This window comes from Pollachius pollachius, assembly GCF_949987615.1.
Source record: "Pollachius pollachius genome assembly, chromosome: 3".
In the NCBI taxonomy this organism is placed as follows: domain Eukaryota; kingdom Metazoa; phylum Chordata; class Actinopteri; order Gadiformes; family Gadidae; genus Pollachius; species Pollachius pollachius.
This window is the reverse complement of record NC_136936.1, coordinates 30,470,360-30,683,954: the sequence shown is the minus strand read 5'-3', so window position 1 is coordinate 30,683,954 and position 213,595 is coordinate 30,470,360. Positions and strand designations below refer to the sequence as shown.

Here is a 213,595-nt window from a genome sequence, read left to right as displayed (position 1 = left end):
CATCAAATAAGTAAAGAAAATGGTTCTAAAATCAACTTGAAAGCCCTTCCTGCCAGAAAGGACCTTCACCCATGATTAGGGGCATAGCAGTGAAACATAGGTTCATGTGTTTTGGTCTTTGTTTTCATTCGCAACCAAAATATTTGGTTAAGGCAACACAACTACTTTGCCTGGGTACCAGACGAATCTTTGAGCTCATGTTTGATTTGGACTAATATATGCGTCCTCCCCTTCAGAGAGACTTCCAGAAGAGCTGGCCCAGTGAGGGCCAATCACAACCGGGATGAATGGTTTAGGCAACACAACTAATTGGTGAGGGTTAAGTGGTGGTGGGATTATTGTGGAGGCCAGTGAATCTCAACAGGTGGGACGTTTCGGTCGCAGAGCATATGCCAAACCTTATTCTGAAGAAAGAGGATTACCTAAAGTTACAATGTTCATTCAAGTTTCAAAGGGGTTACAACAACAACACACGTAGTAAGGTTTAGGGAGAGGAAGGGGAGACAGGTAGCCTGGCTATTACCAGACCAAACCAATCGTAGATTGTACGTTGGTCTGGGGAAGCTGCCGTCATTTTCTTCAGCACAAGAGGAGTGATCAATGGGGCTATTTCAACTGACTCTGTACACGATTGGCTGCTTGCAATCGCTTCCCTGTCATCATTGTGTTAAACCAGCCAATATGGCTCCCGCAAAAACGTATCGGTAGCAGAAAGAAATGTATTGCTCTTCTCCAGACCCTTGTGCAGGGCGAACTCAATTCGCCGAAAGAATGGGCGGGGCTACCCAGGCTAGGAGACAGGAGGAGAGTAGGGAGAGTAAGGTGAGACAGGGGAGAGTAGGGAGAGGGGGAGGCAAACAGGGGAGGGACAAGAGGTAGATATGTTGTCCATTATGATGGTTTCCATCAGGGTTTTGCTGAAGGAACCTTGCAGCAACTACTCTTCTTCGTTTGCATATGAGGTGGTTCACAATGGGTCTTGATGACAAATCGCTGGTCCACCTTGAAGGTTGGGAACCACTAGTTTAGACAACACTACTTCTTGTTTAGGTTTAGGCTTTAAACACAACAACTTGTCACAAACTTTTTCTATATCCTGTGAGCAAATTGACTGCATTTACAACATCTGCCCCTCCATCCTGAGCCTCTCAGAGTCCTAGTTTATGAGCTGACTTTGAGACATTAACATATTTATCTACATTTAACCAGACATTTGAATTGTTATTTTTGGATACATCTCTCAGGGATATGTTGTGATTATCTTACGTTTTTAGATCCAAATCCTCCATCGAATATTTATAATATATATTCATTAGATGAATAATTATTAAAAACAGATCAGTATATGTTGTATGCAGTATATGTGCAAAAAACAAAGAAATAATTTCAGAAATTGATTAAAAATAATAATCCATTAATTATAAATATTTGTTAAAACTGACCTCTAACACACGTTCATCTTTCTCAACACTGTGTGTGTGTGTGTGTGTGTGTGTGTGTGTGTGTGTGTGTGTGTGTGTTTGTGTGTGTGTGTGTGTGTGTGTGTGTGTGTGTGTGTGTGTGTGTGTGTGTGTGTGTGTGTGTGTGTGTGTGTGTGTGTGAGTGTGTGTGTGGGCTCTCTAACTGTTGACAGATGGTCCAGTCTCCAAACAAAGCGAGAGAGGAGAGGGAGGTAGAGAGAGAGAGAGAGAAAGAGAGAGAGAGAGAGAGAGAGAGAGAGAGAGAGAGAGAGGGAGGAGAGTTTTCATGACGTAATGAACCATATGGCTCGTGCCGAGAGCGATGGAGAAGGGGATGAGCCTCACCCCCTTTTCCCAGTCTCTCTATCCGTCCCTCTCTCTCTCTCTCTCTCTCTCTCTCTCTCTCTCTCTCTCTCTCTCTGTCACTCTCTATCTCTTACTCTCACTCTCTCATCTTGGATGTATAAAAGAGGACACACTGTGACTCTAACACACACACACATACACACATACACACACACACACAAACACGCACACACACTGACTTGAGGAACTTGCTACTCTTCGTTGTGGAACACCTAACTGATAAGAACAGGTATGTTTCAATTACTTTGTTAACAAATGCTAATATTTCAATTCAATAACATAAAGATTGAATTAGGTGGCTTTAATATTTGTATTATTATTGTTAAGTTTAAAAACAATAATTGCTGCAAACGTCAATTGAAAAGCTGTAAAAGGACTCATGCTTTTTTTAAGCACTCATGTTTATCAGCGTTCACACTTAGTTAATAGAAATACGACTTTCATATAGTGTATATATATATATATTTATATATATTCCCAAATAATAACTACAATAATTACATTCATAATACCAATAATAATTTTTATTATTATACAAACAATAAATATTGTTTTTGGTATTTAAAATAATTATACAATTATCTATAATTCTATTTATAGATCTATAATTATATAGATATTAATGTTCAAAATGTGTGCATCTTTTGAGAAAACTTTCTAGTGATTAAAGTTATGAATTTTTCTTCTCCTCAAACGTCAAATTTCATGAGTTTAATATTTAACTATAGATGGATAGATTAGTTGTTTAAAAACCTGTGTTCCGTATAGTATCCCTCTCTCTCCTCTCTCTCTCTCCGCTCCTCTAACACACACACACACAAAATACACGTTTCCAGATAATGACGATAAGAATCGTTATAGTAATACAATAAAATAAATGATTTGACTTTTAATAGCTGAAATTGACCACTATGGGTTTACATTTTGTGACACAGGCCTATTTGTTGTCATTCTTCAAAAAAAAAAAATCATAGACAAATACAATTTATGTATGCATGATGTAGGCCCTAGATCAGGGGTGCCCAATACGTTGATCGCGATCGACCGGTCAATCGCAAAGGTTGTGCGGGTAGATCGCGAGACATTACAAAAAAAAAAAAAACTCTTTACCTAAAAAAATTGGGCTAGAGGTGGAGTATCTTTTCTATTGCATTGACAACTTGTTTGACGAAAATTGTCTGTCAGACTTTGACAAACGGTTTCAAGACTTTGCTTTACTCAAGCCAATCGCTACATTTATGTGCTATCCATTTAGGGAAGATGTTGAGGTTGATTAACTTGCATCAAAAATTGCAGTACTGTTTCCCCTGCACGCGTCTGCAGTGGAGAAGGAGATTTTGACAGTACAAGCTGATATTGAGCTTAAGTCAATGGCTCCTGAACAATTTGGGAACTTACTCACAAAGGAAAAGTATCCAAACATGAGGAAATGTGCTACCGCCTTGCCTTTTCCCACATAAAGATTATTTTGTCAAAATACCGTTCCACCATGACTGATGGTCATTTGGAAGCCTGCTTGAGACTAGCTACCAGCAGCTACTGTCTAGACTATGCAACCCTGGCTGACTCCATTCAGTGCATGTCATCAGAGTATGTAATCAGTATATGTAAATAAATCTATGTTTAGCATTTTTCAGGAACCGTGTTCAGCAGCTCTGTTCAGTTTAAGCCAGGTTATCTTATAGCAAGGCCCTCTGTGCTCTGAGTGTCCCTGGGCCCCTCAGGCCCTCTGTGCTCTGAGTGTCCCCGAGCCCCTCGATGGGGGCCCTCACTCTTGGTTTTTTCGGTTCGGTTTCACTTGAATGATTCTAGATGTTGCGGCCGGTTGTAGTTCCTCATGTGGTTCATGATGAGCGGGCTCCGACCACATGTGGGCCCCGTGTGCCGTCTGGGGGCCATCTACCGAGGGCCTCGGGGTCAGACACAGGAGGGGCCCTTGGAGAGGCCCTGCGCGCAGAGCAGTAACTTCAATAGAGGTCCTTATTCTAACACTTTAGTATTGGTCATTTAACAATGATGTTAAAGTCTTGTACAGAAAGTTATTCGTAGTAACTCCAAACCATTTCTATGTTTTAATTTAATAGTTTAAAATGACCAAGTGTTGTACGGAGGAGCGCGTGCTAGAGGAGGGCGGCGTGCGGGAGCCACGTGAGGAAGAGGAGGGGGAAGAGGAGGAGGAGGACCATCAACGGCTCGAGGAGGGAGACGACGAGGAGGGAGAAGAGGAGGAGGATGAAGGGGAGGAAGATGGAGACAACAAACCCAAAAGGCGAGGGCCGAAGGAGAAGAAAATGACGAAAGCCCGCATGCAGAGGTGTTTCATTATCATCATTGATTATCCATCATTCATTCATCATCTAGAGATCAACTATTGGGTTTGATTTGAAGAAAATAATAGTGATCATTCATTTTTTATGAAGTTATACATTAGTTAGTTTCAGAGCCTTCCAAGTTTGGTTCTGTTCTCAGGTGGTGGCGGTGTATATAAGTAAAATAATCTCTGCTTAAGAGATTTAAACTAGGTTTAAAATGAGATAAGGGATGGCTTAATGTTATTTAAAAAGAAGGGGCAGGTTTAACAGATGTTTTACTGACCTCATAAGATAACAGAGCTGTCTCCAGCGGCGGAGGGCAGAGACTGTTGACTCTTGTTCTGCTTTCAGTTCTTTATCTGAATCGGAGGTCCGAGTTCTCCAGAGGCCAGGAGGGGATACTTGGTATAAAGTGCACGCGCACTTTGAGTAAAGATAAAGTAAAGATAAAGATATAGATACATCTTTATCTTGAGTAAAGATAAAGATATGGTTCAGAATGAGGTGTTTTATATAATTCATTTAATATAATTAATTAAAAGATAAATGTAATTATCTTAGGTGGTTTATATTCTAAGATGTGCTTTATTTATCTTATATTAGATTTATTATGTTTTGTAAATGTATATATGTATATACAATATATGTATAGTAACCGTATACATTACAGAGTTCCCCATAGGAATAGATTCTACGTGTGATCGTAGCTGGAATTAAGGTTTATTTTTATCATTTTTTTTATGAGAAAGATATTGGATATTCTACATTTTGATGCTTGGGGAAAATAGAATGAATCACAGGCTGGCCTCGGTGGGAACCTGTCGAGGATTCAGTCAGTCCTCCCTTAATGAGCACTCAGTCCCCCTCTAATGGCGCTTTCCCACTTAAAATATATAAAATAAAATTTCCCACTAAATATATAATACAGGTTAACATAGACTGTATGGCCAAATCCCAAAGTGAGCCCTGAGGACTAAGGACTAAGGACTCACAGACTTTATTGATCTCAGGTGCTAAGTGACCGAGTGTGTGAGGCCACATGGGCTCAGATAGGCATATATGGGATTAGGACAGCACTTCAGAAGAGCACATGTTACCTTGGCAACATTTAATGACAAAGATGCTGCTGACACTTGCCGGTTTGGGAATTCTCTTCTTTCTTTTTTTTGTAAATGCAATGAAAGCAGTCAGCTACAGCAATTTATTGATATAAGAAAATATAATTTTTAATTTTGAATGCTTCAGTATAAAGTATGTATTGAATGAGGTGATTATTGGCCTACACATACTAATCATAAGTCAGAACGGGCTTCATTTGGCTGAATTATAAAAGGTATAATTAGTAATATGAAGAGCCGTTTGGGAGCCAAAAGAGCTCTTGTTGGTGAGCTAATCCAAATGATCCGGCTCACTAAAAAAAGGCAGAAAGTCCCATCTGGTCGCGCATTGACAGTAGCGTTGTCTTGTTATTTACCTTCCTAATTTCCGGATTTCCCTATGTAGTGGAGCACATTAATGAAAAATCGTTCACTTTGTGGTACAAGCGCCAAATTTGGTACACAAGTGCTTTTGGACCTACTATCTCATAAAAGTACGTTGCCCACTTGAACAAACAAAGTGGCCACCATTTTTCAAGATGGCCGCCATTCGAAGTGGTTTGAAACAGCGTTTGAACTATATTTTGATTGAATAGTCCTATTCTGATGGTTTATACATTGAAATATGTGTTTTTGCACATGAGAAATACAACTCTGCATTTAGAAAATCAAAATTATTGAATATTATGATGATACAATGCGAATTAAATGAAAAAAACACTCACAAACAAAGACATTAGTTTCACTTAAAGCTTTTGGACCTGTAAGCTACTTGTAGGGGAGGCCACGTAGAGGCTGTCTTTGTCTCCCCCATTTTTTTTTTTTTTTTTTGCATAGGCTATTTTTTTTTTTTAATTTTTAGATAACGGTATAAAAACACAGAAAAGGTGTCAAAGCATAGGCTGCATGTTTTACGATCCAGAACTTGAATCAACATAACTTAAAAAATAATAATACAAATATCCAACTCAAACATTCAACTTAAACTTGGTTGTTCTATTTTCTTAGCCCTCACATGCACAGGCACACAACTGTGTGCACTTCAGGCTGAAGCGATAGCATTTGCATCGTCTTTGGCATTCAGTCTTGCAGCCACATTTTGTCAACTGCTCACAAGTCTGAGCAATGGGTGGAAGGGTTGTCCAGAGAACTTGCCAGATCTGACCATCTTTTTGCCAGCCCCAGTTGGCAGGACTTTCAGTTTGCATTTTGCACACTGTTGCTTGGCCCCATATGCAGGCAGCTTGGAAAGCAGACCGTTTCACATGCTGAACGAGGGATGCGCTTGTTGGTGGAATGGCATCATAAGACCTTTGCTTCCGAGCAAACAAGTCCAGTCTTGCCTCATCAACCTTGCATGTAGTACTTTGCTTGTCATACATGGTGATGAAAAACTTCTCAAGGATGTTGAGGTCTGCATCTTCTATGATAGGTGGGTATTGGCTGAGCTTTTTGAAGACAGGACTAACTTCAGGGCAAACCTCCCATGCTTGCCATGCACTTTTCTTGCTTTTACCACGGAAAGCTGACACAACATCGCAGCCAGTGAAGGCATGGAAGAACAGCATGCCACTGGATTTCTCTGGGCCAAGATTCACCACCATATCATGAATTGGCAACCACCTAATGGACTGACCCTGGCCAAATTCTATCCAGATCTTTTCCAAGCCTGCATCCTGAAGAGTCGCAAAAACATTGACTGCAACCACAAGAATATCTGTGTCGCATGCCTTAATCAACACAGACTTTATCTGTTGCTTGGCTGCATGAAGAGCATGTGTGAAGATTCTGGAGTCAGCTTCTTCGTGGTTGCAAGGAACCAAACCTTAAACCTTCAAGGCTGATGGGTTTGTTTGAAAGAGCCTTCTCTCCTTTGGTCACAACTACGACATTGTCAGGACACAAGGTCACTATCTTCTCTGCTAGGAACCCAAAGAGTTCAGTCTTGTTTTCATTGTCTCGCAAGAAGCTTTTCCAGTTGGGCGGTAGTTTGGTTTTGTCGGTCCCTCTACGTCGACCTCCCTTACCTCTGTTTGACCTTGTTTCAACCTTCAGGCTTGAAGTCCAGTAGACATCAAAAATTATGTCTGTTCGCTCATACTTTGATGAGTATGCCTGGATCTTTGGAACTACATCTTGGACAGCATATTCCTCAAAGGTCTTTGATGTCTTTGGAGACAATGAATACACAAGAGAGGAACCATCAATGATAATAGCACCACATTCTGGTTGTTTGTCAGGAGGAGAAATGGTAGCTTCCAAAATGTTTGCAAGCTGAGACTTCTGGCCGTAGTAGAGTTTCCCTGTGTCGCTCAGTGCTGCAGGGAATGACTGATTCTCATGCTTAAAGAACTCAAGCAGGTCACACTCTCGTGATTGGCAGGATATAAAGAGCTGTGAGAACAGGCGACAGTCATCTTTGAGTACCTGCTTCTTCATGTCACTGCAAGCTGAAGCTGCTTCTTGGCGAAAGAAGTCAACTTTGTTCTTTTTAATCGGCCTATAGAAGGAAGTCTCATCACCCAGACCATTGAAAAAATCTCTGAAGGCAACTTGACCTTTCTCAAAGTGAGTTCTTACAAGCTCAGCAGCACTGGAATGTGCAATGTTTTTTGTGTCCAATGTGAGCAGATCTTTGGACTCTTCCTGAAAAGGATTACCCAGATCCTTCATCACAGCAAACAACCTCTGGACCTTGTCAGTGAAGGACTTCTGAGACTGACGAGTCTGCTCATGATGCCTGATATCTTCAGTTGCTTCATTGACCTCAGATGCCAACTCATACTGGTTGACTAACTGGCTAACTTCTGGTCCAGACACCATCCACCGCCTCAGTGCAGATGGATCCTCAGTAACTCCAATGGCACCACCATCACCTTTAACAACTGCATTAGCCTGCTCGTGAGCTTGGTCAATGGCTATGCCTGAGAACTCCCTGTGAGTCTTGTGGACCACAAACTTTCCCAGCTGAAATTCATTGAAAATCTGAGGGTGAGTTTGCTCCAAAGAAACCATGTCTCTGAGGTGAATGGGGAGCCATCGAGCATAGTTCACATTGTTGTTTGCAAAGAAGAAGGGGATTAGAGCAGACAGTGCTTGACAATACAAGTTGAAGTTAGCCTCTCTGAAAGACCTGACCAGCGAGAAAATCACCAATTCCATTGACAACACAAGCTCCCAGAATTGAAACTGAGGACTCTCCTTCCTGCACTTCTCACACCAGTCATTGAAATTCAGCGCTCCATCATTCTGTTCTGCACAATGGTACTCATATGCTTCCTTTCGGAGCATGTACAGACAGCATGCTGTAACTTGGTGCATGTGGCGTGTTCTTGTGACACTTGAGGCAGAAAGAAAGGAGTCAGCTGTTCCTGAAGAGGCCACCCCAGCCTCCACAAGAGCACCTGTCCACCCACTACTCTGAAGCAGGGTCCCAAGTGATCTGAATGCAGCCATCTCTATGTGGAGACCGCCAAACATTACAACAAATTTGTCCTCACCATACAGGTCAGGCCAGTGCCACTGGACTTGTTTGGCAATAGAATAAATAGGCTGGTCTGCAGTTATCACAGGGACCTAACCAGGGTTGAGGTGTGCAATAGCATCCCTGACTTTGTTCATGGTATGCCTCACTGTGGCAATAGAATGGGCCTCATCGCGAAGAAGGGGGAAGAGTGAGGTAATGCTCACATCAAATGCAAGACCTCGCTTCTTCTCTGCATGGTGAGCTGACCAAGTGATGTTAACCTCATCATCTACATCTTGTGTTAGGCTAACCTTCTGCAGCCATTCATATTCATTTGTCAGGAGGAGAGTTGGCAGAGATGCATATGTGACATTGCCCTTTGGAGGAGATGGCTTCTTTTTTGTGAAGAAAGCAGGGTGGACATTTGTATAGGAATCAGGAAGTTCCGGGACTTTCTTTACACTGCTGTTCTTAATAAGAATTGGTTCTCGAACTTCGCCTTGATTTTCTGATGATGTATGTTGGAAGATGGAGATGCTGGTTCCATGAAATGATGAAGTCGCAGTTGTAGATGAAGGATTGTGATCGATGTTATCCATTGCACTTGTGCAGAAGAGGCCTTTTCTTAGTTTGGGGGGACAAACCAGACCTTCTTCAATGTATCTGTTTACAACTGCATCTCCCAACTGAGCTGATATGTCAAGTACTCGATTATATGGAATACTAAGACCATGGTCATGCAGCATTTCCACAAGGTGTCTCTTTCTGGTCTTAGCATAAATAGACATCCCTATATAGACCGGAAATGGGGTTTCCCTGTCTCTGGAATGCCTTTGTGTGGCAGCACCTTCTTTGCACTTGGCAAAGCAGTTGTATTGAAGGAGCTGAGCCATTGCCAGATCATTTGTAGTCGCTCCAAATTTCAGCTGAGATTTTATATCTGCCCCATGTTCAATCATACAGACAAACTGAAGTAGAGCTGGAGGAAAGGAATCGTGCACTGAACTCTCATAGAGATTGCCCTCAAACTTAGACTTGTGATTCACCATGTGCCTGCGCAATATCTGGGCAGCTTTGGCGAGAATAATGGCATCAGCATCGGATGACGCTTCTGACAAGACTGGACCAACATCTTTTTCAAATGCCAGAAGTATATCTCGCCCTTTCTTGTAGGCTACAAGTCCAGGTATCTCTGCCAAAAGCCTTTCTTTCAGTCGGGTCGCATTCACATCAGGTAGGTCTGTCCCAAACTGCTTCAGTCTCTCCCTGTAAAGACTAACCAATTCAGCAAGTCGGAACACAGAAGGCCCATCACTGTTTGTTTTTTTTGCCTCAATGACATAGGTCAGAAGTTCAGAGAACATCAAATGAAAGGCTTCCTTTTCTTGAGACGACTGGATTTTTTCTTGTTTTTCCGCTTTAATGTGTGCCCTCTCTCTGTGATACAGGTCCGTTAAGCAAGACCAGTGGTATTTAAGTTCTAGGGCCACCACATCTCCGCCACTCAATAATGCCAGAAGCTTTCCGTCATTAAGGTTACGAGCACATTCATTGAGCCTCTCATTCAGCTGCATGGTCATGGCTTGTCGCATCTCTGATGTTGGTTCCATCTTTTCGCATAAGAAACACTGCTGTACTTCAGTGCTAGCCCTTCGAATTTTTTGATGTCCTTCACCAGGATCATTTTGAGTTTCAGCTGCTCTTTTAGTGGCACGCTTGAGTTTGTAGTTGCTAAACATTTTGCGACAATTTTGGTGATACATTGCACCGTTTCGCCTCAATGTATCCTCAATGCCACCTCCATCATCCAATCTGGATGTGTCTAACCTGATGGGCAACAGGTTGATTGCCTGAAATAGAGGTATGTTTTTGGCTATCATGGAATAGCCGTCAGAACTACACTCATAACGGGTAGGGGGAGACTTCAACGCTGCTTTTGTATCTGTCTGACAGAGGCAACACTTGCTCCAGTCAGTTTTAGTAGCACAACTCAATGGATTATCGGCAGACATCTTATACAGTTGAAGGTCGAGGGATTATCCTTTTACCACCCAAACATACAAAATATCATAGCACATTGGAATATGGGATGCAACTAGGTTCAAGTATCTGGTGCCCTACACCTAGCCCGATCTTTCATCCAGTGCCATAAATCCCGTGCGATCTGTACACCATCCAGGTAACTAAAGCCCCGTTACCCTTGGCTCGGCTATCCCGCGCTGGCACATCCTGTCAATTCAGGTGCGGCTATCTAACTACAATACTACAACTAACTAAACTTCTAGTTGAGTCTATACAGGGGCTTATTAGATAGCATTTGGGACACTAAAGTATACTACAACTACAGTGAGTACACCACTACAACAGTTAGTAAACTACAACTACAGTTAGTACACTACAAGCTGACACTGAACCCCATGCTGAGTCTCACAGCAGTGATGTCACCAGTGTGCCCTGGTTGTGCTTTGACATCACTCTTATAAAAAATTACTAACCAATAAATGTTGACCACAGAATTTTAATGAATTATCATTTATATTGCTAAATTAGTACTTTTATTTCAGTAAAGAACGCTTGTGTTGCTGTATGTGTGTGTGTGTGTGTGTGTGTGTGTGTGTGTGTGTGTGTGTGTGTGTGTGTGTGTGGTGAGTGACAGTCAAAAGTTTGGACACATTTTCACAAATGATTCACACAAAAAACACATCCCTCAGAATTCTGCTGATTTTCACTTAAGATCATTGCAGAAAACTGAAGAAAAAACGCGAAAACGCTACTTTTTAGTCATTTAATAGCCATTATCTTGAAAATGGGTGGCCATATTGGAATTCAATTGACACCATCGAGTTATTCCAGTCATAATACATTCATTTTGATGCTTGGATCATTAACATTCTTCTGTTAATTCAAGTTCTACCTCGAAAACCTTTTTTTGGCGTTTGACGAGGCGGCCATCTTGAAAACTGGCGGCCCTCTTGGATTTTCAGCTGGGCAACGTACTTTTATTAGAAGGTATGTCCTGGACATCATTTGTACCAAATTTGGTGCTTGTACCATGAAGTGAACGATTCGGCTCAAAAATAGACTTAAGCAGCCCCACTAATGGTCTCAGCGGTAAACGTCACAATGCTTTGAACTGTGGGTAATTCCCTTAGGTGAAGTCTACACTGATGCAGACTCACGGAAAGGGCTCGGTAAGTGTGGACTCAAACCCTCACGCCCTTCAGAATTCGACATTGGGACAGCCCTAAAGCCTTAATAATTTTGCGAGAATGCACATCAAAGTCTGTGAGTCCGGACATTGGGATTAAGATGGATTGTATATAATACAGGTTAAACTGACCTTACATAGACTGTATATAATACAGGTTAAACAGACTTAACATAGACTGTGTATGAGACAACTCAAACTGACTTAACATAGACTGTATATAATACTGGTTAAACTGACTTAACATAGACTGAATATAGGTCAAACTGACTTAACATAGACTGTATATAATACAGGTTAAACCAACTTGACATACACTGTATATGATACCAGTACACTGACTTTCATTATGTTTACATTAGTGGAAACCATCTCAGCTAACGTTCTGTCTTCTCGGAAAGATAAAAATACATATCAAATGCAATCTAATGCATTAGTCACTTGTCATTGTATAGCACATCGTAGTATCAATCGAATATATCAATAAATCAGGTCTCAACTGGATTCCTGTTTTGGAGTGTTTCCCCAAAAGTTAGTGGGTAAAGGGGCTATGACACCATTGACATGCAACCTAATCGAATGTAACGGGCCGCTATTGGGAACTAATAAAATGAGTTAAGGTCGCAGAATGATGTGGCTCACACTGCTGGAATCTGGATTCTCAGCTTACATATTCCTTATCATGTGTATAGATACAATGACGTGAAAAATATGGCTTTTAGAAGCCTACCTACCTCATTCTGTGCAGACTGCCATGCCTTGTATGAAGAACCTATCCTCAAACCATGACCTTGTTCTCAAAAACCTGGACATGGGCATGTTCAGTAGAAGTAGACCAACTAATGGAAATATATATCTGTCCCTTCAAGTACATACGTTTTTGTCGAGTTCAAAAATTGTGTTAAAGAAATGAATGTTGTGTCAACCATAAGGAGACTAAAATAAATGGTGATCATCACACATAAACACCCAAATGTATAATTCCAATCCCAGAATCATTCAAACATTGCTGAAATAACATGAATTGCAACCATTTAAGCTTTACATTGTGTCTGTGTGAAATATTTAAGTTTGTGCTTTGTTTGAAGCTAGTTAGGCCTGAGCGGGGGTAACGTCAATGGAGGTCAATGACAAAAAGTGAAAATACGCAAACATTTTATAAATCAACAACGTAAAAATCTCAACACGTAAAAGAGATATCGAGAATCTGTTCAAAAAGGAACTTCCATTTACATCATGAAAGGAATTACAGCATAAAGAGAGCTCCGTTGGACAAAAGAAAAGGGGACAACTAAAGCTAATGATGTTAAACCCCGACAGTACCCAGACAAAATGAGACCTTCAAATACTTGATAAAAGAACCCCAGCAAACAAAAGGCAGATAAATAGGGACCGCCAAGCCCAACTATCCTAATCACTCGCAACAAAGATCAGCAAGACCAAAACATACTTGAAGAATTGAGGAAAACTCTGTAAAGACAACCAAGATGGACACGATCACACTGAGATGTCCCTCAAACAACTGGAACCAGTGGCTTCTGGTATAAAAGACCAGCTGGTGGAAAATTATATAAAAATGATAAAAGGATATTGGCTGCACCATGATACAGACGTGATGACCTCCAAAACCGACTGAAACGGAACAACAGATGAATTTTCAAAATCCTGAAAAGAGCTGCTTCAGCAGGTACTCCACCAGACATGGAGATTAATATTGAAAAGGTCCATCCTCCACTGGTGTCTAAGCCTAAGGATTTAATAGCCCCTCCTAGAGCAACAATAGTGAGATTCCTGGATGCAGGGGAAAAGACGAAATGCTATGGCAGGCATGCAGCCATGGACACGTTTTCCCCAAGACAAACATATGTTTTCATTCAGGATTACTCGCCCCATCTACAAAATAAATTAGTGAAACTCCATGAAGTAATGAAACTGCTTGAAATAGACATAAAGTGAGTAGCCGGTACAACAGAAGCTTGACCTGCATACCGGAGAGACCTGAGCGACACTAAAGCATGCTGCCGAAGGAGCTTAGAACATGGAAGAGTCAAAGGAAGGGCGGCGAAGCAACGTGAAGAGTGAGAGGGACACGGTGCTGTCACTCTCAGATGTCAAGGCTCTTCTGCAAGGGGACAACTAACCCATCTCTGAACATCAAACTGGTGGAGAATTTAGCTACAACTGTTATAGTTGTAGGGCCTTTAACTCTCCTTTGCATACTGAGCAATGAACAACATATACATAGTTATGTTATTTATGTGAATAAATATCATCTGTTGTCACAAGTCTATGCAAGCTATACGGTATAAAGTCCCTCCATATTTTTTCAGGAGCTGTACCAAAAGAGATAGAACAGAACAGACCGACTGACCTATAGGATGCTAAGCAAGTCAGACGTGGTGCATAAGGAAGTAAAAGCAAACATTTGCGAGTGGCTCCTCCTTTTGTAATTATATGTTCCTTTAACTATTTATGAGGTCCTATGTCAGGCAATGTTTTTTCTCTGTAAAGTAATGGACATTTCTTTTAAAGATCTGTATGAAGTATGAAGATGAAAATGTGATGTTTTGTTCAATGTATGAACACAGGTTAAAGGTAAGAAATTGACGAGTTGTTAAAGGAGCGTTCCATCTTTGAATATGACAATATATAACTCAGTATGAACTGAGAAATGTATCTGGACGAAACAGTACCACTTTTATACCACTAATTTTCTGTTAGCAGCATAAAACCATTCCCAAGACACGCCCAATCGTCCACTCTGTACGAAGACAACCCTACCATTTGGGTATCACCCCCACCTTTTCATTTATCGCCATGCACAAACCGACCATGCTGGCAACATGTGCTCTAGTGGCTAAGGGCTGTAAACGACACCAACTACAACAACACTTTGTTGAGCAAGACTTGAAAATGCTGGTGTTTGTACGCTTCTCTCTACTCCAAGGACTTTGAGGCCAAATGGAAAGCTCTAATGGAAAAGCTCTAAGTGTCCTTGTTAGCCACGAAGGACCAGGTCATTCTGCAGGCAACGTCTCTGGCCATCTCCCATCATTAGCAAACTGTATTTAGCAAAGGCCATCATTTGCAGCTCATATTTGATTTGTCTCCTCAAATGTTGCCAATAATGTGGCCATCAAGGAGCAAAGTGAGCTATGTGGGGCCATGCTAAAGGGGAGCTGACCTGCGAGACAGCCATGACATTAGCCATTGTATACAGTTTGAATTCACTTTGAAATGCAGTGCTTTAATAGTGTCTTTGTTTCCATTATTGTAAATATTAAAATTATGATTCACAACTAATGAACTTTGCTGAACTTCTTTTAAAAAACATATATTGCATGGGGAGCTCAGAGCTAATTTTACACTGATGTGATCTAACAATTGTGTAGTAGAACAGTATGCAGTTTACATTTTATTTTTGAAAATAGGCCGTATGCATTGAGAGATGATATGAAAATGCGTGATACCAGTTTGCATAGATCGACATTTTGAGGTCATCTGCAGCCTAAAATAGGCTGGTAAATGGCAGAAGGAAACATTGGCCATATACATTGTACATGTACATACACAGTCATTTTCAGTTCGTTTGCAGCCTCAAATTGCTCATAAAACCTTGGTATATGGCCGAAGGAAACTTGGCAAACTGTGCATCGATGTGCGCAAAACCAGTGGCCACTCAAGGCAATTGTAATCATCCCCTGCTCATCATAAGCCACTGGATGGTTAAATAGGAATTGCAATCCAGTTCAATGCCACATATTATTGCCAAACCTAGATCTAATACAAAGTTGATCAGTAAAGACGTTAAACAATGTCTTCAGATCTAATGGGAGCCTACGTTATGCTAGAGCAAGGAACGGAAGTTGTAAGGATGTGTGTTAGCAGTCGACTCGCAAGATATCCATTATCATATTTCTTGTTTAAAGCCAAGGTTAATCATTACATTGTGGGCACCAAAGGGACCAAAGTTTGAAGAGATAATAAAGTAAGAATACCGTAGAAGAAGTTAGGCAGGTTGCTGTCTAGTAGATCTCACGTAATTAGTAGAATTTCAGAGGAAATTGTGGTTTGTAGCTAAAGTTGTGAATATCAGTATATTAGAATTGCACCGAAGAGTGAAGTGAAATAGTAATGTCGTTTTATGATGGTTGCTTTATATGTTGCTTCTTGGGTGTTTTGGATGTTTGCTGGGGTGTTTAACATGGTGCTAAGTTCTGCTAACTGTTCTGGACAGTTGCTAGAGTGATATCGATGTTAACAACTTTTCTTGTTGGTTGCTAGGATGTGCTGGGTGGTTGCTAGGGTGTTCTAGGTTGGTTTCTAGATTTTTCTGGCTAGTTTCTATAGCAACCCCAGGGTCAAAGGTCAGAGATCATCAATGTTGGAATTTTTGTTCAAGCGTGAAGAGGGAATTGAGTCTGGACGTTTGGGAGGAATGAGTAGGAGAATAGTTTAAAACCGCTGTTTAGTTCAAACAGATTTTTTGATTTCATTATGTGTGCATTATGTATGTTGCAAGGAGCTCAACGATGTACAATATTTCTTTGTGGTAAATATTGTGGGAGTAGTGACAATTTATAAATTTTGATACTTTATGTTATGTACAGAAATCCCATGTGTGTGTATTTGGGAGTGCAAAAGATTAAGAGAAAAAAAAACAAACGTAAAAGTGTAAATAGAATATCCGTTTTGATTCATTCCATAAATATTTGGTTGCTAAGGTAGTATTTAATGTTGTAATTATTATTCTAGCATAAAGTATGATGGAGGGGTTAGTTAGGGACGTTTGGGAAGAATTATAAAAAATAAAATTGTACTACTATAAAAAGGCAGTTCATTTTAAAAGGTTAAAGGGGTGATATTGTGTTTTTTGGGGTTAATAATTGCATTTGGGGGTACTACTAAAATAGGGTAACATGCTCTTTCTGTTTGGTGCTTTCCTGTTCTCTTTGGTACAGCCAGAGTACCATACTGTGATGCAGTATGTGATAACTGACTTGATGGCTGACCTGTAGAAGCTCACCAGCAGCTGTTGTGGAAGATGTGCCCTCTTCAAGCACCTCAGGAAGTGAAGCCTTTGAAGTCCTTTCTTGGCCGTCGCCGTGATGACGGTCCAAGTGAGGTCATGGCTGATGTTGACCCCGAAGTACCTGATGTTCTGCACAACCTCCACTGTCTCGCTGCCGATGGTGATGGGGTGATGGACGAAGGACTTCAGTCTCCCCCTGAAGTCCAGGATCATCTCCTTGGTTTTTGCTGTGTTGAGGATCAGGTTGTTTTCTCGGCTCCAGCAGGTTCTCTACCTCTGTCCTGTAGGCAGCCTTGTTGTTACTCGTGATCCTGCCTACCATGATGGTATCGTCTGCAAACTTTAATATGGTGTTCGCCTCATGGGTGGGTTCGCAGTCGAGGGTGTAGAGAGAGAAGAGGAAGGGGCTCAACACACAACCCTGTGGTGCACCGATGTTCAGGGTGATGCTTGAGGAGACCTGTCTCCCCATGCTGCCGGCCGGTGAGAAAGTCCAGGACCAAGCTGCTCAGGTGTGTGTTGAAGCCCAAGTGGTCCAGCTTAGTGGCAAGTAACGGGAGGGGGGGGATGTTGTTGAAGGCGGAGCTATAGTCTATAAATAGGCCGATATTCAGTGAGGGTCCTGATGGCTGATTGTTTTGGGACAGGAATGATTGTGGCTGTCTTGAGGCATGTGGGGACGGAGGCCTGCAGCAGGGAGGTGTTAAACAGGTCAGTGAGCACCGCAGTCAGCTCCCCTGCGGAGTGCTTCAGAACCCGCCCTGGCACTCCGTCAGGTCCGGTGGCTTGGTTGGGGTCAATCTGCTGCAGGGTCCGTCTCACGTTGTGGGGGCTCAGAGTCAGCACTGGTGGTGAGGGTCCCTGCTGTGCCCGCGTGAGGTCAATGTTGTCAGAACAGTCAAACCTGGCAAAAAAAGCAGTTTAGGTCGTCAGGGAGGGATGAACTTTGTGCGTGTGTGGAGCTGTTGCTGTTGTAGCCGGTGACGGTCCTGATGCCCTGCCACACACGTCGAGAGTCTGAGCTGGTGAAATGCTTCTCAATACGCTTCATGTAGCGGTGCTTTGCTTACCTGATGCTCTTCCTCAGAATGGACTTTGCTGTTCTGTAGGCCTCTGCATCACTTGAGTGGAAAGCTGCATCCCGAGCCTTAAGCAAACCAGTTACAGCGCCATTCATCCATGGCTTATGGTTGGGGAGTGTCAGTATTGTCCTCTGTGTGGTGACACAAGGTGATCTAGTCCAATACTGATGAGGTGTAGGTGTTAAGTTCTGTGTGGTTGTTGTGATTGGCAGCCTGTTTAAAAATGTCCCAAGCAGTATACTCAAAGCAGTTATGTAGCCTGTCCATGTCTCCATCTGGCCAGACCATGATGGTGCGAACGGTTGGTTTTGCCCTTGCAAAGAGAAACAAACAGCAGTGAGGAACACCACTGTAAACTCCCTTGGCAGATAAAACGGTCTACATTTAACTCTAACAAACTCCATGTCCGGGGAGCAAAATGTCTCACCAATGTCAGTGGTCGTGCACCATGAGTTACACATATATAAGCACACACCGCCGCCTTTATCCTTACCGGTATGACATAATTCACACATTCATACCAACAGGCCACATATGTCCTTGGCGATTAGAGAGACTTCTAACCCTCATCCTAGGGAGGGATCCTGAGCCTAGGGAGGCGTCCGGCTCATGCAGGAAGCCTCTCATCATGTGTCAATTCTAGAGATACGAGCGGCCCAGGTGTTTGGGAAACCAAGACGCTCAAGGCCAAAATAAACAAGTGTAATTCCCGCACCTAGCCACAAGAGGTCTTCACCAAGCCAAAAAACCAAGCTGCAATGCCAACACATAGCCGCATGGGATCAGCACAGAGTACACATACGGGTATCCAGGAGGCGGGAGTTCAGCACCATGTGTAGCCAACAGAGCACATTACGGAGGCCACACCTGCCCATTATTAAAGTCACAACACATAGCCCAGGGGACCAGAACGCTCCAGGTAACGCATCCATCAGATGCCCTACTAAGTGTATATCCACGCGTGCATAATACAATTCCTCTCCTTTTGCTTCATAGATATCATAGCGAACCATTACCAAATAAAGTGAGCTACAAGCGATCTTGAAACTTTTTCCAAAAGAGCATGGCCCCGGAGTCAGCTGTTCGGTCCGCTTGGTGAACATTCTGCCCTGCTAGCTCAATAGCAGCCTCAGGGATGATTGGATTCAGCCAGGTCTCGGTGAAGAAGAAAGCACAGCCACTTATCCAGTTTGAGTGAGAAACCTCAGTCTGAGTTTGTCGATAGTGTTGACAATGGACTGAGCATTCGCTATAAACAGGCTGGGCAAAGCTGGTCGATCCGGTGAGCTCCTTAGCCTAGCTTGGTTGCCGTCCCGCTTCCCCTGCTTTTTCTTCCTCTCGCGTCTCCAGCTGCTCCACTTGCTGCTTCGGCTCATTATCCAGGCAGGCACTGATGTACGGAGCAGCTCCTCCGGTATAGCAGGGGGTGGAATGTAGTTTGTGTTCTGAATATTCAAGATGTGCAGTCGGTTGTAAGTTATGTTCGTTCCCAGTTTAAGGGAAAGGCTCACAGCGCAGAAAGTAAACATTACAAAAAACACGGAAAACACAAAAAACTACTAGGGGGAGAGCTCCGAGCTGCTGCGACTGTGCTTGCCGCCATCTTGAATCGAACGCTTTGCGCGTGTCGGCAAATTTACACCACCAAGAAGTTGTAAACATTGCGAGTGTCAGTCAAGTCAAGCTTTGATGCAGCCGAACCTGTTAGACCCCGAGTCTGATATCAAATCAAGTCTGATACAGAATCGAGTCTGATACAGAATCAAGTCAGTCCAAACAGTCTGAGCCAAAACACTGTCGCAACCAGGAGCGGAATAAGACGTTTCAGTGGTACGTAGTTTTGTTGGGGCTATCTTATATTTCAGATGTATCGTTAGTACATTACAATTATTTTTGTTGTATCTTGTATCTTTATCTACATTCGCTGTACATTATCCTTCCGCTGTTTTATATGAACTATTTCAACACCATTGAATTTGAAAAAAACATTTTGTGTCCTAGATCAATAATATGCCCCATGCAATGATGTTGCATCACAAGTTATTTTCTTTATTATTAAACACTATTTGTTGTTCAGGACTTATTGTTTTTATTAGGTTGTAAGACGAATGAAGCAACTTCCAGTCCACCCTACATGCATGGTGCAACAACCAGGCCTAAATCCTTAGTGCTTGAATCCATATAGACTGCAGAACATAAACAACATACTTAGAGCGGACTATGAACCTTTGAGGCATAGGACAGAAGCAGGGCCGGCACTACGTGAAATTCCGCCCTAGGCAAGTCCTCCGAGTGGGGGGGGGGGGAGTTGCCTCATTGCCTTGCGAGCTTCGGTGAGGGTTTCAATAACTGTTGATCCCCCGTTCCCCCCCTTCTCCATTCCATTTGGAAACTTGTTTAATAAACATGTTTAATTTCGCTTGTTTAATTAGATTTCATAAATTAATTAAGGCCGCCACCTGAGGGCGCCCCCAACACATTTGCCACCCTAGGCGATCGCCTCGTTCGCCTATGCCTAGCGCCGGCCCTGGACAGAAGAATATGTATGTTTTTATTACATATAATGAGATACAACTGTCTTAAATAGAATTGAAACAGTAATGTTTCATTATGCCATATGACCCAAACACTTCACAGAAGCATCCCTGGATATACACAGTAAACACTGTTTTCAACAGTATTGGTAATAAATCCGCTCCTTACAGGTGTTGGAACCTATCCTATCGCAGCTTCCCAGCGTCCCAAGTAGCACCAGCTGTCAGCTGGTGCTACTTGGGACAGAATGTCAGGGAGGTCATCCTGTCGTGTATTGTGCAGGGATGGGGATCGTCTTCAACAAATGGTGATGGGTCCTCCTCAACATTTGTTGGGTCCTGGGTGTTTTAGCTTTTTTCTTTATTCCATGAACATATAGTACATGGGGCAATAATTATAGAAATGACTATGTTTTTCTTCTGCTATTCAAAAATAAAACCTTTTTGTTTTTTACAACTTACTGTATGTACGGTGTGTTTTGATTGGCTTTGTTGTGCCTTTCCCCTTCCTGGACTTCAGGAACACAACCTTGAAGTCCTGCAGTCGTAGCTTGCAGTCCTCCCTTTCATTGTAGGCTTATGATCGCCAAGTACAACCTACAATTATAGAATGTCAAAAGTCAATGATCCATTTCAAGCAAAGTCATTGTGGTGTATAAATATGTTATTTGTACATTGTTTAGTAATTCTCTAGTATTGAATATGTGCCGTGACGATGTACAAGGCCTTATAACATTACGGTAACATTACAGCTTAAATAAGTATGAATCCAAATCGACAAAATAACTTTGGGGAACAAGTTAGCCAAGGTATAATACTACAGCTGATGAACCAAAACATGACAGCACAATGACGGGAGCTAGAAAGTTAGCCGAGACCTACAGCTGACTAACCAAAACGTGAAACACATTTGCTATCTTTCGCACTGGGTGTACCGCTCAGCTACAACAGACTCAAATAACACTCGTTAGTAGCTGTTGTTTGAAGAAATCCAGAACTAATAAAGCATACTTACAGGTTGGATCCTACTGGTTGGGCCAACAAAGTTGGAACTGCCTGTCAATAGGACTGACCGTGGCGAAGTCACTGCATCATACGGTGCCCGGTTCTCAGTTATTTGAGGCGAACACAAAGCAAGGCTGGGGCTGTACTGCGGAGAATGTGGTCAAAGTGAATTGTAACCACTCATTCTTCACGTCCTCTTCTTTGGGAATCTGCGTTCGCACCGGGAACATCTTCTAGACATTAGGGGCTAACCGAACACCACCAGCAACTGCTGTAAACAGCTTTGTGTGTGGCTGTGGCTAACAGCCTGGAGGCGTGAATTCTGCACTTCAGCACCGCTCAATGCATTGTCTGACACTATTACAGAAGTAAAGTTTGACCGCAAACTTGTTGTTTCACACACTTATTGAGGGTGGGCACGAATACTCCCCCTGGCTAGGATTTAGATTTTTCTAACTCAGCAGACGTTGAACATGCATACATCATAAAACAGTACAAAGCAAAGAGAAATGTCGAAAAAGCATGATATCACCCCTTTTAAATATGATCTAGAATAAGGTGGATCTACGGAGCCCGAAAGGTGACATGGGAGTAATTTTTTTTATAAAGCACACTTTTAGTAAATTGTACGCTTAACTGAAGCGCGTGTGGGCTTAACACGCCCCCTACCCCCTAAGCAAACATGTCCTGCCTGTCGAGTTTAATCCATTTTAATTTTAGGTTATGTTTGTGACGTTTGGAGATACTGGTGTCCTTAAGTTATATTGATGGCATTGTTATTAATTTGTTGACTTGGTGCACCTCAGGAAAAAACATGCGCGCGACTTACTTTAGCACGCGTGCGATTTACTAAAGCGCGCGTGCGTGTTCTAAAATGCACGCGTGCTTTATAAAAAAATAGAATACAGACAGATTATTTACATGTAATATTTAAATTTGTAAGCATATTTACAGCTATTTACAAAAGCTGTGTGCGCCTCGCCATTGCGATACATCCACTGTAAACACGAGCGCATGGTACCGTGGCCGCAAGCTGCTCAGGGCCACACCCCCACCCCCACCCTCCACCTTGACCCGCCTCTGAAAAACGGCACGTTTGTGGAAAGCTCATTCTGAGACTGGCTCGTAGTGGCTGTAATTCTGTACCAAGGCTGAATTTCTTGAACGTCTTCAAGTACTTTATTAGGGGCCCACTAACAGCTATATAAAAGCATTCATAAAGTAGCATGCCATAGGACCTTTAAAGTAGGATATGGTTTAACATTGAGGTGGTTAATAATAACATGTTTACGCTAAGCTCTTGTTATACACTGAGGTGGTTAGTAATAACATGTTTAAAGTAAGCTCTGGTTTAACACAGAGGTTGTTAATAATAACATGTTTAAAGTAAGCACTGGTTTAACACTGAGGTGGTGTCTATTCAAAGGTTCAAGATGCGCCGGATGAAGGCCAACGCCCGGGAGCGGAACCGGATGCATGGGCTGAATGACGCTCTGGAGGGGCTGCGGCGCGTGGTGCCGTGCTACTCCAAGACACAGAAGTTGTCCAAGATCGAGACCCTGCGCCTGGCCAAGAACTACATCTGGGCCCTGAGCGAGGTCCTGCACTCGGGCAAGGCCCCCGACCTGCTCTCCTTCGTCCAGGCCCTCTGTAAAGGTGAACCAACAACACATTAATAAAATAATATAGATAGAGACAGACCAGGCCCTCTGTAAAGGTGAAACAACAACACATTAATAAAATAATATAGATAGAGACAGACCAGGCCCTCTGTAAAGGTGAAACAACAACACATTAATAAAATAATATAGATAGAGACAGACCAGGCCCTCTGTAAAGGTGAAACAACAACAACACATCTTACTATCCTAATACTATATAATAGCAGGCCTATCGGACAAGTTACTCCTCCACACTTGGTCAAGTGCGCATGTGCCAAGCAGCCCGCAGCTCACACACACAGCACGCACGCACACACCGCACGCACACATACACACCGCATAAACACACATCTCACGCACATGCACACATGCACGCACACACATGCATGTACAGACACACACCGCACACACACGCGTGTGGACGCAGACATTGCAAGACAACAGGAAGATCAAGATAACAGCCCCGCCGTCGACACACACTCCCAGCTGAGACATTATGTCTATAGACTACACTTTTTGCAAAACTGTATTTATTTTTGTGATTAATCACCTCCTTGATCATTAATTCCTGGTAGGTTGCTTATTTAATCATATAAAGAAAATATATATGATAAAATATTCTCAAAACTCAATTTTCTTTTTTTCTTATGTGTGGCCCTAATCCTCTTCCATAGGTTGCTGCCTTAGCTGTTGTTACACTTAGTTTATTTCACTAAGGTGCTTCTGTAAATGAACACAATTTTCAGCAACTTTTTTCAGCAACTAACCAATAGTAGTTGCCATCCATTTTTTAAATGTCAACGCACTTTCATCCCTGAATAACAGTAAAAGCGAATGAATAATTGATCTGCATGCATAGTATACTACACTTTTTCATTGAACAATTACTCCCATAAATTGCAATATCATCCCACTGCAGACACAAAGGGGCGTTCTCGTGTGGTAGGGGTTCTCGTTTACGCAGACTGCCCCCTTCTTCTTCTTCGTCGCCTTTCTTGCTGCACTGTAAAATGTCAAAGTATACTACTCCAACTCCTTAATCCGACTCGTTAACTATGGACACCCCTCGAGCGTTCAAAGATCTCATAGTCTCATACTCGTAGTAGGGGTTATCTCAGCCATGGTGGAGAAGGAATTGGGGGAAAGGAACTTTGGCTTTGACTCCCTGATGTACATGAAATGCGACACGGAGGATAAACAGATTGTCTCCCGTGGGAGCCCCGCTGCCCACTGCTGAGGCAGCACCGCAGCTGGCAGCGGGGCTCCAGCGGGAGACAATCGCGGTCAACATCCGTTGGGATGTCGGATCCGCAATGCAATTCGCTGACCGATCGATCTTATATGTTGACTACAAACCATGTTAATAGTGTTGTTAATAAACTTCCAAAGCTTTGTGTTTTATTGGTCTTTAATGTGCAAAGTAAACAATGTAAAAATAAATAAGGTGCAAAGTCAAACCGGAGAAGTGATTCCGGAAAGGATTTTGTTAGAGATAGATAGATAGATAATAGAAAAAAATATTGGATGGGCTACAGAGAGGGTCTCCAACAGACTCTCTGGCTACGAAGAGCATAGTATGCCTTGAGACTATGCTTCGCAGTGTGCCTTGCGAAACCCAGTATGCCTTTCAAAACAGTTTGTGATTGGTCGATGACACGCAACCAGGAACGCCTAATGGGCGTTCTTGTGTCATGAAGGAAACGCCCAAGCCTGCAGCTGGACCTTTTGACTCATTTTATAATATAATAAAATGCTCACACACTAGCCGCTTTCAGACACATGCGTATGTCCTGATATTCTCCTGATGGGCTGTAGGTGTGAACAACATATTCTGACATTTGTACCCTGAAAATCTCCTGAATAATACTACCCCTGAGGTAGTATTTTCTCCATAGGAAATGTAAATGACCTTATATGTGAATGAGGAGTAGAAAGTCAGTATTTCTCACACCACTTGAGTGGGCGTTTTGATGACGCTTCTGCATGTCATTGAGTGGCCCCCTAAATGATAATCAGCCTGTTGCCTTTTGTTCGCTGAATGGTTGAAAAATATTTAAATGTTGGCACTACTTTTGAGTCATTCGCGGTGAATGCTAAAAGATAGGTCTTATCATACAAGTACACATCATACAATAAATTACAACACATTAGTTCACTGCTGCACGCGTATATAGAAAATGTTTTTTTTAAATTATTATTATTGAGTTAGCTGAACATTTATAGGGATTAGGGTCCCATCCTTCCACTCCCTGTTTTCTCAGTTAAACACAGAAATCAACTACATTTGTCCCAGTGTTTGTTATATGTGAAATGAAGCATAAAATATGTCAACAAAATATATTTCTTCACTCTCTTTCTCCGGTAATGCAGTCGTTCCTGACGCATCTACGTTGTTTCTTCTATTTGTCTCTAACTCATCCTCCAATCATTCATCGATTGATGCTTCAGATTTTGTGGATGCAATGAAGTATATGGTGCATTATTTTAGCAACATTTAAGATCATCGCGATGAGTTCTGTCCATTCTGCCTCCATTTTGTCTGTGGTCAAACCAAAACAAACTATAGTGACAGCGGCCACAATTATCCCGCCTTTTGCGAATTTAGACCCTAAGTCATATCCCGCCCCTTGCAAGCCCACCCCCTTAAACCCCTGTTGATTCTACTGATGTCTAAATGACATTGATGTCCGCATATAAAGCATCAAGTGTGAATCCCCCTCAGGGACGAATCTCCTGCGAACAAATGCGACAAAAATGTGGAGGACATGTGTGAAAACAGCTTATGAGTAGAAAATTATTATGCTTGCTTCATAACGTAAGGAGAAAATTATTATGCTTGCTTCATTACGTAAAAGGTGAACCAAAATGTTATACGTTGTAACATTATAGGCAAAATGTTATTATATTATGCGCTCAGAAATTTGTTTCATTATCGACTGGGGTTTACACATTATAGCTATGGGTTTGATTACAACTAGAGGTTGAGCGCGCACAACGCGCATGCGGAAAGTATAGTTAATATAATAATACAGATTATAATACATAGAGACTGACCTGAGCTGCTGTCCTCTATCCAGGCCCTCTGTAAAGTTGAGCTACCAACACATTAACTCATATAACATGTCATGTGCAAATTGCTAAATTAATGCAAAAATAATAATAGAAAGATATTATTGTGGTGTTACTTCATATATCTGTGTCTTCTGGTAAGCCTTCTTCTATGGGTGGCTCTGTAATAGCAGTCTGTTCAACATTGCTTCATCAATATATATATTTTTTCCTTTAATTCCATTTTTTCCGCGACTGAGCTAAACTGTCTGTTTGACTAACCTGGCTGTCTGACCACCGGTCTGTCTGCAGGGTTGTCTCAGCCTACCACCAACTTGGTGGCCGGGTGTCTCCAGCTCAACCCCAGGACCTTCCTCCCAGAGCAGAGCTGTGACCCTCACCTCCAGGGGGGGGGGTCCTACTCCTTCCAGGGTCCCGGTCTGACCCCGGGTCTGCCCAGCCCCCCCTATGGTCACCTGGACTTCTCCCACGGGGCCAAGCCCCTGAGCTACGTGTACGACGGCCCCCTCCTCACAGACTGCTCCAGCCCCGCCTTCGACGGCGCCCCCCTCAGCCCGCCCCTCAGCGTCAACGGGAACTTCTCCTCCTTCAAACAGGAAGTGGCGGCAGGGGACTTCCCCTTCGGTCTGCAACACTACGGCCCCCCGTTGTACGCACCTACCCACCCCCTCGACGGACTGATGGGGTTCGACGGCCACGCCCCCCGCGAGAGAAGCCACGCCCCCCATGAGAGATGCATGACTACACTGAATGCCATCTTTCACGAGTCATGAGAACCATATGGAGAGGAGGGGTAGGGGGGGAGTTAGACAATTTAGACCTATAAAGATAGTTAGTCCAGTTAGACCGGAGTCCTAGAGATAAGGTTAATCCACTTAGATCAGAGTGCTATGTTAAATATAGTTAATCCAGTTAGACCAGAGTTCTATAGAGACAGAGTTAGACTAGAGTCCTATAGAGACATAGTTAGACCAGAGTCCTACAGAGACAGTTAGGCCACCGTCCTATAGAGACAGAGTTAGACCAGAGTCCTATAGAGACAGAAGTAGACCAGAGTCCTACAGAGACAAAGTTAGACCAGAGTCCCAAATAGACTGATTTAGACCAGAGTCCTATAGAGAGAGAGTTAGACCAGAGTCCTGTACAGACAGTTAGACCAGAGTCCTACAGAGACAGAGTTAGGCCAGCGTCCTATAGAGACAGAGTTAGACCAGAGTCAGACCAGAGTCCTATAGAGACAGAGTTAGACCAGAGTCCTATAGAGACAGTTAGACCAGAGTCCTACAGAGACAAAGTTAGACCAGAGTTCCAAATAGACAGATTTAGACCAGAGTCCTATAGAGACAGAGTTAGACCAGAGTCCTATAGAGACAGAGTAAGACCAGAGTCCTATTGAGAGAGTTAGACCAGAGTCCTATAGAGACAGAGAAGGACCAGAGTCCCATAGAGACAGAGTTAGACCAGAGTCCTAAAGAGACAGAGTTAGACCAGAGTCCTATAGAGACCGAGTTAGACCAGAGTCCTATAGACACAGAGTTAGACCAGAGTCCCATAGAGACCGAGTTAGACCAGAGTCCTATAGACACAGTGTTAGACCAGAGTCAGAGTTAGACTAGAGTCCTATAGACAGTGTTGAACCAGAGTCCTTTAGACAGTTAGACTGAGTCTAGATTCTGGAGTAAACTTTACTAACGTTAGTCCTTTCCTTACCCTTTATTATGTCAAAGAAACAACAATCTTTTAGCAATAATCTGGAATTAACTATGCAATTTAAAACTCTTTGTCATAAGCTGACCATGCAAATAAAGAGGTGTATATTTTTCTTGTTTGCCAACACAATGTCCTATGTTTTGTATATAAGCTAGGTACGAAGGCCTGTGGCTGGGTTTAATGTATAAAGTACAACTCAATAAAACAGGTTATGTTCAAGAACCCCCTAATAAATTTGGCACTTGTATAAATTATATCTGAAATTCTGACGTCATTAAACACATAATACATCCAGGACATATAAAGTGACCATTACCAACCACATTAAATTAATACATGCTATATCTTTATGCCTCTCTGGCCTGGGTCTTTGTGTGCATTTCTTCGTGTGTGTGTGTGTGTGTGTGTGTGTGTGTGTGTGTGTGTGTGTGTGTGTGTATCACAGGGACACAGATGGTTGTACGCTGCCGGGCAATGATAATCATCTCCTTTGTGCATGGCTAATCATAAATAATCTCCTCCGTCCCGCCGTGGCGCATGTCTTCGGACTGTCCAGCCGCGTGCACCCGCGACCAAAGAGCTCGCTCCGGTGGCTCGCGGTAACACGCGCTGCCTTTGTGTCGGTCAATATTTGATCACAGAACATTGACAGACTGCCACCGTTTGTTTTAATAAAGCCACACTCACCGACCAAGGAACACAGATCAATGATCAATAAACATTGAAATAAGTAATGACATTTATGACTCGCGCTCGATACGGTTTACCGGCTTATCTTCTTAACGTCGCGCGCACACCTGCTGCGTCGCGAGGGACTGGATAAGCACTCGCCGCGTCTCCATGGAGACGGTGCTCATGTGTACGCAGCCAGGCGGCTATGTTGTTTATGAAACTGTGCGGCTAGGTTGTTTGCGAAGCTAGCTGGCTAGGTAGTGAATGAAGCTAGGTGGCTACTCGTTAACATCAGAAGCCCATGGTGTCCGAGGCGCCACGGTAACCTAGCAACGCAATTGATTGGAAGAGGATGACGACAGAGAACAGAGAGCACGAAGAACCCGGCAGGTGTGTGTGTGTGTGTGTTTGTGTGTGTGTGTGTGTGTGTGTGTGTTTGTGTGTGTGTGTGTGTGGGTGGGTGGGTGGGTGGGTGTGAAAACAAAATTGAAGTGGTCTACATCATTTGGGTTTACATTACGTATTTACTGCGTGTATTTTACATCGTATGTGTGTGTGTTACATTGTTTGTTTGTCTTTGTCCTTGTATGTCTGTGTATGTGTGTGTGTGTTTATTAATGTTGCTACACTATTAAAGCATTGCACACTGTGTAATGCTGCCTGTTTTTTTCATGTTATGTGTGTGTGTTATAGTGTAACTTACTACAGTGTATTTTATAATTTGTGTGTTACAGTGTGTAACTACTACAGTGTATATGTATGTATGTGCGCATGTGTGTGTCTTACAGTGTGTTGCTACGGGGAATCTTCAAACTGGGGAAGATCAGTCATGATGTCCTGCTCACCTCCACCTCCGTATCCTGGACCCCTATCACCCCTGACAACCCTACAGGTTAGTTACCATGGAACCTCATCACTCTGACACTCCTTCAGGATAGTAAATGTGGCAACAAAGCTACAGGTAACCATGCCAGTAACCATGGCAGCCATCAGCCCTGACAACCCCACAGGTTAGTGACCATGGCACGCATCAGCCCTGACAACCCCATAGGTTAGTTACCAATGAGCTGTAGGTTGTGAGGATCTATTTGACCCTACTTTAGTCATTCATGACTTTAGTCTAGCTGAGACTAGAGTCATGAGATAGGCTGAGATAGAAAGACAGACCGTCCAGATGCCATGCTTCAGGTGGTCTCAACATGATACAGCCTTCTCTGTTTCTGGTCCAGCTGGCTGCCTACCTCATTCTGAACTAAACACACACACACACACACACACACACACACACACACACACACACACACACACACACACACACACACACACACACACACACACACACACACACACACACGCACGCGCACACACACACACACATAACATATAACAAACACGTGGGTGTGTGTGTGTAATCTCTCACACACACACATATTGGCCTATGAAGACCTAGTATACCCCCATAGACTTACCAAATGCTGTGAGATTCTACCAAACACAGCACACACACACACACTCTCATGCAAACAATTACATAAATATTTCAAATACATGTTAATGTATTTTATATATACTTAGTTAATTAATTAAATCAATAATCCTTCAGTAACGTCGGCCTTTCCGTGTTTCTCTCTGTCTGTGTGTCGCTCTGTCTGTCTGTTCCTCTATCTGTATGTCTCAGGTCAGCAGGGCGAGGTTGAGGGACGTGTTAATATTAAAGGGGACATATTATGAAAACAACACTTTTCCTGGGATTTGGGGTGTTGTTTTGGGTCTCTGGCGCTCCCACACGCATACAAACTTATAAAAAAGTCTGTACATGATTTTTTGAGTGAGATATGCATTTCTGACAGTACCCCGCCTACAGTTACCCAACGAGCGAGTCAGTCTTGGCGCCCCCTCCTACGTAGGAAGGGGGCACATTTGAATATTACCTCCCACTTCCCCGACCCCCTCCAATCAGAGCATAGCTAAGATTTTGTGGACCTGCGGACGAGCAGCTCCAGCGGGGGGAGCATGGCAGCTCAGCTCTGGGAGTACAATCCCTTTCTCCGCCGGAGCTGGCGGACGGCCGCCGAAGCTTCGGCGGCAGTCCGGAGTAGGAGACATGGAGGAGAAAGGGATTGTACTCCCAGAGCTGAGCTGCCGGACTGCCGCCGAGCTCCCCCCGCCGGTTCAGCTCCTGGAGTACCCCCGCCGGAGCTGCCGGACTGCCGACGAAGTTTCGGCGCCAGCTCCAGCGGGGGGGCTTGGTAGCAGTCCAGCAGCTCAGCTCTGGGAGTACAATCCCTTTCTCCTCCATTCCGCGGTTCAATCTGGACTTCAGAGAGTCAAGGCCAAAGTTTCTTTCCCCCAATTCTTCTCAACCATGGCTAAGATAACCCCCACTACGAGTCTTTACTTGTTGTGGAAGTACCAGAGACGTCAGACGCAGTCTTCATGATTCATAATATCACCCGAGGTGCACATAGCTTTTGGCCGTGATATTAGGTATAATATTATATAAATACCATACATATTATATAATATTAGTATTATATTATATTATATAGATATAGAGCTCCAGGAATCCGCAGATGGCAACAATCACTTCTCCTCCATGCTGTGGTTCACTCTGACAGCTCATTTGTCAATGGGCAGCAGCTCATTTGCATTAAAGCTACAGACACCAGAAACAGCGCATTCTGAAGGGACTGAAACAGGGGAATAGCGGTAGGCAAGCTTTTTTTCCCTAAAAGCTATTTCCAGCACACAGCTTCAAAAACATGTTTTCTGGAACTCATATACTATGTTTACTTGTTTGGAAAACACCATAATATGTCTCCTTTAATATAATTGTTATTCCTATTCTTAGTATTATACGTATTATTACTATTCTTATTAGTGATATATTTCAGTGTTCTTGTGAATATTCCTATTCTGTGTGTTGTAACAGGGGAACAGGGGTCCGAGCGGGGGTCACACAGGGTGTGGTTGAGGGATGTGTTTGCGGTGAAGGTGAAGAGGCGTCGTGCTGCGGGCCAGCAGACAGGGGGCGCTGTGCTGGGCCTCTGTCTGTTCTGCAGCCACAGGACAGGAAACACCCTGCAAGAGGTCAGGACCCACCTCCTCAACACCTCCCTCAGCCTCTGTCACACCTGGGTAACCCAGCTGACCCAGCTGCTGACAGGTAACACACGCATGCACGTACACAAACACACACACACACACACACACACACACACAGAGACACACACACACACACACACACACACACACACACACACACACAATGAAGTCACTCAAGTGTGTAAAAGGTTAGTGTGTAGTTGTTGTGCTAGGTGTTTAGTTGTATTGTTCTGTAAAGTGTGTAGTTGTAATGAAGTGCTTACAGATTGATTGGAGAAGTTTGCTGGTCACATTGATGTTACCTAACACCTCTTCTTGCTAAGCTACATGCTAGCGTACCTCCTCATGCTCTCCTCAACACCATCATCTCACCCAGGGTTCGAGTTATGATTCCATCTCTGTGGGGGTCTCAAAACAAAAAAAAAAACTATAGATACGCAAGTAAATATAGGCTTTTATAACACGGCTCTACTCAATACTGTAGAATGCTCCGTTCACTTGGGCCTTGGGCCTTCCCGACTTCCGGCGGTCAAGTATTTTTCGATAATTTACCGTTGCTAATCATTAAATGACCACTGTCAAGGAAATTGAATTTTTTGCCTCTGACTCATGACTTTCGTATCACTCCGCAAGTAGTTCGGCAACTTATCAACCTTAGTGTATTGGGATGCTATGCGACGTCAATGTCTTTGGCAAACTATTTCTCTGCTGATCAACACTAAGAATGGTAACAAATAAATTGTAAAAAAACACACCGTGTGAAGTAATTTTTTCGTTTTGGCAATTAACCGTTCATTATCGAAAATAAGCCCCTTCAGGTTGAGGCAAGACACCTGCCCTTCGCGTCGGTGTCTGGTTCGCCCTGTCGGGGCATATTTTCCCGATAATGAACGGCGTTCTATACATTATCCCTTACTTAATGTCAATATTACTCTGTATGGGGAAGGGAAAATAGCTTTATTTGCGATTAAAATATAATGCTGCTGTATTTGTAGAGACCCCCACAGATAATTGAGTTTGCTTCTTTCATTGGAGCCAGACCTCCCTCTATGGGAGCTCAGCTCCCACTGGCTCCCACCTTACTCGAGCCCTGATCTCACCTCTCCTCTCTAGCTCCTCTCCTCTCCTCAAAAAACCAACCAAGTAAAAAAAAATCTTTGTGTGTTTGCGCGTGTGTGTGTCTGTGCCTTTGCACTTGTGTGTGGGGTTACATATTAACTTGTTTTCCTTGAGTCCTTCTGTGTATCCTTAGTGACCAGAATCTCCCCGCTCTGTGAAACATTTACCCACCCACATCATCATCATCCTCATCATCATCATCATCATTAATAACAGTATCCGAGGACAGTGAGTCAGTCATCCACATCATCCTCATCAATAACAGTATCAGAGGACAGTGAGTCACTCTGGTGTGTCTCAGAGTGACTCCCTGTCCTGATACAGGTCATCTTCCAACAGCTGCCCCCTCTCCTTCTAGTACTCACTCATGCATGGCTACAAGTCTGTCTGTCCCTCTGTCTGTCTGTCTGCCTATCTGTCTGTCTGCCTGCCTGAGGATGTTTTCTTTATACCTGTTTGTCTACCTTTCTGTCTGTCTACCTGTTTGTCTACTGAAGGGTAAATCAGTGATTGCTGATGAAACGTTATACCCGTCCCCAACAACAACAGGATTAGTTACCATGGAAAGCAAACATCACAGCACCAGGCTGGACTTTATATGACACCTGAGCATGCTGTCTCTCTATTGCTGTTCCTCAACACCGAGAATGGACTGGACAGATCTGCAGACTTGCAAGAATGTCCTTGGAGGTGGTCGTTGACGTTAGGACGCCAGCTCTTTTTACAGATCTGTGTTCTTGACACCACCCTGAAACGCCTCCAAGCCTTTCAGTCTGGCAGGGTTCTGCTCTCAGCTGTGTGCCACTCACATTCTATTCATTAAGATAGTATACAAGGACATACTAATGTAGTATTATTAAGTCGTATAATGTCCATATATCAATTCATTTAATGACATGAAAACATAGGCTAAACGGACAGTAAGGAACTTTTTTATTGAACTATAGATAGTCTCACAAAGCAATTCAAGTAGAGTCCTGAAATATCCCTCTGTCTTTCTGTATCTTTAATATCTGTACATGTTTTCCACCATCACGTCGATACCAATGGTATCAACACGTTGATACCATTGGTATCAATGTGATATTTCCAAATCTATTGTGTGCAATCTTTGCAACATTGTCACAACAAAAGCATGTCTGTGCAACTTTATCAACACACAATTTGAACCACATCTGCCGATAATGGATCGCAAAGAAAAAGTCCCCCCTTTTTTCAAACAATAACTTGCGAACACAACTCCTTCTTTGTCTACTAATGTAATGAGTGCAACTAACTTTTCAAAAGTGGAAAGTTAAATTACAATATTTAAATGTTTATGAGTTTCAAAGCTCAGCCATGTTAGCTGTAGGCTGCAGCTGAGATGTGAGCAGGCAGCCCCACTTGGGGCTGCCTGCTGTGTGACACAGGGTTACTGCAGGATTCTGGCTTTTTCTCCTTCTGTAATCCAACCAGGGTTAGACAAGAGAAGGGAGACCACTCTTTGTGGATCAGTTCACTGATCCCTCCAGTACGTACCCTGGTCCGGTTAGCTTTGGCCCTCCTCAACTCTTAGATATGGCCCTGTCTAACCCTGTGAAGGTTCACAAAAGATTAATACCCAAATCCTGAACTAACCCTTTAATGTGTGTGTGTGTGTGTGTTTGTGTGTGTGAGTGTGTATGTGTGTGTATCATTTGTATGAAGGTATTATTGTAGCAAAAGTCTTTAGCACCTGTAACTGCAGATTTTGTATGCGTACTCTGAAGTCACAAATGTGTAACAGTACATTTGAAGTCGTACATATTTTTTCTACCATTGTAAACACAAAATAGAGTCTACGAGTTCACAAGTCTGTGTGTACAGGTGCACAAATCCTATCCTGTGCATCACAACTTCAAAGAGTCATGCACTTGACACTTTTTCTACAATCATTGCAGCGCAAATTGCAATTGGTGCAAAACACATTTGCACACCCGTGTATCATAATCTTAGAACATGCCCAAAATGTGTGCATTCGTAAACCCAAATGTGAACTAATGCATCAGAAGTTGCACTTCTGTGAAAAATTTCCTCACAAATAAAATGATATAGAGCTCTATATTGATTCAGCATTTTAAGGAGCGAGCACAAGTCCATCGTTATAACTGCTTTCCAACTCTTTGAAGTTGTGATGCACAGTACTGTTACACATTTGTGACTTTAGAGTACACATGCAAAATAAATATTTAGGACTTCAAATTTACTGTTACACATTTGTGACTTTAGTTTACGCGTACAAAATCTGCAGTTACAAGTGCTAAAGACTTTTGCTACAATAATACCTTCATATCATACATTTGCGTGTGTGTATGTGTGTGTCATTTTTGTGTGTGTGGGTGTGTCTGTGTGTGTTTGTTTGTATAATGTGTGTATAATTTGTATGTGTGTATCATTTGTGTATGAGTGTGTGAGTGTTTGTATATGTCTATAATTTGTGAGTGTGTGTTTGTAAATGTGTATAACTTGTGTGTGTGTGTCTGTGTGTGTGTGTAACATGTGTTTGTGTGTCTAGTGCTCCCCAGGCCCAAACAGCTGAAGGTGTTCATTAACCCAGGAAGCCATAAAAAGCAGTCGGTCCTCATCTACAGAGAACACATCGCTCCCCTCTTCAGGATGGCAGCCATACACACAGACATCACCAGTACGTCTGTCTGTCCCCCTCTCTGACCGTCTGTCTGCCTGTCTGTCCTCTCTCTGTCTGTCTCTCTGCCTGACTCTACATTTATCCATATCATGAGTGTGTGTGTGTTTGTGTGTGTGTGTGTGTGTGTGTGTGCGTGCATGCGTGTGTGTTCAGAAGGGGGTAAAGTTCAGAGTTAATGGCGATCACTAGGTAACTTGATCGGAGTGCAGAGCTGAGTCCATCTGTTACAACTGTGGGAGGTACTCTCTCTCCTCACTTTTCCTTTCTCCTCCTTCCTCCCTTTATTCTCCTCTCTCGGCCGCTTCTCCTACTTTCCTATCTTATCTTATCTGTTTCACTCTCCTCTATCTCCTCCTCCGCTCCTTCTCCCACCTCCTCTTCTCTCCTACACTCTCAACTCTCTACTTCTCTCATTTCATCTCCTCTTCCCTGCTCCTTCTCCCACCTCCTCTCCTTTCTCCTAACTTCCCACATTCTCTCCTCTCTCCTAACCTCCCACCTCCTCTCCTTTCTCCTAACCTCTCACCTCTCTCCTTCGCTCATTTCCTCTCCTCTCTCCTAATCTACAGAGAACCCCTCCTGTCCTCTCTCCTAACCTCTCCCCTCTCTCCTTCCCTCATTTTATCTCCTCTCCTCCTCTCCTATCCTCCCACCTCTTCTGCTCTCTCTTAACCTCCCACCTCCTGTCCTCTCTCCTAACCTCTCACTTCTCTCCTTCCCTCATTTCATCTCTTCATCTGACCTCCCATCTCCTTTCCTCACTCCTAAACTCTCACCTCTCTCCTTCCCTCATTTAATCTCCTCCTCCTCCTATCCTCCCATATCACCTCCTCTATTTCGCTCCTTTCCTCTTCCCTCCACTCCTCCTCCCAGTGTGTTTTGTGGGGGAGGGGTAATGACCAGATGGTTTGATGCTTATTGCTCCACTTAGTGTTTCTAGGACACACACACACACACACACACACACACACACACACACACACACACACACACACAGACACACGCTCCATGCTCTTTATTACTTCTCATGTCAGATGTGCTTCTTACATGTGCTTAGGATATAAGAAACAGTAACAGTTGCTCGAGCATGGCCTCAATCTAGACTCTAATGGAATAGGCTGAATCTAGACTCTTAACTATTATCCAATGAGCATATTTCAGGTACTTAAACACTTTATATATCAGCCCATACCGCCGTTCAAGGCCCCTATCATGACGAATGAAAGCGGAGACAAAGAAGACGTGAAACGCAAGCGAAAGCCCAACTGGTCCCAGGAACAATTGCCACTGCTGGCCCAGTTTGTGCTGGAGAGGAGGGGGATTATATTTGGGAATTTATATTTTATATTTATATTTCTGTGCTCTAACATAGATCGAGATAAACAGTAAACAATAATAAATATGGATTCAACAAATAAAAGGCGACAAAGAGCTAATACAATCCGTGTATGGTTCGTTCTTTGAATATTCCGATTTTAAACCATATCCGAAAAACCAATTAACAGAGTCCTCTTTTGTTGTTTTTTTCCAAACCATACATGGATTCAATACAATGTTTTTTTATGCATAGGCCTAGGTGTAATATGCGTAATCACTTACATGTTATAATTTAACTGTGCTCCCGGTTGTAGATTGAGATAGTGTGTCAAGAGCCACGTCTTGCAGGGATAGCCACTGTCACCCAGCAAGTGACATCCAGCTGGTACATGGTGCCTCTCAAAAAGCTGCCTCAAACCGCTCTCCATTAAAATACGTGAATTATGGTAGATCCAGGCCACTTTGCAACAACATCAAGAATGGTACAATTTTAATCAAAAACAATCTGCGCGTTGATGGAGTGGACTTTCTTTCGATTGACGAAAACGTCCTCATCTGTTGACGGCGCAATGATTTTGATGTACGTCCCATCAATAGCACCGACCACACCGGGCATAGCTGCGATGCAATGAAGTTGGCTTTAATCCTGTATAGTTGCTAATTGTCCAAAGGCAACCGGATAAACTGTTGAATGAAATGTGGTCTAGAGAGTGTGTTGATGGTTTGATTCATAGCAACTGATGGTTGCAATATTCCTAAAGCGTCGGCATTGCAAAGTTGCATTTTCCCTGTTGCTAAATATCGAAGTGTTGCCAAACATTTTATATCCGAACTGATTGGGTTATTCCTGTTTGTTGTGGACGTTATTGTATCCCGCACTAATTCAACCACAAGTTTGATACCTCACGATTTATCCTATATTTAAGCGACCTTGTCTATCTTGAAAGGTGCTATAAAAATCCAAGTTATTAATATTATTTTATCTCTTTATCAATTCACAGTCCTCCATTGTCTCCAGAGCATTCCGTCTCGCTGCAGCCTTTTTCAGATTCTTTGTGAATAGGTCTAAGGAGTCCTTTCGAGGACTTTTAAGCTCTCCTAGACTTAGGTGCTACTTTTAGGCCTAAAGTACTTTGTGAATTGCTCATAGTAAAAGATAATAGGAGCCCTACATTTAAGACTGACACGCCAATTATTTTTAGGAGTAACTCCTAAATTCGCCACTTATGACCTACTTTTAGCCCTAAGATTCTTTGTGAATACGGCCCCTGACACATTGTGTTTGAGACCAGTATAAGCCTGACACCCAGTATGGAATCAAATCTTAATCAATTCATTGTAGCTGGTTTACTAACCCTAGTTTCCTAACCTCAGCTCACTATCCATAGTTTCCTAACAATAGCTACCTAACCATAGCTTCCTATCCTCAGCTCACTATCTATAGTTTCCTAAACCGGGCGCACTAGCCCGAGCTTCCTAATCTCAGCTCACTATCCATAGTTTCCTAACCCAGGCTCCCTAGTCCTAGCTAATTAATCCTAGTTCTCTTACCCTATAGCTCACTAACTCTGGCTTCCTAACTCTAGCCTCTTAACTCTAGCTCTCCTACCCTAGTCTCCTAAGCTTAGCACCCCAACCCTAGTTTCCTAACCGTAGCTACTTGATCCTAGTTCCCTCGCCCTATAGCTCCCTAACTCTGGCTACCTTACTCTAGCCTCTTACATTAGCTTACTAACTCTAGCACCTTAACTCTAGCTTCCTCAACCCAGCTCCCTAGCAGCCGAGTGTTGAGGTGTGAAACTGACTCCTAACCTGTCTCTCTCTCTGCAGTTACTGAGAGGAAAGGACACATTCTGACGGTAGTGAAGGAATGCAGTCTCACACAATACGACGGGTAGGCTACTCCTCATCATTCATCTGTCTGTCTGCCTGTCTGTCTGCTTCAAGTCTGTCTGTCTGTAGGGTGAGGGGGAGGGAGGAGGTGTATTGGAGGCGGAGAGCAATAAGAGATAATCTTACAGCAGATGAGCTAGTCTGATTTTGTATTTTTACGATTGCTTACACACTAAAATAAAATAAATAAAAAATGAAAACAGATTGTGAGACTTCAGTCAAGGTGCAGAACCTCAGTCCAGATCTGCAAGACTGGAAGCACATTCTCAGTCTCACAGCTTTGGCAAAACAGTAAACACAGTATACTGCTTAACACTGAACTTCTCTATGAGACACAGAATGACAGTAGGTGAACAGCTAAACAATCTAAACTGATCTGACCTGTTTTCTCATTGAGAATAGATTCACCTCACATAGAGCTGTCTGAAGCATCTCCTCATTTATTGTTGGGTGCTTTTAAAAGGCGTACCATTTCTCTAGCCCGATCCATCTTGAACTGAACTGGTACCACAATCAGTTTTAATGGTTAGTATTTGTCCTCCCCGACATTAATGGCTCTATGGGGGAGTGGGTGTGTAGAGTGCTATAGCTCGACTCACCAGGCATGTAACTATACCCCCTATCGTCAGTGTTGGGAAAGTTCACTTTCTACGTGAACTAGTTCAAAGTTCAGTTCACAAATTTTAAAATGAACTAGTTCAGTTAAACGTTCATAATTCAAAATTTTGAACTAAGTTCACAGTTCCAAAAAAATGAACTAGTTCATAGTTCTTTTTTTCAATATGTTGCTGTGAGCTATTCGTTTTCTCTGGTATTTTGAACATTGAGCCCCATTTGTGGTTTGTCTAGGATGAAATAGAGTGGTTGAATCAAGTATCGTAGCGAAATACAGTTTATATCGTGTTTTATTGCACATTTAGCGCATTTTGTAAATCCCATTGATTTCTGTTGGAAGACTCATTGCTCGTTGGCCGGAAACGGAACGTTTGGTTGTAGTCTTTTCGCTCAGTTCTAGCCCTACTGGTGAGACGGAGTACCGAGCGAAAAGACTACAACTTAACTTGAACAGCCCCCCTTTCCGTTTCCGGCCAACAAGCAATGATTCTATGAGGTATTGTAGTCCGCTGAGCTATGAGCCAGAGAGCTAACGTTATGGATTGTACATATTTATAATTCGAAATTCGCCTCAGACTGTATACCACAGACACTCTAGGGTCTATAGCATATAACCGCTTTGTCTGAATACAGTTTAATTCATTTTCCACAATTTAACAGCTCTCGTTTTGAAGAATAATCACCGCGCCATTCGTTTCAATGGGAATCGCGCCGGTCTATACTTTCAACATAAAGTGTACATATTTATAATTTGAAATTCGTCCCAGCCTTTATACGACAGATACTATAGGGTCTATGGCATATAACAGCTTTTTCTGATTACAGTTTAATGATACAGTAAGCTGGCAACACCGCAACTGCAAATTAACCACACGGAGATTACCATGGCAACCGGTCAAACAACACGGCAATTTGCGCGCGCATCCGCCGTGTTGATAAACAAATAACCCCCATATTGAACGAAGTTAAACCAGGTGAGCGTGCCGTTCACAGACACCAGAATGAACGAGTTCACAGTAACGTTCATCAGGCAGTAATACAGTACGTTCAGTTCACGTTCGCCCAAAATATGAACGAGTTCACGAACTATCGTTCAATGACCACGTTCAGGAACAACACTGCCTATCGTTTCACGGGTGCTCCTTCTCCTTTTACCAGTGTCTGTCATTGTTACTAGCCATACAAATAAAAAAGTATATCTGTATATTTTGGGGAAAGTTTTGGGCCCCATGCTAGAGCTGCTGCCCCCGCGACCCGATCCCGGATAAGCGGTTTGATGAGTTGAGAGATGAGATCTGTATATGTATATACAGTGGGGCAAAAAAGTATTTAGTCAGCCTCCAATTGTGCAAGTTCTACCACTTAAAATGATGAGAGAGGCCTGTAATTTTCATCATAGATATACCTCAGCTATGAGAGACAAAATGAAAAAAATAAATCTAGAAAATCACATTGTCTGATTTTTAAAGAATTTATTTGCAAATTATGGTGGAAAATAAGTATTTGGTCAATAACCAAAGGTCATCTCAATACTTTGTTACATGCCCTTTGTTGGCAATGACAGAGGTCAAACGTTTTCTGTAAGTCTTTACAAGGTTTTCACACACTGCTGCTGGTATTTTGGCCCATTCCTCCATGCAGATCTCCTCTAGAGCAGTGATGTTTTTGGGCCACACGGACTTTCAACTCCCTCCAAAGATTTTCTATGGGGTTGAGATCTGGAGACTGGCTAGGCCACTCCAGGACCTTGAAATGCTTCTTACAAAGCCACTCCTTCGTTGCCCGGGCGGTGTGTTTGGGGTCATTGTCATGCTGAAAGACCCAGCCACGTTTCATCTTCAGTGCCCTTGCTGATGGAAGGAGGTTTTCACTCAAAATCTCACGATACATGGCCCCATTCATTCTTTCCGTCATACGGATCAGACGTCCTGGTCCCTTGGCAGAAAAACAACCCCAAAGCATGATGTTTCCACCCCCATGCTTCACTGTAGGTATGGTGTTCTTTGGATGCAACTCAGCATTCTTTCTCCTCCAAACACGACGAGTTGAGTTTTTACCAAAAAGTTATATTTTGGTTTCATCTGACCATATGACATTCTCCCAATCCTCTTCTGGATCATCCAAATGCTCTCTAGCAAACTTCAAACGGGCCCGGGCATACACTGGCTTTAGCAGGGGGACACGTCTGGCACTGCAGGATTTGAGTCCCTGGCGGCGTAGTGTGTTAGTGATGGTAGCCTTTGTTACTTTGGTCCCAGCTCTCTGGAGGTCATTCACTAGGTCCCCCCGTGTGGTTCTGGGATTTTTGTTCACCGTTCTTGTGATCATTTTGACCCCACAGGGTGAGATCTTGCGTGGAGCCCCAGATCGAGGGAGATTATCAGTGGTCTTGTATGTATTCCATTTCCTAATAATTGCTCCCACAGTTGATTTCTTCACACCAGGCTGCTTACCTATTGCAGATTCAGACTTCCCAGCCTGGTGCAGGTCTACAATTGTGTTTCTGGTGTCCTTTGACAGCTCTTTGGTCTTGGTCATAGTGGAGTTTGGAGTGTGGCTGTTTGAGGTTGTGGACAGGTGCCTTTTATACTGATAAGGAGTTCAAACAGGTGCCATTAATACAGGTAACAAGTGGAGGACAGAGGAGCCTCTTAAAGAAGAAGTTACAGGTCTGTGACAGCCAGAAATCTTGCTGGTTTGTAGGTGACCAAATACTTATTTTCCACCATAATTTGCAAATAAATTCTTAAAAAATCAGACAATGTGATTTTCTGGATTTTTTTTTTCATTTTGTCTCTCATAGCTGAGGTTTACCAATGATGAAAATTACAGGCTTCTCTCGTCTTTTTAAGTGGGAGAACTTGCACAATTGGTGGCTGACTAAATACGTTTTTGCCCCACTGTATATATCTGTATAAGTCCTGCTCACAAACATATATCAACATGTATAGATCTATTGCTTACCCTATTGTGACACTACTGATGTTGTTGATAATGTAATATCATGCAAATATTCTTGTTTTTAATACTTCGACAGACTTACAGACTAAATTCCAAATTCAGACACAGATGTAATGTCTTTTGTCTTTTTTAATGTCGTAATCACCATTAATCAAACCCTCAAAGCTACGCTAATGGTGATGAGCCATGAGATTGGCTGCAGATATAACAAACCCACACACAATTAATGAATGGTCATTCATTGATTTGTTAACGGTCATTCATTCCTTAAAGGTCCCATGACATGCCACCAGGTGTGAGTGTGATTAGCCGTTACAAGCCGTTTTGAAAATCACACTCATACCTGGTGGCATCTCATGGGACCTTTAATGAATGGTCATTTTGTCATTAATAAATGGTTATTCATTCATTAATGAATGGTCATTAATTAATTAATTAATTAATGTTCATTCAGTAATTGTGTAATGGTCAAACCCTGCCTATGTATTTACCAGGCTGTTTGTACACTCCTGGCTTTAGAGATGGAAATTGTCTTCATTATATGGATTAATATCTATTAACAATTAATTTTAATCTAAATAATAGTAATAACACATAGCCATTCTCTTGAAGCAGACGGTTGCATTAATTAACCGTTACATTGCAAACACAGGCTGGTTAAATTTCTCAATGCAGTTCCATCTCCTCCCGGGAGCTCTCTACCCAGGGTCTTCTTCCATACATAAAGCACCCAAGATATCAGGGTTTCTTTTACCTCGTCTGTCGTGGTAAACGACATCTTGATGCAATTGTGATTCTCTATCAAAGTTGCCAGATAAACAAGGAACGATTCGATGCCCTTCTGTTGAAGCTTAGTGCAGATCTCCTTGTGGTCCTGCTGTGACTCTGTCGTCCAAGAGCTGTTTGGAGGAAGATCAACTTTCATCTTGGAAAAAAGAATAAGTGCTCATAGCACCAAGAACATGAAATTATTTTCTCCTTATAGTTATGTACACCAAAAAGGTAATAATTTATAATTTTATTATGGTCCATTTGTACTACAACCACTTACAGATTTGTCCAAACACAGTTTACATGTGGACAAATTGTATTTCGTACTTGTAGATGGTTGAGCTCAATGATGGTTAAACCATCTAAATGTATCCAGCAACCTGTTGGCGGTAAGTTGTAAGTGTTTAAATGAAAACTAAGAAATGGAAGGCAACGTTGGAGGAAGAGGGAGGGTGGGGATGAAAGGGAGAGCCTGTGGAGGGTTCAGGGAGAGGGAGAGGAAGATCTGGACCTGGGGGAGGAGGTGGATGAAGAAGACAAGGACCAAATTGATCATATCAGGTTCGAGCAACATGAGCTGACCGTGGTAGTCATGAGCCAAAAGTTGACATTTAGAGGCTGGACAGAGAGTTTAGCCAATCCTCAGCAGATATAGTGATGCAACAGTATTTTAGACACCTTGACAAGAGCAACAGCAAAATTGTTCTACTGCCTCCAGTAACATCAGTACACTGTAGCCTATTTGCACATAAGAACTTCTTGGTTCCCATTCACAGCCTTCCATGTTTGAACCAATGCCTTGTCCGCTGGGATGCCTTGTTTGACTAAACACATGCTAAACTGACTTGTCTACATAGGATCACAGGTCGAGGAAGTCGAGGAGGAAGGGGCACGATATTCCTGAGAATATCGGGCCCCACAGACAGGAACAGACAGAGAGCTATTATTAACATGGCTATGGCGAATGATGCAATACCCCTTAGAAAAATTCAAACACCCTCGATGACCACAAAACTTTCAATTATTTCCATCTCCTCTGTCAGCACTGTTGTTGAAGTGTGAAAAAGAGGTAGAGATTTGGGTAGAACCTTCATCAGCTAATAAGCTACATTTGCTGTCTGACCTGGTTCAGATAGTCCTGGTGATGTCCTGGGTGTTCAGCCCTATGTGCAGATGACTGGAGCAGTACTATCTCATACTGCATGTAGGGCTTCAAAACATATACCCTAGATACAGTCTATGTAGGACTAGGACTTGTTGAATTATCTTTATTGTTTCTATATTCCTAAAACCTACCACACCCTAACCAGTCGCCCACTTTTTAACACTGTGTGTGTGTGTGTTTGTGAACATGTAGTGTGGTGTGTGTAGGGGGTGATGGTACTGTAGCAGAGCTGGCCCATGCTCTGGTTCTGAGGGCACAGCTTGACTCCCAGAGGGACCCAGACTGTGATCTCAACCCAGTGCAGGCTACTCTTCCCCTGGGAATCATCCCTGCTGGTGAGCACCTCATTGACACACTGCCAGACTGCTATTGCTAATAGGAAGGTAGATGTTGACACTGAAGTTGTTCATAGAATGTTGACTGTGTATATAGAATATTGACAGAGTTTATAGAATGTTGACTGTGTCTATATACTTTTTTGTTATATATATATATGTACTATGTATATGTGTACATCTGTTTGTATGTCTTATCCACCTATCTCTGTGTATTTTAGGTTCCACAGACATTATTTCATGTTCTGTCCATGGAGTTAGACATCCTATCACAGCTGCTCTCCACATCATCCTGGGTATGGACAGACAGCCAGAAAGACATAAAGACCGACAAACAGAAAGACAGACAGACAGATATAAAGACAAGACAGGCAGACAGAAGGACAGACAGAGACCCACTTTTCACCTTCCATTAAAATGCGTTTGCGCATAAAGAAAGTCCAGACACAGTATTGATCAGACCTTGGTAACCCTTCTGCCACGGCCAACAAAGGTGTAGACACATCCAGCTTCCCAATAGGCATGTAAAGTGTTATATCCACATCCTGGGGCAGGAAAGGGATGTGTCCTCATCTAGTTTCGCTGATCAGTTCACCTTTACCCTTCAAGCTCTTTAAGCTGAACATGCACCAGCAAAATAGCGGCTGTTGGCGACTCCTCCTTCAGATATCATCGCACTATCATCGCACCCCGAGAGGCTGCTTGGGCCCATATGACTTTGGAAAGTATAGTTAAAAAACAATGTATCTCGCCCCAGCAATCCAGAATGTGACCATGTCACACAATGGGATAGCGCAGTTGGTGTTGCAATTTTGACGTACCATGGCAGGTTGGAACTGCAACTGCTTACACACCAGTAGGCTATACACAGCCCAAACATGCAAAAGATTTGCCTGATTGAAATATTATGACAATGATGTGGATTGTGGAAAAAAAAAAATCAATAGGGGCTGCATGAATGAACACTAGTAGGCTATCCCATGCGTTAAAATAATAATAATAATAACAATAATAAACTCGAGCAAAGATGGCTATATCCCAGCCTTTCAAAACAAAATCTCCTTTTAGGGTAAATGATAACGTTGGTTAAATTATTTGTGAAAGAACAGCTGATACAGCGGTAATAAGTTGTATTTAAATCTATGCATCTGCAAACACCGTACAGCGAACACATAGTTTCTTGACACCGACGTCGTGTACAAGCCCATAACTTTTAGGATTGATGAGTAGGCTATTTGATCGTGAGGAAACATAGTTTTACCATGAGTGAGTGTTAAAAAGAATGAATGAATGCAGGCGCGCGCGTGTGCATCCATCTGTTTAAACACACACAAAATAAACACGTAATGCATAATACAGTCCATGGCAATGTACATTAACGGGGGGGACACATGCATATTAGGAACAGAAGTCGATAACGATAATAATAATGGATTGAATTTATATAGCGCTTTTCTAGACACTCAAAGATGCTTTACAGTGAAGGGGGGACCTCACTAATCACCACCAGTGTGTAGCACCCACTTGGGTGATGCACGGCAGCCAATCTGCGCCAGAATGCTCACCACACACCAGCTTGTGCAGGAGAGTGAGGGAATTAATAAGTCAGCCAATTATACAGGAGGATGATTAGGGGGCCAGATTGAATGAGCTTGGTTGGGCCAGGACCCCGGGGAAACCCCTACTCTGCGATAAGTGCCCTGGGATCATTTATGACCTCAGTGAGTCAGGACCTCGGTTTTACGTCTCCTCCGAAGGATGGCGCCTTCCACAGCACAGTGTCCCTGTCACTGCACTGGGGCATCGGGATTGATGTTAAGGCCAGAGGGAAGAGAGCCACCTATTGGCCACCACCCGATACCACTTACAGCACCTGGTATTCCCAGGCGGTCTCCCATCCAAGTACTAACCAGGCCCAACCATGCTTAGCTTCCGAAATGAGACGAGATCGGGCGTGTCCATGGTGGTATGTAAAATTATGTATACAATACTGGTAAGAAACGATGTGTGTTAATGTATTGCTGCATATCAGTAAATAAAACCAGGCCCAACCATGCTTAGCTTCCGAAATGAGACGAGATCGGGCGTGTCCATGGTGGTATGTAAAATTATGTATACAATACTGGTAAGAAACGATGTGTGTTAATGCAGGGGTTTTCAAAGTATGAGAGTGAGCCCCCCCTCAGAGAACAAATTTTAGCTGAGCCCCCTCCCCCAATTTTCTTTTCTAAATCCCTGTGTTTTGAAAGATCTTTTAATTATTTTACACATTTTAAATATCTCTGATCATATCTTAAACATCTCTGATCATATTTTACACATTTTAAAAATCTCTGATCATATTTCTTTTAAACATTTTTGAAACATTTTAAACATTTTTTTTAAACATTCTAAACATCTTTGTGCATTTTTAAACACATTTGTTAACACATTTTAACATCTTAATCTAAGCTTAACGTTTTTAAAATACATTTGAACATCTTAATCTGTAAACTGCCAGTTTAGCCTCCTTTTTAGCTCACCTCAACTTTAGTGGGAGCAATGAGTTTGCGTAGCTGTGTTCGAAATCGTTCCCTATCACGGATATAGTGCACAATATAGGGTGCTCGCCATTTTTTAGAAGTGTTCGAATTCTCAGTGGTAAATTGCATGCACTAGATAGTGGACTTAAAATATCCAAAATTTGAGTGAACATACGATGTTCCGTACATGTTACTCCCGTGTACCACAATGCAATGTGGTCGTGTTATCCGGAGGAGAAGAAGGAAGCTGAATAACCGCAAAAATGAATAGAAACGTCAACAATTTATTTGGGATTTAACATAGAAAATGTAATATTCAAAATTAATTAAAAAACAACTTGATCAAGGAAATGTAACATTCAACATCAATACAACCTCCAGTTTTCCTCGTGGGTGCCCGGTTTGTTTACATGATGTGGGCGCAGCTGTCTGCGTCATACAAATACCCGGTGCATTTACTGACGCAAATGACGTTTAGAAATGTTCAGCGTAGTGTCCGAATTCTCGTTTGTTCGTTCCCTATATAGTGCACTATATCATAAACACTATATAGGGAATAGTGAGTGAGTGAATAGGGAACGATTTCGAACACAGCGCGTCTTCGTCTTTGCGTTTTTTTTGCGTTACTTTTTCTGGTATATTTTTTTCTCACGACGCGCCCCCCCTGAAGAACTCTGGCGCCCCCCAGGGGAGGCGCGTCTCACAGTTTGAAAACCACTGTTAATGTATTGCCGCATATCAGTAAAGAGACCCACAGTTGCAGCCACAGGACCGAATATAATCTGTGTGTTAAGTTTTCTTTGCCGCAATTTACATGACGACTCAGTATTTAGGAAGTTAAACCCTATTCCAGAAGAAAACGCTATTCCATGTGTGAATTAGGCCATATTATTTGGCCATAAACTGAGCCATTTGAAGTTTGAAATTTGTGTGGTCATGCATCTGTCTCATCGGAGACAGATGCATGAGTCTCCGTGTATTAATGCATTAATGTATATATGTATGTGTGTATTAATGTGTGTGTGTGTGTGTGTGTATTAATGTGTGTGTGTGTGTGTGTGTGTATCCATGTGTGTTTAAGTGTGTATTTGTGAATTAATGTGTGTGTGTGTTTGTGTGTGTGTCTGTGTATTAATGTGTGTGTGTGTGTGTGTGTGTGTGTGCGCGTCAGGTCACCTCCAACAGGTAGACATGTGTAGTTTCTCCTCTCGGTATTAATGTGTGTATTTGTGTATTAATGTGTGTGTATTAATATGTGTATGTTTTTGTGTGTGTGTGTGTGTGTGTGTGTGTGTGTGTGTGTATCAGGTCACCTCCAACAGGTAGACATGTGTAGTTTCTCCTCTCTGGGCCGCTTGTTGACGTTTGGCTTCTCCGCCATGTTTGGGTTTGGTGGGCGAAGCTTAGCGCTGGCGGAGAGGAACAGGTGGATGCCTCCGTCACAGAGACGAGACTACGCCCTGGCCAAGACAGTGGCCTCACTAAGGTCCTCACTCCTCACACTAACAACCATGCAACTCTCTTTTTCTCTCAGTCAACTAAAAGGTTTTATTAGATATATATATGAAACAAAAACCTTAAAGCTCTACATATCGTTCCCTGTCTCTCTCTCTACCTGGCTGTCTCTCTCTACTTGTCTGTCTCTCTCTTTAATTGTCTGTCTCTCTCTACCTGTCTGTCACTCTGTCTCTCTCCCTGTCTCTCTCTACCTATCTGTCTCTCTCTACTTGTCTGGCTCGCTCTCTCCCTGTCTCTCTCTACTTGTCTGTCTCTCTCTACCTGTCTGTCTCTCTACCTTTCTGTCTCTCTCGCTACCTTTCTGTCTCTCTGTCTCTCTACCTGTCTGGCTGTCTCTCTACCTCTCTGTCCCTTTACCTGTCTGGCTCTCTTTCTACCTGTCTTTCTCTATCTCTCTACCGGTCTGTCTCTCTCTACCTGTTTGTCCCTCTGTCTCTCTACCTCTCTGTCTCTCTCTCTCTCTTCCTGTCTGTCTGTCTCTCTCTACCTGTCGGTCTCTATATCTGTACCTATCTGTCTATCTCTCTACCTGTCTGTCCCTCTGTCTCTCTACCTGTCTGTCTCTCTCTACCTGTCTGTCTCTCTGTCTCTCTACCTGTCTGTCACTCTTTCTCTCTTCCTGTTTGTCTCTCTACCTGTCTGTCACTCTGTACCTCTACTTGTCTGTCTCTCTCTACTTGTCTGTCTCTCTACCTGTCTGTCTCTCTCTACCTGCCTGTCTCTCTCTACCTGTCTCTTTCTATCCCTCAGACCAGAGGAATGTCACCTGTCTTTTCTTCCTGTAAATCAAAAGCACAAATCAGGAAAACGGTACGACACACACACACACACACACACACACACACACACACACACACACACACACACACACACACACACACACATATACACACAAACAAAGACACCATTTAAACACATTTCATTTGATTGATATCCACATGAACAGAAAACATTATACAGGATATGATTATGAGTCATGCAGAGCAATAGTGTGTACAGGTGCTACAATAGAAAACAGGAACGAGGCTCAGCAGATACTGACCTGTAGAACGCTCCCTGCGGACTTCCTCTTGGAAGGACTGGCCTCTGACGGCCTCTCACTGCTAGCTTATCAACATGGCCCAGGCTCCCATCAATATAAACCAGTAGCTGTCCCCATAGCCTCCCTCTGTGAAGGCTTGGTTTGAATAAGACAGTGGGCCCTATTTTAACGGTCTGAAACGCAAGTGATAAATGACTCTTGCACCCGACGCAAATCTAAAAAGGGTTGCCTGAAGTAGCCTAATTACCCGTAGGTGTGGTTTGGGCGTAACGTGCAATAAACCAATGCAATGAGAGTGCCATCTCCCATCCCCTTTAAGAGCCATGAGCGCATTTGAAACTGACGAGTTCATATTTTGACAGCGCGATTGCAGTCTCCGATGAGAAAGTTGCATGACCACATGAATTTCAAACTTCAAATGGCTCAGTTTATGGTGCAAATAATATAGCCTAATTCACACGTGGAATAGCGTTTTCTTCTACAACTTCAGAAATACTGAGTCGTCATGTAAATTCAACCCGGTATCACGCGATTTCGTGCTCATGCACACGAACGTTAATCTATTGAATCGTGTCCCAGAGCACGAATGTCCGACTTTTTTCGTTCTACACAGAAATGTAAACCAATGCATTCTGAATGGGAGCGTTTCTCAGATGTTTCTGTGCTACACAGAACGAAATGTAAACCAATGCATTTTGAATGGGAGCGTTTTTCAGACGAGAGAGAGAGTGCGCAGACAGTACAGTGTACCCTCTAGTTATATATATGTCAATATTTCCGATTTTTTAAGCAGACCTCCTCAAAAACTGAAACGAACGTGCTCCACAGAACGCGCGTTTCTCAGACAATTATCATGCTCCACAGAACGAAACGAGAGGGAGAGAGAAAGAGAGAGAGGGAGGGAGAGAGAGACTTCAGAAGGGGTGTGCGCAGACAGTACAGTGCACCCTCTAGTTATATATATGTCAATATTTTCGATTTTTTAAGCAGACCTCCTCAAAAACTGAAACAAACGTGCTCCACAGAACGCGCGCTTCTCAGACAATTAATGTGCTCCACAAAACGAAACGAGAGAGAAAGAGAGTCAGAGAGAGAGAGAGAGAGAGAGAGAGAGAGAGAGAGAGAGAGAGAGAAGCTTCAGAAGGGGTGTGCGCAGATAGTACAGTGCACCCTCTAGTAGTAATGCACGATATACGATATAAACGATAAAAATGGCCTACGTTAGAGATTTTAATTCTATCGCTCTATCGCGATAAGGCATGTTGATGACGCAAAATACAATGTTTAATTTTTGGTTTGGTGCAATTCCTTTTCACATTGCAGCTTTCGCAACAGTGCCAGGATTCATCAACAAACCTGCATGTGTGCAAAGAACGTTAAATCATTGGACAAAAAGGTCTGGGGCGTTGTAAAGCGAAAAAGGGGAGGGGAAAGCACCGGTGAAAGTAAACAATCATGGATATACAGCGTGATATACATTGATCTGCGGACTGGTCCAACTCCTTCTCCCTCATCCTGACTCGGAATGTGTTAAATGCATCAGCATTTTTAAGTTATGTTTTCCAGCATTTTTACTTGCTTTTGTCGGACCGTCGGGTGGTGGCTCAACATGGAGCAAAGAGGAGACGGAATGTCTTTTGGATATCGGACCCGAATATCCAAAAGACGTTCCGTCTCCTCTTTGCTCCATGTTGAGCAACGTCTCCGAGACCACCTCTCCGGCTGGGTCAACCTCCTTTTGATGGTTAAAAATATCACGTAATCGACAAAAATCTTAACAATCAATGATCGATCATCAATTAATCATGCCCATCCCTAATTGTCAGTACAGTGTCTGTTCCTTATCTAGAAAGACACCCGTTTTTCCTGTTCTCTGCATCTTGGGTGGCATTTAAGAACCAAGGACTTAAACTAAGTGTAGTGCCTTTTAGAATGGTTTGCACTAAAGGAAAGAAACCCAATACTAATTTTATTTATCTGCAACATTATGTTGTATGATTACAGTGTTTTACAATAAATGTTCTCGAAATGACATACTATATTTCTCTTTTTTTGAAATACATTTAGCAGTTTGGCTTTCCTTAGGGTCTATGTAACCTGTTCTGAAACGGTTATTTTATGATATTATATCGTGATATATATCGTTATCGCAAGAGGCTGCAATCTATATCGCAATATGGATTTTAGGCCATATCGCCCAACTCTACCCTCTAGTTATATATATGTCAATATTTCCGATATTTTAAGCAAAAGGTGAAACGAACGTGCTCCACAGAATGCGTGTTCCTCAGACAATTAAAGTGCTCCACAAAACGGAACGAGAGAGAGGCTTCAGAAGAGGTGTGCGCAGATAGTACAGTGCACCCTGTCGTTATATATGGGTCATTCTACGAGACGGGTGCCTTTTCCACTTTGTAATTTTCATTTTTTTTTTTCAAGGAAAAACTGTTTTTTAAACACTCACATTATGAAAGACAAAGTAGACCTTCAAAAAAACATGTTTGCCCACCTCAGGTATTAAATCCCTACAAATTATATCTATTTTATTACATCCCGGCAGTTGATTTTTTACCACCCCGTAACGGACAAGATACACACAATTTAAAACATAAATCATGAAACAATTTTCAAAAATGTCATATTTTCCTATCAGAATAATGTCCTTTTTTTGATACTGAAAGATAAAGGCTTGTTGTCTTATTGTAGTTTTTCATGATATAGATTATTTCCCTTGAGATATGAATTTCGCCAATCAATGGCTTACATTTTTGAACAATATATGCTATTATACTTCCCATAGTCAAATAAAAGTAGCATGTATTAATTGATCCACATAAAGACATCACTATCCCACATTTATTTATAAGGCATTTCATTGCCTTTCAATGTTTTTTTTAAATAAAAAGAGACCGTTATGGGGTGGTAAGTCATGTTACAGGGTGGTAAGTCATGTTACGGGGTGGTTGACTTTGACTATTCCTATGTAATATATTGTGTTTTTACCAACAACATTATTAATTTGGAGTATACATGTGAACATGGGATGACTTAATAATGCAATATCCAAGTTATATATAAAGGTATTTATTAAAACAACACATAAAAGTGCAAATATGCTAGTCAACAGGACTGTAGGGATATATTCAAGAATTCATCAATCAATTCGTCAAGACAATCTCATAGTCATTAGTACATCAACATTTGATGACCAAACTGGAACATTAATTAAAATAATCAAGTGATAAAGTAAACATTTAATAACTCAGAACTCATCTTTTCTCAATAGAAGTCATCAGAAGTAAATTAAAGAGAAACTTACATACAAATTTGGTCTGATCCATCAGTTAATTAGAAAACAGTATTTCTCAATCAATTTAATTACCACAAAATTATCACAAAATGTATTATCAAAAAATGTATCATTGCACGAGAATCTCGTTAGCATTGGATCACTGCAGTGTTGCGGAGAGCCGCTTCCATACCTCCTTCTCGATTCCAACATGACGGGATGTCACAGGCTGTGGTGGTTGAATCAGTTCCTGTACATCATCAAACAAGTACCACAGGATATCATCAATTAAAGGCCAGAAGAATTTGTTATTTCCTCCTTTGTGCAGGCATTTCACCTGTGCATGCGTCTCATCAGTATTTAAGATGATGCCTGGATACAGGTCACTGTCATACTTGATCACGCACCAGCTCCCAATGACATTTTCACTCTCCCAATCGATGCCTTCTCTCTCCACCTCTCTCTCCACTGGCACAATTGGGGCATTTGGGGCTTTTGGGGCAGGCTTGTGAAAACTGAAATGCAAGATGTTAAAGCACTGACAGTTTAGCTGCTTCTTGGTGGAGCACATGCAGCTCACCTCTCGATAGAGGACCTCACCTGGAATATATGTCACAACTTGGTGAAACTTCATTATAGATGGCACTGGGGGAATCTGATTTTGCATCTGCTGCACTGCATGATCCACAGCTTCCGCCGGAATAAAGAACAACTTAATGCTTGTGGTTGTGTTTGAGAGGGCCAAGAATAATGTGTGTGCATCAGGGATGTCACTGCCAGTGTTGACCAACTGGTCTGCCGTTCTTTTCAAGGCTCCTCCCACGCCATCAGGAGCCCCCTTCCCATGACTGGCTTCAAAAAAGTTCCATGTACCACCTTTCAGCCCTCTTCTTGCAAGCTCAGTACTGAAAAGGTACAGATTCCTTTTCTGTTTATATTGAGTGCATGGCCCATCACTAAGAAAATGAAGGACAGATACCAGAGGGTAATTCGTTTGCACATGATCCAGCACTGGAGCCATGTGCTCCCATATAGCCGGAGGACCCTTTTGTTTCGAGGGTGACACAGAGCAAAAGGGCACGACCTCTTTGTCTCCACCTAGATAGAGCACACCAGTGTGTAGCGTGGCCTGATTTTGCGAGGCGCCAAAGCGAACAGACTGGATCTCTGAGCTGTATTTGCAAGAGTAATTCTCAGAAAAGTCAATGTGAATTATTGCCTCTTCTTTTGTCAGGTTTTCTTTTAACTTTCTGCAGTAAGAGTACTGCTGAATTATGTTAAAAGTGTGCCTCTTGAATTTGTGTAGAAAGGCATGGAACAAATCCACCAGATTTCCTTGGGAATCTTCCACCAGCTTCTTCAATGTGTACCTAACAGTGGTTCCATCCTTCATGTCCTCTCTTTCTTTCTGAGCTGTGGCCCACTGAGGGAAGGTAACTGTCTTCACAGCATCAAACTGAGGGAGCTGGATAATTTTGTTTTTGCATTCCACACACTCATCGTACATGCAGGCCTTGTTAGAGAAATCACATGTAATCATCTTGGTTAAACTCTCAAGATTGGTTGTCTCAATTAGTTTCGAGTGATACATCTTCATGACCACAAATTCAAGATTCTCATGAATCTTGCACAAACAGGTTTCACGATCTGACAGAGTGGGATGTACAACCCAAAATGGACGCAGTCTACAGAAAAGGGAGAAGGAAATGAAGTGCTCCTGTTCTGCAACGAATTTTCTGTGCAGGTTCTTCATTGTATCCATTAGAAACCTCTTTTGTTTTTTCACCTTGCCTCGGGTGATGGTTTGCTTGCGTCCAGTAGTTATCCGGCTGACATCGTCTCTTCTGTAAAAGGAATGCACCTCTGCTTTCAAGCCAGGACGAAGTCTACTAGTGGGTTTTCTTGTGGTGCTGCTGATGGTTTCACCTTGGAGAAAGCGGCGCTTTTTTGAAAATCCTAGTAGCTTTTCTGCAAATGTTTGGAGTCGGTATCTCTTCACAATCCCTCCAACAGTTACCTTTGCGATAAGCTGTTTTTCGCGTTCTTTTCTTGCTGTCTTGTACTTGTTTTTGATATCTTCTATTAAAGCTTCATGGTAGAGGAGTTTTTTCCTGATTGTTGGTGTTAATCTTCCACTTTTTGTCAATTGTTGCACTTTTGAGCGTGGAGACTCACTTTTATTTGATCGTTTGTATTTTTTTCTGTATTTATCTGAACGCTTCCTCTCCTTCTCCAGCAATTTTGTTAATTTCTCTACTTCTTTCTTGAGGCGATCTTTATTCTTCCTCCACAGCCGCTTCCCTGCTTCATGTTGCCTAAAAAATAGCAAATTCAGTATGTCAGTCAATATACATGGTGGCTTTTTATCTAGGCTACTCTCCACTTATATTCCCTATAACTGAATGCTACCTTGAAGGTCCTGCCTGCTGCCTGTCTGCAGATCCTGGCTGTACATTCTCTGGGCTTTCAGGAGGGGTATGGAAAGCCCCCAACATTGCCTTTTTCTGCTTTCTCCTTCCATTCTGTTCCCTCCACTTCTTTCTTAGCTCTCTCTGGTCTCTTTCATTTAAGTTTTTAACTAACTTCTTCTGCCCTCCTTCTACATCTCGTCTCCATCTCTGCTGCTCACTCTCTAGGTACATCTGCCTCCTCTCTTGATCTGCGTCCCGGCGGGCACGGAATCGTCTTTGTCTTTCTGCATTACTTAGTGGAGCCATGATAATCTGCAGATTATGTAATGTAATTATTCTTTATAATATATTATTATAATATATAATATGATATAAATGATATAAACAATGAATTTTCATATTTAAATGGCAAAAATAACCCCTCTACAACTCCCTTTACCACCCCGTAACAATATACAGTGTTACGGGGTGGTATGTTACGGGGTGGTAAATTTCACCTTAAAATGGCTGCCGCTTACCATGTGGTCAACTAGCTGAGCTAGCAACTACACTAATCAGACTTAAATATAATTTTCTAAACATTACAACTGGATTTAAAAAAAAATTAAAACAGTTTCCCTATCTATTATGCGTTACGGGGCTGTAAGACTAAGCTTGACGGACCCTGTCTAACACACAAAAACAGCAAATAAACAATTTAAAATAATGTGGGAACTTGCCTGCTCTTGACCTTGACTCCTGCAAGGGTTCGAATGATGTCACTTCCTCTCTCTGATATCATTTAAAGCAACAGTGCATTCTTAATAGGCAGAAACTGTAAGCGTTACGGGGTTGTAAGACAAAATGGGGACATGACTTTTAATGACTTTATAATGACTTTTTTTGCATATAATAATGTTTTATTTTGAATAAATCTATTGTATAGTGTCAGGGGCATAACTTTAATCCTTAGTATAATAAAGGTTTTGTTTAGAAATAATATTTTTTAGTTAAAAAGGTTAATGCAAATTCCTTGTTGGTCATTGCGGACATGGCAAAACCAGCCATATCCTTACTAATAATGTCTAAAAAGTGTTTGTTTTAATTTTGCAATGTTATTTAAACATTAATCATGTAATTAAAAACAGTACCATTTACAACCTTGAACTTTTGGAACACATTTTGACAATGTTTTACATCCTTTGAAGATCATGAAATGCTGTGGACTCAAATGGCACCCGTTTCGTAGAATGACCCATATACCGTATTTCCCGCACTATAACGCGCACCGGATTATAAGGCGCACCTTCAATGAATGACCTATTTTAGAACTTTTTTCATAAATAGGGCGCACCGGATTATAAGGAGCATAGCATAGAAGATACTGCAGTCAAACGTTTGACTGGGGATGCGTTATGCATCCACTAGATGGAGCTGTGCTAATTGTATAGCTCGTCACGCGCAACGCAACTGTGAGGACGAGTTGCTGCATTTAGCAGATATAAAACTGGAACCTTTATGACAAAAAAGTAAAACACAATTACGCAGTTCCAAACCTTAGATTTTTTAAATATCTTGCAAACGTGAATGATACAAAGTAGAGCATCGCACCCTCGAATCTTGTAGTGTGGCCAGTCTTCCGCCCGATTTCCTGGCTCTGTGATCGTATAGTGTGACCTTCCTAATAGTGGAGGAATATCTGTCGTGTGGTCTGAACCAGCCATAAAGGGAATGTCAACAAAACAGTCAGACAAAGTCAAACTTTATTAAGCGTTCTGACAACTTTGTTCATTTGTAAACACGAATTTATCCATATATAAGGCGCTCCGGATTATAAGGCGCACTGTCGTTTTTTGAGAAAATTACCGGCTTTTAAGTGCGCCTTATAGTGCGGAAAATACGGTATGTCAATATTTCCGTTTGTGCATTTTTGAAGCAGACCTCCTCAAAAACTGAAAATAAAAAAAATAAAATAAAAATAACCGTGCTCCACAGAACGAAATGTAAACCAATGCATTCTGAATGGGAGCGTTTCTCCAATGTTAACCCTATATATTTATTATATAGGAGAGGCACTCTTAAGCCCATCAGTTACTTGGCTCCGCAGTGCATCAGTGTCCCTCTCTATGGCTCCTCTCTCTCTTTGTAACTGTGTTCCGAGAATTCATATCGATATAACGAGAAAGGATGTAATGAGATGAATGAACGGCGAGAAAATAAAGGCTCCATGGTCATAATAATTTAAAGATAATTAAATTAAAGTGTGTAACGACGAAATGAGACGATCTAGTTGTGGGCCAGCAGAGGCTGAATTTTAACCGAATTCGGCCCACAACCGTATTTTTTACATCGTTTTTATATTATGAATATTTAATATTGTCTGGTATACCTGAACCACACTTAGGCCTACACATTGGTGGAAGTGCAGATAGGCTATAGATCTTGTTATAGCGATAATATAATAAAATCCTTATGTCTACTTATAATATTATAACTAAATAATTTTATATTTATATATAATATATATTTTAATGTTTAATTAATCCAATATTAAACCAATGCATTTCAATCTGGTGATTTTTTTCGACTTCAGAAGGGGGGGGCGGGCTGCGCAGTGCACGCTCTATACAGATCTTGTTATAACGATAATTTAATAAAAGCTACATGTTCTACTTATAATATTATAACTAAATAATTTTATATTTAAATATAATATATAGCCTATATTTTTATATGTAATTAATTCAATATTAAACCAATGGATTTCAATCGGGAGATTTTTTTAGACTTCAGAAGGGCGGCGCAGTGCACGCTCTAGTTATGGATTGGTCAAAACAACAACCGATTTTTGCAGCAGACCCCCTCAAAAACTGAAACTAACCACGTCCCTTAAACCCAGTCTCACACCAGAATGTAGTATAACTACGTTGGTCCACCGCGGAAAACGCATTACAATAACGGCTCTAATCATGACATGCCCTATTTTTTTCAATGGGGCTGCGTCCACGTCACTTGACTGTCATGGTTGCTATCCACGCCCCCTCTGCTCCTTACATGGCTCCAAAAACCACGCGGCAACGGAGCTGCCGTCAATTGTGTTGTTTTTGTCGTAAACTAGGGACCGCTGGTTAGGAAATAGACAGATATTCCAAGGTTTCCTTCAAAAGGCACCTTGGATGGTTCTATTTTCTGCAGTTTAGACTTGTAATTAATAAGTTACTTTTTTAATTAACTTGACTAGGGTTTTTTTTAATCTTTGTCTGGTGGCTTGTTACGTCACTCTGAGAGACGTGCATGAACAGATTTTATAGTGACACAGTCTATAACCTATTCTTGGAAGCAAAACACCAAGCTCATTGATTTAACGAGGCAGGGTTATTTGAAACAATTAATTAAATATGTGTGAGAGGTCATTCCTCCTCCTGAGTGTGCTTCCTATTTATGTCTAGTGTACACTAGTGTTGACTCGTTCGCGAACGAATCAGTTCGAATGAACGAATCGTTAAGACGAACGAACTGAACTGGTTCCTCTCTCTCGTTCGCCTCGTTCGTCTCGTTCGCCTCGTTCGTCTCGTTCGCCTCGTTCGTTCTCAGAGTCGACTCCTCCCAGACCCACTAGTCGCTGAATCGCTGACAGTTCGTTCACTCACTGTGTGAGTGGTGAGGAGGGACCGACTGAGAGACGTAACGACTCACGAGAGCCAGCCAATCGTATGCTGTTCTAGGACTGAGTCTAGGACGCTCTCGTTGAATTTTAGTCAATGAGAGACAGAAATCAACAGGTTTAATGGGGAAAAAACAAATGGGCTTAGTGAGCGAGCTATCTATTATTCACATTGGCCATCTGTTGCATGGACGTATTTAAAGGATGCATTGTACATATTTATAATTCGAAATTCGTCCCAGCCTTTATACCACATTTTTCACAACCTACCAGCTCTCGTTGTGAAGACTACTCACCGCACAATTCGTTTCAATGGAAATCGCGACAGTATACTTTCAACATAAAGTGTACATATTTATCATTTGAAATTCGTCCCAGCCTTTATACCAGAAACTCTAGAGTCTATAGTGTAGCGACACCGGGACATTTAAAGAGTTTGTGTGTTATGTGTTGCATTGTATTTCGTTGTCCGTTATGCCAGTTGTTCTCTGTGCATGCATTGGATGTTCTTCTTGTCAATCAGTGTGGGGGGCGAATCATCAGGTCAGCTGGGGGAGGGCCTTGGGAGAACAGGAGGGTGGGGGCTTGCACGTTGAAGGGACCGGGTTGGGGGGTTGCCTGGGTAACCGGTTGTTGTTAGTGTGGCTTTTTGCCGTTGGTTACGGGTTTTCAGTGACCTGGTTTGTCACCGGCGAGGTCATTACAATAGCGTATAACTGCGTTGTCTGATGACAGTTTAATGCATTTTTCACAATTAACCAGCTCTCGTTTTGAAGGCAGTGTTAATTTTGGCAGCTAGATTTAGTCTTTGGCTGCACAGGGTTCTGTTTATGGGAGCCTAAAACACCCGGGACACCCACCATCATTGCTAAATCAAGTTTTTTATTTTGCTGATATGTCAAACATCCAATAATCAACTACACCCCCCATCCCGCTGCGTTTGGTTAAAGTTGTAATGTTGACGTATGAGAATGAGAACGAGGGAGGCGCTGAGTCTGAGCCGTTCATTCCATGATTCTACCGGAAACTCGACTGAACCGGAAACTCGACTGAACGAACGAACGAACTAACGAACGAGGGGCTGAGTCTGACTGACTCAGAGAACCGTGTATGATTCGATTCACCGCTACCGGAAACTCGACTGAACGAACGAACGAACGATTCGCGAACGACTCCTCTTGGCGAACTGAATGACGCGAACTGGTTCGCGGAAACGAATCAATAAATCCATCTCTAGTGTACACCCCTACTGTCCACAAGCACCCCCCTCCCTCCCCATATGGATTTGGAGAATTGTTGCCACGTCCCAGTAGTGGTGGTATCATATATATGAAAGAGGCCATTCAATTATACTACAATGATCTATTAGGAGGCCAAAGTCCTAAAGGAAGTGATGCAATAGGTGACTGAGTTGAGGACATTTACAAGTAAGCTATAGATCTGGGGTCTCTTTTATATCAAAGGGGGTCTCAAAGGATGCATACGCATCAACTTGTGGCTCCAGCCCTACAGGAAAGGCTCACACAGCATCATCAAATGCTCCATTGAAATGCATTGGCAACAAGCCTTTGCTAGAAATTTATCTGAATTAGTTGACAAGTGATAGAAACTTGTCCATTAGACCTTCAACCAAGGTGCATCTTGGGATTACTCTGTGAAAATTGTGGGTCTCTGGGAAAAAGCCGGCCCTAACCTAACCCTAACCCGAAACCTCAGACCCCCCCCCTCCCTGCCCTTGGGCTCCGACCGGGCCCAAAACGAGTTCATTAAAAAAGTAAATCTAAACTGTGGAAAATAACATATTCCAAGGTGGCTTTTGAAGGAAACCTTGGAATATCTGGATATTTCCTAACCAGCGGACCCTAGTTCACGTGACGCCGAGTCACATGACGTTGACGCATGCCCATTGAAAAGAAAAGGCCAAAAGAAAGTAGGCATGTCACATGTTTATAGCCGTTATTGTATTTAATTAATTAAATATTTAAATATATATCATATATATATATAAATATACTACTATTTAGTTATAATATTATTATTCTCGATTGAAATGCATTGGTTTAATATTTAATTAATTAAATATTAAAATATATATTTTATAGGCCTATATATTTTTTTTTATATAAAATGATTTAGTTATACTATTATAAGTAGACATGTAGCTTTTGATCAATTATCGTAATAACAAGATGATGCTAGAGCGTCCTTCTGAAGTCGAAAAAAATCTCCCGATTGAAATGCATTGGTTTAATAATGAATTAATTTAATATTAAAATATATATTATATATATTTAAATATAGAATTATTTAGTTAGCCTATAATATTTAGACCATGTAGCTTTTATTCAATTATCGTTATAACAAGATCTGTGGCCTAACTGAGCGTTGAAAATCCACTTCCACCAATGTGTAAGTGTGGTTCAGGTATACCAGACAATATTAAAATATTCATTATATAAAAAAGATGTAAAAGATAAGGTTATGGGCTGAATTCGGTTAAAATTCAGCCTCTGCTGGCCCACAACTAGATCTTTTTGTAAACACTTTTCCTTGTTACACGCTTTAATTTAATTATATTTGAATTATTATGACCATCGAGCCTTTATTTTCTTACCTTTATCATTACATCCTTTCTCGTTATATCGATATGAATTCTCGAAACACAGTGGAAAAGAGAGAGAGGGAGCCATAGAGAGGGACACTGATGCACTGCGGAGCCAAGTAACCGATGGGCTTAAGAGGGTCTCTCCTATATAATGAATATATATATATATATATATATATATATATATATATATATATAGGGTTAACATCGGAGAAACGCTCCCATTCAGAATGCATTGGTTTGCATTTCGTTCTGTGGAGCACTGTTATTTTTATTTATTTATTTATTTTCAGTTTTTGAGGAGGTCTGCTTCAAAAAATAAAAAATGGAAATATTGACATATCTATATAACGAGAGGGTGCACTGCACTGTCTGCGCACACTCTCTCTCGTCTGAAAAATGGTCCCATTGAAAATGCATTGGTTTACATTTCGTTCTGTGTAGCACGGAAACATCTGAGAAACGGTCCCATTCAGAATGCATTGGTTTACATTTCGTTCTGTGTAGCACGAAAAAAGTCGGACAATCGTGCTCTCGGACATGATTCAATAGATTAACGTTTGTGCACATGAGCACAAAATCGAGTGATACCGGGTTGGTAAATTTCGGCAAAGAAAACTTGACACACATATGATATGCGGTCCTGTGGCCGCAACTGTGGGTCTATTTAATGATATGCGGCAATACATTAACATACATCATTTCTTACAACTATTGTATACATTATAGTTATCGACTTGTGTTCTTAATATGCATGTGTCCCCCGTTACTAAACATTGCCATGGACTGTATTATGCGTTACGTGTTAAGTTTGCGTTTGTTTAAACAGATGGATGCACACGCGCGCCGCATTCATTACTTCTTTTACAAATACACACACGTGCGCCCGCATTCATTCATTCTTTTTAACACGCGGTAAAACAATGTTTTCTCACAATCAAATACTCATCAATCCTAAAAGTTATGGGCTTGTACAGAATGTCTGTCAAGAAAATATGTGTTTGCTGTACGGTGTTTGCAGATGCATTGATTTAAAAGTACAACTTATTACTGCTATATCAGCTTTTCTTTCCCAAATAATTTAACAAACGTTATCATTTACCCTAAAACGAGCCTCTTTTTATATATTAGGTAAAAACATATAATTGCCGAAATTGAGTGATAGGTTATGCAATTAAGAAAAAACAACGGTGGGCCTCTTCATAACTAATTTATATATTTTTTTAATTTAATAATGTAATATTATTATTAATATTATTATTTTTATTTTTTTATTTTTTTTTACAAACCATAATTTGTGGTGCCCCCCCAGGTACTTGGTGCCCTACGCACTCTGCGTACTCTGCGTATAGGGAGCGGCGGGCCTGCACGCACACACACACACACAAATGCTATTCTATAATATTACAATGATTAATATACATGTGTATTGTGTTGGAAGGAGGAGCAAGGAGCAAGACACAGCGACAGGTGAGCCCCCCCCCCCAACACACACACACATTTACTCACACACACACACACACATATATGCACTCACACACAGATACACACACAATCACACACACATACACACACAAACACACACACAAATACATACACACGCACATGCGCACACACACAAACCCACACACATGCACACAAACCCACACACACAGGCACACACACACAAACACTCTAGCCTGTCTTGTGTGATACCTGTTCTGTATGATGCCGGTTGCTAGGATTGTCCTGGGAGACGAAGCCAGGAGTCTACCTGAGCATCAGCATCATGGCCATCCCCAGTCTGAGTCCCCACGCCCCCCGAGGGCTGGCCCCCAACACCAGGTAACACCCAGAGGGCCCCTAACACCAGGTAACACCCAGAGGGCCCCTAACACCAGGTACCCCCCAGAGGGCCCCAAACACCAGGTAACACCCAGAGGGCCCCAAACACCAGGTAACACCCAGAGGGCCCCTAACACCAGGTAACACCCAGAGTACCCCTAACACCAGGTAACCCCCAGAGTACCCCTAACACCAGGTAACCCCCAGAGGGCCCCCAACACCAGATAAACCCCAGAGGGCCCCTTACACCAGGTAACACCCAGAGTACCCCTAACACCAGGTAACCCCCAGAGGGCCCCAACACTAGATAACCCCCAGAGGGCCCCTAGCACCAGGTACCCCCCAGAGGGCCCCAACACCAGATAACCCCCAGAGGGCCCCTAACACCAGGTACCCCCCAGAGGGCCCCTAACACCAGGTACCCCCCAGAGGGCCCCTAACACCAGGTAACCCCCAGAGGGCCCCCAACACCAGATAAACCCCAGAGGGCCCCTTACACCAGGTAACACCTGAGGGCCCCCAACACCAGATAAACCCCAGAGGGCCCCTTACACCAGGTAACACCCGAGGGCCCCCAACACTAGATAACCCCCAGAGGGCCCCTTACACCAGGTAACACCCCGAGGGCCCACAACACCAGATAACCCCCAGAGTGCCCCTTACACCAGGTACCCCAAACCATAACACTAGTTATGATTTGCTTGCCTACACGTGTGTGTATGTGTGTGTGTGTGTGTGTGTGTGTGTGTGTGTGTGTGTGTGTGTGTGTCTGAGCTCTTTTGTCTATTTATTTTGTTTGAGTCAGATTGACCAATGGCAGTGCCGAGCTCATCACAGTGGGAAACGCTTCCAGGTCAGAGTTCATCAGACATCTGAAGAGATACAGCTGCCCAGATGAACAGGTACCTGTCTGTCTGTCTGGCTGTTGAGAGAGGCCGAGAGAGAGGAAGAGAGAGAGAGAGGTAGGAGGAAGAGAGAGAGAGAGGTAGGAGGAGGGAGAGATGTTGAGAGAGCCAGGAAAGAGAGAAAAGAGAGGTAGGAGGGAGAGAGGTAGAGAGAGAGAGCTATTAGAGAGAGAGAGGTAGGAGGGAGAGAGAGAGGTAGGAGGGAGAGAGGTAGATAGAGAGGTAGAGAGAGAGCTAGGAGAGAAGAGAGTTAGGAGGGAGAGAGAGAGAGATAGAGCCAGGAGAGAGAGGTAGGAGGGAGAGAGGTAGAGCGAGAGCTATTAGAGAGAGAGCTATTAGAGAGAGAGAGAGAGCGAGAGAGAGCTATTAGAAAGAGAGAGAGGGGTAGGAGGGAGAGAGAAAGAGAGGTAGGAGGGAGAGAGAGAGGTAGGAGGGAGAGAGAGAGAGAGGTAGTGGGGGAAGAGAGAGAGAGAGGTAGGAAGGAGGGAGAGGTAGAGAGAGAGCTAGGAGGGAGAGAGCTAGGAGAGAGAGAGGTAGAAGAGAGAGAGAGAGAGAGAGAGATGTAGAGAGAGAGCTAGGAGAGAGAGGTAGAAGGGAGAGAGAGAGCGGTATGGACAGAATTAGATTGAAGCTTCTTTGTTTTAACAATTGCATCATGGGAAATGTTCCATTTAATCAACAAGCAGCATATTTGATTCAATGTATAAAGGATCAATCTGTTTTAGACTTTGGCATCAGTTTCCTTCAAATGTTAAACTGCGTCCTGTTGGCCTTTGTTTACAGAGCTCTCTGTCATTCGTTGAGACACGTTCAGTCACAGCTGTGAAGCTCCGCCCCTATGGATTGGTTGGCTGTCCTGGGAAAGGGGAGAAGGAGGAGGCAACATCAGGGGACCGATCAGAAGGCTCATTCCCCTGGAATATAGACGGAGAGCTTGTGGAGATGGCCCATGAAGTAGTGGTCAGGTAGGTGTACCATTAACCCCACCTAACCCTACCCCACCTCCACCTAACCCAACCCCCACCTAACCCTACCTCCACTTAACCCTACCTCCACTTAACCCCATCCCCACCTAACCCAACCCCCACCTAACCCTACCTCCACTTAACCCCAACCCCACCCCCACCTTACCCCACCCCCACCTTACCCAACCCCCACCTAACCCTACCTCCACCTAACCCTAACCCCCCAACTAACCCTACCTCTAGCAATCCCCACCCCCCACCTTACCCTTCCTCCACCTAACCCCATCCCCCACCGAAACCCTACCTCCAGCTATCCCCACCCCCCACCTAACCGTAACCCACCTAACCCCTACCTCCACCTAACCCCCCCCTTCAACAGGGACGGTCTCCAGCTGGGTCTGTCCTCCCTGGTCCGCCTCCTTGGTGGGGTGGAGCCTCAGTAGTCCATCGGTGTCTGACTCTAGGTTCTCTGTGTTCAGGGTTCATTCCAGACTCATCTCTCTGTATGGAGAGGAGGTGGAGAAGGTCGACTCTCCTGTGATGTCCTGCAGCTGCATTTGATCTACCAGAGACAGCTGGAACTAGCACGCCGCTAGCCAACAAATAACAGCCGCTAGCCAACAGCACGGTCCGCTAGCTGCAAGCAATCTTAGGACAAACTGCTAGCCACATAAACACACTGACTGCCTGCTTAACCCCAACCACTGGCAGACAGCTAACTCACTGCATGTTAAACACACACACACACACACACACACACACACACACACACACACACACACAAGTGTAGAGTTAAAGGAATAAGATGTTTAAAGAAATATCGAATTGTAGATTTATTTTTTACAATTTATAGGTGACAAATGTGACAATAAAGATATTTCAACATCAATAATTTTCTTTTTTTTTCTAACAAAAGAAGTGAGATGAAACTTAAGGAGATTCAGGTGGTAGAGATGAGGTGGACCACAGCCACAGGACAGCCACAGCCAGAGAAGGTGAAACAAACACCAGACCAGTGAACCACCTCTACTTGAGGGGAGTCAGGAGAACACCACGGAGGTTCAGGAGACTGGTGTCCTCGCTCCTCTAATAAGTTTTATCCCCACAAATACAGACTCAACCACAACATAAATAATAAGCATTGGCCGTTACATTCTTTAGCCTCTGAAACACACTGGCAAAAGTCAAAGTCCCTTCCGGTGTTGGTACATACAGACTTTTGTTAGCTGACATGTTTAATAATTCATTTTAACAAATACAAACATGACGAAGTCTCTCTGGTTAACCAAAAATATACATATATCTAAACTCTTCAGCACTTGCAGATGGTGACGGTTAATTGAACGTGTTTATGTCCCAACATTACGTTTACTGGGGACGCCCTTATTTTGAAACCCTGGTGGTGGTCCTGTCTCCTTTCAGACCGGAGGAGAGCGTTCAGACCGGCTCAATGTGGCGCCCCCCACCCCACCTGTCCCCTATCAGCCGTGAGCAGCCATGGGCCGGTAGGGGCCTGTCATCACCTACATCAACAAGCCTCCCTTAAAGATTATAACTTTTATTTAGTTATTTTGTCTGTAAAAATACAGGTCATATCTTACAAGTGAGATGGTGATTTTGATTAACATTGAAAAATTCTAAGGTATCAGAAACACAATGATTCTTATTTTCATGGGATTGTACACTAACCAAAAGCTACTCATGAATATTATATCCCATTTTTGCCAAGTCCTTTCCACTAGATGCCATAAACCTCAACTCACCACAGCTGCCATAACTGGTACAAAAAGCTATGGCACAAATAAAACAGCCCTGAGTTATTCTCAGCGGATCTGAGAATAACACAGAATTAAATAATAATGAAAGATGACTAATCTGAGAATCACCGCGACAGCAGGCAGTCAGCAAGGCACACATCTCACATGGCATCAAGGATTTCAGTCAGAAAACAGGCTGTTCTGCATTGCTGTTGAATAGTCTTGAGGAGGTGAGGATGTGGTAGTGGAGGAGATGAGTAAAAGGCGGAGGAGGTGGAGGTCAGAAGGAGAAAATGGAGGTCAGGAGGAGGAGGTGGAGGTCAGGAGGAGGAGGTAAAGGTCGGGAGGAGGAGGTCAGGAGGAGGTGGATGAGGTCAGGAGGAGGAGGAGGATGAGGTCAGGAGGAGGTCAGGAGGATGAGGTCAGGAGGAGGAGGTGGAGGTCAAGCGGAGGAGGTCAGGAGGAGGAGGATGAGGTCAGGAGGAGGTCAAGAGGAGGAAGAGGAGGTCAGGAGGAGGAGGTGAGGAGGAGGAGGATGAGCTCAGGAGGAGGTCAGGAGGATGAGGTCAGGAGGAGGAGGAGGAGGTCAGGAGGAGGAAGAGGAGGTCAGGAGGAGGAGCAGGAGGAGGAAGTGAGGAGGAAGAGGATGAGGTCAGGAGGATGAGGTCAGGAGGGGGAGGAGGAGGTCAGGAGGAGGAGGTGCTCTTGGAGACATAGTCCCAGCTGTCTCTCTTGGCCTCGTCCTTCTGGAACTCTCGCTTAAAGAACCCTGCCTGGAACACAAGATCAGAGTTTAATCTCATCCTGCCGTTGAGATTTTATAAATAAAATATATCACTCGTGGTGGTATAATATGTCCCCTTTAATATATATGGGCATACTGTTGCAGGTTATATACTATAAAACCTTCACCGGGCAGTACAGTAACAGGAGGGACTGCATCACTTGAATAATCATTTGTTGTATATTCATATCATTATGGAAAGAGAATTATGAATGGTTACCTTCCACAGGCAGTAGATGAGGAGAGCCAGTATCAGTAGGCCCAGAACCAGACTGATGATGATGATGAAGAGTTTAACCCTGCCTGATGGCTTCTGGAAGGAATGAGCCTCTAGCACCACCTGCAGGGCGCACAAAGAACTATAGATTAGAACCCATCGGAAATTAAGCAAAACCCTACTGCAACCAAAAGTACACATATAAACCCTCTATACTGCATCAAAAACGACACATATAAACCCTCTGTACTGCAACAAAAACGACACATTTAAACCCTCTGTACTGCAACCAAAACTACCCTCTGTATTGCAGCCAAAAGTACACACATAAACCGTCTGTACTGCAACAAAAACTACACATATAAACCCTCTGTACTGCAACCAAAACTAAACATATAAATCCTCTGTACTGCAACCAAAAGTATGCATTGAAGCTCTCTGTGCTTCAACCACCAGTGGTGGGCCGTTAGGGCCAGCAGGACCTTCTTTGCTGGCCCTGTCAAAATCTAAATAATATACAGTATATATATTCTTTTTTTCAAAATTACATTAATTTGTGTCTGAACGCATCTTAATTCCATATTTTCTTCAGTACTTACAACATAATTCCGTTTTTTTTTGTAAAGCTGAGCTCAGCTGAATAACGCATCACAGCTAGGTTACATGGACCGACGGGGCCAGCACTAAAAGTATTGCTAGCCTTTCACTGAAGCTGCCACCTCCCATTGTATAATAAATTTGACTGACGTGTGTAATCAGCCAATCAAATGTTGATGTGTAGTAATAGAACGGCCCTAGGTCCCAGCAATATGCCGGCGCTGGCCCCCGGTGAAAACATCAGAGAATTTTGAATCGTTGGCGGTACAGAGTTGATAGTGAACTGCTATGGCCACCGCCTTCACAGCACCTAGCGATCCTGTTTCTGATCTCCTTCATTAGCCTTTTTCAAGGCGATCGTTTGGAGAGAAGACAGATTTAATTTCAAGAAGAAGACCTACACCGAACTGGATGGGCTGACCCAGGCCGGTAAAGGTTTTGTGCGGCACATTACAGATTGCAACTACAGACGCTATGACTGGCTAACGGCTAGCACCGTTCAGAACAAGCTATTCTACTGGCCGTGTTTGCTGTTCAACATCAGTGAGGGGACATGGAACAGCGCCGGATTTAGCAGTCTTAACAGCTTCACCAAGGCAGCTTTAAAACATCAGGCCATGGGTGATGGGTGAGTTTTACTTTGCACTGTGTAGGAGCGATAATGTTATGGTACTTTACCTTATAATGCATTTATTTTAATGGTTGGAAACACAAATATATTGCTGGAATTTTGGAATTAGGCTTAATAGTAATGCTGTGTGTGGATGCCGCTTAATAAGCATATTAAATGAACCCGTCACTACTACTCCTGTGGGTTTAATATTCTGGCTGGAATAGCTGTTGTAAAATATGTGCCATAAAGTCCTACTTCTATGTTTCATTTTTGTTAATGAACTGGCGTTGCACTTGTAATATTGTCGCTATAGGCTACTTTATTGAATCCGTTGAAGTTGCGAAAGCATCCGGTGAAAATAACAATAACTGTGAACACTTGTTTTTGTGTCGTGTGTGATGTGCAATCTGGTTGAGGAGTGACATAAGGAAAGATCAGATGGTGATGCTGCATTACTCTAGCTTTGCGGTAATGCAAAGTGGTATGCGTGTGCGCTTTTGTTGTTGCTGAAGATCAACTGTCTTGTTGTGGATGTTATGCAGAAGCGCATATTCTGGCTGTGTTGGCTGTATTGGCACCTAATATGAAATTTGTGTGCATGTCTGATTGTTTGGGGGTTGGCCGTTGGTGGAGTTCGTTACTGAAGGCCCTGGCTTAAACCCCACGGTACGCTACTGTCAACCACTACACATCAAAACTCTCAGTACTGCAGTTAAACTCTCTGTACTGCAGTAAAATCATCTGTACTACAGTAATACCATCTGTATAGCAGTCAAACTCTCTGTACAAAGACTAAGGGAGTCTCTCTGTGGGAGTCCCTCGAGGAAGACCTTAGAGGCCACAGTATTGAAGCTATGTGTCGTACTTCAATTATCGTTAGAATCTCTACTCATAGACGACGCCACAATAGATCCTCTGCTCGGCGTCGTAACCCATCCAATCTATGCCATTTACCCACCCTCGCCATCACTGACCTTGAAGTGATGGGAGGACTCTGGAATTGCCTGTCAGCGGTCAAAAAGGCAGACTCTATTTCGGCCTACGCGTCCCTCAATACCCTCCATTTCCTGGCCCTGACAGAGACCTGGATCACTCCAGAGAACTCTGCCACTCCTGCTGCCCTCTCCACTGTTTACTCATTCTCACACACCCCTAGACCTTCGGGGCGAGGAGGAGGGACCGGACTCCTCATCTCTCCGATGTGGTCCTATCAGGTCCTTCCACTAGAACACTTGGCCAGATCTGCATTTGAACTCCACGCTGTCACTGTCACCCTTCCTATTAATCTCTTCATTGTGGTAATCTACCGTCCCCCTGGTCCCCTTCGTGACTTCTATGACGAAATGGATGCCCTTCTCAGCTGCTTTCCTGAAAATGGCACACCACTCGTTATACTTGGCGACTTTAACATCCTGCCAGAGAAGTTGCACTCACCTGAATTAACCAACTTTTTTGCCACCTTTGACTTAACACTATCCCCTTCTCCTCCCACACACAGGGCAGGGAACCAGCTTGACCTGATATTCACAAGGTCCTGTGGGACCTCTGCTCTCTCTGTTACCCCACTCCCCGTGTCTGACCATCACTTTGTTGCTTTTTCTCTCCCCTTAAAGTCCTCTCCCCCCCTTTCTAGTCCCCACATTGTCACCACCCGCCGCAACCTCAAAACTCTCTCTCCCTCTACGTTTGCCTCAACTGTTCTGTCTTCACTACCTTCTATTGAACAATTCTCTCAACTATCCACAGAGGAATCCTCTGACACTCTGCTATCCTCCCTCTCCTCCTCTTTGGACTCCCTCTGTCCCTTCCACTCCAGACCGGCACGATCTTCACCCCCCCCCCTCCTTGGCTGTCTGAATCTCTGCGGACCCATAGAGCAGAGTTGCGGGCAGCTGAGAGGAAATGGAAGAGATCAGACTGTCCTAATGATCTATCTCACTATCTCTTTCTTCTCTCAGATTTCACCTCCACTGTGTCAACAGCCAAATCTGCCTTCTACCGGACCAAAATCAACTCCTCCGCCTCAAACCCCAGGAAACTGTTTTCCTTGTTCTCTTCCCTCCTCAACCCTTCCTCCCCTCCTCCTCCTTCCTGCCTCACTGCTGATGACTTTGTTACCTACTTTACCCAGAAAGTAAAGGACATTAGCTCCTCTTTTATCACTGCCACCATCCTCCCTCCCCCCACCCCCACCTCTGTCTTTACCCAATTCATCCCTCTCACCTCAGACGAGGTCAACAGAATTATAACATTTAACCATGCCACCACCTGCCCCCTTGACACTATCCCTTCCTCCCTCCTCCAGGCTGTCAAACGACATCCTGCCATTTCTAACCGCACTTATTAACTCCTCCCTCACTTCTGGCATTGTTCCAACGTCTTTCAAGACTGCCAGAATAAAGCCTCTCCTCAAAAAACCAACCCTTGTTACCACTGACATCCATAATTACAGACCGGTATCTCTTCTTTCATTCCTCTCTAAAACATTGGAACGTGCCGTCGCTAACCAACTGTCCTCCTATCTCTCATCTAGCAACCTGCTTGACCCTCACCAGTCAGGCTTCAAAAAAGCACACTCCACTGAGACGGCTCTCCTCGCGGTGACTGAGTCCCTCCGGGCGGCCAGAGCCTCGTCCCTCTCATCGGTTCTCATTCTCCTTGAGTTGTCTGCAGCATTTGACACTGTGAACCGCCAGATCCTCCTCGCCACTCTCGCCGAGCTTGGCATAGCTGAATCTGCCCTTTCCTGGTTCACGTCCTACCTGATGAATCGCACTTATCAGGTAACATGGAATGGCTCCTTGTCCAAACCTTGCACGCTTGATACAGGTGTCCCTCAAGGCTCGGTACTGGGGCCTCTTCTGTTCTCCCTCTACACCAGATCTCTGGGCTCTGTAATTACATCCCACGGCTTTTCCTATCACTGCTATGCTGACGACACTCAGCTATTTCTCTCCTTTCCCTCATCTGACAAAGCCCTGATTGCAACACGCATATCTGAATGTCTGGCAGAAGTCAGCACCTGGACAACTGCCCATCACCTGAGGCTTAACCTCAACAAGACTGAGCTCCTCCTAGTACCAGGGAAAGATTGCCCACACATGGACTTACTGGTCACTGTTGAGAACATTACTGTATCTCCTTCTCCAACTGCCAAAAACCTTGGTGTAGTGTTGGACAATCAGTTATGCTGCACCGCAAACATCACTGCGGTGGCCCGATCCTGCAGATTTGCACTTTACAACATCCGCAGGATCCGGCCCTTCCTCACAGAGGAAGCAGCTCAGCTTCTAGTCCAATCACTGGTCATCTCCCGCCTCGACTACTGCAACTCGCTCCTGGCTGGACTCCCTGCCTCTGCGATTAAACCCTTGCAGCGCATCCAGAATGCGGCAGCGCACCTCGTGTTCAACCTACCAAAGTTCTCACATGTAACCCCCCTCTTCCGAGACCTCCACTGGCTCCCTGTAATAGCTTGCATCAGATTCAAGATGATGGTGCTGGCATACAAGGCAGTTGATGGAACTGCCCCTGCCTACCTCCAAGCATTAGTAAAGCCACACACCCCAGCTCGATCCCTCCGCTAAACTACCTCAGCTGGACGTCTGGTACCGCCATCGCTAAGAGCAAGCAAAGGTCGATCAGCGAAGTCACAACTTTTGTCTGTTTTGGGACCTCAGTGGTGGAACGAGCTCCCTACCGATGTCAGGAGCGCAGAGTCGCTCACCAGCTTCCGCAAAAGACTCAAAACTCACCTGTTCAGAGTTCACCTCGACTCTGCATAGAAACCAATGCACAGCCACCATTGAATGTTGTACGTCCTGGCACTTGTTCATTGCACTTATTCAAGGTACTTAATTGTGTAGCATCTACAGTAGCTGCTATCATTGCTTTACACAGGGAATGGGTTAGCCTAGCGATTGTAATACTTGCACTTGGTTCTATGAACATCTTTACTGTACCGACAGCGATATATTGTTTCACTTCTTATGACAAATGTACTTATTGTAACAAATGCACTTATTGTAAGTCGCTTTGGATAAAAGCGTCTGCTAAATGCCCTAAATGTAAATGTAAATGTACTGCAGTAAAACCCTCTGTACTGCAGTAAAACTCTGTACTGCAGTAAAACTCACAGTACTACTGTAATAAAACAATCTATTATATTCAGTGTATAGTGCTAGTCTAGTGTCTAATGTATATTAATAATGTAGTGTGCAGAAGGTATGGTTGCCATGGTTACCTGTGCCAGGGCTTGTGGCTGCAGCAAAATGCTTTGATCTCCGTTGCTAGGAGACGTCAAGATGGCCGAACTTTCCAGCAGCATCAAACTATGACGACCCTGCACATATAAATAGATGTACAGAAACATTGAGGATGGGTTCCTCCGCGTAGAAACAGTCCCAGGTTCAATCCTGCTCAGGATATAAGAAAATTCAATAATCTCAACTTCTCACCCACTACAGAGACATGTTTCATTCAGTATGGTTTGAATCTGTATGATGAATCATACAGTCTGTGGTTTACAGCAGCTTACTGTAGTAACATTGTATGTTGAATCATAGAGTCTATGGTTTACAGTAGCCTACTGTAGTAACATTGTATGTTGAATCATACAGTCTGTGGTTTAAAGTAGCCTCCTGTTTTAATAATACAGTCTATGGTTTACAGTAGCCTATAGTAGTAATTATACAGTCTATGGTTTACAGTAGCCTACTGTAGTAACATGGTTAAGTTAAAGAGCATCATGACGTCCTATAAGAGTGTTTAGTGGCTTAGATTAGATTCTAACATTAAGGATCCCGACAGAGAGATATGTTGTTTGGTTGCTGTCTGTTTGCTATTGTTTGTAAGGGTTGCTCACTGAGGAGCCAGAACCCAGCTCTAAGAGGACCTGGTATCCCTGATTGATTGCTTGATGCCTGGCCTGAGTGTGACCCAGAAATCGACCCGCTCACGTTTTTTTTCGCCATGAACACCGAGAACAGAGAGTGAGAGTGATCCTTTGAGATAGAATTGCCCAAAGATGTGAATCAACCCGTTTATATTGACACTATGTGCCAGTACCTGGTGCGCTTGATCACAGCCTTCTGCGGATTATCTTTGGACAATTCCGGTATTTTGAACATTGAGCCCCCTTTCTGGTTTGTCTACGGTGAAATAAAATTTTGAATATTGGTCCTGTCTCGAGTATTTGGCTAATTTCGAATCGCCACTGCTTGGTTCACAATGACTGGCTATGTGCATTCAAAAACACCCCTAAACATTTGTTTTCAGGAATGTGAAACTTATCGAGTGGTCAGTGGTGTTCGTTGATGTTCCTAATCAAGTATCGGCGCGAAATACAGTTTCTCTTGTGTTTATTTGTCATTTTGTAAATTGTCATTTTGTAAATGGAAACCGGACCAGAAACGGAAAGGGGGGGTGGTTGTAGTCTTTTCGCTCGGTTCTAGCTCTACTGTTGCGACAAAGACTACAGGACCGGACCGGAACCACTTCCGGTTCCGGTTCCGGTCCGGTTTCCGTTCCATTTACAAAATGCCGATTTACAAAATGCCAAATAAAACACGACAGAAACTGTATTTCGCTATGATACTCGACTAGGACCATCAACAAACAGCCCACCACTCGATGAGTTTCACATTTCTGAAAACAAACGTTAAGGGGTGTTTTTGAATGCAATTGCCATTGTGAAGCAGGCCGGGGCGATTCGAAATTAGCCAAATACTCGAGACAGGACCAATATTCAAAATTTCGGTGTTAACCACTCTATTCCATCCTAGACAAACCAGAAAGGGGGCTCAATGTTCAAAATACCGGAATTGTCCTTTAATGTAGCGTCAACATACCGGACTGTGCTGCAGGACTGCAGGGTTCAGTTCTATCTCCAGGGCGATGGTGGCCTCGCTGCCCGGCTCCAGGTAACCTAGGTTACACACTAACCGCTCACACAGCAGGTCACCATGGCTACAGTACTACACAAAAACATACATACACACACACATTACTATACAACCAAGGTACTTTGTATCCTACTCAATACATTGGCTATCAATAATGAGTTCTTTAATATGGTAGTAAGCCACTATGTACTACGGCCTTCAAGGTAATGACCTGAGCTGGTAACTTGACAATATACAATAATACTACTACCATACACTGCTACAGCAGCCTGTACTAGCCATATACCTTTCTGATATTAAACAGTACTAACATGAAGTTAGCACGAAAGTGGCTACAAACTAAAGAACTGAAGATTACCGAAACAAAAGCTCTGGTGTCCAGTTGGTGATTATAACATCATCACACTAACGTCACCACACTCCAGTTATAACATCACCACACATCAGTTATAACATAACTTCACTTATAACATCACCACACATCAGTTATAACATAACTTCAGTTATAACATCACCACACAAGTTATAAAATCAGCACACTTGTTATAAAAGCACTTCATTTATAACATCACTCCAGTTATTATAACATCACTTCAGTTATAATATCACCACACCTCAGTTATAACATCACTTCATCTATAACATTACTTCAGTTATAACATCAGCACACTTCAGTTATAACATCACAACACTTATAACATAGTTATAACATATAACATAATGTATGTGTGCGTGCGTGCGTGTGTGTGTGTTGTGTGACTGTGTGTCTGGGTGTTGTGTGACTGTGTAACTGGATGTTAAGTTATGACTCTGTGTGTGTGTGTGTGTGTGTGTGTGCATGTGAGTGAGTGTGTGTGTGCGTGCGGGTGCGTGTGTGCGTGTACCATTGTCCGGGAGGAGGAGGATGAGAAGAAGAAGAGGAAGAGGTGTCTGATGAAGGAGAGCTGAGGGACATCACAGTCCTCCAGCGCTGAAGACCCCCGTAACGCCTCCTCTCCATGAACACACCAGCCCTGAGACACCTGAGTCAGAATATAGGATTACAGAACTTCAGAAATATCTAATACGACCTCCCACCAGTTCCCCTACCAGTTCCCCTCCCAGCTGGACCTGTTCAGAGACTTGTTGAGACACTTCTGATGTTTGGTGCCTTGATGGTCAGAGGAAGCTTCAAAGGTCTGAGCGGCCAGCCGTGTATCAGTGAGCTGATGTTAATAAGGGTGGTGGTGTGGCCCTCACACTAAGATGTTAGTGTGAGTTCAGATGAGCACATCCTAAGATGAGCTGGATAGAGATGGGCCTGGTTGGAGGAAGCCAATTGGCTGCTCTGAGTCGGATGACAGCCCACTAGAATCCCTTAAGAGACTTTCAAGGAAACAGGAAATGTGCAGGGGAGGTAACCCAACATCCTCTTAAACCCCTGACCAACCTCTCAGGATACTACGCACTTATTATTTGTTTTACGTCCTTGCACCTAAAAATAGTACTTAGCAAACCATTTTATCCTATCTATCTTTGTTGTATAAGGGGAATGGGTTAACCTAGCGATTGTAAATGCTTGCCACTTGGTTGTATGAACATCCTTAATGTACCGACAGCGATATATTGTTCCTCTTCTTCTGACAAATGTAATTATGTAAGTCGCTTTGGATAAAAGCGTCTGCTTAATACCCTGAATGTAAATGTAAATGTATTCTTTGGTAAGCGAAGCCATGGGAAGTCACGCCCCTATGATATCTCACGCCCACTTGTGGCTGATGGGCAGGAAAAGACACAAAACAAAGAAACCCACCAATCTGGTGCACAGATACACACAGACAGACAGACAGACACACACAGAGACGGAGACAAACACACAGACAGACAGACAGACAGACAGAAAGTGAGACATACAGAAACACAGACACACACAGAGAGACAGACACACACACACACACATACACACACACAAACACAGAGGGACAGACAGACACACACACAGAAATACAGACACAGACACAGAAAGACACACAGACAGACACACACAGGCACGCACACACAGAAAGACACAACAACACACAGAAACACATAACAATACACAGACACACAAACAAACAGCCACACAGACACAGACAATCAATCCCAATATTAAATATAACCGCATGCGGTGTCCGAGCAAAATGAAAAGTCAAGAACACACTACAGGAAGATATATATGGAAGATATATAATTATGACATATAATTATGAAGGAAAGATGTTGATGAGAATGTTCCCCCTAATGTCATGCTGTGTCTCGGCTTTCATGTCAGTGGGCTGCAGAGCAATGGTCGAATGTCATGTTCAGCTTGCTCATAACGTTCTAATCGGGATTCAACGAACAAGTTCCCTTTAATGCAATACTGTGTCTTGGCAGTCAGATTCTTGGAAACGAATGAGCCGGAATGTTGATTGCCTGATGAATTCAGGTGCCGTTCAATGTTGTGTTTCTTAAATGAGTGGCAATGACAGAATGTCATGTTCAGCTTGTTCATAATGCTCTAATCGAGATTCGAACTCTCAACCTAATCAGCAGTACAAGGCATTATCCCGTTGAGCCTCTGACATTCCTGAACTGTATGAAGCCTCATTCACATGGTGAAAATGTCTATTGATAAGCACACATCAAGAAAACTCCAAGCACAAGTTTCACAAGGCAATTAAGGGCTTTCTTAAAAGGGTACAGATCTGAAAATTTGCACTGTTAATGGTATCCACCTAATGATAGCCGTATGGTAGTTATACAATAACAGATAAAGATTAAAATGATAAAATAATTTTGAGTCCAGGTCAATCAGGTAATGAGAAATAAGGCTAGTTCATATATTTTTTAAATAGCGCAACCTTTGGGTACAGTACCACAATTTGGGTTTATTGTTATTGCACCTAATGATAGTCGTATGTTTTTTTTATACAATAACAAAATGGTCATATAAGAAAAATGGGCTAACTGCTCCGAATTTATTGGCCAATATTTCTGAAATGGAACTAAATAAAACAAATTCTGTTCGATAACTTTTGTGAGGCTTGGTCTAAAGATTTTATGTGGCGATTTTGGTGAATTTTTGATTATTTTTGTAGCCTATAAATCTTTTCATCATGTTTGGCTTTTCTACGAAATTGTGGGAACTTAAACATTTTTAGGGCATAAGACCCGGGGGTATAATGATGCATCTGATTCTAGAGATTAATATGATGAAAGAATTTTGAGTCCAGGTCAATCTGGTCTGAGAAATAAGCCTAATTCATGATTCTTTACAATAGCGCCACCCTTGAGTGCAGTACCCAATTTGGGTTAATGGGTAGTGGGGATTATTGGTAACCATACCTGAAAATTTCAACGGTATAAGCTGCAGTATGACTTTTACAGAATTTGAGGGAAAAAAAGAATGTTACAGAAACAATAGGGGACCAAGCAGCTTCGCCGCTCGGACTCCTAATAATGAAAATATAGACGATATAGACTACAATCCTATTAATCCTATAATTAATCATGATGATATTGTAGGTCATAACCAACCTGCCAGTCTACCATCTGTAGCAGTCTGTAGCGATGAGGTGAGACAGTTTTAGGAAGATCCACCTCCACCACCGTCCCTACTGACCTACTGGGACCCACATTCAACACCTACACAACCACACACGCGCACGCACGCACGCACACACACACACACACACACACACACACACACACACACACACACACCCACCCACCCACCCACCCACACACACACACACACTTTGTATGTGTACAGTTACATTATATTACTATTATGTTATGTTATTGTATTCATTATATTATCTTATGATAAGGTAATGTTATTGTATTAATTATATTATCTTATTGACATGTAATGCTATTGTGTTAATAGTATTATCTTATAGATAAAGTTATGTTATTGTATTATGTTAATGTATGAATATTATTATCTTATCAACATGTAATGTTAATGTATTATATTATTTTCTTATTGATGTGTAATGTTATTGTATTCATATTACTACCTTGTACGTGTAGTTGAAGGATTCAGAAAAACACTCGACTTGTGAGGTCTCCCGGTTCCCAAACACAAAGGATGTGGGCGACACAAAACTAGAGAGAGAAAGAGAGAGAGACAGTTAGAGACGGACAGCTAGAGAGAGACAGAACGTTAAAAAGAGAGACTGACCGTTAGAGACACACAGCTAGAGAGAGACAGACCGTTAAATAGAGACAGACCGTTAGAGACACACAGCTAGAGAGAGACAGACCGTTAGAGACAGACAGCTAGAGAGAGACAGACCGTTAAAGAGAGAGACTGACCGTTAGAGACACACAGCTAGAGAGAGACAGACCGTTAAAAAGAGACAGACCGTTAGAGACACACAGCTAGAGAGAGACAGACCGTTAAAGAGAGAGACAGACAGTTAGAGACACACAGCTAGAGAGAGGCAGACCGTTAAATAGAGACAGGCCGTTAGAGACACACAGCTAGAGAGACAGACCGTTAGAGAGAGAGACAAACCGTTAGAGACAGACAGCTAGAGAGAGAGACAGGCCGTTAGAGACACAGCTAGAGAGAGACAGACCGTTAGAGATCATGCAGGATGGAGAGTGAGACAGAAGGTAGAGAGTGAGACATGAAGGAGCCGGTGAGATAGGACATGAACAGGTCAAGACAGGGAGGAGAGTGAGACAGAACAGTTAGACAGAGATAGTTAGACAAAAGAGTGAAACGGGGAGGAAAGTGAAACAGGAGCGTGAGCCAGGACGGACAGAGTGATTCAGGAGAGCGAGACCCGTGGATGCTGATGTCGACTCCATATCTGAGGGGTAGGACCAGTCTGACTGCGTTGTCATGGAGATAGTCTTCATGCTCATAGTTATCACTGGAAGAGGATGAACCACAGTTTAACTCATTCATAATAAAACTAATAACTCAATAATGATATTAGCACAATTAATACAAAAAATAATCAGTAGCACAACAATGAATGCACAATCCTAAAAAAAGGATTTGTCAAATATAAATATTATATATTTAATAATATATTAGTAACACCTTTGTCGCATTAATAATATATTTGGATGTATTTAACATCCATATATATAGAAGTTTTATTCCAAAAACAGCAGTGGATTGATGTAATTTACCTGCTGGCGTTCATAGAGATGATGACATCACCAGGTGTAGTACTCTGGTTCACATCCAGCAGGAACCTGAGCTCAATCTGACGACACACAGAGAGAGACACAACGTCAGGCTAAAGACATAGCCCCAGATAAACAACAGCTAGCATAAAGACATAGGCCCCAGATAAACAACAGCTTAACGTAGCTTACCTTAGCATGAGCAGCTAGAGAGAAGCTAGAGATGCTACAATATACAGTTGTTCTGTTGGCATTTTCCGATACATCACAGCCATCGGGACTGTCCTCCTACACACACACACACACACACACACACACACACATTAATAGACACACACACAAACACGCACAGGGACACAAACACACATACACAATTCATTACACACAAACAAACACACACACACACACATTAATAGACACAGACACACAAACACAAACACAAACACAATTCATTACACACAAACACACACACACACGAGTCAATGCAGACAGACGTTGATGTGGTTTGTTTGTTGTTGTTCACAGTGAAGTACTTACTGTCGGCAGTACTTTGACGTAGTGTATGTTCGGAGGCAGGTGGACGGTCAACGTGGGCAGGAAGGAGTCATCTCCTCTGTTGAAAATACCAACAACCAACACCAGGCCATGCCCACTTCCCAACATGAAGCTCCGCCCACTTTCCTGGGAGTAGAAACTCCCATTCCACCTGCAGTACAGGACAACATTATAATTTACTGCTGTGATTTAATTGTTATATCATTGTATTGTTGTAGGACTGCGTCTTACTGTTGGAGCTGAGCTGATAGCTGGAGGTCGGTGGAGCAGTTGGCCAGGATGCAAGAACGGAAGAAACTAGTCTGAGACGAACAGACAAAGAGACAGACGGACAGGGTTAATGTAAAGACCGCTTCCTGGTGTGGAATAAACTGACTTGCTAAGTATTGTTTTAACCAAAAACATATGTGGGGACTCAAAAGGGTTTTAATGTAACTAACCAAAGGGTATTCTGCATCTGCACATGTGGCCGTGTGAAGCCACTTCTGTTGCTGAAATACTTAATCAGCTATTGATTGGTGCGGTCCACATAAAAGGAAATTAGGAGGATTGTGTTGCTGTTGTCATGGAAACTGGCTAAAGACGCTTTTGTCATGATACCTTGCTATCTGCTATTGATATTTGGCTTACTTTACCTGGCTAGTGATGCTGTTGCCAGGGAGGCTGCTACCAGGCTAGTGATGCCGTTGCCAGGGAGGCTGCTACCTGGCTAGTGATGCTGTTGCCATGGATACTGTTACCTGGCTAGTGATTCTGTTGCTATGGTACCCTGTTAGCAATGCTTTCGCTATGGTACATAGCTAGGGATTCAGCTGTCATTGAGACTTGGGCCTGGATAGTGATACTGTTGTCATGGGGACTGACTAGTGATGCTGTTGTCTTGGTACCTGGCTAGTGATGCTGTTGTCATGAGGACTGACTAGTGACGCTGTTGTCTTGATACCTGGCGAGTGATGCTGTTGTCATGGAGACTGGTACCTGGCTAGTGATGCTGTTGCCATAGAGGTTGTGCTGAAGGAGTGGTTTAAGGGGAGGGTAGTTGCGGCTGTTTCCTCTGTAAAGGCTGGATTCACTGAGAGCATAGGACACCTGGAAGAGGACCTTAGTGAAGACATCCCTGGTGTCCCTCTGAAGCACACAAACACACACACACACAAAGAGTTAGAAGTCATCGGTGTGTGTGTGTGTGTGTGTGTGTGTGTGTGTGTGTGTGTGTGTGTGCAGGGTTCGCCCCCCCCCCCCCCCCGTCAGCAACTTTAAGAGACCCCCACAGAGATGGAATCATAACTCGAACCCTGTGTGTGTGTGTGTGTGTGTGTGTGTGTGTGTGTGTGTGTGTGTACCCTCTGGTAAGCCAGATGATTGGTACAGGTGAGTTGGTTATGTCTGGCTCTGACATGCCCTGTCGTCTGATTGGAGGTTCGGTTTCCATGGAAATAGAACCTGTTGGGGAGGGTGTGCTTATGGAGGAGGTCAGCAACGAGGGAGTACTCAAGATCTAAGAGGAGGAGGGGAGAAGAGAGGAGGGAGGAGGAGGAGAGGGGGGCAGAGTTGATATCTTAGTGCTATTAAAACAAACGTGAGAATGGATAACCTCATCAGAACAAGAAACTACTCAATTATTATACTGTTTGTGTGTTTGTGTGTGAATATGTATGTGTGTGTGTGTGCATACTTGTGTGGGTGTGTGTGTGAGTGTGTGTGTAAATAAGCATGTGCGTATAATAGTGGTGTGTATATGTTTGTGTGTGTGTGTATATGTGTGGTGTGTATATGTGTGGTGTGTGTATGTGTGTGTGTGTGTGTTCCTGCATGCATGCGTGTTTGTGTTCCTGCATGTGTGTGTGTGCATAAATTACCTATCAGTCCTTTGTAGTGGGCAGACAGGAGTGTGAAGCAGACAGACAGGTTGACAGCAGGGGGTGCTGGGTACTGGTCCAACAGGCTGGGATTAATACTGTCAGGCAGCTGCAAGGACGCCTCCACCCTCACCACGGGCCGGGTCCTACACACATCCACACACACGTTGTCATCAGTCCCCTAGCTGCTTGACTTCCCTGCATCTGTGTGGCCAGGTGGCCAATCACAGCCCATAGGCATCAGCGAGCACATTGTAGCCAATCACAGACCCTAAACATCAGTGAGCACATTGTAGCCAATCACAGCCCATATCAGTGAGAACATGGCTAATGTAGAGACTGTTAAAAGGATTTCCCCTGCCTCGTTAAGTCTCCAGTCAGGGAACATTTTGAAAGACCTTTCCATAGCAGAGTCATGGGGTGTGGGCACTGCTCCTACAACATCACCCAGTGTGTTTGTCCGTGGAATTACAAGGGCCAGTGAACCCAAAATCATGTATTTTGGGTTCACTGGTTCACTTACATGATATACATTGGTATATCATGTAAGGTCTTAACATAGAAGATATCAAATTTTTGACGATTTTTTTGCCATTCGTGGTCCTTCATGTAACTCAGGTCTTATCGCGGGACCAAATTTATTGAAACATAAACTTAATAGTTGTTTGCATGTAGTTGGCACTATTTGATGGACGTTTGATGCATGACACATGTTTTATTTCCATTCATATTTTACTACGCTAGTGAATTTGTGATATGAAGACAGGCAGCAGTTTAGAAAAAGGTATTTTGGTATGTTTTGAAACATGCTTTTGAGTAATGTTTATATTGGTTGTGTATAAATGATAACATTAATAAACAATTATATTACATTTAGGTGTTGTTTTTACATTTAGGTGTTGATCCCTGTGAGATTTTATGTTTCAACGTAACTAGTGTTTTGAGTATTGAGCTTATGGTGTGTTCGAGATGCCTCGTACATCACCCACGAGTTGCTCTTGTGACGTAATTTCCTGGCTTGTAGCATTTATAGCGTTCCCGTTTGTCGTAGAACATTGGCTAGTCATTGTTATTGTTAGCTACATTAGCCTCTTTAGCAAACCAGCTCTTAAACAAACAAAACAACTTTACTTTGCATTGCACGCACAGCAAGCTCGTGCAATCCATAAATTGGTGACCGGATTAAAGCAGCAATGTAATCAAGTGTGTAAGGGCATTCAAAGTCAACATTAAAACGACCAACGTGGCACAAATACAAAGAAAATAAATGTCTTTATGGGCGCAGCCATCTCCCAGTCGTACAGTTAACCTCACTGAACTCGGTAGACGATCAGAATCCCGAGATATTACGAACAAAAGGCAGCGTGCCTCGGTGAAATGCCGCAAGAAAGCAGGGAGATTTCCCACTTTGCATCTCGAACCCACCATTATTCATATCAATAGTAGTGATATGAGTCATGATATCCTATTCCTATAATGACACATTATTGTACTGAGGTTATGTTTACCAGTGGTCTTCAATACATAGATGTGTCATGTTGGCCATGTGCCGCCGTTACAGTTTATATGGGTCCCTCGCCACTGACACACACACACCAGGTTTGCTACAGTCAATCTGTCTAGTGGGAAGGAAGGGAAACGGAAAGCTGCTCTACCTGAGAACCACTGCTGAGTCCGAAAGGTACGCCCCTACAGCAACATCTGGAAAGAGAGAGAGAGAGAGAGAGAGAGAGAGAGAGAGAGAGAGAGAGAGAGAGAGAGAGAGGCATTAACAGATAGAGAGAGGCTATTATATGCATTTTTTGTTAAATGTTGAAAGCTGTATAGTTAAGCCCCTTTCACACGTGCAGTCTTTTCCTGCAATGTTCTGGAACACTTCCTGACTAGGGTCATGTGTGAATGGGAGAATGACCTGGCTACAGTTCCGTCTCACTGCCTTTACGTCTGTATTGTGAATGATAGAATATGAAGGGTGACGTTGTCAGTAGTGCAGGCAAACCAACCACACCACTCTGCTGAGGACATAAACAAATTATCTTAACCAACAATGCTTTTCGGTTGTTCCGATAATAACATCAATACATCTTGTTTTGTCTGCATCAAGCTATTGAGTTGTTGCAATACTGCCTTCTGCTGGACTCTCTCATCTATTCCAGCAGTGATGTGCCGTGTGTGAAAGGGATTGAGACAGGAATGTTCCAGAATGGTGCTGAATGTGGGAAAGGGGAAAATCCCTTGAAGTGCCTAAAAGGTTAAACCAGTAATGTACCGGGAACTCTGTGAGAAAGGGGATTTAGATCCTAACGAACTGCGAGTGTGTGGTTGCTAAAATGCGAACGTCAGCGCTAATGTCAACGCTAACGTCACAGCTAACTTTACCGCTAACATCACGGCTAACTTCAGGGCTAAAGTCAGCGTAAACGTCAACACTAGCATCATCGTTGCCTGAACGTCTTAAAAAGTAGTCCAATGCGGTGGGAAAAAATGCCCAATCTGGCAACACTGCCTGCACGTCCTCCATGCTCTAACCTAAGCGTAAATCAATGAGACCAACAGAAAATGAAGCCATTACGGAACTTAAACTGTGATTCTGAAAAAAGTATAAAGGTAATCGAAATTCGGTTTTCAAATTATTGAAGTTACAAGTGTGATTTGTTAAATGGTTTGAACAAAAACGTTGAAAATTGACAGAGAGATGGCGGAGCCGTCCACCCATTGACTTACATTGTAAAAAAAAGAACAGAAAAAGCATTATAGTTAAAAAAGTTGAAAGAGTTCAACTTTTTGAGAAAACGTCAAGAGATAGCCATCATGTCGTTAAAGAGCTGCATGTTTTAATAGTTGAATGGTTTCTATAGCTGAAAGTATGCAGGAGTAGTTAACTGCACAAAAAACAGGCAAACGGAATAAAGGAAACCTAAAAAGAACAGTAGATGTACTTGCAGTAGCAACCACACTAAATACATCGAGAGAGAGAGAGAGAGAGAGAGCGCAAAGTATTTTAGCATTAATATCATTGTGGGCTAGCATTGAGAGTGTTGTGAGACAGCATAGATAGCGTTGTGGGATAGCATTGAGGGCTAGCTTGAATAGCCCTGTGAGGCACTTCATGTGAACACTAGATATTACCTTGGTAACCATTGTTATCAATATCCACACCGGAGGTCAGTGATTGGCCAAACATCATGAGGTCACGACCGACATCAGCTCCGGAGATCCTCTGGGATGGGACGAATTTAGGAGAGGAGAGGAAGGAGTTAGGAGAGGAGAGGAAGGGGTATGAGAGGAGAGGAAGGGGAGAGGTGATGAGGGGGTTAGAGGAAGGAATTAGGAGAGGAGAGGAAGGAGTTAGGAGAGGAGAGGAAGGGGTTAGGAGAGGAGAGGAAGGAGAAAGGAGAGGAGAGGAAGGAGTTAGAGGGAGGAGTAAGGAGAGGAAGGAGTTAGGAGAGGGGAGGAAGGAGTTAGGAGAGGAGATAAGAGGAAATAGTTAGAAGAGGAGAGGCAGCGGTTAGGAGAGGAGATAAATGAGATAGGAGGGGAGAGAAATTAGTTAGGAGAGGAGTGGAAGAAGTTAGAGGAAGGAGTTAGGAGAGTAGAGGAGAGGAAGGAGTTAGGAGAGGAAGGGGTTAAGAGAGGAGAGGAAGGGGTTATGAGAGGAGATGAAGGAGTTAGGATAGGAGAGGAAGTGTTTGTACAGTCGGACCAGAATTGTTGAACATTACCATTAATTTGTGGGTTTTAAAATGCACTGTGTGTTTCTGTGTGTGATGGTAGGATGTGTGTGTGTGTGTGTGTGTGTGTGTGTGTGTGTGTGCGTGTGTCGAACATGTGTGTGTGTGTGTGTCTATGTATGTATGTAATGCATGTATATATGTATGAATGCTTTATACACTGCATATGGATGTATTTATGTACATGTCTACGTACACATCTATTACTGTTCATGCCAAATCTGTGCATATGCACAGATTCCCCAATAGGGCACAGAGTTATATTCTATGTATGTTTGTTTATCTAGGTGTGTCTTTGTGTGTGTTTGTGTGTCTGTTTATAATGAATTGCATGTGTCTCTGTATGTGCATATTTGTGTGTAATGAATTTTGTGTGTGTCTATGTGTGTTTTCTTCCGTGTCTGTGTGTGTGTGTGCAATGATTGTGTCTGTCTGTGTGTGTGTGTGTGTCTAATACATTGTGTGTGTGTGTTGGTTTACTTGAGAGTACTGCTGGGAGATTCCATCTCTCCTGCCGTTATAGATGTAGACGGCCCCCTGTAAGTCTGCCTCCTGGGGGGCGCCAACCGCCACGTCTACACAAACACACACACACACACACACACACATTCAGGTGTTATGTGGGGGTCTGATAAGGGTGATTAGTGGGGTGTGTGTGGGTGAGAGAAGGAGATAAGAGGGGCTAATGTCCAGGGAGTCGACTCGTTTAAGATGAGCAGTGATGTAGTTGGGTGCAGACTCGCGCTGCTCGCTGTGTTGGGCGGAAGAAGAAGGGTTTGGGGACGTAGAGAGTAAGATCTGTGTAAACAGAGGAAAAGGTTCCGGCTGCCCAGTATGTTTTGATGAGCCGTCTGTTAGCCCTGTTCCTCTAGAACTGTCTGTCTCTACAACGTTCTCTGACATCGGGTCAACTTGTGCTTTTGTTGTGTTATATAAGGAAGGTGTTACTGTCAAATACCTACTGCAAAGTCACAGAGTATGACGAGTCAAGCACTTTCAACATTTTTGTTCAGCATGTGTCCTCCCCCCGAGAGAAGGCCTCCTGTATGTCTCTGAGCTTCTCTCTCTGGGCTGATCCCATGACTCTGCTCAGTCTTCACCTGGAGGCTGCAGGAACAAGTGGTTGCTGTTTTGTTGCAGTTCCATTTTTCTGTCCAGTCAGTCCGGTTTCCGTTTGATTAGTCATATGTATGTTAACACGGGATCAACATGACAATGAAACCAGCTGAGGAGGTCAGCTCCTGTGAGTCGGCTCTCTCGGTGAGTAGCTTCCTCAGTCTGCTCAGGAAACACAGCGGCTGGCTGGTGTCTCCATCATATGTCAGTCTGTCCAGGAGAGGTCTCCTGGGAGGGGGACACCGAGGAACTGGGAGCTGCTGACCTTCCACTGAGAAGGTGTTGTTGAGATGGTTGAAGCTTCAAACCTCACTAATTGTTCCCCTTCTGATTGGTTTAAAGAGTGGTGTGTCAACACAGACTGTTAGAAATGCAAACATGCAAAGTGCTTAGATAAACCACGTCTTGTGTTTTGGGCCTGCAGTTGCCATTGTAGCAGCAAGGAGGAGAACACTTGAGTTACTGGAGCAAGCACCTTGAAACCTTTTTAAAACGAAGCAATAAACGGCTCCAGCTGAAGAACCACAGCCGGTATTATTTGAGAAATTAAAACTGTATAAGATGAGCCCTAATGTAGAGGGCGATCCTTAGCCCCCCCTGCACATCAATTACACCTCAAAGTACATATATAAAATAAACTGCACTGGAGGTAGACGCATTGGTAGATGCAATAGGCCTACTAGTAGCAGTTGTACTTGGCTGAGCACTGGGTGATGGTGTTTTAAACATTTAAATAGGTAAATGCCAGTCTTTATTTGAAGCTTATTATATGTAAAAACAAAAAAAAAAGTGTTTACGCCTTCTTGAGATAAAAAGAAAGATTTACGTGATTATGAAATTATTATTATTAACAAATATTTTTCTTTCAAAATTATCTATGTGCAATGTGTGTTTATTACTGAATAATTGCATAAAAACTATTGAAAAAAATTGCCAAGTGCCTTTGCAAGGCAGGAGGCTGGCCGACATTACTCTGAGTATGTTACGTCCGGGGCTAGCCATTGAAGGGAGGCAAAGAGGCCAAAGCTCACCTTTGCCGCTTTTGAGAATAAAAAAAAAACAATCACAATTCAGTTTCACTGTTGCGAGGTAAATCATCCACACCACGGAAGGGCAGCCAGCCGTATCTACTCCTTGCAACCAATCACAAATCAGCTATTTATTTTTTTAACGTTCTAAGCAAATGAGCCTTCAGCTGCCGCCTTCAGTTGCTGCCTTGTAAGCAGCACGCAACATTTATGAACTTTACTTAATAAAGTTTAACTTTGTCTGCTCGTTTGATTAAAAGTTTAGAAGCATTGCACTCTGCTGACACACTGTTAAGTTTCTAGTTTTTAGTAAGGATCCTCTCTAATGCGCCTCCACACGACGCGTCATACGAGTATGTTTTTTTAAAAGTTGTGTAGGCCTACGCTTTAGAAAAGACATGCATGTGCGGGTGCACTGCTCGCGTTCATGAATGCGCGTTCATGTTTGCCTCCCTGGTGAGCTCGGCCAGGATCCGCTACTGCTACCAGATAGCGCTGAAGCACATGTGTTCTGATTGAAGGCAATTTACCTATTTCATACTAACACACACGGCGCTATGTTTAACATCCAGCCACAGGAGCCCTTTGATTTTTCCAAACCACACAAGTGGCCAAAGTGGATATGAGATTTGAGAGGTTCCGCCAAGCAAGCAACTTAACAGCAAGCTCCGATGACAACCAGGTGAATACCTTGATCTATTGTATGGGAGATGAAGCCGATGTGTTAAGGGGCTTGAAGCTAAGTGACGGAGACTTGCGCAGCTACACTTAAGTACAGGAAGGCTTTCAGTCGTTCTTCGTGGTGAAGAAGAACATTGTATATGAGCGTGCACGATTCAACATGCGCAAGCAAGAAGAGAATGAGACTGTAGATGCTTTCGTCCAAGGGCGTAACCATGGTTTAGACATTGGGGGGGTCCAATTTTTTATTATTATTTGTTAAGTGCATTGCCTACAATTCTATATTTATATATGAAAATGTGGACATTTAGAACATAGTTTCGAGGACTACATTGACCATTTGAATTCACATCTAAAGGAATAGTGTAATCATGTAATGTCTGCCCCGCCCCCCCCCCCCCCACACACACACACACACACATACACACACACACTTTGTTTTGGTTAGTTGCTTACTGACCTTAAACACACCTACCAATTACAATTATGCTCTTCCAGTAGTACTGTAGCAAAAAGGATAGCTTCCAATGGAAAAATACCACAAACCCAAAGCATGTTTTTTTAATGTTATTTTAATTAGGACAACTACTGATGTACTTTTGTGATGTACAGACTTTAACAAAAAAATTTGCTGAGGACTTTTAATTCCAGGGACTTGCACAAAGCATGAAACTTAAAATCTTGATTTTTACTATAAAAAGCAAGTCTGATTATTTACACTGAAAATTATTTACATTGACTGGAACACAGAAGAGAAATGAACATGGGATGTCTATGTAGGTGTAAAAGTGCTACAGCCAAAGGAAAGGCAGCATAGGACTGAGATGGAAAAGTATTAACTAAATAAATGACCCAAAAACCTGGAGGCGTTCATTATTAAGCTCAACTAAGCTCTGACAGATCTGTTTCCTGTCCAAAGCATCCAACTTTTCCTGATGAACATGGCAAATGGCAACGTTGTTCAGCCGGGTCTGCGTCATCATGGTTCTCAGCCATGTCTTCAGCCGTCTCAAGGCGCTGAAACTTCGCTCTGCCTCTGCTGAGGAGGCAGGAACAACCATCAGCAGTCTCAAAAGGATCTCGACTTGCTTGAAAAGATGTCGCACCTCTGGCACCATTTCCCGGAAAGTGTCTGCTACCTCTGAGGAAGTTGTACAAGTGTAGTTGGCCTGGAACATTTTCAGCTGCACTTCTAAAGCCATGGCATCCAACTCTGGGTATTCATCCACAACTGCATCAATGTTCCCAGAGATGAGTACATCCTCTAATTTTTGCAGTCTTTGAAGCCCGTCCTGGCTGAAGCGCTCATTGCATTGCACCACAGCAGTGTCCAAGGTATTGTAGTACTGCATTCTGTAGTACGCTTGGGCAGTGGAGTGAGAATGTGATGTGGCTGGACCAGTGAAGCGCTTCGGAGGCTGCCGCACATGAGGCATCTTGATTGGCTGCAGATTAAGAGATGTGACAATCTGAGAACCTCTGGAGTACAGCCAGTCAAAGTGCACTTCAGATCTTTTGGCCTGGAGGCCTCTTTTCACATGGTCTACAGCAGCCAGCATCCCTGATGTAGTTTGGCTTCTCTGCTGCAGAGAAATGTTCAGCTCCTCCATGACAGCCATGACATCTTCTGCCAGAATGATGCCGAGAATGGTATTGCCCCTCAAAAAGCTTTTGTGAAGGCCACTGGCTCTTGCAGACATTTCCATCGTGGTGGATTGAGACATCTCTTCTGTGGCTGTGAGCACAGATTCATATTGTGAGAGGACAGAGCGCATGGCTGGCGTTCGGACTGTCCATCTGGTGGGGCAGAGAGGCTTCAAAGATGTATGCGTAGCTGTTCGATCTGACTTTGCTACAGCTGTGAAGATAGCCTTGAACTTCCCAGACTGATTGAATAAAACGCCCAACTCATGCACTAACTGCATTGCATCTCTTATAACGGGGGCGGATACACAGGCAGCTTGGGTGATCAAATTGACACAGTGTGGCCCACAATGAACATATACTGCAAGAGGCTGCTCTTTCTTGATATGAGCCTGCACACCTTGCATCCTGCCAGACATATTGGCTGCCCCATCGTAGGTTTGACCTCGTAGCTGTGAAAGTGGGAGATTTAGGCGAATCAAAACATCTTTAGCTACACTAGCTATGTTTTCTCCAGTTGTGGATGTGACCTGATACAGGCCTATGAATTCCTCTCTGGGCTGCAAGTTTTTGTCAACAAAGCGCAGACAGAAGGACTCTTGCTCAACTCCTGCTGCATCCTGTGTCCCATCAATTATAAGGGAAAACTGAACCACTGGCAATGAGTGGATTTCCTGTGTTATTTCGCGTACAATTGTGTTGCTGACAATTTGAAGGACCTCATTCTGAATTTTGGGGCTGGTGAAATTGTTGTGCCGCTGAAGCCAGCTTGAAAGTTCTTCATCACCCTCTGCCTTGTACTTAATTAACTGGTGGAAGTTGCCCTCTTTGTTGTCATGCCCCCTTAAAGCATTGCCCTGTCTGGCCAAGCACATCACCCCCCCCACAATCTTCAAGAAACTATTCCTGGCCACCTGCTGCTGCTTTTGCAACTGAGAGGAAAGTTGAGTACTGACAGGCTGTTTTTGGTGCAAATATGTTGTCACCGCTGCTGAATGGCAATCGCTGTCTTCATGTTCAGAGAACCTTTGGAGAGCTTTTTTCCAATTACTGAAACCAGTGTTGATAAAAGCACCATCAGCCTTACTGGCTAAAGCGGATTTCTGTTCTCCAAAATATTTGGAACAATAAAAACAAAGCACACCTTTCAGTGAGGGACTGTAGTGAAGCCATTTGTACTGCCTAAACCAACTGTCCTGAAATTTGAGCGTTTTATTTTTCAGGGACTGAGTTTCGATAAAGCGGGTATTGGGCTGGTGTGGGCAGGTACCAAGCTCCTCCTTATGCTGATCTAAACCACTGCCTCCTCTGCCTGGCTCTGTCTCTCTTTCCCTGTCAGTCTCCTGAAATATAACGTGTAGCGTTGGAATTACCTGTATATTTTCACTTATCATACACAAGATGCAGGTACCTGTAATGCCTTACTTAGCTTCATACTTAAAATGACTGTCTTTGTGCAATACTAAATTGCATTATATTTCACATTCATTCCTCACCTGATCATCTGCATGTCCAGAGCATACCCCTGTCTGGCCACTGCTTTCAGCCTGCCTCTCTGCCTCCCTGTCTGTCTGTGCTGCCTGCATTGTGACCACATGTCATTATGTTATCAGAAGAACAGTGGCTGACCTTCGTGATCATTTTGGTCTATATACTCTGCTTGTATTAGAAGTAGGCTACTTTTATGTATTGCTGACATGTAGGCCCAGTTTATAAACAATGTTGTAAGGCTGTCTAGTCTCACATTCAAAATTCTCACCTTATCACCTGCATGTCCAGTAGGGCTTTGACTTTTGCCCAAAAATCATATTCGAATTTCGTTTGTTTATTAATATTAATATTCGAATATATTCGAATATTTATTAATAATATTTTGACCATTAAATGCCTTCAGTAATACCTGGGCTGAATCCGAATACTTAGTACATACTATTTATGTTCAGTGTCTATGTCTACTACTTGACGGTCTACAGCTATGCGTAGAACGCCTAGAATGGTCTTCTACAGCTATGCGTAGAACGCCTCTTGCGTGTTCCAACGGTTTATTATGTTTCTAATAAATCCCTGTCTAATCAATACTTCATTCACTGCCTCTTCCGTGGTCGTTACAATATTATGAATAGACTGCATCGGGTTCTCCGACGTCTCTCCCTCTTGGCCTGCCCATAAAAGGTTCGAATATTAAGGGCTGCCTAATATTCGTTCGAATTTTGATTTATTTTTTTGATATTCGAATTATATTCGAATCACGAAGTTCGAAGTCAAAGCCCTAATGTCCAGAGCATGTCCCTGTCTGGCCACTGCTTTCAGCATGCCTGTCTCTCTCCCTGTCTCTCTGTGGTGCCTGCATTGTGACCCCACGTCATTTTATCAGAAAAAACAGCGACTCATATTTTAATTAGGCTACTCGTTTTATTTACTCACACATTTAGCTCGGTATCAAGCTACTAATTGTCTGGAGAAAAAAAAAACGTGTACGCTCGGCTGCTGGTCCAGTTTTATCCGCTTTTTAAGTAACCTTAAATTGTCCGTTACCTCCTCTCCAACACGTTAAATAACGTTACTTACATTCAAATGACTCACCTGATCACCTGCATGTTCAGAGCACGTCCCTGTCTGGCCACTGCTTTCAGCATGCCTGTCTAGGCTGTCTCTCTCCTTCTCTCTCTGTGCTGCCTGCATCGTAACCATGTCATTTTATCAAAAGAACAGCGACTGACCTTCATGAGCTATATTTAATATTCTGCTTTTACGAGGCTACTCGTTTTATTTGCTTACTCAAAGCTCGGTATCAAGTTACTTACTGTCTGAAAAAAACTCCGTATGCTTGGCTGTTGGTCCAGTTTCTTCTGCTTTTTACGTACCGGTAACCTCAAATCCTCCATTACTCTTTACTTTCTTGGCTCTCACTGAAGAAAGAGTGTGGGGTAACCATGACAACGCAGAAAGTCGCGAGGTGGTTTCAAACTAAATCGCACAAGTGTACAATTAGGAGGGGGGATTCTTAACAAACGGAAATAAATTGAAAATAAATAAGACATAACAAGAGACCGATCCATTGACAGGGTTCATAAAAAGAGAACATGTCATATATTTTACATTTTATCCTGCTGTATATTGGGGGGGACAGGTTAGTATTTTCTCAACATTGGGGGGGACACGACCCCCCCAAAGAATGCGTGGTTACGCCGTTGCTTTCGTCACTGTCCTGTATGCCCTAGCCGAACACTGTAATTATGGAATGTTGCACGACGAGCCACTCAGGGATAGGATTGTGGTAGGACTGGCGGATGAACGGCTCTCAGAACGTATGCAGATGGAAACGTATGCAAAAAAATCTAGACCTGGAAAAAGCCATTGATATGGCGAGGCAATCAGGCGGTCAAAAAGCAGCAAAACACATTGAGGAGTGATACCAGTGGTGTAAAGCAGATGGATGCCTTCTCTGTGGACAGAGTTTTTCAAAACAGACGGCACAAAGAAAAAGAATATCCTAAATTCAACAAAACCAAAAACAACAGTACAATGCCATTCAACAGCCAGGGCAAGACCACAAAACGCTTTCAGTGCTATAAATGTGGAGGCACTTCGCACCCCAAGCATGAGTGTCCTGCCAATACTGCCAAGTGCCATTCCTGTGGGAAGATGGGTCACTACCAGCGCGTGTGCCTTGCAGGTAAAGCTGTGCATGGTATTGAGGGAGAGGAAAGTGAGAGCTTCTTTCTCGGTTCTGTTTCATCTGATGCTGGTCCATGGACTGTTGATATTGGCATAATGGACAAATTTGTCACTTTCAAACTTGACTCCGGAGCAGATGTCACTGTCGTTTCACAGACTGTTTTAAACAACATTTTAGATGAAGAACAGCGTTCTTCTTCAAAAGTGGGAGGAGGAATGGAGGCCTGTGGCTTATGCATCGCGGTCGCTAACTCCAACTGAGCAACGGTATGCACAAGTGGAAAAAGGAGGCTCTTGGCCTCACATGGGCCTGTGAACGGTTCAGGGATTTCCTCATAGGGAAACAGTTCTGCATGGAGACTGACCATAAACCCCTTCTCAGCCTACTTGGAGCACAAGCACTGGATCTGTTGCCGCCGTGAATCCAGCGTTTCAGGATGAGAATGATGCGGTATTCATACTCCATTGTGCATGTTCCAGGAAAATCACTTTGGACAGCAGACACACTGTCAGGCTCACCTGTGAAATCACGCATGTCTACAGAGGAACAGGGGCTGATGGAGAGCAAAAACATTTATGTAGACGCTGTCATAGAAGGACTACCTGTAAGCCCCATGTATGCGGAAAATCTGAAAGAGAAACTGAAAGAGGACGGTGTCTGCTCACGTGTCATGACCCTGTGCTCAGAAGGATGGCCAGCACATGTGAAACAGGAACCTGTGCTGAAAAACGACTGGCCAGAGCAAGATACACTCACAGTGAAAGACGGCTTATTGCTGAAAGACACAAGGCTCGTTATACCTGCTGCCATGAGGAACGACGTGTTAGCAAAACTGCATGAAGGACATCAGGGTGTGGAGAAGTGCAAAAGCCGTGCTCGTCAGTCTGTGTGGTGGCCTGGTCTCAGTCAGCAAATAAACGAAATGGTGTTCAACTGCAGGGCATGCATACAATTCTTCCCACTCAGCTAGACCCTGCACTGCCTGATGGTGTAGCTTTCGATAGGGAGGAAAGAGAGAAGAGGAGGTCTGACGCTGAAAACTACAACAGGCGTCACCGTGTCAAAGCTCTCGGGTATGGGTATGGGTAACTGACACAAAGACATCAGGAACTGTGCTTCAGAACCATTCCTCTCCAAGGTCCTACTTGGTGGATCTACCCCAGGGGGTGGTGAGACGCAACCGCAGTCACCTGATACCTCTACACACGCCTACAAAAGACAGAGGTTTTCCAACACAGCTAATACCAGAGACAACTCCTGAGCAGGCTCCGGTGATACCTGCTGTGACAACGCATGTTTCACCTACTGAGACTCCCACTCTCAGAACCAGGTCTGGGAGAGCTATAGTTGTACCTGGTAGACTTAACCTGTGATCTAAAAAAAAAAGAAGGAAATACTGTGTTACTGTATACTGTTCGTGTTCTATTTTTGTACAATGGGGAGTATTTCGAATTTAACAGTATTTTATTTTGATGTTAAAGGGGACATATCATACCACCAGGTGTGAGTGTGATTAGCCATTACAAGCCGTTTTCAAAATGTGCAGCTTTGTGAAGTCACAGGTGGGCGTGTCCATCTAGATGTGTGACGGATAGATGGACATGCCAACCCGTGATGTCACAATGCTGCACATTTTCAAACCAAAGGGGAGATGGTATTATTGCACTTTGGTTCATAATAATAATAACGTGATAGGAACCTAGGTGTTGGGGGAAGGTTTAGCCTGATGCACGGGAAGGGGATCACGTGATACTCAGGGATTGCTGCCGGTCTTTCAATAAAGCGGTAACCAGTTAACAGTGGACTCGCGTGTGTTATTATTCAGAAAACACGACATAGACAACATAGAGAAATTATCTTCTGATTTATTTTATAATACCTAGACCTAGGATTGTTCATATTAAAGAAAAATAGATATGTGCCTCTATGTCCGTAGTCCAGGAAATGATAGCCAACTAGCCACTGTTTACAATTGAATAAAACATAGTTAATTAATTATTTCCACTGTACCAAACTCGTAGCGAACTGTGAATTCAAAGTAGGTACCTGAACGAGACTTTAGCTACCCACAAAACAGTTACTCTTGTTAGTTTGGGAAGGAGAGAGAAAAGGAGAGGAAAGAAGAGGGGTACGGGAGAGGAGAGAGGAGGAGAGGAGAGAAGAGGGGATAGGAGGAGGGGAGAAGAGAGATGAGAGGAGGAGGGGGAGAGGAGGAAAGAGAAGAGAGGAGAGGAGGGGAGAAAAGGAGCGAGAGGAGGGAGAGGAGGACAGAGGAGGAGGAGAGGAGCAGCCTTGAACAGATCTGGATTCCTAGATCAGATCCCAGATTCCCATTTGGAATTTGACTTCCTGTGTCCTGTCCTATTTCACACTTCCTGTTCAGGTTTGAATGGCTTCAGTTTCTGTCGCTGAAATGGGTGGTTACCATGGAAACCGTCGTGGTCGATGTCCCCTAGGTCAGCAATGGTCTCTCCAAAGCGAGCGGCGTACGAGGCTCCCCCAGCTAGCTGGAAGCTAGCCTCCAGCATGCTAGCCTGCACCGAGAAACACATCAGAAACATACAGAGGAATCAACAGAGCTTCTGAAAATAGGAGTTTGTCCAGGCAGGTCTGCAGGCTACTTACATTAAATTCTAATACTTTGCCTGCGAGACTGCGCTGCGTCTCATTCCTTTGTTATTATCAATATCATTACAACCACTGAACCATCCCTTCCTCGTTGCAGTTCCTCAGCCCAGGTCAGAGTTTATAATCTCTTTAGGTGCTTTAACCTCCAACACAGATGTCTCATCTAGGATGAGACATTTGTCTCTTTATAATAAGGGCAAGTGGAGAGTCCAACCCATTCGTCATGTTGGAGCCCTTATCCAGTGGCTTTACTGACATGTCCAAACAGGAGGATTTCCCATCTTTCCTTAATCAGAAAGTCAGACATTAGATGTCAGACTCCTCCTTCACAGATCTGTTCTCATCTATTGTGATTTTTCCTACACCCCAGGATATTTCCTCTCCAGCCTAAAGCCTGAAGTACAGCCAGTACTAAAGAAACCTCCATCTATAATCTTCTAGTTCAATGACCTGCCAATCTCCGAACTGCCTGTTCTGTCTGAGGTCCTGGAGAGACTGTATTCAGACAGTTAGCCCAGGAGAGACTGTATTCAGATTGTTAGCCCTGGAGAGACTGTTTTCAGACGGTTAGCCCTGGAGAGACTGTATTCAGATGGTTAGCCCTGAGAGACTTTAATCAGAAATTTTAGCCCTGGAGAGACTGTATTCAGATGCCTGACTGAACCAAGGTGAACGTTGTCATCTGGTTGACACCCCGGCACTGAGCTCTTTCAGAAGAAATCTCAGATACGAGACTCGATTTCGAGTTCTTATTGATCTCATACAATTTATGGATAAAGTATTTAGAAATAGATAATTTATGATTTTATGGGCATCAGGCGACACTGAACAGGTTGAACCAGGTTCTTTGTAAGCATGTTACCTAAATGTCACCTGTGTGTATGTCACCTGTATGTATGTCTCCTGTATGTATGTTACCTGTAGGTATGTATGTTACCTGTATGTATGTCTCCTGTATGTATGTTACCTGTATGTATATTACCTACCTGTATGTATGTGACCTGTATGTCTCCTGTATGTATGTTACCTGTATATATGTTACCTGTAGGTATGTATTTTACCTGCATGTATGTTACCTGTCTGTATATTACCTCCCTCTATGTATGTCAGTTGTATGTATTGTCACGACCCCACTAGTATATTGAAAACGTCTCTCTGTCTAGGCAGGAGTCGAGACACATAAATGGTAGCAAACCACGGGCTGGCAGGCAACTAGCTTCTGGCCACGTGAGTAGTGACACACCTGGGTTCCTAGCAGAGATGTGGACTCGAGTCACATGACTTGGACTCGAGTCTGACTCGAGTCATGATTTTGATGACTTCAGACTCGACTTGACAAAATTACGCATGACTTGCGACTCGACTTAGACTTGACTGCTATTGACTTGAGACTTTACTCAGACTTTGCCTATTTGACTTGTAATGACTCGACATGTCTTGAGTCAAAAACAATTATTGTTTTAGATATCAAACCTATTTCCCACCTAGAGGGCTAGACACCCAAGACGCATTTACTTCCGTGAAGATGAAAAAAAAAACAGCGAGCGAAGACAAATCTACACTTCAATAATATCAAAACGAATTTTCGATATTGTTTATACTTTATTCAGAATAACAGTTTTGGTTTCATATTGGCTGCGTTTTGAGTTGGTCTCAATGAAGCCATCTGGCCAGCCTCTGACACTTAAGACATCGTAACTAAATCATTGTTCAACCCTTTACCTTCGTTCAAAAAATGTAAGAAATCTACACTCTCGTATCTTCAATAATATCTAAACAGAATTTCGATATAATTTATGCTTTCTTCAGAATCACAGTTTAAGTTTCATATCGGCTTCGTTTCAGTTGGTCTCATTGATTTACGTTGACGCTGGAGGTGAGGACGTTCCGCAGTGTTGCCAGATTAGGTGTCTACTTTTAACAACATAAGATTTTGGCGCATGTGCATATCATAACACATTTGAAGACCCTTAATTCTGGTATTGTCTTTGTATGAGGGTGAATATGCTTTACATAGTCTTATGGTTTATGAATGTAACCAAATCTGGGCACCATGCTGTATATCCAGACACCATCTTGCTTCTGTCCCTCCTTTTTGGATCCCTCAGGTGACCATAATCAAGGCCAATCAAGGGAGCCACTCCCACAGTTAGCACGGCCACCAGTTACCCACCAGCTTAACATTACCCAACAGTAGTAGTCGCCTGTATGCAGTGGCTGGTGAATTTTATTTTAGGGGGTGCTGAAAGTTTGTAAACCAAACCCCTGTAGGGGGGTCTGGGGGCATCCTCCTCCAAAGGATTTTTTTGTGATTTTCACATACAAACGAAGCATTCTGGTGCATTCTGACAAAATAATAAAGACAAAATAGAACATTTCCTTACAAAGACGAATGGAGCCGGGGAACAAAGTTTTAACTTAATTTATTTGCCTTGTAGAATTTAGCAAGATTAAAATTGCAAATACACCAATAATAATTGGGAATTATACACAAGATAACATTCTCTCTCTGTCTCTATCTGTATGTGTCTTTATACAAGAGTGAGAGAGAGAGAGAATGTGATTCTAAAATGGGTGAGTGTGTTACGGCCAATCTATTGTGTTGGTAACTAATTATCAATATAATATGTGCAACCTTTTATGTGTGGTTGTTCAAGACACACTGAAGGCATGATGCCACCATAGGTTTGCAGAGAACTATATACAATATACACACTGAGGGCATGATACCACCATAGGTTTGCAGAGAACTATATACAATATACACACTGAAGGCATGATGCCACCATAGGTTTGCAGAGAACTATATACAATATACAAACTGAGGGCATGATGCCACCATAGGTTTGCAGAGAACTATATACAATATGCACACTGAAGGCATGATGCCACCATATGTTTGCAGAGAACTATATACAATATACACACTGAAGGCATGATGCCACCATAGGTTTGCAGAGAAATGTAAGCTTTAGGACAAGTTCTACCAGGAGGACTCAAATCACACGCACCAGTTTGCCAATTACCAATCACCAATCACCTGCCTACACCTGCATTATAAAGAGTAGTCTAACCTATGTTCTTTGCTGCTTAGGTTTTTCGTTCGTTGCTCCCCCTTCCACCCCAACACCACCACCAGGTCTGCCCCAGTCTACCGGTCCAGGGGAAGGCTCCGCCCCTGCTAGTCCTGGCAGGATATGCCGAGTCCACACGTCGTCCTGGATCCGTGATAGGGCTCACGCCAAAGATTCATCATGCAAAATATTCTCTTTTATGTTATCATTCAAAATAAATCTTTTTTTCGTGTTTATTGGTGAATGAGTCTTCATGGGAGAACTATATGCACACTGAAGGCATGATGCCACCATAGGTTTGCAGAGAACTATATATAATAAACACTTGAAAGGGGTGGGGTGGTGGTGTGGGGTTGTGAGGGCCACTGTAACCCAGTGTCCATCCTCACGGGAAGGGGGCGGGGATGACAGAGAGAAAGAGACTACATTACTTGTACTGAAACTTTGCTTGTCTCTCTTTCAGTGCAGCAAAGTGGTCAATGACTTTCTCATTGAAATCATGCATGTTGAGGACTAGTTCCCTCTCCATAGAGAGCATGGCCAGTGCATTCAGACGTTCCTGGCCCATTGAATTTCGCAGGAATGTCTTGATTCTTTTCAAAGTTGAGAAACATCTCTCAGCTTCAGCTGTTGTCATAGGAGTAGTTATGAGAATGTTCAACAAACTCACAGTCTCAGAGAATGTCTCCTGGAGGTTGTAGCTCATGATAACCTGGTACAGTGCCAGTGCACCACAGCAAGCCTTGAATTCAGGTTTCTCATAGATCAGAGACAGTTCTGTCTTGAGCTTTACCTTGTTCAGTGTGGGATATGCCTTCATAGTGGCATTAAGAGCATTAGCAGGAAATGAATGGCAGTTAGGGGTGGAGCGGTACACGTATTTGTACCGAACCATCACGGTACAGGATTTTCGGAGCGGTTACAGAGGTGTACCGTGGTACGCAAATGTGGCGTACAGAGCGGGCAACGTCGAATAGTTGGAGTCACGTAGAATATCGAATAATGAATGTGACTATCGCTATTTATTACACGACTCTTCTCAATGCTGTTGAACGCTCCGTTGACTTGCATGGGCCTTCACAACTTCCGGTGGTGAATAGCGTCCTCGGTTGCTAAGCGACGTCAACGTCTTTGGCAGACTATTTCTCTGCTGAGCAACACTACGAATGCTGGTAACAAATAAACGTCATGCAGGCTGTGTTCAGTAAACTAAATAATTAATTAAATAAATAGCGATCCGTTTTCGGCGCATGTAGGTCTATCTGCCTAAGCCCACGTTGAAATAATTTTGATGTTGAATGTTGATGGCGCAGTTGTTGAAATAAACAGATTGATTTCATACAAATCATAAAAGCCCCTCCCTGTGTCATTGTGTGTTCGTATATCCGAGGTGCGTGCGTACGTGCGTGGGGGGTTCTTGATTGAGCGATTTTCGAATATTATTAGAATACTTCTCAGTGAATATCGAATAGTATTTTTTGCCACAAATGCACATCTCTAGCACACGCATTTGAAAAGGCACCATCCAGGTGTTATGTTTACTATCACTGTTGCTGTGGAAAAAAAAACGAGCTGTGCAAACCCAGCTCACGACACTATTTCAACAACCCCTGTCTTTGAATTCAGAAATGCAAATGCCATAACCAAGTTTATTGGTGTTTTCATTGCTGCTGATCTACGGCCATTCTCCGTTGTTGACAAACAAGCAGTTTTTAAAATTTTTCCCCTTAACTATGAACCGTACCGTACCGCGACTTAAAAACCGAGGTACGTACCGAACCGTGACTTTTGTGTACCGTTACACCCCTTATGGCAGTACCTTTCAAACAAATTTCCTTGTACTAAGGTAGCACTCACAAAGAGAACCTCTTTGGTGTGAGCCAGGATGGTGTCGCAGACCTCTTCAGACAGCCTCTGCTTCGCATCTTCTGTCAAAGCCGTCCTTGGTCTGTCGGTTCCTGATGGCTCTTGCAGCTGGTCAGAGTCTCTGAATGCAACCAAACCAATAATGTGTTTGTTAGGCTGTGTACAGTACTGTAGTCTACATGATGCACATGTTCACACTTTATCCAGTACAAAGATGTCAGTATACCCACTTAAAATGGGCAGGGATGCATAATGTTAGTGTTAAACACTGTTTTTTATCTATTGTCTTGGTAACTTCACTCATAAATCTATCTACAGTCAAGTATGCATTTAGACAAATACGATAAAATATCAATATAATATGGGCAACCTTGTTTTTTAAGCTATCCATTGTGCCTCGCCTAACCAGGATGTCCAGCACAGAATAAAGCAAGCTAGATTACACCACTCGCAATATATTATAAAAAATAACATATTATAAAAAAGCACACAAATACAGTCTCCTTTTATGCATATGTCCTCATTACAAAGCTTTGCTTTGAAAAGGATCAAATAATATAAATGTTATCTTACCTAATGGTCTGCACACTGCTTGTGAAGCTCTCGGGGTCCCTTTTGATGAAGACTGCATCAATGTCCAGCTCAGTGGCTGAGCTGGTCAAATGGACCATGTGAACCCGTCTTGATGGCTTCAAAACATTGAAGGAGGTCATCTCGCTTCTCGTACACAGTGTTGACGATCCTGCTGTTAAAATTCCACCTTGTAGATGAAGCTCTGGGCAGTCTTCGTGAAACAATCTTGTCCAGAACGCTGCACCGTTTCGGTGACCGGGAAAAGAATGACGCAATACCGCTCAGATCGGAAAAGAAAACGTTGACTTTGTTGATGCGGGAGGTAGCTTGCTGCATCAAATTAAGCTGATGTGCATAGCAATGCACATAATGGGCATTCTTAAAATGTTCACGCACCATTTGCTGCACACCAGTCTTCTCTCCCCTCATCACACTGGCACCACTGTAAGCTTGTGCAACAAGTTTCATTTTGTCATTGTCGTCGGCCAAAACCTGGTTCAGTCTCTCCAAAAGTACACTGGCATTTGAAACTGACATTGAATCCGAGATGGGAATAAACTCAAAAAAACGTTCCTGCACTGCATGGTGGTCATCAATGTATCTAAGCACAAGCACCAGCTGTGTCTGCGTGGAGACGTCTGTAGTTTCATCAGCTTGGATTGCCAGATAGCGAGCTGAGTTGACCTCCACAATCCTTTCCCGTGTGACCGCTAGCATACATTCAAAAAGCTTGTTCTGCACTGTCTTGGATGAGCCGGTTAAGGATGTGTTGGTTCTTGCTCACCTCATCGTTGTGGCGACGAACAGCTAGCCACATTGCCAGTTGAGTAGCAATGTTCACCCTCCCAATAGTCACAAATCTCAAGCAGCTATCCATGTTGATCTTTGACATCACATGCTTCTTGATTTTCTCAGACAGATGGTGCATATCTGTCACACCAGTCGATACCCAAACAGTGCTGTCTGTCGTCAGGGTGTCAGGGTGGAAGAGTGGTAGCAGAAGACTGCGTTAGCTTCTTCACAACCTGCTAGCCAGCTTTTTTTCTCGTACCAATTTGTTGAAAATCCTTGGGTGTAGGACTTTCCCCCCTTTGTAGAAAATTATCATTAATTTTGGTCTTGGAGGTCCTGATTGTTTTAATGCCAATTTGTCTGAATTGGATCGTCGAGTAAAAGGAACTTCTTTCAGAGACGCAACGGAATTGCACACATTAGCAGCCATGTTGAAATTAGTAAGTGACTTGATCAAAGATATCAGTTATGTATGACGCAAGCACGTTAGGGCGAGTCCGAAATCCCCATTGAAAATGCATTGAAGGCTCATTTTCCGAAAAAAAAAGTTTTAATATGACAGTCAATGGGAGAATGCTTGGGCGATTTTCCACGTCAATGAATTCGCCCTGAGAGGCGGGACCATTTGAAACGCGACTTGAATCGGACGATTCTGATTGGACAATGACAGATAATATTTCTAGAACACTGAAAACTACTTTTGGTGTGATAGAATTTGTTAGAAAAAAAATCCTCTTTCTCCCAGTTGGTAGTGCGTCGCCCAAATCGCCCCTATACACCATCCGCCCCTGCCTGTATGTATGTCACCTGTATGTATGTCACCTCTCCTCTCCAATGCCTTACCTGTCCCTGGTTGATATAGACATGGACTCTTCCTTCCTCCCTAGCAACGCCTGTTGCCATGGTACTGGTTGTCATGGGAGCACCAACCAGCAGGTCTGAGAGTCCGTCTCCATTGAGATCCACCGCACACACACTGGCCCCAAAGTAAGAGCCCAGCTACACACACGCACACGCACACACACACACACACACACACACACACACACACACAAACACAAGCACACACAAACAGAAGCATAGAGTATTCGATGACACCATGATGAATTAACAACTGGGGCCCTATCTTGCATCCGGCGCAATAGACTTTCTCACTGGCGCATGTGTCGTTGCTAGTTTGCAACTGGCGCAGAGCGTTCTTTTCCCTCCTGCGCCACGCGTCGGTAAATTAGGGAATGATCTTGCGCCCCAAGGGGCGGTTCGGCGAAAGGAGGAGGCGTGTTCTGGCGCAAACGTTCCCTGGTGCTATTTGCAGTTTCAGAAATCACTCGTGCCACAAACCAGGAAATACCTGGTTTAAAGTCAGTGGCGCGTTGTTCAGATGCTATTTTAAGGGCGCATGCATAATGTTGCTTGTGCACCTCACGCATACACTTTGCTTCTCTCATCTACCTAGCCACACATTCTTGGTAAATTATTTGGGAAAGAACAGCTGATACAGTGGTAATAAGCTGTACTTTTAAATCCATGCATCTGCAAACACAGTACAGCAAACACATATTTTCTTGACACAGACATCGTGTGCATGGCCATAACTTTTAGGATTGATGAGTATTTGATCGTGAGAAAACATTGTTTTACCACGAGTGATTGTTAAAAATAATGAATGAATGTGGCGCGCGTGTGTGTATGTGTAAAAGAATTAATGAATGTGGGCACGCGCGTCAGACCGTTAAAAATAGGGCCCCTGGCCTTAACATGCATTCTGAAATTAATTAAATATCGCCAGAATCACTCCCTCCCTCCATCCACATCTGCTTCACTCCCTCGCTCCACACCTGCTTTACTCCCTCCTTCCCTCCCTCTCCGACACCTGCTTCACTCCCCCCCTCCCTCCACCCACTAACTCTGATAAAGGATATATATATATATATATATATGTATATATATATATATATATATATATATATATATAACTTAACTCTAATAGATAAAGAGATAAAGGATATAGGATACCTTAGCTCCAGAGATCACTGTGAGGATCCTCAGCATGTTGTCATCCACTGTGAAGATGAACACCTGGAAAACAACACACACACATATATATATATCCAGAAATTTCCAACAACTAAACTAGGATAAAACCAAGATAATTGTATTTGGTGCTAAAACGGAAAGACTTAAAGTAACCCAACACCTTCACTCTCTGTCCCTGAAAACCTCAATCAAAGCCAGAAATCTAGGGTTATCATGGATTCAGATTTACATTTCGACAGTCACATTAAATCAGTTACAAAATCTGCATATTATCACCTTAAAAACGTAGCAAGACTTAGAGGGCTCATGTCCACCAAAGACTTACAAAAACTTGTACATGCCTTTATCACTAGTAAGCTTGATTACTGCAATGGTCTCCTTACAGGTCTCCCAAAAAAACTCTAAGGCAACTACAGCTTGTTCAGAATGCTTCTGCTAGAGTTCTAACAAAGACCAAAAAATGTGAACATATTACACCAATTCTTAAATCGTTACATTGGTTTTCTGCAAGTCAGAGAATTTATTTTAAAATCATGTTGCTAACCTATAAATCCCTAGGGCCTATATTTAACTGATATGCTTCCACTACATAAGCCATCTAGACCACTAAGATCTTCTGAGACCAATCTGTTAATCATCCGCAGAGTAAACACGAAACATGGGAGAGCAGGATTTAGTTACTATGCAACAAATAGCTGGAATAAACTCTCTGAGGATTTAAGACTTGCACCAACTCTGACCACTTTTAAAACAAGACTGAAGACTTTTATGTTTGCTTTAGCTTTCTGCTAAATCTTAAATCTTAAATGCAATTTTAACTTTGCCTTTATTTTCTATTTTATTACTAAAATGCTTTTTTAACTTTGCCTTTATTTTCTATTTTTACCAGAGAGATACATGATCTGATACCAGAGAGACTGTTGAAAGGATAAGGGTTTGAGACCCGAGTTCTGTCTGGGTTAGAGTCCTAGAATCCGGGTTGGAGTCCCAGAATCTGGGTTGGAATACCAGAGAAAGGACCAAGTTCCAAAAAGAGAAAGGACCAAAAAAGATCTTTTTTACTCAATTTTTGCATGTTTTCTTTCACTTATCTATTGTTTTATTTTATTGTATGACAATGTTTATACGTGAAGCACTTTGAGTCTGCCTTGTGTATGAAAAGTGGTATATAAATAAAGTGGCCTTGCCTTGCCTATGATACCACATATATTACTACATTTTATACTACAATACTACATGCAATATAACTAATAATACTACATATGGTATCACATATAATACTACAAACCAAACTATATATATTACTTCATATAATACTAAAATTGTACATATAATACTACATCCATTACAAAAAATAATAACATAGTTACTGTACATATAATAGTTAGTATAATACCACATCTAATATAGTATATAATATAACATATGATCAGGGCTGGAAATTAAGCTAAATTCAAGACCACTCGTCCGTCCCTCAAGCGCAGGAAGAGCCAGTGAAAATAGAAAAATGAGTACGCCTTAACAGATACAGCTGCTCCGGGACCTCCAGGTACACGATACACTGAGATACACAGACCTCTACGTACACGATACACCGAGATACACAGACCTCTACGTACACAGATACACCAAAATACACAGAGCTCTACGAACACAGATACACAGACCTCTACATTCACAGATACACAGACCTCTACGTACACAGATACACAGTCCTCTACGTACACAGATACACAGACCTCTATGTACACAGATACACAGACCTCTATGTACACAGATACACAGACCTCTATGTACACAGATCTCTACGTACACATATACACAGACCTCTACGTACACAGACCTCTACGTACACTGATACACTGACCTCTACGTACACTGATACACAGACCTCTACGTCCACAGACCTCTACGTACACAGATACACAGACCTCTATGTATACAGATACACGGTCAGTCCGTAAGCCTGGAGTCGGCAGAGGCACGAGGACAGAGCCTAGTCCTTCTATAGAAACATTTGGAGCAGAATGCTATGGTTCACACTTAGTTACTCGCTAGGTTTCATTGTAGTTACGATATATATTCATCAAATACAATACAGCCACAATAATATGCCCTCAAACACTGACTTAACATGAATACTTTGTTAAGGAATTGGAACAATTTAAAAGAAAACATTTGCCTCTGAACTCCTAGCCCTGTGTATAACTATAAACAGAGTTAGAAACAGGGAAAGTAGTAGAAGTCCTCGGGTCCAGTTTCTCCGCAATGTGTGACTAGTAACATTCATTAAAATGTTGATCTACTAGCATGGCTGGCTTATGCAAAACCTCATATAATACTACATACAATATCACATATAATACTACATATAATACCACATTTAATGCTACATACAATAACACATATAATACTACATACCACAACACTTATAAAGCATACAAACATGCAGCCAGACAACCGGGTAGACAGACCGGAAGACAGATAGAACAACAGACCGACAGGCAGACAGACACCTACCTTTCCTGTCTGGCTGTATTTTGGAGCCCCCCCCACCACCTCTGTGGAAGTAGGATGGAGGAAGTGTCCTGTACCCACAGAGTAACCTAGGTAACATAAAGGACATGGTCAACTGGGTAACACAAAGGACATGGTAACCTAGGCAACACACAGGACATGGTAACCTAGGCAACACACAGGACATGGTCAATTAGGTAACACAAAGGACATCGTAACCTAGGTAACACAAAGAACATGGTAACCAAGAGCTGTCTTCACACATGTCCGCCGCAATTTAACCGTATTTGTATATCAGGAGGTACGACCCTCAGGGTGATTCACACTTATTCACACTTGATGCTTTATAAGCGGACATTGATGTCGTTCAGACATCAGTAGAATCAGCGGGGGGTTTAGGGGGGTGGGCCTAAGTTCGCAAGAGGCGGGATATGTGCGGCCGCTGTCACTCTAGTTTGTTTTGGTTTGTCCACAGACAGCACGGAGTCAGAACGGGCAGAACTCTGAAGCATCGATCGATCAAAGATTGGAGAATAAGTTAGAGACAAACAGAAGAAACGACAAGGAAGAAAGGCGTCGCGAACGATTGCGTTACCGGAGAAAGAGACCATCTTTTTTTTTATGTCATTTCACATATAACAAACACTGGGACAAATGTAGTTGATTTCTGTGTTTAACTGAGAAAACAGGGAGTGGAAGGCCGGGACCCTATAATGTTCAGTTAACTTTTGTGAATATTAAGAATAAAAAAAACATTTTCTATATACGCATGCAGCTGTGAACTCATGTATTGTAATTTATTGTATGATGTTTATTTTTAGGGTTATGATAAGACCTATCATTTAGCCCTCACCACGAATGACTCTGAAAAGCAGTGCCACATTTAAGTATTTAAATTCAGTGAACAAAAGGCAACTGATTATCATTTAGGGTGCCACTCAATGACATGCAAATGCAGACCTAAGCATCTTCAACATGCCCACCCTACGGAGAAAATACTTCCTCAGGGGTAGTCTTTTTTCAGGAGATTTTCAGGATACCAATATCAGGATATGTTGTTCACACATACGGCCCATCGGGAGAATAGCAGGAGAATAGCAGGACTTACGTGAATGTGTAAAGGGTAACACACAGGACATGGTAACCAAGGTAACACACATGATATGGTCAACTAGGTAACACAGAGGACATGGTAACCTAGGTCAGGAGTTCTCAACCTGGGGTCCCCGGACCCCCAGGGGTCCGCTGGCAACACCGAGAGGGTCCGCAAAATAATTTGCAATAAATTATAAAATTGGAAATATAATATGTCAATAAGAAAAGCATAGTGGCGATTAGTCCAAAGTCAAACTTCAGTCAGGGCGCCCTGCCGCTTAGCCTAGTTAGGGTCTACGAGGCACCTACCTAGCTTGCGACCATGGATAAATATTTTAGTCGGGCCACTGACCATGAGCCTAAATCTGCTACATTTATGAAATATGATGACAGTTATACAGAGTTTTGTTTTATTGAAAATGGTGAGTGAAATTCGTGATGTGTCTAAAGGAACTAGGAAACAAAGCCAGCCAAGCTAAAGCAACATCTCATTGCAATGCACCCCGAATATAAGGACAAAAACAAATATTTTTTCAGCCGAAAAAGCGAGGAATACACAAGAAACCACAAATAGTGAACTTTGTCACACCTTCAGAGAAAGCACTGAAGGCAACTAATTTGGTGGCTCAGCGGATTGCTAAAAGTAAGAAGCCACACACAATTGTGCAAGACTTCATACTTCCAGCAGTGCTTGAGATGTGTGAAGTTATCCTTGGGATAGAGGCCGCTAATAAACTGAAAGCTGTACCTCTCTGACACCAAATAACACTGTGAGGAGGAGAACTGAAGAACTCTCGGCTGACAGTCACAATATATATATATATTATAATATATATGAATCTACAAAGCTACATACAATGACACCTAGCTAACCCTTATGATATAGACTAGAGCTGAATACAATGACACATAGCTAACCCTTACGATACAGACTACAGCTGAATACAATGACACCTAGCTAACACTTGCAATACAAACTACAGCTGAATACAATGACACCTAGCTAACTCTTAAAAACCCAAAATAAAATATAAAAAATATATTTTTTTAACATTATTTTTACCAGGAAATCCCAAATTAACCTGAATATGCCCTCGGGCACTTGAGTAAATAAATAAATACAATGCAGTAAACTTTCTTTTAACAAGCCTGTTGTACTGTATTTTTTGTGCTAGTAGGCCTATTAAGAGGTACGGAGAATTCAGGTAGGACTGTGTGTGGACATATTTAATTAGGTATATTATGAGGTGGTCCACGAAAATTCTTGATTACAAATAATGGTCCACACGCACACAAAGTTTGAAAACCCCTGACCTAGGTAACCCTTACAATACAAACTACAGCTGAATTCAATGACACCTAGGTAACCCCTACAATACAAACTAAAGCTGAATACAATGACACCTAGCTAACCCTTACGATACAAACTACAGCTGAAATCAAAGTAAACTAGGTAACACAAACTACAGCTGAATACACAGTAACCTAGCTAACACAAACTACCGCTGAACACACATTTACCTTGGTAACACAAACTAAAGCTGAACACACATTGACCTTGGAAACACAAACTACAGCTGACCACACATTGACCAAGGTAACGTACGGTCAGACAAAGCTCTGGTGTCTGTATTCGGTAACACCTGCTCTACCGGCCAAAGATCTTTCAAATAAACTACAATCTGTGTGTTGGTGTTACCAAGGTAGCTCCCGAACTTCACGGATCCGGAATCATTGTCCAGGTAGGCAGACATGACTCTGCTGGAGGAGTTGTAGACCAGGACCGACCCTGTCCAGTAGGAGGAGCCGGGAGCACCGATGATCATCAGATCCTTGGTTGGAGAGAGAGAGGGTTAGTGGAGAGAGAGAGATAGGGTTAGTGGAGAGACAGAGAGGGTAAGTGGAGAGAGAGAGGGGGTTAGTGGAGAGAGAGGGTTAGTGGAGAGAGAGAGAGCTAGGGTTAGTGGAGAGAGAGAGAGAGGGTTAGTGGAGAGAGAGGGGGTTAATGGAGAGAGGGGGTTAGTGGAGAGAGAGGTTTAGTGGAGAGAGAGAGAGTGAAGAGAGAGAGAGCAGTGTTTCCCATACATAGACCAATGTGTGGCGCAGCGCCACAGAAACAACACCGAGCGCCACAAATTGATTCTGCTTTCTTTTTTCTTTTTCTTTTTTATACGCGAATTTGAAATATATGAATCGCTCCGTTCATTCATCTCCGCATAGCACTCCTTCTCCTGGTCATTCTCGTTCGCACACGCACAAAGACAAGCGTGCATACATGCCAATGGTGCGCGGGTATACACTACCACTTATTGGATCAACTCGTGTATCACTGATAGCTGACAGCTGATTCGCCCGCTCCTCCTCTCAGCGCGCCTACAAAGGAAAACCGGAAGCAGCGGGATATTTGGCACAGTGAAGACGGTCGGCGACATCTGGAGTTTAACAATGTGTGCTCAAACACACCTGCCCAAATTTATTGTTGACCAGTGTTGGGCAAGTTACTTTAAATTAGTAACTTAGTTACAGTTACTAGTTAATTCTTTCAAAAGTAACTCAGTTATTTTAAGTTACCCGTTACTTTCAAGGTAACTAGTTACTATGGAAAGTACCTTTTTTTTTTTCTGAATTATCTTATTAATGTGTTAATGTCGCAAAGGACCTCCCTAACTGGATAGTTAGGGAGGCTGCCAGTCCTCTGGCTTGCTTACATGTAAGTCCTATCCTACCACAAGTGCAATGCGCCACCTAGTGACCTGAACGTGCCATAGCAGTGTAGTAGTGTGAGTGCAAATGAATGAAATATTTCCATTGTTTCCAACTGTTTCCAACCCTCTACAAATGCACACACCAATTATGTTGGGGTTGATGTGGCATGGTGTTCGACAAAACAACTGTAAAATTTGATCATTGTACCCAGTATCACTACGATGAAGCAGTGGATCAACAAAACACAACATACAGTATGTTTTGAAACTTTTGATTGGCATATTTATTGTAGCCATTGAAACAGGTACAAAGTATAGTTTTGGCAGTGCAAAAATTAAACTGTGCCTCGGACCATTTAGCAACTGTAGGACTCAATAATAGTGCAAAACTGATACAATAGATGTTTACCATGTAAACACAGTGAGGTTTATCCGTTCTTTGTAACCTTAACTCAAAACAGCTAAACTCCACCAACTGGAGACCTCATCATCAATAATGATGGGCAAACTTAAAAGTATTTTCAGCCTCACAAAGAGAAACTAAATAAATAAAAAGTACTTTCAGCCTCACAAACATAGTTAATGTTTAACAAAAATAATATTTCCTCCACTCTGGCCATTTAGATAAATAAAACAACTGATGAAATCAATAATGGTGGATAAAGTGCTTTAGTAGTCTATGTTAGTATGTCTATGTCAGTCTTTGTCCATACATCTCCATCATTTGTTTAGCTGTGTCTGGGTTATAGACTGTGCAACAGGCTTTGTAAAATCAAGCTTTCGTTGTTTGGCTGGAGTGGCTTCTCCTTTAGCGTCGGCGGAGCTGACGTTAGCAGCAGCATCACCTGTGTTACCTTCAGGGTCTTTTTCAACTAGCTTGGTAGATGCGTGTTGTTTCTGAAGATGTTTCATCAGATTAGAATTGCTAGTTTTTGATGTGGCTAGAGTTGTCGAACCTCCACATAGATGACAGGCCACCAAAATATTCCTTATGTCTTTTACCGTCAGAAAGGAAAAATAATGTGCATATTTCCACGAGAAATACAACGCCTTGACTGTCGTCGACTGCCGCCATTGTTTTAATTCATTTACTTGCGCGTCACTGCGTCACATGACTCACGTCCGCTTCACGTCCACCACGGAAACTGTAGTCCTGGGTTATGCACGTGAAGTAACGAGTAACGAGCCTATTTAAATCGCAGTAACGATTAACGCGTTACTGATTTTGACAAAGTAATTAGCTACAGTGCTCGTTACCACAAAAGTAACGTAGTTACTGTAACGCGTTTCTTAATAACGCGTTTGTCCCAACACTGTTGTTGACACAGAAAAGATAATGTTAGCCTTATGAACTCAACCTTATTGATATTGAACATCCCGCACCCTAAGTCAGCATAGACAACGTTGGTAACGCAGCAAACGATGCGATTAATGTGAAATGCGGTTATAGTTTAGATAGATTACGGTTTTAGACTGGGTACCCCCAGCCCGTTCTGCCCGCGATTTGAATTCGCTCTGCAGCAGGGGCTGGAGAGGAGCAATACATTGCTTTCGGTTTCCGATCCCCTTTTACTGGAGCCAATCACCAATCACCTTTTCTCCTTTGCGCGCTAATGGCTGGTTTAACACAATGACGAAGGACTATTATTATTTTTATTATTATTTTTATATTGTTAAATGAGCAATCGCGAAATCCCCCCCCCCCCCCCCCCCCGTGGTTCGTGGAGAGAGAGAGAAAGAGAGAGAGAGAGAGAGAGAGAGGGTTTTTGGAGAGAGAGAGAGAGAGAGAGAGAGAGAGAGAGAGAGAGAGAGAGAGAGAGAGGTTAGTGGAGAGAGAGAGAGGGTTAGTGGGGAGAGAGGGAGGGGGTTAGTGGAGAGAGAGAGGGTTAGTGGAGAGAGAGAGGGTTAGTGGAGGGAGAGAGAGGGTTGGTGAAGGGAGAGAGGGTTAGTGGAGTGAGAGAGAGAGGGTTAACGGAGAGAGAGAGAGAGAGTTAGTAGAGAGAGAGCTAGGGTTAGTAGAGAGAGAGCTAGGGTTAGTGGAGAAGGAGAGATGGTTAGTGGAGAGAGAGAGAGGGTTATTGGAGAGAGAGAGAGAGAGAGAGAGAGAGAGTGCAAGAGAGAGAGAGGGTTAGTGGAGAGAGAGAGCGAGAGAGAGAAAGAGAGAGAAAGAGAGAGAGAGAGAGAGAGAGAGAGAGAGAGAGGGTTAGTGGAGAGAGAGAGGGTTAGTGGAGAGAGAGAGAGAGGGTCAGTGGAGAGAGAGAGATAGAGAAAGAGAGCGATAGAGAGAGAGAGAGGGGGGGTTAGTGGAGAAGGAGAGAGGGTAAGTGGAGAGAGGGTTAGTGGAGAGAGAGAGAGAGAGAGAGAGAGAGAGAGGGTCAGTGGAGAGAGAGAGGGGTGGTGGAGAGAGAGAGCGAGAGAGAGGGTTAGTGGAGAAAGAGAGGGGGTTACTGGAGAGAGAGAGAGAGAGAGAGAGAGAGAGAGAGAGAGAGAGAGGTTATTTGAGAGAGAGAGAGAGAGAGAGAGAGAGAGAGAGCGGGTAAGTGAAGAGAGAGAGAGGGTTAATGTACAGAGAGTTGGGAAAGACAGAGAGAGGAAAAGTGAAGTGAGAGGGTTAGGGTTAGATTTGGATAGGATGCTGTTGATTGAGGTACCTGGGTTAGTGTGGTGGACATGCGGACACAGAGGAGATGGCATGTGGAGAGAGAGAGGGTTAGTGGTGAGAGAGAGAGAGAGAGAGAGAGAGAGAGAGGGTTAGTGGAGAGAGAGAGAGGGTTAGTGGGGAGAGAGGGAGGGGGTTAGTGGAGAGAGAGAGAGAGGGTTAGTGGAGAGAGAGAGGGTTAGTGGAGGGAGAGCGGGTTGGTGAAGAGAGAGAGGGTTAGTGGAGTGAGAGAGAGAGGGTTAACGGAGAGAGAGAGAGAGTTAGTAGAGAGAGAGAGCTAGGGTTAGTAGAGAGAGAGCTAGGGTTAGTGGAGAAAGAGAGATGGTTAGTGGAGAGAGAGAGAGAGAGGGTTATTGGAGAGAGAGAGGGTTAGTGGAGAGAGCTAGGGTTAGTGGAGAGAGAGGGGGTTAGTGGAGAGAGAGAGAGAGGGGGTTAGTGGAGAGAGAGAGGGGGTTAGTGGAGAGAGAGGGGTGGTGGAGAGAGAGAGGGGGGGTTAGTGGAGAAGGAGAGAGGGTTAGTGGAGAGAGGGTTAGTGGAGAGAGAGAGAGAGAGAGAGAGAGAGAGGGTCAGTGGAGAGAGAGAGGGGTGGTGGAGAGAGAGAGCGAGAGAGAGAGAGAGAGAGAGAGCGGGTAAGTGAAGAGAGAGAGAGAGGGTTAATGTACAGAGAGTTGGGAAAGACAGAGAGAGGGAAAGTGAAGTGAGAGGGTTAGGGTTAGATTTGGATAGGATGCTGTTGATTGAAGTACCTGGGTTAGTGTGGTGGACATGCCGGCCTGGCAGGCCCCGTAGTCCTCCCCAAACTTCCACTGGTAGTCTGAGACAGTGACACAGTTAACCCTGAGTCTCTACACAAAGAGGTACAGACTCACAGACACAGAGGTACAGACTCACAGCCTGGACACAGAGAGGTACAGACTCACAGACACAGAGAGGTACAGACTCACAGACACAGAGAGGTACAGACTCACAGACTCACAGATACAGAGAGGTACAAACTCACAGACACAGAGAGGTACAGACTCACAGACTCACAGATACAGAGAGGTACAAACTCACAGACACAGAGAGGTACCGACTCACAGATACAGAAAGGTACAAACTCACAGACACAGAGAGGTACAGACTCACAGACACAGAGAGGTACAGACTCACAGACACAGAGAGGTACAGACTCACAGATACAGAGAGGTACAGACTCACAGCCTGGAGGGTAAGGGAGAGAGGAAGAGAGAGAGAGAGAGAGAGAGAGAGAGAGAGAGAGAGACTGAGACAGTTGAGTGGTGGTCAGTGAAAATTAATAGACGTGTGTATGTACCTCTATAGCAGGGTATTATGGGCTGTGATTGCCTCAGATCGTTGCCATAGAGGTAACAGATGCCGTTTGGTAATTTGTTGTTCTCCTCATCTCTTTGAGAATAGAAGACATTCTTCCACCTGTGAGCACAAGCCTAACACACACACACAAACACACACACCCACACACACACAAAAATAATTAGTCTGTTAAAACATTAAAAGTTATTTTTTGAAACCTTGATAAGGATTTGAAATACATGTATAGTTTTGTATTATTATTATTATGATTACATTATCTTCAACTTAAGTATTGTCCCTCCCTAGTGTTGCTAGCCATAGCAACACATGTACATACAAACACATGTATATGTATGTATGTATGTATGTATGTATGTATGTATGTATGTATGTATGTATGTATGTATGTATGCAGTGGTGGGCTGTCAGGGCCAGAAAGGCCTTCTCTGCTGGCCTAAACATTATCAGAATCACTGACATGTTTTAATATAAATGTTATCCATGAATATGTATTAAATTATTTCCAATAGTCTATTCTCTTCATTTAATAGCTTTTCTCTTGGTTGCGCTGCTTCCACTAGTGGATGTTTATGTTAGAGCTTTTATCCAATCATATTTCAGCCATCATGTGTTGCCAGGGTCAAATTAATCTTCCTTGACGCCTTGAGAATGGATAGTGCTGGCGTCTGTGGCTTAAAGTAAGCGGCAATGATGCTGTTGTTTTAACCAATCCGATTTTGAGTTGGCAACACTGAGGTCATCTAGCAGGCGTCCAGTGACGTCGGCATTTTCACGTCCTTTGATTGGATAGTCAGAGAGGTATTAGTCAGAGTCAGCAAAGCATTGATAGCTACTGGCACAAACTAAATTAAAGCTAATAATAAATAAATAATTTGCGATTTGAATTCGCTCTGCAGCAGGGGCTGGAGAGGAGCAATACATTGCTTTCTGTTTCCGATCCCCTTTTACTGGAGCCAATCACCAATCACCTTTTCCCCTTGCGCGCTAATAGCTGGTTTAACACAATGACGACAGGGAAGCGATTGCTGCGATCGAAGCGATCGTTGGTCTGATAGTTTGAAGGACTATTATTATTTGTATTATTATTTTTATATTGTTAAATGAGCAATCGCAAAATCTCCCACTCCCCCCCCCCCTTGAGAGAGTGTTATTGGAGAGAGGGAGAGAGAAAGAGAGAGAGAGGGTTAGTGGAGAGAGAGAGAGAGAGGGTTGGTGGAGAGAGAGATGGCTTGTGGAGAGAGAGAGGGTTGGTGGAGAGAGAGAGAGAGAGAGAGAGAGAGAGAGAGAGAGAGAGAGAGAGAGAGAGAGAGATGGTTAGTGGAGAGAGGGTTAGTGGAGAGAATAAAGCGATTCCCTGTAGCGAATTAAAACTTACTCCTGAAACACGAGTGGAGAGACTCGACTTTCAGCATTAGCCTCCATGGCGATAGAAAGGGACATATTGTTGGAACTGAAACGCACAGATAAACTGTACAACAGTGTAATCAAACTGTTCTTGAGGAAAGAAAGGAGGATGGACTTTGCGTACAAATAATCAGTAGTTTTGGTGAGTAATGCATTTTATTTAAACGTTTTAATATTTTTGTCATTTAATTAGGTTAATATTGACGTTTCTGCTAGAGATTATGTATGTATGGCAGTTGTGGCTACAGTGAAAATAGACTTGTTGAATTGTCCTAATTGGGTTTCTTGCTTTAGTTATGGCATTCTTTCTTGCTACATGAGATACCTGTCTGTGATGCAACGCCCTGTTATACTGCATTTCTGTGTAATATTGATGGTTTCTATAGCCGTGGAGTCATAATGATGGCATTAAGAGGTGGATTAGTTCATGTAGGACACCAGTGAAGGCCTAGGTGTGAAATGCACGGCCCGCCACTGTATGTATGTATTACTGGCGGCTGGTGGTTTTTAAAGTGAGGGAGGAAGGACTGCGTGCTTGGTTGCCATTGCTTGCACTGTTAGTGTATGGTGGCATAAGAATGTTAGACTCAAGTTGTTTCAGGGTGTTTTGGTGAACTACAAAATAGTAGGGAGGGATAGTAGATATAAATAAAATGAATACAAAGCCACCAGTGGCATCACTGTAATTTGAAAGCTGGTGGGCAGCATGTCTTTGAAATGGACTACAAGGGCAGAAGGAAAGGATGCAAAGCCCATTAGTCAAATCAGGCCTACTTTTGATTTGTAAAAGTAAATAAAAAATTTTGCCCTCAATGACTGAAGTTATTGGTTGTAATTTAGCTATCTTTATTTTCATTTACAATTGTTTTAAGAAAAGACTCAAGACCAAAAGTGATGCCATTTAAAATGCATCGTGCTCTGAATCATTCACCCTTTCCACAATAGCAAACAGAACGGTCAGAGGAACAAACTAGTAAAAGAACGAGAACATTATTTCAAACAACCTGATCTATAGGCCCTATAGATCAGGTTGTTTGAAATAAGCATAATATATAGCATATACTGTAGTATACCAGTATACGCCCGTCTCCATGGTTCCTGGACAGACTGACTCCCAGCCACTGATGATCAGATTCAGCTTCACAGGTTTTCCCACAGCTGCTGCTCATGTCTACAAAACAACATATATACAATATATATCAATACTATAAGTACATTTTATATATTCACAATACATATAATATATATTGGAACTCCAACAGCAGCTAACAACAGCTACCCTTGCAGAAATCGTCAGGGTTTAAATACCTTTTGAATGGACTAATCATTCATCACTAATCATGTGTGTACATATGTGTGTGCAGGCACGGCGCCAGGATTCGGGTTGTGGATGGGCCGGACCAATTGTGGGTGGTCCTTAAATTAAAAACGTTATCAAATCCTTGTTTAACCTAATACAAATGACTGCCTAATATGCTGTTATATTATCTGTGCATAATAGCTTGATGCTCTTTAAATATTTTGCTGCATTGTAAAAAGTTTCGGTGCATAGGACGGACCTGTCCGCGATTGCTCCATAGGCCTTTTTACACTGCCAAGCCGGTTCGGTCGCGGCTTGGCACGAAGGAACGTTCCTCTGCGTCTTTCTCGTAGATCGCACCATCTTTCAACATCTTTGTTAAATGCGACTGCATCACCTTCTCTCCCATGATGCTCAGCAGCTCGTGGATTTCACTGTCTCTCCAGTTAGAACTGCTCATGTTGATATCGCTGCGTTATTGTCTCTGTTGTAGAGACAATAACGACAACACCTCTGATATATTCAATTGTAGCCTAGGCCACTACTAGATAATAACTAAAGCAATAGCCTACCGCCAATTCACAGTCATCCATGAAGATAACAGCCCTTTAACGCAAATCGGATCAAGCATCAATATCAACAAAGTTTGCTGCATTGAAAACATAAAGCGTTTCAGAAGCGTTTTTTTTCAAGAAAGGTTTTGGGTGGGCCTGTTGAACAGTGGGTAGTCCTAGGTCCGTCAGGCCCACCCATAACGCCGTGCCTCTGTGTGTGTGCATGTGTGCGTTTGCTTGCGTGTGCTTGTGTGTTTGTGTGTGTGTGTGTGTGTGTGTATGGGTGTGCGTGTGCATGGGCGTGTGCGTATGTGTGTGTGTGGGGGTACCGGAGGGGAGAGGCAGACATTCTGTTCTGGGGCCAGGTGTGACCCTGCATCTGTAGACGGCCCCCGGGGATCGAACCTGCGAGCTAGACGAACTGTTGGCTTCTGGGGCCCCAACCACTAACCTTACAGACACACATCAACACACACACACACACACACACACACATAAACACACACACACACACACATTAATACACGTACCACATACAATTAAAACACACCAGTGGCGTGTCCAGTCTCATTGGACTGGGACCAGTGGGGCCCTGACCTGTGCATGGGGTGAGGAGGACAGGAGGACAGGAAGACAGAAGAAGGACAGGGGGACAGGAGGACAGATAAAACAGGGGGACAGGAGGACAGGAAGACAGGAGAAGGCCAGGAGGACAGGGGGACAGGAAGACAGGAGGACAGGAAGACAGGAGGACAGGGGGAAAGGAAGACAGGAAAAGGACAGGAAGACAGGAGGACAGGAAGACAGGAGAAGGACAGGAAGACAGGAGAAGGACAGGAGGACAGGAAGACAGGAGAAGGACAGGAAGACAGGAGAAGGACAGGAGGACAGGAAGACAGGAGGAGGACAGGGGGACAGGAGGAGGACAGGAGGGTTGGAGTCAAAGATGAACTGAACTGAAATTTGAAGTTTAGTTAATATAACAGATGTATTGTCTGCCTTCTCTTCTCAAAAAGGGATTAATTTGTACGGTGAAAGTGTTATTTATGTTACCGGGCGCCGCCATGTTGGATTTCAACAATCAGCTACGTCACTGGCATGGTAACCTACTCCTACTCTGTGGCTCTAGCAGCTATAGCAGGTAATGAGTCAGACTCTGAGGCTAGCTGAAATAACTACGGAAAAGCAAACAACCAGGTATACAGGAGGATCATACTGCATTGCCCCTGGCTGCAGTATTGAATTATATAGGGCCAAGGCAGCTGGGGTAATCATACATTTCCACAGGCTACCTTTGAATAGGAAACCAGCCCTTAATACATGGCTTGCAGCCTTAAAACTGACTAACCCTCTGATAGCCCCTGTCATGTCAATCTCCACAAGCTAGCAATCCGACCATAAAGTGTATAAACTATTACTCTCCGACTATATCACAGATCTGTTTCCAAGCTGCTAATTAAACCACGGCGGGTCAACAGAAGTTCCACAAATGTCTCTTTCTACTCACCCTGATGTTCGCCGACTAGCCGATTACTGATGCAGAGGGAGTTAAACTCGAAGAAGTAGTTTCATAGTAAGATGTATCTATGCAATATTCATCTGTGCAATATCCATCAACATCCACCAGAAAGTAAACCTCCAACATCCACTTAAAGTAAACGTGACACTGGTGAATCCGCCTCGCATCTATGCTCATCCGCGGGTGTATCTCCCAAAGTGCATCTAACATGTCTTTCAGGTCCCGTCCACCCGGAACCGATTTTTTGGTGAAACCACGTCTTTAATGACCATGTTATTAGGCAGATAATAAACCATGTTCTTTAATAGGTCCACGGTCCCAGGGTGGTTTCAAATAAAACCGGACCTATGCGGTTTCGTGTTAGGATTCGTGTGGACGCCTGAAGCGACGTTAGAGTTGCGTTGAAAGTTACCGATTTTTTTATTATTATTATTTTTATAGCTTTAAATACAGCACATTGGTCAATTTAATTACTAAGTGTACATTAAAAAGTATTTCTACTCAATCTAAAAGGTTAAACAACTGCTATCTCCTCCTCGACTTGAATATTGATACAGCGGCGCGCAGGCTGGATGCGTGCAGGCTTGATGCGCTCCACTTTTTTTGTGAAGAACCAGCGCCTTGAATATGTAGGTACTACAGCGTTTGTACAGCTTGATGCGTTTCCGCAATGAGTCCGTCTTTATGGAGATATTCCTGAAACGCATCAAAGGAAAACGGAGGGGGAAAGATCGTTTTCGACCTGTGGTTGCTATTTACGGGACGCTCCAGGGTCTCCGCTCGGACGTCCCTTAGAGAGAGCATGGCCACTTCCAAAACCTCTCTCTCGCCGCACAGCATCCGAAATGCCCTATGCATGGTTATGCAACCTAATCCCACCATTAGATGGTCAAGGTTGACAGGGACCTCTTGGCAGTAGACCGATTCAACGGCAGTGTCCACGCTCTGGCAGCACCCACACGCACACCAGTCACACCCACACGATCCGAAGGTGGAGCTGTGGACTGTAGAAAACGTTCGCGTGTCTGTATTAACGACCTAGTCCTACCATGCCAGTGACGTCATCGAAAATGTCGGCGTACTAACAGACGCATTTTCTTTTGTTGCTAAGAAAACCTATATATGGATTTATTAAATTTTTTTTTAGTGTCATTTTTTTTATTATGGTCATAACTAACACGTTATCGATGTTGATTATTTCAGTTCAGTTCATCTTTAAATGAGGCCAATCAGAGTTGAAGATGAAGGGGTGACACCTCGGGCGGCCATTCAGACGCAGGGGCCAACCCAGACCACTCCCTGGACACGCTCCTAGTACACACATACGTTTAACCAGTGTGTGAGTGGGTGAACCCACTCACACACGCATGCACGCACGCACACACACACACACACACACACACACACACACACACACACACACACACACACAGACACACAGGGAAGGCTTTGAGAAGTGAAAGTGAATTCAGATGCAGAACACATCCAGAGACAGGGCCAGCTGTGTGTGTCTTTGTTTGCTACACACAGCAGAGAGGGAAAGCTTATCTTATCTTCAGCTCAAATTCAAACAGTTTCAGTCATCCCCATGCAGGCTACGATACATGGCCCACCCAGTGGCCCGTTTGTCGGAGCATCATGGTGAGTTGCAGTGACGCGGGAAGTCAGTCCGAGGGGGGGGGGGGGGGTGCTGAGAGAGTATATAATGACGTCATAATAAATGCTGCGCAACATCCATTGTTTACAGAGACGAGATGACGGGTGACGTCACATTCAGGGCTCCGCGTGTAAAAAGACTAATGGATGACCGGCTGATGACCGGGCCAAAAAAATCTGAAATACATATTTTCTGCGAAATGTTGCACTTGTAACAAGCTTGACTTTTTGAATTTTCCCACCGCGCATAGCCTACGTCAGCCTACACAGACAATGTTCTAAATAAAATGAAATGATTATATGATAAATATCATAAAAAGGGTGGATGTCAATAATTTAATGAAAAATCATGTTGTATGATAAAATTATACTAAAAAAAAAAAGCATTGATTTGTTCAGAAAACTTTCTCACTTGCAGTTACAGCCAGGGGCCGCCAGGGGGAGGGGGTGCACCCTAAGCACCCCCACTTCCCGCGTCCCTGGTGAGTTGTGTTGTATATGAACCGTGGCGTTGTGTTGTCTGAGATGCTGAGCCCTCCCTCGGACGCAGACCTCCTCCTCCACACTGCCGGAGCTCTGCTCCTCTCCAGGGTCTTCCCCCGGCCGTCTCTCCTCATGAGACGGGGCTTCAGGGGCGGCAGGGCAGACCCTTGATAAATAATCCTATTTGGGGATTTTCCCGTCCACAATACTCATCCAGAGCAGTGTGCTCTCTGCTGGAGCCATCAGGGCCTGAGTCCATATAACTGTCCTCCAGACCTCATTCATTCCCTTATGTACCAAAACAAACAGTGCATTAAAAACGCACTAAGCTGAGCTCTGTCACACCGGACCACTTCCTGTGGAGAGGTCTCTCTCACGGGGCCACACCGCCACCCAGCAGAGCGACCCAACAACATCCTCATGATATTAAAAAGATTTAAATCAAACTGGGATTAACTTTAACTTGCCCACTTGACTGGGGCCCTCCCAGTCTAATAAGCCACTGGTGGTTGGTTCTCTCTTACCAGGTCTGGTGCAGGTGGCGGTGCAGCAGCACCGAGTACCCGAACCGGGAGCCGCTCGGACCCGAGACCCCGATGGCGTGCTTCGTGTCGAGGTTGTATCCCTCCGCCGCGCGGTGGAGCACGCAGAGCAGCAGGAGCAGGCACCGGGAGAGCGCGTGGAACGGGGACCGGGAGGGCGCGAGGACCGGGAACCGGGAGAGGGCGAGGAACGGGTTGCCGCATCGCGCCATCACAGCTATCACACGCAATATATCACACACACACACACACACACACACACACACACACACACACACACACACACACACACACACACACACACACAACTTATTCAGCTTTAGCAGGTCTTCCTAGAAAATCGGTAGTAGTAGCTTGAAGCACCCGGAGCGCGTGGTGAACTGTTATCTGTCAGGAGTTCGAGTCCCGCTGAAGCGCGCCCATCACTCCTGCTGCCTACCGCGTGCGTCCCCTTGCGTCCGCGTGCGTCCCGTTGCGTCCGCGTGCAGTGAAGGACCCAGAAGCTCGCGACTAAATGCCTTCACGTTAAAATGAATACCAATAATTCTACTGACTCAAAGACATGATACTCCACAAAAATGTTGATCAACTAAATGTTACCGAAATGATCATTTAGTAAGTTAACTCAACTAGAATGTCATTGAGATAAACAGCCTACCAACATTCCTAAGTGACCCGGGACCCGCCCCGGACTTCCTGGACCCCCCCCCCCCCCCCCCCCCAAACAAACACACACACACACACACACACACACACACACACACACACACACACACACACACACACACACACACACACACACTTCCTCTCCCACAGCACGTGCGCAGAAGAATACCCATAATTCTAATATGACAATAAATGAAACAATAGATAATATCCACAACTCCAACATTACTCAATTAAACATTATTATAATTAAACATCCATCATGAGTATAATCAATACAAAATGTAACTAACCAATGCAGTAATAAAATCTATAACATGATACAATTAAGCAGTATCACACGAGAGGGAGTGCAGCACGGCTTTGATTCAGTTGTAGGTACGAGGCCATAGGCCAAGTGCCGAAGATAATCACAGCTGTGCTGATATATCAGTACAACAGCACGACCTTGACTGTGATATTGCTTTTATACAACAGTTCTACAAGCACCATTTATTAGTTAACAGTAATAAGCAACAACAAATCCCCTAGGGCATCCGGGGCCTACTGGTTAAGGAGTGAGACCGGTAACCGGAGGGTGGCCGGTTGGAATCCCGACAGTAGGCAAAAATGTGGACGGGGGGAGTAGTTGTGCAGCACTCTCCTACGTCCTCATCCACGGATGAGCTGCCCTTGAGCAAGGCACCTGAAATCCCCACCTGCTCCCCGGGCGCTGCACTGCAGCTGCCCACTGCTCCGGGTGTGCCGGTGTACCCCATGTCTGTGTGTGTGTGTGTGTGTGTGTGTGTGTGTGTGTGTGTGTGTGTGTGTGTGTGTGTGTGTGTGTGTGTGTGTGTGTGTGTGTGTGTGTGTGTGTGTGTGTGTTCACCGGCTCCCGGATGGGTCAAAAGCAGAGAAAGAATTTCCCCCAAAAAGGGACAATGAAGGATAACTTAACTTAAATTCACATTCATAATTCAACTCAAATGTTGTGTCTGGAAACATGTTCATCTTTGCGGAGCAAAGTTTGTTGCAATGTTAGCTATATTAAGATTACATTACATTAACGGTTATTAGAACACCTGTAAAGCGGAGTGATACATGTATAGTTAAAAGTCCCAGTGCTGTTATACTCTATATCAGCACTCATGGATTGCCTCTTGTCACACATGTTAATCACACACACACACACACACACACACATTGTGTGTGTGTTGTCACATGGTTGAAACATGACTTTTTCTGTGTCCTCATCAGCAGAAGAGTCCTGTCTTCCTGTCAGGAAATCTGACGATTACATATGGTGGAGATTCACGTAGAAGAGAGGGAAGGAGAGAGAGAAGTGAGGAGATAGGAGAGGAGAGAGCAAAGAAGAGAGGAGAGGAGAGAGCAGAGAGGAAAGAGCAGAGAAGAGAGAAGAGGAGAGAGGAAAGGAGAGGAAAGGAGAGGTGCAGAGAGGAGAGGAGAGGAGAGGAGAGAGGAAAAAGGAGAGAGAAGAGAGGAGAGGAGAGGAGAGAGAAAAGTAGAGGAGCAGTGAGGAGAGGAGAATAGAGAGGAGAGGAGAGGAGAGGAGAGGAAAGGAGAGGAGAGGAGAGGAGAGGAGAGGGAGGAGAGGAGTGGTAGAGAAAGGACTGGGGGAGACCTTGACTTAAACCATTTTTTTATTGGTACAATTATCTTACAATAACACTTATTTCAACACACCAACAACACAATTTACATTACAGTAATCAAGCAATTCGTAAGCTGTTCGGAGAAAGCTGTCCTCCTGCTCCTAGCAGCGCTCTGATTGTTCTTCTGGTCATTCGTTTTCTGTGGTCCTCAGACAGTGATCTGCAGCTGATCAGATGATCAGTAGGCTAACTCCTACTCTACATGGGAAACCAAAAAGCTTTCCTTCAACACCTCCCCCAGACGCCAAGGAGGCGGGGCCTAAGGAAAGGGTTCCGTCGACCCCTCAGCAGGATGTCCTGTAGGACACCAAGCCCCCCGTGGCCCGGGTCTCCAGATGTCTGAGGTTCCCTTCCTCAGCCCAGGAGCAGAGCCAGACACAGGATGGGAGACGATACCGGAGAGGAGAGGAGCAGAGAGGAATGGAGGAAGGAGAAGAGATGCATCTGATGCCTCCGATTGCATTGTGAGGATGTAATTTCCTGTTACTGTAACTACAGTATTGTGCTCCCTTGCTTGCTTCATATCCCAATGAATCATCTACTGTGTTTGTGTGTGTGTGTGTGTGTCTGTGTGTGTGTGTGTGTGTGTGTGTGTGTGTGCGTGTGTGTGTGTGTGTGTGTGTGTGTGTGTGTGTGTGTGTGTGTGTGTGTATGAGCATACAGTAGAACAATATATAGAGTACAGCTCAAGGCTAGATCCTCTCTGCTATTCTAAAGGCTACAAACTGTGTCACACACACACACACACACACACACACACACACACACACACACACACAGGGAAACCAGGTCAAAGTTCACGTGGCTGGCTGCACTTCCTTTCTCCCTGATGTCTCTTCTGTGACTATAGTTACCATATATGGTAACAATGGTACACTGTTTCCTTTCCTGTCAACATGAACATTAAACACACACAGGATTTCGTGGTTGCCATAGTGACGAGAAGACGCAGGGGTCAGCAACCTTTTCAACATGCAGTGCCAGTTTGACATTTTCTCATTAAACAAAGCTTAATACAAAGCATTTGAATTAAGCTTTGTATCGTTAGAAACCCATTCATATTTTTGAATGGTCTTGCATCATTCCGTCATTTCCCCCTGAGACGGGAGAGATCCGTATCTACCTCTGACACTTCCTGCTTTAAATGACGTAAAATGATGATTTTTGCGTCATTTAAAGCAGGAAGTGTAAGAGGGGGGGGGCTCTAAAAAACTACAAGCACGTTACAGATCAGTGCAAGTGGGTGGGACTTAAGGGTGTATGGTATAAACGGTATAGAGAGTACACCGGTGTGAATTTGCGCTACGTTATGGATTTTGATGTTACTGTGTGACTGGTAGATCACACGAGCGCTGAAGAAGCAATGATGTAGTAGGCCTACCAGAGACGCAGTCGTTTATTCATAATATCATCCGGCGCACACAGCTTTTGGCCGTATTCTATACAATATTCTAGAACACTCAGGGAGCTCCTGCGGGAGACCTGGAGCTCTACATCTAAATGATATAATATAATATATATACATCTATAATAATATTCAATATAATATCACAGCCAAAAGCTGTGTGCGCCTCTGGATGATATTGTGAATAAACGATTGCGTCGGGTTCTCCGACGTCTCTGGTCCTTCCACATCAATCTGAAGTCGCGGTACATCTGGACTTCAGATAGTCATAGCCAACGTTTCTTCCCCCAATTCCTTCTCCACCATGCCCGAGAATCAATACATGGGTCTTATTTTGCAAACCCGCAACCGACCCGACCCGCACCCGTGTCCGACACAGTAATCTTTTTCACCCGTTTCATCCAAATTGTGCGGGTCACCCGTCGGGTACCCGAAACAGTGCAGATCTCTGGCCGAGATAATCCCCACTACAAGTCTTTACTTGTTGTGGAAGTACCAGAGACGTCCGAGAACCCGACGCAGTCTTTAATTCATAATATCACCTGGAGGCGCACACAGCTTTTGGCCATGATATTATATATAATATTATATCATATAGATACCTGTATAAATATTATATTATTTAGATATAGAGCTCCGGGAGTCCGCAAACGGCAACAATCACTCCATGCTGCAGTTCCCTCTGGACTGCAGGGAGTGAAAGCTGATTGGCTATTATGTTACGTCCCTCAGGGAGTGAACGCTGATTGGCATTGTGGGAGTTGTCGTCTTCAATCCACAAGCGCCAAAGAGTCACTGTCTGCATTTTCTCGGTCAAGATGTCACCAAATTAGAAATTTGTGTTACTATTCGACTACATTTATGACCCACTTTTAATACAGGTTCATGTCTCCACCGGTGAAATTGTCCTTTAATGAGACATTTCCAGAAGACCTGGAATTGTATTATTTCAATATAGTCCACAATCATGCATCAACATTTTAATAACATATGTCCCATCTTAAAACACCACTTTCAGAAACTCATTCAAAAACATATTTGCACTGTGAAAAATGTAAATAACAAGAATACATGAGAATGTTGGAATGATCCACATCAATATCTTTAGGACATGTACAGCTTTGCAAAGCCATGTGAAGGCGATGCATACAGGCCAATTACAACAATATTTTAAATATTTTCTTTCTATTACTCACAACATAGTTTTAAAAACTATTAATTGATCCCATTTCAGAACACTGCTTTCAGTAACTCATTTAAACGTATTTGCACTGGGAGGAAATGCCCAAAACAGAATAAACAACAGCTGTGTCAAGTACAGGGTTTCATTGTTCAGTGGCTCTTACATAGAAAAACACTGCTTCATCTAATTGTGGTGGGCCTGCCTGGATCATGGAACTTCCGGACTGAAAGTGGGTCCCATCCCGGCCCTGACACACAGTACTCTACGTCTAGATCACACATCAGTGTGTGACTATCATGTAGAGCATGAGAGGTTGAACTTACTGTAAGTCCCCCCATGTCATTCTGACAGAAAGACAGAATGACAGACAGATAATTATTTTTATAGTTCTGGCTATATATCCATCAGAGTAGACATCACAATATACATAACATATGCATCGCTACACCAAACTCAACGATGAAGAACGAAAGAGAAGTACTGGCCCTTTTTTGAAATAAACAACATACTACAGACTACTGCTGTTTGGCCCATAAAGGGAGTACACCGTAGCAGAAGACAACTGGGACTGACCCAAAGCACAGAAAGTCCTCCCAACTATACTATTATATCAGAACCACTCACACGTCACACTATCTGAGAGCCACATCTGAATCTTTAGCCCTCTTTAAAAGACCCCGCTGAGGCCCGTCATGACCACGCCCTGACCACACTCTGCTCACCGCGACCAGCCCTGACCACGCCATGACCACTCCCTGACCACGATATGACCACTCCCTGACCACGATATGACCACTCCCTGACCACGCCCTGACCATGCCTGCTCGCTGAGACCAGCCCTGACCACACCCTGAACACGCCGTAAACACACCCTGACCACGCCCTGAACACGACCTGCTCACTGAGACATCCTTAACTACACCCTGCTCGCTGAGACCATCCTTAACCACACCCTAACCATGCCCTGGTCACTGAGACCCGTCCTGACCACGCCCTGACCAAGCCCTGACCACGCCCTGCAGTTCAAAGCGTTGTGACGTTTACCGCGGAGACCATAGGGAAATCCGGAAATTAGGAAAGTAAACAACAAGACAACGCTACTGTCTATAGAGTGGCGAAGTCATGCCCCTTCCGGTAGAGCCCATGGGACCTATGAGATCGAAAAATATGAATGGGTTTCAATGGAGAGAAAGTCATAATCTTCTGGTCCCAGTCTTTATGTGCCCCGGATTACACATATGTTGTTTGTGGATTTAAATGATAATTTTTCATGCAAAGAAAACTAAACATTTTCGTGAAGAAGTTTGTTAATGTTAGGTTTTTTTCCAAGGGGAGGATAAAAGCATCAAAAGAGGTGAAAAACATTATAAACTGGGCCATGTGAAGAGTTTCAGTTATGCCGATGGGGAGATTGTCAGTCTTGTCCACGCCATTCGCAGGGAGCGTGACAGCACATACGAGACATGTAGTCTTTCTCATTGTGTTTTCTTTACAGCCTTTAACTGAACAATTGCACAATAAACGGTCAAACTTGAAAAATTATCATTTAAATCCACAAATAACATATGTGTAATCCGGGGCATATAAAGACTGGGACCAGAAGATAATTACTTTCTCTCCATTGAAACCCATACATATTTTTCGATCTCATAGGTCCCATTGGCTCTATCGGAAGGGGCGTGACTTCGCCACTCTATGCGCGACCAGATAGGAATTACTGCCTTTTTTTAGTGAGCTGGATCATTTGGATCAACTCACCAAGAGCCTGCTCTTTTGGCTCCCAAACAGCTCTTCATATTACTACTTATAATTCAGCCAAATGCAGCCCGTTCTAACTTATGATTAGTATGTGTAGGCCAATAATCACCTAAATTATTCAATGCATCCTTCATACTGAAGGATTCAAAAGTAAAAATTATATTTTCTAATATCAATAAATCGCTGTAGCCGATTGTTTTTTTTTAGCAGAGTCACACTCTCACGGCGAAATAATAATTCTAGTACATTTCTCTCTTTAGCCGAACTGGCGTAGTTTATTTGTGAACCGCGAACAGACGCACGCTCTCCTAGAGCCAAGTGCAGAGAGAGGGAAAAATGACCATATATTCCCTTATATGGTCACAGACATGGCGCAACAGCGCCTCCTTTTGGTTCTGAACAGGTAACTACAGTTACAGGCAATCATACATATGTCATACATATATCAACACTCCCACTTATGAATGACATGTATACTGTACAACTTTAACATATTCAAATAAACAATCAAAAAGAACATGGCAGTCAAATGTCAAACATTTATAATCAAAAATAACATGGCAGTCAAATGCCAAATGTTTATAATCAAAAAGAGCATGGCAGTCAAATGTCAAACATTTTCACACCAAACATGACCCCTGCAAATTTCATTAGCTTGAGTTTGGAGACAGGCTTGGTCATAGCATCTGCAACCATGTCATCTGTGGGACAGTACACAAGTGTCATCTTCTCTTCTCTTATGGTGGACTTAATGAAGTGATACTTAATGTCCACGTGCTTACATCTCTGCCTGCACACAGGGTTCCTAACAAGTGCAATAGCCCCCTGGTTGTCCTCATAAACAACAGTTTTCATGTAGCCATAGGTATCTATACCTTTCAGTAGTTGCTCCAAATAGATACACTCCTGTATTGTTAGAGCTAGAGCCATGTATTCGGCTTCACACGTGGATAGTGCTACTGTGGGCTGCTTCTTGGTTTTCCATGAGACCAATGAGCTGTCTTTACTCATGCTCACACAATAACCACTTGTACTACGCCTGTCGCTGGCGTCTGACCCCCAGTCTGCGTCACTGTATGCTCGAAGGCCTAGACCCTCACTGCTCTTTCTGAAACAGAGCTGTTTGTCTACAGTACCCCTGAGATAGCGCAAAACATGTTTCACTGTAACCCAGTGCTCATCTGTGGGGTTAGCGAAATGCTGTGATAGTCTGCTTACCACAAAGCATAGGTCAGGTCGTGTACAGGTAGCTAAGTAGATGAGACTGCCGACAACTTCTTTGTACTTCTTTACATCAGCCATTTCAGGTGCATGCTCAGAATAGTCTATCTTTTGGTCACAACGATTCAGGATCTTTCCAACATACTTCCCTTGTGACGTCTTCACGCAGCCATCAGACTGGCTGAAGTCCATGCCCAGGAAATGCTTTAACCTGCCTAGGTCCTTCATCTTAAACCTGGTGGAAAGCATGGTCTTCACCTGCTCTAGACTCTTAGTGTTGTTGGCTGCAATGATAAGATCATCCACCCAGATAACAACTATCACCTTTCCTGTCTGTTTGGACTCTTTTGTGTATACACAGTGGTCTGCTGGGTTCTGTGTGAAGTTATCATCTATTAGACATGTGTGAAGCATCTCATTCCAATTACGCCCCGACTGTTTCAGGCCATAAATGGACTTCTCTAATTTACAGACTAGCTTCTCTCCCCCCTTTTCGTAACCCTCAGGTTGTTCCATGTAGATATCTCGATCGAGGGGCGCGTGCAGATAGGCTGTTTTTACGTCCATTTGATGTAATATCAAGTTGTCTTGGGCTGCCTTCTGCATTACTACACGTACACTTGTCAGATTGACTGTAGGTGAGAACGTCTCGCCATAATCTATCCCTGCCATCTGACTATATCCTTTAGCCACAAACCTGGCCTTGTACCGGACACTGTCCTCCTTAATCGAGTATACCCACCTACCTCCCACTGTCTTTCTGCCCTCTGGCAATGTAGTCAGGGTAAAGGTCTGGTTGTCCTCTAAGGACTCGATCCCCTCGTCCATTGCTCTTTTCCACTTTCCTGATTCAGTTGATGTCATGGCGTCTTTAAAGGTCAGCGGCACACCACAAACTGCTCGGTAGCAATAGTCTATACTAGTGAGTGTACTGTCATCACTATCTTCCTGAGTATAATCTCCCAGATACCCTGGGGGTCTACGCTCTCTGGTGGGATATTTCCCACTGCTTGAGGCCTGTGGCGTCACCCTAGGGTGCTTCTCGCCATCATCCTCTGGTGACTGTGGACCGCCAGTCTGTATGTCTGTGCTGAGGACACTAGGTTGTGGTGTCTCTCTCTCCTCACCATCTATTTTGGGGTCCAGCCCTAGCTCCTGAGTCTGAGTCCCGTACCTCGCAGGTTGTCTTTGTGACAAATTTCACCAGCCTGTGCTTTTGTACTTTCCCTTTATTGGGGTAGTAAACTAGAAAGGCGGGACTGCCCTTGTCATGCCCTACAAAGATTCCTCTCTCACACCTAGGATCTAGTTTACCTCTGTCCTGTTGGTAGGCGTAGCATCCTGACCCAAACTTGTGCATCTTGGCTAGATCACACTTTTTTTTCCTGTCAGTGCTGTATATGGGGTAGTGCCCGTGCGCTTATTAAAGCACCGATTCCTGGTGTAGGCTGCTTCCTGAACGGCATAGTGCTAAATGCTCTTAGGTAGGTTGCTGTCAATAAGTTTACACCTGGCCATCTCGAAAAGAGTACGCCCTTCCCTCTCAGCTATCCCGTTCTGGTGTGGGGAGTAAGGACAGGACGTCTCGTGTTTGATTTTGTTCTTTCTCAGTAGTGTCTGAAACTCTCTGTTAGTGAACTCGGTCCCGTTATCTGACCGAATGCATTTCACAGTGCCATAAGGTGCTACATCAGCCAGGAACTTCTCAGTGGCCTGAACTGCATCACTTTTTGCTTTGAGAAAGTAAACAAACACTGCCCCTGTACACACATCTGTGAAAGACTTGCATGTACTTAAAGCCATCTATTGATTCATTGTTTACTGGACCAGCTAGATCTGTGTTTACCAATTCAAGTGGTGTCTTTACTGTAACAGGATCTATGATATACTGTGCAGGTTTAATAGACGGAGACACTCGTGCTGCCGGTGTAGCCTTGGGTACTTTATTACAAGCTTGTTTATATATCCGGTGTTCACCCCTAAACCTTCCCCAACCTCCTTACAGGTTCCTACGCATATCACTACATCTCCCCCTTTTAGTGAAGTACCAGTATTTCTTTTGCTTTCTTTGAGTATTAACAATTAATAAACATACTCTTACTTAACAATAAACCTACTCTCCAGTATAACATTTATCTTCGACACTAGAAACCTGAGACAAACCCACTTGTGTGAAGTGGTATCTCCTTTAACCAAAACCAAGAACACAGAACATATAATTATTATTACCATCATTCTGTCTAGGGGTCAGGGTGTACTACCTGATACCCCGGAGCCGTGCAGGGATTATTCTACCCTGTGTAACCACGCTCCCTAACTGTATAAGACTGGTGATTACAAGTCCATCCTAGTTGGGTTTCTTATGACCCGCCCTGATCTTGTCACGGTAGGAGTCTCTGGAATGACCCTGATGTGGAGTCTGTTTCTTCGTAGACTTCCAGAGGGTAGGTCAACGTTGTAAGATCTTGGTGTTGGAGCTGGGCCACTGACAGTTCCAGACTGGCTTGTGTTTCTCACCCAGACTCTTTGTCCTGGTCTGAGGTCTTGTCTTTCTTTTGCACAGTGTCTTTTATTGAACCAGAAGGTTTGCTTCTCCTTCATGTCTTGATCCTTCTTTTTGAAACCCTGGAGGTCAGGCCACTTAGGCTGTAGATTGTCCTGGCTAACGGGCACAGGTGTTCTGATATGCCGACCCATCAACAGCTGTGCTGGGGATGATCCATGTGACAATGGGGTAGCCCTGTAAGCCATGAGGGCCTTGTGTGGATCCTCTCCCTTCCCCAGGAGAGACTTCACTGTCCGCACAGCTCTTTCAGCTTCCCCGTTGCTCTGCGGATAACGGGGGCTGCTGGTCACATGGCTGAAGTCATATTCTTTGGCGAAGTCCGTGAACTCAGTTGCTGAGAATTGGGGGCCATTGTCTGTGATGACAGTCTCCGGGACTCCATGGCGTGCGAATATGGCCTTCAACTTCTCCTTTACATGGCCTGTGGTGGTGGAAGTGAGGTTGGCTACTTCAATGTAGCGTGAGAAGTAGTCGATTACCACAAGGTACATTGCGCTCTTCCACTGAAAAAGATCTGCTGCAACGCGCTGCCATGGTCTAGCAGGTAATGGCGTTGTCAGCAGTGGTTCTGGTGCATTGTGAACTTCTTTTGCACAGATTACACAGTTTTCCACTTTTTGCTTTATGTTTTTGGTCAGACCTGGCCACCATACAGACTGCCGTGCTCTGGCGATGCATTTTGTCATGCCCTGGTGACCTTCATGAATTTTGTCGAGCATCTCCTCTTGCATAGCAACTGGGATGACGAGTCTTTCGCCCTTCATTAGCAGTCCGTCTGGTACTAGCAGATCCATTTCTGTGATTGCCTTGATTTTACCTGGGTCTGCTTCGATGCTCTGTGCGCTGATGACGTGACCCAGGAAAGTGACCCGCTCCACAGCAAACTTGCATTTATCGTTGTTGAGCGTCAACCCCTCCTTTTGGAGTCGCCTCAACACTTGGTGCAGCCTGTGGTTGTGTTGTTCACGAGACGTCTCAAAGACAAGAATGTCATCTGCATGACAGACGGTCCCTTCCAGTCCTGCCAGCATCTGTGTCAGCCGCTTTTGGAAGTGCTCCGGTGCCGATGAGATTCCAAATGGCAATCTGTGGAAAGAGTACCTTCCAAAAGGTGTGATGAATGTTGTCAGCGGAGCTGAGTCTGGGTGCAGGGGCACCTGCCAGAATCCTGCAGTAGCATCGAGTTTTGTGAACACTGTTGCACCTGAAAGCTTCGCCAAGGTTTCATCAACAGCAGGCAGGATGAGTCTCTCACGGCAGATGTACTCATTTAGGTGGGTTAGATCAACACAGATTCTGATTTTTTCGTTGGGCTTTGGTGCCACCACCATCCCTGCGCACCAATCTGTGGGCTCGTCGATAGGTGCAATTACTCCCATTTTCTCCATTCTTTGGAGTTCCTCTTTAACTTTGGCCACCAATGGTAGTGGTACCCGATGTGGCAGTGACAAAGCATAAGGCTTGGCGTCCTCCTTCAGCTTAATTTTGTACTCCCCTTGCAGGCGTCCCAAGCCTGTAAAAACGTTGGGGTACTGGCTCTTGAAGTCTGCTGACAACTCCTGAACGCAGTCAACTGGTCGCAGTAACTGCAGTACTTTGATTGCTGGAAGGCCAAGCAGCGGTGTGGCCAACCTGTCTATTACATAAACAGGTTGAGTTGTGGTCCGGTCTTTGAATGTTATTGTGCCATTAAACTGACCTCTCACTTTAAGTGGGTTGTTGCTAGGTCCACATAGTGGCATCGTCGCTCTTGTTAGTATGCCATACTGTTTTTCTGAGTAGACTGTAGGTGAAATGGCTGTCACCTCCGCACCAGTGTCCAGCTTAAAGGTGGTTTGTTGCCCATTTAACATCAGCGTTTTTTTCCATGATTGCTGCTCACCTGCCGACACTTCTCCCAGGAAAACAGCTTCCACTTCTGACTCATGAATTGCCTCCACTCTGCCTGATCTGCATACAACTGCATAATGGCCTTTCTTATGGCATTTTCTGCACTCTGCCTCCCGAGCAGCACAGTTATTGAGGGAATGTACAGGTGTTTTTCCACACCGGCCACAGCTCTTCTCTCCTTTTCGAAACTCCTTTTGAGTCTTGCTGTATGTGCTTTTTCCTGTCTGACTTTGTCTGTGTAACTTTGATTTGAATTTCACCATGTCAACGTTTGCATCTCTCTGGTCATTGTTAGTTGTGTCACGTACAGTTGGTTGCTGTTTTTTTATTTCTTCACGTTGTCTGATTTTTAGGACAGTTTTTGCCAGTGTTAGTTCACTGTCCATCTGCAACTTCTCTGACAGTCCATTGTGTCTTAAGCCTACCACTAATCTGTCCCGAATCATTTCTTCCTGTAGTGTGCCATATTGACAGTGTTCTGCTAGTTTATAAACTGCAGAGATGAAAGATTCAGCCGTTTCCCCCGGCTCTTGGCATTGTTTGTTAAACCGAGCCCGTTCGTATATTACATTGTGTTTGCAAATGAAGTATTTTTCAAAAGCATTTCTTACCACAATGTATTTCTTCTGGTCTGCTCCACTTAAACCCAATGTGCACAAAATGTCATCTGCTTTCTCACCCATGGTGTAAACCAGAGAATTAACTTGATATCCTTCGTCCTTTTCATTCAGTCCTGCTGCGATCTGGAACCGTTCAAAACGGCGAATCCAGTTGGGCCAATTACCGAAGTCTGAGAAGTCAAAGTTATCCGGTGGGCTTATTGAGAACAGGGACTCCATTTCTCCGTTTGCAGGCTCGCACGACACCGTCTCCACCGTCTCGCTGGCTCTCCGCTCTGCTAGTTTCTAACTGTTAGCTTAGCCTAGCTTATCCCCGACGGCATTTACACTGCACAGAAGTCCGTTTTTATTTGCCAAACCATCTTTCAGGAACTCCAACGTCGCTTGTGACGGGATTCAGCACTTCTGACACCATGTAACAGGATCTATGATATACTGTGCAGGTTTAATAGACGGAGACACTCGTGCTGCCGGTGTAGCCTTGGGTACTTTATTACAAGCTTGTTTACATATCCGGTGTTCACCCCTAAACCTTCCCCAACCTCCTTACAGGTTCCTACGCATATCACTACATTTACCTTGTCAATTGGATCTCTGATTCTCGTTTGAGTAAACTTCCCCTCTGTGCACATGTGGCGCAATAAGTCTGTTGACGCGATTAAAGAGATGAGTATCTCTTTAATTCAATGTGTGTATACATTTTCCACCTGTTCATATGTGTTTACGGATAGAGAGTCATTATTTTGAGTTCAAATACAGTGTACAGTATTCATATTTGTTGGTGTAATTGTGAAGGTGTACTACGCATAAATCGCCAGTAGGTGGCAAATGCGCTACATTAGCAGCAGAGTTGCTGGAAAGTAACAGGGTGAAAATCTCGCGTGATTACGTTAGACAATGAGATTCCCTGCAGATGAGTACAACTGAAGTACTGTGTAGTCATTGTCACTGACAAGTTCATTTTCTTGCATTTTGCAGGTAAGCTGGTGATATAAGGCTAGAACGGGGAGTGGAGAGAATGGTTGCACTGTATGATGATAACACTGTGTTATGTTATAAGGTGTTTATGAGTGGCTCACCGCATCACCGTCTTGATTAGCCAGTTAGCAGCTAATGTAGTGTTGCGGCCGCCATGTTAGGATAGTGGTACGGGCACATGGCGGATGCCTTGACAATGAGCCCTTACGAGGGAGCCCGCTGCTCATGTTATGATTCTGGGAACTGTTATGGCTGTTTATGAAGGTTCATTAAGAAACTGGTGTTTTACTGTTATATCTGTCTGTAAATACGAAGGGGTCTAAACTGCATTTCACCATTGTGTCCTATTGTATTGATTTTGTGGGCAATAGTATAATGTTATTGATATTAGAAGGTCCACTGTAATACTTTATTTTTATGCATTGTTATTTTTGTTATTTTGATTACGTGTGACAATGAGATTCCCTGCAGATGAGTACAACTGAAGTACTGTGTAGTCATTGTCACTGACAAGTTCATTTTCTTTCATTTTGCAGAAACCCAAATAATAAATGTGTAGCACCAGACTGAGCCTTTGGGTTTGCATTCTGTGCCACGCTACACACACATCACATTCTTTGTCAGGCCTACGTTTTGCACCTTTAATGTGCATGCCTACTGTTACATCCTGCAATTTCAATATGTCCTCGTAATTACAATGACCCATGATCTCATGCCATGTCTGGATATCATGGCTGACATTACACACATCATTTTCCTCACACTCGGTTTGTAAGTTGTACATTCTCTTGCATACATGGATATTAAACCTTGTGCCATCAGGAGCCACAAGAACATCTTTACCTTCGTCAAAGGATACCTTGGCACCACTAGCGGTGGCACACTTCACCGAGAAGAGTCCATGAGGGGATCCAGAGGGCGTCCTTTAACGTCGCTGCACACCTGCGCCCCTCGCTGTCAATGAGGAATACCTGTGCGTCTCCCCTGCCTTGCGCCAACCCAAAGGTGCGCTTCCCATCTGCCAGCTCCATGCAGTGTCTCTCCGGCTTGAAGGTGCTGTCAAAGTTCTTGAATCGGATCCTGTCATTGAGGATGTGGGACGATGCACCCGTGTCCACAATCAGTCCTTTTTCCTGGATCTGCAGCTGTTGCACTGACTGCCTGGCATCTTCTGTCTGCGTGCTGAACGTGAAGTCTTCTCTTCCCGCTGCTCTCCGGGCGTCATACCGTCCACGACCCGCTTCATGGCCCGTCATCATCGCCGTCATCTTGGGTACAAGATTACTGAGAGCCCTGTCCACGCTCCTTCCTTCTGCACGCTTTGTCTGTGTGTCCGGTGCTTTGGCAGAAACTACACCAGGCTTTCTTTGTGCAGTCACCCTTTCTGTGGCCCTTTTCTCCGCATCGCCAACACACCAGGTCCGTCGGGGGTCCGTTCTTCGTTGGCGCCGCCCGGGCTTTCAGCACTCTCCCTCCCGCCTCCTCGGCGACTGGGTCTGAATCTTCTGAAGCCTCAAAGTTCCGCAACTTGGCCTTGAACTCCCCCAGCTTCATGTCCGCTGAACCATGAGTGACCATCAGTGTGAACGGCTTGTACTTTTCTGATAGTCCCCGCATAACCATCGCCATCATCAGTCCCTCACTTGGCGCTTCACCTGCACTCCTGAGCGCCGTAATTATTTGCTCTGCCCTGATAATGTATTCCGTTACAGTCTCTGTGTCAGCTTTCTTTAGCGAGGTAAGTGTTATGTACAGGGAGATAATCCGGGGCCTACCTTTACCGATGTAATGTTCTTTTAACACTCTGGGACTCTCTCGGCCGTTGTCTTTAGTGTCTCTGAATATCAGTCCCAAGCTCGTATTGTCGAGTAAAGGAGCCAACGCGCAATATGCGTCAGCATTAAGCTTGTCATTTTCGGCCTGTTCGTCCGCTGATAGAGGTCCGGGAGGCTCGTTCAGGATTGTCTGCTTCAGTCCTACTCCGTGCATGCAGCACAACATCCTTTCTTCCCATAGCTCATACTCCTCTGCTCTCCCGTCGAAAGTGGGCCACTTGGTCTTGCTTCTGTTCACCATGGCTTTTTGTGTCCGTAGCTCAGCTTAGCTCCCTTTTAGCCTAGCTTTAGCTTCCCGGTTCTCCCGCCGCTAAACTAGCCACAACTTCCAGCTAACTAGCTATCTCTCAGTGTGCTGGCAAGCAGACGTCTTGCCATTGCACGTGTCCGTCGTCAAACTATTAGAATCGCGCGGTTGCTGGGCCCGTACCCTGTTAGCAGAGTCACACTCTCACGGCGAAATAATAATTCTAGTACATTTCTCTCTTTAGCCGAACTGGCGTAGTTTATTTGTGAACCGCGAACAGACGCACGCTCTCCTAGAGCCAAGTGCAGAGAGAGGGAAAAATGTCTGCGACATTCCCTTATATGGTCACAGACATGGCGCAACAGCGCCTCCTTTTGGTTCTGAACAGGTAACTACAGTTACATGCAATCATACATATGTCATACATATATCAACAGTTTTCATTGCATTTACAAAAAACAAAAAAACGTCAAAATGAGAATTCACAAACCGGCATGTGTCAGCAACATCTTTGACATTAAACGTTGTCAAGGTAACATGTGCTCTCCTGAAGTGCTGTCCCAATCCCATATATACCTATCTGAGCCCATGTGGCCTCACACACTCGGTCACTTAGCACCAGAGATCAATTAAGTCCGTGAGTCCTTAGTCCTTAGTCCATAGTCCTCAGGGCTCACTTTGGGATTGGGCAACAGTATGGCATTAGGGGAACTTCTTCGTTAACCATTTTTCCTTCATAATTAACTATCATATTTATATTTCTTCCGTTAGTGTTATTGACTACAAGGGTTTAATTTCCCCAGAATTTCAAAGATTTTTCAGGTATATGCTTTTAAGAAAGTCCTTAATTCACTTGAGAAATGTGTGGTTGGAGGTTTCTGGATGTTGTATGCTTATCAATAGACATTTTGACCATGTGAATGAGGCTGCAGTTCAGGTTTATCAGTGGCTCAATGGGATAATGCCTTGTACAGGTGATCCTTAGGTTAAGATTTCAAATCCCGATTATAGCATGCTGAACATGACATTCGGCCATTGCTTTGCAGCTCACGTGAAAGCCGAGGCACAGTATTGCATTAAGTGGAACATCCTCATCAACATCTTTCCTTCATAATTATTTGTCATATTTATATATCTTCCATTAGTGTGTTCTTGACTTTTAATTTTGCTCGGACCTCGTTAATCGTTATATATATATATATATATATATATATATATATATATATATATATATATATATATATATATATATATATATTTTTTTTTCCCCCGACAAAATCGGCCATATCTCAAAAAGTACATGGTCAAAAGTTCTGAAAATTAGCAGGTTTGTAGAACTCGTGAAATGAGTGAGGGATAACAAGGCTGGGCCAGAATGAACTATAGGTAGCGCTATAACAAGCCTTTAAATTGCAACGTACTCAACAGGCTGCCATTTCCTCTAGGAATGTGCAATATGTATGAAACTTGTTATGCATGCACCATTTGTCAGGATGAACAACTTTCACACTGCAACCCATATGGTCAGACCATTTGGATATAGTGCAGTGACCACAACTTGACCAAACACCCACACATAAACTCCATTGGCGCCGAATGTGGTAAAAACTGCAAACTCAGCACACATGTACCAGGTGACTGTGGCACTATAAGGTGTTAAATTCTAGCAATAAGGGCAAGGACGGCAGAGATATACATTTCAAATGAAATACATGTATATCTCCGATGTTTAAACAGCTCTAACATTGCGTCAAAGACACGTAGGCTCAGCAGTCGAATCTGGCTAAAAAGGGTAGATTCCATAGTATATTCATGCAAAATCAAGTCGATTTCTGAAAATAGCAATTGGATGCATTTGTTTGAAGTTGTCTTTCTGAACCGCGGGTTCGGCCTTAGGGTTAGGGTTAGGCCTTAGGGTTAGGGCTTTGGGTTAGGGTTAGGCCTTAGGCTAAGGGTTAGGCCTTAGGGTTAGGCCTTAGGGTTAGGGTTAGGCCTTAAGGTTAGGGTTAGGACCCCTTCATGGTTGCTTGCAACTATATTTATTATTATTAGGGGTCCTATGAAATCCGTAGGAACCCTATTGTAATGTTGGTATTATTATTTTATTTTTTTCCTGACAAAATCGGCCATATCTCAAAAACTACAAGGTCAAAAGTTCTAAAAAGGGCAGGCTTGTAGAACTCGTAAAATGAGTGAGGGATATAAAGGGAAGGGAGGATGGGCCAGAATGAACTATAGGTGGCGCTATAACAAGCCTTTGAAGTGCAACATACTCAACAGGCTGCCACTTCCACTAGGAAAGTGCAATATGTGGGAAACTTGTTACACATGCACCATTAGACCAACACCATTTAACCAACTGCTGCTACTAAAAATGGTAGATTCCATAGTGCAGCCACTCCAAATTCGAAGAAAATAACTGAAAAAACAACAAAAAAACATTTGTTTGAAGTTCTCCCTTCTGAACCCCGTCCTCTCTACAATGCAGGCTGGGCCTTAAAGCGGTACACACGTAATTTCGCTAACATCCATTTGACAGTGGATTTTGACACAGTATGCTTTAGAAACATGGTTGGTGATTGTTACGTTTTTAAACCATACCTATGCCATATAACATATATATATATATATACATATATAACATATATACCATACCGACCAAGCTCACCATACCTCCACGTAAAGAAGACATCTATTTCTCAAAATATACTCTAATCTGCCCTTGGCAGTCTACGATCATACTTTTGGTTAAACTGTCGCTCATACAGTCAGTCATACGGTCATGCGGTCGGTCATACTGTCGGTAAAACGGTCATACTGTCGGTCATACGGTCACTGTCGGTCATACTGTCCGTCATACAGTCATACTGTCCATCATACGTTCATACTGTCGGTCATACGGTCTGTCATATGGTCAGTCATACGGTCGGTCATACAGCCATACTGTCCATCATACGTTCATACTGTCGGTCATACGGTCGGTCATATGGTCAGTCATACGGTCGGTCATACGGTCATAATGTCGATCATACAGTCATACTGTCGGTCATACGTTCATACTGTCGGTCATACTGTAGGTCAGAGGTGTCAAACACAAGGCCCGCGGGCCGAATCAAATTAATTTGATAAAGTTCTGCCACACACCTCTGATAACCTATCATTGCATTTGCCACCAAGAAGCCCTGTGTGAAATGGTTCTGGAACTGGATGATATGATGACAACGGTCATCTGGTCATTATATGGCAGTGATTCAGGCTTGTTGCCTGGATCACCGCCAGTTCCAGCAGTTTTTGAAGGAGGTGGCTCAGAATATGGAGATGTGACCCTACAGAATTAAGGTGGTAGGACCGGGGTCCTCAAACAAGTTTTTGAGCTTAGTAAAGTTAATGTAATAACTTATGTTTGATAATATTACTCTTATATTCACTTGAACAATTTGATCTTTGGTTGATTGAGTAAAGTTGGTTTTCTTAACTTGATAAATTAAAGGGACTTATGTTATTATAACACAGAGCAATTTTCTTAGTTGCTTACATATATTTTCAAATGTATTTAGTTGCATGTAAAAGTATGTAATCTATATTTGTACACTTGAATAAATGATAATCAAACACAGACACAGTCATTTAACAATATCTTAAGGAATAGTTAAATGATATAGTCTTACAATCGGCCCTTTCAGGGGAACCATAATGCTTGTATGGCCCGGGGTGAAAATGAGTTTGACACCCCTGCTGTAGGTCATACTGTTGGTCATACGGTCATGCTGTAGATCATACTGACCGTCATACGGTCATACTGTCTATCATACCGTCAGTCATATGGTCATACTGTCGGTCATACGGTAAGACAGTAGGACCCCGTTATGGTTGCTTGCAACTATATTTATTATTATTATTATTATTATAATTGTTATTATTAGTATTATTATTATTATCTTAATCTGTGATCTTCACTTGACTATTCCAACACTTTGTTGGCATAAAAGGCTGTTCTCTGGTTTACGTCTTATCTCACAATGCTTATCTGCCCCTAATGTCATGTTTCTCTGTACTCTCTGACACTTCTCTCCTTCATGGTAGAATGCTGTGTCTGTCATAGTGAGATCCCCCGGTCTGGACTCTCTGGGGTTCCTGGGGAATCAGATGTTCTCCTATCCAACATCCCCGGAGAAGGTGCATCCAGACAGTTATCACAATCTCAACTGTTGATTCTACTATCTTCTATTCTATCTTCTTCTGCTCTCATACTCTCTCCCTCCCCCACTCACAAAGACAACTGGCAACCAACTCAAGCTCATATCACTATAAACTGTTCTGACCTTCTATATCTCATCTCAAACAAAGTCTCTCTTCCACTTATCTAACTCTCTTGCCCTGTCTCAAAATGCACTACCTCCCTCTTCTAGTAGGTTTGTCCATATCCAGCCTAACATTGGCTCTCTGTCTACCCCCTATCCCCTCACCTGTCTCCCTCTTCTCTCCCCTCACCTGTCTGCCTCTTCTCTCCCCTCACCTGTCTCCCTCTTCTCACCCCTCACCTGTCTCCCTCTTCTCTCCCCTCACCTGTCTGCCTCTTCTCTCCCCTCACCTGTCTGCCTCTTCTCTCCCCTCACCTGTCTGCCTCTTCTCTCCCCTCACCTGTCTCCCTCTTCTCTCCCCTCACCTGTCTCCCTCTTCTCACCCCTCACCTGTCTCCCTTTTCTCTCCCCTCACCTGTCTGCCTCTTCTCTCCCCTCACCTGTCTGCCTCTTCTCTCCCCTCACCTGTCTCCCGCTTCTCTCCCCTCACCTGTCTCCCGCTTCTCTCCCCTCACCTGTCTCCCGCTTCTCTCCCCTCACCTGTCTGCCTCTTCTCTCCCCTCACCTGTCTGCCTCTTCTCTCCCCTCACACGTCTCCCTCCCAATGCCTCCCTACTCTCTCTCGTCCTTTTCTCTGGTCTCTCTCTTTCCTCTGCCCAATCAGCTGGCTCGCTGACTGGCTCCTTGCTTGAGTCTCTGCATGGAGTCTCTTCATCCCTCCACCAGAACCCTCATCACTCTTACTAATCAGAACCTTCTCACTACTTGAATAGCCTTAAGCAGGCTTCACACGGGCGCTGCAGCGCCGCGGTGAGCAGTTTATGCAAGTTAAGTTCCGCCCCTAGAACCAATAGGAAGCGTTGCGCTGTAGCACCGTTGTGATTATGTTTTGAAAGCAGCAGATCAACGAACATAGTCTTATAGGCTACCATAACGTAATACCAGTTGTTTTATGACTACATATATGGCCCTGGCCTATGATCCTGTTTGTGCTTACAATGATAGTCACATTCATTCAGTTACTTTATGTACTGTCGGCACTTTGTTTACAGTTTAGTCACTTTACACACTTTATTTACTGTCATTCGTCAGTCGTTCAACCTACCCAAATCCTCCCGTCACCACCCTCTTCCGGGACCTCCACTGGCTCCCTGTAGTAGCTCGCATCAGATTCAAGATGATGGTACTGGCCTACAAGGCAGTCAATGGAACTGCCCCTGCCTACCTCCAAGCGTTGGTCAAGCCACACACCCTAGCTCGATCCTTCTGCTCAACTACCTCAGCTGGACTTCTGGTACCGCCATCGCTATGAGCAAGCAAAGGTCGGTCAGCAAAGTCACAACTTTTCTCTGTTTTGGGACCTCAGTGGTGGAACGAGCTCCCTGCCGATGTCAGGATCGCGGAGTCGCTCACCAGCTGCCGCAAAAAACTCAAAACTCACCTGTTCAGAGTTCACCTCGACTCTGCATAGCCACCCAGCCCCTTCCGGCCACCATTATATGTTGTACGTCCTGGCACTTAATGTACACACTTATTGTACGCACTTATTTATAGTACTTAATTGTGTAGCATCTGCAGTAGCTGCTATCACTGCTGTACACGGGGAATGGGTTAGCCTAGCGATTGTTAGTACTTGCACTTGGTTCTATGAACATCTTTACTGTACTGACAGCGATATATTGTTTCACTTCTTATGACTAATGGACTTATTGTAAGTCGCTTTGGATAAAAACGTCTGCTAAATGCCCTAAATGTAAATGTAAATGTCATTGCTCATTCTTTTTGCATTGTGGAATTATTCATCTAGTGCATCAACAATCTCCATATGTATAGGACCTTGTATCAAGCCGGGATGTACCAAACAGCTTTAAAAAAACTATTTTTCAGGGACGGCGATGCTAGGTAAACAGTGGCGGTAAGGATTGCGGGTGGCGCACCGCCAAGCGCTGGCATGCGTCTAACTGCTGATCAACCTGCCCAAATCAACCACACAAACACGTCAAACTATACAGATAAGGTAACACAAAGATATCAGAGTGTGTTTGTGTTGAATATACTCTAGTCTCTTCCGGCGGCACATTAGGGAACAATAGCAGATTTGTTACAATTTATCATTCTGTCTTAACAGGGCTTTGATTAAAGACCCAACTCACAACAACCCACACCAACCCGCAATATTTAAACATTTCTTTGTGATTAAAATATTATGAACATAATCATGGCCATATATTGTGAATAAATAATGCTTTACCTGCAAATGAGAACTAGCATTACTGCATTATATCAAGGACTGCTTCAATTTACTTTAGACTTTAAATAAATATGTTATTCGAGATTGATTACACTACATTAATTTCAGTTTTTTCTTTTATTTTCTGCCGTGATAATTTGCTCCGATAGCCTTATCTATAATTGAATATCACTTTTGTTTCTGTCGTTCTTAACTGTACAAGAGGGGACATTCTAGTGAAATTTTAATTGTGTGTAAAAATAAATGCTCTGGAATCTATCTTGAAGAGAAAAAATATTCTATTGATGTGAATCACAGATCCCACAATTGTCAGAAATGTCTCCTCAACCTGTACAGTTTACGTTTTTATAAAGCAAGCATATTGTCCACTCCCATGTTAATAAGAATTAGGGATGGGCATGATTAATCGACGATCGACTAATTGATCGTTAAGAATTTCATCGATTACGTAAATTTTTCATCGATTAAACTAATGCAGTGTGCAATTAAACATTTAACCACACGGGGGCAATATTTGAAAAAAACAAAAACGCCACAGGCCTGCTCGGTCACCTGCGAGTCCGTGTGTTTCAAAAGTAATCATGAAGCGGACGAGGCCACGGAGAAGTCTGGTGTGGGACCATTATGATTTAAAAATGACTTAGTTCACTGCCAACACTGCAAAGCTGTGTTTAAGTACAACACGGCCACGACTCAAATGATGTACCACTTGAAAAACGTGCATCCGACCCTGGTTAGTGGCGGTGCATCGTGCTCTCAGTCTCAGCCTAGCATCGACTCGAGATAGGAGCTTTATTCGATTCCTCAAAAGGACAGACAGGCGCAGCTCAACCGGAACACTCAACAACCGGACACACCCACCCGGAAGGAAACCCCCGGGACCCCCCTCTCCGAAGGCCCGCCCCTTCCTCCCAAACCCTGTGATGCTACATTAACCCCCCTTCACAAAGTTCCTCGCCCAGAGGAATCACAGAAAAAACAGCCCCCAAGAATAAACATAACTTCTCTTTAACATGACGTGCTTCAACCCCCCCCCCCCCCCCCCCCCCCCCCCCACAGAACAACAGGCACAACGCTGAACAAAATTACTAAAGTCATCCTACAGATAGCAAACAAAGTCTTTTAAGTGCCCTGGTGGCCCCCTGGGCCGTCGAGAACCCCCTCCCCGGGCCTCCGGTACAAAGGGAACGGGGTCTTCAGCACCTGGGAGGGGGCGGGGGGGCGCGGGGCAAAGGGTATCGGATACAGGGGAGGGCCGGTTATCCCCGCCAGCTGGGGTAAAGGCGTCCGACCGAGGCCCCGCCGGTGTCGCCGGGGGGGTGGGCTTTGAGGCGGCAGGGCGGCAGCGAGGGGTAACGGGACCCCCCTGGGCCAGTGGGGAGGCACCCCCTTGGTACGGAGCCAGTCTGTCTCTGTGTAGTACCACCCTTCTTCCTTTAGGTGGTAGGTGCAACCGGTACACCACCTCACCCAGCCTCTCCAGAACTCGACAGGGGCCCACCCAAGGACTGTCCAGTTTAGGGCATCTCCCCTTCTTCCTTTGGGGATTGAACACCCAAACTAGCTCTCCCGCCTGGAAATGCCGGCCTTTGCTTTTTATGTCGTAATTCCTTTTCTGCCTCACCCCTGCCCTCTGCTGTTGCTCCTGGGCAAATAGGTGGGCCGACTCCAGGCGATCTTGGAGTCTCCTGGCATACTCAGGGCCAGGGGAACAGTCTGGGGCATCCGGTGGACGACCGAATGCCAACTCCGCCGTGGTACGAAGCTCCCTTACCAGCATGAGAAGGGAAGGCGTGCTTGACGTAGACTCCTGCACGGCGGTGCGGCAAGCCATGAGAACCAGGGGAAGGTGGTTATCCCAGTCTCTCTGGTGCTGGGAGGTGAGGATGGCCAGCTGTTGGCCCATGGTGCGGTGGAAGCGCGTCACCAGTCCATCAGTCTGCGGCCTCTGGGGAGTGGTGCGGGTCTTATGGATGCCCAGGCGCTCACACATAGCGGAGAACACCCGGGACTCAAAATTTCTCCCCTGGTCGCTATGCAATGTCTCTGGCACCCCAAAACGGCTGAACATGCCTTCCAACAGGGCGTCGGCCACGGTCTCAGCTTCCTGATCGGGGATGGCATAGGCTTCGGGCCACTTAGAGAAGTAGTCGATGGCAGTGAAAACGAAGCGGTTGCCACGGTCCGAGCGGGGCAGCGGCCCCACCACATCCACCGCCACCCTCTCCATAGGCGCGCCCACCAGAAACTGCTGAAGGGGAGCATGTGAGCGCCCGGTGGGGCCCTTCCTTGCGGTGCAGGGGTCACACCGACGGCAAAAGTCCTCGACATCCCTCCGGGACCGGCCCCAGTAAAAACCCTGGCGTAGGCGTCGGAGTGTCTTAGCAACCCCAAAGTGTCCCGACCCTGCGGCTCCATGCATGGCCTCGAGCACAGCCCCCTGTAGGCCCTTGGGAACCACAACCTGCCACCTCTCTTCGCCCGTGGCCGGCTCCTTCCAGGCCTGCTGCAGCACGCCCCGGCAGAGGCGCAGAGCCCCGAACTTGGTCCACAGTCCCTTGACATCTCTGGAGAGGGCGGCCACCTCCTCCCACGGTGGTTTTCGCTGCACCTCCACCCACTGCAACACCGGCTGAAGGTCGGTATCCTGCTCCTGCTGCTTTCTCCAATCGCCTCCATCTATGGTCTCCAACCCTCGGCAGATGACCTCCAACTGCTGCACCGCGGCGCATCCCTCCTCCTCTGCCCGCAGCTCTCTCGCGCGGGCCTCCTTCCTCTCGCAGCAGCGACACCCCTCGGCAGCGCAGGGCCGCCGAGAGAGTGCGTCGGCATTGGTGTGTCGGGCTCCAGCCCGGTGTTCCACTCGGAAGACGTAGGCCTGGAGTTCCTCCAACCACCTGGCCACCTGCCCTTCCGGCTCTTTGAAGGTCATGAGCCGCTGGAGAGCAGAGTGATCAGTCCTCACTGTAAAAGGCAGGCCGCAGAGGTAGTACCTGAAGTGACGGATGGAGAACACTACGGCCAAGAGCTCTCTGCGGGTAACGCAGTAACGCCGCTCCGCCTTGTTAAAGGCCCGGCTAAAGTACGCCACCACTCTCTCTCCATCGGGCCCCACTTGGGAGAGCACCCCTCCCACCCCGACGCCACTAGCATCGGTGTCCAGCATGAACGGCAGCGAGGGGTCAGCTGGGGCCAGCACGGGGGACTCGCTCAGGGCACGCTGAAGGCTGGTGAAAGCCTCCTGGCACTGCTCAGTCCACAGGAAAACGCTGTCCTTTTGTAGCAGCCTGTAAAGAGGAGCAGCCAAGCATGAAAAACCCCGCACAAACTTCCGGGAATAGGAAGCCAGGCCCAGGAAGCTCTTGAGCTGCCTCTGATTAGCCGGGGTGGGCCAGTCTGCAACCGCCTGCACTTTCGCTTCCATTGTGCGGATGCCCTCCCCCCCCACTGTGTGCCCCAAGAACTGTACCTCTCTGCGCATGAATTGACACTTATCTGGATAGAGCTTCAGGCCCGCTGCACGGATCCGTTCCAGCACCCGGCGCAGGGACTCGAGGGCGGAGTCAAAGGCACTGCCATGCGCCAAGATATCGTCCAGGTATACCAGGCACTGTTGGCGGGGGATGCCTGACAAAACCCGGTCCATCAGGCGGGCGAAGGTGGCTGGAGCGTTACACAGTCCAAAACTAAGGACTTGGAACTGCCACAAACCCTGGCCTGTGCAGATCGCTGTCTTGGGTCTTGCTTCTGGGGAGAGGGGCACCTGGTAGTACCCACTGCGGAGGTCCAAGGCAGAAAACCAGGACGATCCCGAGACTAAGTCCAGGGACTCGTCGATGCGCGGCAGCGGGTACGAATCTTTTTTGGTCACCCCATTTACCGGCCTGTAGTCCGGGCAGAGCCGCCAGGTGCCGTTCTTTTTGGGGACCATGACGACAGCGGGCGCCAAAGGACTGTCACAAGGCTCAATTATGCCTGCCTGCAGCATGTCCTCCACCGCTTGGTCACACGCCTCCTGACGTTCCAAAGGGAGACGACGCGGCCGACACTTGATAGGCCTGGCCTCCCCAGTGTCGATCTCGTGTAGCACCAAGGGAGTCCGGCCCACGTCATTCTCCCCCATAGCAAAACTGTCCTGGAACTCCAGCAGCAACTGCCACAACCGCTCCTGCTGCTGGTCATCCAGCCCCTCCCGGTTCTTCAGCCATATCTCCCTCACGGTCGGCGGTGACGCCCCCACCTTCAGTCGTCGTGACTGGGCCTGGGCTGCTTGGGGCACATAAGTCCTGGGAAAGGTTACGGACGCCGCGGGCAGGGGATCGCTGACTTCGGGCTCTACTGCACACACTGCCGGCGAGATGGACCCCACGGGCGGCCCCGAACCTGAGCCAGTGGGCAACAAAGCGATCACAGGCCCCCCTCGGAAGCTCACCGTGCCCCCGTCCAGATCGAGTCGGCAACCTGTGGCCTTCAAAAAGTCACAGCCCAGAATACATGGGTCCTGCACCGCTGCTACCCACACTGGGTGACGTACATCCTTTCCCCCCACAGTCAATGTAAGTAGCCCCGTACCTTTCATCGGGGCCAGCCCCCCTGTGGCCGTGCGCAGCTGCACGTCAGTGGGCTCCAACCGAATCCACTCCGTCTGGTCTGAGCACCGTCACTGATGAACCGGTATCCACCAGGGCCGAACACGGCACCCCCTCCACGGCCACAGGAACATAGCATGAATCCCCGTCACCGAGTCGACCCACCACCATCGCCGTCCTTGAAGCTTCGATGACGTCTGCTTCTGGGGGAAGTGGGTCTTGGCTCCCCCGCCTGTGCTGACGTGGCCCCTCCGTTTCTGGAACAGCTGGGGCGGGGGGAGCGGGGGAAGAACTGTTTAAGGTCCGCACATCCCCCCCTGTGCGGGCCCTGTGGCGTTTCCCGGACCCGCGCGTGTGGGGCAATCTCTGACCAAATGTCCGGGTTGGCCACACCCCCAACAGGCTCTTTGTTCGGGACGCTGTCAAATGCGTGACGGCTGCAGTGATACGGCCCTTATCAGTTCCGTAATTTCTGTCGCCCACGCCGGCTTTTCCTCCGCCACCGGGCCCCGGGCTGCTCCCCCTGCCGGATAACTCCCTCTCGGGCCCCCCTCAGTGTCCGCGCCCAACACGATTTCCCTCTCCACGGCCATCTCCAAAGCCGACTGAAGAGAAATTGGGTGCTGTAATTGCACTTGAACCCGCAGCTCCAGAGAAAGGAGGGCTCTGATGAATTGGTCCCGTGCCAACTCGCTCTGCACGCTGGGGGGCATGTGTGCATATGCCCTACGTGTCAGGCTCTCAATGTCATTAGCCAACACCCTCAGCGACTCCCCCGGCTTCCTGCAGCGGTTACCAAGCTCATTACGAAGGAGCTCCGGCTTCACACATTGTCCAAACCGCCTCTGCAAGGCCCCCACTAAAGCTCCGTAATCCCGTCCCTCCCCTGGTGAAAGCAGCAGCAGGCACGACAACGCGTCGTCTGTGAGGCACAAAGCCAGCTGCAATGCTTTAGCCTCTACTGTCCATCCCCCAGTGTCAGCCAGCAGTTCAAATTGAGCATGAAACGCCTCCCAGTCAGACCTACCGGAGTACTTAGGCGTCTTAACCGAAACGGCGGCAACTGGGACATGGGGGGCGGCAACTGGAACATGGGCGCCGCCATGTCTGTTTACCTCCCGAGCCGCGGGCTCCCGCTCCGGGCGCGCGGGAAGAGAAGACAACCCTGCGTCGGCCGCCAGCTTCCTTGCAGCTTCTCTCAACCCCTCTCTGGCCTCTTGGGAAGCTCTGCAAAACTCCCCATACGCGTCCTCTGTCCATCCGAACGCACCAGTCCCCTGCTCCACCTCCTCCTCTTTCGCTTTCGGAAAAGACATGGCCGACGCGAACTAACCAACACACTGAAACTAACGCTGTAGCCCGACCGCGACGTAAATCCAAAGTAGCCCTCCGCTAGGATGCACAACTCTCCACCCACTCCCGTCGTTTGTTCACTTCTGACACCAATGTAATGACCACAGGCGAGGTAGTGAGCGAAGTAAGTCCATAGGAGCTTTATTAGATTCCTCAAAAGGACAGACAGGCGCAGCTCAACCAGAACACTCAGCAACCGGACACACCCACCCGGAAGGAAACCCCCGGGACCCCCCTCTCCGAAGGCCCGCCCCTTCCTCCCAAACCCTGTGACGCTACAATATTAACGATTAATCGACTAATTGATCGTTAATTCTCCCGACGATCGACTAAGACAACTTAATCGAATGCCCATCCCTAATAAGAATATTAAAAACTTGAAAAACATCCTTTTAAGATATATTTAGACCAGTTAAAAATTTTGGAATTAATTTGCAATTTGCGTGTGTCGTGGAAAAACCCACGGTCTAGTATAAAAATAAATACAAGAGGCTGAGAACGACTAGGCTTGAATGATCAAGGCTTTATTGTCACTCACTGCACAGAGTAACAACACCACCTGAGTTTGTTTGCAAAGAACTGCCCCATCCGGTCCGCGATCTCTGAGGTCACCCCAACATCTGTGACTTCCTTGACCAATCAGTGCTCTAAAATCAAATCTACGGGCACTCCCCGGTCCCCATTAGCATTCCTCTTCCCTCTCCCACAGCCTAAAAAATGTGACCATTGGTTACTTAAAAGAATTATGGCAACAAAGTGACACGTAAAATTATTGAATAGATTTTAATTGCTACAATTTTAATTAAAAAGTATTAAATAAATTAACTATATTCAACCAAAAAAAGTAAGTATATTGTGATAACAATATATAAAAGTAGGATTTAGTAATAACTTGCCAAATACATAGCAATATAGCACAAAAATATTTTGTAAATCTAAATTAATTTCCATCTACATTTACTATATATTTGGTGTAAATTGATCTACATTTACTATATATTTGGTGTAAACTGATCTACATTTAATATAAGTTTGGTTAAAATTGATTTATATTCACTGAATATCTGGTGAAAATGTTTTTATATTTACTGAATAAAAAATATGTCAACTCATATTTGAGCACATTTCTACTCAATTCAACACATTTACACTGCTATAGTTACTGATCCGTACCTAAACCAAATGTTTTAATTCCACCAACAATTGGCATCACAGGAATAGAAATCAATTCAATAGTATTAATTATCAATTTGTTGCCATAATTTTTCTATGCGTAATGCACTCAATATCATGCATTTTGGTGCCACAGTTTACTAAAGTAGGGTCAACAGATACACATGTATAACAATAAAAGCATGTTAACATTTATTTATGCCACTTTGTCTTAACATGTTTATCTAACATTTTTCAGGTGCAAATAAATCAGATTTTTTGAAAGTTGGAAACAAGTGTTGGAAAAAGTTGACATTTAATAAACTGCAGAATGCCCTTTGGAATCTGCCCAAACTTGTGGGTGTTACAGGCACATCATAATACATCACAGTCCATTTGCATTGCGAAAATGTTTTCAGACTGGAAAATACTTTTTAATATCAATTGGTGTATTTATTACATGCACCAAAATAAATCATCAGGGCCAATATATTTTACAAACAGCTAAAATTTAGTTCCAATTCAATAAAAAAAAACTTCAATTTGCATTCCTACACAGCTTACAAAGATTAAGAACAGCTGCCTTTGCCAACTGTAAGTATAAAATATTATGCTACTCCCCTGAAATGAGTACGGTTCATTGGATTTTTCAGAACAATCAACTTTAGCACAGAAAATCAGGCATTGAACAGAGCCCTGAACATAACTTTTTTATATTACGTAATGTCCCACAATAACTTTTATATTATTGTGGGACATTACGTAGTCGACCTACAGGTATAATAGAGTTTAAGAGCCAGGCGAATTGGCTGTCCTTTTCCTTTATTCTGTTGTGGTTTCCATGCAAAGTAAAAGTGCCAGTGTATTTGCTGTCCTTAAAAGCCTCTTGTGCCCTTTTAGAACTGAAATAAATGTTAACAAAGAGCATAATGGATAGTAAAAAAGTATAGTTATTTTAAACTCGGTGTACTCTTTAGTGTAGATAACTTTGTAAATAAGAAAAAAAAGAAGCTTTTTAAGAATGCAATTCACAGTGGTCTTTTAATTTCCTCACACTAGTAATTGAATCACCCTTAATGAAAGACAGGATATCAACAAGCTGCACGAGCTTCAGTCCGCTTCTTAAGCCACTAGTTTCTTAAGCTTATGTTTGAGGCTGTTCACTTTTGGGGACAGCTTTGAACTATCCAGTTCGAGAAAGAGCTTCTGGAAGGCCTCAAATGTGTACCTGAGCTCCTTGGGATAGGCCAGATTCACTGCGTATGCTAACCCAACGAGCATGGAGCAAGCCCTTGGCATGTTTCCCAAAGCACTCAGAACTTTGATACCGTCCACCACAATACCAACGTCGGGATTGTGACGACCCAGTTGGGTCTTTGACCCCGCCCCTGCTGTGTATGCCTGTGTTTCTCTCCCCCCTGATTAGGAGATTGTCGGCAGGTGTGGGATGGACCGGTGGCAGTATAAAGAGCCTGCTCAGACAGCAGACGAGGTTTCTCCCTCCTCCCAGCATTTGTTTTACCTTTGTTCTTCCTTTGTTTGCACCTGGACTGATATTTACATTACCTTTTTGGTTACTTACATATATACTGAATTGCACCACACTTCTTGTTATTATGTTTGTTATATAATAAATTACTTATTATTGTACTAATAGCGTGGTCTCCCCGGTTCATGTTGCATGCCTGGAGCCAGCATGTCACATATGGGGGCTCATCCGGGATCGTTTCTGGAAGTGGGTAAAGTAAAGAACAATTTCCTCCACTTGGTTGGATTGGCAATTTTTGTCAAATTGGCCTTTTGTTTGTGCTGACGGGTAGGAATTGCCTGGGCAGTACTATTACCTGTAATTGGGGAGACCCGCGCTAAATTAGTTTAGTTGGTTAAATGATAAATTGAGATTTTGGATTAATTGGTCGTTGGGATTGGTTATTTGGTTTGATATGGGTTGCTTTGTTTGATTTTCTGGAGAGGAGTAGAGCCAATCAGGAGGCTAGGTGTAGCTTCAATTGGGTGCAGGTGTGGCGGTTACCATGGAAGGCTGGTAGATAAGATCTGCCGGAGCAACTGATAGTCCTCGCGTTGTGGCAACCCGTTTCCTTGTCATTGTCAGATACCCGGCAGGAATCACACAGAAATCAAGGGTTAAAGCCGCATTCGGCGTTTATTTCACGAGAATGATTAATAGTCTGTATACTCGTGCTAGGGTCTCCGTGAGCCTCAAGATCGCCGGCGTGGTGCGGAATCCCTCCGTGTCGCTTCGCCCTTCTCCCGGTCTAGCGAGCACTCCCGCCGTGTCACTTGCCCTGCGCTGTGCGGAATCCCTCCGCGTCCCTTGCCGTTCGCCCGGTCTGGTGCTTACTCCCTCCGTGTCACTCTCTATGTGGTGCGGACTCTCTCCGTGGCACTTCCTGGTTCGCCCGGTCTGGTTTGCTTTTAAGCCCGGCTCCTGGTCCTTTCCCTTCCTCCGGCCAGGTGTCTCCGATTGCGCTGATTGGGGGGAGAGACGTGGTGCTCTCTGTCGCCGGCTGGAGGGTGGCGACGGTAAACCCCCGTCTACTGCGTGTCCTCGGACCCGCCCGGTCCGAGGTCCGGCGGCGGGATGCCACACTCCTCCACCGCTTGCTCAGGCCCCTGGTCGTCGGTGAACCCGCTCAGGCAGGCATCCCGGCGTGACAGGGCGTCGGCGTTTCTGGCTGCGGCCATCCACTTCAGAGGGGCGTGGTTGGTGACCAGGATGACCTCCCTCCCTAGGAGATAGTACCTGATGTTTCGGAGGGCCCGGAACCACCGCGTCACTCGTGCGTTGATGTCCCTGGCTCCGGCCATCCGTTTCAGGGGGGCGTGGTCGGTGACCAGGATGATCTCCCTCCGCCCTCCACCGGCTCTGGGCTTGATAGGCACACTCGTGGTCCACTGTGATTCGCTGCAGCGGCTTGGCAGTCGACGCCTTCTTGGAGCCGGGGTCCTTGGTCACCTCCTCCATCAGGTCGTCGTCGTCATCGTCGTCGTGGCCCGTGGGTCCAGAGGGGACCCGGTGGTCGCCCGAGCTCTTGTCGGGATCTGGAAGCTTCACAGGTTTACTTGTCTCCGGGAGGTCGTCCCCATCCACGTCCAGCGCGATGGCGGCTTCATTGGGGATCGACACGGGCAGGTGGTCGTCCTCAGCTTCTTTAGCGGAGTCCCTTGCTCCGACTGACGTCTCTGCCGCTTCCGTCTCTGCCTCTGCCTCCGGCTCGGTGTTGACATCGGCCTCTGGCTCGGCCTCGAGCTCTGGCTCCAAGTCGGCCTCGAGCAGCGCCACGGCCTCTGGTTCCGGTGAGGCCGCGGGCTCAGCCTCCGCCTCGGGCTCCGTCTCCACCACGGGCTGGGGCTCGACCGACGTCTCATCGGCCTGGATTGAGGCCTCTGTCGTGGGCTCGGTGTCGATGTCGGTCTCTGGATCAGCCTCGAGCTATGGCTCCGAGTCGGCCTCGAGCAGCGCCACGGCCTCTGGTTCCGGTGAGGCCGCGGGCTCAGCCTCCTCTGTTCGCCCTCCGGGGGGCGACGGAGGCCTGGTGGCCCCGTAGGCCTGTTGAGCTCCCCTCACCCCTCTGCGGGGTGGTTCTCTCCGGCTCCGGAGTTCACGCGCCGGGTCCTGTAGCCGGTGGAAGATCGGGCAGTCCTTCCCGATTAGCAGTGGCACCGGTAGGTGGGGTACGATCCCTGCCCGCGTCGTGAATACCCCGTGCGGGGTCCGAATGACGACGTGGCAGGTCTCGAACGTCCGGGCGTCCCCGTGTATGCAGGTCACCTCTATGGGCGCGCCCTCCTTCCCGCCCGCCAAGTCGGGGCGGAGGAGAGTGACCACGCTGCCGGTATCCACGAGGGCCTGCGTGTCCCGGTTCATCACCCGCGCCGGTATGGTCGGGCTTCCTGACGCCCCCTGCGCCCAGCAGGTCGCTCGCATGCATGGCTGCGTCTGCTGCCGGCGTGGCTCGTCTCGCGGCCCCTCCTCCCACGGCCTCGTCTCCCACGGCCTTGTCTCCCGCGGCCCCGCCTCCCGCGGCCTCATCTCGGCCCGTGTCGTCTCTGGCGGCGTCGTCTCTGGCTGCATCGGGGCGGCGGTTGCGGCGGCGGTCGCGGCGGCGGTTGCGGCGGCGAGTTCGGTGAGCCGTAGGACGGCCTCGTAGAGCAGGGCCAGACTCTCCGTGGTCTCCCACTGCTGCTGCTGGGCGAGCGCGCCGCAGTCCCATCCAGGTTCTGCATGCCGGCTGAGGGGGGCTCCCTCACAAAACCGGCCCGTAGCGCGGTCGAGTTGCCCGCATCCTCCACCATATGTGGCAACCCGTTTCCCCGATTGTCAGATACCCGGCAGGAATCACACAGAAATCAAGGGTTAAAGCCGCATTCGGCGTTTATTTCACGAGAATGATTAATAGTCTGTATACTCGTGCTAGGGTCTCCGTGAGCCTCTAGATCGCCGGCGTGGTGCAGAATCCCTCCGTGTCGCTTCGCCCTTCTCCCGGTCTAGCGAGCACTCCCGCCGTGTCACTTGCCCGGCGCTGTGCGGAATCCCTCCGCGTCCCGTGCCGTTCGCCCGGTCTGGTGCTTACTCCCTCCGTGTCACTCTCTATGTGGTGCGGACTCTCTCCGTGGCACTTCCTGGTTCGCCCGGTCTGGTGCGCCTTTTAAGCTCGGCTCCTGGTCCTTTCCCTTCCTCCGACCAGGTGTCTCCGATTGCGCTGATTGGGGGGAGAGACGTGGTGCTCTCTGTCGCCGGCTGGAGGGTGGCGACGGTAAACCCCCGTCTACTGCGTGTCCTCGGACCCGCCTGGTCCGAGGTCCGGCGGCGGGATGCCACAGCGTTAGGAGTAGAGCGCTTACCGCTGTTTATTGTTTTGCCTTTGTTGTTTTGTTTGTTATTTTTGGTGTGTCGGACGCGCTGGGGTTGCTTGTAACCAAATTGCTATGGGCACACCGAAGACTAGTTTAGAAGTAGGTAGGGCTGTGTTCTACAGTTAGATGCGGGGCTGCTCCGGGCTGGTGGGAAATTTGTTACACCTGTGTTCAATTGGTTGGCTGTTCGGTGCGCTGTCGTGTCGTAGCCTTGTTCTTTCTTCCGGTTTAGAGCAACATAAGCGTTTATTTTGTAAGGATACAAGCATTGCTTAAAAGGGACATGGAAGCTTTTGTTGAGGCCCCATCTGAGGCTAAAGTTTATAAGTGTACCAAGCGACAATTGTGGGAGGTGGCTGAGCATTATGGATTGGAGGGTCTGTGGAAAGATTTAGGAAAAGAAGAACTACAGGAACGGTTAAGATCGGGTTTGGTAGAGAAGTCTATTATAAAAACTCAGGCTGAGCCATCTACACCAAACGACTCGGATGAAGATTCACGTTCTGGGGACAAGGATTTGAGTTTCGAACAGAAAATGGCGCTCGGGCGTTTTGAGGCGGAGCAGAAGCATCTAGACCATGACCGTGAAGCTGATTCAGAGCAGAGGCGTCTGGACCGTGAGGTTGCTTTGGAAATCGAGAAGCTGAAACGAGACACTGACATCGAGAGACTGAGAACCGAGTCTGAACTTCAGAGAGAGAAGTTTAAATTGATTGCCGAGGGGAAAATGCGGGGTACTGAAGCTGGGGATTCGAGGTCAGGCGTAGAGGGAAACCTCTCTAATATGATTAGGTTTTTACCAAAATTTAACGTCCGAGACCTGGACATTTTCTTCTCCCTCTTTGAGGGGATTGCCGATCAGCGGGAGTGGGATGATGCGGAGCGCACTTCTCGAGGGGCGCGCCCAAGACGCATATGTGGCGTTGTCAGTGGTTGAGCGTAGGTGTTACAAGTCGGTGAAGGCAGCAGTATTGCGGGCTTACGAGCAAGTGCCAGAGTTTTACAGGCACAATTTTAGGAATTGGAGAAAAGGTGACCGGCAAACATACTCTGAGGTGGCCAGAGACCTTGTTGGTTATTTTAACCGCTGGTGTTCCGCAGTAAATGTAGCAACCTTGGAACAACTGGGTGATTTAGTGGTATTGGAGCAGTTCAAAAACATTGTACCAGAGTATCTGGCTGCCTTTTATAAATGAGCACAAGGTTAAAACGGTACTCTCGGACGAGTATGCTTTGACTCATAGACCTGTCAATCACACTCGGGATGAGCGTCGGACCACTCGGTACCATGGGAACGATAGTGCTCAGGGGGTGGTTAGACAGGATTCCGCATATAGGAATAAGGCTGACAATGAAAGGTGCCATTATTGTGGTGAAAGTGGTCAGTGGAAGAGGTACTGCCGGTTGCTACGGAATAGACTTCCAACCAAGCCAAACTTCAGTAGGCCATCCTCCGCTAATGGGGTTGGATGCGTGGCGAATGTTCAGCAGTCAAACCCCACACCCAATGTTGAGCAGGTGAATAAAGACCCTACGGAGGGGACTGCCTCGAAAGGGGGTTCAGGCTGTGGGGTGCTTGATCGTCCTGGGGAAGGTCAGTGCTTTTCTGAATCCGCTATTGGGCACGTAGGTGAAGGCTACGGACCATTTATTAAGGACGGATTTGTTTCACTTGTAGGTAGTTCAGAGAAGAGGCCGGTAAAGATTCTTCGGGATACTGGTGCTACTGAAACCTTTGTGGTTGAGTCCATTTTGCCATTCTCAGGGCAGTCGAGCACAGGGAATGTTGTGCTAATTCGAGGCATGGGAATGCAGACTATGTCTGTTCCCCTCCACAATATCGAACTAAGTTCTGATCTGGTGAAGGGGAAGGTTGTTGTCGGCGTGTGCCCTGCGTTGCCTGTACTGGGAGTGCATATCATTTTGGGAAACAATTTGGCAGGGGGTCGTGTCTGGCCAAGTGGGCCAGCACTACCAATATTGACCATCGAGCCGTCCAAGTCTGTGAAGCAAGACGAGTGCGCAACACTATTTCCTGGAGTGTTTACTGCGTGTGCAGTCACTCGTGCAAACAGTCGGTTGTGAGTCGTGGATAGTCCGAGTGCAAATAAACGTGCATGCCCACAAATACCAAGTTTGCCATCAACGTTAGAACGTGATTTTATTCTGGCTCAGAAAGAAGATGATGGGTTAACAGAGTTATGGGATGGGGTTTTGCCAGGCGACGAATTGCAGAGCGCAGACCGGGGATATTTGATTCATGATGGATTGCTTATGCGTAAATTTGTATCATTGAAAGATGAACTAATTGAGACGTTGTTGCAAATTGTTGTGCCAAGGAAATACAGGGAACAAGTGTTGAAGACAGCACATGGGGAGGGGGCTGGACATTTCGGGGTGAATAAGACGTATGATCGGCTACTACAGCATTTCTACTGGCCGCGATTGAAGCGTGATGTGGCAGCGTTTATTAAAACATGTCATACCTGTCAAATAGCTGTTAAGCCGAATCAGTCCATCAAACCCGCGCCCCTACATCCGATTGTAGCAGTGGGACAGCCATTTGAACGTCTGTTAATAGACTGTGTTGGTCCACTACCCCCATCGAAGTCGGGTTCGAAATATTTGTTGACCGTAATGTGCCAAACAACAAGATATCCCGCGGCATTCCCGGTAAGGACTATACACACAAAGTCCATCGTTAAAGCCCTGTCGCAATTTATCTGTTTTTGGGATTCCGAAAGTAATTCAATCTGACCGTGGCAGCAATTTCACTTCCAAGATGTTTGGGGAGGTCTTGAATCAACTTCGGGTGAAGCATAGCCTGAGTAGCGCATACCATCCGCAGAGCCAAGGTGCACTCGAGCGATTTCATTCCACCTTGAAGTCTTTGCTGCGCGCGTACTGTTCAGAGTTACAGCGTGATTGGGAAGAAGGTCTCCCGTGGTTGCTGTTGGCAGCACGGGAAGTGTCGCAAGATAGTCTGGGTTTTAGCCCAAATGAGTTGGTATTTGCACACAAGGTTCGCGGCCCATTGTCCGTACTTAAGGATGGCTTGCAAGACTCGGAACCACCGGCTAATCTTATTGATTACGTGCATGGTTTTCGCCGCAGGTTGTTTTTGGCCGGGCGGTGCGCAAAGAAGAACCTGGCTAAATCTTAGGCGCGAATGAAGGAGATCTTCGATCGCGACGCAGAGAGACTGTTTACTCCAGGGGATCAGGTATTGGCGTTATTGCCAATCCCTGGCTCACCGTTTCAAGCAAAATTTTCTGGCCTTTATGATATTGTTCGCCAAGTAACTGATCAAGACTATTTGATTGCAACACCATATCGTAGGAAGTCTTCTCAGCTTTGTCACGTCAATTTATTGAAATCATATTATTCTGTCATCCAGGAGTGACGTGACTGCCATGGGATCTGCTGCGTTGGCAGTGGGGGGTACGGCTTCGGCTTCTCCCATGGTGGCAGCTGGTGGGGAGGATGAAGGTGGCCCAGATGACTGTTTGTTATTGCCACGACTGAATAATTCGGAAATGTTGAAGAACCTTGATGGACTATTGGGGCATATTTCTGAGAAACAGAGGGGTGAACTAAAATCTCAGATTTTGTCATTTTCGTCTTTATTTTCCGATGTACCGACATGCACAAACGTGATGGAGCACAATATAGACGTCGGTGATGCTGCGCCAATAAGGCAGCGTTTCTACCGTGTCCCACCGGCTAAACACAAAATCCTTGAGAATGAGGTATTTGATTGTCAATGGGCTGGCTAAATCGTCCTACTCAAGTTGGGCTTCACCGTGCTTGCTGGTAGCAAATCCAGACAGCACGTTTAGGTTCTGCACAGATTACCGCAAAGTTAACCTGGTAACTAAGCCTGACTCCTTTCCACTTCCTCGGATAGATGACTGTATAGACCGTGTAGGGGCTGCGAAATTTGTCACAAAACTGGATCTTCTCAAAGGGTATTCTCAGATCCCATTAACAAAGCACGCACAGGAGGTATCTGCCGTTGTCACTCCGTCTGGTTTGTACTCCTACAATGTGAGTTTTGGTTTGCGGAATGCACCCGCTACCTTCCAACGTCTTATGAATCACGTGATAGCGGGGCTGGAGGGTTGTGCCGTTTACTTGGACGATGTTGTAACAGTGGGTGATACCTGGGCCGTACATTTGTCCAGATTGGCGGCGCTGTTTGAGAGGCTTCGGGAGGCTAACTTAACAGTGAATTTGGCGGAGTGTGAATTAGTAATGCGCGATATAAATGATATACGATATAAACGATAAAAAAATGGCCTACGATAGAGATTTTAATTCTATCGCTGTATCGCGATAATGCATGTTGATGACGCAAAATACAATGTTTAATTTTTGGTTTGGTGCAATTCCTTTTCACATTGCAATTTTCGCAACAGTGCCAGAATTCGTCAACAAACCTGCATGTGTGCAAAGAACGTTAAATCATTGGACAAAAAGGTCTGGGGCGTTGTAAAGCGTTAAAGAAAAAGGGGAGGGGGGGGGGGGGAAGCACCGGTGAAAGTAAACAATCATGGATATCCAGCGTGATATACGTTGATCTGCGGACTGGTCCAAATCCTTCTCCCTCATCCTGACTCGGAATGTGTTAAATGCATCGGCATTTTTAAGTTATGTTTTCCAGCATACTTTTTACTTGCTTTTGTCGGACCGTCGGTTGGTGGCTCAACATGGAGCAAAGAGGAGACGGAATGTCTTTTGGATATCGGCAGTGGTGGGCAGAGTAGCTAAAAAATGTACTCAAGTAAAAGTACTGTTACTTTAAGATTATAATTACTCAAGTAGAAGTAAAAGTACTCGTAAAAATAATTACTCAAGTAAGAGTAAAAAAGTATGCAGTGAAAAGACTACTCAAGTACTCAAGAGTACAAGTACTGAGTTTCTCCGATTTATTTTTTAAATAAACAGAGCAACACAAACGGTACAAAATAGACACCAACAAAATATAAAACAGCAATGTTCAAATAAAGATAATGTAAATAACATCCTTTTAAATAAAATAAATAAGGTCTTTAAAAATAAAATGTATAACCCTTGAACTAAAACAATAACAAATTAAATCTTTGCAAAATTAAATACATCAACCTTTAAATACAATTAAAATGAATTCGATTTATCTCAAGATTATTGCAGTGAAAGATTATTGCAGTGAAAGATTATTGCAGATCTATTACTTGTGAACAGGAGCCCTGCATGGCTAAAGATGCATTAAAACCAATACACTTATAACTGTTAACTATATAATAACAAATAATAATAATAACTTGCAATTATTTTGCACCTAAACATTTTTAAACCAATTCCTTGAGCTTGTCTGATTGTGAGTGTGTGTGAGTTTGTGTCTGTTTGATTGTCAGTGTGTGTGAGTTTATGTCTGTGTGATTGTGAGTGTGTGCGAGTTTGTGCCTGTCTGATTGTGAGTGTGTGAGTTTGTGTCTGTGAGTGTGTGTGAGTTTGTGTCTGTGTTATTGTGAGTTTGTGTCTGTTTGAGTGTGTGTGAGTTTGTTTGTTAGTGTGTGACTTCAAAGAATCACTCTTTGAAGTGACTGTTAAACTTCAACAGCAGTTGACTCTCCAGATTTTTGCAGTGAATTTGTGTTCTTTTACTTGTGAACAGGAGCCCTGCATGGCTAAAGAGTCTCTCACAGGCTGCAGACGCTGGAAGACTTGTGTTGATTTTTAATGACAGTTTCTTGATTTGAGGGAACGAATGTAACAGATCCATGCCTCCAGTGGATGGATATGCAAGGTACCTCTCAACCTCTCCTGTTTGTGTTGATCCTGCCTTCATTGATGCAAAGAAGTCATGTTCATCGCTGCTGGTGGAGGAGACATCGGCATTTACATCCAGGCTGCTGTCCAAGTGTTTTTTAATGTAGTCAAGGCCTGTGGCAAGATACATTATTTTCAAAATAATTAGTTCTTCACATTATTTTTTACTTTTCTATTGCTGCCAAGCAGCTGGTGTTAAATGTTAAGAGCTCTCAGAGATTTTAGCTCTTGTCAATCTGTAGTTATATTGATTAATATAATTAGGCTAACTGATTTAGATTTGAATTGATATATAAGTATATTACCAGATTTGAGGATGTAGTCATCTGTGGTCCAGGATGCTCTGAACCTTGGTAGCAGTATAGCTGCTGCAATCAGCTCAGGGTCTTTCATTGCCTCTCCAAAGCGTTTTTGGATCCCATGCGGCAGAGCGTCTATAAGTGGTGTACACACTTTGCAAGCTGACTCCTGCTTGTTCAGCTTGTCCTGCAACAGGTTAATTGTTCGCAGCAGGAAGCCCATATGCACTGATGATTCACCCTGGAGGATGTTGAGGGCCAGGGTGACAGGCTTCATAACAGCAGCATATTCAGCCAAGAATCCCAACTCAGCTGGATTGAGCCTATAAAAGATGTACAGATCAAGCTGACAGCCATTTGAATTACAAAATAAATTAAAATAGCAAATTAACTATTTCATTTCAAGGCTTATACCTTTCTTCCAAACTTTAACAAACAATGTGGGATTTGCCAACTTACATCTTTATCTTCAATGCTGTGCATACATTTCGAATTGCTGTTTCTCCTTGTTCCTTCTGGATGCGGACAACCCTTTCTACAGCGAAGAACAAGGAGCTCCAGCGCGTCTGGTTGGGTCGAAGGAACTGCAATTTGCACTCACGTTGCACTGTATCAAAAGCCATGGTTGACCTGCTGGTTTTATTCCACAGAGCATGACACTTTGCAAAAGCAGACCGCGACAGCCTCTTGTATGTTTCGCTGCCAGCTTCTGCAGCTGTGGCATCAACTGTTGATATGAGATTGAGAAGATGGCATGCACACTTTTGATGCTTTGGGAGTTGGTACTCCAGGCCGGTGTCGTCTCCTAGAATGGCAGATACATCTTGATAGTCCACCTCTAAGTCACTTTCATCTTCTGATGCATCATCAATGATGGAGTCTGTCTCCTCCTATACTTCAGCAACGTTTTCGCTCTCCTCCCCATAGACTCGAAAGGCCTTCAGAAAGTTTGAGCCACTGTCCGTTGTCGTCCTAGTCACTTTTTCTCTGATTTTGTACTCAGAATGTATTTCCTCTAATGCACAAGCAAGAACGTCAAACGTGTGTGAGCCTCTGAGCCGTTTACAAGCTAATGCAGCAGATTGCCTCTCCAGTGTTGTTTGGTCTATCCAGTGACAGGTGACACCTAGATAACTACGTTGTCTGGCAGACCAGCAGTCTGTTGTGGTAGCTACATGGTTCACAGCACTCAACTTTTTAATGATGATGCTCTTCATGCTGCTTGCAGCTGCCTGTATTCTAGAACATAATGTTGTCCTCGTCATTACTGTACACTGAGGTTGCAAAGTTTCTATCATTCTCTTGAAGGATGGTTTCTCAACCACAGAAAATGGTTGGCCAGCTTCACATACAAAATTAACCAATAGCTTGTCTAAAGCTGTTTGCATAACCCTCTGTGGGCTAGTGAGGGAACTTATGATATTGGCCTTGTTCACAGGTTCATGAGAAGAGGAGGATTTTCGCTTTCTGTTCGACTCGATTAGGTTTGTGTACGTCGTCAGTTTGTTAGGGTGAACCCTCTGTGGACAGAAAAATATAGGCTGAGGCTATGAGAGATTTATCCATTAAAATGAACACATTATGTCAACAAATTATAATATATTGAAATGTTATGGGGCATACAGTGCTAATTAAGGGATAGTGTATAGAACGCCGGTCAATATCGGGTAAATAAGCCCAGATCAGCAGAGAAATAGTCCGCCAAAGACGTTGACGTCACTTAGCAACCGAGTACGCTGGTTGCTTAGCGACTTCGACGTCTTTGGCTGACTATTTCTCTGCTGATCAACGTTACGAATGCTGGTAACAAATACATTGTAAAAAGACACCGTGTGAAGTTATTTTTTCGTTTTGGCAAGTAGCCGTGTAATAAGCGGGATAATGTGTAGAACGTCGCCGTACATTATCGAAAATAAGCCCCTTCAGGGCGAACCGGACACCGACGCAAAGTGGAGGTGTCCGGTTCGCCCTGAAGGGGCTTATATTCCCGATAATGATCGGCCTTCTATACATATGATATCCCTTACATAATTCAACTAAAAAAAAACTAGTTGAATTAAACTAAACTAAAAAAAAAATTAAGTGGTGGGTACAAAAGGAATCTTGACGAAAACTGGTAGGTAGGTAGGTACTCGTCCCTACGGGATAACTTACCGCAACATGCTTTCTCAGGTTTGACGTCGAGTTCTTGTAGGCTGAAATGTCCACTTGTTTGGGCGCACAAAGAAGGCAGTGCATGATGTAGCTATTTTCTTTATAATTTTTCAAGTCAAACATACTTTGTATGTGAGGCCAGGGGTGTGGTTGTTCATCCTCAGAATCTGCGGTTTCATCCATTTTCTCGAATCACTTCTCGACTAAAATGTTAAAAAAATGCGCGACCCTATTGAGCGCTATGACAACACTTGTCATGTGACTCAAGTGGCTGCATTTGATTGGCAAGATAATTTGATCATGTTTTTATTGGTTAAATTATTCACGTGATAGAAATACATCTCGCATGTAATAAAATAAAAGATCTAAAAAAAACAAAGTAACGACCGTCACGTAGCCAAATGGAACGGCGTAAAAGTACCGTTCTTTCTTCAAATATTTACTCAAGTAAAAGTAAAAGTATGTTGCAATAAAACTACTCCTAAAATTACAATTTATCCAAAAAGTTACTCAAGTACTTGTAACGGAGTAAATGTAGCGCGTTCCTACCCACCTCTGGATATCGGACCCAAATATCCAAAAGACGTTCCGTCTCCTCTTTGCTCCATGTTGAGCAACGTCTCCGAGACCACCTCTCCGGCTGGGTCAACCTCCTTTTGATGGTTAAAAATATCACGTAATCGACAAAAATCGTAATCAATGATCGATCATCAATTAATCCTGCCCATCCCTAATTGTCAGTACAGTGTCTGTTCCTAGAAAGACACCCGTTTTTCCTGTTCTCTGCATCTTCTCTGCATTTAAGAACCAAGCACTTAAACTAAGTGTAGTGCCTTTTAGAATGGTTTGCACTCAAGGAAAGAAACCCAATACTAATTTTATTTATCTGCAACATTATGTTGTATGATTACAGTGTTTCACAATAAATGTTCTCGAAATGACATACTCTATTTCTCTTTTTTTTAAATACATTTAGCAGTTTGGCTTTCCTTAGGGTCTATGTAACCTGTTCTGAAACGGTTATTTTATGATTTTATATCGTGATATATATCGTTATCGCAAGAGGCTGCAATGTATATCGCAATATGGATTTTAGGCCATATCGCCCATCTCTAGTGTGAATTTGCCCAGGCTACGGTGGTCTACCTGGGAAAGGTGGTGGGGCAAGGAGAGGTGAGGCCAGTACGGGCCAAAGTGATGGCCATAGACAACCTCCCACCTCCTTCAACAAAAAAGGAGTTGATGCGGTTTTTGGGCATGGTGGGATACTACCAGAGTTTTTGTTCTAATTTTTCTACGGTAGTTTCCCCACTCACAAATTTGTTGAAGGGAAAGGTTCAGTTTGTCTGGACTGACAAGTGCAAAAGTGCTTTTGATCATGCTAGGTTGTTGCTCAGCACGGCACCTGTCCTGGCGGCTCCCCGGCTTGACCATCCGTTTAGGATCCAGGTGGATGCCAGCCAGGTTGGTGCAGGGGCAGTGCTATTACAAACGGATGAGCAGGACTTAGACCGTCCTGTCTGTTATTTTTCTAGGAAGTTTAATCGTCACCAGTTAAATTATACCACAATCGAGAAAGAAGCGCTGGCCCTGGTGTGGTCGCTGCAGCATTTCGATGTGTATGTTGGTGGGGGTGTTCTTCCGGTGGTGGTGTTTTCGGATCACAATCCGTTAACATTTCTCCACTCATTGCAGAATCCGAATCAGCGCCTGATGCGTTGGGCGTTGTTTTTGCAGCCCTACAATATTCAGATTCGCCACATTCTGGGCGTGGACAACGTTATGGCAGATGCGTTGTCCCGCGCCACGGAGTTGATGGAATAGGTGGCTGATTTCATACATTCATGCATGTAGTTATTTCTCTACTCCCCTGTCCCTCTTAACGTGCTTTTCCGGGCCCAGGTTTGCTGTGGGACAGGATGTCGGGTGACTGGTAGGCGAGAGGAGTGATGGTTTGTATGGGTCTTGGGCAGAGATATCTGGTGGTAGTTGGGTTTGTTGTTTTGCTTGGTTCTACTTGTTTTGGATTGATTGGTTATTGATTTTATTTTGATCGATTATTTTTGTGGTTGTTTTTTTGGAACAGAATCCCATTTGGGTGGGCTTCTGTTTTAAGGGGGGGATGTGACGACCCAGTTGGGTCTTTGACCCCGCCCCTGCTGTGTATGCCTGTGTTTCTCTCCCCCCTGATTAGGAGATTGTCGGCAGGTGTGGGATGGACCGGTGGCAGTATAAAGAGCCTGCTCAGACAGCAGACTAGGCTTCTCCCTCCTCCCAGCATTTGTTTTCCTTTGTTCTTCCTTTGTTTGCACCTGGACTGATATTTACATTACCTTTTTGGTTACTTACATTTATACTGAATTGCACCACACTTCTTATTATCATGTTTTTTATATAATAAATTACTTATTATTGTACTAATAGCGTGGTCTCCCCGGTTCATGTTGCATGCCTGGAGCCAGCATGTCACAGGATCTTCTGATGTATTAGTCTTCATATTGTAGATTTTCATCTTTTGTACAGCAAGGTCCTGTGACACGTCTTCATCAGCATCCTGAAATAGCAAACACATTTCAGCAAAATGATAATGACCAAATTAAATCTCTCCTAAAATGCTTCAAACCCTTTGACAATTAAATGCAAGACTGTCAGTCTATTTCGCCATTTGTCACATTGTTATCCAAGATTAGTTAAAAAAGGATCCAACTAGCTTATTAACAAATGATATAGCACTGTGAGCTCATTCTTGAAGCTTAAAGTCATCCTAAGCAACTTATTTTAGATACTTAGTTAGTTACTTCAGTCTCTCTGTAAAAATGTCTCTCAACTGTTTTGTGAGTTCTCAGGAAGAAAAGAAAGAGATGGGGAGTTTTAAGTAAAACCTCCTATTTCTGCAGTAGTAATTTAAAATTGCCAAACTGTTGTATTTTAACATGTACTTTTACTTACATCATACTCTTAAGAGTTGATCTGTCGATTCCCCAAGGTACACCATCAAACATCGATTGATTGCCTGAATTGAAAAAGAAAAATTGTCTGATGAATTGTCAGAAAATTGTCCCAGTAAAGAAGTAGTGCTTAGTAAATAAACTCTGATATTGTACAATTTAGCTGTGTCTCTTTTTTCCGGGACGGTAGTTAAAATCCACTCCGGTGTCACGCTCTACTGTGTGACACTGCCTACGTGTACTGTGTCCAAACTGTGAACTGTGTTCATAGACAGGTTACATTAGAGCGTGAATAAGTAAATAATACCTGCTTCCTACGGGTATTGCCCTAGTGTGATTAAATAAAATACTAACTGAAGGATACCTTGAATAGGATAGCGTGCAACCTCAACCCCATGGTTCCTCCCTTGGACTGGAGGAGGCTCAGAAGCTTGGGAGTGTATTCATCAAGCTTGGACATGAACTTGGATTCAAGGTTCACCATTGTGATTCTGTGAAACTCATCCTGAATCTAGAAGACAAACAATGAAACCAGTATTAAAGCCTAAAATATTACAATAATACATATATTTGTAACCATATCTAATTTTCCTAACTCTTTAACTCACTTGAGATGCCTCAAATAAAGCGGGCCACCTGGCTTTGATGTCCTCGATGCTGGGTGATAGGTTGACAATTTTGTTTCTTCTGTGCACAAATGTTTTGGCCATTCTTTATTTTATCAATTTGTTGTCTCTTTTCCTTACTTCAGTAAGCAACTGAAGCCTCTCTTGTTCCTGGCTTTTTTCATCCTCTCCTGCTGGGTAAGGGGGAAGATAGTTCACTTCTGCCTTTCTAGGCTTTTTTACACTTTTTGCAGGCTTCTTGTCTGCAGGGCTCTTGCGTTTCAATGCATTACACATCACCTCAGGAACACCATAGCCTCTGAGTTTAGTGCGATAATTTGCCATCTTGTATTTGATGCTTTGTTGCCAGCCATAGTAACCTGCGAAGGAGCCGGGTTCTTTGAGACATGGATATTTGTTTACAAGTGCCTCAGCAACATAACTTATCTGTGCACTTGATGGATAGGCTGCATATGCATAAATAGTTTTGGCCAGCTTCTCACGAATATCTGCCTTAACTTTTGAGCAAGTCAGAAGTATTCCACTCTTCTTGTAGTCTTCAGAGGCTCTGTCAAGGTACACCTTAGTTTCATATACAAATAGTGGAATGGGGAACTGCTTTGGCCATGGCTGGTATCGTTCTGTGGTACCTTGCTTAGGCAGAATAATGGTGTCCTGTGAAGAAGACGTTCCGGTAGATGATTCTGCATGTAATGCACTTGACTCTGCATATGAGACAGATTCATAATCAGTTGAGTTTTGACTCAAGGGACTGCCCAAGCTTTCATCAAGCGGATGAAAGGTAAGAATAATTGGGTCAGCCTGAACAACCTTTATCTTGTCTTTGTGTTTAATTTGGTCGCTTACACGAAGAGTAAAGTAATCTTCAAATTCAGAGTCCAAATACTGAAGACTGAACTCGTCCGAAATTCCAATGGTCTCCTTCACAACAGTTCGCAGCTCCTCCACAGTGGGGGGGATTCTTAATGGAAGGACCAGCTTCTTAATTCGGTCTTCTAGTAATACTTAGAGCTTTGCTTCCATCTTTGCCAACCTGACAAGAATGGAAAGGAATAGACAAAAGTTAAAAATAATAACAAGCATACTCTTATAGATGAGAATAGACATACAAGGAATAAAGAAAGCCTAGAGTTCCACCAGAATAAATTTAGTAAAAAGTGTATTGGTAATGAAAATAAAAATGAACTTACAAATTATTATTACTTATTACAAATTGTTGTAATCTTTGAAAATAAAAGTTAAAAACTTGTTCTTTCAATTAAATTAAAAGTAGTATCAGCAGAATGCCAAGTAAATAAAGGAAATCTAACTGGCAACTTAGCTGTGTTGCCATGTTTATTGTGATTTAAATGTAAATTTTTAAGGAGTAAACAAAAAAATTGTGAAAGTCTATACAACAGGCAGAAGCATGCAAGTGGATTTTTAAGAATTAAATTATTTTAAGAATATGGAATTCTATTCAAACATTTAATAACTATAACATTATTGAAAATAATGTACATATAATTATTTATATGTGCAAATTGAATGTATACATTTTTAACATCTTTTAAAAATGTAAGAAGTTGGTAGAAGTTTGGAATTATTGAAATGGAACTACACTGGTTTATAATACATGTGTTTCTATAAGGTATTATGATTTTCAGGAAATTGTATGTAAGTATATTGTGTGTAAGTTATCATAAAAACACTGTGGTTATATTTCCAGATACATGCATTACAGATATGATAAGATAAACAGATTAACACAATTCATTCATTTAAATTACCTAAAATGAGCAACATATGTGATGTTTGAGTACAACCAGGTGTTTTCCTCCCACACTGTATGCAGCCAAGGGGTACACATCATCAAGCTTCTGCCGCTCCAAAACAGCCATTTTCCCAGTGTCTTCCAGTTGAAAGGATCTTAGATGGTCTTCATACCACCCAGCAAGTAACTTTACAAGAAAATGTACACAGCTATCCAAAATGGCTATCTGAATAATCTCATCAAAGTCAGGTAGTCCACGAGTAGAGCCATGTGTCAAGATCATCACTACACTGTACGTTGTTCCATAGTATGTGACAGTGTTAGCTAACTGCACAGTGGAAAGAAGTGGTGACGTTTCTCTTAAAGCTGCCTGTAAGTCTGAATGCAGCACTTCTAAAGGCAATTCAGATATTTTTGTTACACACAATGCCTGTTTTCCAACATCTGTATGCAAGTGGTATGCCATAAACCAGGGGTTTTCAAATTGGGTGAATGTGAGCATCCCCTTAGAGAAGGTAAGGACAGCCAGGCTCCCCCCCCCAAAAAAAAAATCCTGTCTGCCTGACCTAACCCACACACGCCTCTGCAGTAAATGCCATCTTTTGTGTGTTCCAGGCAACAATGACTTTCAATAGCTGATGAAATGTAAAAATCTTTTTATATTGTATTTGAAGACATTTTATTTGCACAACTTTTTCAAAAGTGCATTCATAAACAATTCTTTGCAACAGCAAATATTTTCCAACTCCAACACTGAACATCAGTAGGGCTATCCACAAGTCAACAAAACACACCCAAGACTGAAGTGCAGAGAATGTCCGAGACATCAAAGAAAGGGTGAAGATTGAAATGGAACAGGTGGCACGAAAGGTAACTTTCGTTGTGTAGTTTAGTAATACAAAATGCCACATCAATACAAGTGATATTTTTTTTACTGTCATATTTTAACGTTTACATAGAATGCCCAATTGCTCTAAATCACATCAGACTTCAAACTTTCACAGCTCTTATCTCTGTGTTTTTCAGGTAATGAGGGCTCGTGTAAGCACCACAGATCCCATGCCCCAGGGTGCAGCAGAGGCAGAGCCATCCACCACAGGGAAGGGAAAGTGGTCATTGGGCAGCTTCTTCAAGAGCAAGGCTGTCCCTCCTCCTTCTTCTTCCACTACGCAGTTGGAAGATGCCATCAAAGCTGAACTGGACAACTACCTGATGACTCCTACTATTGATGGAGAAGAAGATCCACTGGCCTGGTGGAGAGTGCACAATGCTAACTTTCCATGGCTGAGCAAACTGGCTCGTAAATGCCTATGTATTCCAGCTACCAGTTCGCCATCAGAGAGATTGTTTAGTGCTAGTGGCAATGTTGTCACATGTCAGCGCTCATGTCTAAAACCATCAAAGGTTGACATGCTGGTTTTCTTGACGAAAAATCTGTAAAAAGTGATGTAGAGATGTCAGGGAAGCAAGTGTTATAGTTGATTTATTACTTTTGAGATTTTATTTGTTCTGCACTTCACCCTGACTTATGGTGTCAGCCTTTGTTCAAAAAATATTTGCTATTTTTGCTATGTTTAATGCTATATTGTTTACAGAATACATGTGCAATATTTGGGTGCTGCTGAGCCATAGCCCACCTATTATGTATTATGACTTTAGTTTATTTTATTTATTTTATTACCATAACTTTTCAATTTCATTCACTGTAAGGTTTCTTTTGTATTTTGTTTAACTTTTTTAACTTGAAAAAAATTAAGGATTTTTTGCTCTACTTTAAGTTAAGACAGTCAAAGATGGCTCTTTTAGTTCTTCAGTTGTAACAACTGCTCTTGCCCAAGGACTTTAGTTTACATGCATGTTTCTTAATAAATACATTTGTAATCAATTCTTAACTTTAGTTTTCATTCTTTCATTAGAGTAATGGCATGCAATGTTTTAATGGTATGATGTCATGTTTGTAAATATTACTGTACATTGTGAATATTGCACTGAAGCTTGATTTGAAGAAAATCGTGAATCAAATCGAAATCGCAATATCTGCCAGAAAAATCGCAATTAGATCTTTTCCTGAAATCATTCAGCCCTAGTCTCATGCTATCATTGGCAGAGGTGCAGCCTCGGACCCTAACCAGGTGAAACCTAACTTTAAGTATTCAGGTCATATTTCCTACGTTTTTTGCTGGGTCCTGTCTCCTCCCTTAATGCTGACTACTGTTGACTTGGGACAAGGAAATTATGCATTTTAAAACTAATACACGCACGCACAATAACCAATATCAATAGCGCTGCATACAGATGTGTATTTTTTCTTTGCGTATCGCCTTTCGCGCCTCCCCTGTGGCTCTTTGGCGCCCCCCAGGGGAGGCGCGCCTCACCTATTGCAAACCACTGCTTTAGGAGATTCCCCTTAGTGGCAGACACAGACTTGCAGATCTTACACTGCCATCCCATAGGAGAAAACCTAAGGTCATAAGAAAGAAGTAGCCTACATCACTAATAGATCTAGCAATTAAATAATGAAATATGCTTTGGCTGTTTTTAGTTTTTGATGTAATCCATAAGTGAGCCTCACCCAGAGGCTCGCTTGCAAGATTTTGGCCTGAAGTTTCCAAGACCTACACCCTAGCCATCCAACATTCATATCTGAGAATCAGGCCTCTCTTTAATAATGACAAAAAGTTATGAGAGAAATTCACATTAACTTTTTATTATCTCATAAGGGGTGTGGTACAGGCTCCTTTTGATCTTTTGACCCCAGACTTCAAAATCTTGTCCACAGGCCAGCTGTATCTACACACCTTAAGGCACAAATTTACACCTCGATCCCACCAAAAATGGGGACCAGAAACTAACCTGTCTTATGCACATTTACTTTACTGTTGGAGGTCATGCCCCTTTTCCAGCCTTTTCAAGATAGCAAGAGATGCCAAAATGTGTATACATTTTGGCATGTATATATATATGCACATTTCCCAGGGTCCCGTGAACGACATATCTGAGATTTGGAGTTCTAGCCCTTACAGAAAAAAAGTTTTCCAAAATGGACTGTCTTTTGGACAAAGCGTCTCAGAAGTGTTGCCTGCAAGATCAGAATGTGGTTGAAAGAGTTTTTGAGATAGGAAGGTCCTTCCGCCCTGAAACTTGACTACCTTATTCTAGGGCGTAACTGGGACCCCCACACCGAAACTTGGCCCTCTCTGTCCCCAAGGGCAGGGAGGGGGGGGGGGGGGGGTCTGAGGTTTTGAGTTAGTTAGGGTTAGGGCTGGCCTTTTTCCAGAGACCCACAATTTTCACAATTGTGGTAATCCCAAGATACACCCTGGTTGAAGGTCTAATGGACAAGATTCTATCTCTTGTTAACTAATTTAGATTAATTTCTAGCAATGTCTTGTTGTCAATGTGTTTCAATGGAGGATTTGATGATGCTGTGTGAGCCTTTCCTGTAGGGCTGGAGCCCCCAGTTGATAATTGTGTGTGTTCTTTGAGACCCTCCAAAGAGATCCTAGGTCTATAGCTTACTTGTTAATGTCCTCGCCCCAGTCACCTATTGCATCACTTCCTTTAGGGCTTCGGCCTCCTTATTGATCATTGCAGTATATTTGAATGCCCTCTTTCATATATATGACACCACCACCACTGGGACGTGGCAACAATTCTCCATATCCATATAGGGAGGGGAGGGAGGGGTGTGCTTGGGACAGTAGGGGTGTACACTAGACATAAATAGGAAGCACACTCAGGAGGAGGAATGACCTCTCACACATGATAACTTAATTTATTGTTTCAAATAACCCTGCCTTGTTAAATTAAGGAGCTTGGTGTTTTGCTTTCACTAATAGGTTATATGCCTAGGCTGTGTCACTACAAAATAGTTAACGTGGTTTGGAGCAGAGATGTTTGAACTCATGAAGTCGTTTGCAAAGTGAACGGTGCATACATTGTGTACATTAATGTTCCTCATCAAAGCATCCCGCTCCTATCACAGGAATCTAGAATCAATATGTTCGGTGCTTTTTTCAGAATATTCTGCATATAACATGAACATGTATTAAATGCAGGATATATGCGTGGATGTTACAGAAAATGAAATAATGACCATAGGTAAAGAAGTGCACATGGATGTATACGATAACTGTGGGAAAGGGGAGGGGGGGGGGTGGTCGATGGCAACCACCATAGGATTGTTGTTTTGACGAATCCTGCGCAGCCCGCTCCCCCTTCTGAAGTCGAAAATAATCTCCAGATTGAAATGCATTGCTTTAATATTGACTTAATTAGTAGTAAACCATGTAGCTATTATCGTTACAACAAGATCTGTATCTGACCATTGAAAATCCACCTTTTCTATGGGGAATGTGGTTCAGGTATGACAATATTTAAATATTTATAATATAAAAAACTAGCCTAGACGTAGGCCTACAGCATATCATACATTTGACATATAGAGTTAGACTATTATATGTATAAGGTTATAGGCCGAATTCGGTTAAAATGCAGCCTCTGCTGGCCCACAACTAGATCGTCTTGTTGTCTTGTTATACGCTTTTTAAGTTAATTATATTTAAATTATTATAACCATGTAGCCTTTATTTTCTTGGCGTTATCATTACATCCTTTCTCGTTACATCAATTTAAATCATTGTTATAACGAGATCTGTATCTGACCATTGACCATTCTCTCAAAAATGAATGAAATTCATATTGACGGTATGGCACTATAACCCTATTCTCGCCAGCCCTTCTTGAATTTAATAGGCCACTTTCCTTGCTTCGAGGAGGTCTGGTGGTCTCCGTATATAATAAATAAATATATATAAATATGTATGTATGTAAATAGGTACATAGGCTACATACCTATTTATTTATTTATTTATATACGGAGATCACCAGACCTCCTCGATGCAACAAAATAAATAAATATATAGGCTTATGTATGAATATATAAATATGTATGTATATATATATACACATACATATGTATAGATGTTTACTTATTTCGTTATATATAGATGTTTTTTATTTATTCATTATATACGGCGACCACCAGACCTCCTTGAAGCAACGAAAATGGTCTATTAAATTCAAGATGGGTGCATGGGCGAGAACAGGGATATAGTGCCATACTGTCAATATGAATTTCATTCATATATATATATATCTATACATATACATATATATATATATATACATATACATATATATATACATACATATATATATACATACATATATACATACATATATACATATATATATATATACATATATATACATACATACATACATATATATATATATATATAGCCTATGGTCATTTCACGTATCCCTGTGAGACCAGGTTGACTCGGTCGTTGAGATAGGGATCTGTGTCTGTGCCACGGAATATGAGTGTCATTAACTGGCATTGGTGCAAATTCCGTTGGCAGATCACGGAATATTTAAGTGATTCCATGAGGCCACCACGGATTATGAGTTAAGCGCCCGTGGTCGACTCGTTCATTGAAACGGAGATCTGTGTGTGTACCACGGAATATGAGTGTCATCAACTTGCATTGGAGCAAAATCCGTGGCCATATCATGGAAATTGCTGTGTTTCCGTGAGTCCAGGGATTTTGAGTTAAGCGTCCTTGGTCATTTCGCGGATTCCTGTGAGACCAGTTTGTATTTTGCTTGCATGTGTTCATCATCGACATCTATGTATACCTCCAAACTGTTTTACAGTGTCCGACAGAAACTCAGTAGTAGCCCTACTCACATGATCTGGTAAAAACACTCATACCTATACAGTGGGGCAAAAAAGTATTTAGTCAGCCACCAATTGTGCAAGTTCTCCCACTTAAAAAGATGAGAGAGGCCTGTAATTTTCATCATAGGTATACCTCAGCTATGAGAGACAAAATGGAAAAAAAATCTAGAAAATCACATTGTCTGATTTTTAAAGAATTTATTTGCAAATTATGGTGGAAAATAAGTATTTGGTCAATAACAAAAGGTCATCTCAATACTTTGTTACATGCCCTTTGTTGGCAATGACAGAGGTCAAACGTTTTCTGTAAGTCTTTACAAGGTTTTCACACACTGCTGCTGGTATTTTGGCCCATTCCTCCATGCAGATCTCCTCTAGAGCAGTGATGTTTTTGGGCCACACGGACTTTCAACTCCCTCCAAAGATTTTCTATGGGGTTGAGATCTGGAGACTGGCTAGGCCACTCCAGGACCTTGAAATGCTTCTTACGAAGCCACTCCTTCGTTGCCCGGGCGGTGTGTTTGGGGTCATTGTCATGCTGAAAGACCCAGCCACGTTTCATCTTCAGTGCCCTTGCTGATGGAAGGTTTTCACTCAAAATCTCACGATACATGGCCCCATTCATTCTTTCCGTCACATGGATCAGACGTCCTGGTCCCTTGGCAGAAAAACAGCCCCAAAGCATGGTGTTTCCACCCCCATGCTTCACTGTAGGTATGGTGTTCTTTGGATGCAACTCAGCATTCTTTCTCCCCCAAACACGACGAGTTGAGTTTTTACCAAAAAGTTTTATTTTGGTTTCATCTGACCATATGACATTCTCCCAATCCTGTTCTGGATCATCCAAATGCTCTCTAGCAAACTTCAAACGGGCCCGGACATGCACTGGCTTTAGCAGGGGGACACGTCTGGCACTGCAGGATTTGAGTCCCTGGCGGCGTAGTGTGTTAGTGATGGTAGCCTTTGTTACTTTGGTCCCAGCTCTCTGGAGGTCATTCACTAGGTCCCCCCGTGTGGTTCTGGGATTTTTGTTCACCGTTCTTGTGATCATTCTGACCCCACAGGGTGAGATCTTGCGTGGAGCCCCAGATCGAGGGAGATTATCAGTGGTCTTGTATGTATTCCATTTCCTAATAATTGCTCCCACAGTTGATTTCTTCACACCAAGCTGCTTACCTATTGCAGATTCAGACTTCCCAGCCTGGTGCAGGTCTACAATTGTGTTTCTGATGTCCTTTGACAGCTCTTTGGTCTTGGCCATAGTGGAGTTTGGAGCGTGACTGTTTGAGGTTGTGGACAGGTGTCTTTTATACTGATAAGGAGTTCAAACAGGTGCCATTAATACAGGTAACAAGTGGAGGACAGAGGAGACTCTTAAAGAAGAAGTTACAGGTCTGTGACAGCCAGAAATCTTGCTGGTTTGCAGGTGACCAAATACTTATTTTCCACCATAATTTGCAAATAAATTCTTAAAAAATCAGACAATGTGATTTTCTGGATTTTTTTTTTTCATTTTGTCTCTCATAGCTGAGGTTTACCTATGATGAAAATTACAGTCCTCTCTCGTCTTTTAAAGTGGGAGAACTTGCACAATTGGTGGCTGACTAAATACTTTTTTGCCCCACTGTACGTACATAAATTGACATGGCACTGCTAGCTCAATTTTAAATACATATGCATATGTTGGCATCGTGAAGAGTTGATCTTACCTTTTAAAAGGAGGAACAACACCAACAGTGCCATACTGAGTTGAACCATTGTTTGACCATAAAGACTGGGAACCTATTCGCTGTGTCTTACACCACCTGAATCTCCATCTTACATCATATCATGCCACTTTTTTTAATGTTTAACCTAGATAACAGGTAATGATTGTGAGGTATTCTCTGAATATACTAGAGGAACTAAATTGAGGCTGCCTTCTCACCCTCCATACAGGCCTGTCTTACCCTCCATACAGACTGCCTCACCCACTCTGACAAGATCGAATTCACAGAACTCATTGATTGATGTTGATGTTATTAATCTGTACAGAAAATAGGGATGGGCAACGATCGTTGAAAAGTCGAATAGTCTGAGTCACGTAGAACATCGAATAATGAATGTGACTATCTTTATTTATTACACGGCTCTTCTCAATGCTGTTGAACGCTCCGTTCACTTGCATGGGCCTTCACAACTTCCGGTGGTACATTTTTTTTTTGATAATTCACCTTTGCTAAGCATATAATGACTGCTGTCAAGGAAAGTGATTTATTTATTTTTTTTGGGTCATATCACTCCGCAAGTATTCCGGTAACTTATCAACCCCAGCGTCCTCGGTTGCTAAGCGATGTCAACGTCTTTGGCGGAATATTTCTCTGCTGATGAACACTATGAATGCTGGGAACAAATAAATTGTAAAAAGTTAAAAATTATTTTTTTGGCCATAGTTTCCATATGCTAAAGACGCGTCTAGTTCAACGTCATGCAGGCTGTGTTCAGTAAAATAAATAGCGATCTGTTTTCCGCGCAGGTAGGCCTATCTGCCTAAGCCCACGTTGAAATGATTTTGATGTTGAATGTTGATGGTGCAGTTGTTGAAATAAACATTGATTTCATACAAATCATAAAAGCCTCTTCCTGTGTCATTGTGTGTGCGTGTATACGAGGTGCGTGGGGGGTTCTTGATTGACAGATTTTCGAATATTATTCGAATACTTCTCAGCAAATATCGAATAGTATTTTTGCCAGAAATGCACATCCCTAACAGAAATACACTGAACAAGCAAACTGAGTTGATTTAAACTCCAATTTAGTTTATTTCTAAATGTAAACATTATAAACAATATAAAACTTGTTGTCTGAGTTATCAGGGAAGGGTCCTTAAAGAGGTTTACGCATCTCTGCTGGTAGGAGGAAGGAGAAGGAACAGGGTAGGGTCCTGAAAGAGTTTTTTGTCCATCAGTGAAGTTGTGCACTGTATAATGATATGTTTTTAATGACTGTTGGAAGCTCCTCTGGCGATCAGGTTTACTGAAATGTTTCTAATTACTGTTGGAAGCTACTCTGGCGATCAGGTTTTCCTAGTTTGCAGAACAAGGCCTGAATGTCCTCCAAGGTGTCGCAGGCGGTCTGTCTGAGAGCAGGCTGCTGGCTGGAAGTCAGGCGGCCGACGTGCTCCAGACACGGAGAGGTCAACAGAGCCGCTCCCATGGTGGTCTCCACCTCCTTCTCCAGGAGCAGAGACTGCAGGAGGCGCAGGGATTGAAGACATACGTCTGGGTCCTGGTCTAAGAGGGAAGGGTAGATAAAGGAACATTACCTGACTAACAGGTCCTGTAAGCATCTCAGTGTTTTCCAGTGATTCCTCACTGGCAGCCAGGATTCTATTTATTTTAATTTTCTGGAAGTCGACCCCTGCCTTGGTGCAATCGTTTCATTTTTCAGTTATACTGTGAAAGTCATTCAAGAAACACCAGGACAAACAGAACTCTGTGAAGTGGAGTGGAAACCAGAAAAGTAGGTCAGGAGTTAGAGAACTAGTTGTAGAAGTAATATTAGTATTAGTATTAATAGTAGCAACAGTAGTAGTAGTCGTTCCTTATCCCCCAGCAGGGTCCAGACCATAGGTAATAATACTAGTAGTAGTAGTGGTTATAGTAGTAATATTAATAGTAGTAATAATAGTAATACTAGTAATAGTGATAGCAATAGTAGTAGTAGGTAATAATAATTGTAGTAGTAGTAGTAAGTAGTAGTAGTAGTAGTACCTTATCCTCCAAAAGGGTCCAGACCATAGGTAGTAATAGTAGTAGTATTGGTTGTTGTAATAGTAGTACTACTACTACTACTATTATTGTTATTATTATTTACTACTACTGTAGTTGTAGTAAATAATAATAGTAGTAGTAGTAATAGTAGGTAATAATAATTGCATTAGTAGTAATACTAGTAATAAGAAGTAGTAGTAGTCCTCACCCTCCAGCAAGGTCTAGAGCATAGGTAGTAATAGTAGTACTAGTAGTACTCGAAGTAGTACTAATAGTAATAGTAGTAGTAGTAGTAGTAGCAGTAGTCCTCACCCTCCAGCAGGGTCCAGACCATAGGGAGCAGACCGGGGCTCTGGCTGATGTACTTCAGTCCTCTGACGCTGATGCTGACATTGTACAGCGCCATCAGCATCAGCCTGGAACACATCGTAGCTGAATGAGGAAACCATGCAGGACAGGGATTGGCTGAATGAGGAGACCATGCAGGACAGGGATTGGCTGAATGAGGAGACCATGCAGGACAGGATTGGCTGAATGAGGAGACCATGCAGGACAGGGATTGGCTGAATAAGGTGACCATGCAGGACAGGCATTGGCTGAATGAGGAGACCATGCAGGACAGGGATTGGCTGAATAAGGAGACCATACAGGACAGGGATTGGTTGAATAAGTGACCATGCAGGACAGGGATTGGCTGTGATTGTTTATCATACACTTTGAGTCTGGGTAAGGCGCCAGGCTTCCTGAGCTTCAGCAGCTGCATCAGCGTGTCCAGCAGCACATGACCCCTGCTTGACAGGAAGTCCCGCCCACAGGGCACCGCTGCTATGTCTACCAAGGAGAGGAACGAGATGGAGGCGTTGAGCGGCTAACGCTCAATGATATCGAGGTTCTTTTGGCAACTGGTTTACGCTTAACATACGGCAGTTGGTTTCTGCCAAATTGGTATGCGTTTTTTAGAATTTCAATGTTAACTTAGCACTTACAATGTTAGCACTTAGCATGTAAGCACTTATCATGTTGGCACTTAGCATGTTAGCGGTTAGCATGTTAGAACTTAGCATGTTAGCAATGAGTCTAGGGGTGTTGAGTAATAGGACCGGGTAGTCCAGGTCCCGCTGGGTCTAGTGGTGTTCTCATTGGTCTGGTCTAGAGGTCAAGGGTTAGGGTCATCATACTGGACTCACTGGTGATGACCCAAGGGTTAGGGTCATCATAGTGGACTCAATGGTGATGACCCCAGTGTTTGGGTCATCATACTGGACTCACTGGTGATTATCCCAGCAAGAGCAAGGACAAACTGGTGCTCAGTGGAGGTCTGATCTAGAGGTCCAGGCGTGGAGAGCTCCTCCCCAGACTTGACGAAGCTCTGAAGGGTCTGACCCGCCATGTCCAAGAAGGAGGGCAGCTTCCCCTGACACAACATGGATCATGTACACATAAATATGTTATATAATATATATATAACATAATATAATATATAATATCATTTCATATATAGCCTCTTTATTGAAATGTGTCGTATTGTTCATATTAATAGAAAGTGGTCTAAAGCAGGGTGTTTCAACCCTGCTTTAGACCACGTACCGGGCCACGGAGCATTGGCCACCGGGCTGCAAAGATTTAGAAATAAAGCCTAGCCCAAAAAATAGATAATTTTATTATCAGAGATACTTTGTGAATAAATTTTTGTGAATAAATAAAACATTTTTAATGATTAACACAACATTGCACTATTTTGCAGCTGCTGACAACATCGCGTTATTTTAACAAGATAGCTCGTCGTTTTTGAATAATATATATGCGGACAGCTCAGCAATGACGATATTTAGAACCATCTTCAGAAGAACAGTTATCTCTTGGTGAAACACGGGGCAGGTGGGTTTGTTGGAGACTTCTCCATCTTCTAATTTTATAATTTTTAAGAGGACTTAGCCGTCTCAGACAGCATCTTTGACATGTTTCATAAAGTAGTGACGATCCACAGCCCCCCTCCCAAAACAACACGATCGAAAATGTAATTATGTATTTATTAGGGCTGTCAAAATTAGCGTGTTAATAACGCGTCATTGCAATCTTATTTTAATGCGATTAATAATAATTAACGCATTAACGGATGTTTGTTTTTCTTCTGCTTTTGAAAGGTTTTGCCCACAGAATGTCAACATTCATATCAGAAATCATATGAATCTCCCTCAAGATTAATAGGTCTAGTTTTTGCTTATTAAGTACATTTGGTATGAATGTGTCATTCCACTTGATAATCTCATTTAACTTAAATTTTAAATATCATTTTAAAGTGTGATTAATCGCGAGATAACTCACCAATACTAAGCGCTTAATCACGATTAAAAATATTAATAGTTTGACAGCCCTAGTATCTATGCCTATTCGTCTGTAATTTTGCAATTATTAAGTAATTTAGGTTACTACAATAATCAGGCCAACTGTGATATTATTTCTCGGAAATCGCATTCCCAACCCCACTTCTCTATCATACTGAAGTCTTCATCACACCATTGTCCTGCAAATATTTGGGTCGTTATATGTGTGGAACAGGTTGCAGGACAGGATTGATGGTGCTTACTGTATCAATGGAAAAAAATGTAGTGGCCATTCATATGTTGAAGTTTACTGATACAGGACAACAGAAGAGGCCTCATGCCAATCCCAACCCCACTCCTCTATCATGCTCAATTTTGCATAGAAGAAATTAGGCAAACACCATAAACCCTAAGGACAATTTCACAAATGTTCTTGTTTGGAGCAAAATGGCCCAAGCACAATGTATAGTTAACATGGTCACTTTTTTATATGCTTATTGCATACTGTTTACAGACGAACAAGCTCATTTTTCTTATCAATTGCTTGATATTGACTGAGTATATCATAGTCGTGTTGTTCGACTGTTACTGTTTCTGTCTATTAATAAAACTGTGTCATTCCTAATAATGTTCTTACAGTGTCTGTGTTCATTAGAATAGGTTAGGCAGGCATATAATGGTTTGTGTCCTGGTCGCTACATTAGTTACCCCTCCTGCTTGTCGGCGTGCCGACCAAGCAGGAGGTAAAGGAACCCTGGTCTAAAGCCTCCTTATTGATTGTTCATATTAATATAGTTCATATAAATATAAAGTGGTCTAAGGCCTCCTTATTGAAATGTGTCTTATTGTTCATATCTTACTTCTATATAATAGCAGGCCTGTCGGACAAGTTACTCCTCCACACTTGGTCAAGTGCGCATGTGCCAAGCAGCCCGCAGCTCACACACACAGCATGCACGCACACACCGTACGCACACACACACACAAACACACCGCATACAGGGACACACACCTCACACACCCGCCGTCGACACTCTCCCAGCTTAGACGTCATGTCTATAGACTACACTGTATAGCCCTAGGGCTGGGCGATATACCGGTAGTAAAATTTATACCAGTATATTTTGGAAAGAGATATGTAGTTGAGACAATATCGCCATACCAGTATATTATATATTATTTTGATGTTGCCTTGCGAGCGCTATTTTATAAGGCCGACCACTGCTCTCTGAGCCTACAAGCTAGTTCAGTTGCTCAATCTCGCCCTTTACATGTACGCAGTGTTCTCCCACCCACGTTACGCATCACAACAAACTTTGAATAAACACATGGTGTTTATTCAAAGTTTGTCCGGCTCACACACAGGTACACTGATAGTGTACCTGTAGTATACCCAGTGGCGCAGAAACAAGCTATTGCAGCATGTCCGTAAAGGGACATGGGGTAAAAAAAATGTTTTTAATATTTCTCGTGCTCACGAGAAAGCATCTTGTGAGCGCGAGAAAATATCGCACGCATATCACTGGCAGTGTACGTGTGTGTGTGACGTCAGCGAGTCAGTGTACGAGCGAGGAGAGCGAGCGGTAGCGTGCGTGTCAGTTTAGTGAAGTAATGAACAAGTCCAGTTGTGTGTAAGAATAAAGTACCCAGCCTGTCAAGAATCGGTGGCCGCTTCATTCCAACCATATTCCGACCTATAAGCAGACCCACTGCCAGTCAAAGTGAAGGGTGTTGCCCCCGATAGCATCGGCCCTGGAGGGAACGTCTCCCCTGTGCGGGTTCCGTATGTTTCAAACAGACAACACTATTGCTTTATATTACACAACTTCCGGCGGTGAATTTATATTTGATAATTCACCGTTGCTTAGTATAATTGACCGCTGTCAAGGAAAACAAAGGATTTTTTGCCTCTATTGACGTCTTTGGTATCACTCCGCAAGTAGTCCGGTAACTCGTCAGCCCCGGCGTCTTTGGTTTCTAAGCAACGGCACAACTTTGGCGGACTATTTCTCTGCTGATCAACACCATGAATGCTGGTTACAAATGAATTGTCAAAAGACACACCATGAAGTTATTTTTCGTTTAGGCAAGCAGCCGTGTAATAAGCGGGATAATGTATAGAACGTCGCCGGTCATTAGCGAAAATAAGCCCCTTCAGGGCGAAGCAAGACAACTCCGCTGCACGTCGGTGTCCTGGTCGCCCTGTCGGGGCTTATTTTCCCGATAATGACCGGCGTTCTATACATTATCCCTTACATATCTGTTGTTAAAGCACAGCTGTGCTTCGTTGAGCAAAGAAAAAGAAAAACTGAACCTCAATAAATGGTTGATGGTGAATACTTGTGGCGTGGAGTTAAAACTACACACTTTACCCGTTTTATTCAAAATATCGTTATAATATCGTATATCGCCATTCGTACATAAAATATCGAGATATGAGTTTTGGCCCATATCGCCCAGCCCTATATAGCCCCGCCGTCAACACACTCTCCCAGCTGAGACATGTCTATAGACTACACTTTATTTATTTTTAAATATTATTCATCTCCTTGAACATCCCGCAATGTCTTGCAATAGTGATATCCCCCCTCCCCCCTTCCGACTGTTTTAACGGCCCCGCCGTCAACAAACTCTCCCAGGTAAGACGTTCTGTCTATAGACTGTAGCAATTGCGATAGAAGAAGTGAAGAGACAATTTCTCAAGTTGACAACGCAATGGCAGGTTGTTCATTTTATCATATAAGAAACGTTAAATTCAAACGTTGCGTCGACCGGCATATCGACAAAGTTGCACGATCTTAAAGAGCCAGCTCCCCTATAACGCAGTATGATTATGAATTATGCCTATAGAGTCCACCACAAGACTACACTTTGTTGCTAAAATGTAATATTCCTCCACCTCCCGAAATGTCTTGCGATATTGATATCCCCCCTCCCCCCTGCCAACTGTTTTAGTTGTTTTCTTTTTATAATGTTTTGTGTGTAGGCTATATGTGACTGTAGGCTACAGCTGCCTGTCTTGGCCAGGTCACTTGAAGAGATGTTTAATCACAATGACGTATTCTTCTGGTAAAAATAAAAGAACATCTTAAATTCTCACATCAGGTAGCCAATGTACAATCCGCAATCTTGGTTGCTGCCTTAGTTGTTGTTACACTTAGTTTATTTCAATAAGGTGCTTCTGTAAATGAACACAATTTTATAAAATGTTTGTTATTATTTTCAAATAACAAATACTAGTTGCCATAAATTTTTTAAATGTCAATGCATTTGAGCCCTGAATAACAGTCAAAGCTATTGAATAATTGATTTGCATGCATATTATAATACACCTTCCATTGAACAATTACCCCTGTAACCCATAAATTGACTCATTTTATAATGTAATCAAATGCTCACACACTAGCTGCTTTCAGACACACGTGTAAGTCCTGATATTCTCCGGCTATTCTCCAGATGGGCCGCATGTGTGAACAACACATCCTGACATTTGTACCCTGAAAATCTACCGCTGAGGTAGTATTTTCTCCGTAGGAAATGTAAATGACCTTATATGTGAATAAGGAGTAGAAAGTCGGCATTTCTCACACCACTTAAGTGGGTGTGTTGATGACGCTTCTGCATGTCATTGAGTGGCCCCCTAAATGATAATCAGCCCGTTGCCTTTTATTTGCTGAATGGTTAAAAAATATTTAAATGTTGGCACTGCTCTTAAGATTTATTTGTGTTGAACGCTAAAAGATAGGTCCTTTCATAACCCTAAAAGTACACATCATTCAATAAATTACAATACATGAGTTCACAGCTGCATGTGTATAAAGAAAATGTTTTTTTTCATTATTATTATTGTCAACAGTTAGCTGAACATTATAGGGTCCCGTCCAGGCCTGGAATTTCATGATTTTAGGGGCACAAAGGCCACTTGCCAGAGCATCAAGGCGATAAGAAAAAACATGATTTTGATTTCAATTAAATAGATTAATCCATACCTAAAAGCATTAAGCCTTTCTAATAAACAGTGTAACACTTCTAGAGAAATTGTTCATTGTTTTGCAGTTTTTATCTGCATCTTGAAGAGCCCTTTTGCAATAATTCTCCAATTCTTTTTCAAAAAGGAAAAAAAGTTGAGTGAATTTGTCGAATTTGTTAAATGTTGTTAAACTTTATTATTGTATAAGATTAGAATTTGCCATAAGTAATACATATATTTTAATTAGACATTAGAATTACGATTATTTCAAAAGGACAATAACCCTCCCCTACCGTCATGGGGGTCGCCAGATTGGGCAGGAAATCCGGCCTAATCTGGCAACACTGGCGGAGGTGTCACTTACTGTACACTTGCTGTATATTTTATTTCAGTACAGCAAAAAGCTCCACTGCGCTGGAACTTCAGAAATGCTTGAGAAAATGTAACTTGTGTGGACGCTACCGTATTATTTGGTCAATAAAAGAGCTAAGCTACTCAAAAGCTATTTGATGCAGAAAAAAGCTATTTGTTGATCGTTTTTTGAACGCTTAAATTTATTGTCACGTCTTCTTTGGGATCGCTGGGCTGTACGGATCGGGTAGCCGGGCAACGAAAGCTCTTTAACACTTGCATTTTTATTGGTCACACTTTGATAACGTAACTGTTGTGTTGACCAATCAAGTACATGTACTAACATTCCGTGGCCGGAGAGGACTTGACAGGAAAGGGCAGAGAGGCAGGGGGAAAGGAAAAGAAAAAACGGGCAGAGCGTGGGGCACCAAGGCCACAGTGGCCGATTTCAGAAGGGCATCCCGGCCAGACAGCGGGGCAACGACGGCCATAGCCGTCATGGCCGCCGGTGAAATTCCTGCCCTAGTTCCGTCCTTCCACCGCGCGGAGTTCAAAAATTGAACTTTTTACGCTCCTACGCGTGACGCTTAGGCGCGATAGCCAATCAGCGTTGAGCTTCACCCAACGTCACTGGCAGAGAGATGGAGGACAGGCACTCCGCAGCTGATATGGAGCCTGTAGTTGGTGTCCTGACGGGAGATCCTGGCACCAACCCGGGCTAGCAGGTGATCAAACATGGCCCCAGTCAACTGAAAATACAGCTGGAACCGGCCGTCATCCAGGCGGAGTTCCTGGAGGAGGTGGTGAAGCCAGTGGTGTAGTCTATTTTATATATCGTTTAAAAAACGATTGATACGTATCCTTGCATATTTTTAAGTGGGTATACGGAAATCCTGGAGCGTTCCTAGTGGGTATATGGCGTATACCTGGGTATCACGTAGACTACACCACTGGGTGAAACTGAGCGCCTACGGAGGATGTACCCAAACATGACGGTGTTTGGGTTTCCTACTCTCCTCGAACCACAACAAATACAGCGCAGCGATGGTGGTAATCTCAGCCATGTTTGTGGAGCAAAAGAAAAGTAGTGGGGGAAAATAAATTTTGTGGATGCAATTGAATATATGATACATCATTTTAGCAAAGTGTTCGCGATGAGTTCTGCCCGTTCTGCCTCCATTTTGTCTGTGGTCAAACCAAAACAAACTACAATGACAGCAGCCGCACTTATCCCACCTCTTGCCAACTTAGACCCTACCTCATATCCCGCCCCTTGCAAGCCCATCCCCTAAACCCCTGTTGATTCTAGTGATGTCTAAACAACATTGATGTTTGCATATTTATACTGATTTTAATATTTTTAGATCTGACAGGCTTCATGGAGGTAGTGGTGTGGCCACCTTTGTTAAGTCTTGTTTTTCTGTTTCTGTTTTACTTTCAATCTATACCAAAATATTTTGAATTTCTCTCCCTTAAAATAGATTGTGGTTTTAGAAATTATTTTATTGTTGTCAGAGTATATGAACTCCCTCAGCTGATGCTGGGTCTTTTGATCGTCTGGCTGACCTACTCTCCCACTATTCTAATAACAAAGTTTTAGTTATGGGTGATTTTAATTTGGATTGGCTGACAAATGCCTCTGGTGGTTAATCGCTTATCCCACCAGGCCAAACCTGAAGGAACGCTCAAGATCGTCACTTATAGAGTTAATCTTTTCTAATAAGAGTGATGAAATATCTGCTTCTGGAGTCCTTTACTTGGGTGTAAGTGATCACTGTCCTATTGTATGTGTTTGTGATACCCATGTTAAAAAATCCTCTGCTTGTGTTTTAAATAAGAGAAACTTAGGTAACGCTTTATATAAAGGCCCTTGTAATAAGCATTTGTTAATAGGTAATAACACCCTTATTATATGCTTATAAACTAGGGGTGCACGATAATTATCGGGCTGATAACAGAAATTACGTAATTCCGATAAGTCCGATATCATGACGAATAGCCCCGATAACATAGCCTATATAATTTCAGTGCCCCGCTCCCACTATGAAACCTGAATGGCCTAGAGTGAATGCTGCGTTCAAGTGACGTTGGCATAACCAGAAAAACTCTTGCTGACTGGGAAAATTCAAGAATACCCCCTCATGTCGGAAAATAACTTGTTAACTCTGTCTTAATTTTGGTAGTTGCGGACTTGAATTGAAATTCACAGTATTTTTCCATGTTACACATAAACAATAGAAACATGAACCTCAAAAGGCAGAAAGAAGACTAGCAAACATGGGAACAGGGAATTTCCGTCACATCCAGAATGCAGCCCAGCATGCTTACGTTGATGAAATGAAAACAGACAACATGTCATCGATTGTGTGGGACTTTTTCAAAGTTTCCTAAGATGATAGGTTGCTTGTTATTTGTAACACATGTTCTAAGCAAGTTCCACGAGAAGGTAAAAGTAGCACAAGCTTCAATACGTCAAACTGGATAAGTCATCTGAAACATAGCCATTGCTTCGACAGAGAAATGTCCCACGGGCTAAGGCTATTGAAGACTTAATCATGGAAATGTTGGCACTTGACGACCAGCCCTTCAACTTCGTTGAGGAAAAAGGCTTTTGTCGCCTGATAATCACTTGGAACCATGGTTTATATTGCAGAGCTGCTGCTACTTTTCTGATGTGTGCCTTCCAGCTAAGTTTTATGTGATCGCCAAATGTGTTCACACTTTGATAACAACGTGAAAGACATAAGCTTTGCCATGGATATATGGACTAGTGATGTCAGCCCTGTAAGCATGATGAGTCTGACCATGCAGTGGTTAAATACAGACTTTCAACTATACAGAGCGGTGTTGCAGTCCCATGAGCTGCCCGGCTCACACACAGGTACACTGATAGTGTACCTGTAGTATACCTAGTGGCGCAGAAACAAGCTATTGCAGCATATGCAGTTGAACACAATTTGCCCGCAACACCAGACACCCAACAATGGACCCTGGTCCAAAACATGCTGACCATCCTTGATCCATGTGAACAGCTCACCGGAAACATCAGCAAGGCCACAGCCACAGCTGCACACTTTATCCTCGCCATCCGAAGCTTGACGTGTTTGCTTAACAGACTACGGAGTGAAGGTCATGTCGAGGAGGAACCCCTGCACTATCTGGCAACACTTCTGGACCCGAGATATAAGGACCGCTACTTCACCCTCGCATCAAAACGGCAAGCAACAGGGCTCCAGATGAACTTTTTTCACTAGGAGTACTGTGGCCCCTAACTGAAAATTTTAGGGGCACAACCAGAAATTTTAGGGGCACACACCGTAAATCAACATGCCAATGTGGTTCTCTCATTTTTTTTCACTGTATTACTAATACATATTTTGATAAAAGATGCAGAAATTACAATGTGCGGTCTCAAATTCAGTGTCACATTTTATTGTGATTCTCATCTATACCAATTGTTTCTGCGTGCGCGCATATGCGTTCGACGAGCACGGAATCGACAGTTTCACGGGAGTGCGCCCGCTTGTCGTGCCGCTTGACAGGAAGCTGCGCCTCCTCTCGGCCCGCTCGCCTCTCCATTGAGAACGCAGCAGGCGCGACAAACGCCTCCTGTGTGAAAAGCCCTTTATGGCACATGAAGTCCTGACCGGGTTCGGGTACCCGATGGGTGACCGGCACAATTTGGATGAAACGGTTGAAAAATAATGTACCGTGTCGGACACGGGTGCGGGTCGGGCCGGACGCCTGAACAGCGCGGATCGGACGCGGGTTTTGCGATTGCGAGCGAGACTTCTCTGGTGCTGGATATGTTATTCAGGAGCGGAGGAGTCAACTAAAACTGTCCACAGTGGATGATGTGCTTTTTTTGCACAGCAATCTAAAGCAGCACGCCAAACACAACACAGTGTAATTCCCAAGCGTTCCATCTAATGTGTCTAATTTTCCTTTGGGTGTGGGTCGGGTGTCCAGACTGCGACCATTTGGTCGCAGTCTGGAGCCCTGAGGTATGCTGCAGGAAAAGTTGCTGGAGAATGATGGTGCCACAGCTGGCACTCCTCAGCCAGAGGAGGCACCAGAAAAGAGGCGCAGGGAAGATGGGAATAACTCATTGTTGGGAACGTTTGAGGCAGTACTGGAAGAAAACACTGAAGCTGCCATTCACCAGCAGAGTGGATTCAGAAGTGTATAGATTTATTTAACATTTTCTAAAGACTTTTAACAAGCCTTAATGGTCAGAACAACATCATAATTAGATAGTATTTTTCTGCTGTGTTTTTTTAACTTTTAGCTCCAGTCATATCTGTTGGAGGCAACGCTTCACGTGAGCCACTGGAATACTTCAGGAGCAACCAGTCCCGTTTTGAGTGCATGGCCCAGCTTGCTCGGAAATATCTGTCAGTGCCTTGCACTAGCGTCAACATCGAGCGCTTGCTTTCTGCTGCTGGACACATGATGACCGAGGAAAGAAACAATGAGATACGACCGTGCAAGCGCCACATGTGTGTTACAGTGTGTGAATATACACACACTGTAACGCAAGTGTTGTACACTTCTTTGTTATTTGGATAACCATTCTCCTGTTGGTGTTATGGCGCATAACACGCAACATAAGGTAAGGTTTGCGTTAAGCTCCCATTTGGTGAAAAGACTAGACTGCTTTGGCTTCTCTGTTCTCTGTCACTGGTACTTCCACAACGAGACTCGTAGTGGGGGTTATCTCGGGCATGGTTGAGAAGAAATTGGGGTAAAGGAACTTTGGTTTTTACTCCCTGAAGTCCAGTTTGAACCGCGACATGGAGGAGAAAGGGATTATTGCCCGCGATTGTTTCCCGCCTGAGCACCGCTGCCGGGCGGCGGCGGTGGAGCCCTGCGGCGGTGGAGCCCTGCGGCGGTGGAGTCCTGCGGCGGTGGAGCCCAGCGGCGGTGGAGCCCCGCGGCGGTGGTGAAGTATTTAAAGGTGACATAATATACCACCAGGAGTGTGATTAGCCATTACAAGCCGTTTTAAAAATCGTCCTCTTCTGACATCACAAGTGGGCGTGTCCACCTAGATGTGTGTTGGATAGATCTACCAGTCTACCAGCCTACCCAATGGACTCTAGCAAACGTTGCTCAACTATTTGTTCTACATCTAGGTGGACATGCCCACTTGTGATGTCAGAAGAGGCAGACTTTCAAAACGGCTTGTAATGGCTAATTACACCCACACCTGGTGACATTATGGTGGTGGCTGGGGGTGAGTTAGGTCCCCCCTTCACCCTAAGTGTCTTTGGGTCATTGAAAAGCGCTATATAAATCTAATGAATTATTATTATAATATGTCACCTTTAACTCGAGTCAGCCAGCATGTCCCCCACGGCCCCCTCTCGACCAATGAGGATGGAGTATTTAACTCACGTCGGCCAGCATGTCCACCACGGCGTCCTCCCGCCCCGAGGCGCTCCAGAGCACGGTGCAGGAGGCCGCGCCAAGCCCTCTGCAGAACTCAGCCTGCTGCTGCAGCTGCTCCCGGCACGCCGACAGCTCCGCCTTCAGCACCAGCTTCTCCTGGTGGACGGTTAGAGACGGACAACAGAGTTAGGGTTAGGTAGAGGTAGAGCGGGTTGGCTGGTAACCAGAAGGTTGCTAGTTAGATCCCTGGCTCCTCCTAGCGTCAGTGAGTGCCTCAACCTAAGTGTCAGGTTGAGTGCCTCACTCTGACTGCTCCTGACGAGCTGGCTGTCACCTTGCATGGTTGACACCTCCATCGGTTTGAGAATGTGTGCTTGAATGGGTGAATGTGTGTATGAATGGGTGATTGTGTACATGCATGGGTGAATGTTAGGCAATATTGTTAAGCGCTCTGGGTGGCAACTGGTTAGAAGCACCATAAATGCAGTCCATTTGCGAAAGACAAATGGACTGGACGAGAGGGACCCCTCAGACCAGGTCACTAGAGGGACGTGTCCCCTCAGACCAGAGGGAGGTCTCCCCTCAGACCAGGTCTCTAGAGGGATGTGTCCCCTCAGACCAGGTCTCTAGAGCAGCGGTCACTAACAGGCAGACCACGGCCTGGGTCCAGACCCAGAAAAGCCTTTCCAAACTGACCGAGACCTACAGCGGGTTAAGATACAAAACCTGACGGGGTGCTTCTATTTTAACCAGCCTGCTTATTTAGTCTTTACAATCGTGGTTTAGCGGATGAGGAAACACACAGACAAATTGCATGCGAGTTAAGCCATCCCACGTGATACTACTCAGTCAATCAAATCTGTGCATTCCAGGTGGTAAACATTGCAACTCAGTGAAGCCAGATGAGCGAGTAAGAGGCAATTTACACATGAAAAGACGGCAGAAAGAAAAGAAACATAGCGATACAGGTAGGGCTGGGTGATTAATCGAATTTTGATCCCAATTTCGATTTTAGCCTGAAACGATCACAAAACTAATATAATAGTTTTTTTTTTAATGTTTTATAGAAATGGCAGAAAGCTGGATACATATCTGTACATTATTTTAGATTTGAACATTTTCTTTTTTGCGTATATCATTTTGTGTATTTTTTTAAGGCAGAATTTCCAAGTTCTCAGTTACAAAGTGTTTTTTGGGAGAGACAAGCTGAATAAATACATCATGTTTCAAAAATAATCGTTTAAATAATCGTGATTATGATTTTTTCCATAATCGAGCAGCCCTAGATACAGGTAGAGAAAACAAAGGGAGACACAGACGAGTAAGACAGAGAAAGGGAGAGATACAGATGAGGGAGACGGAGAAAGGGAGACATACAGACAAAGGAGACAGAGAAAGAGAGATTCAGTTATCACAGAGTTTGCACTTATTAAAAGTGCCTATGTGAAACGCCACTATGAGACAAAACATAAAGGTTTTGAACAAACATACCCACTCAAATCTGAAGTCATATCACATAAATGAAATAGACTCGGAGCCCAATATGACTAGTCCACCAGCACCCTGGGCAACACATCCTCTGCCTAAAAACGTGCTCATGAGTTTTCCCTCAGAGTGGCTTTGATTTTGGGTTAACACTAAAAGCCGTTGACTGATGGAAGCATTGTCATACAGTTCTATGTTACGTGACAATACATTTCAAAAAGTTTTTAAATCGTAGTGATCTCATTTGAATGACAATGCAGATGTTGATACAACTACGAGGCTACTTCAAATATATATCACCCTAAACCAGGGGTCCTTAACGTTTTCCAGGCCAAGGACCCCCAAACTAATGGACAGTGTTGGGAAAGTTCAATTTCTACGTGAACTAGTTCAAAGTTCAGTTCAGAAATGTTAAAATGAACTAGTTCAATTAAACGTTCATAATTCAAAATTTTGAACTAAGTTCTCAGTTCCAAAAAATGAACTAGTACATAGTCGTTTTTTTTCAATATGTTGCTGTGAGCTATTCGTTTTTTCTGGTATTTTGAACATTGAGCCCCCTTTGTGGTTTGTCTAGGATGAAATAGAGTGGTTGAATCAAGTATCGTAGCGAAGGACAGTTTCTATCGTGGTTTATTGCACATTTAGCGCATTTTGTAAATCCCATTAATTTCTGTTGGAAGACTCATTGCTCGTTGGCCGGAAACGAAAAAGGGGGGTGTCCACGTTTGGTTGTAGTCTTTTTGCTCGGTTCTAGCCCTACTGATGAGACGGAGAACCGAGCGAAAAGACTTTTATACCAGATACTCTAGGGTCTATAGTATATAACCGCGTTGTCTGATTACAGTTTAATTCATTTTCCACAATTGAACAGCTCTCGTTTTGAAGAATAATCACTGCCCCATTCGTTTCAATGGGAATTGTGCCGGTCTATACTTTCAAAATAAAGTGTACATATTTATAATTTGAAATTCATCCCAGCCTTTATACGACAGATACTATAGGGTCTATAGCATATAACCGCGTTTTCTGATTACAATTTAATGTAACAATAAGCTGGCAACACCGCAACTGCAAATTAATCACACAGAGATTACCATGGCAACCGGTCAAACAACACGGCGATCTGCGCGCGCATCCGCCGTGTTGATAAACAAATAACCCCCATATTGAACGAAGTTAAACCAAGTGAGCGTGCCGTTCACAGACACCAGAATGAACGAGTCCACAGTAACGTTCATCAGGCAGTAATACAGTACGTTCAGTTCATGTTCGCCCAAAATATGAACAAGTTTATGAACTATCGTTCAATGAACGCGTTCAGGCACAACACTGCTAATGGAGAGATGGAGCGGGGACCCCCTACTTATATATTGTGTAAAATTGTGTTTTATGTTAAACTGGTTCTATAGTGCCATGTATAAATGTACCTTGTTATTTTGCATTCAATACTAAGATATTCAAATAATACACAGGTTCCTATATTCATGTTTTTATTTTAAACATGTGCAAGGTACAGTGAGTAGGGTGGCCATGCCACAGCCATTTATAAACATAAGATAACATAATATGATACCTGCCAAGATCAACAATGTCTGTCAATTGCATGTAATCATGCATAAAAGCTATTCAAACGGATATTTTTAAAACATAAATGTGGAAAATGAAAATTAGTGATGTTTGTTAGTGTCTTTCGTATCACTCCGCAAGTAGTCTGGTAACTTATCAACTCCAGCGTGTCCGGTTGCTAAGCGACGTCAACGTCTTTGGCGGACTATTTCTCTGCTGATGGGCTTATTTTCCCGATAATGACCGGCGTTCTGTACATTATCCCTTACATAACAGCACTCTCTCTCTCCCAACAGTCTTGGCTGCGCACTCTCATCCAAATACGTATTGTTTGTGGCGGAGGAGGGGGTAGATATAAAGACCGGACGAGAAACTGACGTCGCTGTGCTGTCCTTCTTCTTAATTGAAGGAGCAGGCAGAGAAAAGCTCTCTCCTGCTGGGCTTTCATTAAAATCAAATACATAAAAATGTCGCAGCCAGTCCAAATGTGTCAGGTGTGCGCGAGAGACATACGAACGTACCCTTACCACAAGTATATAGTATTCGGATCGCATGATAGGAATAGATCTATTCCGATAAGAAATCAGATCAAAAGTGTCCATGTAAACGCGACTAGTGTGTTGGATTCATGTTAATGTGTATTTAAAGACATTTCAATTTGTGGAAAAATTTGCGGGGGGAACATAAAAAAAAGTCTAATCAACCAAAACTAGACGACCCAAACTAGACCCCCTGTTGAAGACCTCTGCCCTAAACAGTTAGACATTATGATCTTCTGGACCTTTGCCTCAAGAAGTTCTAACTGGACCTCTTTTTTTTTCTCTAACTGGTCCCTCTAGAGTGACGTGTCCCCTCAGACCAGGGCACAGTTTCCTGATAACGATGGATCCAGGCTCCAGGGGTTGAAATTAACATTTGAAAACATTTTGAAACGTCCCGAATCCTCCCGAATTTTCCTAAGAATCTTTTTTACATTTTGAGTTGTTACTTACTGATAATATAATAAAAACACAATATATTATGTTGATAAAATAATATATTTATTTCCAGACTTGATTTGTTTAGCCTCACGATGACAACCAACACCCTCAGTCACAGAACGTGACCTTCTGCCAGTACTCCACCATTTAGTGACTGCATTTAGTGAGTTGATTTCGTCAAGAGGAGGTTCATGCATTGAGATTTGCATGAGGCTGTTCAGAGTGTCATTGGCTAGGCGAGTCCTCCGACTCCGACTTCACCCGTTTCATGCAGGAGAAACCACGCTCGTAGCAGGAGCTGCTCACGCCTTTTTCGCGGCATGGTCAGCGCGTTAACACAACCCGAGGTAAGTTGCCTGCTTGAGCTAGCACCCCAATTTACCCCTTCGGACCCTACACACATTGGCGGTTTATTGGGTTTCATTCTGAGGTAAATGCGACGGCTCCGCGGTTCCGGGGGGGGCGGGGCTTGGGTAGAGGTGTTGCGCTGTCTCCACAGAGACAACGCAGCGATATCATCATGAGCAGTTCTAACCGGAGAGAAAGTGAAATCCCAGAGCTGCTGATCATGTAAGAGAAGGTGATGCAGTCACCTTAAACAAAGACATTGAAAGATGCTGCGATCTATGAGAGATGCAGAGGAACTGTCCTTACGAGGCTTTTGTGGTGGTCAGCAAAATAAAGAATATGTTGGCGTTTTTGCACTTTTAAATAGTTTATCGCGTTTCCAGCCTACACTCAGATGTGAACTCATTCTTGCATGCGGGTGTCTTCATTCATAAAAAAAACATTTGGGAGTATGCAAATTATTCTAGACTAGAGAGACTAGAGATGCGGTTGGCGGTCATACCGCCAACCACCAACCGGACACCGACGCGAAACGGAGGTGTGCTGCTTCGACCTGAAGGGGCTTATTTTCGATAATGAGCGGCTACTTGCCGAACGAAAAAATAACTTCACACAGTCTTTTTACAATTTATTTGTTACCATTCGTAGCGTTGATCAGCAGAGAAATAGTTTGCCAAAGACGTTGACGTCGCTTAGCAACCGAAGACGGTGGCTTTGTTGTGAAGTGCCCATGCAAGTAAACGGAGCATTCCACGGCATTGAGAAGAGCCGTGTCATAATAGCCTATATTTACTTAAGCATCTATATTTATTTATTTTTAAAGAGACCCCCACAGAGATGGAATCATAACTCGAACCCTGCCTCACACATTGTTTAAATATGCTTTATTCTTTCTATGTGGCTTTTAGTTAATGATTGGGCTATAACAAGACCACGTTGGCTATGTAATCGCTGACAACGGGACATTTCATAGTGGTTGGAACACGCATTCAAAGTCTGGTCACCCCATGATCGGCCGGGTGCGGGTATCAATTGTTAAAAAAAAACATTGCTTTGGTTGGTTATTGATAATAGGCAGCGGGTACGGATGACATTACAGCTCATCCGCGCATCTCTAGTCTAGACTCAGTCAGTGCGCATCCCTGACTTCACCAGTGAACCAAGAAAGCCCGCGCCGTGACGAACGGGGGATTTTAACCCCTCGGTTTTACACAGAAAACCTGAGATAAGACGTGCCAAGCTGCGACCAAACCGGCTTGGCAGTGTAAAAAGGCTGTCACCATTGTTGCAAGCAGTCTCTGCGTCTCACTGAACAACACAAATGCGAGCGCGCCAGCCAATTGAACGAAGCCCAGTCCTTTTTCCATTTACCTTTTCACATAAGTCTTTTCCAGCGACCGCGAACCCATCCGGGTTCGCAGAAAGTGTTGAAAACTTAAAAAGAAAAATGAAGTCAGTGCCAACAAAATTCTCTTCATCCCGAGGTCGACCGAAGAGAGATTATTGATCCTCCCGATGACAATTAATTACGGCCCTGGGACGACGTTAATTTTAATCCCTGCCAGGCTCGTACGAACATTCATCTTTCAAACATTCCTAAAACAATGCCGTGCGTTTCCCAAAACTCCTTTTAACATTAACGCGCATGTACTGCTCTAACGATGTTCGTAGGCTTGTAACTGCCCACTGACACGGTGCTAAATTGGGCTCTGTAGGAGGGGGAGACGCAGGAATGTTGTTAGATGAAACTGTATATTTTGTGGCAGCAAAATAATATCTCCCCATCAAGGCCAACAGCAGAGTAGCCTACGAAAAGAATAGAATACAATAATATCAATGCTAAAAAATATTAAACACAATTGATTAGGCCTAGGCCAACATATGCTATATCGGTCCTAATCCTGAACGCGCTGTGCGTATTTTTTCACGGCATTTTCCCCCCTGAAATAATTCCATATTACAAAAAAAAGCTTGTGTCTGTGTGACAACTACATTTATCTTAAAGATCCCATGGCATGAAAATTTCACATTCTGAGGGTTTCTAACATTATAATGAGTTCCACAAGCCCACCTATGCTCCCCCAGTAGCTAGAAATTAAAACGAGCACTAGCCATTCTGCTTCACCTTTGAAAAAACAAAGCTCCGACGCGCCGTTTTGGAATTTTCCCCGTATGTCGTCATAAGGGGAGATGCCACCTCCCCTTTCTCTGCCTTGCCAGCCCAGATAATTTGGCCTGCCAATGAGCTATGACTGTGCAAGCGCCAGGTGTGAGTGTGATTACACACACTGTAACGCAAGTGTTGTACACTTCTTTGTTATTTGGATAACTGTTCTGCCGTTGGTGTTATGGCGCATAACACGTTGGACTCTCGTCTCTGGTATTTCCACAACGAGACTCGTAGTGGGGGTTATCTCAGCCATGGTTGAGAAGGAATTGGGGGAAAGGAACTTTGGCTTTGACTCCCTGAAGTACATGAACCACAACATGGAGGAGAAAGGGATTGTTGCCCGCGAATGTCTCCCGCTTGAGCCCCGCTTTCGAGGGACCACCGCCTCTGTGCTACCCGCTGAAGGACGCGGTGGTGCCTAAGCGCTACCCGCTTCCGAGGCGGCCAGGCTCCGGCGGGAGACAACCGCGGTCAACAATCACGGGCAACAATCCCATTCTCCTCCATGTCGTGGTTCAGTCTACTTCAGATTGATGTGGACGTGGAAGAACCAGAGAAGTCGGAGAACCCGACGCAGTCGTTCGAGATTTATAATATCATCTGGCGGCGCACACAGCTTTTGGCCGTGATAATATATATTATATGATATAGATATCTGTGCATAATAGGGATGGGCACGAGTAGTAAATTGCAAACTCGAGTGATCGAATGAATTCCTCGAGGATCAATCGAGTACTCGTTTAAAACTCCTCCTCCTTGACCTGCCTCTCTCCTCCTCATTTGCATTAAAGCTACAGACACCGAAACGGCACGTTTGGGGAAAGCTCAATGTGCGAGAATTTCGGGAACGTCTTCAAATACTGTGTTAGGGGCCCACTAATATCTATATTAAAGCATCCATAAAGCAGCATGCCATGGGACCTTTAATGTGCTGATTTCCGAAACACGCTTTGCGCAGCAAATAGAGCAGACTTTCTCTGATTCCGCATAAGGTTACATTGATTGGCGCATACTCTCTAGTATAGAATCTTTGGTGTAAACATAAAAAATACAACGTTACATTCATTCATTATCATTCAAAAGCAGAAGCTAGGCATTGACAAGGCTATTGTTGACCCGATTAGGAGAGCTTGGTCTAGATCCTGCCCATATGGTTGGGCAGGGATAAGATGGTGCGGGCAATGTAAGCGAGAAAGCGTGTAGTGTTCAGGCATGCATCGCAGCGGTTTCCCGTTCATAACTGTCTAGACACGGTCAAAGAAATAGTGAACTTCATCACAGTCTCACTGAAGCGCCTGCAGTGCTTTATGGCAAACAATCGCAACAAAAAATGCCTGCAAAAATTCTCATACACCCGCTGGTCTCAGCATGATTCATGTATGTCTTCTGTCATTGATCACTATGAGGACATTTTAACCACAATGGTTGAATTAAAATCAGAGGGTGACAGCGAGTGCAGCTCGAAAGCGTCCTCCCACACAAGAGCAATGGAATCATTCGATTTTATTATACGCCTTGTGATAAGCTACAGCATCTCGCTGTGGTTTGCCAGTTGCACTGCAGCTGAAAGGAAAGCGCTCCAGAGGGTCATAAAAACTGCCCAAAAATTCATTGGATGTCCTCTTCTCTCTCTTCAGGATGTCTACAATAGACAGTGCTTCAGGAGAGCTCATAGCATCCTCAGAGACTCATCCCACCTAGGCCATAACCTGTCTGAACTGTTGCCCTCACGGAGGCTCTACAGGGCAATCAGATCAAAAACAAACTGTTTTTGTTTTTGTAACTGCTGTTATTTCTCTAAATAATGCAGAATTATAAATCATTGCATTATCATACCAATCTGACCTTAAAAATTGGCTGACATTTTTAAATATATAGTTGTTTTTGAATTCTTAAACATTCTATATATATAAAAAAAAATTCTCATTTTGTTTTTATATATATATATTTTTAAAAAGCACTTATTTTGAGATCCTCTACCCCAATTTCGTTGCACTTTGTGCAATGACAATAAAGAGATTCTGATTCTGATTCTAATAGGGTTGTCTTGTGACGGGGCGTTTGATCGGTACATTTCGGCTGTGCATGTTTTTTTGGAATTCTAAATGCAATAAATGTTGTTGTTGTTGACTTCTAACATGTCTATCTTTGCTGTTTAAATCTAACAGTAGTCTACGAGTAATATATATTGGCGGTAACCACTGTTTATTGGGTATTGCGAAATTGCGCCAGCTGGACATTTAGTGGTATTGGATGTGTTATATTAAAACACATCCAATACCACTGAATGTCCAGCTGGTGACTCCACTGAGGCTAAAGTTACAATGCTCTTAGCACTCTATGAGTACCCCTGGAGCCCTCATTAGCTACGAGTGTTTTCCCGACGTACATTACGCAGCGATGCTTTTGGGAAAGTGTGTGAAAACTGTCTGATTCTCGTATGACGAACTTCACGAACCACATAGGTTAACAATACTTTACCCAGGTCTCTAGTGTCCCCTCAGACGAGAGGGACGTCTCCTCTCAGACCAGGTCTCTAGAGGGACCTGTCCCCTCAGACAAGTGCTGCGTCCGATATCCATACTTCCATGAGTACACTTAAACGTAGTACACTATCCGCAGTCACCAAGTACGCAGATTTTCAGATGTCAGTGTTGTTCCAAATTGAACACTCTGTAGTGCACCTACCGGAAATTACGATCGCGACTACCACTGCGGCTCGTCACCCGATATAAACACTCCGCTTTGAACGGTGAACCCTTTGCGCCTAGAAGCTATAAAAAAGCAAAAAAGCTATAGAAACTACTAAATGACTCAATTTAGGCAGACTATGTGGAAAATGTGCCAACGGTTGCTAAGATGGCTTCCGTTGAGTGCGAAGAATGTACATTGATCCACACTCAATGTTTTGACCGTTTTGAGTACACCATCCCGGTCCTTTCAGTACACTTCTTTTCGCCCCGATCGTATTTGGAACGCCCTACGTAATCAAACTAAGTATAGTAAGTACGGAAAGTATGGATATTGGAACACGCCACTGGTCTCTAGAGGGACATGTCCCCTCAGACCAGTTCTCTAGAGGGCGTCTCCCCTCAGACCAGAGGGACGTGTCTCCTCAGAAGAGGTCTCTAGTAGGACATGTCCCCTCAGACCAGGTCTCTAGTTTCCCTTCAGACCAGGTCTCTAGAGGGACGTGACCCCTCAGACCAGGTCTCTAGCATCCCTTCAGACCAGGTCTCTAGAGACGTGACCCCTCAGACCAGGTCTCTAGAGGGACGTCTCCTCTCAGACCAGAGGGACGCGTCTCCTCAGACCAGAAGGACGCGTCCCCTCAGACCAGGTCTCTAGCATCCCTTCAGACCAGGTCTCTAGAGACGTGACCCCTCAGACCAGGTCTCTAGAGGGACGTCTCCCCTCAGACCAGAGGGATGCGTCCCCTCAGACCAAAGGGACGCGTCCCCTCAGACCAAAGGGACGCGTCCCCTCTGACCAGGTCTCTAGCGTCCCTTCAGACCAGATCTCTAGAGGGACGTATCCCCTCATACCAGGTCTCTGGCAGGACGTATCCCCTCAGACCAGGTCTCTAGTGTCCCCTCAGGCCAGGTCTCTAGAGGGATGTGTCCCCTCAGACCAGGTCTCTAGTGTCCCCTCAGTTCTCTAGTCAGGTACTTAATGATAACAGTAATAAGACATCAGGTCCTCTCACCTCCCGTTCCCTCTGGCGCTCCGTCTCCGCTGAGTTCAGCCGTGACCCGAGGTGGAGACACTGCTGACGGAGTCGATTCTGCTCCTGGCTGACGTGGTCACTCACTACAACACAAACAAACATAAGTCCCTCACCTTCAGGCTCGGCGTTCATGTTATCATCAGGGGACCTCACCTCTCTCTGCAGCATTGTTTTTGTGCAGGGTTCATGTGTTCAACAGGGCCAACACCTCTCTATTTAGGGCTGTTTCTGTGCAACTTTCATGCATTCATCCTCACCTCTCTGTAGAACTGGTTGTGCATTGTTCATGTGGTCATCAGTTCATCCTCACCTCTGTGTTACTGTTTCTGTGGAGCATCTCTAGCAGGTCGTTCATGTGTTCATCAGTTTATCCTCACCTCTCTGTGTTACTGGTTCTGTGGAGCATCTCCAGCAGATCGTTCATGTGTTCATCAGTACATCCTCACCTCTCTATGTGTTGGTTCTGTGGAGTGTCTCCAGCAGGTCGTTCATGTGTTCATCAGTTCACCCTCACCTCTCTGTGTTACTGGTTCTGTGGAGCGTCTCCAGCAGGTCATTCATGTGTTCATTAGTTCATCCTAACCTCTCTCAGTGTTACTGGTTTTGTGCAGCGTTTCAACGAGGTCGTTCATCAGGCGAGGCAAGAACTCTCTGAGCTGCATGACCTCCGTGGTCAGCCTGTCCAGGTCTCCTCTCCCCACTTTGACAAAAACTTCCTGGAAGAGGATCGATGAACAGCACACAGTATATATATGTATTATAAATATTTAACAATATGTTAGATCTTTGACCGTATCAATAGCAATAAATTTATTAAATCTATAGTCACAACTTTGACCTTATCAATAGAAATAAAGATATTAGGTCTATAGCTCAACTTTGACCTTATCAATAGTAGTGCTGCAACTAATGATAAATTTTCTAACGACTAATCTTTAGACAAATTTTTTTATTAGTTGACTAATTTAAATGACTAATCAAGGGTTTGTTATTTCATTGTGTCACTTTTATTGGTTGCGAGGGGATGTTTCGCAGGGGTTGCCAATTTGTTGGCCGCTGCCAGGGCTCCACCGGGGAATCTGAAGTCCAGAATTAACCGGGACATGGAGGAGAAAGGGATTGTTGCTGGCTTGCAGTTCATTCTGGACTTCAGATTCCCTGTTGGTTGGGGGCCGCTGAATTACAGTGAGCAGTTTGAGACGGGGGAACAAATATAAATAGAAAATGCATTGCCTGCAGAAAATGCGGTGAGTGCTGTTGTACACAGTAAGGTTGAAAATATGTTTTAATAAAGCCACATAGATTCAGACAAAAAGAAACGTTAAATGGCTTAAATCAAGTGAAGGGATTTGAAAAGAGTTCAAAAGTCTAAATGGAGTAAACTATGTTAACATGCACACCATTTAAAAAAATGTGGTTGGAAACAAATAAAGTGACAGCTGAATGAAAAGCAAAAGCATTGCTAAAAGTGCAGAAATGTTAAAGGAATTGAACTAAAGAATCGGAAAGGTCAAATGTATTGCCCTGCACTGCTGAAAAATCGGAAAGGTCAACTGTATTGCAGTGCACTGCTAAAAAACCTGGAAGCTGGAATTTAAAACTGACGGACGCTGAATAGCATTATCTGAAGAAGCAAAGTGCTGAAATACATTGTTACGAAAGCTGGAAGGTAAACTGTAGTAGTCAGAGCTGGAAGATAGTAGTAGTAGTGGTACTAGCTGTAGTAGTAGTAATGGTAGTAGTAGTAGCTGAAGTAGAAGTAGTAGTAGCTGAAGCAGAAGTAGTTGTAGAAGTAGTCGCTAAAGTAGTAATAGTAGCTGAAGTATTACTGGTACTAGGTGCACAAACGATATGCCTTATGAAAGGTATGGTATTGCTTGATACCACGGATTTAGAAAGAATTATAATAATAATCCCGCCAGTTTCTTTTTTAAACCAGCCGAAATTGTATGTACTCGCCTAATGCTCATTTTCCCAGCCTAACGTTATTAAAAGTAGTCTAATTGTGTGGGAAAATTGCCCTGCCGTCACTGCATCACTGCCTGCACGTCCTCGCGCTCTATACCCAGCGTAAATCAATGAGACCAACGGAAAACAAGCCGACATGGAACTTAAACTGTGATTTTGAAAAAAGTATAAAGGTAAACGAAATTCGGTTATCTGATTATTGAAGATACAATTGTGTTGATTTGTTAAACCTTTGAACGAAGGTTAACGATGAAATATTGACCAAGTTATGAAGTCTGAAGTTAGTATGGGCGGACGGCTATGTCGTCCGCCCATTGTAGCTTTGCACAGCAAAGATTAAAATGTTTCCAGGCATAACATTTGAGTGGAAGTACGAATGGTCGTCATAAGAGGATGAAGGGAACGTAACGTAATGTAACATAACATGTAGACCCATAGCATGCTAGTATGTTTATGTGTTGCTTAGCGACAGTTCAGTCCCAGTCCAGGGCCCCGTTTCCCGAAAGCATCGTTAGCCTAAGTGGTTCGTGAAGTGCGTCGTAAGAGCATCGTATAGTTTTCACAACGTTTCCTGAAAGCATCGTTGGTAACAAACGTCGTGAAATCACTCGTAGCTAATGAGGGCTCCAGGGGTACTCGTAGAGTGCTAACAGCATTGTTAGCCTACTATAGCTTCAGTGGAATGTCCAGCTGGCGCAATTTCGCAATATCCCCAAAACAGTGGTTACCGCCGATATATTACTCATAGACTACTGTTAGATTTAAACAGCAAAGACAGAGACATGTTTGAGGTCAACAACATAATTTATGGTAGCAATTTAAAAATTCCATAATACCTGCGCAGCCAATATTTACCGATCAAACGCCACGTCACAAGGCAACCCTCTCACAAGGCACATAATAAAATTAAATGATTCCATTGCTCATGTGTGGGAGGTCGCTTTCGAGCTGCACTTGCTGCCTCCCTTTGATTTTAATTCAACTATCGTGGTTAAAATGTCCACACATTGATCAATAACAGAAGACATAGCCTACTGTACACGAATCATGCTGAGACCATCGGCTGTCTGAGAATTTCTACAAGCGTTTTTTGTTGCGATTGTTTGCAATAAAGCACTGCAGGCGCTTCGGTGAGGTTGTGATGAAGTTCAGTGGACTGTGGCTAGACAGTTACAAACATCCCTGACCTAAGTGGAGTGCACTATCTCCAAGTTGAGAGCGTGGTTCTGCAGTGAACGTAGACTGCTGTGGGAAACTTTGCTGTGATGCTTGCCTGAGCGCCGTGCGCTTTCCTGCTTACATTACCTGCACCATCATAAGCAGTTTTTACACTGCCAAATATGCCGTCGTATGCACGCCTTTTCCGCGGCAGTCAGCGCATTTACACTGCCGAGGTAAATTGCCTGCTTGAGCTAGCAACCTACTAGGGCTGGGCGATATATCGAATATATGCGATGTATCGCGAGATGTTCTCCAGGCGATGTATAAATTGCCCCTGTCGCGAACATCGAATACAAATTGGCACGTAATGTTTCTTTTTGCCGCCGCCGGCATACTCGTTGTGTTCACTTCTCTCGCTCTTTCCTGTGGCTCTCTGCCTCACAGACTCATATGCATTAAAAACACTCACTCCCCCCGCGAGATTCTAGGATTCTACGCGCGTGTGACGTCACACATGCGACCGGTGAGTGAGAACAGCGACTGTCACTCATCTCCTACCGTTGAGTGAGAACAGCGAGAGAGAGAGAAAAGATGATGGAAACGGAGGATTTGGTTTCAAAAAAGAATAGTACAGGATCCGTCGTCTGGCAGTGGTTTGGCTACCGAAAGGAAGATGTGGAACAAAAAACGGTGTTATGTAAAATATGCCGCAAAACCATTGCCACGAGATCAAGCAGCACCACAAATTTATTTCACCATTTGAAATGCCACCCGCTGCAAAACGAAGAATGCCAAAAACAGTGCATGGCCCAATCTCCATCCACATCAACACACAAACAACCAGCCCAGAAGCAAATGACTTTGGCTGCGTCCTTTTCCAAAGCAGTCCCGTATGAAAAAAAAAGTCAGAAATGGAAAGAAATGACTGCCGCTGTCACACACTACATACCCAAAGATATGGCCCCAATAAGTGTCGCTGAAAAGCCTGGTTTCAAAAACCTCGTTAAGACGCTTGACCCTAAATATGAGTTGCCTGGTCGCAAGTTTTTTGCCGCAAAAGCTCTACCAGAGCTATACATATCAGAGAGAGAGAAGCTGGCCCACACACTCACAGACGTGACTTTTTACGCGTCGACCACCGATTTGTGGTCGAGCAGGACGTGTGATCCTTATTTAAGTTTCACAGTACACTACATTGCCAACTGGGAGTTGAAGAGCGCGTGCCTTCAAACAAGCTTTTTCCCGGAAGATCATACCGGCGAGATATTGGCACACGGCTTGGAGGAAGTACTGGCAGCATGGAATTTACAACAAGCCCGTAAAGTCAGCATCACTACAGATAACGGGGCCAACATCGTTAAAGCTTGTAACCTGATTGGTTGGACAAGACTGCAGTGTTTTGGCCACCGACTGCACCTGTCAATTGGTGAGTACTGGTATCCACCTAGTGGTAGTAAAGTCATCATTTATTTTAGATTTTTTTTTATCAGCCATGTTAAAATTGACTAGAATAAAAAAATTAATGTGATTTATGCATATTCATGTGTATATTGAAAGAAAACTATTTGAAGTTAGAGTTCATTTTAAAATAAAATATAAAATGTACAAAAGATGAAAAGATAATTATAAATTATGTTTGAAAGAATTAATTTGGTGCTGCTGAAGAATTATGGATTTCTTTACAAATATAACATTAAAATGTTTGTTTGTTTTTAATCTCAGAGAGAAGTATGAAAGACCCCCGGATAGACCGTGCTGTCAGCCTATGCAAAAAGGTGGTGAGCAGCTTCTCTTTTAGCTGGAAAAGAAGGAGACCTGGCCAAAGCTCAGCAAGAGCTGAACATTCCTGAACACCAGCTGATCAGCGAGTCTCCAACCAGGTGGGGATCCAGACAAAAAATGATAGAGAGGGTGCTGGAGCAGGAGCGTGCCGTTTCCAAAATCTTGGGCTCTGACAAAAAAACAAGGCATCTTGTTCTTCATTGGAAAGACCTGGAAGTCCTTGAATCCGTTAATAGGGCTCTAAAACCCCTAGTCGAATTCACCGATGCCTTATCAGGTGAAGACTATGTCACAGTGTCCTACGTCAAGCCTGTGCTCCATCTCTTTGAGTCCAGCATCTTGGCTGTTCAGGAGGATGACACTCCACTGACAAAGTCAATCAAAGTCTCCATCCTGGACTATCTGAAGGAGAAATTTGCTGACCCTGAAACAAACAAGTTGCTGGACATGGCTTCTCTCATGGATCCCAGGTTCAAAACGACATACATTGCAGAGGAAAAGATCGAGGACATCAAGCTCAGAGCCATGGCTGAGATGGAGAAAATGCTGTCTGACCAGGGTGCAGCTGAGGCCACTGTTTCACAGCCTCAAGAAGAGCCACCAAAGAAGAAAACTCTCGGAAGTTTTTTCAAAAAAGCTACACCGTGCTCTGCCTCTGCCACACCATCACAGAGGCCAGATACACACAGAGATGTCCACCTACCTGCAGTCTGCCGCTGCTGACAGTGAGTCTGATCCCCTGCAGTGGTGGAAGAAACATGAAGACATGTTCCCAAACCTTAAAAATCTGGCCATTAAGTATCTATTTGTGCCTGCCACCAGTTCCCCTTCGGAAAGGGTATTCAGTACCAGTGGGAACATTGTCACATGCCAGCGGGCATCTCTCAAGCCTGAAACTGTGGATAGGCTTGTGTTTTTGGCACAGAACCTGTAGCTCATTTCATATGTTGCCACACACCTGTGACATGATTGTTCTTGTCCTGTAAGTGTTTGTTTAACAGTGACATTTCTGACCTTAGCTTCTTTTCTTCACATATTATTTGACAATTTTTTGGATTTAATGTTGTAATGAACAATGCAAACAAGATGCACTTTAATTTAGTTAATTATTATTACTATTTATTTGTCAGGGGTTGCTCAATGCATTTTTTTGTTGGCTTTGAGCTCTCTTTTTGTTAGCCAGTCATAAAAAACATGATGGAAAAAAGGTGCACTTTGATTTAATTTTGTATTATGATCATTATTTCTTGTCAGTGTTTTGAATGCACATTTGTTTGGCTTTGAGCTCTGTTTTTGCTCGAAAATAATTAACGGTTTGAATAAATGCTGTGTTGGTAAATCTAACTTGCTGTGATTTTCCTTTTCTTATGTGCATGTTCTAAATTCTTTCAATAGAAAGCACAAATGAGTTTAAACAATATGTTGTTTCATTTAAAATTGGAATGGAGTCAAAATTTCATTTCACTACATGCAGACTTATGTTTCAGGAATACTCAAATTATTATAACATGTAGTAACATTATGTCAGACATGGTTGAATCGAGCATTTATGATGTGCTCTAGAGGAGATTCAAAATATATCGAAATATATATCGTGTATCGAGATATAGTAAGAAAATATCGAGATATTCATTTTGGCCCATATCGCCCAGCCCTACAACCGACACACATTTGGGTGGGGGGGGGGGCTTGGATAGAGGTGTTGCTGTGTCGTCTCTACAGAGACAATGCAGCGATATCATCATGAGCAGTTCTAACTGGAGAGAAAGTGAAATCCGCGAGCTGCTGATCATGTGAGAGAAGGTTATGAAGTCGCATTAACCTCTTAAACCCGAGTGCCCCCGGGGGCGGGGGCAGCTGCGCCAACGTGTGCTGTAAACAGCTGTAAACAGCACCACCATGCTCCAACATGTCCATGGTGCATACCCACGTAACGGGAAGAAGCTCGGCTAAAAGCCCATGATAACCATTTTTACCTAAACAAAACTCAATTCTAACACCAAGCAACTAAATGAGCCTGTAGCAAAACACGCAAAACGTGCATGCGCGCATACTGGCCGCCGCCGATTTCGCTACTTCATGCCACCCACACAAACTATATGTCGTGAAAGCTGAGGCTCCCCAGATTCCAATGATATCACTCTCATCACTCTACGACGAAAACTCACTGAACGAGCAGCCAAAGAAGAGCAAAATAAATAAACAAATAAAAAACGTTATACAGTGTGATACTTTTGATTGGCGAATGGTGTTTTTTTACATGGATTTGGGTCCCTCGATTTGACTGTCCCTCGACTCTATTGGCTCTGACGGTTCGGTAGAGGGGTCAATTATCCAAATTGACCAATGCATACCCAAGATATCTTCCCGCATTTGACTGGAAGGTCAGCATATACGCACCAGGAGGGCCGAGAACATTCTCAGAGCAGAAACTCCGGCTAGATAGAGACATACGCTCCTACAACACGCTTCTTACAACGTTTGCATTCCTAGTTAGCTAGTAGTTAGCTAGTTATTTTGTATTTTCTTGCCTTTTTTTTCCATTTGTTATCCTTTTCAAATAAATAATGGCAGGCAGGAGAAAGACCTATACGTTTGCGGAGGCATTTGCTATCATTAATAGCGACAGTGGGGCTACTGTAGTCCCTCTCGAGTCCTCGTCTGACGACAGTGACTTGCTGTTGCCAGAACAGACACAGATTAATTGTACTGCAGGAAGTGCCAGGTCCCTTTGTGCATCACTTCCAAAAAGAACTGCTTCCAGCAGTGGCATGACAGCCCTTAGTGTATATAGTTAGTTTTAGTTAGTTAGTTATATTTGTTCAAAGTTGCTGCCAGCGTGTTTATATATATTTATATATATATCTTTATCCCTAGTGATTGTAGTCTTTAGCTGTGTTTTTACCTTTGTTTTTACAGTTTGGTTTTATTATGTGTTGTTCTCAAATATATCTGCTCCAGTTGCTGTCAAACTTCATTTCGATTGTATAGTTGTCTTTGACTGGGAAAATGTATAGAGGTCTGGGTGAATTTTCAAAACAAGTCAAAACTGTTGAATTTGGATGGAATGAATACCTATAGTGATATGTCAGTGAAATAAAATTAGTTTTACAGTCTGGTACCTTAGAAAGGTCAAATGGTACTGATGGTGCCCTAAAGTGCCCAAATGGCACCATTTAGTCCGCCTGGACCTACCTGTACTAAAACCTCTCTAAAATCACTTTATTAGCATTTATCCTGGAACAGGGTACTCATCAGATGTTGTTATGTTTCCCTTAAGGTTCTGGGCTACTATCCCATAGTTTCAAGGTGGTATTCACTCTAAATAATGTGTTTTCTCTAGGCGAAAATTGAAAATTGACATTTCTTACTATGTTCTAGCTGAATTGACACTGACACAGTAACATCTATATTGATTTTGACACTTCTGCAGCCACCTCCCAGGTGTTACCTTCTTTTTGAAACCAACTTTATTCATATAGCCCTTGTAGTTGTGGAGGCATACTCTATTCATTTCGGGCATGTCATTTCGGGCAGGAGGCCTGTGAAATAGGCCTAGGGCTTAACAGGTTAAAAAATGTCTCGTTAACAATGCCTTTGGTGTGTTTTTCATAATTATTCCCATCCTATTTCACAAAAAAGGTCACCCATAATAAGTAGCAGCTTACCATTAGCAACAAGCCTACTACAGTAAACAGAATGGGAAATTTTCCTTTTGGTGAATATTTCAAACTATTTATTGCATCCCCATTCGCTATAATGCAAAATGTCAACAAATAATGACCCATAGTAAGTAAAAGCCCTCCATTGGCAAGTACTACAGCAATCAGAAGTAGAAAATTTATTTTAATCGGTTTTTGGTGAATATTTCAAACTATTAATTGCATCCTCATTTGCTATAATGCAAAATGTCAGCAAATAATGACCCATAGTAAGTAAAAGCCCTCCATTGGCAAGTACTACAGCAATCAGAATGAGAAAATGTATTCTTATTGATTTTTGGTGAATATTTTAAACTATTAATTTCATCCGGTTTCATTATTATGCATAATATCAACAAATAATGATCAGTAGTAGGTAAAAGCCCACCAACGGCAAGTACTACAGCAATCAGAATGAGAAAATGTGTTTTAATTGATATACGGTGATTTCTTTCCTGAAACAATTCCAAGGTAACGTCTATGCCACCAGTCTGTGTGGTGTAATTTGTAGACGGTCCCTAAAACAGAGCAGCCGGAACGTAGATTACAGTGCTGTTCTTGCACAAATATCGATAGCAACAACTAATTTCGTTGTGATTTTTTGTCAATACGCTGTCCTATACTGTCCTCAACATACTACACCCGTAATATAGTGCAATTGTGTTGATTAAGCCGATAGCGGGATGAATCCGATTGCAAAACTGAATATCCGGCAAATATCCAACCTGCTGCTAACTTTTACCCGCTGGCCAAGTGCCGAAGATAATCACAGCAGTAAATAAAGACAGATAATAACATAATAAAGACAGCATCAACCCCAACACACACATAGCTATCAGCTAGCCTTCCGTTAGCTAACTAAAGACTAGCTTGTTTCTTTATATATATATATGTATGTTTATATACATCTCTATAACTTTTGGGCCGGTTGGTCCATCTCGTTAATGATCATCAGGGTTATCTAACCCTCTATAAATAGATATATGTATATATTTATAAATATATAGAGGTAAATATATCGTACCTTCTGGACCGGTTGGTCCATCTCGTTAGTGCTCCTCATGGTTACCTAACCTCTCAGGAATGATCCAGAATGGTCAATGGGGATCCAGAATGATCCAGATTTACAAGCAAGGTGTATAACCGCCATCTACTGGACTGAGGTGCAATTCAATGGGTATCTTTTCAAAGAAAATGAATCAAAAATAATAAAGCATAGATATATTTATTTTTTATTAATCTTCTTTGAAAATATACCCCTATATATATATATCTATATATATATCTATATATATATCAGTGGTGGTTTTTAAAGTGAGGGAGGAAGGACTGCGCGCTTGGTTGCCATTGGCCTGCTTGCGCTGTTGGTGTATGGTGGCATAAGAATGTGAGACTCAAGTTGTTTCAGCGTGTTTTGGTGAACTACAAAATAGCAGGGAGGGATAGTTATGTGAATAAAATTGATACAAAGCCACCAGTGGCATCACTGTAATTTGAAAGCTGGTGGGCAGCATGTCTTTGAAATGACTACAAGGGCAGAAGGAAAGGATGCAAAGCCCATTAGTCAAATCAGGCCTACTCTTGATTTGTAAAAGTAAATAAAAAGGGCCTATTTTTGCCCTCAATGACTGAAGTTATT

The 213,595-nt window shown here is 43.8% G+C and overlaps 4 protein-coding genes across 4 annotated transcripts; 2 read left to right on the top strand and 2 right to left on the bottom strand.

The window, feature by feature from the left end:
* Positions 1–3,694: 3,694 nt before the first annotated feature.
* neurod1 (neuronal differentiation 1) lies at positions 3,695–27,065 on the top strand (the record flags this gene model as incomplete). Its single annotated transcript, XM_079733774.1, has 4 exons — positions 3,695–3,742; positions 3,911–4,140; positions 22,989–23,218; positions 26,584–27,065. The coding sequence occupies 4 exons, from the start codon at positions 3,695–3,697 to the stop codon at positions 27,063–27,065; spliced, it is 990 nt and encodes a 329-aa protein (XP_079589900.1).
* Positions 27,066–29,026: 1,961 nt separating this feature from the next.
* Positions 29,027–65,905, top strand: cerkl (CERK like autophagy regulator; the record flags this gene model as incomplete). Its single annotated transcript, XM_079733340.1, is given in 15 exon segments — positions 29,027–29,064; positions 29,463–29,568; positions 29,609–29,684; positions 31,607–31,840; positions 35,432–35,560; positions 38,711–38,774; positions 44,478–44,620; positions 44,842–44,916; positions 48,451–48,628; positions 49,411–49,470; positions 63,092–63,120; positions 63,372–63,474; positions 64,280–64,376; positions 65,163–65,344; positions 65,809–65,905. Coding segments are annotated over 15 exon segments (1,611 nt in total).
* Positions 65,906–66,205: 300 nt separating this feature from the next.
* itga4 (integrin alpha 4) lies at positions 66,206–124,024 on the bottom strand. The gene is made up of 29 exons (XM_079733060.1): positions 123,835–124,024; positions 123,378–123,612; positions 119,525–119,646; positions 118,415–118,512; positions 115,918–116,050; positions 115,349–115,416; positions 110,938–111,070; positions 108,147–108,232; positions 105,606–105,668; positions 104,433–104,588; positions 97,082–97,190; positions 86,989–87,083; positions 85,907–85,997; positions 84,433–84,478; positions 82,778–82,923; positions 82,262–82,416; positions 81,897–82,046; positions 81,150–81,220; positions 80,901–81,069; positions 80,556–80,651; positions 80,367–80,443; positions 80,012–80,101; positions 79,238–79,325; positions 78,753–78,860; positions 76,100–76,237; positions 75,162–75,287; positions 73,556–73,654; positions 68,106–68,225; positions 66,206–67,874 (listed from the first exon to the last, which is right to left on the bottom strand). The coding sequence occupies exons 2-29, from the start codon at positions 123,605–123,607 to the stop codon at positions 67,788–67,790; spliced, it is 3,150 nt and encodes a 1,049-aa protein (XP_079589186.1). The 5' UTR covers positions 123,608–123,612; positions 123,835–124,024; the 3' UTR covers positions 66,206–67,787.
* A 56,283-nt stretch (positions 124,025–180,307) lies between these two features.
* On the bottom strand, positions 180,308–213,001 carry hsf2bp (heat shock transcription factor 2 binding protein; the record flags this gene model as incomplete). Its single annotated transcript, XM_079733773.1, has 8 exons — positions 180,308–180,549; positions 181,342–181,445; positions 181,743–181,860; positions 182,299–182,443; positions 193,072–193,221; positions 203,324–203,427; positions 203,928–204,060; positions 212,981–213,001. 8 exons carry the CDS (start codon positions 212,999–213,001, stop codon positions 180,308–180,310), a joined length of 1,017 nt encoding a protein of 338 aa, XP_079589899.1.
* Positions 213,002–213,595: the final 594 nt, after the last annotated feature.

Coding starts and splice junctions, on each gene's coding strand:
- itga4 (XM_079733060.1), bottom strand. CDS start 123,607: ATGGCGCGATGCGGCAACCCGTTCCTCGCCCTCTCCCGGTTCCCGGTC. Junction 82,047..82,261: donor ATCATCTGGCTTACCAGAGG/GTACACACACAC, acceptor TGTGTGCTTCAG/AGGGACACCAGGGATGTCTT. Junction 73,655..75,161: donor CAGTCCTGCAGCACAGTCCG/GTATGTTGACGC, acceptor TTATATGTGCAG/GGTCGTCATAGTTTGATGCT.